General features: G+C 39.3%; 1 protein-coding gene and 3 long non-coding RNA genes across 20 annotated transcripts; 2 read left to right on the top strand and 2 right to left on the bottom strand.

Moving 5' to 3' along the window:
• The first annotated feature begins 58,059 nt into the window (after nucleotides 1–58,059).
• LOC140651831 (uncharacterized) lies at nucleotides 58,060–71,072 on the top strand. Of its 10 annotated transcripts, XR_012042541.1 has the most exons (9): nucleotides 58,060–58,437; nucleotides 59,359–59,468; nucleotides 61,219–61,257; nucleotides 61,545–61,706; nucleotides 61,975–62,103; nucleotides 62,246–62,325; nucleotides 63,380–63,453; nucleotides 65,014–65,051; nucleotides 66,533–71,072. It is a non-coding gene; the product is annotated as an uncharacterized lncRNA (long non-coding RNA). The 10 variants fall into 10 exon arrangements; XR_012042538.1 differs by lacking the exon at nucleotides 61,219–61,257 and having other exon boundaries at nucleotides 66,533–71,071; XR_012042540.1 differs by lacking the exon at nucleotides 58,060–58,437 and having other exon boundaries at nucleotides 59,255–59,468; nucleotides 61,194–61,257; nucleotides 66,533–71,071.
• A 6,634-nt stretch (nucleotides 71,073–77,706) lies between these two features.
• Nucleotides 77,707–87,170, bottom strand: PCDH18 (protocadherin 18). Of its 3 annotated transcripts, XR_012042443.1 has the most exons (5): nucleotides 84,517–87,170; nucleotides 83,490–83,578; nucleotides 83,194–83,357; nucleotides 79,429–79,915; nucleotides 78,727–78,864 (listed from the first exon to the last, which is right to left on the bottom strand). XR_012042443.1 is itself a non-coding variant. In XM_072861125.1 (4 exons), the coding sequence occupies exons 1-4, from the start codon at nucleotides 87,019–87,021 to the stop codon at nucleotides 78,173–78,175; spliced, it is 3,450 nt and encodes a 1,149-aa protein (XP_072717226.1). In that variant the 5' UTR covers nucleotides 87,022–87,170; the 3' UTR covers nucleotides 77,707–78,172. The 3 variants fall into 3 exon arrangements, 2 of the variants coding, with proteins under 2 accessions (XP_072717226.1, XP_072717227.1); XM_072861125.1 differs by lacking the exon at nucleotides 79,429–79,915 and having other exon boundaries at nucleotides 77,707–78,864; XM_072861126.1 differs by lacking the exon at nucleotides 79,429–79,915 and having other exon boundaries at nucleotides 77,707–78,864; nucleotides 83,490–83,575.
• Nucleotides 87,171–89,578: 2,408 nt separating this feature from the next.
• Nucleotides 89,579–264,463, bottom strand: LOC140651841 (uncharacterized). 6 transcript variants are annotated; one of them, XR_012042553.1, is made up of 9 exons: nucleotides 264,360–264,426; nucleotides 127,198–127,248; nucleotides 125,578–125,628; nucleotides 124,548–124,728; nucleotides 111,626–111,818; nucleotides 111,220–111,327; nucleotides 102,596–102,718; nucleotides 90,718–90,800; nucleotides 89,579–90,291 (listed from the first exon to the last, which is right to left on the bottom strand). It is a non-coding gene; the product is annotated as an uncharacterized lncRNA (long non-coding RNA). The 6 variants fall into 6 exon arrangements; XR_012042548.1 differs by lacking the exon at nucleotides 127,198–127,248 and having other exon boundaries at nucleotides 264,356–264,463; XR_012042551.1 differs by lacking the exon at nucleotides 127,198–127,248 and having other exon boundaries at nucleotides 264,360–264,424.
• On the top strand, nucleotides 122,865–170,414 carry LOC140651843 (uncharacterized). Its single transcript, XR_012042554.1, has 3 exons — nucleotides 122,865–122,902; nucleotides 167,449–167,519; nucleotides 170,293–170,414. It is a non-coding gene; the product is annotated as an uncharacterized lncRNA (long non-coding RNA).
• Nucleotides 264,464–288,358: the final 23,895 nt, after the last annotated feature.

Here is a 288,358-nt window from a genome sequence, read left to right as displayed (position 1 = left end):
GCAGGAGGCATATTTGCTGAATACTGAAGAGCAGATTCCATTCCCATAGATATGAAAATAGAAAGGAAACATGAAGCAGAAAGCTGTGGGGTATGCAGGTGATATAAGGCACTTTACTCAGTAAAATGAGAGAGACTGATCTTTCAATATGTGCAAGAAATAATCTTATCAGGACATACTTTTACCAAAGCATCAAGCATCAAGCTTTTGATCTCTAGGTAAGAATATTATGACTATTTTATTCTGCCAGAAAACTGTATTTACTAAAATCATATATGGGTGCACTTTTATTGTTTCTTATTGTATGTACTCTAAAGAACAGACATTTATGTCTCTGTCTTGTCTTGATATAATTTATCTATAAGCAGGAAAGCAAAAGACACTTAAAAACAACAGTTCTATGCTAAATTACTAAAAAAAAAAATAAATGGTTACTCTCACTATAATTTTATAGCTATAAAAAAGACAGGATACCACCCAGTGTTTATAGGAATCTAGGGGAATCTATGAACTTGGGGCTATATAGGGCATATCTCCAGCTCCATCTGTCACTGCAGAACATCCTGGAGTCCTGATTACCAGGCCACTTGAGGATTCTTCAAGTGCTATTGCATTAAAAGCCATACTTCACAGTCCTTGCTTGATAGGGTGAGAAGTTAACATCAGTGAAAAAAGCTTTCTGATTTACACTGAGAACTTGATTCATTTGCCTAAACATGGGAGCCTAGCACCATCTGAGGTATTTCAAGGTACCTAAGACTTCTGCATGGAACTGACAGAGACGATACAGGGTATACAGGTGACCGGTGTCCTTTTGGTCTCAGATTTCACTAGATCCCTATGTGTGGGCAACTGAACAAAGCCATGGGCAGCACCCAGAGAAGTCTACATCTACTCAAGTTTCTTCTGTCTTCCTTCAAGCATGGCTCAACCAGACGCAGCCCTGGAAGTTTTTCAGAACATTAACATTAAGGGAATAAACATCCAACATCCAAAAAAAAAAGAAAAAAGAAAAAAAAACCTCTCACGCTTTCATTGTAAGAGTTAAAACACATGAGTATGAAAAATTGAATTATTGAAAATATCCAGCTGTACATATCACCGAACAAGAGAAAAATGTGTTATATGTATGGACATAGAATTTAAGACTCAGAGATCCACAGCATTCAGCCACTAGCCAAACATATATATAAGTCTAGACTTCAACATATATCATAATGGAACCATTTTGTGAGGGCAAAATGTGAATATAGTATTCCTTTACATGAATTGGATCATGATTTTTGTGCAGTCAGTAGTTCCTTGTAGGCTTTGTAGATGGAATTTAAACAGACAGATTTGAAACCTTTGTCCCAAAGGTTTTCCACCAATGGAGCAAGTATAGGGTACATTTATGTCTGTGATTTCTTTGATTTTACCGATAAAACATTCATTTTTTGCAAAATACTTCAAATTCTAAGTATGCTTTGGAATCTAACCTCTTGGTCATAACATGCTTAGGTGGTACTTCCATCATTTGAAGAAACTCCATCCATGTACAGTGTGTGCACGTATGTATATATGTATACATATAAGCACAGGAAACTATGCAAACACATTAGACTCTAACTTGATCTCACTAGCAGCTAGTGAACAGAATTAGCAGTTAGGGCTTTCCTAGAACTAAAATTGATTTTTTTTTTTTCTCTCAGCTTACCTAAGAAAACAAAGCAGACAGAGAAATGTCCAATAGAAATTATAAGGAATTGTAATAATTTTACTTTTCATACTGCCTGTTCTTATCATTTTTCCTCCTGTAAGTTATACATTCTGCAGTTATTGCACTGTCTCCCTCCTCACAGGCTGATCTCTTGCTGGTTGATTTATTTACCAAGAAATTATACACCAGATTTTGTACCTGGGGAATATTATACCAAAAGTGTCTCATCTTCAAATCATGACTCCCGGGCTGCAGGAACACCAGATGAAGAAGACAACAAGCAAATTTGGAATCAGACCGATGTAGAATTAATTGACAAAATCTTTCCGAGAAATAAGAGAATATCCACCCCCTGATGCACAGACCACTATCACGTAATTCTAAAATTTCATCTCTGACATGCAATACAAATATATATGCAAGCAGAATCAATCACATTATGTTCATATAATGCTTTAAAAGTGAGCATGTGAGAGTGAATTTAGTATCCCAATTCTAAGACAATGAAGCTCTCCTGAACTTGGTCACAGCAAAACCATTCTTGGAGTAAGAATGAGTTTGATTTTTATTTTTCTTGGCATTGATTTTCATAGCCTCATATTTTTCTATACAAGTACCTCCAAAAATACTCAGGGAAATTGGGACATACATGTGTGACTCAGTGCTATCGCTTCTGTTTCATCAAAATATTAATACTGATGTAAATTTAAAAAAAAAAAGAGAAATCCTACTTGGCATAGGATTAGATTTATTTTAAATGTCTGAAAAGCAACAAGACATAAAGCCTGATTTCAATCCAGTAGAAATTTTTAAAAATTGGGCAATTATACCCCAGATACGTACACATTTTTTTCTACTTAATTTTTAAAACATCATTAATGAAGTTGGTGAGTAGAACTGGGCCTAAAAAACAATATCTCTGCTTGCATAAAAAGAAACAGGGTTAAGATGAAGCTTCACCTCCTCTGATACAGATATGGAAGAGATGGCTGAAGCTCAGGTAAATAGTGAAGCCGTGTGTGAATACATGAACACAGCAGCCAACAAATATGACTGAGATGAAAAAGTTTGAAAGATGGGAATTAAAAAAATTTTAAAAGAGAACAGAGGGAGAGAGGAAAACCATAAATTATGTAAATAAAAAAATATTCTAGATACTATTGCAGTTATAGACTTTGCTTCTTGGGCTAACTTTTCTTTAGTTTGCCATGTTGGATGTTGTTGTCTTTTGAGGGCATTCGGGGTGCTTGAGGTTGTTTCTGAGGCAAGATTTTAGAACTGACACTTCATTGTAATTAGGGCCCTTTCACATCTCTGTAATGTAATCAGTCAGGGTTATCAAGAAGGTTTTTTTTCCTCTTTTAGGTGCAGATGAGCAGCTAAAAAATTATTACTACTATTATGTTAGGTACTTTTATTTAATTACTATAAGATATAGCTATTGTGTTTTGAAGAGATTTTGGAATTAAAAACAGCGATGAGGAAATAAAAACAATTAAGACTAAAGCAACAGAAAAAAAAAATTATTTGCTCTTTAAAAGCAGAAACAATACAAGTTGTCTCTAAATAATTCACATGCGGTGCCAGGCCAGCTTCTCAGAAAGCAACATTTCCATTTTCATTTACAAGTTTCCCCAAATGTTTCAGTAAAATTCAAAGGCTGTGCTGGAAAACGAATGAAAGTACTTTCAGGTACAGAGGTTTGGGTTGGGTTTTTTTTTTTCCAGTTCTAAACAGGTTACCTTCTTCCCTTATCTTCTTCAGCAGCTGGCACTTATAAATGAAACAATGTTTTAAAACTGCTGAATTCCAAAATTCTGATCACTAAATAAAGGCTGGTGAGACACAACACTGGTACATTCTGTCCTCCCATAGCCTCTCCTCTACTGTTCTGCCTTCTCTCCCGCTCAGTCTGTGGCACTTCATTGCAGAGCCTGATTTTTCTGGTGATGAAGAGATAATGGACCCTCTGAGAAATAAGACACCATGTAATAATGGTCTGCCCTACAGAAGTAGTCCATTTTAATTTCATGGTTGTTGCATTATCCCACATGATTTCTCACAAGACATTACAGCAAGATCACAATAATGCCACCACTGGTATGTACATAAAGTTAACTTTAAAAGTGTTGTTCTTTTGAGTACTTTCTGTCTCTAAGCTGTATAAAGCATTAATTTACAATGACTGAATCGCCCATTTTGCTCCCTTTTTCTGGTACAAGAGCATATTTATCCTATATACCTCTATGCTCAAAGCTAAAGTTGAGGCGGTTTGTTTCAGCATAAGGAAGGGACCCGAGATGAAGTACACAATATTCAGTGGCTAATATTCAATGGCAAAACATCTTGAAAGACTAATATTGAAAAGAGAAGGATATTCACTCAAGAAAGAAAGAAAAAGAGAAAGATTTTTTTTTAGCAGTTTTTAGTAGGTTTTTTCCTTAAAACACATGAAATATATTTTATTTCTTTAGTTGTTTCAGGAACTTTGTGACTGTAAATAGTTGATACAGCCTTTTGTTTAGATGATGCAGCTAAAATTTTTATTATCCTTAAAACAAATCCTTGAATTTTTTTTGTTATCCTTATGTATATGTAATTATGGTAATGGCATGTGCACAAAATTATATCTGCCTTAAAAATACACAGATGCCTGCTGCTGTGTAGGCCTGTGAAACTATGTCATGAAACTTATTTAAAGTAATTTTTGACATTTCTAGTATCTTGGTGGCCCTATTTTGTATTTCCAACAGAGCTCTAAAATGAAAGGCGCTTTTGAAAGTGAACGTGACCCCTTGCTGTGCATGAAACATGTCTCTTTCTATGTGTTTTCCAGTGGTAGAAGAATTTTGAATGTGCTGATGTATGAGCTCACTTCAGTTACTGAACAGCATTATGAGTTATTGAGCAGTATTATGAGTTAGTAAAGTCTTAGGAAAAAACCCAACAACAAAACACCACCGCAAATACTTAGTAGGTGTCTTAAATAAATCATCAAAAATATAAGTTACCCAAAAGTTAATCAGAATGTATGTGTGTTAGACTTACTGCCATGTCTCTGGCAGTAGCCAGTAGCAGATGCTTATCAAATACTAGAACGATGCTCCCCTAAGACATGATCCCCCTTTCCAGAGGTCTAAAGACTGTGGCCTTCCTAAATTTGAGTTGTAGTCATATATTCACTAACAGTTCTTGATAGACTTTCATGATTTTTTTTTCTGAATACTCTACGATCAAGGGGTTTTGAACTTCAAAGATATGAGTATCTGCATGACTGAGCTGTGTATTTGCTCTTCTAATCTCACAACATTACCAGCAATATTTTTATAAATATCTGTTATTTGGAAAATATGGCAAACACAAGTAAATATGTGGCATAATCTCAATGAGAGACATTCTATGAACAGAAGTAAAAGATATGCCAATAAATTCACACATACTGTGGCTAGTCACTAGCATGAAGGCAAGGAATTTCATAACTAGGGTACACAAATAAATGGTGCAAGGGCATTATTCCTATGGTAGATTCCTTGTGCAACCCACTGGTTCAGCCTGGGTGACTCTTCCTAGTGACTGGCACAGTGGAGAGACGGGGGGGGGGGGGGGGAAAACAACCACACATGAAGCCTACTGCTGTCAGCAACAGAGTGTTATGACTTGAGTGGTAGAGTCTTGTAGCCAATTTTAAGGTTTAATTATTGGCTTCTAGGGTGGAAAGTTCATTGGTTTTGTTTGTATGACTTTTTCCTTTATTGTAATAAAAACCTCTGCATTTTTTCAAGCATTGATTCCCCCTATCGCCGCATGCCTTGTCTTCCTCTTGTTTTCAACACCCTCCACTGCTGGGCATTTACAGATCATAAAAGACAAGAGAATGATTTTTTAAATCCTTTTTTTATTTTATTACATTTCTCCTAGTGCTTTGTGACCTAATACCTCCCAGAGGTTTAGCTGGTACAGGAACTATGCACATCCTCCATTCATTTAAATTTTCCAGGTCCAATAAGCATCAGAATTCTCAAAAGATTAGAAAGACAAGACTTTTAAAACAGGCTTCAGTTATGACCACAAATCCCTCTGTCAGTGAAGAAGAAAGGGGGGATAAACTTGAGGCTAATTCAGAAACCTGCGCCGAATGGTCAGTCCATTTCTGGTTAATCTTTTGATATGACAGTTGCATCAGAAGCAAAGGTCAAATGTTTCTGCTTGCTGATACTGGCGGATCATCTGTCAGCAGGCCAGACGTGCTACCTCCCCAGACACGTCCCGTGCTCTAACTCTAGGCCTGTAAGAGGAAGAATTCAGGAAATTTTTATCTTCTCATTCAACCCAAGAAGAAGATATTCAAAGTGCAAAATACACACTTTCAACTGCATTATAATATGCATTCGAGCATATAAGCTTCTTCAGAACTAGCCTTTCATAACACTTTCTTAAATTTTACATTTTCTGGAATTTGTAGGGACTTTACAGTAGTCTGCAACATGGAATCCCTACAACTTCAGCTAAAATGGTGGAGGTTTTGAGTGTCTCGGGCCATTTTCTTCAGTGACATTGAGACTGTTTCATCCCCCCACCAGATACGCAGCAATAGATTTCCTGTTAACATCCAGTAAAAACAGTGCAGTGGGTAAACATAAGCAACTAAAGTCCAGTGAAAAATACTCCTGTGGTTCCACTAGATCTCCACTTCCAAAGCACTTTCTATGTTGACTTAGTATACTAAGATTAAAAAACAAAACAAAAACCAAAAAAATAGCAGAAGTGAGGAAAGGAGAGGTGCTCACTGATCAAATCAACCTACATGCAAAGTGGTACGAGAGCCATTAAAAATTAAAATAAATAAATAAAAGCAGTCATCTCTACCCAGGACGTTGCTGGTGTGGTCATTCAAGTTTTCCATCCATACTGTTGTTCTCTACTGCAGGATCCGTCTGAAAGCTTATTCATGCAACCCTCATTTAATCTCATCCCCCCTCCACACACACATACTTTTTCCCCTTTCTGTGTACACTAGACAGAGATTTGCAATAAACCAGACACAATAATTCCTTGATCCATTTTTCTAAGTCCCAACCAGATGTATTAGGATTTCAAATTAGTCCTTTACATCCATATTGTCTAATATTTATAAGCAAACTAGCATGCTTTTCTTAAATCTTCATTTGTTAACTCCTTCTGAAAGTCTTTATTTTACTTGATTTGAATAGGCCTAAATAGTTCTAGATAATCTGTACCTTTTACCTATTCAGAGTTTGTCTGTACTTAGAGCTCTAGTTTTAGAGAACATCTTGAATTTGCACATCAGTCCTTCAACTCACTAAAATGGGCGTAAACAAATTGTGATACTCTCATAAAATATACAGGCATGCGGGAGGAGTTAGAATGGTATCTCTCTTTTTGTAGACAGGGGCATTAAATGTTTATCAGCAGTGTAATCAGTCCTATCACTTCATTTTTTTTGTCATATTCTTTCTGTAAAATTATAAAACCACCAACAAAGTTGGTGAGATTAAGCTAGTTAAAAAGACCTAGATGGCAGCAAATTTATGTGGGTTGATATGTCACTAGAAGGGTAATGCTTCAATATTCTTTGTCTTGTATCTCACTCTTGAAAATAACTTTCAAGTGAGGGTTTAGGTATTGCAATACCAATAGGCATCTGAAGCCCATCATGGAGGCCACAACTCTGTTAGGTATCTGTATGAAATACAGAGCAGGGAGATGCAGAGTGTGATTAGATTAGCCCTTCTGGTCACTACTGAGGTTGAGGTTGGAGCCTGCATCTCACTATTCAGTGTTCAACAGCTCCACTGTAGTCCTGCCAAGGCAGAAGTAAGTAACTGCTCCTGCATTGAGGTGTGTTAAGTGATTACACTGTTTTAAAATTTTCCTCCAGTATTTTTTGTTTTGGCTTCCATTTTAACCTTGATAATTCTGCAGAATTGGGGGGGGCAGTACACAACACAACAGCAACACAGTGGTTAATTCAGCACAACTGCTCTAAAGCTGAGTTTTTCTAATCACAGCTTTAAGCTTTTTTGTGTTGGTTTGTACCAAACAAAAAGTGTTTTTACAGATGTCAAGTAATATTGTAGGTGCTTCTGCTGAAATTTAGTGCCTATGGTATTCTGTTTGAAAAATAGGAGCCGTTTTCTTTAAAATATCACAGCCAGAATCTGTGGTGGTGGTGTTTTTCCTGTTCCTACACTTACATCCACTTTTGTTTTATCCACTTGCTACAGCATTCCAGTGGGGTCAAGAGCCCCATATACACTGTTCTCTTCACCATAGCAGAAGTCAAACCCACACCTCCAAGAAACAGCTATAATTGCTGCAAGGAAGCACTCTCTATTCCTCCTGTTGAGGCTGTCACACTTTGCATAAGAGAAATAGTTAACTGGAGCATGAATGTCCAGGAAAATTTTTTGAGAGCAGGTCTTGCCCTCCCCTTCCTCCTCAGTACAGGTTCTGTGTTTCTTCCAGTTATTAATGTAAAAAACATCCAGGCAGGAGAGTCTGGTATCCAAAAATTCTTACCCTCTCCCCCTTCCTCTTGTCTGGAATGCTTTAACCAGATAGCCATGATCAAGCTATTTTGTTTTCTTGCCGGTCCAAAGTATTAATTGTATGCACCCAATGGAAAAGTTTTGACTGCTCATCATTTTGCTTAGTCAAAAACTAATTTGTGAGAATTTTTCCTCCAGGTAGGGAGTATGAGTTTTAACTTTCCCAAAAAAACCTGAATGTTTGATTCTAGTCAATGTGTGGTGTTCAGATAGACACAATATCTAACACTTCATCCTGAGGTGATGAGTTGTACAAGCAGTGGAACTTGAGGACCTTTAATGTCTGAAAACAAAGGACCTACAGTGGGAGGGTTTCAGAATTAGAAAGCAGCTGAAAAGCATTTTGAGAATTGGTGTTTGGGATTAACCACACAAGTAGCACCTAAGTATACTACAAATTATCATTTCCATACTGGAGAGCCAGGTAGGATTTGGTGTGCTCCCTTCTTTCTCCAAAACAGCTGGTGGGCCTTGTTTTCATGCTCTTTCCTTTTCATTGTTGTTTTTACTGTGATATTAAACTCAAGATTAAACTGAAGACATGAGCTTTATGTTCTGTTTTAAAAACAGTGAAATCTGTAAACACACTTGAAGGGAATTCTGTAGTCTGGAGGAAGATGCTGACAAAATTATCTCCTGCTCCTGTGCATTTCCCCCTTGAAGCTGGCAGCTTTGTTGTTTCTGAAGAAAGCTGACACAAAAGAAAGTTTTAACAGAATCAAAACCAGTTGTTCAGGGCTGGGGCCATTCCCAGTCTTCCTATACAGAATATTATAAACATATGTTCAACCTTGATCATGCTGTCTCCTCCTTCATTCGTGCTCCTTAAGGCCTAAGGAACATCAGATAAAACTCTGAATGGATGAGGACTGTAGACAAAATTATTTCTAACCTTTGTTTATTGATGATGCACAAAAACTTGTAAATGTTATTAGTAGTAGATTATGACTAACATTTGCCATATATTTTGTTCTTTCATTCAATGAATGGACTCTGATTTTATCTGAGTTGCTTTCAAATTGGTAACAAAAGCTGATGACTACTTACCATGCATAATTATCAAGGTATGGATTATTCCCTGCTAGGCACAGTATGTCCCTTGTTTATCAATGACTAAAGTATTATTAAATAAGAATGTGATGAATAAACCAGTTCTTGTCTGAAATTTTAGAAGTTTGCAATAAAATCCATGCATAAGTGAAAATGTTCATGAGTACTTTGCAGCTGACAGCATTTGTGAGTTACGAATAACACAGCTCCAAGCTTCAAAGCAATCAGACCTTGGTCCAACAGTCTAGGCACCACTGTAGTGCAAACATTATGGTAGCAAGAGGGTATTTGCATCAGTGTCAGCCCAAGTAATAAAGTTTTAGTGAATCTATGACTTGGGTCATTTGCTTAGCCAGAAACAAAGACAGTCTATTCCTCATCATGCTTCTTAGGCATCTATAAGATGCACTCTTTTGATAACTAACAAGCACTAGAAAATAAGCTAAACTGGAAGTCTTCCTGGAAGACCTCTTCACCGAATCATGGTATAAAACTTAAAGACAAGGCTTGCACCTGCACAGGGGCTCCAAATGGACTTACCAGCCCACATGCCCAGGATTTGGCTCACTTGTACACAATATCCTGCCCACTTCTTCACTATATCCTGGTTTTGATTGGCTTTTCATCCATGGAAAATCTGGGTATGTAAGCTAGAAGAAAAGTGCAGTGGGCTTTGGATAGATAGTCAAACTGAAGAGGGGAACAGAAACCTGGTACAGACTGCAGTATATAAGTGCAAGGCAGATGCTTGCCTATTTTTTTTCCAGCGTTGACAGGGCTGAATGCCTTACACGTTCAGGAAAGGAGGAATGAAGAGACTCCATTTTGCAAATGGAGACTAGAAAAACTAACACTTTCAGCATAGAAATATAGAGACAGCAATTAAACCCCACTCTCACAAATCATTATCTTAATGTTTAAATTCTGCAGGAATATAACAACACGGAAGTTCGTCAGCAGACATGTACAACTGCCAATACAGCATATAGCAGGTATTAGTGACTTTGCTTACTTGAAAGGTCTGTGGTTAGACATTTGCAAATGGAAAAGATTGAACGGTATATTATTTTGCTCAGGAATATTTTCATGCACAAAAAAATGCTCACCTGAGAAACAGCACATGCCAAACATCCAGAACAAAACTCAGTACAGAGATAAACAAAAAAGGTCTTAAAAACAGTTAAACTAAAACACTGTTCTGAACATGAGTGAACTGTAGAATCTGTGCACCTAATTCTTGATTAAGCAAGATTTTGGATCACTTACGCACTCCTGAGTTTGTTGAAACCAAAGGGTCAAATTTACTTCCATAGAGTTAATCATGTATGGTATACCTTCTTGAACAGGATCTGGAGAGCAAACCTCAGAAAATATAGACAAATCTTCCTGTATACAATGGAAATTTTTTAAGCCATCTCTTCACTGACATCCACTTTAAAATTAAAAGATAGAGGGGAATGAGGAAGCAAATTCATTAAAGTGATTAGATTAAAGCAAGTAATGTTTTATGTTTTTAACTTTGTACAATCTACAGTTCGAAAAGCAGAATTTGCTTAAATCCAGATTGAGTTATACTTATTTTTATCGAGGGGAATGCAAACCTGGTGTAGTAAGTAAGAGTATCTAGTTTAGCTAATACACAGCACATGCTGCATTGTGTTTCTTTTAAATATTTTATTTAGTGTTTCATAAAGCAAGGATCCACAGAAAAATAACCAAAGAATTGGTTATTTTTAATACCAAGCTTCTTTCTCTCAAATACATTTTTGGTTTGTTTTTAAAGCAATTATATAAAGTGCTCTCATTGCTAATTACTTTAGGAAAGGTTTAGCTCCGCAAAAATGCAGGCTAGACCAAAGATATTTTGAGTGATTTTAGAAAAATATGCAGTGATGCCAAACCGTTGCACCTATGTCGGGGTTTCATGGTTTTTACCTCTTGCAGACACGGGGGAAAAATAGAAGTCTGCAACCTTGGCAGTTGTTTCACTTTAGATGATGCATTCCACTTCATATAAATTTGTTACAGTAGTTAAGCAAAACAATGGTGCTTCTATTTTCAAGCCATGTTAGTTTTTAACATGTACCAGAGCTGTCATGCAGGCAGCCTGTTTGCCTGCTCTGCGAGAAGGTTTTATATTCCAAAAGGCTTCCACCCCCTACTCCCTAATGGTGAAAATAAATCAATTTCATCTGCTGGTAGTTTCATTTCTTCTCTCCCCCCCCCCCCCCTTTTTTTTTTTCATTTCCCTCTCCTTCCTTTGTGGGCCCCTTTCCACAATGCCATATGGCAGCTGAAGGAAGGGTAGAGCAATGATCTGCATTTGCAGGCTCCTAACAAAAGGTGCAATAGTGTCAAAGAGTCTCATGAATGCATGAGACACACATGTATAGAGAAGTGCCTCCAGTCCTGTCAGGAAGGACTAAAGAGAAGCCTGATAAACCTGACATCGTTTTAGTGTAAAGAAAGGCAGCAGTCCCTCTCTCAGTAGTTCATCTCGCTCCCATCCATCTCCCCCCGCCCCCCTCTCCCCTCCCACCCCTTTGGTTCCATGCCAAAATCCCATTAGCTCTATTAATGACATGTGGTTCAAAGTGAAAGCGTGTGGCAGAACAAGAAAGGCACAAGATCAACCATCCTATCTATTCGTTTTTGATACATGTATCACGAGATAGAAGTATTTCAGCAGGGGCTGTGTCAGCTTGGCTACGTGAACAGCAAAGAGGAAAAAATGCAGCAAGAGGCTGTAATCAGTTTCTCAGCTGTCCTAATTCATCTCCCTAAAGTCTTAACATATGAATAGATGAAACTTCATTTTAAAACGCTGACAAAGTTTTCAGCATGTGCGTTTGAAACGCAGCTTGGGCTTTGTCTGCCCCTCGCCCTCCCCAAGACTTTAAGCCGTTTAAATACACTCCCGATCAGTATTGTGTGGCAGAATGAATACACCCTGTACTATTTCAACTACTTACTTAGGACTCCCTTAGTTAAACAAAAAGAGGCACAACCGCATTCTTCTGTAAGGGTCCAGAGCTCCGAAGCTTAGAGACATTGCATTTCAATATGCAGAAGGTGTTTCCTCCTGGAGCATGTTTAAGGGCTGCCTACAATAAGGTTTGCGGTATTTCTTAATTATTTAGACCTATAGCACGATTGTAACTTGATTTGCCTGTATGATGTTTCTAAAAGCAGGCATTTTAAAAAGAAAAAAAAGCAATCTGTTTTCAAACTGAAATAAATCCTAACTTTGGCAAGCAAGCAAGGTGGTGTCTGTTATATTTATAAGGCAACACCTTATTTTATTACAACAAAGTTGTAGAACAGTACAGGAGTATTGATTTGCTATATAATAGACATCCTGGTTTGTTCCTTGTGCCTCAGGGTACTTCTGCTTAGTCCACTGAAAGTCAAACAGTTAAATTTCATTCAGAAGTCAGCGAGATTTGCCACAGTCTTAGTGCCATTTTAAATAACAATAAATTTTTTAATGAGAATATATCTTAAAAAGCACCTGAATCAGTTCCAGAGGTATAAATTCAATCTTTCAACATCTGCACATGCTTTTCTGATTAGCCCCAAATAACTCAGAAAATAACTATCGACCTGTAGCCGTCTCTGGGGCAAAAGTGTAAAGTTGAGAGTTTCTGTTGGATTTAGCTGCACTTAAAGCCTGGCTGGATTTGCTGGTCATGGCAACCACCCTTTAAACCCATAACTGTCAGTCTGAGCAGAACTGCAACAAAATAAGTCAGCTATTCAACACTTCCTTTTCTCTTTAAGAACATCTGTTTATGTAGCTGATGTCCACTCAACAGGGTGTGGATATTTTATCAGCAACACAGTGTCTGGGGCTGCGTGAGGATCCAGAAATTTGTGTCTTTTTTTTCCCTTTAACATTTGCATTGCATATAAGTTTTAACTATCAGTTAAAACTTGCACAGTTTCCTTCCAATTTTTTTTTAAAGATCAAGTTATGGTGACTCTAAGCACAATTTCAAACACATGATAAAGCAATTCCCCATTCCCCTCCCCCACCCCCCAAGAATCCTGAATACAAAGCTATTTAATATTTTGATTGGAAGTGCCAAGAACCCCTGCAATTTTAAAGATCCAAGTGGCTTTGGATTCTAGAATCATCAGTGCTCTTGTGGACATCAGCCATACGTTACTGATTTCATCTTGAATTCTGCCAAAATCTAAGTGTGTTTCTGAAAATTGACAACATTTCCTTGTTCCTATATCTGGCCTTCATTCAGGTAAAGACTGGTAATTTTCCTGGGATGTGAAGCTACTTGTTCTCAGTTATACCAGTTCAATGACATATTAGGTGCATCATCAGATACACCACAGGAGAGAGAGAAGAGGAGTAGACCCTTCTGAGCAAGACTGCACAGTTAACTCATACTATTTCTATTCTGATATTATTGGACAGAATACTTACAAACGAAAATATACGAGCACGCTGGGATACGTGATTATGGGCACATCTCCAGCCATAAGACAACCATGAGCTGATTACATGGTTTTTCCCATCACTGCTTCTTTCTTCGTAATGCGATAGCCTTTGCTCACCTGGATTTTGTCCTGAGGCAGTGCTTGGCACTGTGCAGTCCTTAGACTGTCCTCAGCCCATAGCCCACCCCAGTTACCCCTCAGCTGTATCAGAAGCTAAGGTCCTGCCACGTTTGTGGATGTAACTTGGTCGATACTATGTCTGGTATGCGCAGACTGTGGCAACACATCCATTTTGGCACAGGGTCTTAAGGCAATACTCTTAGCTTTACGCATTTACGTCTTTGTGGGCACATCAGTCATAGTGACTCACTGGCTGCTGACTAGAAATTTCTATACTCATCACAGTGAACTCACCTGTGGTTTGGGATTTAGCCCATACCTTCCTTCATTGCCTGCTTTGTTCTATATAAAGCCCATGAACTAGTGCATTTTGGGAAATGTCTATGTCCATTTTTCAAGAGCACAGAGAATAACTTCTATTTCCCTTTCCTTTTACCAGACAGCATAATTGAGGCCCATTATTTGGGGATACAGAAAAAAATTTTGCGGTTTTAGAGATTATATGCAAGAAAAAAAAATACTTTATATTTTTTCTATATGCACTAGTTAAAACTGGAAATATATTGATAGAGAAGTAGACAATCTCTTGGCCTACCATAGGCATGCTAATACATCCTGTCACCACAACAGCAGCATCTTTTTTGGATTAGAGGTACTGTTTTAACACCCAAAAGGCCAAGGCTACTACTGTAAACCCAAAAGGCACTTTATTTTTCTGATGGAAATTACTTATTTCCTGTGCTGATCAAAACAGAAAAAATCATGCCAGTCTTTGCAATATTGAATAGTATTCTTTTTGACAATGTGACTTTGCCTCCTTTGATCAGAGACAGACAAAAGGCATTAAGGTCAAGAGAAAGCAGATTCAACATTTCCCCGATAATCTGGATAGTGATGTACCCAAGCGGTTCATCCAAGTGACACCCAAGCAGGGCCTTTTTTTTTTTTAATTCTTCGCGATGCCTCAAGTCTTCAGATTTGGTCCCAGAGGGTAAAATGCTTTCTGCCAAGCTGTAGCAGGGAAGCATGAAATATCTAACTTCTTCCTCATTGCATGGATTAGCTGAGCTAGACTGAGGCTTGAGCATGAAGTGACTTAAAAGAGAGGTTCATTGCCTGGTCTAATAGCCACTTGATGGGAACTATCGGCAAGAGTAAGATGGGGCAAATCGCAGGGTGTTTAAGTTTTGGATTAGAAGAACTTTCTTTCAATATATTTTCCCTCCTCTTAGTCATAATTTCATCTACCATGCTTGAAATTGCAAGTATGACACCTCAGGTCTATCTGGCTGTAGCAATTTTTTCCTAGCTAGTAACAGATTCATTTCTGCTAAAATTCTATTACTCCCAGCTATTTCTCTCAAGGATTGTTACAATTCTTCTGAAAACAGATCAGCAGCTTTGGTATAATCTTACTCCCTATAACTGGAACAAGGTCCGCTTCTAGTAAATCCTGCAACTAGATGTGACAAGAATAGAAAACTTCTTTTCATTTCCTCCCTGCCACCCAGACAGGTAGTAATGAAAGACATTTTGAAGTTTTCTGATTCCAGACGCGGTGTTAATTGTCAGCCCTCAGTGAAAGAATGCAGCTAATGTTATAAACATTTTTCCCTACAGCTTTGACATTAAGCAGGGACAGCACAGGAGGGGTCATTTCTCATGTGTGAGGTTGACAAATAAAGGAAGTTAGTGTGGAATAAACATGTAGATTCTAACAGATTAATTAAAAGGGCATTTTCATTATCTTTGATGTTTATGAAACAGACCTTGTGTTTAGAAAAATTAAAAACACGGTATATACTACAAATTATATGGATAGACTTGAAATGTTATGCATATAGAATTGAAAGAAAAATTTACATGGGCTCCATAATTTCGTCTCAAAGCCTCTAATGCTGCTTTTTTTTTTATATTTAGGTGGATTCAGTCTTGCTTAATACACATGAGGTTATGCATAAGATTCCACTAACAGAATGAGGCCTTTAGTTTTAATGCTTTGCAACATTTTTCAAGTTACTTGAATTAGGCTCTGGGCATTATTTTTTTTTTAATCTTTGGACTGCAAACAAGCGTTTGTTGTGAGCATCTGACATTCAAACATTTAATATTTCACCTTGCTTTGTTAAATGTGACTGTTCATATAGGTTACGTGCAGTTTTGTTTTCCCTTGATTACAGGAGTAAGAATTAGAATAAGAGGAAGAAGTAATTTGGGCTCTGAATCTGTGTTGTCAGGCAGCGGCTCTAGAGCAGTAATACATCTTAAGGAACATGAAGCATCTCAGTTCTGAGCTATGAGGAACTTGCTGTTAGGTAAAAATTCATAGGTACAAATTATTAAGCTATATTATGTGCAGAATTTAATTTTCTCTGGTCACATTCGTACAAAGCAACTGCCTATGGACGCATTGTCCCGGCTATAATGGGTATTTTCAGATCCTTGCCCAGATCAATTTTTTTTTTTCTGCTCATGGCTCTGATGAAGAGCTGTTGGAAACAATATCGTATTTTATGCTACATCGTAGTGGGAACATTTTAACTGATGAGCCTGAAATTCACCATCTCTGAGCAAGTGAGTGCCAGCAAAACAGTCTCTGGACATTCAAACGTTCAGAAAATTGATACAGGTGGTGGAAAGAAGTAGAAGCAAGTCAACACCAAATTAATTTTGAAATGTATATGGGGGGTTTTTTTAACAACAAAATGATTGTATTCATTAGGGCCTAGTTTATAAATCTGAAAAATTTGCAAAATTCAATCTATACAGACCAAGGTAAGGTAACTTACTGGGAACTCCAGAAATATATCAGAAGTCTTAACAGTGGCTACTTTGAACAGAAATTGTTAGTTGTCAGAATACTTCATGCAGGTATAAGTGCAGGGCAAAGTGAGTGCTTTTAGTTTAAGGAGGAAGGTGGACTGTCCCTAGATAAAAGGGGCAGCTGAAGGATTCTGTTAACAGATGTGCAAATCTCATCCACCAGATCCATCAGACTACAACCAAGGACTTCTGAAGAGAACAAATGCCATAGGCCAATAGTTTTTGAGGACATTAAGGATCTTCTGAAACCCTGTAAAAAGAACCTCATGACAGCAAAGTCAGCAGTTGCTGGGGCTGAATCCAAGGCAGAAGAAATAAAGAAATCCACAGCGATGTCTAAACAGAAGGGCAGGCGTGCTCTGCTCTCAGCCAAGGCTCCCTGCTTCCTCTCCCTCTAAACCTAGCCCAGGTATCAGCCTGGGACACACAGCACGTGTACCTAGATTCAGAAGGTATGATGTGATACCAGCTCCTGCCCTTGAGACGTAATGCAGCTCCTGGGGTGCTGCAGGATCTCTGGAGCGCAGAAGGGCTCAGAGTGTCCGCATTTGGTACAGTTCCCTGGCAGAGTAATGTTCAGTCAACCCAGAAGAAATCCATTGCTCCAGACAGATATGGCCAATGAATCTCCAGGTATTCTACCTTGGAATAAATACTGCCATAAAAGATTCTCAGAAGGGCATCAGTTATACACTTAACTGTAAAGTTAAAGGAATCCAGAGAAGTTTCAGGGGGGAGAGGAGCAGAAGAAACTAATAAAATTATTTTGGAGGCCACATCCCAAACCACCTCACAAAATTTCTATTTTTAGAGAGTTTTGCGGTCAATTTTGACTACATAACTCCTGAAGGTGGAATCAGAGAATGTTTCTCTGAGCCATTATTGCAAATTAACAGACTTCCTGGACACCTTAGTTAAAAAAATACCAACCACTCACACACCACCACTGAAAAGTATCTTAAAATGCCATAGAAACCCTGAGAATCTTCTTCACAGTTCTTCTTTTCTCAAGTCAGATTTACAAAGTTATCTCTGGCATACTGTCTTAATTATTCACAAGTAGTATGGATTTAGCCAGAAATAAAGCACAGGAAGTTTCTGCAGTGTCAGATCTCTACCTATTTTCTCAGGAAGCACCTCAGAAATACAAAACTAATATGTTCCAGACAACGCAGCAGAGGAAAAAGTATTAGAAGTAACATATTTAAAATTTTATCCTGATGAACTGGAAAAACAAACAAAACCAAGCAGCCTGGCAAGTTTTGAACATTGTTAGACTTGAGGCACACGACAAGTTATATATACAGACAGATATGTACACAAAGATGCACATTCTTAGCAAATTGTCATAGCTACATTGAAGATAAGGAAATTAACAGAGTTTATAAAGATAAGGAACTACTTTTTAGTATTTAGCTGCTCTGCCAAAGCTATGTTTTGGGACAAGCACACACATTTTGGAGAAAAGCAGGCAATGTTCTTACTTGCACATTTAGTAGAATTTACAGAAAAAAGTGCTGTGCAGTCTTTTTTGTCCAATTTTCCTGAGATATGAGGCTGTCTGCTGCAGCAGTGTTAGTGCTGACACAGGTATCACTAATCACCCAGAAATAAATGCATGACATTTTCAAATTTGGTGCACTAATCATCTTATTAGAAGCCAAGATGCTGCTAGCACAGTGACAGGACTTAATTTACTTTCTCTTCTCAGAGAACAATAGAATTTTATCTGAATAATACATGGGGAGGCAAGTTCTTTCGTGTTAGCTGGACAGTAGCTAGTGGATGGGTGGCAAGTTTGTTGTGATTTGAAAATGCGTGTGATATAACGTATGATAAAATGTAAAGGACGTATCTGGTAAGCCCTTACGATCTTACCAGCCAGTCCTGTGGACTGCTGTCATCTTTTCCAGAAGACATTAGACCTCCTAGGGGTGTAATAAAACTTTTCGTTTTACCATGTCATATACAGAGTTGTCTAGGTTTAAAGTTCAGAGAAGGTGCAAGGGAAAGGCCTCGGTAGCAAAAGGCAGATGTGGGACCAGTCCTGGCGAAAAAGCAAATTAGAGAAGAGGAAGGAGGCATTGGAATGGAGGCATAGTTAATGTTACCCCATTACTAGCAATTATTTAGATTTCATTTATTAGATCCATCTTTAACGAGCTATGGAGACCCTCATCATATCAGCTTCAGGAAATACTTCCTTCCAAAAGTGGGTGGTAACTCAAAGCACCAACAAGTGCAAATCAGAACCCCAAATACCAGCATTTCTGAGCTTTGGTGATTTGGATAAAGTACCACATTCTAATGTGGTGCTTTTTCATTATTCCCAAATGAGATTGTTATGAAAATTAATTAGGAAAACACCAGAAAATTGCATTCAGGAGATGCAAATTCAAATCTGGGATTAGTTGATGTCTCTAGACCTTACTGGCCTTCGGCAGAAGATCAAACTGTGGTGAGAGATGGTGCTCTGAGGTGTTTAAACCCATGAATAGGAAGAACTGTCTGATTATTATAGCATTATCTTTTGACTTGGAAGAGAATCACATGACCCATTTTGTCACAGTTTGCCTTTACGATTTTGGGGACTGTCTTCTCTAGCTAAGATCACAGGAGGACAAAGTTGCTTATGTGTTTTATGGGGGGGATTAGAGACACTATAGCTATAAATTTTGCCATGCAATTAGACGCCTATATGAAAAAAGCAGGGTATTAATATACATAGGAGCAATCTATCTCCTTAAACGTAGGTGTTTAGTGTTGGTTGAGATGCTCTAGTCTCTTTTAGACCTCAGTATAGTGGAAAACATGATAGAGAATCAGGAGACTCATTATCTCTGGAACAACAGGCATTACCTCTGGCAGCCAGGTGGAATACCCTGAGACATCTAAAATGGTACTAGAAACCTGTATCTACAAACCTAAACATTTATGACAGCAGTGTCAGGAGGTGCTGCTCCTTCTGTATTGTTTTGCACTAACATTTTTTTCAGTGGTAGAGCCTGTTCTGTCAAAAAAACCTTCCTGCATAATACAATTTGTTTAAAACTTGCAAGTGGCTAGAGCTTTTCATCCAATACCACGGTCCTAGCAGAAACTATTTCTCTGAGTAACCTAGGCCAATTCACTCAATCTCCTGATGCTTGAGTCATCATTTAGTACCTGTAACACTGGAAGAAAAGGTACAAGTTAATGTAATAAGGTGTTGCATCTTAAATAAGCCATGCTCAGCACATATTAACTATTTTGCTAACCTGCTATGTTTCAGTATATTTGTTTACTTCAGTGTACTAAGGGAAGGTCTGTCTTATTAAGTAACAGACAAAGGATACCAGGAAAGATCCAGAACAGATACAGAGAAAGAATTTTAAAAGTAATAAGGACAAGGTAATAGAAATTTAGGATCTTCCAAAGCACCAACATTGCCAATAATGTCAAGATACTATTGCAAACCATGGATTTCATGGGCATCTGAAGCTAGTGACAGAATAGAATAAAATATAATTAATGTTCTTATTAGAACCGGTGGTATGTGTTGGTATTGCACTGTTATATTTTACAAGCAAGGGAAGTAACCTGTACTAGAGAATAATGAAAGTAACATTACTGAAAGGCCAGCAGTAGATAAAACCCAGAATGTAAAGTCGTGTCAGGAGCTGCATACCTTATGTATACAAGGTATATATAGGGAAAATCAATTTTTTCTAGTCTCTGAAGGAAGTGGTTTTTCTAATTTGAATGGAAACCTTAAGTGCAGTGTTTCAGATCAAGCTTAAAAAGAAAAAACAATCAAGATTTTTCATCTGCTTCATTTGAGATCAATTGAAACATGCCATTATGAGTTAATTTTGGATCATCTGCATGTTTTGTTTCAATTGTTAGTTTTACATTTTGTTATGTTTTATTATAAAAGCACAAAGAACATTTGGAAGGAAGAAAAATTTTCAAATTTTAAAAAAATTGAAAAATTATATTCTGAAAATGTTATCATGGTATGAAAAATTGTAAGAAGTCAAAAGTAATTTAGTCAAAGGCAGCAGGTTCCAACAACATTTCAGATGAGAAGTAATGAGATTTTTCCCTTTGGGGTGATGAGGTTATGCATTTAGGGAATAGCAGAACTCCAAAACTATTGCTAGTAATCAAAATAAATAAATAGTACCAAAATATGTCCCATATCTGTCTTGTAGTTTGTCTTTCATTAGATGTTTGAACAAATTTTGTGGTGCATGTCAGAGTAGTAAAGAGATACTTTCATCCATTTGCTGTGCCACACAGACTCCTCTAAAAATATTATAAGTTTTTTTTTTTTTTAACCTGGGTAGAGTGGGTGGATGTTTTCTCTGAGAACAGAATCTAAAAAAGAAAACAGAAAGCAAACAATCCAGGTAGTATTTGGCTGAATAATAAAATGAAGGTATCTGTGTGTGCACCAAGTATGCAGCTGCAGTTAGAACAAGTAGATGCTGAGGGCAGGATTTAGCTGCCTACGTGCAGGTGGCTGGTCCTATCTGAGCTGCTGCAAGGCATCCCACTTGGTCTCTGACAACCCAGAAGGGTACAAATTTTTCAAAGGCCTTGTGTCATATCTCCCAGTACTTCACAGTCATTGTGAATACCTTCAGGCACCTCACATGGCACAAGCCACGTACATTTAGGCCATCATAATATGATTAAGCCTCTTTAAATGAGCAAGGGGACCAAGATCATCCTAAAGCAAACGCCTACGCCTGGACAGCTGAGTCATGCCCTGTACTCTGCAGCTGTACTGACAATATCACCACTGATGTGGCAGGAGCTTAGGCAGTTATACAGGGATACCAAAATTTAGGTGAATTGAATCCCACCTCCATTATTCTAAAATTTTGATTATGTTTGTTTTTTTGACTTCATTTAAAAGCTCAACTTTTAGGAGGCCAAAGTCATAATCAATCTTTAAATTAGTGAGCCAACTCCTATTGTTTGTGGGGTTTTTAAAAAAAAAAAAAAAGACAAACACAAAACCCAAAAAACCTTTTACATTTTGAAGTCATTGGGGAACTAAAAGTCTATCATTTGCCCAGCTAAAGGTTGGCAGGCACACCTGAGGAAACTAATGATGGCTTAGAAATTATTTCCCTAAATCTTGTGCTGCATAGTGTAGTCTTAATTTGTCATAAAATTTGTCCTTGTGTTTTCCCATGTATTCAATATTAGGTTTTCCCATGGGTGTTTTGTTTGCTTTCAATTGCATGAGCATATTTAGCTAGCAACTTACAAATTATCACTTTGAAGTACTAAAACCCACTAGTAAAACAGGAAAGAAATAATTCACTTTAGCCTATGGCTTTTTTTGATCCAGTTTTATGCATTATATCCCTGCGTGCAGCTACATACAATCTATAACTTTAAAAATCAACATTAAACTGTTCTACAACTGAAAAATGTCCTGTAATTACAAATACTTTGTAATTATGGGAAATAATTACAAATTGTTGCAGGTCTTTAAAGTTTAAGTAACTTTTTTCCAATAACATCCTTGCAGCCTAATTTGAATTCTTCCCAAGGAAATTGGCCATGTAGGATTGAATTATAGCAATAACAACTGAATTTAAACTGCTTATCTGGGTAATCATGATTAGATCCCCTTGTACTCATGGCTATATGATATGCAATTTCATCAGGTTTTTCTTACAGCCAGCTTTATTTAATATGTATTTAAGCAAGAGCTAGTAAAACTGAAAAGAGGGCATTTTACGTAAGACAACTTTATGCTTATAATAAATCCACAGGAAAGAAATGTTTCTGTGTCTTAGTCAAATAAATATTTAGATCCTCTGAACACATTTTGGATCATACTGTGGTCAGTACAACCCCCTTTGAAGACAGTGGCAAGTGGCCCAATTAGAATTGCAGAAAATATAACTTTTTCCACCGCAATACAACCCGCATGTTCAAAATAATTTTCTGTTCCATTCTAAAAGCAAACAGTTGCTTTAAAAATGTGTTTTCCTTGAAAGAAAATGTTTGTTCCCAAACAAATTTTTCCAGTTCCTCAGCATGTTGTTCTAATTCATTATTTTTAATTTCTCTAGAAATATTTCTCTGTTGTGACACTTCTAAATGGGCTTTTCTTCTACCCCAAAAGGAATATAGAGCCTCAAAGGGATTCATTAGGTTGCAATTTATGTTTCTTTCCTAAGGCCAGTTATTCTGACACAATACTATTTTACCTCCTTTTTATAAGTCTTGAATTTCTGTCAATGTTTACACAGAAAGAGAGGGTCAACAGATCATCAGTTCCAATATTAGTTTCAGTGCTCTGATAAATCTCATTTATATGGATACTGCTATAAGTCAACCATTTTCCATACTAATCTTTGGTGATAACGTTATTGCGATGGAAACTGTGGAAAGGAAATAATTTGCATTCTTATCCAGTGAGGTGAACCGACAAAGCAAGCTAAAAACCAGATCTCATGAGCTTCCTATGTCATGAAAAGCAAAGTCGTGAACTTTCAATCTCTGGCATGTCGATGCGTTACACGCCTGATAGACATTACATTCACCCAATTATTGCTGCAGTCTTTATGGGCAACACTTGAAAATAATTTCCTTCAAGGAGAGCTTTAGCTCAGGTTAAAGAAAAGTCCATTGCCAATTCTTAGCATTTGCATACTGCATGTGGTTATTTCTGTAGCTCAAGAGACTGCATTACAGCCCATAATTCCTTCTTAACCCTGCCATACTCCTGCTGCCATGGAAACTCTAGGTGTCTTTGACAGACAAGCAGTGAAGTTTTCTCTTAGCATTTTCTGCTATTTCTTTTAACAAGCCTTGCCGACTGCCAAGCTTGCTGTAAGGGCTCACAAGTTACTTGAAAATAGAAGTTTAAATCACTGAAAAAGCTAAGATATGACATGAGTTAGGACAAAATACTCTGATAAGCAACACAACTTGCAGATAATAAATCTATAGCTATTTCCAGGTAAGTGATCAATATTTGTTTTCCACTGGGCAATACAGGAAGTTGAAAAGAATTTGATATTAACTGCATCTGTTTTGGTAAGATTGGAAATAAAGAAAAAAACTTTGCCCCAAGTCTGTTATGACAATACTTGCTCATTTTTACTGCTGGCTAAGTGTTGCTTATTATTATTATGGTGGCAAGTTTAGAGACTGTATTTAAATATTTTCTTTTTCTTTAGAGAAACAGATACTTTGTTGCCAATGAAATAATTTTCTTCCTTGTTGCAACCTGTTCTGTTATTTTTTTGATAGTAATGTGCTCTATTAGTCAGTTTGCTGTTGAATTTTCTGTGCTTCCAGATCATAATTTGCATCTGATCCGAATTTCACATGGCACAGCATCTTGCCTCATAGCTCTAAAATGAAGAGAAGCTAAATTCAAGCTTGTTTCAACTCCAATGATTTTTGTGAATTTCAACACAAGAACTACACGTCATGAAATCGTGAAAATGTCATAGTATCCAACTATTCCAATCTTTCATCTGCAAAACCCTTTGATTCAGGTGAACTTTGGTAATCCTACAGGCCAAGTCCCTGGTCAGTAAATGGGATCAAACCTGTTTAGCCCAGTAAATGTCCTGTTCAGCCACAGCACTGCTCCAGCTTCCCCAGCTCTGTTTTTCCAGCTTTACAATGTTGGAGGAACACAGACCCACCCACAGCCCCAGGCTTAGACTTTGAGTAAGTACAGATACACACCATCACTCCATTTTCAATTCCCTTAAGGCCCTTTGTAATTTGCAGCTATTACATCAGAGACCCACTGGGACCTCTGTAGACAAAGTACAACTTTTTCATTACAATACAGGGCAGAAGGAATGTGAATTGGCTCCTTCCTTTCATACCACTGTGACATTTAAAAAAAAAAGTCATTTCAAAACAATTTTTCTCCCTCCCTCCCCCCCAGTTGCATCATCCAATTGCTCCTCATCCTTCCCAGTCAGCTGGAATTCATGATCTTGCACAATAAATTAACAGGTTTTGGTTGCTTGGTAACCATAACCTCCTGGTGATTTATTAGGAGCCAAATGTTGACAGGAAAGAGGTGAATATTCTAATTTACAATATATTTGGGACCATTTCTTTGCAGGTTTATGTTGTGTGCTCATAGTATGTGCACCCTTTCTCATTTGTGCAAATGTTAATGCTTCCTTATCCCAGTGTGACAGCTGTGCATCTTTCTACACTGCCTGCATGAGTAAGCTCCTATTTGCGCTCATACAGGTAGATTTTTCCACAGCTCATCTAGAAGCCTCTGAAAATATATCCCTTGAAGTAAATGAATGTGTGAGTAAGTAGAATGTGGGTATGTCTTTCAGATGTTAACTTTTTTATTCTAATTTCTGAGGGTCAGGAAAAAAAGGTGGTTGAATTTCTGTATTCCTAGCTGTATTGAGTGATAACTTGTGTTAGTAAAGAAAAGAACTGTTATCAAGTGATAGATTTCCAACTTTCAGGCCTTTTAAAGTAAAAAAAAGAATCTATATGCCATGTGTTGCCAATGTATTTTGCTTTCTCATCTACATAAGTTACAATAGCAGCCAATGATCACGGCACCACTGTATGAACACAGCTCCAAAGATAAGATTAAACAGAAGCAAGTGGCTAAGCACAACACTACCATTCCTGTCAAATTATTAAATAACTAATTCATTAAACCACAGAGCCAAATTAGAAAAGCTGGCCATTTGTGCATGTAGACACACTGTAGTTAGGATAATTGGGACCAGCTGTTGTACTGTTTTGCTTCTGGAAGGGATCCAATACTATTTGAAGGCAACGCCACAACATGGAGGCAGGCTGCAGAGTGATGATAGTGTTTCTGCTTCCACCCTTCAAGCCCTTTTTCCTCAAGCAGTTTATCCGATAGCTACGATGACTCAAGCTCTGTCCACCTCATCTAGCAATCATAAACCAGCTGGAATGATTGGACCCAGGAGTAGTTGGTGAAAAACACATAATTGAAACCTCTCCCAGTAATCCATTACGGGGAGAGTTTTACCATCCCAAAACATATACCGACTTTCATATGCTATTACATCAGGACTAAAAAAACCTTTACCTAGATTAAAAAAGGCAAAATAGGATGAAAAGTAAGGTTTTTAATTACATATTTTCAAATTTCTAGTCCCAAATGTTTTCCATAGGGAAGAACAAACTATTGCAAAATCTCGGTTTTGAGCTTGGCAATTTAGATATTATTGCATAGCACAGTATGAGAGCTTACATAAATGCAAGCTGTAAAGGGTACTGCAAGAGTGTCTGAAGACGACTGCACATTAAGTAATCTTTCATTCCATGACATATATTTGGGTCAAAACAAAAAAGGATTTAAGGAAAATATTACAAATCCTACAGTAATAGGTATACATTTGTGAATTAAATTCTCATTTCCAAAAAAAAAAATCTAAGTAGTAACAGTGAAAGTGTTATGTTGCTTCTATGTCAGTTTATAAAATATACTCTTTTTTTATCCTTTATAACAACATTCTTGTCTGAGGAAAAAAAATATCTAATTTGATACAATTACAGCAGATTTGTGGCATTTTAACTGAGATTTAAAGGTGTAAGGAACTTCATGTACCGCTGTCCTACAATTTTTTTGTTAATATGTTGCAGACTGAGTGGACAGTAAGCACCTGGCTCTACTTTTTCACCTGCCTCAAGCAACAGATTATGATGCTGAAGTTGTTGACATTTTTCTACTTTTTAAAGAACTGGAACTGAATGAAAACTTCCAGAAGCATATTCTTTGGGGGATGGGAGAATAAATACAATAAAACCCCCAAATACACCAAGCCTTAAAACTAAGATAATTCTCAAATTTAAAAAAAAAAGTATCAACTAAAAAAGGTACTCGTTCATTTCAGTTTTTCCCTCTTGATTGAAAAGTTTTTATTTTTTGTCTTAATCTGAAACTTTTTTTATTACATCCCTGTCGGTCCTTTTGATTGCTGTTCATCTCTGACAAAAATTTGCAGAAGATAATCAGAGATGGACATACCAGCTCTAGACTATAACACACAACGGTATGTTCTGCAAAGACCGATACTCTATCCCTCAAACTGGAATCATGGCACATTAACACAGAGCTGTACAACACCTGAGCTGTTTACTCCTATTTAAAGTCTGGAATTGTTAATTCAGGCTTTAGACAGCTTTGAGAAGTCAGGCTAATATCTTCTTGGCACAGTGCTGTGTCCTATGGAAGCATCAGCTCAGGTTAGTGCTAGCTTGGAGATCACTGCTGAAAAGGTAGCGTATGAGTGTGCACAAGCACATGTATAGGGAAAACTTATTGCCACAGAAAGTAGCATTCTGCTGTATAAATATCTCACAGCTTATCTAGGGAGGCATCAAAAGTAAATTTCTGAGGACAGCTGAAAAGGTTTTTCCTTAAGGACTTCATTCCACTCATAACTTATAACTTAAGGCATTCTCCTCTGAATAGATTAAAAACCACACCAATAAAAAAGAGGCAGCATTAATACCACTCATCTGTCAGGTACAGTCTATTGTCAGGGTTGTATTGAGTCATATGTGAGGGTCATCTGAATTAAAAGCCTTCAGCATAAATACACTTTAAAGAAAATTAATGTAAATTATTAAAATTACATTTTCACTCATATAACTAGACCCCCAGTCACCGCCAAAGATGTTTTCCTCACCAAAAGAATTCTCAGGATTATAATCTGAAATACATCCCAAGAATGAACACAAAATACAATGTTGCTGCAAGTGTGTAACTCTCAGAGCAGACATCTCACTAACATTACAATCAATCTTCCAACTTCCTCAGTTCCTTTTATCTTAGAAAATAAGCAGGAAAATAACATGACCGAATACCTATAACTCAAATATTTCCTTCAAAACAAGACAGACTTTCTTGTAAATGTAAATAAAATTCAAGAGCCATCAGACTTAAACGGCAACGTTAAAAAATCTCAAGCCATATAAATTACAAGACAAATACCAGCTAAGTAGATACATTTAGCTCATTTTAGCAAGTAGAATTACGCGTGACAAATCACAGAAATGCTATGCCAATCTAATCTGCCCATTTTTGAAGGGGAACACCACAACGCTCCAAGAGCAAGCCAAGAAACAAATTACAACTCAGCGATGACCAAATGAGGCCCTCACACCTTCTCTCCAGGAACAATAAAAGTTCCAGTCCTTTATTGAGCTCTGAATACACTGCTTCTGCAATAACTCAGCTACAGCGGTCATCGTATTTCTCCAAAACACAGCTGTGTGTTCCCTACCTTCTCCTGCCCCTCTTTTAGAGAAGAGTCATCCCTCTCTTGCTGCCTGTTGTCAGCCACAGCCCAGGTGGCCAGCACAACAGCGAGGGCATTTGGTTTCTGCTGCTGCTGCAGGCACAGCAGGAAGGGGTTACCTTTTCCACCACTGGGTGCTTAAAATGAGCTTTCTGAACGCGACATTTCTTCTTGTAACATGAAATACCTCACACCTTAGGCATCTGACTTGGAAAGATTGTCACAAACTCTTGGAAACTTGAGCAATAATAAAAAAGTGTTTAAACCTCTGTATTTAGTTATGTACTACAGTAATTTTATGCCCCAACTTCCATTTATTTTTAAATCATGACAAATTTACATTTTCTCCTAGGTAGAGAACTTGTGTTTTACTTCTTTCAGTTTTAAGTTAGTTATCTATCAAGAACTGGTCGTTATACAGGGATGAAGAGCTTAAAGTGCATAACCTCAACTGCAGAAGCCATGTTAGGCTATTCTGGAAACAAACTTGACTGGGGGCAGAAATCAGTTCTTTATTTTGACAATTTCTGGAAGCAAAGAAAAATATAGTTTTGCAATGAGTTTAAAATAACGTTTCCAGTGGATCAGTAAGTGGAGAAAAAAAGAAAAAAGAGCTATATGAAATGAAACTAAGTTTTTTTTTCCTACTGTGAAGTCTCTGAAAAAAGGAAAGAAGGGAGGCTAAAGAGACAATTGTACAATTTGGGGAGGTTAAAGAGATGATTGTACAGTTTTTCTACTGTGCATTGTCCAGAAGCATCGTGTTTTGTTTTCATTCTTATCAAGTAAAAATATTATGTTCTTGTGAGACCTTTCTCATATGGGGAAAAACACTGAACTTTTGAGGAATCTCCAGCCCAAGCCCTTGCTGCTGAGCCTTACTTAGTGCTGTAAGACAAAATTATGCATCCTTCCTCTGTAGCGGTAGAGTATTAACTGCAAGCTGTTCCTTGAAACTCTTCAATGTGGTGCATTTTTAAAAGCTGGCTTTTTAAAATAAAACTCTAGTGGTGGGGGTTTGGGTTTGGTTTTTTTTTTTGCATTTTTTTTCCCAGCTTCCAGAAATATTGTACCACTACTACAGAGTTTAGATTAATTATGGCCAGACATGTACATTGAGCCTGAAGATGGCTTTGTCCTGTCAGATTCATTTGTCTTCTGGAAAGCAGACGAATGCAAGGAGATCCTATATCCATTTCTTCTGTACTATTGACAGTTGAATGCATGACACTTATCTCCAAAAACCTCAAATGTACATACATGGATTACAAAACAGGAGAATCTCTTACATGTGAACTAAGATCCTGATCTCTTGAATGAGAGCATCTGCTTGAAATTTGTCTCTATTCTTTCAAGTAGAGAAATCCCTGAGAAAGTGCCTGTCTTTACATCCAGTTTTTGATTAAATAATGATCTCAAACTGTGGTTGATTTTAGACCTAGGCACTACTTACTTATTAGAAATTGAAGACAACCAATTTGGCTAAATTTGGCAGAAGAGATTCAATCTGCTTATATTTAATACAATAAAAGGAAATAGCTTTCTGATATGTATACTATCTTATTGTGCTGAAAGCTTTCCATGGAAAAAAATTACTTTAAAAATTACTTGAATTTGAAATCTGATTTACACACCTGGAAATCTAACCAAGGCCAAAATGACTTACATGTAAGTTTGAGTTGAAGTTGATGCAAGTAGGAATCATCTTATAAGATTTCAGAGCCTGTTTAGGTGTTTGCCATGTGGCAGAAAAAGAACTTATGCTTAATGACCATCTTTTGTAATAATCATTCTTATTCTTCATTTCATATGAGAAGCTATTTTAAACTTGTTAGCCATTTTAAAGCATGGATTTATTCTGTATTACTAATTTTTAAAAATCACAAGGTCTTCACAGCTAAATATGTTAAAGATTAAGGATGAAATCACTGATCACTGGCTCAATATATCAGGTTACGAATGCTTACCTGATACTAAATTCCCAGACACAGAAAACGTGCTCCAAAGCATGTAGTGTTAGTATTCAGCTAAGTAGGCAGGTGTTTACAGAGAAAGCAGGCAGCAGTGTACAGAATTTCATCAGATAACCTCCAGAACTTGCACTGGTCATTTGAAAGCTTGAGCAAATGCCACGGCCAACAGGGTGCCCAGAGAGGAGAATAAGGGGTTGTGGCACTTCCTGACACGCGAAGGGAAGGAAGTTCCCTGTAAGTTCTCCCATGTCAGGATGAGACAAGAAGTTCCTTTGACCCTGGAAACGAGGCAGTTGGTTTGGGCACGTGTTGTAGAATAGTGCAGCCAGTGGTACTTTCCTACCTCAGTAAGAAAAAAAAAAGAAGAATCAAAACAACTGTTTTCCCATTTCTGGAAGAGAATTTCTGAATGACCTCTCTTTACAAGAATCTCTGGGTGTTTTTCAAGATTTAGGACCTGCCAATTTAAGAAGATTTCCACATGCAAATATCAAAACAGCATATAAGCTTGTAATTCCCTCTGACACCCCCTTTTTTTTTTTTAAATATCTCATGCGTTAGTTCTATTTTCTGGGCACTTAACTCTTTGTCTAATGTCTATCCAAGTATATAGTGAGATGTCCTATAAAGCAACCAGTTATTTTCCTTAGTTTTGTGAGGGACTTTTCTTTGCATAAGAGTAGACTAGGAGCTCCTGTAACTTCAGAGGCAGAGCTGCAGGTTAAAGCATCAATCCTTTTTCCATTCAGTGATTCTTTTGTCAGGATTAGTACAGAGTTTGAGAAGAATGTATCCCTCTACCCTGAGTCACAGGAGGAAAAATGATGGAAAGAAGGTGTAGAGGAAATAGGTGTAAATGTGTACAGAGACTCACCATGTTGTACAGCAGGTCATCTGGCAGTCTGGGTATGCAGTTGAGACCTGACATGCAGGTGAGTGCTCTATATATCAAACTGGCCTGGCTTCCCAAATATCTAATGTAGATTCACATTCTATCCCAGTGACCATCTCATACAGAGCTTAATATGCTGTGGAGTTTCTACATCAGCCTTTTGCAATCTCAGATGCAAGAGATAAATTGTGGTAAGGAGGTGCCGAATCCAGTATCCCCGTAGAGGCAAGACTGCCACTGTTCCTGGGTCCAGCCAGTAGCAAGGCTGAGCACGTATTCCCAATAAGCACAGCCACAAACACATTTATAACGCATGCATATACACACAGCCAGCCACACAGATCAAACACTCAGCACTCCTAAGCACAAACAGCACCAACGGCCTCAGCCTGTTCCCCCTCTGGCAGTTCAGGGCGAAGGTCTGTTAGTGGGAAATACAAGTATATTTGCATCCCTGCAGTAGCTGGGGTTAGACAGCTCTGTCCATCCAGTAGCTGCTCCTGGATCCCCAGTTTCTGGCATCTGGACATGCAAGCACTGAGGCCCAGAACCCCACCCAAGCCACTGGTACACACCTCCTTGCACACACCAACACAGACCCACACAGCTGATCCCTCCAGTAACTGGCCTTGTACTCAGCCTGCTCACTCACCAGCCCTCGCATCCGCTCATCTCCAGTCCCTCACACCCAGAGGGAGGTGCACACAAGGAGGTCTCAAGCAGTCCCCAGACGCCATGGTCTCTCTAGTATCCAGCTCCTGCAGGTGCCTCGCTCCCAGACACACACCCTGGGCTCCCAAACCATTTGTTCCACTTATCAACTAGCCCTTGATATTTGTTAGCAATCCCATCAGCATACAGACCCTCACCTGCTCCAGTTGCTAGCACCAGACACCTGTGCCTCATGATCTCACCCCAATCTTTTTCCCTTGATAAGTCCCATAAGTTGAGAAGATGGGACTTAAGATGGTAAGTCCCATACCCCTTTCAGGCAGCACCCTCCTCAGCCCATAAGGTGCTCCGGAGGGCCTTTCCTTTGAATTATCATGATGGGCATTGTCCCCAGACCATGGGGCTGGCCACCCTCCTGGGACAGCCTCAGGAGGAGGCAGATCAGGGTGCTCGTCCACCTGACAGAGTTATGGGGGTTCCCCCACGCACCTTTGCTCCTCTGCACTCCTTTGCCTGCATGGATGGGAGCCTTTTATCACATAACCTAACAATAATTGTTGTGAAGAAAGGAAGAGTTTGTGAGAGAAATCCAATTACCAGGGTATGATTAGGGTTTTCAGATAGGTTCATTAGTGGACCGAGCAACCATAAAGTTACTCCACATGGAAGCCAAATAATATATCAGTTAAGCTATCCAAGCCACAGATTCAGTTCAAGCTGAATCTGAGCATACCAAAATAAAGTGAATTTCTGTGACACTGCATACTCTCTGAACCATGAAAGTAATCTCATTGCAAAGTATTTGTAATCATTTTTGGACACTGTTAAATTTTGTAGAAAGCAAATTAGTTACAGTTGTAGAAAAAAATTTGAAATGTCAACAATGCAAGCTTTTTGTTGATTGCAAAAGACATTTTCCATCTGGTCCCAAGCATGAAAATATCCTGAAGTGACCTGCATATGCCAGAGCTCAGCTGAACTGAATGATAATGTAATCCTGCAAAAGTCTCCAAACAGGGAAAAGCCTTTTAATTTAGGGCTAGATCCTTCTTCCACTGAAGTCGATAACAGGAATTCCATTGACTCATTTGGCAGGACAGGTCTCAAAGTGATCCAGTATAATCACTTTTGATATGGAGACACAGATGCACACACAAAAACTATAGGCTACATACATTTGGGGCAAATAATTGGCATAGATAAAGAAATCTAGAATGACATTCCACCCTATTGGTATTTGAGCTTTACAGTCAGAATACAGCTGAGATATAGTGCACTGAAACAGTTTATATGAACTACAGTTAATGAAAAGGATTATTTTCCAATTGCAGGGAGAAGGAGGGAGAGGTAGAGAGCAGTTACAATCTTAACGATACACATTTTTCCCCTCATTATAGCTTAAGTTATGTGAAATCACAATATATTGCCTCCTACAACATACACACAGTAAAAGCCAATTACAATAAGCCTTTACAAAAATGCTCATAAACACACTTGTGGCTCTCTAAATGGATCTTGTAATGTATACCAAAAATGGGTATGAAAGTCTTGCTATCAGCCATTGCACAAATGGGCTGTAATAGGGGCTTAAGTAGCCATAATAATATAATGGATAATATATTTAGATATTAAAATGAGAAAATGAATATTAATTACGATAAATAGTAAAGCTATAAATCTCAGTAATAGTGATGTAGTGAGCTACAGTCTTTGTTTTATTTATTCATCTTAGGTAATACTTTGAATAAGATTTTACATTTTTCAGCTCCAGCTTGCTAGTTTCCTTGCCCATGTCTAATTTTTCCAGTTTGCTAAGTTATTTCTAAGAAGTGCTTTGTGGATCTGCATAGAGGACACAGCAGATGGTTTAGGAGAACACGCTGGTTCTGAACAGGAAGAGACAATAGATTTCTTCCCATCATCAGCAATGTATGATTATTTTCAAAGTATAATAAACATACAGATGTGCTTTTGATGTTCATCTGAATGCAGTATTTTCTCCCAAATTATTTTCTGCTAAACTTGAAGTACTGGGTTCCATCCTTTTAAATTTAGTTCTTTTCCACAGTTATATTAGAAACTGTGTGTTCAGAGGCTTAAGTACCTGTAGTTTCATAGATTAACTCCACACTGCCGAAGGCTGAATCACACCAGAGACATTAACTCATATGCATTACTTGTTTACATATACTTAACTAAAGCAACAAAAGCCCAGCAAACCTTCTGACCACTCAGATGAGAAAGGTTGTTTATCATCCAGGAAAAAGGGACAATGAAGTGACTATCAAAATATTTATCTCCTCTATTACAATATTATTTTAAGGAATTGCTAATTGTCAAGTAATAAACCATCCCTCCAGGCCCAGCCTTTGGAAGGATGTGGGACATGGGCGCAGAGTCTTGGGAGAAAAGGAAACACAGCACCCACTGGCTTAGCCAGCCAAGCCACATACCCCCGAGGACGCCTTTGTTTTTGAAGGACCAGGAGAAGAAACTCAGCAGCACTTTTTGAAATACTGCTCTTTGGAATCCAACGTATTTCCACATACATGGGCTGACACACAGAAAGGCAAAATAAACTCCCCACTTCTCCTCCTGCATTTGTTTTTGAGAAGAATCCAAGTGTTTGACATTGCCAACACTCACGTCAGGTCCCAGCGCTAAGGTCCGGGTAATTCTTCCATGGCTGTGTGGAGGGAGAATTTTTCCTCCCTTTGGAGTCGGTCACAGTTAAGTTCTAAATTCATAACTGGAACATAATTCACACAGCAATTTACATGCACCGAGAGATTATGTGGCCTCACTCTGGAATGCTGCACCACAAAGGAAGTTTCCATAGTTATTTAAAGCAAGCAAGCCTTTCCCCAGCTATTAAAGAAATTTAATCTTCTTATCCCTATATGGAAGCAGTCTTTGTTTATATATTAAAAAAAAGTCCCCTTGCAATGTCCTATCCCCTTACCATTAGGTTTTTTGTTCTTTTTTGCTTTGGCAAAGAAATTGTGAAGGAATGTGAAAAACTTTTATTAGGTGTTTATTATCAATTACCGGATAATGAAAAACAGCAAAGTTAATGGAAAAATAGTTATCCCTGGATTTTGGGTTAGATTTTCCTTTTCCCATGGGAATCCCTGAAAGAGAAGGACAAAGAGGAAGCAATCTGCAAGGTTTCTCAGATGGTTCCAACAAGGCTGACGGACAGTTATTTTCCACTCCCCTCCCTCACTGAACAATCGGGGAATCTGTCCCCTGTATCTTGTAAACCGTACCAATGTCACAGATAATCAGGTGTATTCTTCAGGAGAAGAATTAGTTCAAGCTTACAGGGCTTCCTCCACTAGCTGCTCATGAAGACCAAAGCATAGACAAGGCTATTATGTTAGACTGGCTACCAGTGTCACAGGCAGCAAACAGGAGAGGCTGCTGGTTCCTGCTAAATTCCTCCCTCAGTAAATGGGTGAGAAGGGTGTTAATAGGGGAAGAACTACATAGACCAAAGACTCCATCCCAAAAAACTTCCTTGTGACGCCTTTTACATTGGTTTGTCAATGAATTTGAGAGCTAGATTGCAAGTGATTAAATCTGAATCTCCTGGATGTTTTGCTAGGAGTTGTCCTAAATGCTGTGTTTGTCCACAAACAGTGTCCTAACCAGTGTTCCCATTACTATAAAGACAGCTCCCATTACTATAAAGACAGGAAAAAGAATTGGGCATCTCTCCCACAAGAGCAAATCACATCCTTCAAATACATCATTCTTTGTTCATGCATCTCATCTTGGAGATTCTTGTGATACCCCAGCACAATTTCAAGGAGAAAACAAGCACCTGCAGAGATGAAAGGACATCTGATTTATAGTAAAATTCTAACATTGCAGAACACTCAAAAAATGCCACAATAACTGTTATTCCAAAGTGCTTGCAAATGGCCATATGGCTACAGGTGCATTACCAAGTTATGTACAATACTAAAGCCGATACAAAAATATAATCTCTTATCAGAAATTTCACCTTAAATCTTTTGGGCTTTTAATACTAAACAGTTATAATCCAAGAATTCTGTGTAAGAAATAAACGTGTTTTGGAGTTTTATGTAGGGTAGAATAAGAAACAGAGAAACCAAGATCAAGCTCAATTGACACTGACACCTTTATACACACAGAACATTAAATCTGATACTAATTGTTAAGCATGCCAAGGGGGAAATACCAATGTTGAATTATTATCACATTGTGTGGACATTTTATTTCACATGCCAAGGTTTGAGCACAGCTGAGTTCCCTGATGTGAAAGTATCTAGAAGGCATGTTTTACTTCCCAAGAGTTTTACTATAGGCAATAAAAATTTTAGCTTGATATCCAAATGGTATTTTATTTTTAGAAGTGGTAAGAGGTCCATATGTATTTCTTATCATATCCATATCCAGTATAATTGCCCGAGAGGTGAAGGGTCACAAGCCATCATTAAAAATAAAGTGTCACTCCAAGCTTCTAAGGTCTACAAGTCATTAAGAAGTGATCTTTCATCATGGTTTCCTCAGCTGCAATAACATAAGCGATTTTTTTTTTTTTTTTACCTTTTATTCCAGTCTCTGCAGTTCAGAAAACTTACTTCTCTGCTGTGTTTCATGACCTGGTCAACCATTAATCAAGTCAACCAACATCAGCAGAAATAAACCATCTCTATTCTAGACTTTTTGGGAACTCACCTGATCTCAGTTTGATAAAGAAACAAAAAAGGCTAATCTCATTCATTCAAGCCTTCCTTCTCCCATCCCACTTGGGAGGGGTATCCCTTTGCCTATTTCTATCAGCCATGACTGGCTATTTTTTCATTGGCCATTTGGATAGGAAGAAAGATTGTTTAAGTACCATCTAATGAGAGCTGAATGATAATGAGAAAGAAAAAAGCAGATATGGAGGGGAAAGAGTAAGACAATTAAGTGATTGTAAGTGGATGCTGAGCTGCAAGTTTCAATAACTTGAAAGGCTATAGTATCAGACTTGTGAGGAAGTGGGGGGAATCACGGACCTGGTGGGTGGTGTGGGGAAGCTGGGAATACTGGGAACCAGAGCCATGGTGGGAGGCCAGTGCGTGGGTTAGCATGATCAAAGGCACTTAGTTCCCACTGCATGCACCCCAACAGGAAGCAGCTGGGGCTGGGAACGCTGCTGGAGGAAGGCTGCTCATAATAAGGAGAGTGCTTTGGCAACCAAAGAATTCGCCTCGTGGTCCCTGGTGAGCCTCCGGTGCTTGCTGGGGAAAGGAAGTGTAGTGGATACTCTGCACCAGCCTTGGCTGTTCATTACATCTGTTATCAGTGGCTTTATTTCCACTTCTATTTGTATGGTTTTCTCCAAGACAACTTATTTAAACTTTGCCTTTTTTTCTTAGATTCTTGCCCAAACAAAGTTCATTCATCAGTAAATTTCTTAAGGAGATGCTCTTTCAGTCACCTAGAAAAACTTTCTCAGTTCTCCCACATTAAGTTTTATATTTCACAAGTATTTCACTCCTCCTTGACTCAAGTTTTCTATAGTCATTAATAGTAGTGGTTTGGATGCATTTGACACCTATAGATGCTGGCACTGGGAAAAGTGGAGAGTGGCAAACTCAACCAGTTTCAGTAATTTAAGGCACCTACTGTTATGCTCGTTAATTACAGCCTCAACATCCCATTTCCAAAACCTGTTTGTACTCTCAAGAAACTCCAAGGGCACTGAGCACACTTCCTCACTTCCAACAAAGCAGGCATTGTTTGTAGGTAGGCAGTAGCAACCAAGTGCCCCCAGTGAAACAGTGAGGAAAGCACCTACCTGCTTTCAGGTGGCCACAAGCACAGGGCAGTTCCTCTGGGGAAGCCAGGGGACAGCAGGTCCCACCAACCCTCCAGCAAGCATTGAACAAGAAGAAGAAAACCAAAGAGCAGCTTAGGGCAAGAGCTGGAGGTTAAATAGGTCTCCAGGCCAAAAGCCAGGGGTGTGGGTGGGGGCCCCAGGTGAGACTGGTCAGGGCCAGTAACACCTATTAGTGCCCATCAGGCCCTGACACTTGCAACTGTAAAAGGAAATTTGTTGTGAAGTTTCACAGCATGGTCTCTCTGGAAAAATCTAATCTGAGGAAACTGGCACTCTTGGTCCTAACTTTTAACCAAAAATGAGCACTGGGAGAGTTACCTGTCCATCTTTTAAGAAACAGCAGGTTCAAAATCCAAAGCGAAGAAGTAACAAATCAGAAGACTGGGTGAAAAAAAAATAAAACAAAACAACCCCCTCCCATCAGATCATATTGTGCCTTAAAAATCATGTATTACTTAATTCTTCCAAAAAAGACAATCAATGCTATATTTATAACATATTATATATGTATAAATTCCTAAGATAGACCTATTAGGTAAATAAATTCCTGTATTTTTATTAGGGAAAACTTTTTCCATCTTTTATACATTATGAGGAATGATCATAGGAGTATCGAAGGTTTTGAGGTGACATAATACAAATATGGGCCGTTTTGTAAATTCGGAAACTACTAGCTTTCATTACTGTGTTGCACAGTTCACCATGACCAGCTTCAGCACTGATTCTTTTTAAATCACAGTGGAATCTAGCAAATGCAGAGAGACCTTGAAATGCCAGGTGTGGTTAAGTCTGGTTCAATTTGGGTGGCTCAATCTTCAAAATTTTCTTTCCATATACTTGAAAATGTTAGCAGTACAACTCATAACAAACTCCATAGTTTGGCGTTTCAGTACAAATCCCCTTTCTCATGTGTGTCTCTAAAGGCGATGTTTCAGCTTGGCAATATGGTATACTTTTTTAGATTAACAAGTTACTTCTAATGAGGATGGCAGTTAGTCCTCTTTTGCCCATTCAAAGTGCCATGGAGTTCAAACACCATTTCAGACATTTCAAACACCACTTCATGCTCCAAAACTAGGTACATCTGTATATCCTAGACCTTTATTAGAACTGGTATTCATCAAGAGTGATAAGTCACAAAATATTAACCTCCTCAGCTTTGGAAAACTAAAAAAGATTACACAGTTTTAGTTAAAAACAATAATAAAATGAAAATATTCATCTGAGTCTTGATTTAATTTTTATTTCTTTCAAATCTGAAGTAAAATACAGATTTAATTTTAAATGAATGCTTTTCTTAAAAATTTTGTAGCTGTCATACATGTCTAATTGATTACATGCAAAAAAAGATAAAAGAAATTAAGTTCTGTAGCAGCTTTGGGGGCTAAATTAGATCTCCAGATGAACAAATAATAATAACGAAATAGAAATGCTAACTATCTTCCATTATACATCTTTCATTGTCAAATTAATAAGAGTACTGATTTTTGCATAGTTTAGAGATCTTTCTTCAGGAAAGAAAATAGTTTGTTATCGAAAACATCTGTATTAAAATTTAGAGCTGTAATTACAAATACAAAATCAATTAAGAATGTACAATTAAATTAAAGCTGTGCATCCCGTAGCCCAAAGTTATTCATGGGTGCTGTCTAGGAACGACTCTAACTCTTCATCTCAGCTGTACCTGGGAGACATAATTCTTAATTGAAGTAATCCAGACTATTTGTAACCCAGGAGATCTTTCCAGAAAGAGTCCCTCCCAAAACCGTAACCTTCCCAGAGGAGAGTGCCTATCGCTGCAGGCAAGCTGCAGGCCTGTTGCTGGTGTAAACCCTTTTGTTTGACATGACGTATTCATGTGCTTGTCAAACCTACAGTCACTGTTTAAAACGCTTTGGAACTGTGACAGTGTGGTAATGTCATGGCAGCTACAACAACCCCATACCTGGGAAATAAAATTATCAATATATATATGGGCCAAATTCACAGCGCATAAAAATATGCAGCAATACGTTAAATGAGGATGTTTCCTAGTATTGTAGTGCAGCATGTGTTTATGGTTTTGGATGCCTGTCCGGTTTTATGCCTTACATTGTTTATTCTTTTCATTTCTTTTGTTTTCCCCAGTTAGAAACAAAGGGAAGGAGTAGTATCATGTAACCAATTAGCTCCTTGTGGACCATAAGCAAATGTCCCACAGATGGGTTGCAGACTGCTATATGTTATGTTCTTTCCACTCCACAGATAGCAGTTACACTGTCCCTCTGCACACACAGGAGGCAGAAAGTTCCCAGGGAGCTTTCAGGAGCGTTGTTTCCACATGGCATGTTCACCGCGCCACGAACACGAACATGACCGTGGCATGTTCGCTCTGCCACTCGCTGCTCCGTCTCCTCTCAGAATACAAGAGATGCAAAATGCCACGGATGCCGGCAGGGTACCACCCCGCATCCAGAGCCTGGGACCAAGCACTGCAGGTCACTGGTACGCACGACTCTGCAGACACATCAGGAGCTTGCTGTATACATACCTACAGCCTCTTATGACTCCCCTATGCTTGTTACGTACACCCTTTCCCTGTGCTTCCTTTTTATTTTAGTTACAGGGGCATCAATGCAGAAGCTGACTTAGCACATTTCCCTTGAGGATATAGTGCGAAGAGTACCATGCTCCATTTTTATCTCCCAGCAGGCTTGCGCCCCTTACAAAATCAGCTACGTGAAGTAATACGGGGCGGATGTAACACTTACCTCCATTTCAGTTCAGTGTGACTTTGCCAGCTATTTATAGTGAAAGGACAAAGGGTTCAAGGTCAGAAAAGGTATCTGCAACAAATCAAACATAAATCTATTAAAAGTGAGAAAAATCTTGTGTCATCAATTCAGCACACGCAAATGGAGCAAGGAAAAGTAATTTCTGGCCATTTCTGAAGAGAGGAAGCCTTCAAGTTTGAGGGCAGTGTGCTTTCCACATCGCTCTGCAAAAGGAGAAGATGGCAGAAGAACAGGAGCAAAGACTTGCACAGCTATTGCTCGGCACTGCCATGGGACAAGTGTCTCCTCTCCCTGCAGATTCCACGGTACCCAGGGAGGAAGCCAGTGCTTCAAAACCATCAAGTTTTCTCATGTATTGATTTCACTCAGGTCAGAATTTGTCTTTATAAAACCAAAAGTGCAGTTTGTTTCTACACCTGGCTTAATTTTCTGTAATATCATAATCCTATCCTTCCCTCTCACAAGTAAAAATAATCTGAAAAATATCTGCAGTCCCACTGCAAGAGCTATTGTTTTAACTCTCAGATGTCTAATCAGTATTCCTGAAAGTGCAGAGACATTGTGCATAGATGTATTATAAAATGAACCAACCTTTCAAGGGAAAGATGTCAGGATTTGACACGTACAAACATGGGAACTTTCAAAGTGGTGTGTTGGGTTTGGTTTTTTTGCTTTAAGCTGGCTTCTGTCACCAATTCATCCCACATACGGTTCTTGGGTAAGCCACCTTTTTGTTGGTTTTTGTTCCTCAAAAAGAAAATCTATGTACCTATCAATCTATGCATGGTATCTATTTAATCTATGGCAACGATTCAACTTTTTTGTACACAGCTTTCAGTTATTCACTGCTTGCTGTCAAGACTAATGCATGCCTATCAGTTTCTATCAATGCACAGTGGATGAATATGACATTGCATTTTTTCCCAATGTCACCAGGTTCAGTATGTAATAAAAGCTCAGACTTTAGGCTAAATCATAGTACCCTGGGCTCAGATTTACATGAAGCTGCTTGGAGGGAAAATTCAGGGGCTCTTTCATAGCACTGCCATAGCATGCTGCGTGTGCTTTATTCCTTGGACACAAAGAAAAGTTTTGCTATGTTTATTTGGGGCACACAGGACCCAGGTAGAGTGCCTTGGTGTAAAGGGTAACAATCCTGTTTTCTCTCTCTCTAAACAGTCCAGGACAGAGGGGCAAGTGCCATGTGCTGGGTATGCTTTTTTCCTAGCTCTGCCACAGGGACAACATTTTGCTTAAACCTGATGCCTTATTCTTCTGCTAAAATAATTCTCACAGGTTTGTTCACAGGGCTTTTGCATCTCTACTGTAAACTCATTCTGTTGACTTGCAGTAAGTGACGACCTTTTTGTCAGTTGCAGAGATCATAATTAAATTAATATTAAATTCCTATTTTAGGAAATCCCTCCAGTTCACTCTGAATAATAATTCAGACAATATCCAGTTCTTCAGATAATATCTTGGGCCAGGATAGCTTGAGGGTACTCACACAGGTGCAACTTCAAACAAAAACCTATCAGTATATCAAGTTCCCTTCATTATTTGTAGCAATATTTCACTACACTGAGTAAAACAATATGGATTGTAGAGATTATTACTGCTGACTATGTTGATAATTTCTTTAATAAAAGGTGTAAAGTTTAATAACTCGTTCCAAGCATAAATTATTCCTACTGTTTGATATACATCAAGCAAAGATTATATCTCAGACTGGCCTTATTTATTTGTTGCTTTGCTTTGGTTCTTTCTTGTTTTATTTTTGCTCTCCAGAAAATCAGTAAAGTCATTACACTAATTGAGGAGAATCATTTGGAGAAATACCGTAGGGAATTCTGATAGAACATTTAATTACACATAATTAAAATAAAGATGGTAAAACTCATTTGGTTGTGGCTCATATAGTATTTAAGCTATGGAAAGCATAGACCATAAAGAGTAACCCTTCCTTTTGCTGTACTTCTAACCAAAGGCCATGGGATTTACTGCTCAGCAACTAATGCAGGTCAGATAGAAACAAGAAAGTAAAACAATAAGACCTATGGCCACCTCCAATTTGAAAACAGGATGCATGAACTACCACTTGATGCAATACAGAAAGAGCCTTCTAAGGCTGAATCTCAACTTGACATGCCACAATTCAGGGTGCTTTTGCTCTAACTGTAGAGGATGGAGGATGCCATTTAAAATATCTTGAAGGATAATACACAGGGGAAAGCTGATGGCAGATTTTCCTGCTTCCAGACATCCTTGTTTAGTCAGTAGTAAGCCTTGTGGCTTGCCTGCACTGGCAGATGTATGCGAAGATGGTCATAGCAAAGGCAATTCTGGAGCATACAGTACTTTAAGAGTTACATCAAGTGACTATACTGTTAGACTATTCAGTACCACAGAGAAATTAAATGAGCAGAAATTCATCCATTGTCATGAATGTCATGCTTTAATATCATTCCTGTAGCCAAATCAATTTTGTGATGTAAATAAAAATACTTATTAAATGTATTGTGATGTGACATGAATTCATTCAAGATTTGACACAATGCACTCAAACCTAGTCTTCATGAATATGGACACTGTGAATGCACTGTGCTTTATAATAATGGGGCCTTGTATGCTATAGATTTGAAAGCTTGCTTTGAACTCCTTGAGTTTATATAGTGTGAGACAGATTATTACGAAAGCAGTAATGAGAACAAGAGCAAAAGAGAGAAAATAGGATCTTCTGGCAGGACTCAGCAGCAGTTACTTTGTCTTCTCAGTCTACAAGTTCTCAGGATTCTGTTTTTAAAACCAACCTTTCCTAATCTGGGTTCTTAAGGGGTTTTTTATTGCCCTTCTTTTACATAGAAAATTTCCTCCTTGCGTTTACAGCTTGTTTTTCAATGCAGATCTCTTTCACAGTATGAACTTTCCCAGTCAAAGCTCCATAACTCATTTTTGTAATTCTATGCCTATCTCACACATCCCATAAAGGAGATGTTCCCAGGGTACTTAAACCAGCTATAGGAGTCAAAGTTGCCTTCAGGCTAAATCTAACACAAATTTCATGGAAAAACTACTAGTACTTTTCACAGGCTATGAAACTATCATGACTATTAGAGTCTCAAAATCAGAATAGCAAATAAGCAGAAATTCTCATTTTGTCATCTCCAGTGACAAAAAAGAACAAAAAAAAAAAAAGGAAAAAAAAAACTGCGTGCATATTTCACTATGTTTCTAGGTTAGAAAATTTAATGTTGAAAAGAAAAAAGATATGCACAGTATGTTTCATAAAAAAAATTTCCTTTAGATTAGTAAACTGTATTTTTTTATTTGTTGAAGTGATTCACGCTTGGGAAAAAGAAAAAAATGTTTTTAAGTCACAGGGAAAAATAACGTTGGTCCAGTCAACATTTATAATATTGGTTTTACAGGTGCAAATTAGCTTGAGAAATGCAAAGCTGAGAATTTTCAATCTTTTTGATGTGTTCTGTACAAGAATTACAACTTTGACACAACCAAGTATTCAAATGTAAATGCTACTATATCTATTAGTAGCTGGGTCAAATGTTCACATGTGTTTTAAATGCCCAAAGTTAGAACACTGTTGATCCTCTCTCTTAATTCAAAGCCAAGCTACTTAAATGAAATTTCTGTGTTATTTTCCAGTAACAACAGGCTTAATTCAGTATAATTTTTTTCTAACATGAAAGCATACATTTTGTAATTAAGTTTTCACTACCTAATTATCATTTCCATGAAATTGTCTGTGAAATTAGTAGGCATAAAATACTTTCTACGGTGTCTGAGTGGCTTAGAAGAGTATGTCTCATTTTCAGAAGAGACTGATGAGCTCAGATCATATTGACTTTCTGTAGGACAGAGACTTTTAAGTCACTCGGGCACTTCTGTCAATAGCAGCTGATTCAGCATAGAAAACATCATGAAATGCCAAAATCTCTCTGTGTGACAGCCTTGTTTATTGAAGAAGTTACTGTGTACCATTGAGCTTTAGATTAGGCTCATCCATGTATTTAAACAACACATTTATAAGTGGTCTGATCATTTTTGTTCTTTTGACAGCTGAAAACAAGCACTGCTCTTTTGACACCAAATGCTAATCAATAGCATACACTACTGTTATAAAACTACATTACATGGTGTCTAAATTGTGTACATATACATACACTTATACATATACATATACAAGAAAAGCTTAAGAGAAGATATAAGATCAACCCTAGTATGAACATATGTAAGCAATACCAAGAGGGGAAGGCAGTAACTATGGCAATGCAATTGAGACCACTCAAACGACTAAGAGATTGAGTCATATCAGAGGAACATGGCTGTAATTGCCTCTCTCAGCCACTTCTGAGCTGATCATGACCCAAATTTATTCGGCTGTTACCATCCTGAAACACCTTTATTTTAGCAGTGACTTTATCCTTGTACCCTAGCAAGGCAGAAAAAGATGATGAAACTTAATGTTAGAACTGGAGATCATATTGCTCAGACTAATACACCAAGTAAATTCTTGGAATTTCTGGAGAAATGGAAAAAGAACAGGATCTTCTGGAACTTTACAAGGTTTATAAGCAAATAATTTGTGAGTTGCTAATATCACTGCTGATAGACAATATCTCTGTATACAGCAATGTCACTCATGTTGAGACAAAGGCAGAGTTACTTATGGGGTGATTATGCTGATCTTGAAATGACTTTAGAGCTGATTTTAAAATTTAGGTAGCAACTGAAATCAAATATGGCTTTAATTAGTCAACTTTCTGGCATGTTGATGCAGTAAAAACAGATAGTTCAAATGATTGATATAAAGTTTCTAAACTGTGATTATATAATATTTATATGATATTTTCATAAAATAGCTATTGACTTGTGTGAAACAATTATTAATACGGATAAATGATGGATAAATCAAAACCTTCAGAGTTAATTATTTTGTCCATGGTCCACAGCTGAGTGGTAAATGTTCATTATAACCTAGACTTGTAAAGATGCCTGCTGTCATGTATGTCTGCATGGAAATAGAGAGCATTCAGCTGCTCATACCAGAACTCTGAACGGCTTGGTTATATGGATCATTTATAAATCTAATAGTATAATTTTTATATCTAGATCTTTCCTCTTTTTTTGGCATGAAAAAAAAGATTTTTGACAAAATGTTTTTCACAGAAAATGCTTGGTTTTCTTAGAGGCTTCAAATTTGTCCTTGAAAAATCAGATACATGTGCACAGGTGCACATACCCACCTACACAAGAGTATTTTTGTTGTCACAGAAAATGTCCAGGCATGGTTACTCTCTCATACGCTTGGCTCAAAGTATAGCTAGTGTATAAATCAAATTTAGTTTTCATGGTAGATGCATCCATGCAGAGTCAATGTAATTGTGATACGGCCCTCTCTGTAGATATGACTTAGTGGTGGAAATGCTGGCACATTATTAATGATAATATCCCCTCTCTTCCCATTCCCAAGATCACAAAAACGTGTTTCTCTCTTACTCCCATGTAGGGAGTTCATCAACCCTCAAGAGACCCAAGCTGGAGAAATTCACTAAACAGATTCCAGGCTTGTTTTTTTTAAAGCCTCATATCAGGGTTCCTGAGTAGTTTGAGTATGGTCTTGAATAATTCATTCCCAAACCTTTGTTGTTTCATCAGATAGTAGATTTCCAAAGAAGTCTGTCTCTGTTCCTCAGCTGGCTAACATTATGTCTTGTACATTCCCATCCAAGAAATACGTTTCTAATTAAGCCACATAATAAGAGTTTCCTGTGCAGGGGAAGAGACGGGGAAAACAAGTAGCTTTGAAAGTGGAAGTTTTATTCCATTTAGGCCTGTTAGACTCAAGCCTCATTCTGTTTAAAATAATGAATACAGAAAGAGAAAAGAAATTAAAATAAACAGATATTTGTTCTGCAACATGATCTCTAGACTTATTTGTGGCAAGGAACAGAATCCCCCTTCCTGAAATAAAATAGAAGACCTTCCACCAGTGAAATTTATTTTCCGCCACTGGATAGGAAAATATTCCACGTGGACAGGAAAAAGACCAGAAATGTTTCTCAAAGGGAGCTTCCTCGCCTGCTGGCTATGAAAGCTTAAACTGGAGTGTTAAGTTAGCAAATAGATTGTTGTTTCATTATTCCAACCTTACAGCAACCCTTAAGGGTGAAAACAGAACAAGTCTGCTGACTATGCATTCCCATCCTCTGGGATTTTTGAAAAGATGTTGACTCTAAATCAGCTTTCTACTATCCTTCTGGTTTTGCCACCTTCTAGTCGCCTACTAACCATTAATATGTTTTTACTTTTGTCATCCTTTGAAATGCATTTCTTAAGCAAATCAGCAAATGCCAGCCCTACTGAAAAAAAAAAAAAAAGGAAAAAATAAATGATAAAGATGTCCCAACGCCTCAGGATCTTTTTTGCAAAACATGCAGCATGATCTCTTTTACTCTTTCTTCTTTTTTTCATTTCCTCAGTAACAGTGTTTGTTAACTAAAAATGTTTAAAACATGTCAGATTTGGTTTGGGATTTACCACAAACAGAAAGTTCATTCAAATCTGTGGTTAGTCTGACAGTGTTTGGAATAGGAAGTTAAAGGAGAACATAAGTTGTTGCAGTTGTTTTCTCAATCAAAAGGGAAGTTAGCGGAACTTGCTCATTGCTCATGTGTTCATGAATAACTTATTCAGAACACTGTGTTACTGGAAAAATATCCTCTGGGCTGACACATCCACATGTCACTGTAGAGCTAGAAGTTGACAATGTCAACTTCGTATACCACTCTTTTTTTAAAATGTATTTTTAAAGAAGGAATATTTTTATTTTCATAAGTATTTTATGATCCTAATAACATTGGCACAAAAATATATACACACCCTTTTTTCGGGGGGTGATTTTTTTTTTTGTATCCCTGCTCCTTGAATCAAGTGCCAAATTTGTGCCTTGTGATCAGAAAACCAGTATTTTAGGTGCATTTTACATAGTGTCACAAGCTGATTCAAAAGCTTTGTACAGGATAACTCAGGGCCCTGCCAAATTCATGTCACCTATTTCATATTCCAGGTAAACTGTAGACTGTCTCTCATGAGCTGCTTATCAAAATGTTCTGACATGCAAGAACTTGTGGCAGTGAACTCTGTGCCTTGGCACTCCATGATTTCATCGTGTTACGATGACTATATTAACTGTTGCAAGATACAGCCAAGTACAAAAAGAAATTTAATGTTAGGGCTTAGAAATTTGGATGGAAGTTGCAATAAATATTTTAATGAGAAATTATTACAACAGGGAGACTATTTCTTGCTGGTAAGATGCAACTTTAGTATTATGCAGTAGATAATATCTCTTATTTGGCCAACTAAAAAACTTAAAAGAAAAGACAGACTCTCAAGCATGCAAGCTTTTTTTCAGGTAGGAAATAGAAATAGTGTTATTCAAAGCTAAGTACAAGTGGTGAACAATTGCTTTGAGTTTGACTTGATAATATTAAACAGAGCATCTGAGAAAAACATTCATCTTTCCGGAGAGTCTTACATTCCTAAATAAATGTTTGTTATAAGGAATGTTTTCTTTTGTGGGTTTTTTTGTGGTTTCTCTTTTTTCTTTTTTTCTCTAATTGCCTTCAAAGAATAAGGGAAAATGTCCAAAATAGTTCTTCACCCTCTTTGATATGGCCAGGATACACACCCTTAAACAAGTTCTACCTTAGGTAAGTAATCCCCTGAGACAGGCTATCGCTTTCCGTTGTCTTCAAAGGTCCTGTTTTAAATTTGAGGTACTTTGCAAATATAGAGCAATATGAAAGAAAGAATTCTAAAGGGCAGAAAAATAATAAAACAAGTATTGTGTACTCAGAGGTAACATTACCTATATTAGGGTTACCATTCTGAGCATGAAAGCGCAGAAAAAGGCTGTGAGCTATGTTCTGTAATAGATGTCATCCTGTCCTTTGCCTTCAGTGATAGGAACTAATTAATCTTGCACCTTTTTCTATTACTCCACCAGACAGAATTTATTCCATTTTTTGACAAAATAACTTTTGAACATGTGCAAAGAAGCTAATTGGTATTCCATCTTTTGCTATGTTATGCCAAAGTTTCTATTCTGCCACTGTAGTATTATAATCTTTCTGTGGTCTCTGATCATTATCTTCTTATTTAAACAACTACCTTTAGTGTGACCACAAGCCAATTGTGTATACAAAAATGCCCAACTAAGCCATGGTTCTTCCAGAAAGCTGAAATGTACTCCTAGGTATTCCCATAGCCGGTCTTCCTTCCTTAATACTGGAGTGCTATCAGACTAATCATGGGTGACGACCTTTGAAGGGAGCAGAAGGACATTCAATATGCAAATGCAGCTACAACAAACAACGCTGTGCACACAATTTTGATTGTAAGAGCAGACCAACAGTCCATTAAGTATTACATACAGCTGTCATATTTTTGCATAAGGTCAGCTTTCATTACAGCACACCCTCGAAACCTGTATTTTACTTCATATTTTGGGAGGGACTAGGTCTTGCTTCCCCTTTAATCCAGTCTTCACAAGAGGCAGACAATTCACTCCTATGTAATCAACAGTGTAATTAATTATAAGCATTTGTTAGGTGTCCCCCATCTAAAAGATGAACAAGCTTGATGGTGTTTATGAGTCTGAACTGGTCTTCAGCAAAAGGTAGACTGACTGCAGACAATGAGACGGAATAGGATAGATGCACTAGCCTGAAGTATTGATAGGTGGCTTATTTATACCACAGTGGGATATTAAAAGCAGATGTATGTAATAAGGGAGATAAAATGTCAAAATGTAAGTTTAGCTAACCTAAAGTTCTGGTTTCTTTGCAGTGTGCTTTCAAACATCTTTTGACTCACAGAAATTAACTCAAACTACATTTCTTTGTAGAAATGGAATGCAGAGGAAGATCAGCTATTTGTAGGCAGTGAGAACACACAGTATCAGTTTCCTTGATATATGCAGCTTACTGAGGATATATGCATACAAAGTGAGATTTTGGTGGCAAGTCTCCCAAGACCATGAACAAAACCACCAAAGGAATTGATGAAACCTGTACTGAATCCACTGCCATGTTCTGAACCAACTGGGGAAACAAACACTATTTCTTTTCTGACAATTTGTTGTTACAGAAAACATTAAGGAGACACTTCTATATAAAATAAAATTCATCTAGGCACAGTCATCAGTGTTTAATTAGAGAGCATGAATTATTGACCATGTGCTGCTGTTCTCTTCAAGCTTTAAAACTAGAGCCATGTAGTCTCAAATCATGGCATGACAAAAGGGCACGTTGCTCTGAAACATTTTCTAATGTTCTTTTTCTTGTTTTGACTGCAACCTTTCAGCAGTAAAATCAACTGAAGATGCTAAAAGCAAAAATATTAAAGGTGAATCTCCTTGTATATGTGCAGGGAAAATATTTTAAACAAGCCAAAGCTAAACAATAGACCCTTTTCAAGTCAAGCTTTGCCATGGTTAGTTTAATTTTCACCAGTTCCTTTGCTTGCAACTACAGTGTCTGTCTGATCCTAGAAAGCACTTTTAGATTTTAATACATGTGCCCACTTGTCAGTAAAAGGTAGCTTCCATATGCATAGTCTGAGTAAGTTTTTCTCTCTGGTGATGTCTGTCCTAGGAAAGGTCTTGTCAAGAGAGGGCTTACTGAGCCCAGTCAGGCATTGCCTGAGGTAGCTTTGAATTCCATGTATCCGAATTCCTGGGAAGAGATTAGTCTACTCTGACCATATATATCAACTTCTTTATAACAGATCTCTGGGTTATTGTTGCACAGATTATGCGATACAGTTGTTAAATAGGAGAGTATGTCAAATAAGAGAAAATATTAGCCTTGCCGGGCTGTTAAGGTTTCTGCTTATGTTTGTAAAGCAGCCCTCCCTAGCTATTTTAGCTATTTATTCCTTAATAAAAATAATCTTTTTGTTTTAGATGAAGAGATACTCTGCTAGGTACTGTACATTACTGGTCTCTTTCTTTTTTCCCTGTTTCTAGACCACCGCATGTTTGATAAACAAAATTTCTCTGGGCATGCTGTACTCTCAAGGCTGGCTTTCCAAACAGGTACAGCATCCCTAAATGCTTACGTTTAGCTAAATTTTTTTCTGATTCTATTCCCAGGAGAGACTCTATTCCTCATGAGTGTGTTAGGAGAAGTCCCATTGTAGTCATGACTCTGCTGGATCCCATTGCAGACCTGGAGTTCTATATATTGTCCAAGTATGAAGACATCAAGCAAGAGGTAAAGCCTTGTAGGGCTGAAGTCAACAGCAAGACTCCAGGGCGATATCCAGGGTTTGGTTTTGAATGTTTATGAGCAACATGAGATTTGTATGTAAGGTTTTTTGTATGGTCTAGCTCTAACAGCTGGAAAATGCTTCATCTCTGTGAGGTCAAGTTAATTTCTTTTATTACAGCAAGCTGCTCTTGTCCTTTTTCATATGAGTCTATATTGCATATAGTAGTAAATAGAACCATTCTGTAATAAGGCTAAAATTAAAATTTTACAGTATGAAAAATACATGATATAGAAAATACAGTGAAATTGTATAAAATATAATGAACAGGCCCTCAGTGAACAGCAATTGCATCTGAACTAAACTACCCTTGGCAAAATCAGTTACAAAAGTATCTGGAAAGAAATATGCACTCTATTAATTTTGCATTTTGATGAACATGTTTTATGCATTTATTAAAATATCTTTTAGACTAAGTAACATTTTAAAGACCAAAAAGAGAAGTAAATATTTTATTCAAACCAGTTGTGTCTAACATCCAAAGTTTATTATATGTGCTATGGGTAAGTGATTTAAAATTCATAAAGCTGCTCTGGTTTGTATAAGAAAGCAATTTTGCTTTATACAGAGAAACTTACTCTAAAAAGTAAAACTAAGCATTTTGTCAGAAAAATACCTTAAAACTGATATATCATCTGTAATAAGAGGTATGGGTTTCTTTTCTATTTTCTTTTGTATTTTTTTCAATCACAGTTAAGCTGTGGATATTTGCCAGAATTTCACCGAGAGCCTTCTTCGGTGCTTACCTCAAGCTAAAGAGATTTGGCTGCAAATCTGTTTCAGGGTTGCCAAGCCTTTACTGGGAGATTTACCTCTGAAGGTTTTCCTTCATTTTGTTTTAAAGAGTTTACTAAGGCCTACAATTTTTTTTTGCTATATAGTTAGTAACAATCAATATTTCTTCACAAAGAGCACCATTGTGAGAGCCCGCAAGGTGTAACGCATGAGTAAAGAAAACATCCTTCGGAGCATTCTGAATAAAGGCTTGATAAAGCATAACAAGGAAGCAATAAAGAACCATTGGTCCTGTACCTATATATCATCCACAATATTTCTTTCTACTTGACACACTGAAAATTAAATGAGTATTTTGCATAATTTTCTAATATCTCTTACAAGGCAGTTGAATCACTGAGAACCTGTTATGCTACACAGTATTTAGACTGTTGTACAGTTATACTACAGTCAGATGCCGATTGTTTCCTTCTAACTTTCAGGTACAGCAGGGACCAATGTTCAAACCCTCGCTGGAAAAACTGGATAGAAAGATAAGGATTATGATGAGGCTGGACTCTTTGGGAAATGGTAATTAGTGCCAAGCAGCAAGATTAATCTAAATCCAAGGCTGATATTTTTTAAAGTTCTTTTGGGTTATCAGTAAGTTTTGTCCAGAAAGAGGACATATGTGTCAACAAAAACATGTAGAGGAGAGTAACATGCCAATGCCTGAGAGGCCAGTAATGCCCCTTCTCTTCAGAAGCTCTTAAAGCTTTCAGTTGTTTCACCTCTGATGCTGAAAATTCAAAAGTTGGAGCTAATTTAGGCTCTGGATACAGTTATCTTAAATGATCTAAATACTGTCTTTACAGAGACTGTGGAGTGAGAAATCCTGCCTGAGCCCTTTTCCACTCTGTTTCCCCTCCTCACATCATCCACTGCTCCATCTCCCTGCTCCCTCGAGTCTCCATCAGGACATGCCATTATATCTCAATACTAGTGCAGAGCAACACAGGGCTGGTGAACACAGGGTTTAACCTATATAAATTATCTTTACTCCCATTAGGAACACTTTTATAGGATTCAATGATATTTTCTATGGTGCACCACTGAATTTGGTATATACAAGGAACAAAAGAGGAGCTGACATTCTCACAGGCTTGTTTTTCCAACACTTTAAACATCTCAGAACTTCTCTAAGAGTCACTCGTTCCTAAATGACTCGGAGTTTTACAGTCTTTTTAAGATATGTTTTCAAGGTTTCTATTCATAATTGTGTTATACAATATACATGTGCACACATGCACAGGTACTGTGTATGTATATTATGTTGTGTATATATATAGCTTATACGTTCTATACATAGAGAGAAGGTAGGTGAAAATGGAACTTTAGGAGGGAGAGGGCACTGAATTCTCATTTACAATTTCATGGAGGGTGAAGAAAAATATGGCTTGAAAGGAATACAAGCAAAGAACTAGCAATGAGAAGGGTTCTGTGGGATAGGCACATCTATGGATGAGGGAGACATGAAAAAATTCTTATATGCTCTGTATAAATGAAAAAGAATAGCGGCATTTTGTAATATGTGTGTCATTTGTTTAAATCTGCATTAGCTAATCATAGCTGACTGAAAGTTTTCCCTCCAGCAGCAACTAAAACTAATATCAAGACTAATAACTCATATCCAGCAGGCAAAAATCAGGACTGACCATTTCATGCAAAATATCTCTTCCTCCAAAACAAAATTAAAGTTTGGCTATCTCTATTTCTGATCCTTGTCTTTTTCAGCAAAAAGCAGTGTCTATGTCAACACAAATCTTCAGGAATTTTATTTTGTCATGCATTGTTTCAGATTTTCTTAAAGAGGTTTTGCTCTATTTAAAAGTATATCAGCTGTAGGAGTTTTGCCTGCCTTAAAATCAAAGATCGTGTTTATTGTATGTAGGGTTGTGAGCCACATGCCAGTCTAAACAGGGAAATAGCATAGGGCAGGTCAGGCGAAGACTGAGAACGGCAATGATAGACGAGGAATAAGCAGATGTTTTAGTACCTTACCTGCCCACTGCTCACCAGATGAAATGTCTTTGACATTAATAACTGCTGCTGGTTTTGTTCTCTGATGCTTTTGTATTATAACCCAACATCTACCTACATGTTATTGCAGACCTAGGATGTGTCTTCGTTTTTGCAAAGAAAGCTCTCAATTTTTATGCATTGAGGTTGATTAAATTGTACTTCCACACACCTAAATGTCATGGGTCAGATTTTTAGGATTAAGTAGGCAACCCAAGGCCTTCTTAGCACGTGTGCTACCAACGTTCAGCTGAGGCTGGTTGGGTCCGGCCTGCCCTGTGCACGTGCATCCTTATGCAAGCAAATCATCCAGCTAAGGACAAGCTTGTGCCTACCTCACACCTGAACATGAAGCCAGGAAGCGGCCAGGTGCCCTCAACTTCTGCAGCTTCACCACAGCCTTTCTGGTGCCACGTCTTAGACCTGCTGAAGTTCACAGCAGAATTTAAACTGTCTTGTTACTTTACATTCCGAACAGTGAGGAGAACTGTCTGCACTGCAGACTTATGCCAACTGCAAATGGAAATTTTACATACAGTTTGTTTCTGCCATTTACAGAATTTATAGTAAAGTTATTTTTACATTAGTGTTCCAGTTCCCAATAATGCAGCAATTTCTTCATTAAAGAAATAGCTTTTTTTTTTAAAAAAGGAAACTCTTATTATGGATTTTGCTTAATTTCAAAGGACTTTTTCAGTCTCTCCTGATTTTTTTTTTAATGTTGCACCTGGTCAGATGAAACATTGTTTTTATCAAAATGAAACAGCACATTACATTTTTACTATGTTAGATTATGCATTAACTTAACATTTCAAAAACAAGTATTGTTTCAGAACAAAGACTTTGACTGTAATCATCCTGTTTATTCCTGTCTTATTTATAAATAACAATACACAGATATTTTTGGCTCAGAATGTTTTAGTTTCAGTGGAAAGGTGCTTTCCAATTTAAAAAAATCTCACCTTGGGAAATTTTTGGGCATTGAGCCACAGGGAATTATTTGCTCAGCCTTCTTTTATACCACGCTCTGGTTCTATGATAGCTTAGTGGTTTAATGGATCAATGATGGTGCATAAGTCAAATATACTCTCAAGGCAATTTTGTTACAATATCTTAAAGGCTGGGGGTTTTTTTGGGGTGGGGGAATATATATGCAGGATGCAAGCTGGGCTTTTTTTAAGAAAAAAAACCCGCAAAAAACCAAAAACCCGAAAACAACAAACCACACTTGTTCACTGTCTCCAGACACCCAAAAGCCACTAAGCAAATTTTTTTTTTTTTTTTGAAAAGAAGACCCATTTCAGCCTTCCAGGAGGTTTAAGAAACATCTGTTTTTGCAGTTACGGTGATAAAGCTTTGAACCTTTCCCCCCACTCCCCCAAAAGAGATTGCAAGGCTTGCTCCCACTTGCTCTGCTGTTTATAAATCTAGGGAGATGGCTACTGTGCGAAGCCCCGTCAGTACAGTCCCCGAAACGAAGGTTTCAGACTCCAGAACAAAACCTAACGATAAAGGAGTAAAGGGTTCCCACTTGACATAAAACTTCCACGTCGAGTGTCGACGTATTTAGCGACGGGAAAGCAGGAATTGGGAGTAAGCAACACTATTCCTTTCCATCTGGCGAAGCCGCTCCCCGGAGCCCACAGTGGGAGCGGGGCTGGCTCCTCAGAAACACGTGGCCCTGTGTTTGGGGGCCTCCCCAATTAGTCCTGTAATTTACTGTTACTTAATAAGACGGACCGAGAAACTTGCGCCAGTAGGGATGGAAAGATCCCGGCCTCCAGCTGGGGTGGGTGTTCTCGGAGTTAGCCCGACTCTCAAGCAGGTACAAAAGGCACCCACAGCTGAAGCCGGGGACACAGAAAGGAGACCTTCAGCCTCCGATGAATTACACACCAGCGGCAGGCCCCAGGAACAGCAGATCAGCTCTCACTTTGAAGGATAAATCAAAGCTTTAATCGGGCCTGTCAGTAAAGCAGGTGTTTTGACTGCCTTTATGGTTCATTTTTATGCAAAAGGGTTGTGGGGATACAGAAATCATGGGGGATTGAAAATAAATGGCACTGACAGCACTGATCCCACCAGGCGAGGGGGCCAAAATCGGTCTGTCTTTTCATATTATGAAATATACCTAACGGCAGGCTCTTTAAACCCCGCTTACACAATGAGCTGTCTGTGCGCCCAGGACTTTCCTTTCTCTCGCTTTCCTCCTTTCCTCCCCCCCTTCTTCTTCTTTTTTTTTTTTTTCTTTTTTTTTTTTTATTTGATATGCCAGGGGCCCTTTTCTATTCTCTGGTGATGAACTGCCCCAGCAGCCACAGCAGGTTCAGAATGTTAAAGAGCCGCCACTCACCCGAGCCGACAAAAGGATTCCGTTTTAAAGGGCTTAAAGGACACTGTAGACACTACCCGCGGCCCCGTTTTAGGAGAAGGTCTTTTTCATCTTGGTTTTCATCGTTCAACAACAGCCACAAATACAACGTCATAAAAAGGTGTCAATGCAAATGTTCTAGCGTGGGCCAGGGCGAAGGGGCGCATCATTCGGAGAGAGGCTCACGCGGCAGTGCCACGGCGGCCGTGCCGCTCCGGCTCGCCTCTCCCGTGCTGAGAGTGGGCACCCACAGCTACCCAGATTTATACCTTAATACAGAGATTTAACTTCGCTTAATTCCTAAGTCTCAACATTAATAGCGGGCATAATTTTTTAAGTTATCTAAATAAAATGTTTGAGCACACTGAAGCTGAATCATTGTGGCATCCTGTAATATTTAAATGGCGGTTGAGGAATGTTCTAATGTAGCACACTTTTCCAGAAAGAAAAGAATGAGGGCCTTTTTCTTTGGTTCTGCTGTAACTCAATACTTTTTACAGTGTATTCTGTAACATAATTTGAAATATTACTGCAGGGCATTGCTAGTAAATTTCATTTATCATTTACAAGCCATAAAGCAGGCAAGAAAAAAAAAAGAAAAGGCAAGTGCTTCCCCTCCTGTAGTTTCACACAGAGTTATTCATGTCTAGTGCCTCACCACTCACAAATGACAGTTTTTCACCAGCTTTACTAAGGAATTGATTCTTTTCTCTTTCCATATAAATTCAAAAATATATTTGAAAAAGCAATGCCCAGCTGGCATGTCCTTAGGACAGATTGCCTGAGGACAACTTTTTGAAAACTTTTCATGGATTACATGTAAATTAAGAAATTCATTATGCTTGATTGTGATCATTCATATTGCTCTTTCTAGACAGAAAACTTTGCATCTTTGTAACAAAAAAAGCATGCATTTTGTGACTTAGTTGCATAGGAAATGAGATCACTATCCCTTTTTCCAAGGTAGGCTGACGCCCTCAGTCTCTATAAATGTTCATGCATCTTTGGTTTTTGACCCACTAAACTACTCAGTGAATTCCAAAGGAAATTCAGCTAATACATAAAAGTCACCATACTTTCACCAAAAAAAGTATTTGTGGGTTTCTTGCAAGTAATTTAGACTCTGACTTTCCAAACACACATTTTTATCTTTACCCATATAATAATTCCATTTAAAATAGTAAGATTATTACACTTATAAAATACACATTTTCTACTCAAGGCCTAGGTATTGCACATTGGCACTGGCACTCATGTTGCGTTTCTAACAAACTTAATTTCAGTATAATTTCTCATGCCAATGAAGTTATTCCATGCCAATAAAATTCCATACATCCTTGCAGTATTAAGCCTTGAAACCCTAATTTTCTCAATTATTTCAAGGCCACAGTTTATGCAAGCTTTGAAAATGAACTGCTTCCAATAATTTGCTTGAAGAAAGATGATACAAGTCATTAATCATGGCAAATATATTTAGGTTCCGTGGACATTAGCTGAAAATTCATTAACTTTTCTCTCTGGAAGAGTTACTATGCTCAATAATATTTTGGATGTTTAGATCATAAGGTAATTGCAATGTTCTGATTAACAGTGTCTTCAGAAAAAAGCTCAACAAAATTTAACAAGAATTAAAAGTCTAATTCAAATTAGCCAAGTCCTTGTTCCTGATTGGCTGTTTAACATTCTTGCTGTGAGTCCACTAGCTGTTAGTCTAGGCATAATACAATAAACAGTAATTAATAAATAATCCAACAATATTTATTTGCATTCATCTTCCACAGAGTTGCAATGATTTTTCTAATGAAGTGCATTACTGGGATCTGCTTTATAGCCCAACCTACAATTGTCTGCATTGTCCTGAGTAGAGGGGATTTTTTTGGCATAAGAAAATGTTTAAGCAACTAAACCTTTTGATATGTACTGTTAGCCAACACCTTAGCTCTGAACAACACGCACATCACTTGTGGGAGTAGAATCAAACATTCCCATTTTTGAATTTCAGGTCAATTGTTTCTAATTAGTCTGCCATGGATAAAACTCAGATTTCTGCTTTCTGTTAGAAATTCTACTGAATCACTCATGAATTACTACTGAATTACTCATGAATAATTTTGGTATGGACAGATTCTCATCTACCTCATATCAAAATGTCAAATCTTTCCATCATTTGTTGTCTCCAATAATTTCAGCTATGACCTAACAAGCAGGGATGAAGGCTGACTCACACATACCAAAATACTAACATATGGGCATGAATTTGGGTGAATTGAAGGTGAATATATTGCAAAATCGTAAATCAGCTGGGGAATACTTCAGTATAAATCTTCAACACTCAGTCTTGAAGATTTCTGTAAATGCGCAGGGGTGGGTTGCAACCCTCATCATTCCTGGCTAGAGCTGTCTTTTGTCCTCACTACCCGCAGTCCAAAGACAATCTGCTTCCACCCATTTCCTACCCAGTGGCATGATGTGGCAAGAGTTTATTTTTATCATGTGTTTGTATCGCTCCTTTCTCAGTGGGATTTTGGTCCAAAGTGGGACATCTAGACACTGCTGAAATACAAAAAATAACAAACAATAGTGCCTTCAAGCTAGAGATTTAGCCCCCAGATATTCTCGGAATCACTAAAAACTGGAAATACTGAACAGCTCATCCAACACCAGATAAACCACAAAAAGAAAACAGTGTCAGATGGAGAGAGGAGGAGGAGGAGGAGAGGGGTTGAAAAAATTTACTTACTGAAGGTAGTGTTTGGTTGTTGTTTTTTTTCTTTTTAAGCCTCATAGACCAATTCTAATGTTCATTGCTTTCTGGTTTCTAAATGGATCGTAAATGCTGGGTTTGATTTAAGCATACAATGCTTAAATGTCCACTTAAGTATGGACAGGCAGCCTACTTTTAAGAGGCTCTGTCTCAACTGATAGGTAGTACATAATGTGGTTGTCATGATCATGCTGTTGCCGTATCCCCCTTCTTTTAATGAAAAACAGACGTGGGTGTACCTGCATTAGTCTGTTTTTTACTTCATTAAGAAATCAGGAGGATCTAAGCCATATGTATAGGCATACAAGCTCAGAAGCTCTGGTCTTGGTTTTCAGTTTAACATTCACGTCAAACTTGTTGTATTTAGCCTGATTTGTGAAGATATAGGATGGAAATAGTGATGAGTAGCAAGTTCTCCCCCGGGCTTCTCAGGCCTTTGGAGCTGCTTTTGTTCAATGGGGCCCTCCCTGGTAGCTCAAGATTGTTAAATACCTAGATATGTTGTAAGACCAGCTTTTCCATCCCTGTCTAAAAATAGATGGAAGATTAGCAACAATAATTTAAAACGGACTTTGTGAAGACAGATTAATTAGAGTTCACATTCCTTTAGTGTCATTTCATGGGATCTGTTTACGTGCTGATGAATATGTAAGGGGTAGCGGAGATTTTGCAGATGTTTGGTTATGCTTAGACTGTAGTTTGAACAGAGATTAAACTTGCATGAGCATGTAAGACTTACGGAGAATGTCAATAGCTCATTGACACCCTCAAATGGTCAGAACCTCAGCTCCTCCTCCCATCAAGTAGTCATGATACCTTGCTCAAACAGAAGTTATAAGAAACTGCAATTGAATCATCACTACCAGAATAATTGCCTGACATTCTTTTATATATTCCTTAAGGGTGCTCATCCAAGTACAGTCCTAACCCAAATGGTTTAGACGTTTGGCTTTAACATTGCAATACAAGATAATAATGACCTTGGGCTTATTACTTACTATTATCAACACTGGTGAGTTACTCTTTAATTTGTGACTAATGTGCTAAAACTGATTTGAGTTTTAAGCCCCTCAGTATAACATGTGTTCTAGCCTGAGTGAAAAGCTTTTGAACGTTACTTTGAACAGCTATTCCTTTCTTCAATGGTAATGTTTAAATCTTGTCCCTGTGTGCTGTACTTACAAGTTACAAGACTGGTACTATTTGCATTACACAAGACATAAATAAAAATATTTTTAGTAACTCAATAACTTGATTAGTTACTTACACTATCACCCTTAAGATTAGACAGGGTAGGAATAAAAGAACAATATTTTTCAGTAATTCAATTAGTAATGATTAATGATTTGTACATAAATTTTGTATTATTTACATTCACACTTGCCTAAAGAATGCTGGCCTTTCAATTTTAAAAAAATATTGAAACAGAGAATGCAAATCAATTGTTTTGTTGTCTTTCAAATAATATAATGCCTCTCAAAACTGCTAAAATTATTCCTCTTAAACAATATATAATTAAGCAGTAGAACTTACTGTCATAAGCATACTGCCATTATGTCAGAAAGCATATAGGGTTTTTTAATGTGAAAAGTAAGATGATAATGGACAGTCAACACAATAAGTATATTTTTTAAAAAATTACATATGGAAGCATCATTTAGATTATAGTGGAATAGGGCACAATATAATGTATTTAATTATGAAATAAGATTGTATTTTATTTGCCAGAAAAAAGTATTTCAGAGGTATATATTACAAGTCATCAAAAAAAAAAATCTTTAGTTATCCTGCTTTAACTTCATATTTTGTTTAGAAATATGAAAATAATATGCTTGGGTAAATTTATAGTTTTTTATCAGAAAAATAAATAAAAAATGTAAAGCCTAACCTTTTATTTGCTATTCGTAAAAGAAAATATTACAGAATTCCAAAGGCTTTTGTAATTCAAAGCAGTTTTGAAATTGTGAATATAGACTTTTTTCACTGGAAAAAATCCTTCTGTATGTCACTGAATTTTATTACATACTTTTATGTTTCTGAATGGAAATACTAATTGACAAAAATGTACATGTAGGCCACTTAATTCTCTCTCACCTTCTATTCTCAGCTCTATCAGAACACATTCTCAGTAAGAGAAACTGATTTGTTGTGTCACTGCCTATGAAAATAAGCATAAAAAATTATGTACTATCCATATTTTTGCCAGTTTGTTTGCCAGTTTCTGCTAATGTTGCATTTACTTAAAATATTATCCAATTTATATGATGGTGAGTATCAGCCTTTCTAGCAGTACAAGTCTAATCCCATTCTTAAGAGCCTGATTCATATCTATACATTTCTCTGCCACATAGTCCATCTTGTTTTCATTTTTTTGCCTTTATCTACTTCTGTGTAATAAACCAGTTAGCAATATTTTGGGAGAAAAATCAACAGGTATTTAAACCTTTCATGATTTGGCAGTAAATAATTAAATCAACATTTGGTGACTTACAATTGAATACTCATGGACTGTTCAACTAGAATGAAACCACAATACTTATTTGATTGAATTTCTAGTTTAACAGTTTGCAATTCCAATTCATGTTTTATAGGCTAAAGGAATTTCTCTTTATTTCCGAAATAGTAAAGGAAGATATAAAGTAATATAAAGAAAAAGTGGTAGCTGATAAGCATTTATTTTAATGGTCTTTCATCGTGTGATTGTGAGAATATTTATGCCCATCCCTATTTCCCCAAGACCTCTTCTCTCCTGTCCCCATTAGGATGGTCCTAAAGCAGCCCCAACTGGAGCCAGAGTAAAAGTAAGAAGAAATAACCCACTATATGAATTTTATTTTTCAGAACATTCTGATCTATATATTAAATAGCTATTTCCATTAGGCTGTTCATATTATTTTTCATGACAGTTGTATTCTATGGATATAGAGTTGGGATTTTTTTGTTGTTTGGGTTTGGGTTTGGGGGGGGGGGGGGGGGGCAGGGACAGGTTTTTTACCCCCAGGAGGCAGAACAGTCTCATTTAGCTGATATAGTTCAAACTATGTCAGTTTTGATGATATTCTTCCCCTTCTGCTCATTGCTGCTCAAGGGAAAGGCTGATGGTAGCTACTCATCTCCTGTGGTTAAGAAGGTGACCGTGAGCTTCCCTGGACTTCTCCATCAGATTGCGAGCAACAAGCTACTTCAGACACCAACAATATAAACCTCTTTTTGGATCTCCCCTAGCTTTACACAGGAAAGCACTGGCAAGGTATAAAACCTTGAGTAATGCACTGGGCTGTCCTTTCATTCAAAAGTACCCGAGATCAAAGGCAAGCCTTCCCCAAAACACAGTAATAATCAGTTAATCAGTTTGCCCAGATATTCTAGCTGATATAAATCTGCTCGGCTATTATAACTTCAAAGGACATAGTCATTTTGACATCACAAAGATCAGACCCACAATACCTCATAAACTGGTGACTCTCAGATCTTGCAGACATCGTATGGTAACAATTGCAAAAACATTTGTTTTCCAGAGTCTCAGAGAAGAGGAGGCTATCTTTGCTATTCAGAGAAGACTCCAGCACAGTTTGGCTTACTTCACCCCCACCATGTCCCATTTCAAGATGCCAGAATAATTCTTTTACCAAAACAAACAAAAAGAGGTTTCATTCATTAATCTTTAAAGCTCATAACTAGTTCACATCAGACCTTTCACAGGCTCGGGTGAATAATTTGCATTTTAAAATATTTTTAATGTCGGTTTCTTTGTCCTACTCAAGTGTGCATACTGGCTGTTATTTACAGAAACCGTCTGACACCGACTGCTTGGGACTGCATTTTAAAAAGGCACACCAGCAAACACCCTCAGGAAAAAGAGGGGGAGTGTAAGTATAACTGTGCTTCCAAAAAAATTAAACAAAGCAAAAACCCAGTCAGGTGGCTTCAGAGTAATCTGCCAACATATTCAAAAACCATTCAATTAAAAAAAAAATCAAACCGAGCTAAACTCCTTGAACAAAATTCCACAGGGAGGGGGGAAAAAAAAAAAAAGAAAAGAAAACACTTAGATTCTTTTCTGGCAGCTGTAGTTACGCCTGTAGTTGGGTGATTCAAAAAGGCTCACAAAATTACTCAGTCTTGAATTGCTACCCATGTGACCTGGCTTTGGTGGTAGTGGTTACAGGAATTTAACTTCAAAAACAGAATAAAAAAGAGCACAGAGCTGAACAGCAAACGAAGGGAGAGAGAGGCAGATCTCCTTTAGTTTAAAATTCTGTTATTTTTAGCTGTCAGCTGTTTAAGGTGAGTCAAAGGGACTTTTCCCCTTTTACAATGAAATTTTGATATCACTTCTATCATTTTCTGATTACTAGGTCAAAAGAGCTCAAGTGCTGTGATTTTTTTATTATTATTTTTTATTTGCAAAATTTCCAAATTGCTGCCAAGTACCTTCCTCGGCACATCACCTGCTGCCCACGAGAAATGATCTCGGGGCCCCGCAGGCACACGGGCGAGCGGTACAGCCCCCGAGGAGGAGGGCTGGAGAGAAGGTTTTGGGGTGCGAGCACAAAGAGAGAATAGCTCTTACAGCAAACCAAATGATCATCACAGCATTTGGTTACTTCCTATGCCAATAAATCCAATAAAAGCCCTCCAGGTCGCAAAGTAAAGGGGTTTCCCATCTCTGTGAGCATCCCCCAAATTTCCCTCCCCTCCCTCCATTTCACATGCTGCTAAGCTTCCTCTGGCTCGAAGTGACTGGGTGGGGCTCCCTCCAGAGTTTATTCATGTCATTTCCAAATATAGCCAGAGGGGACATGAGAGAGTGACATGAGATGTACTTTCCACTTCTTTCCTTCTCTGCTAGGACTGGGAAATGGCCTGCATAACCTAATAAGTATTTTCTGCCTCTAATTTCCATCCTGTTATGTTTTGCAGGAACTGAATGAGCTGCTTACGCAGAGCTCCTTGCCAGTTTCTGGACTAAAAGAAACGTCCTGCTCTTTCACTAGGTACCCCATTTCTGCCTTTTTCTGTGTGTGGCTTTTTTTAATGACTGTATCATTGCTTTTGCTGTCTTTTGCAGTCCTGCAGTTCCTATAAGTTCCTGATTCTTACAGAACTTTCTTGAAAGTCCTGAAATCCTAAGCCAAACTGAAAGCCTACATTTAAATTTAAACATGCATCTCTGTTACTCATCACTTTAGTTCCCGATAGCCTCCAGCTAAACAAACACACACAGAGAAGACAAAATTACCGTAACACAGAATAGTGCAGGAGAGCCCGTGGGGGTACGTCCTTCTCCCTAATGTTCCCCCAGACTCCAACCAATTTCTTCTAATGACGATTGCTAAAGCGATTACTCGTGATCCTGCTCCATGATATTTGTTAGATATCCTCTGTGAAGAGTTGTGCTCTGCTCTCTAAGTGACCAAAATGGTCCTAAGCACTTCTCTCGGACAACCAGCTGCTGACACTCCAATCTTTTCTCTTAATCATGCTCCACATTAAGGAGTCCCTTTAAATACAAACTAGGATGTGGAAGCAGGATGAAGACATGCATTTTCCATTTGTAATGTTTTGGAGATCAGATTTTGTGCTCAGTAAACCAGGTACCATTTTCTTTGTTAATGTCCTTCGTGAATTAAATCCAGGACACATCCTCCTCATTGTCTCTCAACCTTTGCTTTTACTGTTCTATATGAGAGATGGGTCTTTTAACACGCCAGTTTTCTGGATTAGAGAACCAGATAACTTTTTATAAACTGCATCTCACTAGAGAATAGAGAAAAGGAGGGAACTAGAACCCAGATATATGAAGAGTTACATTAAGAGTATGCTCATTGCCTACAATGATTAAGCATTTTCACTACCCAGCAGAAAATTTAATTCTTCTGGCAACAAACCAGCTAAGAGACAGCCTTCCAGCATTAAACTCTTGTAGATACCAAGGTGTTGTTTTCTTTAAGTTATAGTAGAATCTGTCCTATTTCAGAAAAGACTTTTTTAAAAAGGAGATATTTGTCCACCCCGGAGTTCAAACTGCTGGGATATACTGCACTTGGCAAGCTTTTGCTGGAAAATGCCAGTCTGGCAAGATCAAACTACTTTATTAATACGCATAAGTTTGAGCAAAAAGTAATTGTGGTTTTCCAGAAAGCCATAAGAGAACATTTGCCACAGTTTCCATTACCCGTGATGCTGCTTAGCCTGAACCGCCTTTCTGTAAATTTTGGTGTGTCTTTGTACCACAGAGGTTTGCATCAATATGCCAGAACTAGGTAACCTCCTGGCTGAGACAACTCTTTGCTGAAAGCACTTCTCACCCTGTTTTGAGTATGGTTTGGAGCAGGAGGCTGCCTGTTCATACATTAATACCTGCTTTTATTTTCCAGTTGTTCTTTGAACTTGCCTATGCTCGTATCAGTTTTCTCACCTGTAAAAACTGGAATAATTCTTAAAAACTCTCTAGAATGTTGTGAATTTTATTAATTGTTTGTAAATGAATGATATTACAAATATTCTTGTTTTATCTCCATTTTGGCTGTTATTTTTCCACCTGTCACTTGAAGTCACTGAGCTATCTCTATAAGCCCTTCTGAAAGGACAGGTAAGAAATGTGCTTCCCTTCTGGTGTTAGGATCATCATGACCAGAGAACCTGTGGCATTTCCTGATGTACTTGGCTATGGCTGATTAGAGATGTCTTTTTACAAAACAGCTTTTGTCAGTGGTCTGATTTTGTTGTTTTGTTTTAAGTCGGAGTGGCACCCTTCTCCGTGCACTCATATGTTTCAATAACCACTGTATTCCCTAATTGAGTGCCTTTTAAAGTAATTGCATTTGGAAAAAATATTTATCCTTTTTGTAAAGTTAAGAAAGCATCCATACTAGCTCATCAGAGTACTGATATCCCCTTTACGAAAACATCTTTAAACACTTTTGTATTCAGTCATAGTTTGTTTGTCCTCAAGCCAATTCAATTCACCTGGGACATAAGTCTTTCTGATTTTATTTTTGGTATTTAGCATATTCGACATTGATCTCCTCAAAATGCAATGAAAACAAACAAACAAATAAAAACCCCAATCCCATACCAAGAAAACACATTGAAAATAATTTAGAGAATAGTCCTCTTGGTTGAACAGATTGAACATAAGTATTTTGCTGAGTTTCATGTTGTGTTATAAAATGAATTTGAGTCCTAGCAATAGATATTCTAGGTTATTTGCCCAGCAGATTAAACAACCATAAATACTGAGTGATTCAACTGAGCAGCCAGCGCTGGCTAGAGTGAATAGCATGTTAACAGATACTGGAGCTCTAGGAGACACCAGAAAATTGTGCCTAAGTAAGCTTGCTAAATTAAGCTTACTAAATGCTATTTTTCTAAATACTTAAATTATTTATTTTACTAAGGGCTCACCTGAGAGTTTTCCCATGTGATTAAAACCCCTCATGGGTCACAGACTAATTTACTAAAACTATGGAGAGAGGAATACTGGGAGGGGCAAGGAGCTCTTCCAGGGAGTCGGGACCAGACAGCCATCCCCAGGTAGGCTGGAATAAGACAGGAAAATCAACTCCTATCGTGCTGCAACTGGAATCTCTCTCTCATCAATAATCTCTTCTGAAATAAGTATTCTAAACGGTGAGGTAAAAAAGCAAGGATAATTATGTTGTCTCCAACAGCCCTCACAAAAAAATGTTCACATTTTTACGGACTTGGAGAGATACCTCTGCCTACTCTCCCTTATTTCTGCTTTCAGGCATCATTCCTTCAAAGAACACTTTATGGGAAGATACCATTAAACTGCGTAATGCTACTAAACATATAACATTGCTGCTAATGTTCTTTAGAAGTAATCTATCATACCTTATTTAATTTCACTGGTCTTGTACAATGAGTCCCAGGGTCAACATTTAACTAAATTGCCCAGAGACACTCTTCCGACCATATGTAATGTACAGTAAGTAACTCTTCTGTAAATTGTCTGGGAACATACTGCAGAACAATTCTCAAGAGAAAAACTAGGGCTGAAATATTTTCTCATGCACGTTCTATCCGGGTGACATTCCACTCTCGTTCCAGATTTGCCCCCAGCACGACTGAACGGACGCTACCCTTTTGCACCCATGTTTGTTTGTGTTTGCCTCCTGTTGATATTTATGAGAACGGTTTCTGATACCCTCGCAGCATCATCTTAATTTTGGCAGAGGTTTCTGTGTGTTCAAGTTCCAAGGGGGATGCAGAGAACACAAGCTGTCTCCAAATTGAAGGAATCAATTTTCATTTCTGAAGTCAGACAGGCTTTCATTTACTGCCTATTGACTCCATAGAGAGATAATAATAATGTTGCTGCTTTCAGTGAAAAAGACTATTACCGAGGACAATGCACTCAGTCAAGAAAGATGCCAGATCTCCCCTTCCCCAGACCACTCTTCACTCCCCGAGCTACAAGCTGGGCTCTCTCCAGAAGCACTGTTTCTACCTGGCCAGCTCAGTCAGCCGGGGCGTAAAGAGGGTATGAATCTTTTTGGACACCGGTCCAACAAGCAGGGAGAAAATGAGAGTGCGCACAAGCCTTCTCCAGACGCCCACCGCATCAATGGGCGGAGGAGCTGGCAGAGCCAGCCGCTCTCGTCCCGCCAGCCGAGGAGGCACCATGTGTTTGGCTGCCACCCATGCAGCCAAGAGTCCTCAGAACAAGGCACCAAATCCATTCAGACTCCTAGCGCTGACGGACATCCACCCTTTTCAGGCCTCAGCCAAGCTTTAAACAGACCCTGCTGGAATCGCGTGGCTCGATGAATCAGCTCCTGCATTAACAGAGTCTACCCCAATCCTCATCGAATCAACCTCAACCCTCATCGAATCAACCTCAACCCTCATCGAATCAACCTCAACCCTCATCGAATCAACCTCAACCTCAGTCGAATCGTACCCAGTAAGGCAACAGACACCTGACAAGATTGACCAGTCACAAATTACTAGGTCCAGCGCAGCACCTGACCCAGAGGATTTCTCCAGAAAGGCATGTCTGACATCCAGCTAAGTGTCCCCAAACAGGCTCGGTACCTTCTCCAAGGTACTTCAATCCTGGAGCACAGTTAGGGCAGAGCAGTTACCCGCTGAGGACTGTCCAGGTCTTTTCCCTGCCCTTTCTTGTTCTTGGAAGTCTGGGATAAGAAGCAGCATAGGAAGTGAAGGAGAATATGTATTTTCTATTCGCTCAGTTTTAAATTAGGTTGTTAAAATAATAGTGCTTTTTGGGAACCTTCTCTTGAGTTTCAGGGAAATAGTATCTATTCTTATTCTTTCAGATGCTAATTAAAGTTGATACTGATGCTACATGGTTTGCCATTCTACTGCAGTTTCATTTTTCAATGAAACACTACCATTAAAAACTTACTTTCTGTACTCTTAACACAACAGTCTTTCAGAAGTTCTCTTAGTCATGGCAATGATACCAGAGATGGGTTGTAAGTAGACGAAATAACGACAAACACTCGAAAAACTACACAAATTGTTTGCCATAATATCTGACCTTTGGTCTTTTAGTAAAGCTTATGTGCCTGCACTGGGTGGTACCCAGCCCAGAAAGAGCAGTATCTCCAATACTTATGAATGTGTTTTCTCTTTCAGTATCTGTTTATATTTCAATCTAAAAAAAAAGTGGCTATGCTTCATATTTTAACTTTTGAAGTTTTATTCTTGTTTAATTGCCAAATAATCATGTTGGCTCCTTTCTGACACATTTTTAATACATGCTTTCTTTTGCCTAAATCTTGTATTTTAAGATTGCAGTTAATGACATGTGCATACCTTCCCCATAAAGCAGTTTCCCTGTGGTATGAAGGAATGAGGTAATTTACTCTAATACATGCAAAAATGCAGAACTACATATGCTGACAAATCTTCACTGTCACTCTGCAGTTAACTTGAACTGCTGCATATTCTCTGTGAGTGTTTTGTTGTAGACTTTTGTAAATTATATTGAAGAAATCTGTGTTGAGTAATACAAAGCATCAGAATTACTATTGCTGTCCACCCACGCTGGCAGAAAGCCACTGAGTTTTCAGTTGTTTACAAATGTTTTCAATGATAAATCTCTTTGCTATTTCCCATATGAAGTTATGCACTCAAAGATGTGCAGCATATACTTTGCTGCTCTAACTGCTACGGTAAGTGAGACAAGAACCATCGGAGAGACCTGAATTTTGGTTGCCCTTCAACATGCACATCTACACTTGAGTTTTTGTTTCACATATTTATAAGACCGTGAGGCATGATTGAGATAGCATAACTTGGTTCCTTAAAGCAGTGCAAACGCCATTCACCTATTGCACCACTGAAACTGTAATGCCCACATTATATTATCTTTCTAAAAGATTTTAAAAGCTTAAATTATAGGACTCTCCACAGAGTCAGGTCAGACATAAGCTTCCACAATGAAAACCAAAAATCCAAACCTGAGGATGTATAAGGATTTTAATATCACCCACTGATATTTTGAAAAGATGATAAATAGATCACTTCACCAGAAACATTTTTCTAGTCTGGATACAAATCAACGTGTTCTTTTTAGTTAGGTGACCTAATTATTGTAAGAATTTAAGAAAGCCAGATGGGTCAAAATAAGCCCAGGTGGTCTCAAGCCTGCCAATTTACCAAGCTTATGTTTTCATTTTATTTGAATAAAAAATGTCCATCATTCTTTGTCAGAGGTGCACCAGGCTGCTGTGGTTGTTTGTCATCATTTGTATAAAAGCCAACCAGGTTACCTGTCAGTTTGCAAATATTGTGGATAATAGGCATTACTTGAAGCAGCACAGGCCTGATTAACAAGAAAATTGGATTTTTTTAACCTATTCCTTTCCTTTTCTTCTTGCCCAGTACTATATTAATTTGGAAATGGATTTTTTCCACACACTCTCTCACACACAGGCAGTACCTTCAGCTCATTAGACCACAACATTCTTACAATTAGCTTTTTCCAGGGCATCAGCAATCAGCCTCTCTTACTACCCCATCCAGGATTAAATAGGAGTCTGTCCATGATCCATCTGTACATGTAAAATTGATTACCAGGCTCACACATGCCTCCCTTTCCATTTCAACTGTGTTTTATAGCAATGCACTTCTAAACATGTAACAAATCTGTTTATGTGTAGAGAGAGCAACCATTTTCTTTCAAGACCAGCTGGAGCCTGTGAAAAGGAGACACAAACACAATCCTCTCTCATCTACACTTTGCTTATTTTCCTTGTCTTAGCTATTTTTTCTGTACACAATAGTAATTGGATAGTCTGAATTCTCCTTCTGAGATCTAAATATAATCATTGCTGAAGTCTTATCTTTTTAAAAGATAAAGACATGAAGTTATGCCAAGTTGTTATAGCCACAGTACCATATGTGAGAGCCTGTTTTATTTTCCATACACAGCAGCAAGAACACTTCCTTTTAAGGCATAATTCATGGTTTCTACTGAACATCACCATGGTGACCCTAGGACACCGCCTTACCAGCTGGAAACGAATCTTGCCAAGAGGGTAAATATTGCAACTCAAAAATACCAGTTTGCACCGAATAATTTAGCACAAAAATTTTCAAAGTTATCACTGTCCATATTTTCTGTAAAAACTCTATGGACTTTACATGCAGAGAGCTCTCCTAGACCACATGGGACAGCATTGGCTTCCCAGTCCCTTTACTTAAGAAATCCCGCCGCCAGATTTATTTTTTTTCCCAAAAAAATCATTCAGTGTTTCAGCGAGATGAAGAGTATTAGTATCCAAACCAGTGAGAGAAGGGACAAAACAATGAAGGAATTATTTGAATGAAACAAATAGGAGGTAGGCTTCCTCTGACACTAAATTTCACAGCAACTTAAGGCTAAATGCACAAAAGAACATATGTTCCTTTTAACATGGTGGGATCTATAGTACCCACATGCTTTCTGTGCAATATGTGGGAAGAACTTTGCACATGACAGAGAATGTCAGACCTGAACCGGTCAGTAAGAAAAGCAGATGACGACACTATGGATTAAACCTCCAGTCTACAGGGAAAGATCACCCTCCACCGCCACGTCTGAGCCCTTTAGGCTGTGTGTTACTGGCGGAGCAGCCCTAAAGAGCTGAGTTCAGAGTATGTCCCCCAAACAGCTGGCATGTAACACAGATCCTGCAGCCTGCCCTGCGCTCCATGCTCTCACAGCTGCTTTCTTAGCAATGCTCAAACTATGACAGTTGTGTGTTCACCGGTGACCCAGAGCATAGGTCTGCAGCAACCGATGCCAACCAAAGCCCGGGCTACACCATACTCGGGACCCACCTCTGCAGCAGCATGCGTGTCATCGTGAGGAAGCCATCAGTCTGCAGCCAGATCGACTCCTGGAGCTGTTCCACACCAGCTTTGGGCAAGCAGCAGTGGCAGCAAAGCGCATAAGCGAGAATGCCCATGGGCTGTTGGAGGGAGAAGATGGGAGGGCAGCATACTGGACTTGGATTAAAGGTAAAAGTTTTTAAAAAAATAAATAATAGTTAAAGCTAAAAGGTGTGGTTTTTTAAAATAAAACCCCACTATGATCAATCCTATCTTCAGGACAAGAGTTTATGACAATTCTTTCTCGCAAAATACAAGTATGTGAAAGTATAGCAGGTACTTTTATCATTACCAGAGCTATGAGAAACCCCGGCTTCAAATCCCTTTCTCTTCCCAGAAAGCTTCAACTTCTTGTCCAAACCACTAGCCTACCATACAATTTCAATTTTTACCATTGAAGCTGCTGTCTTTGTTTAACATTTAAAACACGTTTCCAGCCACAGAGAGAAAAGAAACAAATGAGGGTCGAGGGGTGCCCACCTGGAAGGGCAGAAAATTGCTTTCCAGTGCCGTCGCAGCATGCAGCCCTTTTTTTCCTCTTCCTGTATTTTCTCTGGAGTCCGGTCTTGCGTGCGTGTTCAGATAGGCAAACCTCCGCAGCACTGAGGCCCTGAAATGAGTTAGGCAAGGGATTGCCTGCCCGCCATCATTTAGGCACTCAGGCATTGACAGACTTTGGTGTGACCAGGCACAGATATTTCCCGCAGCTAAAGAATTAAATGTAGCATTTACATGGGAATATATACAGTCAATCACCTATATGTCAAGAGTCATTGGCAATGCTGTAAGTCATAGACATAAAATCAATCAACAAGTAGACATCCATGTTTTGAGATTCTACATTTGGGATTTAGATGATAAAAAATATGCTAGATGAACTTATGGTTACTTAAGAGATTTTCTAGCTCTAAACCTTAGTATGCTTAAAAATATCTTTCTTCACAAATATGTGAAGAGAAGTCTCACTCGAATCACGCAGCTTTCTTCTGTGACTTTGTGAACTTCTGAAGCTTACCTGGCATTCATTGTGATCATTACAAGGATAAAAGTCCTTCAGGGAATATCTAGGTTATATATAAGGGTTGCTGTCGATTCATTATGTAGTGCTTTCTTCTCTTGAATCAGTACTAAACCAAAGTCAAACGATGAAACTGAATGCATGGTGATACTTTAAATGCTTCATGTAAGCCGTAAAACAGTTTGCATGGACATTTCTCACTGTATTTCCCACTGTGCTATTTGGGCAAGTGGTGGCAGAATGTGTGCGCTGGTCAAATTTCAGCTTAGGTTATTACCCATTTCTGTCAGAGGCTCCCTTGAGTTTTAATTAAACAAGGTATTATTTACCAATTCTGTTGTAAATAGTTTTTACAGTATGGTTTAAACTGTTCCTGTGCGTCCCTTCAGAGAGGGTTAAAAAAAAAAAGGATTCTGGGATCATTTAAGTGCTCATTAATTTATGGTTCTACAGCTCTAAGGATGTAAAGCGCAACAGGGTTGCTAATTATGAATATTTTTTATTGATTGAAGTTACAATATAATCACTTCCTTTTTTTTATTTGTATAAACTGCGTTACAGAATATGTTGCAGGACAAGTTCTATGTGCAGACAGAGTCTGACCTTGGGATACATTTTCAGGCACAATTTCACTCCCTTCTGTAACAGTCTGCATTGTTGAAAGAAAATGTATGTATACCATTATAGGTATACATTTAGGATCTAAACTGCCTCCTAGGGATGGCAGTTTAGATCCTGCGTTAACCCAATGCTAACTAAACAAGAGCACGCTCTTTTTTGCATTTGTTCTTTAAAGCAACTTGGACTAACCTCCATGTGTTGTCCTTCCTGACAAAGTTTAAACATAAGATTTTCTTCACAACTCCAGCCTTTTTTTTTACAGCTTGCAGGCAAACTTTGGCTGCTTATCCTAGTCTAGGTGCTGCAGTATGGAAAGTTTATGTTTCATATACGCAGCTGACAATCGAGGTTTTCAAGTCTTCTAATCTTTGGAAACATCTGACATTCTCTGCAGGTTGTAGAGAAGAGGAGGAAATTAAATTTCCTGGCATTTTCTATGAATTTCAATTTTTCATTAAAAAAAGATAGGAAACAGTAAAGGTTAAATATTTTGTGGTAGCTTTTGTTTGCTTTCTATTGCTGTTCTTAAACCAAGTAACTATAAACACGACCAGGGCGTAGAATGCAACAAAGACATTATTGACAGCCACATCCTCCACATCCTCTCAATGTGTTTATCCTAATGGACACCAAAGAGTAAAGTGCGATGCAGCGGTTACAGAAATACTTTAAACACAAATTAAATAAGTGGTCAAACAACCCGCTATCTCTGATCATTATTTCAGTACATTTTTTAGTTTATCCATTTCAGAAGTGACTAAAAAAGAAAACATACATGGAGTCTGGAGAAAAACAGTGGTTGAGCATCCATTAACTAAGCTTTGCATTCGTTCAGAAGTCTTACTAATGTCATCTATGGTAGCAAGGACAGAACCACCAGCACATAGTAATAACCAGTATTTTGGTAGTTAATATTTGCTGACTTTCATGACCTTTTCTGTCATTATCATACCAAGGAGGACAACTTTTTGGCTTCAAGGATAAAACGGTGCCAAGCATTTATACGAGTGCTAGCAACCTTGTGTTCTGGACAGGGTAATCATGCTCATGTTTGGTGCTTAAAATACACCAACAACCCCTAACCCTCTCTGAGTTGTCAAAATGTAGCAAATCCAGATTTATTTTTTTTTTTTTAATCCGTGTAATATCAGTTTTCCCTGTTCTTGACATAGAAGAGATTTGGTGCTAGGGTTTTTATATATGTGAACACACACACACACACACATATATATAATCTCTCTCATTTATAAGGGAAGCCTGAGAAAAAGAGGGACTCTAAACAGAGTAGGATTAAGATAGATTTTTCCCTCATTTACCACAATCTAGAGATCTTTTAGCAAGCTTCCTATCGATAATAAATGCAGCTCAAACTCCGATGCATTTCAGATATAATCTAAGTAAACATTTTTGCTCCTGGAGACTGGTCTTATAACTGGTCTCTCTACACCATAAGATTCTTGCAGCAATGCACATACCAAATACTATTACTGTATGTTGGTACAGAAATCCCCTCTAGGAAAACCTTACGTATTTTATGATATTTGGTTGCCTAGTGCTACCAGGGAAATTCATTGCAATCTCTTTCTGCTAGAAAGCCCCCTCTGCAAACAATGGCTGTTTAAATCATTGAGACTATCCATGTAACATGGGCCAGTGGGCATAAACTGATTTAAGGATTTTAAATTTAAAACAGGTTGGTAATCCCTAGTGGATGATGTGACTGTGAAAATGGAGCTTATCAGGCTGCCCTGCAAGTCTGTAGACAATGCAAACCGGTCTGAGCCTGAAGGTCTAATATTTCCTCTTCTAGAAATGGGAAGTAATATCTATCTGCATTTATTTATGAAGAAGGAATCTGCACCACTTGAAGGAGAGTTTCATTCTCAGCTGCTGATTTCATAACAGACAGCGATATTTTATCCATGACAATAGAAAACTAAAATAATTTCCAAGTTTAACAGCTATTGTCAAACTACCATCTTACACACTTTTAACATAACTGCCAGTCCCCCTGTACACCTCACACACCACGTATGCCCAGGCTGGAATCAAATAACCAGTGGTCTCCCAAGCAGGCATGAGTTTTGTCCTGGGAGCTGCGCTGCCTGAGCCTCCCTCTCCCATTCCGCTCCCGTGCAAAGCCAGCGGCAGGGAGGTGCAGCCGGGCACATCAGCCCTTGCCACCCCGTACAGTCACCCAGTAAAAGGCTTTGGGTGTGGGGGAATTCAGGGATCCAGTGGAGCTTACAATTACACATGAAACATCAGGGCAAGAGAGGGTTTGAGGGATGTGTTAACTAGACCCAGCTGAAGAGGTAGAAACTGGGAATTTCGGTCATGGGCAATGTTATTGGGACACTGTGTACTTTGTAAACACGGAGTACACCCACGGGCTGTGCAGGATTCGTACGTGGGTAAGACTGACTTAGGGGAAGCAGAGTCAGAGGGCTGAGAGGGAAGGAGAAAGAGGTGGGGTGAGGGAACTTGGAGAGCAGGACCAAAACCAGATACTGACGAAGGGGGAAACCGAAAGGCGCGGGGATGAGATGAGACTGAAACAACCTAGCTAAGGAGGAAGCCATGCCCTTGCGAGCTTCAGGACTTGGTAGGACTGCTACAGCATCTAGACTGGTTTCAGAGTCGACCTTGCTGATAAAGAGGCAAGACTTGGGATGAGCATGGGGCATGAGATACTGTCAGGGAGCACCAAGAGCAGGGCTCCTCTGGGGAGGGGGCAGGAGACAGGCCAGGAGCTGAGCCCAATCCCAACACAGGCAGTACCCTCACTAGCAAAGTGCCATTCTCAGTACCTGAATGCAGGAGGCTGAGCCAGGTGCTGGTAATGGGATCCATCGGCAGCCTCCAGCATGGCAAGGTGACAAACCAGGATGAGGGTCTGTCCAAGGACTCCTGTCAGCAGCAGCTGGATATGGGGTTGGAGACACTGCTATAAAGTCCCAGGTCCATCCGGGAAGCAAGGATAGGGACCAACACTCATACAACAGCTGAATGCCACAGGCTGGGCTTAAATGAGCTCCTGAGCCCTTGGGGTGAGGGCGAGTGGGAGGGTGGGACTCAGGAGAGGCTGGTTGTGGCCATTAAGGCCTATTAGTGGGAAGGAAGGGGAAAAACAGGGAAGAGGTTTTCAAATATTTAATAAACGAGATGTTATGACTTCTTCCTTTGAGTAACAGAAAGGAAGCTCAATGAGACTGAGGTCTTGTTGGCATTCAAAGGTGCTTTAACAACTCTTCAAAACAGAAACAGAGCCTCCACTGTTAGAGGATCTTCTTGTAGCAATGCCGATAGGCCAGTTCCCTGAAACGCGCAAGTCCATTGACAAAATGGCGTTTTGATAGTTTCATCTGCCAATACAGATACTTGGTGAGAAATCTGAGGTCCTGGGATTTCTAACCAGCATAGCTATACTCATGAACTCCTGAAGTGTAACCAATTTGAGAATCTCTCCATTATTCAGGTGTCAACAAATATCTACACGTCTACAAATGTCACATCTACAGCACTGTGAAACCAATAATGAGATTAAAGTTTCCTTACACACAGACCAAACAAATAAAGCTTATGCACACAACAAAATTCTGGCTTTTTTAGGTAACATTAAACAGTTCTTTTCTGTATCATCTACCATTAAAAAATACTCTGTAGGGTACTTTACAAGTGCAATTCTCCAGAATAAAGGTATGTGCCAGTTTTTATGCCCAGGTTCACGTGAATTATTTCAACAGGTTTTTACACTTCTGGTAAAAAATATACCTTATAAAAAAATATGCATCTGCAGCTCTGAAGGAAAGCCTAAAATACCAGTTTTTCTGGCCATCTCTTAATAACTTAACACTGTCCTGAAATTAGCATCAGGACTCCAGAACCCACCCATGTTTCTCAACTGTAAAATCAGTTTGTTTACTATTGCAAAAATGTCCCTGTGCCTGACAGGCTAACTAAAAATCTTTTTGAAAAAAAGGAACTAAAGGGACCACATTGAATTTTATCTGAGGCATATTAGTTACTGTCCTGGTTTCAGCTGGGATAGAGTTAATTTTCTTCCTAGTAGCTGGTATAGTGCTGTGTTTTGGATTTTAGTATGAGAATAATATTGTTAACACGCTGATGTTTTGGCTGTTGCTAAGCGGTGTTCACACTGGTCAAGGACTTCGCAGCTTCCCCTGCTCTGCGGGTGCACAAGAAGCTGGGAGGGGGCACAGCCAGGACAGCTGACCCCAACTGGCCCAAGGGCTATTCCAGACCATATGGCGTCATGCTCCGTATAGAAACTGGGGGAGTTGGGCAGGGGCAGCGATCGCTGCTTGGGGACGAGCTGGGCATCGGTCAGCGGGTGGTGAGCTGTTGTATCACTGGTTTTGGTTTTTCTCTCCCTTGAGTTTTGTTCCTCTCTCTCTCTTGTTGTTTCCTTCTCATTACAATTCATTATTATTATTACTATTATTTTGTTCCAATTATTAAACTGTTTTTATCTCAACCCACGAGTTTTCTTACTTTTGCTCTTCCCATTCTCTCCCCCATCCCAGCGAGGGGGAGCGAGCGAGCGGCTGCATGGGGCTTAGCTGCCGGCTGGGGCTAAACCCCGACAGTTACGTCCCCCCCACTGGTGATGGCACCACGGTATAATCACTGTTTTCATTGAGCTAGCTGCAGTACCAGAAGCCCCTCTACGCAAGGGTGGGATTCAGCGAGAGCCAATGTACCTGCAGGATAGCTCTTTTCTAGGAATTGCAAGTATTTCTGTACTACTTTGCAAATACAAATAGGCACACTTACAACAGAGGCAAAATATAGCTATAATCAGCTGCTTTCCTGGGAGGTGTAACATTCCTTTTATTTTGGTGTCATTTACAAGGATAAAGCAGTCAATTGCAATTTTTTATTTACATAAATCAAGAATTCAGCTTGAGGTCAGAAAAGCTGATTTTATTGCTGTCTTTCAAGTATACATGGATCACTTCAACTGGCTTTGCAGCGTAACAACGGCAGAACAAATTTACCTTTTTTTTCAGAGATAACATTGGAAGTCCCATCACTGAATTCCATGACCTGTCCACTTCGGAAAACACTTACTTGTAAAAGAGCGGAAGACCCCAGCCTGCAATGATCCATTAATTAAATGGGAAAATGACTCTATAGACCAAAAGCATCAAAATAAAAAGGACATTTTAGGTTTCATGGGAGTTGACAATTCTTTATTATAAGAATGAAACATTGCAACGAGGTGTTGGATCATTTATTGAAACTAATGTTTGCATAACTCTTCAGTGGTTTGAATTTGTATTTGTAACATTTGAGACTTAAAAGAAATAATAAGGGAAAGCAATATCCCTCTTATTTTTTTTAACATGCTTGTGTGGCAAGAATGCTGAAGTTTGACAAGGGTGGTACCACCTATATACATTTAGGAAAACATGCTTGCTGTGGGTGTACAAAAATAAAATTTATTTGTTAAATTACACATAAATATAAGGTACAAATGTATTTTTAAAATACAGATAAAGATAATCACACTTGCATTGTGTACATATGAAAATACAGTATTTTAATATTCAACATACACAGACACATTTATGATAAATGCAACTAGTTGGCAATGCCAGTTCTTTTCAGTCTGTTTTTCGTTCTTTATTTTTTTCCCTGCCAGTTTTCCATAAATATGGAAAAATAGGCTTTTGAAACAATTAGTTCTGCCGGACATCTTGCAGCAGCTTGTTAATTTCTGCCACCAGCTCGCTGGCATCCATGAGTTCGTGTTTACCATCACTGAGGTGGTTGAGCACGTTGTCAAAATCATCTTCTTCATAATTCTCTGGGATCTCCTCCATGGCTGGCAGCCATTTAGAGGAAGGCTGCGCGCTCGAGTGAGTCCCCAGAGCGGGCCCGTTGTTGGCAGGATTTTGGAAGTGTGTGCTGGCTGCCCAGGCTGCCACCCCCTGTGGATAATTTACAGTCTTGGCTGGCAAATGTCCCTTCCTGCGCTCCAACGAGTTGGAGCGATCCATCTCATTGCACTCCGCGTAGGCATCCAGCGAGGGAGGCAGCAGGCGCTGGAAGACGCTGCTCATTTCGGAGAGGAGAGAGGAGGTACAGGTGTCCCCGGCCTCCTCCTCGCTCTGGCAGTCTTTACCAAACGTTGAAAAGCTCTTCTTCTTCTCGCTGGCATCAGCAGGCTGTGGATCTTCCTCGAGGCCCTGCTGCTGCTGCTGCTGCTGCTGCTGCTGCTGCAGCTGCAGCTGCTGCTGGGGCGACTGGAACTCCTCCCCAGGGATGAACATGTTACTTCTGTAATCGGAGGAGGGAGAGGGCAACGGCGGCATCCAGCACTGGTCGGAGTGCCCCAGAACCCTGCACTCCTCCGTGCACAGCCGCATTGCTGCAGGAGAGAAAAAGAGGAGAGTGAGCGTCCCCCTCCTGTTGCAGATATCCCTTACATTCGCAGGGACTAACACAAGGACTGAACTTGTCCAAAGACGTTCAAATCTTTGGACAAATCAAATCATTTGAATCTTTGGTTCAAATCAAAGATGTTTGGGTTCACTGTCTGTGTGCAGGAAGGTGGCAAATACCTTGGTGGTCTGGATCTAAACGTACTTCCATTTCCGAATGGTCTCAAAAAATGAGACAGATAAATGCAGAACACGTAAGACAGTAATGCGATCTCTTAACCAGAGCTGAAGATAAACATGTAAATCCCAGGTGGAAAACAAGCACTCATGACTTAAAGCCATTCCTTCCCTTTGTACAGTGCTGTTTCATTTAAAAAAATACAAAATAAAACAAAGGTGTTTCTACCTCCAAGCATTTACTTAAGTTTTAGTGAAGTCTTCCACGCACAGTGAGAAGCATATCAGAGTAATAAAGTGGGAATAAATGGACAGGGGAAATAAAGAAGAACGAACAATAACGTGCAGAGGGATCTCCCTCTTCATTAACACACCTCCTTTGGGTCTGACGATGAGGTGTATACTGAACACGAGGTGATCCACTGCCATATTACCTTCTCAACTGAACCAGTTACATTGGAATCCAGTATCAGAATAGCCAGGGCTTAATTCACCCCCCGTGTGACTCCAGTGTTTATACTGGATTTACTCTGAGGTGCACTTGCCGCTCTGTAGCTGCGATTACTGGACCGTGCTGGCTCAGGTGTTGGCACAAGGAGGGCTCTCACCCACCAGGCAGGCATCCCGGCCAGCCCGCAGGGCTGAAGAGCAGAAGACAACAGAGCCGCTCTTTCAGCTGCTTGGTTTTCGCGGTGTCTCTCAGGGAGAAGCAAGAGGATGGGGCAAGTGACCGCATCCCTGGGAGCTACGCTGCTCTGAACCGGCCCATGGAGGGGCACTGCAAGAGTCCTCCGCGAACACCTGAAGAGCTCTGGGAATGGTCCCTGGAAGCGGAGACAGGCAAAGCTCTGTTTGACAGGCCTGCAAAGAGAGATGTGCCAGGAGAGAGGCCAAACTGTCCCCTCCAAAGGGAACCGACTCTGTAGGACACGAAGCCTCGGCTCCAGCCTGGTGCCTGGGTGCCTGGCAGACCTGCTGGAAAAGACCTAGGCGCTGCAGGGGCCACTAATTTGAATTTGAGTCACGTACTTCAAAAGAAAGTTTTCAGAAATGCCAGACTCTTTGCATTATGCATATTTTGACCATAAGAAGCTTCTGCCCTAATTCTCTATCAATTAATGGTTAGATTAGCCCACGCAGCATAGTTTCTTTTTCTTTCTCTCTTTATATATTGAATACATTAAAAACGTTTGCAGTTATGCCCTGTAAGTTTTCCTCGCTTTCTCATCACATTTCCCGTCTGGCTCTAGGTCCACTCAGTTTAGCAAAAAATCTCTTTGCAATGGTGTAAGCAGAACTGAACAGAGTATTTCAGCTTAGGACGTACCAGTGATTGATAAAGTCCTACTCTCATCCTGTCAGCGTTATTTATCTCTGCGCTTTACACAGCCTATCATATCATTTGCTTTCCTAATGCCCTTTCCATTCCTCTGAGTATAAACTTTCTCTGTGTCTTACATGTGAGAGTATGAATTTCTTCACGAATACAGGCTCAGGCTTCAGGCTGGATATTGCACAAACCATGGCAAATGGCTTGCTGATCAGTGAGCTTCAAACAAAAAAAGCAACCTAAAAAATATCAGTGGTTGAAGTTTTGATACGAGTGACTGAAATGCCTTCAAGTGCTTTGTTCCCACGTATGAAAAGCACACGTGTGCTGTTTTACAGAAAATGCCTATGAGTTACAAAGGAGAAAAGATTTCTAAGTGATCCATGGAGCCTCAACCAGGTCTCAACTCATCCCAGAAGGTGAGAATTACTCTTCTAATTAAGAAGACTCCTGTAAATTAATGGGAGACTTTCAATGGTCTATTATTTCATTAGTAGTGAGGGCTGTCTTGTTGTGACTTTTGTTACTGATGTTATCAGGATTGGTTTTGGTATAAAATAATAAATTCTGACATTCCTGAACATAAGATCGAAAGATACTCTGAGAAAACTGAATGGTGCCACAGTCTGTCCTTAAATCAGCAATAAATTAAAGAAACCCAGATGCACAACAGCTTTTTTTTTTTTTTTGCCAGAACTTAAAGCTTATTGGTGAAGATTTGAAAAGTGAGAAAGAAACAAGTCCTTCAAGGAGAGTTAGTGAACTTTCTGATCGTGTCATTTTTGAAGGTTCGAGGGACTGGCTCCATTCCTTTCCAGTTCCACCTTAAAGGGACAAACTGAAAGGACTTTCTCACAGCATTTAGCCTGTGTCCAGACTGACAATGCAGAAACCTTTCAAAATGGAGAACAGGAAACCTCCAGGAAGTTTTCTTTTCCTTTTTATTTGTTTGGATTTCAGATGAATTCAGGTCTCATCTGAACAGGTTCAGCATGCTTATCTGACGGATTAAGACCACGCATAGTGGCAAATGGACAGCTGGGTGAGATTAAATGCCCGTCTTGAGAGCCCAACCCAGTTCTGTCTGTACTCAGCAGGAGCTTTCCTTACTTTGAATGTGATTAGCGTTGGGCAAAGGCCGGGCACTTTTGGAAATCCTACCCTTTGGCTTCCTGTTTAGAGACCGAATTGCGAGAGCGGAAAACAAGTCATGGGTATTTCAGCAAGCCAAGAGGGTAACCGCTCCCGCCTGCTGGCAGCCCCCAGCTGCCCACCGGGAAGGGGACAGCTCTTCTTGCCAGCAGTGGGGCTGGATGCCAGTGCAAACACCAGTGCACTTGAAGTTCCCCTGGCAACTGAGAGCTCCAGCAGATCCCTCCCTGCCTCCTTGCCAACCGCAGGAGGGAATGAGACATGCCTCATATTAGTTGGCAGAGGAATAAGTAGTAGAAGCTGGGGGAGATGAGGATAAAAAACACATTAGGACCCCAGATTTTGGTTAAGGATTCTGAAAAAATAGTAACTTTTCAAGGTCTCTGGTTTTCAAGCACTGGGTACATAAGCCTAAGTTGAGGAGCTAGGTGAATGCCTGGGTAGGTGATACAAGATGTAGTCTGGAGCAAAATATACAAAGAAAATTTTGAAGTTAAGATATATAAGAAGAACAAATTAAACTTTTGGGGGTTGCTCTTGCCTAGCGTAACAGCTTATTTCTCAGGGTAAAACACACCAAGGTCAGGTACCATCCCCTCAGCAGCGTTTTCCGTGGCAGCAGAGGGAAGGAGCTGGAGCACCGCAGCTCCTCTCCTCCCACCCTGGGCAATATGGGGGGGGTCGCTTCAGAAGGGAATATGTGCTGCACCGCCCCACAAAGCAATGTGCTCCCATGTATAAAATGACTTTACTAAACTTTTTAAGTTTACACTCTTGGCTCAGTGAACCATACTTTAATTATCTGGCCCTGTCGGTTATACAGAGAAAACTAAATATGATCTGAAATAAGTACAAGATCTAGGGTACAATCAGTGGCCGTACAATTATTAAAGTAATTACAAAATTCTCATATCTGTACTTAGCGTGATTTCCCATAGCCTCTCTTATTCAGCTTACAACTGGGCATAAAAGTGGTACTTCATACACATGAATATGTACGTGTGTGTTTATCTTACTTTCACTCGCCCTTTTCCAGCTTTTTGCTTTTTTGCCCTCTGCCCCTGAATTGCACGTCTTAAGCCCTTTCTTCTAGAAATTAGGGTTGCAAGATTTAAAATCTGGGACATATTTAGATCCTTCTCTTGCAACTCAGGTTCATTTTTCAGTGGGAAAAAGTACACTTTTCTTTCTTCTCCATCCATGTTTCTAGACCACTTTCACAATCCACTTCTGAATGGTAGAAGTTTGTATCATATGGATCAAACCCACTGTGGAAAATGTATCTCCCAAATTATAGTTCAGTGTATTTTTAACAAACCACAACTGCCTGGCTTTGCAAAAACATCCACCCAGTCATTAAAAGTCTAAGGACATGGAGCAGATCGTGCTTTTGGGGGGAATTTGGAGCCAGCTCATGATGATGTGAATAATAGAAAAAAAGTAGGCATTGCTCTGGGCAGATTTTCAGTTGTGTCTGAGTTTCATTTTACTAGATATGTGAAGGCTTCAGCTTAGTATTTATCATGAAGCAGAGTAAAAAGGAAGGAAACACAGGACTTGAAAGCTAAAGAATTTTTGCATTTTCAGTAGTAGCTTTATCAAAGTGACAGCCAGGCAGCACTGTAAATAAACTGTTCAGCTTCCATTGTGCTCTTACCTGCAGGAATTCTCCCATCTGTAAGGAAAAGGTCACTGAATCCTTCCCCAAGAAGTCTGTCAATTGGAGACTCTCTCCCCAAATCATAATCACTGTCTCCAGCTTCACTATCACCCCGGCCACTGTCTTTCAAGCTGAATTTATCCATATCTTGTAGGGCATACCTGTGAAGAGAATTGTGGTGATGGAATTAAATTATCTCACATACGTTATGTTCCATTGTTCAACTAAAAATACATGTCTACATTTTCTGATACATGTACATGCATATGTAGCAGAACAGTCCAGATCCTCACCTGTAGCTTCTGGAATACTTGTTTCCTCGAAAACTTGGCCTTGGTTGATATTGGCCCTGGTGAAGCATCGAGAGAAGCTGAGAAACCTGCTAAAGAAAAGGTGAAAAGACTGATTCCTTGAAATGAAAGCTCAAATTCCTAGTTGTAAAACCACTAATTCGCTTCTCAGGTTTGTTTGTTGGGCGGGGTTTTTTTTCCTTTAAAGTTTAATTAAATCTAATTCCTGTACATATATAATGCAGTACAACAGACTATTTTGTAGTATAGTGTCTGCCACAGGAAACATCTGAGGACCTTGTACAATGAGGAAATGCACTGCTGTTCATTAGCCTCTGAACTCATAATAACTAATTCATTAACAAGTAAAACAAGTAATTAAACAGAGGTGGAGTTTTGTTTTAACAGATTAGAATCAACTCCTCACCATTCCAGGATCCTCATTCAAAATAAAATGTCATTGCTCTACATGTGAAGAGTTACCAGGACACAGCTCTCATTTAAGCCATTACATAGCATTTGCAGTAAAAACTGAGATGGGTAGTCTCAAAGTTTGAGATACCACGATCATATATTACAACAGCTGTGCTGCAACTGTGTCAGTGTTTAACCGTTCAGTTCTCCATCCCCATAAATGAAAGAATTTCCTGTATTGTTTCACTGTATAAATACTCTGGCACTCTTTCCTAAACAGAGCTATACAGAGGGAAAGGGAAGGCAAGGGAGAAAGAAAGCAGTAAACCAGAGCAGAGTACTGTCTATGTTACACTCCATTGTTTCCACCTTACAGGGAAGAACCAAGAAATAATGCTATTAATAATAGGTTTAATCTTGTTCCCCATGGTAATGGATTCAGCTGATATTGGAGTAAAACTGCAAAGCTGTGACATCTAAAGAGAAATCTGTAACACGTTCTCGTTAGGCATAGACCTAAGTGCCTACTGCTCTCGCAGGTTGCATGCAGAGTACCTCCATGCTCCCAAGTGAATGCATGAGTGAGTGGATGTGCAAATCGAGGTATGGACCTTACCTCAACAGCCGGAGTAGCATGGGTGAGTTCCAGTGAGAAATTTTCGGGCACGTGGTTAGAGGAGATTGTCACCAGGCTGTTCAGCGACTGGTGGCTGTGGTGGCTCTGCCGGCTGCTCATTTGTCCCCTTTCCAGGGTCGGAGATGATGACGGAGAAGCTCTGTGGTGAGATCTGATGGGTAAAGTGCCATTAACCGTTGGCACTAATGTAATGTCCCCTTTGTGGATCTGTCTCGAGGGACGTTTTGGGTGGTGCTGGTAGGTCGATTCCGCCACGCGACAGTTGTAGGACCTGGTGTCCTTTTTCTCTCGATTACATCTTGTAGCAAAGATAACCATAATGACCAACAACACGGCACATATTGATCCTAAGGATATAATGGTTATCATGGAGACATCCAGGGAGGGCTGGCTTACCAAAGTTGCTTCTGTGCTTGAAAATGAATAAACATACTCAAAAACAGTACATTTCAGAAGTGCTTTAGTACTAAGCTGAGGACTGCCTTTATCCTGGACTATCACAAAAAACTCCCATTGTTTTGCTGGAACTGATTCAACACTCACATTGATAGAGATGTCACAAGTTTTGGGATCCACCACAAAGATGCTGTTTTCCTTGTCAGCTGCTATGGAGCAGCTGAGTTCAGAGTTCATACCAGAGTCTCTATCTGTAGCCCTTATCCTGGTGACAAGAAAGCCAATTCCAGCATCTTTAGGGATTGAGATTTCTGCCGTGCTGTTGCGCAGCGCTGGCCCCACAATGACAGGAGCGTTGTCGTTTTCGTCAATGATGGTTAGTACAACTGTGGTATTGCTAACAAGCTGCTGACTCCCTCCATCCCTAGCTTGAACCATAAAGGCAATTTGATTTACTTCTTCATGATCAAAGGTTCGCAGGGCATAGATCGCCCCGTTGGAGGGGTCGATGGTCACATAGGTGGTTATAGAACTTCCCAAAACATAGCTCTCCAAAATAGTGTAGGTCACCTGGCCGTTGTCGCCTAGATCTGGGTCTGTGGCTGTGACTGATGTGATGTACGCTCCCGGAGAGTTATTTTCCAAGATAACAACTTCATATCTGTTTGTCTGGAAGCGGGGTGGGTTGTCATTTTCATCACCGATTTGGACAGTAAAGTGTTTCACTGTGGAGAGACTCGGCGTTCCCTTGTCCTCTGCTATTACAGTCAAGCTGTATTCAGATCTCTTTTCCCTATCTAGAGTGGCATTAGTCAAGATTAAATAGTTATTTTCATAAGTCTTTTGAAGTTTAAAGTGGCCATGTCCATGGAGCTTGCAAACTATCTCTCCATTCACGCCAGAGTCCTTGTCTTGCACTCTGACCAGGGCAACAAAAGTGTCCAGGGGTGACCCTTCGGAAATGTAAGCTACCTCTTCTTTCTCTGGGGACATCAGGTTTAAGTTAATTTCGGGTCTGTTGTCATTCACATCCACAATTTTAATTATAATTTTGCAGTGAGCTGGAATAGAATTCGGCCCCAGATCTTGAGCCTGAGCATCAATTTCATAGGATTTGGTTACTTCATAGTCCACTTGCTTCAGGAGGGTCAGATGTCCTTTTTCTGAATCTATCTTAAAAGTCTCTATAATTTTGGCGGACACATGACTACTAAAAGAGTACACGACTTTACCGTTAGCGCCCTCATCTGGATCAGTAGCATTGAGGTCTATGAGCAAAGTCCCAACCGGTGAATTTTCTAAGAGTTGGATTATATACGACTGTTGCTCGAAAACAGGGCTGTTGTCATTGGAATCAGAAATGCTTATTTTCAGGAGGGAGGATCCAGATCTCTGAGGCACCCCTTTATCTGAAGCAGTGAGCTGGAGTTCGTAACTGGACTTCAACTCCCGGTCCAGCTCTCTAACCACGATCAGCTCTGCGTACTTAGCACCATCAGTCCTGGTTCTCACCTCAATACTAAAAAAATCGTTTGCTGACAGGGAGTAAGTGTGGAGGGAGTTGTCCCCTACATCTGGATCAAAAGCGCTGTCCAAAGGGATCCGGGTGCCTACAGCTGCGCTCTCTGATATTTCGATAGGGATAAGGGCTCTGGAAAACTGGGGAGAGTTGTCATTAATATCCAGCACTTCAACTTCGACATGGAAAAGCTGCAGATGTTCAGTGGGCAGAGTGATCACGTCAAACTCTATGGAGCAGTTTAAGTTTTTCTGGCAGAGTTGTTCCCGGTCAATTTTAGCTCCTATGCTGATCTCTCCATTATCCTCGCGGACTACAAGCAAGGGAGAATTCCCCCTCTGCATGGCTCGAAAACGAACCGAGGAAGGGTTCGGCATTTTTAATAAAACATCAGCTACATCCTCCGATAGTCTTGCAATTACCAATCCAACTCTCTGCTCCTCATAAATCCTGTATTTCAAATTCTTGCCCAGCACAGCCTTATTGAAAGATACTATCGTCAGTGCAAAAATGAATATAAAGTGCATTTTACTGCCGAGTCGGTGCATTTGTAAGTTTTTGCAATTCATTTCTCCAAGCAAGTTAAACAGCAATTATTTCGACTTCCTCCGGTACCTTAAGCCCGGCGCGCATCTGGTCCTTTAAAACTTGAAAACGCCTCTGCTAGTCAGCCAAGTATTAATATCTTACCGCATCAGGAAAGTTTGGGGTTTTTTATACACACCGTGCCAGGACATCCAGGTACAATCTGTACGCAATCCACGCTTTCTCATTTGCCTCCCCGCTCCTCTGCCAGCATGAACCGTGCCGGGGCAGCCCGCTCCTCTCCCGCCGCGACCATCCAGGGACCGCCGGGAAGCCGGCGGGATCCGCAGCCGATCCTCCGGCGGAGCTCCTCTTCTCCCCTCCCTCCCCTCGCCCCGCTCGCCGCCAGACTCACCGCCCTCGCCCGCCGCCTCCAGCCTCAAGCCCCCGCCGCTCCCCCCAGCCCCAGCCCCAGCCCCAGCCCCAGCCCAGCCGCGGCCCGGCCTGCGCTCGGCCCCCTCCAGCCAATCAGCCCAATCAGCCCAATCAGCCCAATCAGCCCCGCCGCCCCGACGGGGACAGCGCGGCCGCCCCGCAGCCCAGCGCGCCGGGCCGGGGGGGGGGGGGGGCGGCTCCTCCGCCAGCCCCGCTCGCCGCCCGGGTGCCGCCGCCAAAGGGGGAGGGGGCACGCAAATGGCTCACGGGCAACTTTAAATCGACTCCCCCCCCCCCCCTCCCCGCGTTTTCGGGGCACTTTGGAGCCGGGTTTTGTGGTTTTAATGCCTCCCCTTCCTGCCGCGAAAAATGCGATCGCGCCACTCATTTACATACTTTTAGGTCGCCGTGTTTAACTAACCGGGATCTCTTGGCTGCGTTTGCTTAGTAAACGAGCCGGGGATGACGTCTCTCTAACCGTGCCTCAAGAGCGTCTTCTTGCTGCTTATTTACCTATTACCTGCCTTTCCTCAACGCCTGGGCTCCTGCGCGGAGCACCGGGAGAGAGATCTCCCCCCTTCCTCGAAATCTCTCCCTCCTCCTTTCCAAGTCGGCAACGTTTTGCACGCTCCCGTCCTTCCCCCGGCTCCCTCTTGCAGCATCCCCGGCCCCAGCGCAGCTGCATTTGCCGGAGCTCGGTTCTTGTGCGTGTGCACGTGTGCAGTTGTCTCTGTGCGTGTGCCTGGGCACCTCTCTCCGCTGTGCCAGTGGCTCTGCAGAAGATCTTTTGCATCCTAGTTGAAAAGGCACTTCATGCTTCACCATGGCTATTTGTGCTAAGTACACCTTCCACACGCCAAGTGTTTTAAAGAAAAAGAAGCCACAAGATAGACGAAGTGTTTGGGAAGTGACAATTTCCTTGCCTCTCTGCTATTGCTGAAAACTGTTTTCACGTTTACGCTGCAACACATTTGCACACACACACACACAAAATCTTGTGGCCGAGTCAATAATGTATTTTGTGTACACCAGAAATGCTACAGATCCTGATGTGAGCTTCAGGCTGCACCCGGGTCACAGAAGCTGATGTGTTCTTCTCATTTCAAACGTGTCTATCAGTGATGTGATTTCTGTTTCCTTTTCTTTGCATTGGCTTTTTAAGTTTATCATTTTAGCCACAGTCTCCCCGTGCTTTGCATTGTTTCTCTGCTAACTTTGTCCATTTGTTTACGGGTGTTGCTCATAATCATACCATCACTCTCTTTTATTGCTCTCTTCCCTCTCTTATGTTCCCCCCCACGTCCAAAAATGTAAAAAGTAATTCTCTGATTTTCCCAATGCACTTACTCTCAGCAGAGCTCAGCCAAAGTTACTAAGAAGGTTCTTGCTGAAAAAGAAAGCAGAGGAGGCTCAGCGTGAACTCTCCTTCTTTTTAAGCATTCAAAAGCATTTTATAAGCCATTGTCTCTTTTTTTTTCACAAACCAGCGCCGTGTGGCAAATTGTGCAGAATAGAAATGCCCATAATGAATGTATTTAGTACTGGGTCACGCTGATGAACATTCTGCCCCCATGAATAATACTGTTTTACAAGTTTGCAGCCCTTTCAAATTGCTGATCCCCAAACCCTATAGGCAAACTAGAAAAGCTAACACAAGCAACTGGGACTTTAGAAACCCATAGCCATCTGGCCTAAATCTCTAACAATCCAAGCCAATAATTATATCAATTCAGGCTTTAGTGAACCCCTTTGCAAACACCAAAAGAGCAAAGAAAGGAATTAGTGGCCATTCTAAGTTCTGGTGGAGAGAATTCAAAGGTAATCTAATTCCATTAGTTCATGGACAGCTTTTTTTACAGCTCTGATAAATCTTCCTAAAACATTTTTCCAAAACACCAGTGTAAACTCTTTTCTGACGATAATTGGGGAAATAGGTTCAATTAAATGCTGTTCTCAGTGTCAATAAAAAGTATTTTGTTGATAAAAGAAGTCACTGCCCTTTTACATGATGAGTACAGGAGATGAATAATTCATAGTAAAAATAATTTCACTGCTTAGAAATTAAAATATTATATATACTCTTAAATGATAACGTGTTCTTCCAAGTAACTGTTTAGTACATTTAGATATGCAGAATTTGCTTTATGCAATTTTTATCACTTTCCAAACAGTAATTCCCCTTCGTCACATTGGTCGTTCTCAGAGACGTACTCTGTATGTTAATAGATAGCAGGATACCTACAGCTAGGAATTACAGCACCTCTTTTCTTTTTTTCCCTTTTTTAATTTATTCTTTATTTTGCAACGTCACCAGTCAGGTTATATGTCATATTATCACTTAAGTCCACACTGTCTTGCAACTAACCATTTGCACTTATGACGACGACTGGCACAACAGTCCTTATCTGAATTCTGAACTACAGTAATGAAAAAGCCTTGGTTTTCTTTTTTTTTTTTCCATCTGACATTCATCTGAACGTACAAGTGAGAAGGAACACATCTTGGGGTTGTTTGTTTAGATGCAGCAATATTCAAGTGCGTGGCGCTTCCAGAAGTGATACTTCTGTAGGGTGCTTCTGAGCAATCGCAGCAGTCCCAAGGCTGATTCCTCCCATATCCAGTGGGAGAGTTTTGTCTGAAAGTCTCTTAAACTCCAGTCCACCTTTGACATGGCAGACTTCCCTTACAAAGAAAAGGGAGAGTCCCGCGTGCAGCCAGCAGACACTTCTTAGGGAGCCTGGTATTGTGAATGCTGTGAGGCACGTGAGCGGAGTGCTGCTGGCCTCCTGGAGAGTAATCTCGCTTATTCCCACCTAATACGGATCTATTCACCACCACGTTCTTCACAAAAGTTGCATTCAAATTCTCCAGTGATGTACCTGAGGAACAAAAACAAACTGACTCCAAATAGCACTGCCTACAGTACTACTTCAGAAACCACAGCTGCACAGCAGATTAATTAATTTTTCACTTAGCTGAAAGTAGGTTTATTTCTGTGGTCGATATGCTTTATAGTCTGCCTTGTTTCTCCGAGGAGTTTTATCGAGCTCTCAAGCATATATTTTCTTCTAAAAGTTACTGATCCCCTAGATGCACAGGATATATGCAAAACTTAGGTGACAGAGAATTTTACTTTGAAGAACTATTTTGAGAAATAGTTCCTCAGCAGGGACAAGGGAGAAAGAAAATTATTTTCTTAACACTGATAGAAGCACGGTGAAATTAGCACAGTGCCATTTGGTTCATTTCCCTCCCCGCACACACACAAAAATGAGGTTTTATTCACTCTCAGTATGATTTATTACCTTATGTTGCATCATGTTACAAAATGTCACATGCACCATGCTCCAGCGCACAAGACATCGCAAGACAAAATTTGATTTGACACCTGCGTAATGAATGTGAAAGACAAGTCTTCCTAAGTCAGAAGGGTATTTTAAAGGAACATTTCCATCACAATGAATGACAAAACTGGGGGGCTTTCTCTCTCCCTCCTCTTCTCTTTCTTCCTCTCTCCCCCCCTCTCCCTCCATCCCTCTTCAACAAGCTTGTTACCCAAAGTAAAACTCGTGACAGAGCTCTCCCTGGTCTTGGTACTTTACATTTCCATCTGTTGCAGCATGAGTGCAAACTGAGTGAAGAGCATCCTTGCAGGCAAACGAGTGTTGCCATTTTATACTCACTCTTGGACCCACAAATAAGCTGATCAAAGGTCAGTATGATGCTGTTCAGTGGAGTGGGTGAAAGGAGGCTGACGTTTCAGTCTGATTTTTTGCACAGGCAACCGTATTATAGAACTCTTCACACATTAATGCTGTATTTGTCCAATCTACTAACTATCTCATCAGTCATGCTTACACCTGATACCTTTTTCGGAACTGAGGTGCATCAGAGGCTGGATTACTTTAAGAGATATTAAAGGCAGAATGGGTCATTGGATTATCAAATATGACCTCTGCATCCCAGTCATCTTAATTAAGCCCAAATACATTAGGTAGGGCATATATTTTAATCTGTGGAATACTAAACAGTGTACCTCGATCGGGCATCCGTTACCTTGTTCACCTGAAAAGGCAGAGAATTCATGATCTAAAATGGGGTCAGGGATCCTGGCAGGCAAATCAGAAAAGCAAAAAATCCACTTGATACTATCAATCCTGACCTCCACAAAATCTGAACTTTAACTATAGACACATATACCTTACAGCTTAAAGTAATCCTGCTGAAGATGCCCTGCCCCAACAGTTTCTGTTCCCGGTCAGAGCACTGCCCCTTCTGTGCAGTGTCCAGCACGAGCAGGCTCAAAGGCTCCCTGTCACCTCCGAGACACCCGGGAAACATTCGGTAAAGGTAATAGCTGTATCAGGAAAAAGTATCTTCCTGCCCCAACAAACGGCCAGTCGAAGCCCTGGAACAAAAGGCCTGGTACCCAGAAGTAGGAATAACCAGAGAAATTTAGTTCAGAGCCCTGATCTATAATTTTCACTTTTCCAACTTGCTTTAAAAAAACCTGATCGTTCATTAAAATACACCAAACCACAGAACTCTATACACCGGCTGATGGGTGAGAAATTTTTTTTTATAAGTGAGTTCAAAATTAGATTTTACATTATCATCAATCATCGTGGCAAAGGGCAGGAGGATCAGATTTTCTGCTACATGAGTAAATTTCCATGGCAGTTTTGCGATGCAGCGTTGTGTATATAAATAGCGAGTTAAAGCCGTACATGTCCCATGCATGGTAAGTACTGTACCTAGATATTCAGTCTCTTTCTGAACCAATAAAACATTTATCTCTCAAAGTTTTACCAAGTGCAAAAGAGAAAAATGCTTGAGACTTACGGTTTACTAAATCTCTATTAAAAACAAATGCCTGTAATACATCACTGGATGCTTTTGAGTTATTTTGAGGATTAGTTAATATGGCACAGTATATAATGGAAATTCCATTGTTTGATCACTCTAATGCATTTGTCATTTTGTTTAGTTATTTCCTTGTAAAGCATGAAGTAGAATATCTCTCTTTGAGAGCTGTTTACCCAAAGTTGCCTTTAAGAGCAATATATGCACTTCAGCAAAACGAGGTTTTGAGTATTACATATGCTTGGGATAAAAGGTGCCTGTCAGAACTGTGGCACACTTCCTTCCCACCACACCTAAGCCAACGAGGGTAACGCTCTGTGGCCGTGTTCCACTTTCTCACAAAGCCACCTAAAACCAACTGTGGGACCTGTTGTGTGCAACAGATATAACTGCCCATTTCCTAATGCATCATCTTTTCCTTCTGTCCATCTCTATCACTGCAAATACAAATAATGAGGAGAGCCGGATGCTTCAGAGGACAGCGGCTATAACCTTCCGTTCATGCAAAGTGGAACTCGAGGAACAAAGATGCTCTGTCACCTCCTGTCCCCTAGTGATGCAGCCACCGTGGGGCTGCAGTGGTCACCAGTGCAGTCAGAGACCCCAGACCTCTTTTCCCCCATAGGGAAAGCACTAGCAACATCTGTGCTCTTTGCCTGAGGTATGCTTACTGGTTTTCAGCCTTACACACTGGTGTACTTGCATTGCGTTTCCCATATCTGGTTTTATTCCAGATGTTAACAAATTAATATACTGCATGCACTGGAATTTGAAATACTTTACGTGAATAAATTTGAAAGGCTTTCTGGGATTTACACTACTGCTATTCTGCTTTGACAAACGTCTTGCTCTTGCACCCTGCAACACACTAACTAGAGTGTGATGATATTTTCAAGGCCACTCTTACTTTATACGGCGCAGAAGGAGCAGCTGCATTTGTGATCCTTCTCTTCACAGGAGTGGGGTTTCTGTAAAGGAAGGGTTTGAAGTTTGGTGTAGATGTGAATTTAGTCAGGGCTGCAATACATACTTTGTCAAATTACCAGCTCAACCCAAGCTTTTCATGGAACTATAACTTTCTCCGTTGCCCCTGGGAGTTTAAAAAAGGAGCATAATTGCTGTTTCCAGTGTCTTCACACAAGCACATGTTCAATCGTCCACTGACAGCCTAAGCCAAATGATCCAGATCCACTCGTGTACCTACTGCCAGCAGCTGCTTGCGACCAACATGCTCTAAGGACGTCGGACGCTCTCGTGAAGGGAAAGGGTCCATCACCTTCAGCAGAGCCAGAGCTCGGCTGCGCGAAGCCACGGTGGAGCCAGAGGCAACTGCACAGTTTTTAAGACACTTTTGTCGTCTTCTGACCCTGGGGCTGATGGGAACCAACCCAATCCACGGAAGGATTTTGAACAGCTTCAGGGTCATTTTAAATTGTCTTGAAGAGTGTGAGCCTCACAGGAGTGCAAAGCTGGACACAAAGTCTTGTGGCAAGAAAGGACACTTAATCAGATTTCGCCAGAAATACATGTTCTTGGGCAAACCTTTCCTGGAAGGATCTGAACCTCTCTCTACTGCAGCATTTAGCAGGCTTGCATTACAAAGGACTGTCATTAAGGGACCCTTAATGGCCTTCCTCTCTTCAAAACCTCAGGCACAATTCACCACCCAGCCTGCTTTGTGAATAAGGACCAAATATGTTGTTTGTTTTATTTTACAGTAAACATTTATACAGCACTCCACATGGATATCTGCATTTTTTTATTCTTGATTTTTCTGGGGAAAAAAAGAGAAAAAAAAAATGCTCCCTGCTTCAATGTCATGGGAAAACATGTGGAAATGTAAACCTGCTGTAGGAAGCAGGCACAGTGGGAGCTGTAATGGGAAAAAGACAGGCATGGTTTATCAGCAGAATATGTAACATATACTGAACATCCGGCTTCCCAAGTAAGTTGTTAACAGTGCTCAATACAAATGTTTCTCTTTAAAGAATCAGATGTTGCTCTTTTTTTTTTCCAATAGCTGCAGTATGGTAAAACTGGTGCCATAAAGTCATTGCAAGAGACAGCAAACAACTTTGTTACCATAATAGGCTTTTTTTTCCTCCTCCGTTTTTAAACAATGGCTCTAGCAGGTGGCATGTGGCTGAGACCGGGTCTATCACCATCTCCAGGGTGCCAAGACGTCCCTCAAAGTTTCTGTGGGGGGAATTTGTTGGTGGGATTTGGATTGTAAAGGCACGTGAGCATCTGCTGCCTGCTCAGTCTCATTACCATTGACACAATTAGCTCCTGCAGCTCTCGGCCCGGCAGCCAGAGCGGGGACTCAATTTTCTTGCCTCTCTGACAATGCTCATTATCATTCATCTGAACGTACGGGTTCCTCTGCCTCCGAGCCCGGGCCAAGGGGCTGAGAAAACAGATCACAGAGAGAAACACTCGGGGAAGGAAGAGCAAATTGACATAATAACTACTAACAGCCTAAAATCAACTCCCCTTGCATACAGCACCACCAATAAACTTTCAGCGTTCATAGTAATGGCTCTTTTCCCTTCTGTGTAAGTCACTTTATTCCTGAAAACCACATTCTATGGTTTTATGCTATCACACGCTTTCTGTAAGTACCTTATAACCTTTTTCTGTGATTCAGGAGATACTACACAGCATTACTGTTGTCCTTCCATACCCCCAACCCCACTTGCAAAGTTCTGACAAACTTTCCTTTTTTTTTGCATTATGTACAGAAAAAGTCCGTTTTCCACCTTTGAGTTAATTTGCAAACCAGACGAAAAAGTGAGATTTTTGCTCCTTACGGTATCAGGGAAAGTAGGAGTTTATTGACATCTTCCTCTGGCAGCCACAGCCTAAACAAAATGTTAACACATATCTGCAGATAAAGACTTCACATTCCTTTAAGTGTCCTCACCCCACATAAAACTGCAATTATTTTACATTTCCTTACAATAGGTGCTGCATAATTCCTCCTTGCTGGCCTTATGTCCTTTTATTGCTACAAAGAACCCTTAGCCCATAAATGGAAAATTAGAGAAGTCACACATTTTTCAAATAAATCACTCGGCTAAAAGCAGAGAGGAGGGGAAGGAGAAAGAGGGAGTGAATTTAAACCGATCTATCTCCTGAATATACGTCAAGGATCTCTGTCTTTGAACAAAGAAAACAGAAGGGCTTCAAGGCCTGAATCTGCGATAATCTTGCAGTTTTCGAATGTTGCGTAGATAGCAATTTGTGACCTTACTGAAGAATATTAGATTAAAGCAGAAATGTATTTACCACAACATGTCTTTCCTGAGACTCAGCTTTTACTAGGTCTTTGTAACACAGGAGGATGGAAAATATCACAGAGAGCTGGGGACGAGGCAGGGGCATGACATTTGCTTTCAGATGTTTTTAAAACTCAAGGAAGTGTTATTATTTCCATAAATCATCACTATAGGTTTATTTCCCTCAACCCCCTCGCTGTCTTGTTAGACAAAACATAAGCTGGGCATCCTCATCGCTCAGGCCTACAAAGAAAGAAAAGGTGGCATTTTAGTGAGCTTCCCAAAACGATGACTGTCACGGTTTTAATCCCAGGTTCCAGGCAGCATGGTAATTGTGCAAACCTAGAGCACCGAGACGAGGGCCGAGGGCCATCTCCCGCACCGACGTCCAGAGCCCATGCTTGTTTGCAGAACTGCCCCAGTTCCCCTGGCTTTGTCATGGAAATGTGAACCCTGAAAGAAGAGTCTATTATGTCAAATTACAAATTATATTATAGGGTTTTAAGTAATTGTTTGCTGACTGTTGTCACGCACATGTGGTTTGTTAGAAGTTGATGTAATCATTTTGGCAAATTTCCACCAGCAAGAATCAGCCGGGGTGAACTCTCAAATCAGCTGCTGTGGGGGTTCGCGTCGTGCAATTAATGGGTGAAAGACTAACACAGACACCCTTCAAAGTTAATTTACGCAGACCCATTTTAGAAGTAGTGCATTATGTCTTAACTGTATGAAATGTATTGTGGACATATTAGCATTCATAAAATTAATTAGAAACCCATTAGTTCAACTGAAAGAGTTCTGTATATATAGTTCTTTTGTAGTATATAATCTTACAGTTCTTTCGTACTATAAAATTTAACATTTTTATGGCAAGCAAAAAGATATAAAGTGTATAGGGAACATAGCAAAAATATGTGCTCTGTTTTTCTGGAGCCATTTGAATAAAGTTTTCATCCATCAGAAAGATTTTTGTTTCAATCAGACATCAATTAAAATAAATATGCAGGACTATTCCAAAATAACCTTAACTTACTGGAATGCATTCTCTCACCAGGCTACATAAATATGGGTACACCCACATTTTTTCCCTAATTCTGTGGTCCAAAACATCTGTGTCAGACCCTGGAACACTTCAGTATGATGTAATGAGGCAGCTGGCATTTCTTTTTCATAAATTCACTAAAACAGTAAATAGTAATACTACGGTGACTGGAACTTAAAGCATAAACTGACACACTTACTTTCCAAATATAGCTGTGTAGACTTTCCATTGAAATAAATTGTAGGGGTTATACATATACACATCTATATGTATTTGTATGTATTTATGTATATATAACATTTTTAGAGAAACAAAAAGTTCAGTAAAAAGAACTTTGTAATGAATCTCAATAAGCTGCTTTTGCAGTTTTCAGGTATTTATAATTGTTGTTTGTGGGTGCCTTTTCTTAGGGCATCCATGCCATTAAGATATTGGTCTTTTGTTTTGTCCTTCCACAGACTTCTATCACAAAATGAAGCTATTAAGCAAATGCAGAATAAATCAAGCACACACAGTATGGCATATGGATAATTTCCATTAAAGAATTTCAATATATAGATAAAAGGAAAACTTGATAAAAATAAATGGCAGAGTCTAAATGGATTTGGTATATTGCTATTGGGATCAACTGTTACACAAGTTAAGCTCCATGGCAATGTTTAGTATTATTGCTAGGAACTGGTCTCCTAGCCATCCTCTATTGTTTAAACACTAATTTTTTATATAGCTTCTATAACACAGTTCAAATTTTTTTTTTTTTTTTTGAGTACCTTGGTAAAGAAATGGTTCCACAGCTAACAATACAAATCCCTCAAAATTTGACACTTTAATTCTAAAAGCTATAAAACCAAGTGATAAATGTACACAGCACATATTAAGAAAACCTCATTGTTTTGACAAGTTTGATGTTTTTTCTTGTTAGCTTTGTTTTATGATCACTTTAGACAAAATACCTGCACTGGTTTTAAACCAGTTAAGTAATATGCAACCTGTTATATATGCTATGAAAGCTAACGGCATATATTTTCCCAGGTCTGCTGTGGTTTGAAACTAAACTGGGGTGCTTTCTTTTTCAACCATGGAAACTTTTTTCTTAAATAATTATTATTTTCATTAGGGATCACATCAGCTCATTTAGGGATTTCAAAGACCCTTTTCCTAAGCTGACTTTAACACCAGCTTTTGTTTACAGCTAGTGAAGATAAACTCCAATCTCTTTGTTGATCTGAGCATAAGAGGGATGAAGCCTGACGACTCAGGTATCTACATGTACAGATGAGTTAATAGTTTAATTTCAGCCAAAGTGCGTATCACTGAATCCAGATCAAGTTTAAAGGAAACTCCTAGATCATATGGATGTCTCATGTCTGCAGCCAATAATATTTTAAGAGTTTAGTTTTGGAAGTTATAGTTCATATATCCTGTTAACTAAGTTCTGTTCATATTCTCTTTCTGATATCCACCCAGGTCAAACAGCACTCAACCATGGAAAACAGTTGATCCATTAGTAATTCAACATGGTTACAATCCATAACTAGTACTTCAAGCAGACATTATTCTCATAACTACTCCTCAAGCTTCATTTCAGTTCATTAGTGCCTGACGGCCCGGGATGGTTTGATTTGCTTGTGCCGCTAGGGAGCTTTGCTGGGCTCTCTCTGGCTTCGGTGGATGTAAAGGGCCACCTCTTTCTTACCCTTCAGTCAACTGGAGTAAGGCTGAAAACCTGGACGCTGCAGAATGAAGTACTGTGTTTCTGGTTTACCCGGATTGTACATATTAACCGACCTGATTGCCTCTATAAAGTCTACCTCCCAAAATATCTGCTATTGAGCCAAATTCTGCTGTCACCAGTGAGTGCCTGGGCAGTACAAGTCCCTCCTTTTAACAGGATTAAAAGGAGATAAGCTCTTTCACTGTATGACTCCTGATGTGGGCCACATTCGTGTCTCATTTGCCATAAGCAAGTGTAAATGAAGGGAACTCCATTTTTATAAATTCATTTATTTCCTTGAAACACAAAAGAGATGTTTGCACTGTAACAGCAATAAGCCACCCGAAAGAATATGTCTTTTTACAGAAATAAAAAAGGAAATAAACCCGGAACCTATAGAAGCCCCATCCATGTGGAAATGAGACCAAAATGATTGACCTCTGTTCTCAGCTCAGGTATATCCATAGTCTTATGATTCACACATTTATGAAATGAGAAGGACACTTCAGAGATATTTCCCTTTGAAAATTACTAGCCCTGATCTCTGTTACTAGGTTTAATTTATTATGCCCCAAAATCACAACAGAGAAATGGTTACGGTTTTTTTAATAGATCTTCCACAATGGAGAATTGCAAAATGAGTTTCATGGAGCTGAGCACCCTGGAGATTATCAGGTTTGTCATTGTATGTACACACAAACTGAGAGAGAGAGGGAGGGGAGAGAGAAGAGAGGGAAAGAGGGCACGTCTGACATCTCATCATTAGTATTTTGTAGGGCAACCAGCCTACTGTAAAACCTATTTGCAAAATACAGTAATTTTATCATTTATGGATTTTATTATATGTGCTTGCTTCCTAACATTTTAAACCATGAAAGCCTGATGTATTTTAAATCAAATGCATGCACTGCGTATTTAAAGTAAGTTTCATAACTACCGCAATAGGAAAAAAATATAATAAAAGTCAGCCTTGAACTAAAGACCTATATAAATTTACATATGAATCCTATAAAGTCAGCCTGACTTTGCTAACAGACAAGTGCTATTATGTTATCTTTGTTCCATCCTTCCTAACAAAAATTCCCCCAATAAGTAACTTTTTGTTGAAAACAAAAAAAAATACTACTTTATAGCAGTTTTCAGTTCTCAGGTTCCCAGTTGGTATGTCTACCTTACTACATGGCATATACCATTTCTAAGGCTGACTTTGTGCTATTATGCAAAATTGCTCTCACAGTATTTTTACCACTTACTACAGTGGTAAGGGACCGACAGACAAATCCAAGCCTGCACACATGCAGCCTTAAAGTTATCTCTCAGTCCTAAGTGTTTTCTTGACAGGGCCTTGCTTCTGAATGCGGTGTGCTACATAAGGCAAGTATAGCGCACATATTTTGCCACCGATACAACCTGATATAGCTCCCAAAATAGATGGTTGAGTCAGTTCTTTCAGCAGTTCTTTCTGCTTTATCAAATTAATACTGAAGTGTCTGATACACTCAGTTATCATTTAACAATCAAAGAGAATTAACCTTAAGATATCTGTTTCTGTAACTAATCAAACTGAGAAAGAAATAGGATTACATTCATTTGTTTGGCTTATGGTTCGTGCTGGTTAAACAGTCCCTAAGAAGGAATACTTTCCCAATTAATTAGACTTTTCTTCCCCTTCCCACATGAATTTCCCCATATCCTTTTAAGTATAAAATATTAGTAATTAAAGCCACTGATCATTCCCTTAGCCAATCTCTTCTGCTAAATTACTTCAATGAATCACAGCCTGTTATGTGGCTTATAGGGTTCTTATGGCACACATGCTACAAGCAATTACTATGGCAGTAACAGAGAATACCTGCATAGCTAGATATGGACATCTACCTTGATATGGAAAATCCATATGAAAAAATCTATGTATCAGTCTTGTCTTTGAGATTTGAGGAAAAGTTTTTTTCCTTTTCCCATGATTATCACTGGATTTGATCTAGATGCCTTACTCTATTTTTTGCTTTATCAGATGAGTTTCTTTTGCTGCTTCTCTACTGCTCATCATGATTTGTTTTCTGAGACAGCTTTAAAGTAGTTTATATACGTGTATACATACATCTATACACATACACCTTTCTAAAATTACATAGATTCTTGATTGTTCCACAGAACCACTTCCATTCAAAGTGGGTGCCACACTTGGGGCTTTCTCTCTTGTAATTTCGTTAGTGGGAAGGGGAGTAGATCCTTTGGTAAAAGGGGTAATTTCTGCAGAGGGCTTTATCAAGTCTAAAACTTTGATCTTGGTATCATATTTCACGGGAAGTGAAGAGAGAATGGTGGAGCGCTGCAGTGCTGCTTTGTCTACTGTCTTTATAGCTACACAGGGAATTTGCTGTGTTCTGAATTCAGTGTACCTTTTTCAGGGCCAGTTGACAGGCAAATATAGTCCTCAGAGTATAAACAAACAAAAAAAAAAGACTTGACAAAGGTACTGAGAAAGGATGTCATGTTTCATGACCCTGCACAGAGGAGCAGGGTCATTCTGCTGATGCAGAGGACCATGTGCTGGGAGCCAGGACGTGTGGGGCTCATGAACTCCCATCCAAGTTACAAAAGTTTGAAACAGGAAACAGCAAGATTTGAGCAGTGAAACATTTGGGAAGAGCCCACAAGTCAAGAAAATATTTTGTTCGAAAGCTTTTTGTTTTGTCAAGAAGGGAAGGGAAGGGAAAGGGAAAGGGAAAGGGAAAGGGAAAGGGAAAGGGAAAGGGAAAGGGAAAGGGAAAGGGAAAGGGAAAGGGAAAGGGAAAGGGAAAGAAGTAAGTTAACCCAGTCTAAATGTATTTTGTTAACAGCATGAAATTCTTCTTCAAAAGATTGAAGAATCCGCACTACTTGGAAGTGAAATCTATTAGAGCATATGAATCATGTCATATTTCTTGCACAGGGAGCTGCCCATGATGTAAGAATTATTTGTAGAATATATCAAGGTTCACCTTGCATGGGGAAACATAAGTATATGTGCATATATGTATACATATGTATATACATACACATATATATAATATACATTGTACATTATATACATAATATACATAATATTGTATATTATATATACAAATAAAATTTGTCTTCCAAGTGGGAGACACATTTCAGGTCCTCATCTCAGGAAGGATGAGTAAAGTCATGAAGTTAAGATATTCATAGAAATACATCTGCTTAAATATTTTAGTATGGAGTCTAGTTTTGATCAGAAAATGTTGTCAGAACCAACATACTGGCATAAAAAAACCCCAGACTTGATAACTCAGCATTTTTAAAATATATATATCATTAAACTACTCCTGAATCACTGCATTTATGAGCAGCAGAAAACCGGGGAACAAGCTTTAATTGGAGCAAGTTTAGATCCAAATGGAAACAAATGCCACAGAGTGGAAATAGCATCAATGCCAAAACGCCTCACAAGCTGGCTGCAGCCAAACAAATAAAGTGATCAGGAGAAATGAAGGACATTTAATGCTTCAGCGGCAGTAGCCAGTTCCCATCTCTTTAGTCCACGTAATGGTTAAACCTGGCAATGGACAGTTGTTTTATGAAGCTTCTACTGCATAGGGAAAAAAATCCTCAAAACAGCCCAATGCCTTCTTGGCCAGCCTGATGTTTGCCTTTGGAGTGATCCGCTTGTGAAAACTCCCATTACTTAAACACCTGCTCAGTCTTTGTAGTTCAATTATAATAATTGATTCCTTTTAAAATTAAAACAGTTTTTTTCTTTCATTTATAAAAGCTTTACTTTTGAAAAATCAATTATTTATACTCCAGATCAATTCTAAAAAACCATTTTCATTACCATGATTCCAAACTAACTCCCACAGCACAGCTGAATGTTGTTCACGCTGCCCAGGTACTCAGAGCCTCACAGTAGCACTTCTATAGCCTTTTAGAAAGTCTACTTTTTGCTAGTTATATTTTTGTAAAACCTAACAGAGTATGACCCAAATTCTCTATGTACATGGATGTATCTAACCTCAAGGAACAAGTTGCCTGAAAGAAAAACATCCTGCACGTCTCCTTAACAAAAATGTGAATTCAGTAAGACTTCATTTCCATCACTTGTACAGCCCAGCCAACAACCCGCTTGGGTTCTGATGGTGAAGAGGGATTCAAACGTCTCTCAATATTGTACACATGTAAGTAGCTCATTTACACAGAAGTCACATACGTATATTTTTACTATACTTTTCAAACTCAACTTTTCAACGACACCTTATTGATTTGTAAGAGAAGTATCTGACCTGAAAATCCACTTTGTTCCTATGTGGATGAGATGAATGGCAGATTAAAAAGCAATAATTTCCTCAGAGAAAAAAACACAGCAAGTGAAGAACTTCTGGATTTGAAGACCTTTATTTTACTTCCTAGGAAAAAAAAAAAAGAGAATTTATGAGAAAATTTAAAAATATAATAGTTATGAACAAAAAGTAGGACTTGAAATACATTGCTGGAATTGATTGCACTTGAAGTTGTTACATTAAGTTGGAGCCTTTCCAAGAAATCAGTAAGTAAGTATGATCTTAACTCTGTGTTAAGTTGTGTTATAAAACAGCTTCTCAGTGAAACCTTGCGAGGTGAAATTTCATGGTGAATTATTTTCATTATCGTGGAAAATCAAAACAAATGTCAGAGATAATAAATTATTATTTCAGTTGTTTCATTTTATGAAAACCATTATATTGAGTGACCTGACAATTTTGATTTTACTCATGAAAACTCCTGACACAGTTGCTTGACTGAACATAAATGTTATTTCTGAACATTGCATGCTCTTCCTCACCTAAACCACACTTATTTTTTGGTTCTGCAATTTTGCAAATTCGCTAACAAAAAGAAAATCCATTATAATTACTGGTTTTGTAGATATGTATATATGAATACGTGTATACACATACACACACATATATATAATCAGCACTATATTTAAATTAATTTTTAAAAGTTACATTTGTAAATTACAATGAAGCCAATGAAGTTACATTTGTTTTGTAAGTTATTTTTCATTATTTTTTTAAGGAACTTCAATTTTGTCATTGGCAAACAGAAGCAGCTGACATCTTTCTTTTCAAATGTTTATGCCCAATTTTTGCTCAGAAATCTTATCATTTTCTTCTACCAGTCCCCAGCAACAGCATACGGTTTCCAAAGAGTTATGAAAGGATGTGACCTCAATGGCAGATCAGATCCAAGGGCTCTTTGCGTAAGATGTTATTGTGCCTATATTTGTATGTGAAAAGGCTAAGTGCATTCTTCCAGTCAGGTGGACATTTGTGAAAAAAATCTATCCTGAATGTAACAATTTTGTTTATGTCAGAAACTTCTGCATACGGCATATGGGTGTATACATGTATATGTATGTATACCATTGCAAATGTGCTTTTTGCACACTGAGCTGTATTCCATAAGGGCCTTCTGGAGGGAGCAGCCATCTTATATTCAGTTTGGATTCACCTTGTTACAGATAGATGCATATTGTGACATCTTCCAGGAAATTTTTCCTTGTTATTTCTTCTCTGTTTAGCAAAAGTAAAAGAAATTCGGGCTAGAAAGGTATACACCGCTCATGGGATTTGGAAGTTTATAGAAGTATGAAAGAAATTTCCTTTTGCATTCTGGACACAGTGGAAGAGCTGGGAAAAAGGTTTCAGTGGTAGGAATGTGTTTAGGGATAAGCACATCCGCAGAGGATGTGCTTATTCTACATAGGTACAACTGGGTAAGAAAGGAATATTGTCCTAGATTTGCAAATCAAATTGAATACACAGCTTAGTGCGATTAAATAGCATCTCTGAAATGTCATTAAATAAAATAATTAAAATGGCATATAAAGTCTAGTTTGCAAATGACCAGTCAGCCTGGAAAACTGGTGTTAGATTTATAAATGCACGTGGACATTTTGTTAAGGAAACAATCTTTGAAACAGCAGTTTAGGACACTTAAGTATCACTGAGAAATCACCCAATGTTTCCTGGAAATTTCAGAAGTAAAAGCAAGTTTGGGTGTGAGTTCAAAGATGTTACAGCCTGTTAGAGCTGCTTTAGGGTGACATTTGGATAAGATCTTGAATTGCCAAGCTGCAAAGCAGTGAAAGCTGTTTGTGCCACTGAGCTGATGGGCTCAGTTTGATCCAGGAGCCGGGACTTCAGCTCACCACTCGCTGTGCTCTTTTTAACCATGGAGTAAGACCTTGGCCCCTTCCCCTTCTGGCTGGCAGAGCAGCTCTCTGGTTGCAATCAGAGGAGACAAAAGGACAAGTGGAAAAGGGAAGGAAGAAAAAGAGAGAGTGGGCAGGAGAACCTTTCCACGTGCACGCAGCTCTCCTACAGCCTGTTTGACGTATCCCAGTGGAGTGTGCACTGTAGGAAAAAAAACATGTCACTGCTCTAAAACTGTCTTTTCTAATTCAGTGCATCCATGTATTGTTGTAAATCAGCTTCCCAGTCACTGAAAGATAGAGAGACAAGAGAACAACTTTGACTGTTAGCTATCAACTCAGATAATGAAAACTTTCTTTCAGCATTAAGCCGCCAGCGTATGAAAAAAAGACTAAAAATATAAATTAATGCCTGCATGTTTTGCCTAGGAAAGGGTTCCTTCTGCTCATGTGCCTACGTGCTCATAGGAGTCAGGCGTTTACATTCATCCAGTTCTTGGGTTTTAAAGGGAGTTTTAAAAGCATCTGGAATTCCGCGTTACGAATTCCAGCCACTTACATCTCCATATTCTTAAATCCTAATTATAGTGTTGCTGACTGGCAAAACTATTGGACAGTCAAGGATCTGAGCTGCCATGCTTGAGGTTAATTTATTACGATTTTGTCAGAGGTTAACACAGAAGCATGTTGATAATGATACGTATCTTACACTTGAGAGTAATATTTCACAACCAAGTTTTTTGAAATATATGCATACATACACACATTTCTGCAGGTACACTGGTAATTTTACTATAAACTTATGTTTTGATGAACTAAAGATTGAGAATATGAGTAAGAAATAGAAAGATAATAATACTTGAATCCCATTATTGGAATGCTGTACTTATCCCAAGGTCAAACATATAAACCAAGGAAATTTTGAGTGAGTAGAGCGGGTGTTTATTGACTCGGAGAAATGCTTCCTTCTTACACGTACCTCACCACGGTAGGTAGTCTGCTGTAAATTCTTGATCTTTCTGGATAAAAAGTTAGGAGCATTGAGAATGTATGTGATCCACCAGCCTCACTTTGTCACAATAAACAAAATGCTACTATCCATGAGCACTGCATGAAAACAATAGATACTCTCTTCATATTAGCATCTCTGCATTTGACAGCAAAGATATATTTTGCCACATGACTAAGTCTCAGGGCAGACAGCTTATTTATATAACTTTGGTTTACCAGTTTCCCTCATAAAGAATGAAACCTTTCTCTAAATGATAATCTTTTGACCTCTAACAGGCTAGTGATTTACAGAGCCACAAAGACAACACACTGTATTTAAAAAGCTTTAAGACGCCATTTAAAGCTTTTATGGTGAAAACTTGCTTCTAATAATACACTTGCAGCTTTAAGTTCAGACAGTTTTCTGAATAAATACCTTTTCTATGTTTTAAAATGAAGAATTTACTCATGTTACAAATATATTTTACTCCAACCTGTGAAATACAGCTCAGAAAATATAGCCACAATTTCATAGTACCTGGTAGTAAAACAACGAGCAGAGGGCAGAGCGGGAGGAGAGGGAGGCTGCACGAGAAACCCCTGGATGTCTGATGGAAGGTAAAATGACATCTTTGATGTAAAAGCACTCTAACAATGTAAACTAGAAGGATGATGTACATAACCATTCCAGTGTAATGGACGTGATTTTCACTTGGACAGATAAGATGTTATTTAGATTCTGTCATGAAATATAAGTCTTCATTTTCTTTATACATTCAAGTAACTAGATTTTCCACTCAGCAAAGCAGCACAGTTAAGTAAGTCAAAGGCATAGCATCAGATGCTCAAAGTTTAAACATCCTCTCTCTTGTGGGGCTGTGTTATACTTACTCAGACAGCTGGTTGTAGTACATTTATTTCTAGGTATCTCAAATGTGAAACTCCTTTTTCTCACGATCATTTCTGGATAAAAACTGGCCTGTGCTCCTGTTCATTTGCCTTTTGTGTTGGAATGGTGGGGAGGAAGAAGAACATTAGATGGACCAACCTCTGTGTACCAGCAGCCAGTGCAAACACTTTGTGTGTGTGTGTGTGTGTGTGTAAGGGAAGTTCGTTAAGATTGGAACAGTATAAAGTCAAGAGTGGGTAATTTATTACATGCAAATGTCAAGCTATCTTTTCTATATGGTTAAGAGCCGCATCCAAAGACCCTTAAAGTCAGAGGAGTTCTTGTCTGGCTCGAGTGTTATTCAGATCAGTCCAACAGAGAGGCTATCAGAGCATTTGTCATTACATAATAACCATCTAGAAAGGATTTCTTTCACTTGCCCTTTTTCCTTTCCAAGGGAAGATGTTATTTAGATTCTGTCAGGAAATGCAAGGTTTCACTTTTTTATGTATTAAAGTAACTAGATTTTCTACTCATTGCATCACTTTATGAATAACAATCCTGGACATTTCCAGGACATGTTTTCTCCTCCAGCTGTCAAAATATTTAATGCTTTGAATGTTCACAATTAGGCATTGCAGTTGAAAGTGCTACATTCAACAGAGAAGAAATGATACCTTGGTCCCTCTAGGTCGTCTAATAGCAGATTTCTGCAAGTTTCTGGGATAAACAGTGGCTATATTCAGGGTAATCAAAGCCCTAAGTGCTGTGATTTTCAAAAATGTATTGAGGAGCTCTGGCTATAAGTTTACCTTCCTCAGTTGGACATGTGGATTGAATTATCACTTTCAAGCTCCTGCTGTGTCTTTTGGGAACAGGATACGAACAGATGAAGAGAGGGAGAAATTCCTTGCCAGCTGGAAAGAAATGGTGGGTGCAGTCCTGGAGATTAGCAGTGACCGAGCTCAAAACAAGTGAAGGTATGGGAAAGACGAGAGCCTTCACCGAGCTGTGGGGCATCTTCCAGAATGTGCGTTGTGGAAGAAAACACGGTCCCGGGATGCGGGGAGCAGGAGAAGCATGCAGCACTGCCTGAACTGTAGCTGTCTGGATGCTTCAGGTGACCAGCAGAAAGGGGTCCCAGGATCAACATTTGAGACCAGTGAACAGAAAGGAGCAGAAGCTGGGGAAAATGCTGCAGGGGGGATCAATTAGCAGCCAGTGGTACAGGAAAGAGAGAGAGAAATCCCTGGAAGCAGCAGAACAGAGCCAGCCACCTGGCAGGACAGGGGAAGAAAGGACCTGATGAGAAGCTGCAGCTTCTTCCTTTGCTTTCCTGACGATTTGAGCTCGAGGCAGCAGCACGCTGCTTGTGCAGATGCTTAAACAGCATAAAAGTATACTGAAGTCAGCAGACTGCAAACCAGCCTAACAACATGGTATAATTTCTGTGTTCCTGCTAGAGCTGGCCAGGACGTTTTCAACTAAGCATAGTTTTAGCAAAATATGCTGTTTCACCTAAATTAAGTCATTTACTGGAACCTGTTTCTCTCAACAAAACTTTAAATAAAAACTTGTCTGAAGACCAAGGTCTTCCAGTAAATTTTGGCCACAGAAAGAATATCTGCTTCTGTTCTGCCCCATTCCTCAAAACATTTGAAAGATTTTGTTTTTATTTCACTTGCTTACCAAATGGAAGTTAATAACAATTCTCAAAAACTTTCACAAATAGGAAATTGTGAAGAAAACCAAAACAAATCCAGTTCCCAGGCCATAAAGACTAACTTTCAAAATCCTGTTTTATTCTAATCTATTCTCTCCATTCCAATGCTAGGAAAGGAACATGTACGTAAATGAGCACTGTGTAGACATCAGTCAATATGTGGGTAAATGAGTCGTGGAAAAGAGTAGGGAAAACATGGCCACTCTCCTCTCTTCAGGTGAAAGACCTAATAAACAGCAGTGCATAAACTCGAAGACTTTAAAAGTAAGATGGATTACACTTGTGGAAGAGATTCTGTAATTCGTTTTCATATTGATTTATCCGTACGTAATATTCATTTGGCTATCACTAACCTCATTTCCCTAGACATGCACTCACATTCAGTAGTACTTTTTCTGCCAAGGCTGAAAAACAATCAACCTCTCTGAGAGGGAAAAGAACAAAACTGTGGCCCTTACTCCTTCACCTGGTTTGTGGGGCTTGTTGCAGCTTTATTTTAATGTATAATTTTCTTTCTTTTATTTTGAGAATTTCACTGCTATGCCTGCTATCATTTATTACTTTGGTGGTTGATTTCCTGATAATATTCAGTCAGAGTATATTCTTGATACAATCTGTACAACAATATGTGTGTTAGACTTATTTTTTTTTAAATCTTCAAATACTGTATTCGTTATCCAGAACAGAGGCATGGATCACAGGAAGATGCATTTAAGAGGAAATTTTTAAAGTAAAACCTGATATTAAGTTGTATAGAATCAATAACGATTTATTTTTTTAATGTTTCTTAAAAGAAATGGGAATTAATTAGGTTCCTTGGCAGAGGTAAACAAAGTAATTTTACTGTGCAGTGATTTCTCACTAAACCGAAGAGAATTGGTAGAAATTTCAGAAATGCCTTAGCAAACTCTGAAATTACAGCTTTCAAAGGCAAGATTTTTGAAAGATGCTTATATGTCCAATAATCTGAATGATTGCTGCAGGAAACTTTGAAAGTACACTGAAATCAATAAGTTAGGCACCTAGACACAATTGAAATAACAGTCCAGCTACATTTTTAAACACTTAATACCTTTAAAAAAACATCTAGGCCTGACAGCTTCATCAGTTATGAGAATATCAATTAGACTCCTAAATCATGCATGTGCTTTTGATAAGTTTACATACTATAACAGAATCAGATTAATTTCTGAATAATTTAATGAGTGGAGGACAGAAAGCAGATGTTATTGGTCTACCATGATGTACTAAGTCAGAACTTGAATCCTCCCAGTGGACTGCTGTATGGGGCAAATTCTTTAAATAAAAGGGCAAAGTCAGAATGGCTAATGCAAATGAGGAGCTGGAAAATAGAGATGACTGCATCCAAAAAGGATACACTCAGAACTGTAGGTGCTCAAATAGGAGTAACTGGAAAACCCTAAGATTCTTGAAGGATTGGTGCAAGAAAATCTTAGTATTACAGCAAAACCTACAAATTAATCAGTCCAGGCCATAGGAATAATGCATGAGTAAAAACCATAAAATTTATGTAAGATGGGGGCAGCCAAATCCAGCTGTAGATGATATTGTGGTGAAGTAGAGAAAGGGAGATTTTGATTATTTGGATAACAGACATAATCCTGGAATTTACCTTTTTTAACAAAGTGAATTCAAAGCAGAGAAGAAAGTTCAGTTCTTCTCAGCATCGCCTTCTGAAGATAACTTGTATTATTAATAAAAGACTAGATTATATTCCTCTGAAGAGAAGGAAAGACTACTGTATCTCAAGTAGATGTGTTATTAGAGCTGACACTTCCCCATATTACAGCAACTTTTGAGGCTTTTATTTCAGGAAAATGTAAAAGTAGGATTAAAGGATGATTCTGGAGACAGGAAAAAGGGATAAGCAGCATAAGGGAGAAGTTATGAGGAACTTCTCTTTTATGCAGCATATTTTCTTTAACAATACTTTTATATAGGTGGGGTTTTTTTTTTCATTTTTGTTTGTGTAGTCAGCTGGTCAGCTATTTTCTTTCTGGAAAGTCGGTATGTAAAGAATGAACAAGGGAGCAAGAAAACCTTGAAAAATGTATACGTTAGGGATTTTTTTATCAGGATATAATATATAAAGGAAATCATAAGCTGAATTTAGTAATAAAGAAGTGAATTTTAGAAGAACAACAGTCATGTTTCATTAACTGCGACATTAAAGAGGACACTTGTAATGTCTCCATTTTTAACTTTTAAACATTACCAAACTCTAAGTCCTGGCCCAATGAACTTTAATGCAAGGAATAAGGGAGAGATTCAAACACTGAATTATGTTCAGATTTAGTTCAATATTGGCACTATTCTTTTCTTAGAGTTGAAACAGAAGATCTGAGGGTGAAAGTCCCCAGCTAATGGGAAAAATGTAGATGAAAAAAATTCAAGATGTTAGTCAATGGGCATTGCAAGAATGGCTGATCAGCATCATGCTTTCATGCTTAGTAATAAATACCCAAATGATGACATATACCATGCAAGAGAGGCACAGGCACGTTGCATTTATATGAATAGCAGAAGTGTGAAAAAGCTTGCATATGCACCATGGGTTACTAAGTGTACCTCATACTATTAGACCTGAATGTATATGTGGAGTTGTTCCCAGGTCCTCTCATCTACACTCTGAAATTCTGTATGGAGATAAGCAAACTATCAAGAAAGACATTAACAGGACGATTATGGAACGAAAGTAGGATGCTGGTGACAGAGAAATTTGATACTGTTGGAGAGGCAGAATTAATTCTTGTCTTAGTACTTCCAGAGAAAGCTAAAGGTCACATCCTGAAGAATGCAAAGGTGAAATATTAAAAGGTTTTATGATAACGCTAAAGCAGACAGAACATTAAAAGTATCTGAAGTTTGCAAGGCTTTATAAATTCAAGTAAATTATAAGCCAGGACTGAGAAGAAAAGAACACAAGAACTTTTTATACTTGCTTAATCCTTGACAGTCTGAATAACGATAAGTGCCCAAATTAGTAATTTAGAACTGATATTTACAAAAAAAATCCTAAATGAGGAGTGCAGACCTATGCACTCAGTAACGTTAAAGGAGAAATATCAATAAGAAATTAGATACTTACACATAATTTAGAGCTATTTGAAATTGCTGAAGGCAGCATGGTTTCAGGAAATAAATTTTTCCTTCATTGGCATGCATTCTGACCAGAGGGAAGAAGAATTGAGTTAGCCTGTGGGTAAAAGCAAAAGAGAATTTTAAGGAGGCTTTGAACTAGTCCTAATCTACAGTACGGCTTCTCCTTGAATTTGAAGCTCACAAAGCATTGTATTCTCAGCCAGGTTTGGGATAATTTCTTGGTAGATGAATAAAGTATTCAATGGGAATTTGTTTTGAAGTCAGCCATACTAGCATGCTAGCAATTCAGCCAGCACTTCATCCTTACCAAAGACTTTTATTTTACATATATTATGCAGCCATGAAAGTTATCTAAATCTGTATGAGCAAACATAAAGGTAGATGAGTTTTACCTGTGATGAGCTTTGCATCGACTCATGACAGTCACAGTGATACACTGTCCAGCTTTGAGGTAAGCTCTAAATTTCTGCAGTGAAATTCAGTGTTTGAAGAACTACTAGCCATCAGTGGGCTAGCAGAGCTTCTACTATGTCTTGGGTAGTTTCCGTTGTTTCAGGACACTTTATGACTTATAAGCCAAATAACCTGGAAAAAACAAACACACACACACACAAACCAAAAAATGGATTAGAGTAGGAATAGTTTATCTTCAAAAGAACCATTGCTGAGGAAGAAATGAAAGTATGTTAGCTCAGGATATTCAGAAACTTTGTGTTTGGAACAACAGATCAGGTAGAGGTTCATGTTATCAAAGATCTTTTTTAACTGTTTGGTTTCTCAAGAACAGTGAGAGAAACTCAATGGGGAATAAGACAGACACAGGTACATAAAATATATTATTGCTTTGAACTAGAACAGTTGCAAACAGAAAATCACTGCAGAAGCCCGAGCTCAAACCACCAGACAGCAGAATAAATTTTATGCTTGTTGCTATTCAGTACCTTATTTTAAATGTTGTATCTTTCCATCTTAACTCATTTTTCTGAAGAAAATTCATTTTCTTAGAAAATAATTTTTTCTTAAGAAAAATAATTTTCTTAGAACATTAACTAATTTTTCTAAGTTATAAAGCTTTAAATGACAGTGTAAAAGGAGTATATTTCCAGACAGCCTAAACATCTTGTGGACAAAACAAGTGAGAACAGTGCTGCCAAGAAAAGTTTGTCAATACTGTAATAGTGAGAGAGAAGAGAGAGTGAAATAAATAGATTAGATTCAGAAAAAGTTTCTACAACAGCCATCACCAGGAAAACCCTTCCCATCAATTTCTGAAAAAGAATTAATTGGAATATTATACTTCCCATCCAAACCTGAGAAGCAACCTTCTAAAGCAATTTTGACTGGTCTGGCTTACTTTTGGCAGGCTGCGAGATCAGAAGGAGATCAAGGAGGTGTCTCACTGGTGCAGACCCTGAGTCTGGACAGATTTACTGTTTGCCATAGGTGCTGGTATTACAAAGATGTAGACTTGGCCCACTGCAGTCAAAATTTCAACAGGACTTAAAAAGCGGTATGCATGGAGAGGCTGTTGAATTCACAACCTGGATATTACTCTAGAAGAATAGATATCATTGGGCATGACTCCTATCTGGAAGAAGCAGGCAATCTTTCTTGTATATGGCACACTAGCATAAGCCAACAGTCTTCCCTGCTCAAATAAAAAGAGTAGTTCCCTTGACCCGTGTAGAGTTAGGACTTCTTTTAACAAAACATTCTTTATTTCAGTCATAGAGCAGTTAACCTGGCATGAAGAGACAAGGTGTACCTGGTGTACAGGTAATATCTTTTCAGCTCAGCAGTGGCTGGCTCAATCATTCTCCTAATACACCTGTCGTGATTTCAGCACACAGAGAGAAACCGAGGAAAAGGCCCACACAGCCACCTCTGCTGAGCGTGCCGTGAGTGCAACCTGCCCACTTGCTATTTCTTTCTTTCACGTTAACAGCATAAACAGTAGTTTATGGTTTATTCAGCCACCTGGATTTTCTTATTCAGATTTTTGAGAATACACTAAGAACAAATTCAACCCCTTGTTGGTTTTGTTTTGTTTTTTCTTTCAGTGTTGATTACATTAGGTCTTGAGCACTAGCTTAACAGTGTTTAATTGTTTGTTTTCTCAGAGTACCTCGTCTCTTTAGAGCCAGAGATCTTGCTTGTTAAAAGTATTTGCATGTCTTAAGTAGATGATGGACTTTAAAGGAACTGGAATTAGTGAAATACCCTCATGACAGAGAGTTTATAGATATCCCCGAACCAGTGTTATTTAGAAGACATATTGTGTTTCCAAAGATATTAGATCGGTTGTGCTTCTCCTAGAGATAGGTGTCATGGTTTTGTCTATAAAATATGGAAATTGCTTTCAGGTCTGGAGCTGAAAATAATAGCTGGGTGATATATTCAAGAGAGTGTCTGTACTTGTGTCTTAGCTAGTAATCATGTTTATAAGGCTGTCATTATTGCTCTTGGTTTGAGCTCTGTTAATATATATGTATTCTTCAAAAGAGAAGTACAACACAACATTTTCAAGTCTTGCAAAGTAAACTATCATCCGATGCCTTAGTGTTAAGAGAGGGAAAGCGAGCAACGAAAAGACAGGGAGCTGTTTCTCATTAACTATTGTAAGATGTCAGCAAGATTAAGGTGTCAGGGTATAGAAAGATGAAGAAGAAAAGAATTACTTAGCAAATAGGCATAAATGAATATAAAATGTGAATAGAGGGTTCTAGCTCCTTCTAAGGGTAAAAATAGGCCAGTAGACATTACATTGTGCTACAATCAACTCATCCACTCGATCCTGACCTTCATCTTTATAGGTGAGACTAGTGGGAGCAAAATGTTACCATATAGCCAACGCTGGGAACTTTCAGAACCATTATTTCTGAAAAGAAATGAATATTCAAAGGCCCCTTTGACATAATGAAGGTTAAATCCTATATAGAGTTTTGCAGGCCCATGTGAGTGCTGTCTGACTGGGCTCTAAAATAGCCTGAGTTCAGCCTGTCTGTGAGCTGCCTGGGAGCTATATGGCCATGGTCAGTGCAGGGCTGATCCCACGTTTAAACTGGTGAGAAATGGAGCATTACATTGCATCTCGCAAATGCAGCTACACAAGGTGGGCAGAACAACAGGTCTGCCAGAAAGAAAATATCATATAGACATATATACATACAGAATACCATATAGACATATATACATTCAGAGAAGTCGCTTGCCTGCAAATTATTTCACAACTGACTCTTAGAATGCACTTCAGGTATTGCCAGCTAATACCTGCAAATTGCCAGCTCGTACCATCTACGTACCTGTCACCTTGCCTGAAAAATACTTTAGTTCAGTTAGTGAACAGTGTTTGCAGCTGTACCTGCTAAGAAGAGAAAGACGACACCCTTTTGTCTAAAGGACAAATAATTCCAGGCAGAAACAGCCATTAAAAACCTGCTTTTTAGGAGGAAAGAAAAAAAAAAAAGACCACAAACAATTTGTTGGCTGGCAACAAGCAGTATGGTAGTAACATGGCACCACTTCAGAAGAATATTATTATCCTTGTGCAAATGAGACTTAGCAAATTATGGACAGCATTTTTGAGTTGTTTTCACCTGAGTTTAATTCACAATGGTCACTTACAAGTATAGTGGCCTTCCATACCTAGGCTGCTGCTCCATGGCCTTGAGCAAGCATTGTAAGAAACTTCTGTTTCTGAAACCTAGGACCACTTCTAACATCTTACATTGATTTAAATTATGAACCAATTTAGCTAAGCTGATGTAAACCCCAATATAATTCGATTTATGCAGATAGAAAAAGATATATCTGTTCCCTCAGCAACAGTTTCAGTCCAGAAATTGTGGAGGCAGAGCATATTAACTTGTGCCCAGCCTTCAGCAATAATAATTATAGTTTTGAGACTGAAGCTGCTAGAAGAAGGCTATGTACACATTGCTCACAGATGACTCTAAATCACACTTTTAACACTGATGAGATCAACTTAGTTTCCACATAATGTTAGAAAAAGGAATATATCAATACCTCAAACCCAGTGTAACGTATTTACCTCACACTTTCATTAAGTTGATAAAAAAATCTCATGTCTCGTTCTACCAATGTACTTGCAGTCAACGTGTAGATCAGGCATGAATTTGCTTTGCATTTAGTGAGATGCCATTTGCTGCATAGCTGATGACAGTGCTGGTGATTGCAAAAAGATAGAAAATGAAGGCTTCACTTTGATAGCTGAGTTCGTAGCCCTTTGGTACCCACATTTATAAAAGTGCTCTTTGCTATGCTTTCATCTTGTTATTTATTTGGTTTGGAAATGTCCCTCTCTGTTCCACTGTATTATAAAAGCTTCACTCTGTTTCCCATCTGCTGTCTTTGAGAGATCAATTGTAGAGCGTTCATCAGTGGAAACATGAGGCTTTTTGCCACAGTTTCTCTAAAATCCACCTTGCCAGTCACATGCAAACTGAAATGGGTCAGTTTCCATCAGCCTTGGCATGAAGCCTCTGTGCTCTCCCATGAGCCCTGTCCAATAATTTAAGACGGTGGGAGTGGGAAACAAATTATGTGACTATTAATTCCAGTTTTCTTGTTCAGATGCTAGTACATCAAAAATAGATCTTCCTGGGCCAGAGCACTTTGTCACGTTATCTGGAGTAATACTAGTTTGTGAATTATGTCTGGTCAGTTTAGTGTCTCAGTTTGGTCACATTAATCTCTTTGACCACTGCCTTAATCACTGAACTCTGCCATCTCATTTTTCATCTCACAGAAAGAAGCTGTCTGACTTTTTGTCTAGTGCCTGGCACAGTGATTGCTCTGTTGACCCCACAGTAGTCAGAGGAACCTGGAGGTCTTACAGGCGGCAGCAGGACCAGCCACAGAGGGTACTGTCTCATCAAGCTCAACTATCTCATTCATTCCTTAATGACCATGCAAACAGCACAGCAACCCCAGATGATGTAAGCTATCCCATTTCACATACCTTAGCAGGTTAACAACTCGCTGCCTGTCCCAAGCTGCATGAACACAAAAAAATCAGGAATTCATAGACAAAAATTAATTTTTAATTACTAGAGAATTCTATATTTATACACGATTTACATTAGCCACGAGATGCTTACCTGTGTTTTTGTACTGAGAAAATAGCCAGCTAAGCACAATGCATTCACTCTGTGTATGTAATCTTGATAAGCCCATGTTGCAGATATATCTTTGAAATTCCATTTTTATGGATCTGTCTAGGTTCATTTGCCTTAGATGTTCAAATGATCCATCGATTAGGAAATATGATTGATAATTTCAGTAAATACCTTAGAAAAATCCATACAGATGTTTCAGAATACATTTGCAAGTGGAATCTGTCATCCTGCCAAAGGATTAATTTTGACTTTGTTGTAAGTAAAAATAAATACTTTGATATGCTGCTTCTTAAACTAATAAGTGTTAAAACATGTTTTTTTCAAAAATTACAAGTTGTATTTAAAATAGAGCCTTTTTCTATTAAATGTGTGCAATTAAGCCAAAAAAGTCTTTCTACTATGGAAATCTGTAAGAGGTATGGACAGGAAACTAATCAGTCTGCTACTGCTACAGAAGTCTAAGTAAACACAAGCACCTAGATACTGTTGTATGGTATCAACTCTCAAGATATTTTAGAATAGTATAGTTCAGTTGGAAGGGACCTACAACAATCATCTAGTCCATTTAGAATGTAGCCTGCACACAATGCAAGAAATATTAGGTTGCTTATAATATCTATTTATCTAGAGGCCTTTAGAATGACATTTTATCAAAGAAAAAAAAAAAGTAACTTTTAGTCTTGGAAAAGAACTCAGATCATTGGGTTTTATTTCTGCCACAAAGGAACAAGGAAATGTAGTTCCCCATGAAAATGCAAGTAGTAGTTTTGGGGTAAAATGAGGACTAAGCATCACTAAAGGCAGAAAAAAGCCTATCATTCCTTTCCCTCCAGTCCCACTTTGTCAGCCCTTTCCATTATTTGTCTTTTACAGTTGCCTCTGATTTCCTAGCTTCCCTGACAAAAACAAGTGGTTTTTTTCCTCAGAAACTAAACAAATAGATAAACTACATTCCCATGAGAAAGCAGTCCAAGTTCATGAATATATTCCTCCCACTATGAATTTGAGCTTTTGAAAATTTCAGAAGTTGATAAACCTAAGATTTTGAGAGAGAAACTCACTATGAACTGTAAAGTGTCGTTAGGCAACAGTTTCTCAGAGATATGTCACAATTTTGAGATATATGGCAGGATTTGATTTCTCCTTATATGGAAGTGATGAGTTGTCTTAAAAATAGAAATATATTTATATGTTGTAGAAGGATGACATTCCAGGACACTGCATGATGAATTAGATGCACTCATAGTGCTGGTCAGAGTGCTTCACAATTAAAGCAGCTATATCTGAAGAATCTACCCATCTTTATGAGACGGACTGAAGGGGAAGAAAAGTTGCCCAAAGGACGGCAGCTGCAAATAGCATATTTTTTTGAAAACTCATACGTGATCAAGATTTCCAGGAAAACAAGGGATTTGTTAATAATGCAATATAAACCACTACTGGCTGCTTTTGAATCCGTTACAGAGGCTGCTACATTGCTCAAAATAGGATAGAATAAAATTGTACAAGCACTAAGCTCAGCTTTCTAGTAAGCAGGTTTTAAAATGCAGTATGATTTTTTCTAACAGGATCTTCTTCAGTCAACAGCGAAATAGATAGAGAAGTAGCAGAATGGAATAGATGGTGAAATACAAGACCTAATATTTCCAAGGAAAATCTTATTTTCTTGAGCACGGCAGAGAGCTTTTAAACATTAGGAGCCGACCAAAGCGATCAGTAAAAGTTGGGTTTCCTCATATACTGGGCATGGATGTTCCTTTGGGTATGCTAACAACTTTGTAAAATTCAGTCTATTTCTCCATGAGGCTATGCCTGAAACAGATATTAAAAGGAAGCTGAAATATAGATTAGGGTCTACTTTTGGGGGAAGAACTGGGAAGAGCTAAGATGTGAATCAAAACCAGTATTTCATTGCCTAAAGGTCAACTGTGTTAAAAATGGTGAGAAATTCAGAGGAAGAGCTGACTTTGAAAGAATCACCCTCAAGACAGTATTGTAGCCCATCAGGACAGTAAACCTCCAACTGCCCTAAAAGAGCTTTTTCCAGGAGTTCAGTTGCAAAAGTTTATTTCCTCAAGGCAAGTTGTCAATCAGCAAGTATTCTGTTCAAACACTTCTGAGTTTCTTGTGAAAAGATACACCATAGATTTAGAGACAGAAATGACAAAGGTCAGTTCAAAAGTGGAAGAATATTTCAGAATATCTCAAGCTTTTCTAGCTTTGCTTAGCACAGTCAGGGAAGGGAATACCTCTCTACATAGGAGGAGGTCATAACGACCACTGTGTTAGTGCCCTGCTCTATCAAAACCACAATGTTGACAGCATCCCCATGCCAATAGGAATGTGAATGAAATAGTGAGGAATAACTGCATTTTTGAAAGGGCTCTATTTGTCACTGCTTGGGCCACTTGGCTCTGTCAGTGATATACTGGTGGAGAAAATATTGCTGTTGAGACTTGCTGTCAGTGCCCATAACCTCTCTGGCCAGCGACAGAATAAAAGTGGGAAAGTTTTAGGAAACTGCATTATAGCCTGGTCTTTGCTTTGGGAAATTCCTTCAGAGATCAGGTGCAGTAGAAACAGGGAACTGCTACTCTACCTAAAGACCATTCTCGTGAAGGGAAGACTCGATCCCAGAGTCCACACAGCACTCAGTAGACATTTCTGCTATTTGAAGAAAGAAGATTCATCTCTTTATACAGATACCTTCTCTTCCAGACAAGGCAGTGATCAATGTTCAAAGCAAGACTGACATGGACAAATCAAGGTTTTCTTGTTTACTCAGCATGCAGGGACCTAAGCTGCATGGATATACAAACATCACTAGGTTACACTGCAGGTGCCTGCACTCTTACACTCCTAACTTCTAGTACAGGTTCTGCCTATGCCAGGCAGATTCTCCAGACTTGTCGCTGAAGTGTAAAGGTTATGCAGCCTTCTGAACGGAAGGCTGTGATTGATCAGAAACAAGGCTGATTTTAACATGGTTTGCATTAAAGTAAAAATACAAAAGAACATTAAGGTATCATGTTGAGGTATCATGTCCAGGACAGAAGGTAACTCTCCAGGGTCCCAAAACAGCAGCAACTCTCTAACTCCACCCTAGAGTAATCTCCAGGTAGGCTGGGCTGTCCATCGGTGGAGACTGACTCGAAGCCCTCTTTATTGTAGCTTTCTTATTTATGAAATGGATAGGATTTCTCCCTGTCTCTTACTCAGCTAATGATGTTTTAGTCATTGGATGTTGTTCCAATTGTCAAATCAGATGATGCTGGAAAGAACTTTTGTTTCATTGCTGGAGTTGTAAAACAGATGAGGAGAACTTTAGAGTGAGCTATCATTCCAGCCTAAGGAGAGCTAGAAGCACCACATATCAGCCATATTGGGAAGAAATGAAACTGAAACTTCTGCCTGGTTCAAAGGGCTCAGAGGAGAAGTCCAAACTGTTCCGAAAGAATTATGTGCTTTGAAGTAATGATAAGTAAACCAGTGGACCCTCTACCTATTGCACTGAGTGGAAAAAAGCTACACTCTTCAGGATAATCAGGGCTGAGCAGAATTTAACAGAATTAAAACAACACTTGCAAAGTGGATTTGGGTTTCACAGACAAAATTTAAAGAGCAGAATGATTACATATATCCCAGAATTTACTTATAAGAACAGACAGCTCAGTAGAGCAATCACTATGTGATTACATTAACTACCACAAGAAGGATATAAGGAATGTAATGCAGCTACATAGATGGCTACCTCACATTATTATTTGCAAGAAATTCTATGTGAAAAAAAAAAAATCAAATACTGGACAGAAGGACTTGCAGAAAATCTGAAAGAAGTGCTTATGGAGTTAGATGCAATTTGCAATACAGGTTGCAAATGAAATATACAGCATGTCAATATTTTCTTTAGAATCTTAGATTAAAGATTTAAATGATAACTTTGAAGATGGGAACAGGAGAGTGAGAGTTGCTGCTGGGGAGAATGCTGCAGCTATAGGACAAACTAACAGCGAAATGGTAGTGATGCTTAATCTCCAATTTAACACATTTAACAGCAGAGAACAAATTGTTCACAAAATTGAAGCAGTTGATTGATCACCATATCTTTCAGTTGGGTAGGCTGATATGGGCTGGAGTGGCTGGGAAGTACATTCCTCAATAAGTGGAATGAATAAGTCAATGAATAGCTTCCTTGTTGGTCCCCAAATGCTCTACCTCAAATTTCGTCATGTTAGGGATCAAAGTCATGTTTTCATTCTCTGTTTTCCTTCACCAGAATGGAAATCCTGGGAATCCTGTTGAACCCAGATGAAGAAGAATTTGAAATTATATTAGCACTGAATTGACACTTCAAAAGAAATACATGTGAGTAGACCAAATGTATATAAACTCTGATTTTCTTTATTTTGAAAGAAATTTTGCGTATTAGCAAAAGTTTATCCTTTTTTCCCAGTAAAATCATAGCTCATTGATTAAATTCAGTGATAACTCTCTACAAGAAGGAAATGAATGGTTCAAGGAGACACATAAGTACATTTTAAGGATTGCTAGGAAGATAGAGTAGAAGTATGTGTGGGCAAGGGACTATGACAGTTCTTGTGGAGCAATAAATCACATAATGAATGCAGTCTAGGCCTAATGAGTGGCAGCCATCTGCACCCTCCATCCTGGCACCTAAGAGGTGCAGGCTTCCTGGTGGTTTTTCTCGGTTTATTCCACGCTTACTATACCTTCACAGCAGAATGCACAGCTTGCATTGTAATACTAGGTACTGTGAAACACCTGCTAGTTAAAGGATAATTTTCTAAACTAAGAATGGCTCAAGCCTAACTAAGTATTGCCGTGATTAGATTATGTTACTGGGACCTCAGACAAATGATGCTCTGATTTGTTCAGAAAACCTTCTGGTGAAGTATTCAAAAGGCAGAATAAGTAGAATAAATAATAAAATCAGAACTTTCAAGTGAACTTGTCTTGTCCTTGTGCTGCCTTTGAGAGAGACCAATATACATGTTTTCAAAGGCTGTTCCAGTGGTTAGAGTAGTGAATGACATCTGCCTTTGACTTATAGCAAATGCAAAGGGTTTATGTCAAGAATCATTACCACTTAAACGAGGGTCATCTGATATTTCAAAAGAAAAAAACCCTTCTCATGCCAGGGATTATGGCAATATGAGCTGAGAGTCTGAACTCATAGTCACGCACAAGGGCTAGACTGCCTTGCCCGCTCCTGTTAGGCAGCATGACTATGACACTCAGGGTATCGGCTGAGGTCTCTAATTGGCATTGTAGTTTCTCTGGGACAAGGCCACTTAAGTAGCTTGTGTTTGTACAGCACCTAGCACTGTGATTTGTGCTGAAAGCACATAGTACAAATAATATGTTGTAACGGTAATGACTTCCTAACTGAAGTCCTAACTCCAACATGTCAGAAGTAATGAAATTAGATTGGAGAATGACCAATAATACTAATCATTGCAACTATGATAGATTTGAGAGTGTTGAAAATGTATGTGGTTACTGCTATTTCTGGAGATAATGATTTTGAGAACTGCCTATTTCCTCTGTTAATCTCACTGGTTGATTAATGTTGGCTCTATCATTCTGAACAATATAAATCGAATAGTAACACCAATCCGCCTTTTTAACAACTCCAGAGCAACTGTTAAGTTTGATGTGACAACTGTGGTGTCTGCCTAGTTTAGCAGAAGTTATGGCAGAGAGTCTTAGAAGATTTCAAGTGTGTTTATTAATTTGATATAAAATGCATGAAAGAAGCACACAGAGTTACTTCTTTGTTTCCTCCTCTCAAAATTGCAACTGGGCCAGTAACTCTTAATACAAAGTTAATTTAGTCAAGATACTTGAGAGCCACTTGGCTCTGTTTCTAAATTCCTCCCTTTGTCCTTCGCAAAGCTCTTTGAAGTGTTACTCTGCGAGGTGGATGTTGTAATGAGCCTATTTCTAAGAGGATCAAAGTAGCAGAGCTGCCCAAAGCAGCATCAAAGATACACAACAGAGAGCCCTTTAACGAGCAAGAGGGACATGACTGTCTTTTCCCCAAAATAAAACCCTAAAACAGGATTTAGATTAAATATTTAAAATTGAAAATTATTTTATTTTGTCTGGAGCTCGCTAGCAGAAAGCAAAAACCTCAAAGAGAAGAGATTTCTCCAGCTGACTCTGCTCAAATTTAAAGACTGTCATTTGCTCGATGCTTCACCATCACTTAATGAATTCCAAATACCTGTGGCCTAAGCTAAAGGCGGCAGCAGCAGCCAGCACGGGCACAGGCAGGATAGCAGCCTTGTGCTAGAGCAGATTCCTTTCCCATGGATATGAAAATAGAAAGCAAACATACGGCAGGAAGCTGCGGCAAACGCTGTGGAGGGAAAAGACAGCTTGGAGGGGGAATAGGGGGGAAGGGTGGGAGAAAAAAAAGGAGTGGGAGGGAGGACTGGACATGTAAATTATGTGCCAGGAAATGAATTCCTTATAATGTCTCTTGCCAGAAGCTAAATCCTAGCAAATGTAAGTTGTCTTTTTTCCCTTTCTTTTGCTCTTTCCACTGTTCCTCTGAGGGTCAGGGAGGAAGGAGCAGGGACAGGAAGAGGGGCGATTCAGTGTTTACTTACTTAGTGTGTGACTAAAGTGCTATATGATCCAGCTTTAACATTAGAAGGCATGTGACCCCATAAAAGTGACGCACAGGATAATATCCTGCTTCTCATTACACATGGTTTTTCAACTTACTTTATTTGGCCACGGGGATCCTTCAATACGTTCTAGGGCTGAAATACCAGAAGAAACGTGTTTCTGTTCAGAGGCTGGATGTGCTTATTGCACCGTGTCCAGTAATGAAATGGGGGCTTATTTTGTTTGACTTGATAGCTATCTGTGCAAATATTGCCTCTACTTAGGTTTGTGTTTGTTTAAGGAATCACCTACTGCATCTGTCAAGACTGCAGAAATGTATGCCACTGACCTGCGCTTAACTTGGGGATAAAATGAGAAGAATTGTGTTTAAGGTTAAACCTGGATGTAGGAGGTTTTTTTTTTCAGAAATTAGCAGAAAACATCTGGCAGAAAGTTAAAAATCCTTAGTAGCAAACCTTTGGCTGCTGAGCAAAGTACACTTCTAGCTTATGAGAAATCAATGACATATGATGCAGAGAGCAGAATGACTAATGAAATTGGACACAAAGTAATTATATAATACATTAACATTTACTGGGCATTAAGCATGAAAAGCAGCCCAGACTTCTTTTTTCTTTCCCAACCCACACAGTTTGGGATACCATATATCCCAGCATGTACAATGCCATGGACAAACCAGTACCAGTTTCCGGAAGAATTCTGCGGGTAAAAGCATTGGACACTTCCAGATGTAAGGAACACAGATCTTTTCTTTTTGTAATTAACTGCAATGCTACAATGGTTATGGACATTTGTACATAGCAAAATTTTGTAACTTAAGTAAGTAAACTTAAGTAGGAGGCTGCTTTTCAGCAAAAGGTGCTGAGAACCCAGAAGTTTCCAGTAAAGGAAATCGGCTGGGAAGCACAGCTCCCAGTTTCCTTCCTTTACAGGGTACAAAGTACACAGCTCTTCCCAGAGTGCTGTTATCTCTGGAAATGTAAATATATATAATTGTATCATACTGAAATCAGTAAAACTCAGTAGGTCTTCAGAGCTTTTAAAAATTAACTAACTTCCTGCATATCCGTTTCTAATCAGGATTCGGGAACCTAACAACTATCTGTGAAAGTCTTGACCATTGTGACTTGGTTGACACTTTAATGGCAGATACAACTTCTAAGATATTGATAGCACAGAAACCTTCTAAAGTTGCCCACTGTAGAAATAGTATATGTACATACATGTACATATATGATGTATTTCATAATCCACATGTTGTGGGTTCACCACTATCGAATTGCTTGAAAAGATTTTGATGCTACAAGTGAAAACAGAAATTCTTAGCATTCATATGCTTCTTTTATGTTCCCATTTCTAGCTCCTAGAATTTAAACCCCTAAAGAACATAGAATATATAAAAAGAATATAGTAATAGAAAAAGATAGTCTTTGCAATTTCAGGTAGATGTGAGATAACATATAAACACAAGACAAAATGAAAAAGGAGATTGGACGAGGTATGAAGCTTTTGAACTTACTTGGATTGTTGAAGGCTAATCTCCACAAAGAGCATCAGTCAAGGCTTTGATTCATAGGAATTTGTGTGCAGAAGAGATGCAGGGCCTATATAATGCTGCTTCCTTCATACGGTATGAAATATGTTTGATTGAAAGTGATTGTCTAGAACTGTCCCATGCCAATGCCAGTTCTACATAGTGTCTTCAAAAAAAGGAAAATTTATTTTTAATAATTACTTATTCCCTGAATGTTAAACCATTTTTGAGCACCATGATTTGTACTGATTTCTTCTGCTTCAATACCAAATATCACCTACATTACTCAGTTCTGGTAATGCCATAACTCAGGAATAACAACTTTTACATAAGAATGTTTTATTTCCTACACGGGCTGAAAGAATCCCTAAGATTCTTTTAAGCACTCAGCTTGTATTCTATTGATCGATTTTCATTACTAACACAGATTAAATATATTTAAAGTTAAAACAAATCGTTTTAATTGGAAAGCCGAGTTCTACTCAGTCTTTACAAGCAATAATTTCCTAACAGTGCTAGTTCAAGCATTTTTTGCTATACCTGTAAGCTGGCTACATCTCGCTATTGGAAATTTTGGGTACAAAATGAAAAAGATGTTTCCCTGAAAACCATATGATTAGCTAGTGTCAAGTTCTGGCATATTGCTCTCCCAGGAATTTACTAATAGTTTAGTTAGACAGTATCTGAGCTATTTGCTGCAGTCTTGCTGATTTAACACTGCTAAAATGAAGAGGAGAACATGTAGTAATAGGTGCAACATTAAGTGCTCCATAAAATCTTCCATGCAATGTAAAACCAACTTGCAACTTTCTCACGTACATGTTTCTAAATGTAAGTTTTCAATACCGTTAGTCTTAGCTTTCAGAGGTTTCTCTGATAAACTAGTAGTTGCCTAGTCCTTTCTGAGTGGCAATTTCCTGTGAGTATAGTTAATGAGAAACCTTCCTCCAAAAATCCCCTTACGCTAGGCAAGACTCAAGAACAGTTCCAGTTGCCAAACTATAGCAGGACCTACCTGGAGTCTGCAGGACAGTCAAGGTACAATGAGCGCTGTTAGTTACTTCCCCTGAAAAAAAGCATAACAAGAATTACCACAGGCTGTAAATATATCAGATTATGTTTAAACATCAAATACACATATCTTTCTACAGAGATCCCATATGAAATCTTACTGTCATTACAGTTATTGATAGGACATAATTTTTGTAAAGTGATGAGGCACCTAATTATGATACTTGAATGAATCTGATCTAATAATGCCTTCATTGTCAAAACCATATATGAATAACAGCAACTGAAAACCAATGCATTTTGTCACTTCTGTGCTACCCAGAATCATGAACCGAGATGCCTGAGTAGAGCAGTTCTTGTCTCGTGTCCTGTCAAATAATTTTCCAAAACACTGTATTCAATGAAAATTAAGATGGACATCATATCCTTATGCAGTGATAAACCTTAGTTCAGGTCCCATGGCCTCAGGGACTCTCCGCAGCTGCAGTACCCGAAGAAAGCTATCTTCAATGCTCAGCACCCTTTTTGAAAAACAGGGCAAAACTATCCACATGCAATACCATTACCATAGGTTTGTAATAGGGATTCACAAGCAACCCATACTGGAAATACTGTGGGGGCTGCTAAAATGTTTTTTTGTGTTAAAATGTTTTACCTACTTTTGAAGCACTGAGTATCTAGCTCCTTCTCTGCCTTTAAGAAAAAGGAGGTTTTAGCAGGTAGCCCAAATATAATATTGGGAGAGTAATTATCAGAAACAAAAACATCTGTCAAAAGGAATTGTAATTTGTTTTCATGCTTCTGATATATACTGAGACTGAGTCCTTATGAAAATCAGATTGTTAAATAATTTGCTTGACCTTGTTAAAAACATTTCACTTCACTTGTGAGTCAAAGTTGTTGACCATATGATACTGCATAAACAGTTTACTTAGAATATAGCAAGGTCCTAAGTACTTTAACTCTCTTCAATTAAACTTATGAACACTTAGTTTTAAGATTGTTTTATCATACTTGGCATTCTTGAGAGGATTAAACTCATAGCTATAGCTGTTATATTTCAAAATAAATTGTATACCTGTCTATCTGAATATCGCAAATTATGCTACAGTGAGTTTTGATCTTATGTGTAAATAAGAGCTATTTGGTCAAATTCTGTGATTCTATAAAACATTTTAAGATTGTTTAAATGGTGTGTTTTACTAAATAATTTCCTTTACATTGTAAAGCATTGATTTAAACCTGATAAGAATGCACTCTTTCACATTAGTTGTTTGTTTATTTATTTATATTTCCAATTTCCTGTCTAGAGGTATCAGCAGGTTAAGGCTTAGACAAACTCATAGTCAACAGGTCATCAAATGGACTAAAAGGGGGTACATTCCTGCCTAGTCCTAAAACATCTAGTACTGCAATTCTGGATGTCAAAGAGCCGAGGGGACTGGATTGCTGGAAGTGCATAGGCTCACGTGTCCTTCCCTATGGCACTTCTAAGAAATAGTCCTGAGATAGATGGGCCACTGGTCTGGCCCAGCAGAGCATTTCTTCCTTTCCTAAGCATAAATAATAATAGCAACAACAACAGCAATAATAAAAGATAAGCAAAAAGAAAAATATTACTTACCTATCTATTACTTTGTATAAATTTGTCTTTCTCTTCCTACTGTAAAAATAGCTAGAGAAGGAGAATATTGAATAAATGTGCTTGTGACTAACACTGATTTATAATGCGGGGTCAGAATTTAGTCCAAATGCTGCTTTTCTCTTTTCAAAAAGCAGCAGCATTATTTAAGGCGATTAGTAATTGCAGTGTCTTTTTACTTGACAATATGAATTATTCCTAGCGTGGACAAATAGAGAGAAAAAATACAACAACAAACAAGTAACACAATAGTTCTTTTGTGACCACCACCAACTCACAAAAATACTATTTTCCTTTCCCTCATTCATTTGCATATGTATTTATTTGCAGAAGGCAAAACACAACTATATAGATCATTTAAATTCTGAAAGAAATGAAACTTGGATGACTCGGTGGAAAATTCTCAGAAATAATCTTGATGAAGTGGTTTTATTCATCTCATTCTACTTTTCTCAAGGGCTGACATATGCATAAAAGGGGAACATGATCCCTTGCACATGTTCTCCATGAGGACTGCGTGCAGCACAATCATTAACTTAAAACAAGCTTTGCTGACTCTTACTCAAAGGCATTGCTGAATCCAAGCCAAAGGAATTCAGACTGGCACTTCTCCATCTCCTCTGATCAGTGAATAGGGTGAAAGGACAATCCTGTTTCACTACATCAAGTATTAAAGGGTTTCAGCGGACCTGTGTGATCTGGCCCAACACCTCTGCTGTGCAGTGTTGGAGATTTTAAGTGACCTTCCTTTCTTGTGCTGCTGCAGGCTGAGGATGCTCAAAGACAGAGAGAGGGATGGATGAGAGGGCGGGCAGCTGGGACTGTGCTTCCCTAGGCACTGCTAGCACAGCACGATGCTACCAACACCAACCACCAACACTTCAGCAAGTCCCCCTTTTTTTGTTCATCCCTCAAACAGGGAACAACATTGCAATTAGACCATACACAACAAGTACTGTGTATGTGTGAAAGGGACTTGATTCTCTTCTGGGAGAAACGGAAACCACAGAGTGGTCACATCAACTCCCAGAGCGACAGCATTAGCTAAGGGCACAAAAATGTATCCATGGGGAGAGCAGCTCTTTATCAAGTGAGGATTGACAGCAGAAGCCCTTGTCTCTCAGAGTCATCCGGCTTTGCTCTAGTGCCCTCTCTGCTGCTTCTGCGTTTTCCAAGGGCTCTGCTTCCTATTCTTCCTTCGACCACTTTCCTCCTGTGTCAGTTCTACCATATGGTCCTAAACCTTGTCAGGGAAGATCCACCTCCAGGTTGAAACAAGCCAAACATATGGAATGCTGTTTCAGAAGTGGGGGGTGAGAATCACCTTTAGATGATTAGCAACCCTGGTTACTGTTTTGTGCTCCTAGAGAAAGCCATTTGCAATGATCAATAAACTAACCTAGGCAGCACATTTTGGGAAATGGAAAATCCAATCTCTACAGAAGAGTTTTTTCTGTAACAAAGTCTGTAATTTTTTGTTTCAAAACTAATTTGGCTGTTATAAAAATCATCTTGGGTCAAATCTAAGCCAAGCAGTTGATTTTTCAGAGGAGGAGTATTTTGTTTTGAGTCAGTTCAACTTCTTCCAGTAGCCACTTGAGCTTCCCATACTGTCTTCTCATGGGAAGTAGACTGGAGTATTCCCCTTCGAGCTAGCTTTCCTTGTCTGATGTTATCTTCCAAATGCTTCAATATCTTCCCTCCAGTTAAACTGCAAAAGTGAACTACAGAAGTAAATATATGAATGGTACCTGACAGGATAAATGGAGTAAGGAAGAGAGGCCCAGCTTACTAGAAGTGATAAATATTTCATAAGAACAAAAGAATAATTATATCTGGGGCAGATAAAATATTCATTTAGTATATATTTGTGTTTTTACAGTGGTCAGCAGAAGAGGTAAGATGATACAAGAAAATTAGTAATTAATTGCTTCTTCTGACATATTGTCCCGGTTCCCAAAAATGTGCCATTTCTAGGACTTCCTGAGCTACAGATTGCATCCAAAGCACTGTAATATCAACTTCATGCTTCTTCAAATGAATATTTCAATCTGTTTAAATCCATCTATATTTCCAGCCACCAGAACTTTCTGCAGCAATGAGAGCTTCAATTTAATTACGCATAGTGTGAAGAAAGGACTTCCTAGATTAATTTCAAAACTTTTCTTTTAGATTGGTATTGGGTGTCTTCCAGTCCTTTCACTGAGAAATAGTGAATAACGATTCCTAGCTACCATGCCAATCACGATTTTTCAAACTTGTACCATAGCCCTCTCATTGCCTCTTCTGTCCATGTATCCTCTCCTCCTGTGGAAATGGTCCATATCTTTGATCTCCCCAGTCCTCTCACACGTCCCTTGAATTACAATTCCCATAAGTCTCTTGAGGCTGTCCAGGGGATGCCAAACACCACCAAATGAATTTAAAACAAAACATTTCAAAATTTCCAAGTAATATTGTGGATTCCCTTCCTCTGCATTCTGCATACTTCAGTCCACAGAGGTATGAAAACAGTTACACAGATTTAATAATTTTTCTGGGAATAAGAATTGCAATTTCAATCAGTTTTATCAGAATTTTTCCTAAATGGAGTTGAGAAGTTTGTCCTTATACATACTGACATCAAGATTAAAGTTCAATTTGCCACAAAATGTAAATAATCTCCGTAAGAAACTCAATTTTTTTTTTCAACTTGAAATATTTTGCCACCAAATCCAGAAGTCAAACTGACTGCAGGAAGATGTGAAACAGGCTTCCTTCTGAAGCTGAACAAAGTATAAGGCATGAAAAACAACAAGAAGTAAATTTGACTTGGTTTTAATATTCTTTTTTAATAGAGTAGGTCACCTTGGTAAAACAAGGTAATGACCTGTAAGTCTAAACAAACTCAAGTGATTTTAGTGGATGTGCACTGGCTGAACAGAGAAAAGAATTTATCATCTGATGTTTTCCTTTAAACAGTCCTTCTCTAAATGTCATGCTGGAGACAGATATTTTTTGGAAACTTCTAACATTGTCAGACTAACACTTAACAGTTATGCACACATGGTAGGGCAGACAGATTTTGCTCTCCAAAAAATGTAAAATCGCAAGCCGAAATGAAGTTGCTGAGGCACGGTGCTGAGGCATTGGGGCTATAAGTCTTTCTCAGATAGCATTACTAAGATAACAAAAATGCGTATGCTTATTTTCAAGCGCTGCGCCTAGAGAACAAGCACAGCATGGCTGTCATCCGAACAGCCTGCTCGCCTGCTCTGGAGACGGTTTTATATTCCAAGGCAACCCCCTCTCTCCACCAGTCGTAGTCACTTGCCCCTTTTGCTCTGAAAATAAATCAATTTCATCTGCCGCAGTTCCATTTCTTTCTTCTCTCTGCCTCAGTCCCTCAGTCCCACTCTCTCTTTGAAAGCGTCCTTCCACTGCACCATATGGCAGCTGAGAGAAGGGCAGAGCCGTGGTCTAGCTCGTAACAAAAGAGGCTGTGGTGTCAAAAAGCCTCATGAATGCATGAGACACATTCATGTGTAGAGAAATGCCTCCAGCTCTGTCAGGGAGGACTAAAGAGAAGGCTGATAGGCCTGACATCACTTTCGAGTTGAGAAAGGCAGCAGCTCGCTCTGCAGCTCATCCCCTCCTCCCTCCCCCTCCTTGGTTTCACGCCAAAATCCTATTAGATCTATTAATGACATGAGACACAAAGTCAGAGTGTGTGGCAGAACAAGAAATTAAATCCGGCCACCTTATTTACTCCCTATCACTGTTTTTGAGATAGACTCATACTACTAAAAGCAAAAAAAATAAACAGGCTTTAATAGTGTGCCCAAGAATAAAGGAGCAAGTCCTACCCCCCAAAAAGGGGATTGTGCACACTCCTGTACGTTGCCCGTGGCGGCAGATTTGCAGCAGAACTGCAACCTGAATGCTTGCAGGGCAACCCTGAAACACCGTTTAAAGTACGCTGTTGGGTTTATTTTGCTTTCTCAAGCTGCTGTTGATACAAACAAAGGACTTCGAGGTTGGAAATTAACTAGACCTACTACCATGTGCGCACGTTGAGCTGTTACAGAAGAACTACACTTAATTTTTGAATGAGAGAGAAATGCAACCTGGCACTTACAAAGCGTGCATTCCTTCGCCCTCCTCTCCCTTCTGTTTTGCTTCCTCTTTTTCTGTCTCGGCGGTTTGGCATGCTTCAGTCCACAGAAACATCTACCATACGCATTCACGACCTCTATACACAAAGTTAACAAAATGACAGAATATACACATCTGAAATACATTTATTACAAACTTTTGTCACTGCTGGGGGAGAGGAAAAACCACCACTCTTGTGCAGCAGAATGCAACAGCGTGTATTTTATGAATAACTGTTACTGAACTTCAATGAGGAAAATGGTGCTGCTTTATTTCTGTAAAATGAAGCGCTAGTTAAAGCGTTAAACTAGAACTGCATTACTATTGCTGTCTCTTCCCCAGAAAGGCCTCAGAAATCACAAAACTCTGTGTCCCTGGGGTTATTTAAAGGAACCTGGGCAAGCTTCCAACTGCTGGTATATGTGACCTTTACAAGTATTCAGCAGTAACAGTTCTCTATGAAATAAATCCATGAACATGGGTGTAGTAACGCAGCAGTGGCATGGAAGTTTCCAGATGAACTTCTATCAACACTGTTGAGTCGTGTCCCTACAATCGGTTTAGAAGATTTTACTAAATTCATGGCATATATAATTGTATAAAATATGTTTATAGTATCTCCCAAGTCCTCCTTCTTGGAATGCGCTTAACGTAAAGCTATTGAACAGCGTTATATACGCATGTATATATTAAAGATACTATTTATAGGTTCATCATGAGTCACAGACAACTGAAAATGAGTTAGTTACAAAAATAAACTACAATTAACTGAGAAATTTAAAAGTTCCACGGGAAATTACTTTGACGATGTCTTTTTAAAATGGATTCTGCCATACGTTGGAAAAAAACCTGTTGTAAACGCTGCTCAGGAACGCCTCTGAAATGGCTCTGGGGAGGTAAACTGGCGTTCATATTTGATAGACTTAATAAAACCTCAGTGCAGTCGGGGTTTCTCAGATTCTAACAGGCAGAGTTTAAGCTCTCATCTGCGAGTGCGACTTGTGCCAGGTCCCCGCTGGGAGGGAGGGCGGGCGGCCGGGAAGGCAAGGAACAATGCCGCCATTCAGGCTCCCCATTCAGCCCAGCCACATCTGTTTACATGGCCTGCACCCACCTCTGAAAAGGGTGGTCCTCCCACCTCCATTTTATCTCACATGGTCCTGAATGGTGAGCGGTCTGAAAGCTTTTCTGCTGGAAATCTGCAGTTTCAAATTTGTTTTATGAGACCAGAGCTGAAAGACAGACTAACAATAATGTTTGCACATTTCTATAGTCTGGTTTGGATTTTACTGTAATCTGAGAACAACTATAAAATTGTCCCAAACTACCCGGTTTCAAAATAAGTCTAGCACATAGGATATCGACACTGAACTTGTGGGGCTGAATTTTGCACTTAGTCTTTCAGTTACATACATTTTTAAGGAGTTTTTCCTGTAAAAATAATTTTATAGCTCAAATATTTTTGAAACAACACTGATAGCACTCAGAGAAGGGCTAGAAAGTATATTTTACCAAAAAGCATTTTGCCTTACATACAACCATGCTTAGAGTCCGTAGCTTTACATTCTGCACTTCACTAAATAGTTCATGTAGAAATACTGTGACTACAATAAATTTCAATCTGTTTAAATACCAGTTCTGTAACTTTCAGACTGAGCATCGCTTTGCACAGCAGATACTTCACAGAAACCAACATATTTAAGGAATTGCAAAATGGCTGAAGACCAACCCCACATTTTTACTTGAATCGAAACTTCAACTGATAGTAAAATGGTGCGTGTCCTTCAGAGAGTCAGAGGAAGCCCATGATAACCAGGGAAAGCAGGAGATGCTCAAAGTCTCCCAAGCCTATGGTTGACAACGCTCAGCATACCAGTGCGTGATCCAGTTTCATGTAGCAATATATAAACGTAAAGCAAACTTTGTGAATTCAATGTCAGCATGATTAGTCTTCATTGATTAACTGCATTCAATAAACTTATAGAAGTTTTGCCTGAATAAGAAATGCAGGCTCATACGTCTGCCAAAGCCATCACAGTAATTGTACCGTAAAACTGCTAAGTCTGCAAGTGTGCTGAAACTCATGTTGTAGCTGACATGATGGTATCACAATACATTGTGCACATACTACAGAAAAAATCCTGCAAGTTCCAAGGGAGATTACAAAGAGAAGTTGTTAAAGAAAAAACAAGACAGTCTGCTACTTATGAAGTATGAAATGACAGAAAATGAGATAGAGACAGAACGTGAAAAAGCTGAAAAAGAGACTCAGGAGAAGATTACTGAGATATGAACCCTTATTCTCGGGTGAATTACTGTGAACTTGTGTAGTGCTTGGTGATTTGCTGGGCAGACCTTGTTGAACACGCATTTCAGCCTAGACCTCCCTGCTTCCAGGTGCCAAACTGTATTCAAGATTAGCTAACACTACCTTATTTATTTTTCTGATGTTATTCTTCTAGGTTCATTAGTTACCATGATTATGGTAGGACCCTATAAGTAAGAGATCTGAGCAAAAATTTGCCTATTCAGTATTGAACTTGCTCAGTGATGGCCGTCTCATTGTTTTGAACTTCTCTTCCATGAAGGTATTTAATCTAATGATTTCTTTATGCACAAAGCAATAATTTATTGGAAGGTCCTTTGAAAGGTCCTGGCAGAACCAGGGACTGTTGTTTAAATTAAGCATTCTCTTCTTCTCTGTTTTTGTTTAAATATAAATATAAATATAAATATAAATATATAAATATAAATGGGGTGGCCTAAATATAAACAGGCAAAGCACAGAGAAATCCCCTTTCTTGTTCTTCATGTTCCTATATATTACAAGAAAAGAGAAGCTCCTTGACTCTAGAGAATGCGCACTGTGGTTAAGTAAGGAGGGAGTGTTAAAGGGTCCTAGGGTTGTAGAGATTTGCCAGACTGTGTCCATTTCAAACTAATGTTTGTCTGCTCCGTATTCTGCAATCACACCACCTACATCATCGGAATTAAGGAAAGAGGGCAATAAATGGCACCAAGCTGTAAACTAAACCATGTTAGTTTGTGACTTAATACAGTTAATATAGATCTACATCCCAAACTTCATCCTTCACATGTACCGTTGTACACAAACATCACAGCACAGCTGGTGAATAAGTACTGTTATCTGAGATACATCATTCAGGAGAATAACAGCATGTACTAGGTCAGACAAAAAAACATACAGAGTGAAATCACGGAATATGAATCTAATCTGATTCCCTAGGAGTGTTACGGCCTTACCACAATGATATCCTTGAGGGTAACCTCCCCTCCGTTCAAGTCCAAAAAAGCTTTGCCAGTGACTTCAGTGGGGCCAATATATTACCTTGAAAGGTCAAGATTTACAAAAGAAACTTTGATATATCATTAAGAGCTTGCCTGAACATAAGAAAATAAATATTTTAGCATCTGAAGTATAAATCATGCACTGTACTGCAGCTGCCTGCAAAAATAGGCATCAGAAGGCAAGTTACTGAGCAAAAGGAGAAAAGTAGAATTTTATCAAAGCTGTAGCATAAAATCAGGTCATTAAACTCAACTAGCTTTTTTTTCTTCTTCTGCATTTATCTTGCATAGAGGCTAAAATGTTACTTCTATTGAAGAAAAGGGAGAGAGTAATTTAAGCCTATAGCTAAAAGTTAGCAGGGTATGACTAGCTGAAAATCCAAGCTACACATTTTTGAATTAAAGCAGCGTCACACAAGAATAAATGGCACAGTATTGTGAGTTACATTTATACACAGGCTTCAGTGGCTTTTTGCTTTACCTTTTTTTGCTCCCTTCAGTTGCTTTTTTTTATTATAATCAGTATTGTAAATTTAAATGTAGAATACGACAAATGGTTTTGATTATTACTTTTCATGCTGTTGAAACACTCTATAGGCCCCAAGAAAAGGGTTAAAGTCCTTTATTTATCTCCTAAGCAAGCACTACAAATACAAGGGAAAAGATAACTCCTCAGGACACCTTCTACCCCACATTTGCTCATATGATGACTTAAAATGTTGTCTTAAGTAGTATGTAGTCTACTAATATTTCCTAAAGGATTTTCACTTACTAACAGTCATGATCATACTTCTATGGTATGTGCATGTGTTCCCCTAAGAAAACAATGGTTTACATCTAACCCTTTCCTCCTAATTGGAGTAAACAAATGTGAGATTTGTAACAGTTTTCAAACCATACGGCTTTCATTTCAGAATGGTGTTTCTTTTCAAAAGTTACAAAATGAACATAAACATAATGATGTCTTTTAAAATGACCTCAAAATAAACCGAAACTTTTCAAAGGGAAGATTTCAATTTAACCCAAATGATTGTTTTTCTTTTCATTGACAAAGAAATATTCACACAGCCCCAGCATACAATTCTTCTCACAGAGATAATGCTACTAGATAGTGACGGCTTTTACGGTGCTGCCTGTTGTAGATAAAGACCGTTTAAGCTGTGTCTGTCTGCATGCTTATGTTACTTACTTGAACATTTGAACCTGTTGCTTGAAGGGGAGGGGACAGAGGAGGAAGGTGAAAAGACTACATAGCATTGCTAATCCCTTGAGCCATCTGGTGACTTGAGGCCATGCTTTAGATTATGCTTATATTGAAAACCTATTCCTTTCATTCAGTTCCCTTCCCTGTGCTAATTTATCATTGGCTTTTTTGCTGTGTTAGGATTTCTTGCAGTTAATCATGGCGAGAATCAATTGTCTTTTCAGGCCACAGTAAATATTCACACTGGAAAGAGATTATTTTTTACTCATTTCTTCCCCCCCTCTACTACTTGCAGTGATTTGTAAAAGTTGTTCATACATTTTCAGAAAACTGAGCTGAAAACAAGGATAACTTTGTCTTTAGCAAAGAGACAAAAAACTAATTCCAGTAGCATTTCTGTGTAATCTGGAAGAGTTTTGCCAGATGACAGATACACTGAAATGTCCATGTTATGCAGGGTTTGAAAGAACTGTACCTAGATACCACTTTATAATTCAGCTATCAGAGGTAGCATTGGCACGTTTAATTCTCTAAGAACCAATCTGTACCTACCCTTGTACGCCACAAGCCTCTCAGACCTGCTAAATTTGTATCCATACCAATATAGCATATTGCACATTAAGTCTGTCCAAAAGGCTGATGATTTTCTAGAGCCTACATGAATTTTTGATCTATTGACACGTGAAGTTCTATATGAAGCCAAATCAATCGTGTCTCTGCCATGAAGCAGCAGTGAGACTTCACAGCTATTTGACTTCATTAGCTTTCCTACACACTTGAAAAAATTACTCTTCGGGACTTTGCAGTTAACTTTCAATAATGTGCAGTCTTTTCCACTATTTCTCGTTCTGCACATAAGATTATTTTTTATATTGTGTTCCCTGAGGTACCTGCAAAGCAATTCTGTCATAAATGTGCTGGTTCTGTGACTCTAAGTGAAATCATGTTCTGCTGCATGCTCCTTCCATATATTAATTAATTCTTTGCAGTCCTCTTCTGGCTAGATGGCAGATCTGATTTGTGAACCTTTCTTTCTCAGATAACCGTCTTTTAAAAAATCCCTGTCCTTTTCAGTGTTAGATCTATTTTTGAATAGCAAAATGAGAAGAGAAAATTCTAAAGCACAGCAAAGGTAAGAAAAAGCAGATCAAAACATCTGAGAAATTAGCAGACTCTGAAACACCTCTGGAAGTTGGGAATCTGAGTAATTTTTAAAAAGCGAGCCAAGGAAGTCAATAGCTGTTTGGGAAGGATACTTGAGTTTTTAGGCATTTGTTGGGGGTTAGCCCCGGTAGGCAGCTAAGCCCCACACAGCTGCTCGCTCACTCCCCTGTGGTGGGATGGGGGAGAGGAATGAGAAGGGCAAAAGGGAAGAAACTCATGGGTCAAGATAAAGACAGTTCAACAGGTAAAGCAAAAGCTACGGCTGCAAGCAAAGCAAAATCAGGAATTCATTCACTACTTCCCATCGGCAGGCAGGTGTTTAGCCATTTTCATCATGCGTAATGGTTACTTGGGAAGAGAAACTCCGTAACTCCAAATGTTCCTCCCTTCCTCCTTCTTTCCCCCAGCTTTTGTTGCTGAGCACAACATCATATAGCCTGGGTTATCCCTTTGGCCAGTTGGGCTCAGCTGTCCTGGCTGTGTCCCCTCCCAGCTTCTTGCGCACCCCCAGCCTCCTCGCTGGTAGAGCAGTGTGAGAAACAGAAAACACTGCAAGCACTGCTCAGCAACAGCTAAAACATCAGTGTGTTAGCAACACTGTTTTGGTCACAAATCAAACACATAGCACCGTAAGAGCTGCTATGAAGAATATCAGCTCTATCCCAGCCAAAACCAGTGCACCATTGTTTCCATTCCTGATCACTGAACCTAGTTCACATACAGCCCGGTTAGAAAGGTGGGTTTGCACAGCTCTGACTCTCCATCACACGTGTGTAATACAGAGACTCTGGTCTAAAGTTCTGGCTCTTTCAGGTCTGAGAAAATCAGAGCATCAAATTTCATTTTATGAGACACAAAGTTTCACCATTCTGGCATGAAAGGGAAAACAAGGGATAAGTGATATGATTAAAAACTAAAAATAGCAAGTTAAAATATACAAACCATTACTGACTGAGAACATCCCACTGCCTGGCCAACAACAGTGCATTGTAACATACTAGTTGGAAGTAACAGCCTGAAATAAACTCACTTTGTGCTTGTTGCTATTTATTAATGCAAAAACCTGCAAACTAAAAATTATTATTAAACAGTTTGTATAGCAATACCTCCAAGAGGTACTAATGAAGGTAGCACTTTGTTGTGGCAAAAAAATGTAGGAGCATGCAGTTAGACACAGCTGAGATCAACAAAGCTTTTGGGCTCTGAGATACTAATTGGACTCAATAATCCTGAATTATAATTTAGGATTCAATATTATTATGTCTGGCCTGCATCAATGCAAGGACTACTCAACCAGGGTCCTCTTGTACATCCAGCTGTGGTATTTATTAAGATTTGTTCCAGTTTCTACTCTAATTAGTACAAAAACAAATTCCCACTGATCTAGGGTGAAACAAGAAGTCCGAGCTGACGAACAGGATGGCCAGGAACAAATAATGAATTAATTGTATTACTACTAAGGTATCTGGGATAGCTATGCTGTGTCAAAAATTGCTGTGTCATAAAATGTAAAATCCTGTGATAATCTCTATTATCAACTGTAAAAGTGAAATGAACTCCTGAAAAAGGTGGAGGAGGAGAAGAAATATATTTCCACGATCAGTATTTCCAGAATCCAAGACCAAAATAGTATTGATCAATTATAAGATTAAGATTATTGGATAACATAAAAAGTACAAGAAATAAAAAATGCTCATTTTATAATAAATGAGCCACTAATTGACAGGACCTGAAAAAAATGTTCTGTTTTTGGCTGGTTATTTGGCTGTGGATTCTGCTGCTCTGTCCTCTGAAGCATCTGGTACTGGCCATTACCAGAGATCAAATAGAGGACCAGATGGTCTGCTGGTTTCACTCATTACAATGGTATGACCACTGAAATGTAAAAGCTCTTCACAGAACCAGAAGGAGAGCATTTACCTCTGAATGCCTGATCTCTTAAAAAAAAAAAAAAAAAGACTCATCATACCTCTGCGAATCCAAGAGAATAGCAACCCAATTTACCTCAGTGACACTTTGGTGTGGAAGAAGTCAAATTACTTGGGAACTTTTCTCACTGAGGAGGATCTGGCCTTAGTAGCAAGCCTCTGTGGCTTCAGGCTTATATTATCACAAAATGCTATACTGAGGATGAATTGGGAAGCTGAAGCTGAAGCAGGAACTAGGTGGTATAGCCTGGCAGGATATTATCATATCAACCCCTTAGGACTGTGCTGGACTCCTGCATCCTAAGTCACGGTGTCCGTGATTTAAAAGCACTGCATATGATCCTGTGGGTTTGCTTCATACCAGAGGGCTAAAGGACTAGTAGAGGTTAGATTGCTGAAGAAGTCATACCCAAGAGGGGAAAAAATTGGCATCTTAGAGAAGGGGAGTATGGGGATCCCCAAAAAATGCTGAATATGTGGTACTGTTTCCTCTTAGTTGGCTTCCAGAGTCTTTCTGATGTTCTAATTATGCAGGCTCATCATTTTAATTCTCCTTCCTAAAAGTAGAGTCACAATAAAAAATATGGACTTGATAGAAGCAGGATAGCTGAAATGAAGTAAAGTAGACTCATATTTGGGCTTGCCTTGTAATAATTAGCCTCCAGAACAGCATTTCCTCCTCTCTTCTTCTAATGTCTCTGTAAAGGTGGTTCTCAAGAAGCCTGGTCCTGAAAGCACCACCCACCTTAGCAGCGGTGGGCAATGACCACTCTGGCTTCTGCATGTAGGAGTTTGAATATATTTCTTTTCTGAGGCTTCTGCTTTTCACCCCTTTTTAACCTCTAACCTCTATCTAACCTCTATCTCTTTATGTTTTGGTTACTGTTTTCTAAATTCAAATAACAAGAGTTTTAAATGTTTGAAAACAGAGATTAGTTGAGGTCCATTCCAAGTTATTATGCAGCCAGAGAATATGTATCTGGAAAGATGCTTAGGGAAGAAAAACAAATGTAGGCTTTTCTTCCTTGGATTCAGGAACAGGATGTGTGTTTTCCTTATCATCACAGTGATTTATAAAGGGGAGCTGCTGTCCCATGATATAAACCTCCAATATGCCAAACCTGCATAACTGGCTTGCCTCATTACATTCTCCAGAGAGACAACATGTTGCCACCCCTGTCTTCCCTTATTCCCCCCTTACTACTTTCCTTACTAATCCTAAGCCCTCTGAGACCATTTTGTGTGCAAAAACAAAACCTGAAAGCTACTGCATTGACTTACAATGTAACTTGCATTGGGAGCTCCACAGACATCATCTTGTCTGTCGAGTCTTTTAGAAAGAGTTACACGCTAAAAATGAGTATTGAAAAAACACTGATTCTTAATAAAGAAAAGCAAACTACGAAGTCACACCCTATCAACATATAAGCAAAGGGAAATACACTATCGCATATGACATTAACGCTGATACTCCTAAATTCAAAATAATCAATACTATGTAGAAAATGCAAAGTCTTCAGCAGCTGTTTTCTGTTCTTTTTTTTTTAAATCCCTGTGCAAGAGAAGCTTTTCTGACCAGCAAGGCTATTATTTAAAAGGGAGGCAATAAGGACAGGGGTGTGAGGCTTGCCAGCCCTCTTGGAAAGTTGTAGTGATCACATGGCAGGGCTGGAGCCAACTGTACCATGATGCATCCCATTTTCTTCAGGCAACAGGAGGTGTAAATATTCATACGAGGACACTGGAGATTCACATGCAAATCCCATTACTCTATAATATGAATCTAGGTGCCTAGTTTTCCACGTGACCCAAGAAAAGCCTTAATAGAAAACACAGCAAAGTAGATTTGTTCTGTGAACTTTCCTATGGCTTCGCCTTCCCTTGTTTGTTCATTTACTAGATGGATCAGATTTCCAGTGTGTGATTTTCAGATATAACCAGGACCGACTTGTGGAGCTCAAGGTAGAAGAAAGTGATAGAGGCAGTGAAATATGAAATAATAGATCTTAAAAATAGCTAGTACCCTGGATGGTAATGTTATCAAACTACTTTGTACCAAATTCTTTCTCACTGCATCATGTTTAATTTTTGGAAGGGATGAAAAGAGGAGAGACTGAGTTTAAGAAAAGGAAAAATCTATTGAGTTTAAGAAAAGGAAAAATCACATAGGAAAAATCTTTAGAAAAATCCCTGCTAAATTATATATTCATTACCATGGCTTCTCCAATATGCTAAGGGTAGTATAACTACTTGCATATTTATGGGAAGGCAGAAGGCTATTTTGGAAACCTATGGCCAGATATAGGTTTTCCAATACATGAAAAATAAATCCCAAGAACTGTAGCTGGGCATAACAAGGAATTCAGGTGTATTGTCATATTCTTGAGATGGAAAATTGAACCAGCACGAAGAAAGAAAAGGGAAAACGGAGAACATCTGCTTTTTCCAGGTAGCATTGAAAAGGAGACATGATTCTGCTTTTCTTCATCATAGTTTTCCATTTGGGTTGAGTGCCAATGTACTAGCAAGTAGCAAGTGGTCTGAGTGGCAATCTATTTAATCTATTTCAGTGATCCTGGCTTTTACATTATATAAATAATGGGGAAACTGCGTGAATTTCTGCACTTCACATTCCACATCAGCTCCCAAGGCTCTTTCTTCAGTAACTTAGAAAGCCTAACAGAAAACATATGAGGCTACTTGGTGCTTTCCCAGTTACTCAGAGACAGTATTTTAAGACAGAAAATGAGCTGTGGAGGTGACTCCTTCACCTCCTCAAATTAAGGAAGTTTACTTTCCCACCCACATAATAACAAAAGGGAGTATCTATCCCAAAGTTACTGTTCTGCTCGACAGCAAAGTCATAGTGTTAAAATATCATCTGAGAAATAACATTCCCAACATGGGAGTTCAAAGACCAAAAGGTGTTTATATTCTTAACAAGATTTGTTTATTTTCACTCAGAAAATTAGTTCCTTTGTATGTATTACAACTTTTGCCACATTCTTGTAATTATTGTTTTCTGGTGAAGTAGTAATTACTTAATTAGAGATGATCAAAAAACACTGGTTATTCACTCATATTCTTTGTGTATTCCTACCAACCTGGGCTTTGTGAAGCTTTAACTGGATACAGCTCCTCTGTTTGTGCAAGAAAAACAAACAATCACCGAAGATGTCCCACAAAGCAACCACAGAAAATATTTTCACTGCCAAATTTATCTATCCATGCTCACTGGATTAAATAACAACAACAACAAAAACCAAAAACAAACAAACAAACAAATCCCTACCCTTAACCAATCCCTCTGTGACACTTGGAGTGAAGGCTCATAGGCCTTCTGAGAAATGAACTTTTTGATTTACCGGAGGCCCCAAACTGTAACCCAAAATGACCGCAATGGCCGCAAATGCTAGCACCTTCCTCTGTTTACGGTGATGCAGTTTTGGTATGTTTTGCTGGCCTTTCAACTCCAGCCCATGTAGAAAGCATGTATTTTAAAAATGGCATATCAGATGCACAGTTGCTATTATTTGTAATCAGATCTGAGTGCATAAAGTCTCATGTACAGAAACTATATGTTTAAGGTGCCCAGTTTTCCAGGTGACCTAACATAACTATAGAAAGAGAGCAGTTGTGTAAAGAAATCCTGGGATCTTTCACTTGGCTTCCCTTCTGCCTGTCTGTGCGTTTCTAGAAAGTGCCACGTTACTAGGACTGTGACTTTCAAAGGCGGTCAGTCAGATCATCTTGTGAAATCCAGGGTGATAAGAGAAAGAGGAGAGAAGGAAACTGAAGTTAAAAAAAAATATAGCCACTACTATACCATTGAGCTGCTTCTTGTGGAGTTCTCCCAGTCAGTCAGGGTAATGCATTTGGAAGGAAGGACAGAGTCATACATTGAGTTCTTTTACAAAGACTTCTGGTTTAATTATTAAAGCAGTGCTATCATACAGAATGTCTATAGGGAATTGCTTAATTTTATGCTTTTTCTTTGGTGATTGGGGACCACATTATAAAATATAAATGTGTTCTTTTATTTCTTGAGAGTGCCTTCTGAAGGACCCTCACATTTCACATCTATTTCATTCTGCCCTCTTTTCTCACTGTTTTCGTCCATGGTGGTAGGGCTTTGGGGGAGAGGAAATTTTATTTTAATTTTTTAGTGAGGCTTTTCTGGTATCCGTTTCCTCAAAACTGTGCCAAACATGTTATTAGAAGGGATCTCTCCTATCTGAGTTCTCACAGGAAGATTCATAAATAAGAAGTAAAAATTCTATTACCTGCCCTAATACTGGGCGGTACAGCAACCAGAGATTTATAAAACTGCACGTAATTTCCAGTTAAACTTTCTAATGTAATACGTCTGCAAGTGGCACTATTTTCTATTCAACCTTTCAGAAACGGGAAGTTTATAAGATATTGCATAAGAAATCAGTGTTCCTAGCTTTCCTATTTTATAACAGCTTTAAAATAGAACTTATACAGTGGAAGCAATACAACGATTTTGTAGCTTTCTCTGTCTAAAATAGTGTTTCATCGTTCATCCATCTACAGCGATTCTTCCGGATTTGGGCAAAAGCTAGAAGGCTGAGATCATAAAGTTACTAATACTCTGGCATCACTTAGGAACTGAAGCCCCCTTTTCAAAAGGGATCTGTGACATGCCTGGACTATAGCATAAACTCGGATAATTGACACTGGGGCCCAAGCATCTGGGTTAGCTTAGCAGCAGATGTTCACAGACACTTTCTAAAGCCATCCTCGTGCTTCTGTGTTCTGCTGTTGCACTCCTGAGGGTATGTCACTAAATTTCTGAGGACATCTCCTGCATGTTGTAAAGCTCAGCTGCTCTCTGGTTAGTCCCCAAGCTATCCTTCTGGGGACATGGCAAGGAAGGGAGGATTTGCGGGAAGTGACTAGAGGATTATTAATACTTGCTATTTCAACATGCCTCAGTACCACAATGGCAGAAAGCACAAACAGGAGCAGGATGAAGGCAAGCTAGTCAGACCTGACAATATTATTATTTGTTGCTGACATGTACCTTGGTGTATGAGTGGGAATGTGGGAAGTAAGACAAGAAAAAGAGGAGTCCGCTAATACTGTAGTGATTATGTCTCCCTAAGGATTTCTATCTTATTGAAACTCAAAGCACTTTGGCTGCCTAATCCTCTGAGACAATGTCACCAATTACACTAAATTTCTCTAAAATTTAGAGGGAGTAGAAGCACTATTTATTCATTTGAGAAAACACAGCTGATAGGGCATCAGAATGCTAAAGATGAGGAGCAAGAGCTAATCGCGTCTAGATTTTTGGTTCAAATCAGAAGTAGGGACAGATGTGTATTTCCTTCTTACCCATCTTTTTATCTATGTATATCTCATTGTAGTAATTTTGTAGTATCTCACTCCTGATAATCCCAGAGATATAACAAGGACAGGGAACTGAATCTACTCACATTGTAAAATTTCACATCTGCTGACAGCTTGTTTCCTTCTCAGGCTCTGTGTTATCACTATTCGGGGGATCATCAAGACAAAGATGCTCATACAGTTGCAAAAATGCAACTTCTGTAATGTGTCAGTCATGAAACTATCTCAAAGGGAAACCACAATTAAAAAACTGGAAATGCAGTGACATTAAACAGATGACACCCAAAAGACTAAGGTGCAGATCTATTGTGATTATTGACAAGGAAAAACATACCATAGCTTATGGACGACGCTGCAGAAATGTGTGGTTTATAAAAACAACTGGATTTCTCTTGAAAGTCACCAACCATCAGGCCCAGCTATGCAGACATGTCAGCTTACAAATGAGCACAGCTGCCACCAATTACGAAAGCATCCAGCTAGCCCTGAGCCTGTCTGTGCTTAAAGTTGTGGGCAGAGCCTGTAAGACATCATGTGCTACCAAAAGCAATCAAGATAATTAAAAAAAAAGATGGAAACTCAAAAAAGGATGCAATTAAGGCACCAGATTCTTATTCTAAGGGATTTAGTTAGAACTTGACACACAGGTCCTCCACGTGACAGGACAGACACATTTTGACAGTGCAGTGTTTAGAGGAAAAATAAAATGTGCAGCCACATACAAGTTACTTGCTAGACTGCGCATTTCTGTATGCACAGCAAGGACAAGGAGAACCCCCTTGGGTGACTGTATAATGTAACTTCGCAAGTCCATAGCTGGATTCATTACTTTGCACAATATTCAGCAAAAAAGAAATAGCCTCTGTCAGCACTGAAGACAGTGTGATTTCATAACAAACTTACTTCAGAACAATGTGTTCGTTGTGAGACTTTTGAGCCTACTAACTCTGCTGTGCCTAGAATAATGTGTCTGCAGCTAAACACGGCACCAAGGCCAAAGGCTCAGAAAAGCCGGACCTAAGTATTCAGAGTGTTTTGGACATGCTCAGAGGAGGAATCTGGATATAGACTACTTGTAACAATTCTTAATCACAGGAGGAAACTATTATCCTCAGCAACTAAGCAACTTCATTTCCCCAAGCTGGAAAAAATGGTATAGAAAATCTCCACGTTCCCTAGGAATTGATGTTGGATTTAGTACCGAGTGGAATTTTTGAAAGTTTGTGTTCAAAACCCTTTAGACAAGATCCCACATTCATGTTGCTCCATGTGAAAGGAAAAAGGAGAGCATCTGCTTGTGAATTAATCGCTATTTAAAGACAGGAAACGGGTTAAATATTCAGTTTTTACAACAGATAAAACATTTTTCTGTCTCAAATCCTACAAGGATCTGTTCTGAGACCCATACTGTTCAACACAGTTATAAGTTATCAAAAAAGTCAGTTATGGCAAGTCAGTAAATGGCAAGACAAAGCTTGTTGATAATACAAAACTACAAGGTAGTCAATCTAAAAGTGAGCTGTAGAAGAGTCTCATGATTTTAAGCAGCTAGATAATAAAAAACCCCAAAGAAAAAAACAACAAACAAAAAAAACCCACCCCAAAACACATAACAGCTCATAAACATATCAACTATGCAGTTTGCCTGATGGGTTACCTCCTGGGCAGGTGTACCAGAGAAGGGAGAACCATCTCCCTGCTCTGTCTACGGCTTCTGAAAGCATCCAATACTGGCTGTTGTCAGTGGCAGAAGATTGGTGCAGGATGGATCAAGAAGAACAAAAAAGGTGAGAGTCATACAGTGAGTGCTTTAGAGAAAGTGATGTTTCCTTATATTTTTTTTCCAGCCTTCTATAATACACAGTTTACAGTGGAGCCTAACTGCAGAAGGGACTGTCAAAATCAAAGTCCTTATCTCTTCCAAATGGACACAACATCACTTGGCAGTTGTCTTACTGTCATACTTGGTCCTTCACCAAGGTTTGAATCATCTTATGTTGTGGTACACAGCTGTCATCACTCCACTTAAATGTGCCTGCCTTTGAGTGCTGCTCTTCCAGATTAGACATTACACTGGTGCAGCACTTTGAGGTCCTGTAGACTATCCAGTGTGACATAACAAAACATTTAATAAATGCATTTAAAATGAACTTAGTTGTGCTAAAGATGATGATTTCAGATTCTGTTACTCAGCCCACTCTATTCAGCTGTGTAGGAAGTATTAGCTGTTTAAAATTTTTCTGTATTGCTATGGCAACCCTCATTCTCCAGCAGCCTCTTACAACAGTACACAGCAACACATGCACTTTTCAGGCAAGCTGCATACCACTCCTGAGAACTGGGGCTCTGTCCCCCTAATGAAATGCACACCTAACTCCCATTGCATTTAATTTGACTCATGAGCACATACCAGTTTACTCTGCAGAATTTATTTAGCTCATTACCTGGCCTATTGTGCAAGTCCAAATCTCACAGACACATACTCTCAAATCACTTGGGTTAAGTGCAGTTACAGACTGAGAAATAACTCTGGTAAGCATGGCACTGTGTGGCTTTACACAGGTGACTGAGTGGCTCCCACATCTGATTTTACTCAGTATTACTGAAAATCATTTCCTCCTGCATCACAGCCTTGGGGCAAGGGGCAGGGAGAAGAAGGGAGAGGAGAAACGTCACACATGTGGTGCTTTCACCAGTCACGTGAGGAGCACTGGAAGAGGGAAGTGGAGGGAATGCATCACTATGGCCCTGTGTTGCCACATTGATGGACAGCAGAACAATCTATACCCTTGAAACATTAGGACATTTGCTAGGTGTGAACTCCTATGCAGAAGTAAGGTACTTCAGGGTCCCCCAAATTGGCCAATGTCTAAATATAACAAACTGCAAAGTGGCTCTTTGTAAGTTAGCAGATGGTTTTCGCAACTGCCAGGTCTGCACCTCACCTGGGATCTGCAGCAAGCTGAGTTCTTGACGGCTGATGGTAAAGCACAAGCCTGAATGTTTCTGCAAACCAAAAGTTGCCTCTCAGTTAAACCTGTGCCACTGCATCAAGTACTATGTAATGAACTGACAAAGATAACACTTCTGTCCACATCTGAGGGATTTATTTTCCTAAAGAACATCATTCTTCATCATTTCAGATACATGGAAAACGGCTTGTGAAGACCGTTCTCCCAAGCAATTCCTATATTAATGAGGAGAAAACTTGACAAAAGAAAGAATCCACTCTCTCTTGCAAAGGAGAAACAAGAAATGTCATTTGCCAGCCACAGAAGGATGACACTATTCTCTTACCATAACTATAATCACCTCTCTGAAGTGAAGAGACAAGAACCATTACTACTCTGTGGAGGAAAGGAATATCCATTTATCCACTGACTGCAACCTTTTTCTTAGGGACCTCATAGATGCAACGAATTACAAAGCTGGCATTCTCAGTGCCCTGTCTGAATTCTCTTCCCCACACTGAAGAGTTCCCTGAGAACTTGTCTTATTGTAGGTTCTTCCTCCTGCAACTCAGAGGGGAACGGCACATTCAGCCCATCATAGGGTTAGCTAGTACAGCTTCCTCTCTCCCAGCTGGAAACATTTCAGTAGCTGTTTGAACTCAGTTTAAGCTCAGAACAGGAAAGCAGAAGCTAAAAAGCACTGCAAAAAGGTGGTGTTTGTCTATGACACTGGGAAACTCTCATCAGTGAGTGTAGGCAGATGTGAGAATGTATTGATCAGTTCATTCCCAGATATTGCTGAGTGAATAAAAAATCCCTCAATTTATATGGAACAAGCTGCTTAAAAAGACATCATGAAAATAGTTCTCAGAGATTAAGAAATAGTTTTCCCCAGACCAGATTTTCATGCACATGAAAAACTATTGCATCCAGCAGCCTTACTTGCCCTATGAATAGGCAATCCTCTTCCCAAGCAAAGCTGGCTGTATAGTTTACTTCATTTTTCTGTTTGTTGTTTTGTTCATAGTCATTTGAAAATGATCTAGCTTCAATAATGGGAACACACTGCAAGAAAAATGTGGTTTTTCTTTCAAATGTTTTCATTATTGGCTACTCTGTGACCTAAAAAAATGCTTACAAACATGCTTTTGAAAGGATTAGCTATCGCAATAACCACTTCAAGAAAAAATTGCTTTAAAAAAAGAAAAAAGTGCCCCAGGACTACTATTTCAATAAATGACAAATGTGTCCCTTCACACCTTGCTAAATACAAGCATATTTGAAAATCTTGTTCTTTCTTAATGCTTTAAAATTTCAGTGGCTGCAGTTCAGCACCCGGGAGATGACTGCCAGCTATGTTCCCTGAACCATACTGCCTTCATCTTCTCTCTCCTAGGTTGAGATATATAGAGTACCTGTTCTCAGCTGATACCTATGCCTTGGGCAAGCCTCTTGCTGGTAACCACAGTGCGACTGACAGGAACTCGACTGTGCCGCAGAGAGAGGGTTTGCAACTTCTTGTCTCGGTAGCCTGAGGCCACTGTGGTGAGCAGCCTGCAAGGGGACCAGCTCTCGCTCGTGGATGTTTTCCTGCAAGAACCACGCTAGGAAATGCCAATCAATAGCAACAGAAACAACAGTAAAGCGGAAGCATGAGGAAGGTTGAGCACCACCCTTACTTGGTGCCAACCTGCCTTTCCAGAGACCCTGATTTTCCCTTATAGTGATCATGTAACTAACACCTTTTCAACATATGGCTGTAAATACCTGCCACATTCTCACCTGCATCTCCTCTGCTCTAGTCACATCTTCCAGTGTCTTGCCCACAGGCTGATGGGATTTGATCAAAGCAAATCGTTAGAAATTATTATGCAAATTCACTCATCAGTGAATGTGCCTTGAATGACACTGAAAATTACACCAACCGTGGCAGCCAAGACACCTTGAACCCTGGCTAATGATGCAACTCTGTTCCCATTTCTCAAGTGAATGCACCCATTTTGAGCTTGAAAAGCTAAAATGGGACAAGAAGTTGGCACTAGGCTTAAAGGGGAGGTTACAAATTGCATCAGTCACAGGAAGCACTGAAGGAAAGAGTGCCTCCTACTCAGAGCGACGGATCTGATTCCCATTACCAAGAAGACGCATTTACTTCTTCTTGAGCTGCAAAGATCCTGCTCAAGTTACCCCATCCCCCGTAAGACTGATGTAAAGAGTTTATTACAGCACAAAGAGTTTTGCTGCTTAGATTTATTGGAGATGCAAGAGCAGACAGGCAGACTCAAGATAGGAAATAGCATGCATCACCCACTCTCGAGTTTCCTCTCTACAGCTCCGCTAAGTGTGGTTTTTGGCACACGCACTGGAAAAAAATATTTTCCATTAATAGTCTGGACTAGTGTATTAGACCAGCACACTGCCTTCCAAGAACTGTGAGATCCAAAACATGTTTAATTTAGTCTAAATAGAGCCCCTATGATCTACAGTACTTCCTGGATATTTGTATATGCTTGTCATTTTATAGAGACAGGTACAGACATATAGTTTGCATTTTCCTTTAGCTAATTATTTTTCCAGAGATTCAGCACTAGAACTGATCAGAAAAACATTGATGGAACCATGTTCTGCTTGGAAATGCAAGTGTCTTCAAATGGAAAAAAGTATTAAATTCATCATCAGAAAAATCTGCATCCAAACCTTCATTCTGCTCCATCATGGGATCAGACACATTCTGTGATCTGCATTTCCAAAGGAAACAGCTTGCATATCAAATACTTGTGACTGGTGAAATGCTTGTGAACCAACAAGAAGCTGCAAATTATTCACAGAAGTTATTCAGCAAGCGTGAATGAAGACATTGCCCAGCCCTACGATGTGACTGCAAGCCACTTGTGAGCCAAAAGAGAGGCAAAAATCCTTACTAATTATTATCCCAGCCTATGAATTTGGACTAAAGGAATGCACTGAGATTTGTATGCATCTCTCTCTCTCTCTCTTTTTGTTAGCTGAATATTACCATAAGATGTATTTTCCTCTTTAGAGCTTTAGCCAGGTCTCACAGCGTGCTTTTAGACTGCACATGAAACACAGCATGAAATAATCTGTCACCTTTCTTTAACAGGCCATTATTTGCAGTCTTCTGGGCCAGCTTTGAATCGGATCTGCCACTCTTGGCAAGCTGAAATGTTAATATCCCTTTGATATTCAGCTGTGTTTTTGCCAGGCTGGATGAAATAACTTATGCTGGAAGCCCCAGTAACAACTGTCTGCTGAGTATTGGGATGTCCACATAAGACAGGAAAAAAGCTACAGCTGAAGAAATTTCAGATCATCATTTCTAAATGGGAAAAATATAAAATTAAATATTGTGCATCTTTGTAATTTATCTGACAAAAAAGCACAGCAGTTCTTTAAACAGATGGGAAGAAAAAAGTCTTAGGATGCAATCACTGAAATATAGCAGAAAACTGAGCTGAAAAGTGACAATGCATTTTATAATCAAAAAGTAAGGTGGGAATGGTAAGTCTAGGCACTTCCTCACAAAAATATGGACATGCTTATTGGCCAGATTGAGTTTTCTTGAATGAGAAGGAGCCATTCCCTGGGAAAAGACACAGAATAATCCTTTTAATATTTGAATACAAAAGCAATGTATACTGACATCTTTCTGCATAACGTAGCTGGGTTTTTCTTGTAGTAGTTATGATGACGATGTATTAAAAATCATGCAGACTAGTATAATTGAAAGTCTGTATTTTTTTTCTGTTCTAACCAGATTCAAATATCTCTTTATGGAGGAAAAAACTCTGACAATGTAGCTCTACTGATGTATTTTACACGAAGGCAAAAAAAAAAAATCTTTACTTCTCTGAAAAAGCAAGTCTGGTTCCCAGCAAGCCCATCTACAAGTGACTTTGCATTTATAATAACAAGGAAACAACATAATCTCCCAAGACTGTTATCTAAAAAAATCTTTTTAGCCCACTTGTGTATGGCTAGAAGATGCTAAACACAGGATCCCACAATTGACATTGAGACAAATTGTCTTTAACGTACATGCACCAGTTTTAAGATTTCAACTATTTTTTTCTTATAGCTATCTTTTTTCTGTCTCAGTTGAAATATCTTTAAATAAAAAGGCATTATCTTTCCTTTACTTCTTGGCTGTATTGAAAACTATGTGGAGATTTGCAGTTCAGGTTAGACGGTGGATTTTAAAGCCAGCTATGTGGTTCAAAATAAGGCCAAAGTATCAAGCAAACTTAACTCTTAAGTTATTAATCTTCAGAGCAATGACATCACACAGATTGCACCTATTTCTGTATTCCCAGCTGAGCTTCAGCCGTTGCTCCTGAAGGGTAGAGTTACATTCTGCAAAATGGTAGTACAACGGCTTGAAGTATCTGATTTATTACTTATTGTTTGGATTAACTGGGCTGTAGTAAGGCGTTAGCATAAAGTGGCTTGGAAGTCTGCAGAAGGTTTGCTCTTGGATCTCATAGCAGTCCCACATGAGCCATCTGTAAATGATCAAAAGGCGTCAAGTAGCTGAGAGCAAGAGAAAACCTTCAGGAATTTATTTAGATCTTTGACTAAACAAAACTTTATCAAACTTACAGTTCTCTCTTTATTTGGCTCTTCAAGGCTTTTCTTCCTGTAATAAACAATTCACATTCCAGATCTGGCTATATGGACAACTGTAAATGTCCTTCACATCCAGCCTGGCTCTGAATATGCAGCTAAGTTCTAAAATGTGTTTATAAACAAATATTTTCAGATATTCTCTAGACATTTAGAACTGAAGGCTTTCTGAGCAGGAAATGCTGGGAGGTCGGTCCTTCTGCTTTCAAGATACTAATAAGGAACACATGGAAAGGATGTAAAATAATTCCTGCATTGTTTGAAGTAAAAGATTAAATACTGATGTGTGCCAGCATAGAAGCTATACATAGGGATAACTGCTAAGTCAAGGGGTAAAGTAATAAGGGTAAAGGTAGATGAACTAACAGTTTGATTCTGATAAGGCTCCAAAATTCTGATGCTTTTTAAAAGATTATCCAAATTTGTCTGAACTTCCCAATGTCCTTCTGCCTTCCTCTATGCCAAGCTCCTCTCCACTCATATTCAACTTTATCCGTCCATTTTTAGAAGCTCAGATCATCAGCCACTGACCAAATTTCCATGAAAAAAATTTAACAGGCTTCCTGATTCTATTGTCCCACACTGCATAGTGAAGATGCATGATTTAGTCATCCTACTTTATGCTTAATTTGGAGGTTAAAATTTCATCAGCAGATAAAGATGCTATTTTCTCTCCACTAACTCCCATTATGCGTTGTGTCTTTACAACGAATGCCATATCCAGTACACTCAAAGCTATGATGTCTATGTCTTGTACTTCTCTTATAGTTAGGAATGCACGCGTTCACTAAAACACAGTGGAGAGATTTTAACATGGAAGTATCTGTCAGTATTTTCAGTTTTTAATCTGTCCCAGTTGAAAACCTATTAGAATTCCCAACTTATTGCTGAATTATCGCACTGCTGAATCAAGACCATGACATGAAGTTTTGGGGTAAAAATGTGCAGCTCCTTTTTTTTCCTGCTCTCTGAATAGCTGTTTTTATCCTCTCCGGATAGACAGGATAACAATGCTATGTAGTCAGGGTACAGATGACTGGGGCTTTTCTCATTCTATAAGGTTTTCATTATTCTCCCAGAGAATTTTACCATTCCCCTATGTTTCTCATGAAACCGCTACACCCAGTGTCGGGAATGTTGGGAGTTTTGCATCGCTGCTTCAAATGAAACACGTTTATCAGCTAGAGAAGATGTGTACTGGAAAAAGGTAGAAAGTATGCATGTGAACATAGAGTCTTCCCAACATGCATGAACATTTCTTCCCAGCCTGAATGTGTCAATATATGTGCAGACAGCATGCAAAGGAGTAGTTAGGAGGGAGAGCATGAAAGGGGTAAAGCTGGTGTGAAATAGCAAAATTTATCCAAACAAGCTCATTCCTCTTACTTTCCCCTCAGGCTAAGCATGTTACTTATCATGAGAGCCCAGCATAAGCTGAGCTAGCCTAAGGAAACTTTCATTTACTGGTCACTCCTGCAAGACCATGAATGCCTGCCTCGGGAGTCTGAGCACTCAGTGGCAGAAGGCACTAATCATCCTACAGGATCAGTGTAACTGTAATATCTCTGATCCAATGTAAGTTCGCCTATTTTCTACTCCACAAAAAAAAAAAAAAAAAAAAGACACATCCATCCTTACATATATTAATATTGGTCCCTTTTAGTTCCCTGCTAGTATTGCCATGTTACTTTAAGTACCTAAAAATGTAAGATATATAGTTAAAACACTTTATAATTATGGAAGTTTCATAAATTAACCTATAATTATCATATAATTGGCATTTTTTCCAATTATATCCATTGAAATTTGCTAATTGGTATTGTGTTATCGCATTACAGAGCCCTAGTAATGCCTTGTAACAGCACTTACTGACTTCACCTCAAGACATTTTGCCTGTGAACACTATGATGCACTCTCATACTGTTTAAAGCACATTTTAAAGTAAAGAAAAGAAAAAAGAAAGCCTTCTTTCCATAAGCTCTTGGTAGGTGTTCAGAGATATTGAAGTTAATGTCTGTTACTGCTGTGGAAAGAATATTTAAGCCCCTTTTTCACTTTAGCTTTCCAAAAGCAGCAATTAAGAGTAGAAAAGCAAAAGAAAGAAGGAAATCAGAAGAGCAGCTAAAGGCAAGAAGAAAAGGACATGGGGAAAAACGGAGAGAGGCATAAGGCATAAGAAAAAGAGAAAGAAAAGTGTAAAATTAAATGGGAAGTCTTTCAATTTTAAGAAAGTCAAAGCCTCTGAGAGCACAAAAGAAATTTATAAAAATCTCTAACAAGAAAATTACAAAAAACAACCCCTCCACCTCAAACATAAATAAGAAAAAAATGCTTGGGATGAGAAACAGGTAAGCAGGGAAAGTCCATTACATCAGGTGTCCAGCCATGGAGAAGTGTTTGTGCTTACAGACCTAACCCATGAAACAAATTAGTCCTATCTTTGTAAGAGCAGTTCCTTTCCAAAGCTTTTTTCCTTTTCTTTGTTTCTTGCTTTTCCTTGATTATCAACAGCAAATAAGATATGTATATCTGGGAAGTATTGCACTAAGGAAGACCTAAATCTATCCTGACAATTTCAGTCCTTAATTCCTTTCTATGCTGGGCTATTCTTGACGCTGTGCACTCCTTAGACATTCATATACAAGTAAGCAAGGGTCATCAGACCCATATAGCAAATGTCAAATTCTTCCATGCTAAAGAAATGGAAATATGGTATTCTGCTTCTGAAAGAATAGGGCTGAGGGCTAAGTACCATAATTTTATTTCAGATACTGACATTTTCCTGGAAAGTCAGATGTCTGAAAGAGTCATCAATTCTGACTAGTTACTGAAGAGGCAGTTGTGAAGACATTCAAAGCCTTTCAATAGTAAGGCATTCCTTTTCTGTCATCAAGTAAGCTTTAGAAGCAGTTTGGTCTAGATAGATACTTCTGTCCATTGACCTCTTGGGATAAGACAACCCCTAGCTCCTCTCAGAAATATGTTTGAAATGTGAATTCCTCACTGAAGAAAAGCATATACAGACTTACAATAGAAACAGTTCTTGAGAGTTTGAAAGGCCTTTTCACAGACTTGAAACATTGTAAAGGGAAATACATTCTTGGTTCGGTCTATTAACAAGGCTTCTACAAAGAAACCTGATGTAAAAATTTCCTGTGGAGAAGCCTCAGAAGAACTACAAATGGGGTAGATTATTTCTGTTCCAGGGATAAGAACAGGCCTGGTCTGTAAAGTCTATCAAGTGACTAAGAAGGTCCTGTTATTTGTTCTTGTTATTAATTAAACAGAGAATTTACTATCAAACACGTAGGTTTGTCAGATGACAGTGGTCCAGTTTCAAAGAAGAGTAGTTCCGTGAATGCCAGACCCCTGCCCAATCCTGCTTATGGAAATCTATTGACCCTAGGACAAAGAAAAAATTCTTTTTCCCATGAGTCTATCAAGCTTTCCTATACATCAATAACTGGTGATTCAACTCAAACCTAAGGAGCAAGGTGCATATCAAAGATAGAAAAGTAGGAGCCAGAATGCCAGGAGCAAGAGACACATCTTACCATGCTGACATACGTGCTTTTCTCAGCTTGCTAATTAACTCAGTAAACTAATTTCTCTCTCTTCCCTGATTCTGGACCTCGCTTGCTGACAATCTCTCCCCCCTGTACACCTTTGCAGCTTATGGTCAGATGTACATTTTTTTCTGGAAGCTGAGGTAAAGCTCTGCACCATTTCACTTAGAGACACAGACAGTAGGGCCTCGCTATGCACTTTGAGTCCCTACTTGTGGCTTTGCTCTTTCACGCTTTGCTTTTTCTCAAGAACCAATGCTATTTCTAGGTTTTCTGTCTGTCTTGCAGCTTTCATCCTCTCACGTTGTAGCCTCAAACCACTCCAGAGGACAATTAGTGCAAATTCTGCCTTACTGTCAAAGCACACTTTGGCACTCATAGAGCAAGCCAAACTCAAGAAGAAGTGTGGAAATGAAGCCTGAAGGTTCTTTGAACTGGGAAGTGTTGAGCAGTTCCTGAGCTGCATGTGGGTGGCGAGAGATTAGTTTGTGAAGACTGCCTGTTCTCAGCACAGCATGATGTAAGCATTGCCAATGTTACTGCAAACCCATAGGAATTAATTCAAGGAAAACGGAAATGATAACGAAAGTCACTTTTCCTCCCTTAATGACTTGAACATTTAGATGGTGAAGTATAATCCTTCGCAAAATCTCAGACCTGTACTTCCACACCACAGGAGTGTGCTTGTCAGAGTTAGTTATCTGTCAAAGTACAGGCTGGGCAAAGGGAAGGGGGAAAAAAGCTGAACTGAGGCGTGTTATTTGAGAAGTGCCCTGATTTCCACTTTCGTTTCCACTGAGGTTGTTTAGAGAGTTGTGCTACAGCTCTACTAATGGAAAAATAGCTGCGTTTTCAACATTCAATCTATCTGATCATCACTTTCTCCTGTATCTCATGCCCTTAATTAAAAAAGTCTTGTCGGAAAATTAAAACACCCTAAAATGTTATTTTTCTCTGCTGTAAATGTACAATGGTTAAACCATGTTCAGTAACAAGGCTTCATGTCAGCGCTGGCAGAGTCCCTGGTAAACAATGAACTGTTGAACAGAGAGGAAGACACCTTATACATGCTAATTTGCACATAGTCCTGTTAGCCCCATTGACACTTTACTAAAAGCTGTGAATTGATTTCCTTGAACCATACAGTAGGGTCTGTGTCACAAATGTAAAATAGATATATAGCATATGCATTCACATGATCTCTCCAAGTTATCTTAACCCTTAGAGTCCTCAGGGCAACTGGAACTGAAATTGCATCTCAGTTTAAGCCTTACCTACTGCACTCCTTCTCACTTCAGCATATTTCTATCTCTCTTCGGAAGTCAATTCAGAGAAGTAGGAGGCACTCCAGGAACTTAAATCGTATATCAAAAAGTCCAGTAATCCTCTCTGCTTCTTTTATTAAATTAAATATTCAATAAACCTGTGTAAAAGAATATGCTATATTTGAGTGCTTCCTATAATGTCAGATAAGAGTATATGGCTGCAGTTAATTTACCAGATTTGAATTGTATAAGGCATTTCTCAGTGCATATGAAAGGAAAACTCCTGTTGCAATCAGTGGAAGTTTTATTTAAGAAAGACTTGCTGGGATTCAAAATCCCTTACGAGACTGATTCCATAGGACTTGGCTTCAAAATCCCCTTCTCCCTTCAGATCAAAATTCCCCTCTTTCTGACTAAGGTTGAGACAGATGATATTCAATACACAGCACTTGACTATGCCAAAAGATAGCTAATAGCATGGAGAAAATAAGTAGGTGGAGCACAAGGAGATATGGGCTAAGTAGAAAAAAGAAATACTGAAGTATGTTCTAATGGTGTGATTCTGAGTAAAGCTCACTCAACCAAGTATTGAAACAAAACCAATGAAAGCAAAAAACCCAACAAACAAAACCAAGCCAAGAAGGTTTTGTTCATTTTTTTGTTTGGGTTTTTTTTGTTTTGTTTTGGTTGGGTTTTTTTTTCCCCAAAAATGATTGACGAATTTTAGATGCCATCTCATTTTTTCCTCATCCGTCACTCACTAACCCTGCAAACCAAACAAATCCTTTCCTACCCCCTGATCCAGTTCCCAGAACCCTAACGCTATGATGTTTACTAGACACAGCTTCAGGTAGGCCTCAAATCACCATGTCTTCTTTTCTACCTTTCATTCTCAGGAAAGACAAATGACCTTCCAAGGCTCTCAATTTAATGACAGCATATCCTTAACCAAGCGGAGAGCAAAGAACAGCACTTGGATCTGCTAGCCCATACAACCAAATCTGGTCTTTTTCAAGTCCACACCAACCTTGGTGGCTCATTAAATAGTATATATTGTCTGACCTTGTGGAATATCAGAAATGACAGTATCTTAAAAATACCAACAACGCGACACAGACTGGCAAAAATACTGAGCTCAGATTTAGATTTTGGAAATCGACACGCACTGGTACGAAAGCTTAGATATTAGCCAGATAAAGAGGTTACGAGGTTAGCCATTCAATAGCTTTTTAAATTCAGCCTTCATTTTCTTGCAAGAAAGGGTCATATTTATGGGTTACCAATAATGTGTCATAGAATCATTGAAGTTGGACGTGACCTCCTCAGGTCCTCTAAGTCCAACACTTCTGCTCAAGCAGGGTCAGCTAGAGCACGTCACCAGGACTGCGTCAAGGTTTTGAATACCGCAACAGACAGAGACTCCACAACCTCTCTGGCTGTCATCTTCCAACTTTTTTCCACCAAATTACTTTAGAAAGATATACAGTGAGCAACATGTAGTAACCCAGTAGTGTCTCAATAGTTTTCATTACCAGTGTATATGATTATCCCTGAAGATTGTTGTACATTTGATTCCTGATTCAAGACCCTTTCTTAAAGAACAAAGCTCAAATGCATACAATATCTCACGTCTACATCCTATTTGATGTTAAGCTATTATTTATGATGCGACTCTGAGAATAAAATGTAAGAAACTTTAAAAAACATATTTTGACCCTTCTTTCCCTTCCCCCTCCCTGCAGCATTTTTCCCAGTCCCCAGATGAACACTTTCACATCACATACATTTCATACAGATTTTGAGGAAGCATTAGTAGACCAGAAAGAGACTGTGAAGAGAGGAAATGGTTTGAGCTGCCCTGAAGGATATGATGCTAACTTCCAGTATGACACTCCTACAATGCAAAATTCCTTGCATTCCAGCAACTTTTCACAGAAGGAAAGGGAAACTGAGAAAGAAAGGGCACACTCTGGATTTTGCTGTCTTTGTGGGGTAGTAACTAACTGTTCTGGGAGCTTTCTTTCCCATCTCTACAGAATACCAAAACCAAGAAAAGATACCCAGATTTTGAAGCAGGATAACCAGCTCATAAAATTGAAGAATTCATTTAAGAAATAGGAGACTTACTTTTTGATTTGGACATGGCAAAAGGAACAGTTGTATTTATGACAAAGGAAGGTTTACATTTATAACTGAGGAAAATGTGGAAACCATAAAGAAATTTACTCCTACAAATACCATATAATCTAATCTTGCTCCTAGTTGAAGTCAATTGGAATTTTGTCACTGGAAGCAGGACCAAGTCATTTCCAAACAAGTGACACAGGTCCTTCTTTCCTATTCACTCAGTAGGAGAAATGTTGCAAATACGTACTTTCCTGCCTGAAAACCATTTACAAATATATGTTTTGGACCACTGGCTGGTCAATTTGAGGACATCAGTGTAAGTCACTTTTCATTGTTGAAAAGAAAGTGCCATCAGAGACACAAGATATCTGTAATTCATTGACTTAACACTACGTAGGTATTCTAACCTATGCCACATGAGTTTCTTGTTATTCTTAAGCTAATCTATATTCAACCAGGAACACGTAATTCTGGAAAGTATTAAATCCTCCTGCATAGTTTTCAGGAATAGTTGTCCTAGCACTCTGGCCAGAAGACCTTCAATTGACTCATCTTGGTGGATTCATCCCAATATGATTTTATTATGCAACTACAAAAACAGGTGTATATGCTAATGTTCTCACAATGAACAAATGTGGGTGTAGTATAAAAATTTTTTAAAAAAATTATAGACTGACTGGCCAGACTAAGTTTTTATAAAACTTATTTTATAGAAAAAGGAAATAGTATGGGACCTCAGTGCAGAATTAAGGACTATGGCACATAGGAAAAGATCAGTTTAGGAAATATGCAGAATAGTTAGAAGAATTGTAAGATGAGTAAGGAACTGGGTGAAGTGGAGGTAACAAAGGCTGCATTAAAAGCTGGAGCTAGAGGGATGTTTCTGATATGGTTCTCCAAGGATCACTCTTGTGAACAATCTTATGAATTATTTTCATTAGTCACGTTAACAGAAAAAGTAGAAGTATGTTGATAAATTTCCTGATGATGCAAACACAAGATGCACTGTAAATTCAAGAAGTATTCTACAAGGCAAAAGGAGCATTTTGAGATGTGAAGTTATACAAAAGGGATGAAATGCTGTAGTAAAAAGCATAAGGTCATGCGGTTTGGGACTAGTAATAGTTCCTGCTTTATACTGTTAATTTTTCAGCTAGAAATAACAGAAAGATACAGATGTTTATCAACAAGCCACCAGTGTGGGGAAGATATAAAAAAGCTGAATGCAGTTCTGCTGCCTCAAGAAAGATATTTCCACAAAACCAGGGAAGTGTGTAAGTCACATAGGAAACACTGCTGCATCCCTGCCTGCAATGTTCTACGTTTCTTGTCACAAATGTTGAAGAAGATGAACTCATATTGAAACAGAGACCTTTTTCAGTAAGGTGTCTTACCATCTAACAAAGATAAGGGCTCTAGGATAGTTTGGATGGTGAAACTACCTATGAATACTAAAAAAAAAAATTAAAAAAAATCTTATCTTGCTTATTCATAGGTACGAGACTCAGCAATAGCCATTTGTCCTCAGGAAATTCCCTATGCAGGTAAACATCATAGAAGACAGAGAGATATTTACTATATGGCATGCTGTTAGCACAAGACCAAAATTGATATTCACTGGCCACTAATACAAGTAAGGTTAGGAAGAAGAAAAGTTTTCTAGGAACAGAACAGTGTAATACTGAAGCAGCATTCCTGTATCAGCAGTGGAAGACAATCCTCCTGCTTGAAGACAGATTTTGATGGAAGTATGAAAAAGGTCCTAGGACAAATTAGCTTGCAATTACAGAAACTGAGAATTACATCTGCAAATAAATGTCCAATGTAATTCTATAGTCATACTGTTACACTACACACACACATCTTTTTACTCACAAACACATACTACTTCCTAATTTTTCTCTGATTTAGTATTTATTAATTCTAATTTAAGGCTACAAAGGGAAATAAAACATTCTTATTTCCTCCTTTTCTCCTTTCATTAGGAGAATCATCCAAATAAATCCCAAAGATGATGTTTATAGAGCAACATTGATTCTGAAGAGCAACAGAGTTTTACGTTTTGACACCCCTGAATGCAGTTATTGCTAAGCTGTGGAGCAACAACTGGATAGCACTACCCACACTGTAAAAAAGAATGAGGTCTCATTCAGTTTTATTAGAGTGCCTAAGGAAAATAATTTTTAGGAAACGTCAAATTTCTCCACAGGGTGAAAAGAGTCCCAGTTTTTAAGAAAGCAAACAAAACTTTCTGCATTGCCTGTAATCTTAAGAGATATTTTTTCCCACCTATCTGTAAGTTCAGAAAAATTACTAAATTGCATTGACACGTCTAGGATACAGTTCTGTGGTTCTTGGCATTCCAGATAATTTAAATGCAATGCAAACACATTAAATCTGAGCCATCTATTATCTTGCATTTTTAATTACTTTCTTGCACATGTTAAAATGAATGGCACTTTAGGGACTATTTAAAATTGGCCACTCCATTTGTAATGTATGGTAGAATAATACACTTTAAAAGCCTATTAGTATGTCAAGGTCTAGTCATACGTAGACCATACATTTAAATAACAGGTACATTTTTATAAAAATCAATATCTGTCCCACAGCCCAATATTAAAAATAGGTAGTTAATGAAAGTTAATGAACTTTCTTTTTTAATGTCAGATTTTTTTTTAGTATATTTCTCCAGCTCAGATACTGGCGTACCAACAGAACTATTATTGCTGTGCCTAATAACAACAGCAGGTAACACTTTCAGGAACAGGCATTTGATTAGTCATTAATGAGAACCAGCTCATAACAGTCTTAATCTTTGAAGTCGAAAGATTCTGTGAGGTTTAAAAATGGAGAAGGACTTCCAAAAATCATTAAATGTGAATGAATGTTTGACTTTGAAATAGTCAAACACTTAGTGCACTGTTAAGTATTACTACATGAGCGGCCCTAGCAAAGTCTAGCAGAAGCTAGTGATGTGCATGTAGTTAAGCACGTGCTTAAAAACTCCACTGAATCACAGCCCAGATGTGGAGTCCATCTATATGCTGCTACTTTGAAAAATTATACTGTCAACATTTCAAGAAGAATTTTTTTTTTCAATGGTTTTCAGCAGAAAACAAAAAATCCACTATTTTTGGAGAAGTCTGAATTTCATCTCCCATATTCCACTGGACTACAGGACTGCAAGTTTTCTACACATCGTAGAACAGTAAAAATCTAATAGGATCTATACTTACACTGATCTCCTTTGCTGTAAACTATCACTGTTCCCTATATATTAAAGTGCACCTAAAAGAGCGCTTTTCTTCTTTTTGATATGCGGTTACATCTGTATGTATTTCAGCAATGGAAGTTCTTTGAAATTACAAAAACTCTGACACTTTAACCTTCTCGATCAATATTACTTTCTAAATATTTTTAATAGATGAAGTGAAATAAATTAAATTGCATTGAAATAAATGCCCTTTAACGCAGAAATCATATGAAGCATTCTTTAGAACAGGATCACAGTATTATCTGAAGATACTTTTCCCTGTTATCACCACTGCTATTTTGTTTCTGTCCTCCATCCTGTTTAATTGTTTCAGAGTTTGAATATACATCTGAAGAAAAATGGAGGATCTTAATCCTTTCTGGGCAGCTCATTGCTTCAAAACTTTTTTAAATGCGACACTTTAAGAATCTGTGTGAGCGCCAAGAATTTTCTGAGCTCTGCCAAAATGAGTATTATGAAAAAGGAAGAAAGAAGAGGTGACTGAGACCTGGCCAAAAGTAATATTATTAAAGAAACCTTTATAGACCTGACTGGCCAATTCATCCTGTTCTGGAGACTATAGCCTTGCCCCACTCTGGCAGAGCCTCCTACCTGACCGCACGTTGTTCTTTGGTCCGCATCCAAACCCCGCTGATGGACACAGAAGCCTCTTCGGGGAGCTGAGTGCACTTTGGATCGCAGCAAAAAACACCAGTCAGACAATTTTAAAGGCTTGCTGAATAAGGTATTACCTTCAGGAATGAATTTGTGACTGAAGATTTCAGACGCTAATGAACCATTCTTTTATACTTTAAGACAGTAAGGATATAGCTTGTCCCATCCTGCATTTAACATTTGAAGTATTTTGTCATTTAGTTTTACTTATGTGAAGAACTGATGCTCAGGATGAAAATGCTTCTGAAAAATGGGAATAGTTGGATCCAAAATGGATTCAGCAAATAGATCACATTCTTGAAATAGGGAGCAGTGAGGGGTGGGAAATGGTGATTCATGAAATACCCAAGTGAATTAGGAGCAAAAGTCTCATTTTTTGAACAGGACAGAGACAGTAAGAGTCAGAGTTTTAAAGCTATTGCCAAAACTTATGGAAATAAAAATACTCAAAACCGCATAGGTGTGAAACAACAGTTACTAAATTAGGTCATAGCAAAAGTAGGAGACAGTAAATGAATATATAATTTAAGTCACACTCTGGATTACACTGGAGGATAGGTGGAATTTCCAAAAGCATTCAGCACTACTTGATTGCACTGACTTAAATCAATAACAAAAACTGACTGACTTTGGTAGAAATAAAGCTGGTCACCAGTAAGATCTTCGAAAAAAACATCCTTAAAAGCCAGAAGTGCAAGTAAGTTTGTTACTTTGCCTTAAAATGCAGACCATAGTCCTGGAAAAAATTATCTTTCTTATCGTTATTAAATATAACTTCTCTGTAAATATACTTCTTGATGACAGTGAGAAGCTATCTTTGATACCATATTTGAAAGCAGTAAATTGAAATATACTCTCTACATTGGTGATCTATTCCTAAAGTAGGAAGCATACAGTGATATCTGATTGTGTTATTTCTAATTCTGGAAGTGTTGCTGCTTCAGTGTTTTGAAATATGGAACAGACAACCCAGGAGATTATTAAACACTTGGATTTGAGAATTCCTGTGAACTTCAGGCAGCCAGCCAGAACTAGTGCAAGCAAATGGTAAAATGTTAGGCATTTTTTAATTGCCTTAAAAACATTTGTAACCACATAGTTAAAGGAGAATCAATGTTCACTCTCTTGTGTTATTACAGAAGAACTTTCTGTAGTAGAAGCATCCTGATGCAGAGCTGCCCTGGGAGATACACAAAGGTCTTTTGTATAACCTTCTCTTTTTTTTTTTTTTTGAGCAAGTTACTTGTCATATAGTAGCTTCCTTTGATATCACACAAAATGCTGCCATGGACCTGTTTTATGTAACAAAAATCCCCTCTTATATTCACAAAGCCTAACACGTGTTTTCGCAGTGGTTCAGCTAGCCTCTGCCTCCGGGTTAGACGATCTCAGCCAAATTCCCAAACAAGATTTCTACCCCAATGAGTGACAAGTTGCCAGGCTCACTGCTTTCCTTAGACATGCTGTCTTAAATGGAGAGTGAAAGGAGGAGGTCACATCCTGTTGCAAGAGGGAAAAGGAAGCTTGTGTAGTATGTTATTTTTTCTAACAAAAAAGCCTCCCGCAAGCTGGCTAGTGTAATCTGTTCAGATAGTACATAAGCATCCAGACCTCTTATCTTAGCTGATATAGCCAAACTAGACCTAGACAGGTCAGTAGTTCCTCCAAAAGAAATAGCAAAATATTCTTAAAGCATAAATATTGTTTAAATAGCAGTCCATTTATTCGCAGGTGTAGTTTTTATCTTGTCTTGTCTCAAAATACTAGAATATGGGTATTACAGGCTCTTGTAACCTTTATTTCTCCCATTGTATTGTACAGTCATGAGATTTATCAGATGTTGTGACTTTAAACAATTCTGTATGCCATTATTTCAAAGGTAGGTGAATGCAAATAAAGTGTAAAACCATGAGTGTGCTATCAGCCGATTCTAAATGCTTGCCTTATTTAGCAACAAAAGGGATGGATCTGAGTGAACAGCTTGCGCTGTGATCCTCCCTTTCTTTTTTTGAAGCAAACAAGAGTTCTATTTATTCCCTATAATAAATCTATAAAATATTATTTCAGGATAGCATTTTCAAATGCAGCTTGCACTGTTCCTTTCAGGAACAGTTTACACCCACCTAGGAATTTTATTCATGGATATTTCACAATTATGTTATAGATTTTAACAGACAACTCACTTCACACATCAGAATAAGAGAACTGCCAGATACATTCCTAAAGTCAGGTAGCAAATGAGCCCAAGTTCAGGCTCGGATGAAATGAATTGCATACGACAGACACCCTGACATCTTGCAAATCCAGATTAAGTATGCTAGTTTGGTCAAAATAATTACTACATTAACCTTATATCCCCAGTCGAGCCAGAACAGAATCTCTCCTGAGGACAGAGTTAGTCAGGGAATCAGTGGGAAGAGAGGGAAAGGGAGGAAAGGATGGGCTGACGGGGGAGGCCATTAGGAAAAATGAAAAATTAATTTTCCTTAGGTATGAATACAAGTGTTACCAGGAACTTGCCTGCCCAAAGCAAAATGAAGCCTACTCTCCCTTCCCCATACTGACTGCAAAATGCTGCAGGAAGCTTGTAACGTAGAACCAGACAAGAACTTACCCTTTCCTGCTCTTTCCACAGTTGCAATTTTCCTGCCCTGTCATTCAGTTGAAGCTGAAAGTCTTACCTGGTGCAGGAAACCATAGCTCCTCATCTACTTCCCTGGGGGTGGCCAGCCTTACCATATACTTCTTTTACCTCCTAAAACCTTGTGTGGTCCTCAAGGCCCTGCTATGGTCCAAGCACCCATTCATCAGAGAACTACCCTAAAAGATTTACTGCGCTTTTCCAAGTTATGAAGCTGGAAGTCTTTGACTGCTACCGTATCCACACCGACAAGGTCCCATCTCCACAGTTCTCCACAGAGAACACCCAGATCTTGGCCGTTTCTGAGGCTGTGACCTCTTCATCTTTATGGGCTGAGGTGTCCTGCCCAGAGCCACTGATAATGCTAAATAATGTGCACTATTTATACTTAGATAAACAATAAGAAATTCTTTAGAAAAATATTTTGAGCATTGGCTCAAAGAGGCCACACAAATGTGTTCACTGACTCCAAGGCATGTTTTTCCCCAAAATCTCCAACCCAGCTACTGACAAACAACAGCTAGGGAACTAAGCACGGTCTGTTCCAGCTCAGTTGCAAAGCAGCCTGTAGTTCATAAGTTCATAAGAAACCAGTGAGGGCAACTGGGCAGAGGAGGCCACGTCTGGCGAGAGGAATGGTTCCTGTGCAGGGCTGTTGCGAGCATCACGTGTGAGAGGAAACCGGCCTCTGGTGAAAACTGTTTATAGAGGATAGCCTGAAAAAGCACTGGCTATGTATTAATGACATACTACTCCCTGTAGTTTTTGAGTGCCTTTCTCCTCAAGCTTTCTTCTTTGTTCTCACCTGACTTCTAAAAGGGCAAGGTGAGTCCCGAACAGGGGCAGACGAACAGCCTGACTTCACCGTCTAATGCACGAAGCAGGTGCTCCAGGGTGCTGCCTGTTCCAAACTCAGCATTTCATTTGTTATAAACTAACACAAAACTCCTCTGGGCACACTGGACCCAAATAATTCCTTAAAACACTAAATGAATTGAGACAGCTTTAGTACATAAAATAGTGATTTTAGTTAAGGTGAAGAGATAGAAAAGGTCTGACATTTAGTCTCATGTGACCTTTATCAAGGACAGTACAGAGCATACAGGTTTTGCCTTAATAACTCACTGTAGCCAGGAGTCTTTGACTTTGATAAAGGTTACTCGGGTCCAAAACGTTGGGTCATTTCCCGTTACCCTTATCTGAAGTAAAAAAGGCATTCTTATTAGTATAGTCGTTCTCATTTGCAGCATTACTAAAAAAATGTCATTTAGTTCCAGGAGGAACTTTTTATGTTTTTCTGTATCAAACGTAGTCTTTTCTACTGTGCCTGTTTAATTCTGCAACGTGTTCTTCTCTGATCAGATATGCTGGCCTCTGATCAGGGAGATCATGTGAGCGGAGCTCCGCTGATGTGAGTAAACAGAAACAAATGGTGGAGCAGAGTACAAACGCCACGGTTCTTTTTTTTTTTTTAATAACTCATTCATTAAGCAATGGAACTAAATGGAAATGGGGGACATTTATGTGTGTAGTCACACTGTAGTTAAGATAATTGGGACCAGCTGTTACACTCTTTTTCTGGAAGAACGTAACATTGCACAAAGCTAGCACAGCAAGGCGACAGACACAAGGAAGATGCTGAAGCATGTACTTGAAGCCTCAATAATTTTCAATGTTGTTCTTCGAAAAGTTTCTCATTCTGTCTGCGAAAGCCATATTTTCAAGCTTATGTTCAGATTTTCATTTGTACCATGTAAATTCCACACGCTCTAACAACCATTTTTAATTCCACCCCCCCGCCCCCTTCAGTGTTTACCCAAGACAGGCCACCTTGAATCAATTACATACATAAGGGGCAGAGACAGAGTTTACTTTATTGTCTGCAGAGGAAAATGCTGTCTGGAAACCATTTGTTTCTAGTACTGCCTAGTATTGAACATTCTTCCCTTCAAAACTCATCTCGAGAGTAACTTGACAAAGAGTTTTGCTTACACAGGTTGCTGTGCCACAGGAGAAATACTCATTTGGAGACAGACTGCATCCACTGTCTGTTGTGGCTGAGTAAAGGTAAGTAAATTAATTCAGACTGCCTCTTCTATCCCTATCTTGTCCTTACAGCAAGCTGGGGCAAAAAGGGGAGATAACAATGTAAAGGGGTCAGTTTTCCCTTGCGATGGTAGTTACAGAGGAGGAGCAGGTGAGCTGTGACTAGCAGGCAGGACAGCACAGCCAACTTAGAGCAAAATCCTGTTCTTGGTAGAGGAGAAAGTGGGCAACAGGATACAGCCCGTATCTCTGCTGCAACCTATTCCTAACTTCTTGGGTCATACATAGTGTCCACAGACTGAGATCAATTCTTCATGTAACCCACAGTGATTTACCTTAGAAGCTCTGCAGAAGTTTTACAGTCAACTGCAAAATACATGGTATTAAAAGATCCTTCCACCTATTAAATAATATACATACAAAACCAAACCTTTGTTATGTCTACCTTTAGGGATGCTTGCTTCATTGACCTCCTTTGATGCCATCCTCTCAAGTCACAATTAAGAATATTCCTACTATGGTCTTCATTGTGCTGTCGTGGCTTGAAAGGGACACTACTGGAGACAGTGAACTAGCCCGAAAGTAGCTGCACAGGTCTACCAGCACTAATGAAAGAAAGTAATTTGGCCTTCAAAATTTTTAGGCTGCAGTACATCCTAGGACAAAAATGAGAACAATCTGCAGAAGATTTCCTACCCAAGGCATCTGGACCTAAGTTCAGACTAGTTTGAAAACACAGATCTGTTTTTCTCAAGAGATTCTGGGCAATTGAAGCTGGATCAGACCCCTCAGGTTATAATGAAAGGGCGACCTGCTAAATAGTCTTTATTAGTGATCTTAAATCCATGAAATGGTTACTTTATACACCTTTAGATAAAATAGCTTTGAGACTGATTTGATAGCAGTTGCTTGGAAGATAGGTTCAATTCTACTAAGCAAATTATGGTAATTTCCAGGAAAAAACATGATCTCTGTCAAGAGAAGAATCTAATATAGGCGTATTTGTTTATGGACAAAGGATCAAAGATTCAGTTAAGCCTGACGTTAAGGTACCTTTAGCCATCTTGTATCCTACTTCACATGAGCTGTCTCCATGATTCTATCAAGCATAAACTTCCAAAGTTCTGCATATAAAACTATGGTTAGCTCCAGAAATAGCATGTTTAAGAAGAATGCTTTTAACTGAGGTTGTTTTCTTTCATAGAAAGAGCCTCATATGACTGTACTTATATTAATTACATGAAGGTTATAGTTTTGACCAGAAGAATGTGTATTGCATTACATATGCTTAGAAAAAATACATGGAATGGAATTTTTTCTTCCTCTTTTGCCAGAAAGATTTGGGCTTGTTCACCTCTGCAGGCATCTCTATCTGCATTTTCCAATGAGGCTTTCGCATTCTGGTCCTTTATATGTTTTAGAAACAATATTTGACTGCTGCTGCCCTCAGCATTTATGTACGAAACCCTCATGAAGAAAACTCATGAAACCCTAGAGCTAAATTCAAACTCTGCATTGGCTTTGCATTCCCGACCCTACTGACCCTTACACCCATTGCTTCATTTTGCTTCTCTGGGATTGTTCAGGGAAACAGAGATTCACTCTGGAAAATTTCTTAGATTTTAACACCACTATGTGCTTTATATAATACTACCAGTAGGTGGCATAGCATTAGAGGGGAAACAAAAGTACTCAGGAGCTGAGAAAGTAAGAGTCTGTGGAAGATCCTGCATGGATCTTCCCAACTAAAAGATGTAGGCGCTTACTATTGAACACACAGCCCACCCCTACTCCCACAACAGCAAAAGCAAAAACCCTTGCCGTTTACTCCATAGAACTATTATTACTGTCCTAGGGGAAGAGCAAAAATAGCATCCCATTTTGCAGCTGGCTTCCAGCTTTATGTTAGCAGAAATGCCTGACACATGGGAAGCAAAACAGGTCGCACAAAAGAGGAGACAAAGTCAATCTCATTTTATGGCTTTGATTCACTGATTCTCAGTTCTCCTCAGCCTGGAGGAACAGTAGCCCTCAGGGAAAAGGTGCAGCTAACTAAGCCCATGTTACCCAGTTTGAGGGGTTAACAGAAGTGTTACGGGGCTACTCGGCACCTCGTCACTAGCTTGACAATTAGCGCATCAAACGCATGACATTTAGCTGCTTAGTGACTATTCCTTTAGCACTAACTATCAAATGATCTCTGTTGACCTTCCTGAGAGCAATAGCTGTATTTAAATGAGCCTGCACCAGTACAACTTCAAGGTAGAATAATAAGCTCAGAGTCAGTGACACGCTAAGAAAGCGAGCAGACCAAATCCTGTAAGGACACGCACACATGCACTGTGCCTACATGCATGTCTACATGCATAAGTACGCATCAAGTTGGAGTACACATTCTGATTTTCCCCATTAAAAAAAACCAATCAACCTACATGCCTTGCTCTTTCCACAGATCGTATCCAGCATTCAGAAGAGACCTTGAGCTGGCACAGACTAATTAAGAAGAAAGGGAAGGATTATATTTATGTGTAAATGATACTCTAAAAAGGAAATGGTATCAATAATGTAGTAGTAAAATACTTGAAAGGAAATGGATTTTTGATGAAGTCAGTTTTTCAAAGTCTTTCTCCAGAAAAGAGAATAATGCTTTTAAATTTCTATTCACGCTGACCGCTGCTACTTGTTAACATTTTGCCCTTGGGAGAAAATACAGCTTAGCGGTACAAGGGCTCTATAATAAGCATCTTTATCTCCTTGGGATTCTCAGGCCCGTTGTTTTTTTTTTTTCCTCCAGAGCCATACTGTAAACTGCATACCACTTGGGCTGACTCACACAGGCCTCGGGAGGAGGATGCAGAAGAGCAGGCTGTTTTCTTGTGAGAAGTTTGACATGGTGAAATTCCTCTTCCATTTCAGCAGCTCCAAAGCCATTTTGCTCCCAGCTTGACCTGGCAGATGTAACTCTTCTGCTCTCACTCCTTAATTTGTCTGCGTTTGGCTCAGGTTCATAGCTTTTTGGAGTGCCCAGTGGCTTTCCTGATTGGAGCTATAAAAAAAGCCTGGGCCCACTCAAATATCAGCTCAAGAGCAATATCGTAGGCACGCCTTGGAAGCGGCAGAAAGGGGCAGATGAGCTGACAGCCAGCATTCCTGTCCTGCCAGCTTGAAGGATGTTGCCCGCAGCCAGTCACCATATGTTTGGCTCCAAGCTAGGGAGCAGAGAGGCCAGAATGATGCAGAGAATTCGGATGACTTGTTAGCCATCTCTCAAGGGAGACGAGGAGCTTTGAAGCTTGCAAGCATCACCTGCATTCCCTGCCTTTCCTTTCCAAAGCGGCACGTTAGAGGACCGGCAACGGGAAGTTTCCTCTTAAACACTCTTAAAGGTTTTTGGTGGACAAATGCAACGGTTTCTAAAAGGGCCTTTATTCTAGGATTTCTGCAGATATATTGCCACTCTTTGAATTTGCTCCTGTTTGTTTTAATCAGGTGAAGACTTTTAACCTGCTCAGTTAAAGAAAAATAGAGGGAAGACACTTCCTAACTGCATACATACAACTTGTGTATTTACAGCACGTAATGGCGTACGCTTCAGAAATCGTTGACCTAATTTAGACCCAGCAAATCTCTACAGCGCAACAAAGTGATCAGTAGGAAAACAAGTAGGATCAGAAAGCACCAAAACAACTGCATGCAGTACCAGGTTAAACATTTACACTGTTTCAGACTTGCACTGGTTTGTGAGCAGGGATAATGGGAATGCCTTCATGCCTTCACTGTTCTTCCATTTTGGGTGTCGGAGACAGTCGGGGGAGTCTCCAACAACAGCAACAAAGCTTAAGCTACGCAAATTGAAGATCCTGCTAGCCTACTGATTTTATGCCCGTGCCACAAGAGCCATCACATTATACAAACCTACTGTACAAACTGATCAACCACTGTTACAAATGCTAGTTAAGATTTTTTCTTTGGTCCCTACATCAGTTTGCGCACCACCTCATCTTCCAAGCTGGGTGGACATAGACCTAAATGCCAAGGCAAAAAATTTTACATGTGCAGAGAAGAACTGAGGAAGGATAAGAAAAGAGAAAATCGGGTTACAGGTCACCTGTGACCTTCCAGCATCCCCTGCAAAGACAAGTGGGATTTGTAAGCAGCCTGAGCTTGGACTGCCTTGGAACAACATCACTGCACTCAGCTGAGCCGCTGACGTACTGAACGCGGGTGCTCAGAGCAAAGTCAGGCCATGCTCCCCGAAAAGAGTGCTCACCTAAAGTAGATGCACACGCGAGATGTTAATTCTAAGCCAATATTCACGAACAAGTCATCACCTCCTGCTGTTTCTGGCAGGCTGTAGTTCTGTGTACCACTGCTGCCACCACTCCAACGTGCTGATAGCGTGTGCTCTTCTAAAGCACTTCTGCAGCACTGCTGGTTGCTACAAACATGCATATATTTTGGTTACTAACGTGTGACCTTAGAGAGTTTATTAATGGAAAACGTTGCAGTTTGAAGAGGAAAAGAGTTTTAGCCTGAAGCAGGCTGTCACTGGATGACTGCTCCATTTCAGAGGTCAGTGAGTAAAGCAGCATGAAGTTAGCTAAAGGTGACCCAGGAAGGAAGAGAAAAAACACAGCATTTGTGTTCTTTATGGCTTTGTTATGGCATACAAGAACTACGTGAAAGGCTTTTCTCTATTTTTGAAGAGGTGTTTTTCCTATGTAATTTCTCATAGTACAAATCTAGGTATAAGATGTGGGAGGCAAGAACATTCTCAACATAAATATGCCCACCTAAATAATTTTAAGCAATTTATATAGTTAGTCTAACAGGCGTCTAGATCTCAGAGTTGACAGCTTGCTATTTTATTTTTGTTTTTTAACAACTAGGTGTAAAGTTTCAGTTCTAAAGCTGTAATAACATGCAGACTACACAGAATTATTAAGGTTACACGAAGATACTAGTTTAGAAAACGTCTGTGGCAACTGAACACAGCCTTTTCACAATAAAGCGGCCATGACTGTTTGAAGGGGATTTGATAGTGAACGTAAAATATTCAACTTTGGTCTATTTGTGCGCCTGTAATTTCGCTCCATGCACTTTCTCCTGAATGGGTATTAGGCTTTCTGTGTAGAATTACATTCAGTGGGGCAGAGGTATGATATTGCGCTGGGACAAAATGCTATGCATTAGAGCGTTGTTTAGGCCCCAACAGATTGTTATTTTTAACCACTATTTCCCTCTCCTTCAGATAAAAGGTAAACTTGTACAGGCTGCAAAACACCAAGGAACAACAAGGAAGACTTAATCACATCAAGGAATGACAAGAGAGATGAGCAAACCTGTTCCTAACTTGGGTTAGCCACCATCCACACTAATTACTTCAATCAGCAAATAAAACCCAAATCTAGCTTTCAAAAGCAAGGCAAAATTTGTAATCCCTTTCAAGTTAGAGAAATAATGTATTAAGACTAAGGGAAAGACTAAGAGTCAAAGTATTCCCAAACTAAAAATCAAGTACTCTGGAGCCATGTGAATAAAGAAAAGGCAAAAAAGGAAGCTGCAAAAGTAATCTTAAAAATAGGACAAAGACCTCTGACAAACAACTGTTAAAATATGGAAAATAAATAAATCTTGAGTGTGCCACATTCTGTGATCTAGAAGACTAAAATAACATTTGGAGAGTCATGAATCAATGTGAAATATTTCAGAATTCTTGGCTTTCCCCCAGACACATCCCTAAAGACATATTGTGGGAACATTCTTTGCACAAAGTATTCTAGCTGTGATACAGTTGGTAGCTTCCCATGAAGTTGTAGTTCCAATATTACTGTAAATACAGTATGTTAAACAAATTTTTTAAAAAAAAACACTTCCAAGAACAGAAAGACAATATACTGTAAGAATACTCAAAACCAGATGCCCCTGCTTGTTTGAGGTTTAAAAGTGCAGACGTTCAGAAATTCACATGTACAATGGCACCTCCAACTTGAATGCACAACTACCACAGCCAGCATCATACGCATTGACTTATACTTAACCATGTAATTTAGTGCTTTTTGTGGGGTAAGTGCCATTTAAGAGAAAGACTCCATGGCCAGCAAAGTGGCCTAACATGAGATGCTGTATTTTATGTGACATTAAATGCATTTCTTGTTTTAGAAAGCGTCTCTCCTCCCTTTTTCCTTCAGCACACAGCTACTGCCTCCCACCCCACCCCTATTTTGAAGCCTGTTTTTAGTCATTTCTCTCTAATCTTTCCCCCCCACACTAACCACCCATAGGCAGCATCCAAATCCGCTACAGTGAATGTTTGTGAGGAATTTGCCAGTGTTGAATCTTTAACGGCAGGCAAAATGAGTAAGTCTGGAGCCAGAGGTCAGAAAAATAGTTGTGTGAGTAAACTCTATTCACAAAAATAGTCTAAAATGATGCAGAATAGGTTCTCAATCCAGCAAGGCAAAACATATGTTCTTTCTGCTGCTGTCCATCATTTCACAAGCGTGGCTGCCACTTTGGCTTATGCTCAGTAATACCTTACTCCCCAGGTAGTCCTATTGAAAACTGTGAGACAACGCAGGGAATAGCATTCTCAGTATTAACAGCGGCAGCAAGGCTGTCCCTTTGTCAATCATCTATAATCTGTGCTTTTATTAAAAATAGTTTGGAGAGCTGATATGTGTGCTGACAGTTTCCAGCCCTGGTGCAGCAACCCATTCGGCTGTAAAGGGATTTAGTGCTCCAAATGCTGCAACAAATCTTGTAACTGCCCAATTATCACTTGATGGCCACCACTCTCCGGCACCCTAGGGGCCATGTCATTGAAGATAAGCTCTGTTTATGTTAACTTCGTGTCAGGATGTACAGCATATGTCTATGAAGCTGGATGAGTGCCCTTTTGCAGGATGTTCTGTACACTCACATTGTGCAGCCAAGAGCCCTGAAGGTGTTGAAAAAGAAGAAAAGGCCTTTCATAGAGCTTAATCCAATTAAAGCACATTAATGAAGGTTAGGATCATCTGTCACATTATCTAGACACATCCTTCCATGCATCATCATCTGATTACAAAGTCTGATTTTCTTTTAAGGCTTTTCATCTTCACCAAGAAAATGGGAAGGGAAATTCAACACTTAAAATACCGGAGGCTTAGATGGGATTTCTGTTTCTTTCCTTTTTTTCTTTTTTTTCCTCTCTCTCTCTGAAAGAAATATGTTGTTTATTTTAAAATAGTGGTCTGTCTCATCAGGTGGTACAAACTGGCATGCATCCAGTACAGCCTAGAGAGCAACACCAAATAACACCTCCTAAGCTTCTGTTTGCGGGAATGTAAAATCTTAGCACAGCTGAGTAAAGGAAGAAAAAAGCAGGGAGACTGAAACACCACACACTACAAATGAATAGAGGATTTCAGGCTCTGTCACTGCTAGAGCAGTATCAAGCCAGATTTCTCCGATAGCATTGAGTGCACCTTCCCATCATCGCCACATTAAATGCTTTGAGCAGTCATCAGAGAGAGATCTGCCATCCTTGATCAGAAAAGTGGGAAAGGCAGATTCTCATTTCTGTACAACCCTCTTTATGCCACTTCAGCAAGGCAGAGGCAACGAGAGGAGAGTTTACACAGCCAGGTGAGCATTTTCTCTCGCAGGAGAGTCTGCAAGCACAGCGAAACTGCCCTCCCCTTCTGCCTTGCTCCTCGGAGCAGCTGGAGAACACAAATCCCCTAGCTAAAAGGGCTAACGCTAGGACCAGGAGCGGTCTAATTTCCAAAACTCGGGCAACAGGTAAATCTATTAAAGATCAATATGATGAGAATCCTACTGGAGAAAAAATTATTGGGGAAATTCAATAACACAATAATGCCCCAAAAACATGCCTTGATCTCGTTATTACCCTGTGACACAAGCATGACAATTTTTCACTATATCAGCCCTGCAATTGGTTACTGCTACCTCCCTAGAGAAGGCTACTGGTCTCATACCACAGCTGTTAAGAAAATATCATTGCACTCCTTACCCATATCAGTGCAAATGCCAGTTACTCACGTCACCTGGCAATGAAGGTTAGGTTAGGTTAACTTTGCACACAGGTCCTACAAGTACGCCCAAGCAGTCACCCTCAGGAGAAGCCCCACTTGCTCACACCCCCTTCTCAGTCAACTATAGAAAGAAAATAGAGAGATTATTGTAATTATCCCACTGCTGTCCCCCAACCTTCGGTCAGCCTTTATGTCTTCTTGGAACTACTGCTTCAGGCTGCATGGAGACTCAAGCAAGCAACATACATGTATTTTTGCTTTTCCTCACAGCCAATGGGGCTAAGCATTTGAGTTTCTGAAGAAATCACAAAACGCTGCATGGTGTGTAGTGCCCACTGTTGGCTCGGTCCAATTGCTGCTGTCAGGCTCCAGGCACATATGCTGAAATTTGTGCAATCTGTACTCTGATATTTGCAGTACTGGGTCCGAAACAAAAAGGCGAGCAGCCAGACCTGCTGGGCCTCTTCGACAGAATTACTGAGAGGCTGAAAGGATTAATGGAGTATGTAGGGGAGTTATTAGCATTCAAGGAGAATCCAGAGCCTACAAGGAATGTTAGGTTTTTAACAGATATCTTCTTTGTGGTTTATTAAGTTTGCTGTGTACTTCAAGCAAAGAAAGCAATGCAGCATGCATGACCAGTGTGCTTAATTTCTCAGTTGCATTTAAAGTATTACTGAGGAGCATGCCCTGCTGAGGACTACATACATTTCTGAAAATTCAGCGTATACTTTGACAGAACATGTCTCATCTTGCATTGCTTTGCTATCTCACACGTGCTGAAATTAACGTTATTTAAAATCAAAGCCAAAACAACTTCTCTCAACCTTCCTCCATGGAAGGATGGGGGGACCTGTCTCCAATTTTGGAACTTAAAACACATGTGAGGACTTATAACTAGGAAGATATTTACAGGAGCGGTTGATGGAAAGTTAAAATGCCATGAAAAGGCATAAAGCATATTGTACTATTTTTATCTTCTTCCTATTTCTCATGTGTTAAGCTAGCGCAAGTACTACTACTGTAACCGTAAGACCATTCCCTGTATATTTGTGCTTAGGACACTGCAGACATCATCTTGATTAAACCACTCTCTATTAACCTACTGGGGACAGACATTTCCTTGTAAGCAGATGCAAATATTAAAGCTCATTAAGCATCAGGGTCACCATACACAGCTTCAGCTTCATCCACTTTTCCTGAGCACTGTCTGCCTTATTCTCCAAGCTGCTCCCAATGGAAAAGATCAAAACCACTATGAACTTACCCCCGAAGCTTCTGGCGATGGACAAAGTACAAATACTTTGCTGGTCAAGGTCAGCCTAATCTAACATTCAATACAAAGTAGAATCACAGAATCGTATAGGTTGGAAAAGACCTTTAAGATCATCGAGTCCAACCGTAAACCTAACACTACCAAGGCCACCACTACACCATGTCCCCAAGCACCTCACCGAAACGTCTTTTAAATACTTCCAAGGATGGCGACTCAACCACTTCCCTGGGCAGCCTGTTCCAATGCTTAACAACTCCTTCAGTGAAGTAAAATTTCCTAATATCCAGTCTAAAGTACATACAACAAACACCCGGGAATATAAGGCAACTTGCTATATACATTCTCTCTATTGGCTATATGTTGACAGTTGAGATCAGTGGCAATTGCACAGCAATATTTCATGAAGTCATTTCATTATTAACAGTTTCTTATTCTGCAGTGATGTATGTGTGCTTTCTTAATGCCTTCAGTGATAAGTTAATGTCCTGATGCACAAGATTTCATTAACATTAATTTAGCAAATACAGATTTGGCACAAATGTTACTCCGTGAACTTGTAGATTCAGATAGCCTTAAACTTTAGAAAAGTTTGCATCCCATTATAACCCCTTTCTGGTTTTATCCTGTTTTCATTTATCACTGGTCACATTAATCATTGTATGAATGTAATTGTTAAATTGTCATTTTATGAAAGAAAAAGGGTGCCCTTTTGACAAGCTTACATTTCCATGTGCCCTGTTTTGTACCAGTAGTAGCAGACTTAACAAAGAGTATGTGACCTGATTTCCCAGATGTCTGTAAATGTACTTGGCATTGAATTTTAAATCTGACTGAATTCAAAGCTCTTCATATAAAATACAACTCAAGTTAACTTTTATCTCTCTTTTTTTTCCCTTTCTGTCTCTCAGCAGCTGTTCTTCTTTTATTATTTCATGTGCTATATTCAATATGCAAAGTTTCCTTGTTTGTTAGAGTGCATTACACTTTCTAATGCATCTGTCATGTTGGAAAACAGGAAAGTAGCACAAAGCCTCTCTTGTGATCCCCCCCCCTCCCAGTTAAAGGAAGGCTTAGTTAGAAGAAAAAAAGAAAGGAAGGAAATTTGCCTCTGAGCATCTAGAGAGCTTAAGAAAAGGGTTCTTCAGCTTTATGAAACTTTAAAAATTAAAATACCAGTGAATTTAATGCTTAGAAATGACAAAACATGATGGGTCCTGGGAATTCTCCTTAAAAGGATGAATTTGGAGCTAAGACACAAGACAGATAGGAGACCTGGATTCTGTTCTACATCTACCAACAGCTTTCTGGTTAACCTCTCAGGCTGTATCAGTCCTAGAGATATTTAGAAAAATAATCCACATCCTCATCTGAACCAATGCAGGATCCTGTGGGAGTGGTTTTTTAGATAAAACAGCTAGACCTGCTTTCACCCTTACTGAAGTTAATTCTGCCAAAATTGAGCCAAAGTCACACAGCTCAGTCCTGCCTCAGAAGTCTTTTCCACACTAAAGCTTCCCAGAATATAAGCCACTAGAGCTTTGTTGTTAAGTTTCTTTGGAGCAGACAGATCACCAGGGTTGGATCTGGGTATTTCTTTGCAGCAGTCAGGATTACCGGGCACCAGGAGAAACCTAGCCTGGGCAGTAGGAAACTGGAACTCAGGCTAATTCACCCTCCCTCAGTCCCAGCAGCAAAAGATCACTCCTGCAGAATTCTGAAAGGACACTGCACCCCTCCTTACGGTATCCTTCAGTATCACCACAGCACGCTGCACAGCACTGAACAGCTTCCAAAACTATGCATACTATAGGGCATTCTCAGCAGTAAACAAAAATCAAACAACATAATTAATGGGTATTTAAATAAACATTAGGTATATCACTAGTTGCTGGGACACATAAGAACCATGCCCATATATGAATATGTTTTGTGTGTATAACATCTGCATATACCTGGACTGCTATGAACATGTGACATGTGCACTTAATGTTTTTATACATTCTTTACAAGCTAGTCTCATTATAATAAACTGCTTTTTTTTTTCCTTCACAGAGCTAAATGTATTCCTTTTTGCAAATGGCTGTCACTCGCTTAGTACGAGCAAAATAACAGCAGAAGGTATAATTATTTGAAGCCAGGGAGCACACAATGCCAATTCACTCAAAAATATACTACCACTATCACTGGAATTAAACCAGAACATGCTAAAACTCGATTCCAGGAGCACATCTGGGGCTGAAATGCACCACAATTCCAAAAGCGTGTGGTCATGAAAAACTTTCACATCCCTGACCTATGTTCTGGCAAGTTTTGCTGGTTTCTTCTGATTTCAACAAAGTTTCATTGGGACCAAATTCCCTGCAGTTCCGTCTGGCACCTGAGTCAGAGGTTGGAGGGCGTCCCCAGCAGCCACCCAGGCAGCGTGCTGCAACGTGCAGACCCAGATTCTTCCACAGTGAATTTTCAAAGACTGGGTCTTCGTTTTGTAGCAGAGCGATATCAAATCTAACATTATCATCTGTGAAACAGAATAATCTTTTTCCACCCACCACTTCAAGTCCAAACATCCCCACTGTTTTCCATATTATGCATGGATTTTCCTCAGTTTTTTGGGTATAAACAACTAAAATGGAGTCATCAGGCGCGGTTACAACACAGATGTTCTCTGACTTCATTCAAAGTTTAGTGTTGACGGTACCTAGCTACACTGAGCAACTGAGCTATGACTCTGGCCAGCCTCTGCAGCCTGGTCTGACCCAGCAAACTCTAACCCTGCTCACATTGGGTCAGCGTGGGCCGTGTCGTAACCTGCCCGTGTGGCTCGGTTGTTTTAAAAGCGCAGAGGATTTTCATCTCTGGACCCTGTCACAGCACATTCCCTGCAGGACCTGCTGAAAACTGCATGTCCTCACATAGGCCCAAAGCACAACACAACCTTTAAACAGACTGAAACATTTTGGCCAATAAAAATGGGAACTTGGTACTCGCCCTGTAGCTTCTTTGTATCTTGTTACCAGGCTATTTGGTCTTTCCTAATGCTATCTTACCTTTTTGTAAATACTATTTTATCTCCCAGTCTGTCTGCACACTAACATTTTCAAACAATCTGAAAAGGTATTTAAATGCCTAAAATCCTTTAAAACTTTTAATTGTCTTTTAAATACAGGTCTGAATGACTCAGAACTAGATCTACAATCAGGAGTTACGTGCTAAACATGTTCCTAATTTTAACTACACAGCTTCCTAGCCAACATTTCAACTTTGATTATCAATGTAGTGCTAAGAAGCTGTAGTTAAGATTGGGTTTCAGAGAGGCTAGCACACTGAGCTGCAAAATTCCCATTTAAACAATACCTGGGAATTTAGGATGGAAATATTTTAAAAAAAAAGCAGAGGAAAGGAATGAATTAAGCTTCCCTGCTCTAAAGTGCAAAAGATCTCGTCCTACACTGCAGAGAAGTGTGTATCTCTTGGTAGAAATATCAGACTCTTCAGATACATCATAAACATTAGACCTATGTAAAGTGCCCTGCCCTTAATCCACCAACTATTTAATTATTCATGTGAAAGAGTAACCATTTCAACAGCAGTGGTTTAGCAAGCTCTAAGCTAATGGCCACAAATGGCCTGGTACCAAGTCACTCCAGACAAGGTAGGAGCTCAAATCCCACCCAAGTGAGTACTCTAACCACCCCTGTATAAAAGGGCTGGTTTTGTGTGGAGTCTCCCTGGGTGACTTCCCTGCTCAGACGTTATTACTACATCTAAATGCCTTCCAAATCAGGTCTGCCTTGGCATACTGCTGGAGGTAGAACAAAATTACCTAGGCCAGACCACAGCCTTCTGCCCAGGTCAGGCTAAACTGAGACTTTAGAGTGCTTTAGAGCGTTGTAATGATAATCCTTCACTTCGTCCCGTGGGTGCTTCTGCCTCCTGTTACAGGGGTAAGCGATACACCAGATGGACAAAGCTGAGACTGAAACTTGTTTGAAAACGTCTCACCCTACACCAGCCCTGATGTGACTTTGCAGATCACAACATGGTCCTCTGTTCTGATCCCAGGGTTCCCCTTTTTGTTCCCAGCCTTATAAGGGAAAAATACCCTAGCCTTCACTCTGTGGTATATCAGCACCAAGAGCAGCAAAGAGTGTGGAGATGAATATCCATACCATTACATTTCTGAGGCTGTTTACGTTCCTGAAAAGCTGCTGTCAGTACTGCACAAGCATTCAGTTTGCAGCCAATCTCCTGCAGTTCAGAGATCATAATGGAACGGCTAAAAATAATAGATCAGAGCAAAAAAGTGGTGCCTGATCCACAGTTTCATAGGTTTCTCCATATCCGTTAGTTCTTTATTAGTTCTTTCACGGGAGTAGTTTTAAATCTCTGTTAATGCCCCAAACCTACCAGCTCTGAGAGGGCTGGGAAGGGGTAAATAAAATGTAAGACTTTTAGTAAAACAGTAGAAGGAGTAGAAATTAAGCATATATTTCTGTATGCATGTGGGAGAACAGAAATTCAGAGACTGGTGTGAAGAGTGGGAAGAAAGGCTGCAGGAGCAGAGAAACGGGGAATATTTTAGAGGCAGGAAGGGCTATTTCAGGAATCTGTCTAGAAAGTGATCAGCAGATGGAAGGTTCACAACATCTGGCATTTAAAGAGAAAGTCAATATTGAACAGGATTTCCTCTGTCTTTCAAAATATTGATTTTTTGAAAATAAACAGCCTTTAAAGGGCACATACATACATACGAAAAAACCCTCACAAAAGCAAGCTAGCTATGGTGCTGGGTCTTAGCACATCACACAGCTGTTTCAAATGCGGCTACCACCTGCTCCAAGGGTAGATTTAAACCTTAAAGACTAGAAATTGAGGAACAGTTGTCCTCAGTTGATCAGGTCATATGATTTCCATGATTCAATCTAACCTTGAAGTCCATCTGCAATTCCCATGGGCCATGGCCAGAACATGTGTTATGTGAACAGCAAAATCCAGCGTGGGGCTTGCTTGTCAGGGCTACAAGCAGAAAGCAGCCTCTCATATTCTCCACCTTGGATTTTAACACAGCCGAAATGAGCAGGACATCCTACATTTGTGTGCAGCTGAAAAGTGCACCAGCCACAAACACATCATGCCTCCTGCCCCTCTCACAAGCAACAGGGCAGGAATGGGGCACATGCCACTTCTCTGCAGCACTCGTGTGCCTGTGTTTCCTACCTTTCCCCCATGAGACAGAAACGGAACAGAACTGCAAAAAGCTATTTTGCAGGGAAAGACATATGTAGTGCGGTCCATAGCTCATCTGTGCTTACAAGAGCTCTCTAGGCTGTGTTGGTTGCTCTCCTGAAAGTATTATATATTTAGGTACATAAAAATAAGTATTTATCAGATCAAGGCCCAGAAAAAACAGGGTACATTTATCTATTCTTACAGGAATTTACATGTTTCTACATTTCTCAGATGTCAATGATTTTATAATATAGAGAAATATTTCAGAAAAAAGTTTCACTCTTTTAACAGAATATTCTGTTAAATGAATTAATAATGAATCTGATCTCTCCAGTTTCCAAATGAGCCAAACCCTCCATCCACTCAAGCATGTTAAATCAGTTGTAACTATGACCAGAACTGGCACTGTGTTCCCAAAAATGAGGTTCTAATGATCTATGCTGCTATCTTGGAAATTAATTATAAATACCTTTTAAAATAGAGTAGCGACATTTTAGTTCCATTCTTTTTCCATAGCAACTTTTAAATCAAGTGTTGTCTCCACATGCCAAGTCAGCATGGCCAAAACCACCACATATGGATTAAGGTGGATGTTAAAGAGGGAGCAGTATCTCAAAAATGGTTTCTCTTTCAGAAGGGGAATTTCTTTTTCTGTTCCTTTCCTTACTCTGAAGTATACGCTCCTTCCAAATTGAAAAAACATGTGCATGGAAAAAATATAACAGGAAGCTTGGAGGAAGGAGCCACAACAGGAGGTCATCATTAAAAAATTCTAAGTTTAGAGCTGTAGAAGGCCAGGAAGTGTCATTCACCCCTTACGCCCTGGTAACAAACCTAGAGTTGGGTTGGAAAAATCTCAGTCATAAACAAATTTCAATATGTGCCTGAAGGGAAAGTTAAATGAAATCTGTGCCATGTAGCCAAAACTGTAAATTAAATCCTAAACAATCATCCCCCAAAAGAGTCAACAACCCTAGTCCAGATAAAAGCCAGTTTATTTTATACACTGAGAGCTATTCAGATGTTCTAAATTCCATCTAAGCCCCTGAGCCCAGTGTTTCCTTTTCACTAAATGTTTTTGAAAGCCTGAAGCTAGCCAAGAGAAAACACCAAGCACAAAGACTCATGTGCAATTCTGGCCACGTTAATAAGCCCTAGATGATAAAGGTCTTTTCCCTTCCAAATTTTTTCCCTGAGTTAAGCTACCTTACCCAAAGCCCCTACCAAGAGGTTTGATATCTCTGCATGGACAGGAATTACTAAAAAATAGGAAGATGGACACCGTCATCCCTCAAGGTCTCAGGCTTTCCTTGCAAAAAAAGGAAACAAATCCTTGCAGAGTACAGTGTACAAAAGCCAGTAGTGTATAGTTCACTGGAGCAGGGGTTACTGTTTATTCACAAGTTGCAAGCCTGTATCCCCAGAAGAACTGTCTGATGAGGAGGACATGAACATAAGCCAGCTGAACTGTTTCTTTCTACTTAGCAACTTATCTTCTATGTAATTTCTTTCATTTCAAAATCTTTCTTTGAAAAGTGATGTGGAACTAACGCAGCAGCTGCAGAACACTGCTGCTACATACCTGGTTCATTGCACAGGCCACTGTAGAAAGCAACTGAGGAGGACTGGATAGTCTGTCTCCTCTCTTAAAAAACTTACCAGCACAAATAGCTGATGGCTACAAATGGTCCAGTATTGGGGATGGCTTTTGAAGATGACTGGAACAAGCTACAAAAACTCACTGCTGCAGCCAAACAAGCTGTTTGTAAAATGCTGGACAAAGAATTTCTTTCGGATCTCTTTCAAAGTTTCTCAGCAGCTGGCCGCGTACAGAGCTGCTTACGCTGATGGTGTACGATCTCCTTCTATGCATTATACAACTTGTTTCTCTAAATTCAGATGTTAGACAATTTATTCTAATTTATTATCTATTTCTATAGTATTAAAACCAACAACATAATCTTCAGGTTTATTAATTTGACTACATGTTCTGCTCTCCCTCTCCTCTCCTAATGACCTGGAGCCGTGAATAGGCTGTTGTTCTGACGCTACTGGGTATGAACGGCCTGTTAGCATTCAAAGTTAGTGCAGGCACTGGTTGTTTGGCATCCCTGAATTTATGCCCATCTGTCAAAGTGGTTTTGTTCCCACTCAAACAGTCATATGTCGGTTGCAAGAGAGTACTGGCACCAGGTGTAAGTTTAGAGTAGATGCAGCTAGAGTGTTTAAAAAAAGAAAAAGAAAAAGAAAAAAAAGAAAAAAGTTTTGCTTTGCAAGAAGCTTCTTCTGATAGCAAGTAATCAAAACATATGGAGATTACAGACTCAGATTTGTTGACACTTTGAGGCATTATGCCACAAACAAATGCTTTTATCCTTAAATGTTTCATTGCTGGGAATTTACATTTGAAAAGCCTAATTAAGGGACAATATTGTCCCCCACAGAAAATAAGCAACCTCCACAAATTCAGTGGATATCCTTTGAAGTAAGCTGAAAAACTTACCCTTACATAAGACTTCATTTCGTTAGTGGAGGGCTGGTGTTTCTTGCTTCTTTAAATGAGTTACAGGCATTCAAACAGGCAGAGGCTAGGGAAAGTTGTCCCATGAAGAAAAGCAGCAGCAAGTTTTGCTTTTTGGGAACACCATTTTCTTTATTCTGATCACATTTCCTGTTCAGGCACAAAAGAAGGTTTACTCCTTTCACAACAAGCAAATTGAGACTTTTCTAAAGCTGTGAACCACATTTAGAGATTAAGGACGTGGGCATATGTGTTAGATGTTCAGTAGCTTGTGTGTTTGCAAGGATGTCTAGAGGATTTGGTCTAATAGGAAGAACCCAAGTCTGAACTCTGACAGAAGACTTATTTTTCTCCCTCTCTAGTTATTTGAGTAAGAAAACCTTCCCTACCACATCCTACATTCAGGGGACAGGCCTCTCTAATGAGAGAAGGGTCACCCCTTAAACATGCTGAGAGAAGGTGGAGGAGAAACAGAAGGGCAATGGGATTAGTTGAATGGGATGAGGGAACAAAAACTGGCGAGCACGAGGATAGCACCCTCCAGCCATACCTTGGGTACGCTGAAAGGAGAAGGTGCTTTATTGTGCCAGAAGGACACAGGAGTTCAAAACAATACCAGGTAATTTGGCTCCAGCAGCTGGACCCCTCGTGACTGGTAAAGCCCTGAAGCCTGAGAGTGATATCCCTCACAATTCATATATGTCCAGTGGACATCGGGGAGCGATAATTTAGGCAGCTGGCAGAATTGATTTAATCTTTCTTCCCATTCATGCTTACTGAAACCTCCAGTTTTCTCTCTGTTACAGCAAGCGGCAATGAAAATGACGTGGAGATGGTAGCACCTCAATAGGTCGGGTGTTCTGCGTCAGGCAGTTTGGAAGGTGATCGGCTTCCCCATTGAACAGCCAGGTGTGACAGAAATGTTACAGAAGCATCCCAAGACAACTCTGCACAGGTCTGTGAAACATGCCTGGCGTAAAGCTGCTATCTGGTGTGCAGCACAGACATACCTCGAGGGGTCTGGGGGCACCCTCAGGGCTTACAGGCCAGACAGAGCCTGGGTGTCTTCACTGAGACATCCCTCAAGGACAATCTGTCTCAGCTAGCATGTGTTACTTGGACTTTGGAGGACATATATCACGGTTCTTTGTCCTGCAATAAACTGAGCTAGGATGCTTTGCCAGTAAATTTTGGGAAAGGCAAGAGGAGTATTGGAGGAGTGCCCTCTTTGACTGCAGGGTGATGAGTGGGTGAAAGCATCACTTAGATATTGGACTATACTCTCAGTTAGGCAGCAGGTCTAGATAGAAACCATCAGATTTGCAAGACAGCTTTGTGTATTAATAGGTACCAGGCATAAAAAAGGAGACTCAATAAAACGTCGTGCTAAAGCTGTAGGGAAAAATATAACAAGCAAACATCTTTCTCCCCACATCAAGGTACCTTGTAAGCTAACGAGCCAGAAACAGATGTTTGGTATCTTACTTTCAGAATCAGCAGCTCCCTAAAATGATTCCTGAGTTTTGTCATCTTTGGTGTTCTGCTCAAAGCCAACCGTTTAGAGACAGAAATAGTTCTGACAGCGCTATGCTGGCTGGTGCTTCCAGCTACGCTCTCTTGCCTGCAATTAAAACATTATGCTTTATATCCTTGTGATAAAAAGGGATAAAAAATTTTTCTTGGCATCCAAATAGTTACTATCTTCAGACTTTTATGAGAGTTTTGGATTTTGCTTAAGAAAACAGGAAATGGAAAAAATGTAAATAAAATAGAGATGTTGGAATAATCCCATAATGTACCCCTTTCATTCTCATGATGCTCAGTTGCTGAGGGTTGCCAAACCCTTTCAGTTATGTTAACACAAATTAAAATCATATTAAGGTGCAATTCCCAACTGTAGCTCACACATTAAGATGCCTTAACAAAAATGTGGGCAGACAGTAGTTTGTTGGAAAGAGAAAGAGATAGAGAGAGGGCAGAGAATGTAATTCCTTCACAGTAAGTGGAAGCATTTCTGGATGAAATAGTACTAGCAGTACTTATTAAATTTCATAACAGGATGTTCTCAGCTCAAATATCCTCCTTAGTCCTTGATTTTATAACCGAGACTGGCAGAGCAAAACCACTATGGGACCAGACAAATATAAAAGTTTTACTTATTTTAAATTGCTTTTTCCCTCTAGCATTGCTGCCCCAGACTCTCTGGATTCCTGAGATTCAGGCACACTCCTACATACCTCACTTCATGCACCAGGGGAAGGCCCTTTTACCTTCCAGATTCCTGCATTACCAGTTCTTAAACCAGCCTTGCAATTTGAATGTAGTTATCTTCTGGGTCTCTGTCCATCCATCCCTGGTCCCAGTCCCTGTCCACCACCGAAAAAACCCTCCCATCCTCTGAGTTTTCAGAGAAGGTAGAACAGCCATCTCTGTCTACTTTGCACATCAGTTAGCTCTAATAAGCTGGCATATAATTCTCAGCTTTGTCATAAAACCTTCACAGGTAGAGGTTCAGGGCTAGACAGACCTTTCGTCTTTTATTGACCATGCCCCCCTTTGAGACTCCTCAGGTGCAAACACCAGATGCATTCCCACCTTCTCTCTAGCACAGAGTAACCCAGTTAGGAAGGGTTGGAGCCTTCCTTTCCTCAAGCAACAGAGCACTATTGCTTGCTTTGGATATGCTAATATTTTCTGGGCCTCCTCCAAACTGTCTCCCTGCCCAGACAGATTGTTAATGACTGTTCCCAGGACTGCCTAAGCCTTTAACAGGTTGGTAACTCATTACGGTGAACAATGTCCCTTTTCCAAGGCAAGGAATTGCTCCAACATCAAAGTTCTGCCTTTCCATACATTAATTCTTGTATTTCACACAATATGTTTATTGGTAACCACACTTAATGCATACCTATATGACTAATGCATATGACTCACTACTGAATATTGATAAAGATCAGACAGAGAGACAGGCAGACGTTTCAGGGTGATAAGAGGTTTGGAATGGCACCTGTCTAAATAAGGAAACAAGATCAGATCATTAGCCTGCTATGATTTACAACAGATATTGCTGTTACCACCTGCACTGTGCTATTAGATTTTTTCTTTTTTTTGCATTATTTTTTCCTACATTATCAATCTTGCACCTAGGTAATGCTATTTTATTCTCACTTCTGGCTTGACCTGGGGCTGCCTCATCACCACAGACTTGCTGGGCAATCACTGAACCAAGGCTGATCCCAGTCACTGTCTCTGGGCCTGATCATGACCCTGATGGTGCTGACTCAACTTCAGGCCCCTTGTAGATGTGGTAGCCCCTTGCCTGCCTGGCTGTCACCCTCAGCACCCAGCTCACCTGCCCTTGTGGAGCTGCCAGCTGTCACTGATCCCCCAAACTATTCTGCCATCAAATTTGTTTCTTTTAAATAGCAGCTGCTCCTAGGATCCATCCAGAATCCTGACCATGCAGAGCTCTGCATTACCATTGCCAGTAGCAACAGCATGCTGGACAATCCCACAATTAGCTGCCAAATGAGCGTGTCTATTTGAGGACCCCTCTACCTCTGCACTCTGTGCTCTGTGAGTGCTCTGCGCTCACTCCACTTATTGCTTGTCCTTGGGAAGATCAAAGATTATTACATGTTTTGGAGCACAACCAGAACCTTAATTTTATTCCTGGTGCCTCATAATGTTAAAAGTTTAAAGAAGATGTTGATACTATGGCCCTCGCTTATGTTAGCAGCAGAAGTTCCTTCAATGCAAACACAGGGAAAGCAGGTGTTTGGCAGTGAGCAGTTTTTCTCTTGTGTCCACTCAAGAAGACATAATGGCAGCACATATCAAGCCTATTGATTGTGAATGCCAGCTATGGGGCTTACATGGAAACACGTCTCCGCTCCCAACAGGTTAGGAGGAACATTATACAGCTGAAAGCCAACCGTGAGTCAAGTGATTCATGGACAAGTAAAAGAGGCTTTGTTATGTTTTTTCTCCCTTGAAACAGAATTACGTTTCATGGATGGTGAGATAGAGAAGAGCCTCTACAGAGCTCCTGTGGATGCCATCCACAGAATTCTAATGTATGCTAAGTTGAATCATTAATATTCATAGATCAGTGTTACTGCCAAAAGAAATAATTTTTACAACAAATTTAGCTTACTGCATTCTGAGCTGTCAAATCTCTACAGGATTTTGAAGCTCACAAGCTCCTTTTAAGCTCAAACTGAATCCAGAAAACAAAACTATCTTTTAACTTTAATGAACTTCATTGTTCTACCTTTTTTGCTCCTTTTCCAGACACGCTAATCCTGTGGATTCAGCTTCTCAATTTCTCCAGCTCACCATGAGTTTGAAGAGGTCAGCCACTACTAAAGCCATCGGGGAATATCCTTAGATGGTCCTTTCATATTTTCAAAGGATTTAAACATATTTTTGGCAGACAGAAAACACAGAGATTACTTTCAGAATATACTGTTCTGTTCACTGCACTTCATTTCTCATAAAAACCTTTTTTTTTGGTTTTTTTTTACTAGCAGTAATGTCTTGAACTAGGCGATCATTTCAGTGAAAAGACTTAAATCAGCTTTAGCCTAAGCCAGCATGTATTTATTAAGTTCTACTTTTATCTAGTGAATTGTCTTTTGAGGCTACTTTGTTGTCTCCAGATACCACTGTGATTTATTAGGCTGTTGTTCAAACACGAGCAGAGGACGTTACAAAATATCACAACATAAGTCACACGGTGGATTCCCTATATCCCAATCGCCTGATTCTATCCACTAGTATCAGAGCAATCCAGCTCTGAAGAAGCCATACTTCACTTTTGCCTAAGAAAGAGACAAGCTGCAAAACCGTATGTTGTTTGTTATACTGAAGGAAGAGGAATAACAAAAAGGGAGCAGAGTTACCTATTACAGCTGATGTCTCAAACCAGCCTGGATAAATTCTTCTTCCTTTCACCCAACACTTTTTGTTCTGTTTTTATACCTTAAAAATTAAGATTTTCCTTAGATGGAAATATTGTCATAGTATCAGAGCTATGGCAAATTGCACTTCACGGTTATGGAAATCTCTGAAAATGTGCCTAAATTCAATCCTTGTGTGTGGGTTTCTTTAGAATTAGATCATGGGAAAGCTCTTTTCCGAAAATATTAATATATTTCAAAGGACAACTTAGATGCTAGTTCTCACACAAAAATAATCTCTCCAAATAACCTGAGGTTCAAACACTTTGATGGCTAAGAGAATTTGAAGATGAACAATCTTTGAGCACAACAGCCCCCTGAAACTAGAGATCCTTTATTCGTGTTCATCATCTGTATCAGACTTACTAGTGTGGGAGGATAAGAATGTGGCCTTGAGTCAAAGCAGCTTCACTGACATGGCAACTTTTTCATAATTGATCTGGCTGTGAAACTAAACCGGAATGCCACTGATCTATTTTCTTCGTAGGCTTACAAACCAGAGGGACAGGATTCCATGCAAGTTCATTGCCTAATTTGATTTTCAACCAAATTGCAATTTGTAACAAAAGATTCTGGAGAACATCACAGGCATATTTGTGGCAGAGATTCATACTGTTGGAAATTCATGTGTTGTTTGTTCTGTAAAACAAACATAAATCAAGTAATGGGAGGTCACATTAATAATACTTTAAAAACAAATTGTGAATAGTCATCATAAAACCCCTGAGTGTGTAGACTTGCATTTGTTCACTGCTTTATACCATCATTTCCAACAGTGGAGCAGCTCTCCGAAAGCTGCTACGACTCTCCATCAATAAGGCACCTATGTTTTTCCTAGTCAATACATACCAGTTCTGCCCGCTTGGAGTAAGTTTCTACGTCCTGCCGAGACCTAGGTAGGAAAAGGTGCATGGGCTAAAGACGCACTGCAGATTTTCATGCTTTGACTGCTTCTGTCTAATTCTCTTTTACAAATCAACCCCTGTGTCTATTCAGTACAACATAGCACTGTGTGGCAATCCCTACACCATTCCTCAGCAACCTTGTGCTGCACAGCACAGGGCGGTATATTGCTGAGTATTAAATTGGGCCACAGAAAATGACTATGTTAGCACAGCATTGCATACAGGGCCAATCAGCCCTGCATCACCAAAGGAGTTGTGATCTCAAGTAACACTATGAGGACCCAGATGTATTACCCCAGGTGCTGGAGCTATACCAGGGCTGGAGTGCACGTCCCCTTCTGGATGTGACTGATAAAACCATGACCCCTGAAGTACTCCCAGTTCCATGTCACAATGCCTTGCCAACAGTGTCCCTTCAATCAATCAAAGTTGTATCCGTAAAGCACGCTCCTGAATTTATTAGGTTATTCTATCCTGTTCTTTCAAGAGAAAAAGGTTGTGAAGCACCACATCCAGCAAAACCCTCAAGGGTGAGGGACAGGAGGGGGAAAAAGAGAAGTAGGTAAGGCAGAAACGTCTTCAGCTAACAGAGCTGTATCTGCAAGGGGATATGCGAGCTATAGCAGGAGTCCCAGTAGAGTGGCTACATTGCATGATGCAGATACAGCTACATGACCTATTTTGTTGCAATAAAATAAACTCCTATATGCAAATATGTACATCTATCTGTATTATGTTCCCCAGGAATTAAATATCCTTTACTGTTCTTTACTAAAATGGCGTTGCATGTAAAAGCCAAGACTTCTACAAACATAAAAGTAATTAGCATTAATGATAATTTACTGTATGGCCTGCGTACTCCTCCTGATTAGACTGTTAACTTTAATGTAAATGTCTATTTGTATTCTGCAAAAGATACTTTAATATTTGTGTTGTTTATAGCTGGAGTAGGGAAACAGTTTATGGAAAGCAATTTGTTCAATTTAATTCTTCAGTTGCCCATGAATATACCACACTCGTCACTGAATTTATTTTGTATTAAAAATAATTGATGAAAAAATGTTAGTATATAATTCTTGGTCTATAAATATATTTCTAAGCACTTCATTGTAGACAACTCATTCTACAGTCTAGAATTATGTACAGATCACATGGCATTACTTCTAGATATCTTTCTTTAGCTATTTTGCATAACCAATCCAGCAGTTATGCAAGCATTTTTATGGACAAATGTACTTACCAGAACACGTGTGTAAAGTGAATGCAAGAATACTCCAACACAAACTTTTTAGAAAATACTCTCCTGAAGGCATATATATTGACCAATTCTTTTGAGATAACACTGCACCGTTTCCTACTGCACATTCAATTTTTTTTTTTTTTTTTTTGCATATTCTGCACACCATCACAACAAAAAGGACAGAGTGACAATCAAGACACAGGAATACCTTGCTCAAGAGTTTGTTCAGAGATCAAGTTATGTTGAGTGGAAAAACTTACTTATGCATACTGTGACCCTTTATGAGAGCAGAAAGACTCCACCAATGTCTTTCGACAAAAGAATGTAAGTGGCTCCATGAATGGAACAGTTCAGAGCCACTCTGGGATAATACAGAGGGGCAAGAGTTTATGCAGTATTCAGTCAGTGCCTAATCTTTCCTTCTGCTCTCAAAGTGGCAGTGATTTCAAAAAACATACGAGCTAGAATGAATGAAGCATCTCACATGGACCAAATTCCTAAAAACACACAAACTATGTAAAAGTATAACTGAAAATTATGTCCGTAGGTAATTTTTAGTCTAAAAATGCATAAAAATCATAGAATATTTTTCCCATTAAGGGGGCCCACATGGGAGGATTTGCCAGATCAGAAAGAGACATCTACATCGCAAAAGTCTAGATCTGAGATGCTTTCCCCAGGATCTCATCACACTCCATGGAGATAAGCAGGCACTACCATGGACTACACATCTCACCCTGAAGTGAGATGCATCTAAAACAAGTCAGATGATTTATGCCCATTAGATATAAGCATATAGATTGCAGACATTGTAGATAAGATGAATCCTATCCAATGTTAATAAAGAAAGTTGTGACTGTGAAAGCCCTGCTACTAAGTACTCATCAGCAAGTAGAAACACATTTCCTGGATCATTTTAAGGGATTCTTTTTGCCCACAAATAGAAACCTGCATGCCAGAGAAAAGTAAATTCTTGTAACATATTCAGATGGACTAAACAGGAAGAAGGCTTCAGATTTTTCCTAGAGTGTAATCAACCCAATTAAAATTCAGAGGGACTCTTTTTAACTTCTTCCCTATTAAGCGATACAAACTTCTCCATTTATGGAAGAAGAGTTCATCTTCTAATGTAAAAAATGTGAAACAAGATGGTTTGGCACAGATCTAATTCTGCTTGCATGCATTTCTTAACTCTGTTTCATCAAGCTTCTATTCTTTGTATAAATACTCAAGTTGCTACATAAGCAAATCTTGCACAAATAATGACTGTCATTAAACTGCTCATTTAAACATTGATTCAAGTGAAATATCAGGGTTCTCTAGTCTGCCAGATAAGCACTTGGGAAGTGTTGCTCTGTTATTTGACATGTTTCCCTTTTTTTAAATCCTGAAGAATTCCATGACTTGCACGATAAGCAGCTTTACATTTTAAACTGGATGAGCATAGATACTGAAGTAAAGAAGAAATCTATCATAGAAAGAATAAACAACTCTGTTGATGCTTCATTGTTGACAGGCTTTCTTGAATAGAACTAAAACATTTTCTTGCTTTGGGGCACAAATGGATTTAAAATCTCACAGTGGTCAAAGCACAAAATGAATTCAAGTTCAAGAAGCACGGAGTACACCTCTGTAAAAGGAAAACTTATGAACAAAGGATATTCTGTTTTCAAAGCAAAGGAAATTAAAGACTCTTGCTATTTTACCCACATGAATTCCCATCTAAGTCAATCCACAAATACCTTCATTGCTTAATGAAATAAAAGGACACATAACACTCATCAGCTGACAATCCAGATATTTTCCCTCTCTGGTAGTATGACCCTGGTATTTAGGCACCTCTGTCATGAAAGACGTGGACACTGCAAAGGACTGCCTGTGATTTAATGAGCTCTCATCTAAAATGCATACACTGAACAGGAAATAGCATTTTTAAAGTCACGCTCGTAGGCCTAGAGTGGAGTTTATATGTTGCTTTTATCGGCAGGCCTCTCCCTGCCTAGGCAAAATGGACCCACATTGTTCTGCTGGCTGCCAGACTCCAGCAGGCTTTTCTCATCAGCTGGGGGGTGGCAGCTTTGGGCTCAAGCCAGTGGCATCTCCACACCTCCCTGCTTATCCTTCTAATTAATCATTACCCAGAGATTCCCAATGTGATAAAAGGTGTTAAATGACAGCAGAGGGGAGGGGATCTGGATACAGAGTTTATGAGCAAATAGTAGGTAACACTGTCTATTAAATAAGATGCTACAATTTAGGATTGGAGGTCAGTTGTTTTCAGCACTTGCTTCAACAAAAGAAAAATTGAGAACAGGCCTAAAGAGAACGAAGCATTTGCACAGCAACAGTACGGAGTGAGAGAAGACTCTAAAGGGATAAACTTTTAACAGCGATTTCAGATTTCAGTTACTTCTGTTTACTTGCACACTGCAGGGTCACTGCAACTATAATCATTTGCATACATTTACACTACCAAGCAAGAGCTAAATGAGAAAGATGCCAATTTCAGCCAATTCTCAGCAGGGAACGATCTTACTCTCATTTATCTCTCATTGACTTACACCTGCAAATTGAGACATGAATTGCCCAACAAAAGTTGCAGGAACCAGTCACGACCATACCAACACCAGGAGTCCTACAAAACACGAGCAAAAAAACCTGCTGTGGTTGCAATAGTTCACAAACAAACCTTGAAGGGAAGACAGATGCTCCTTTTGTAGCTGGAAGGGAGCATTTGTGACTCGCTACACAGAAAAAAAGCGTTTCTCAGTCCTCCACAATCCCCATTGCATCACTCACTGAACATTTTTTGTGAAAATAATTCCTCCCTCTCTCAAATTTGTTGCAGTCTTTCTTTGCAAAATATCAACTTTTTGGAGAAAAATCGTGAGACACAAAATGGTATGCTTGAAAAATATTAGTTCTAAACTAAAAAGCAGCTTGGCTGCCTCTTTTTCCCATTTCTCCTTTACGCCCTGGGCCTTCTGGCTGTACAACTGCACCAAAGGCAGTGACATAAAGGTAACAACCTCAGGGTCCTTACGTAGGTTTTAATTGCATTTTAAAGTAAAGAGTAGCAGTACAAGGTATGATGAGGAAATATTGCCTATGGTGAAGCTTTCAAAGGTTTTGACTTGCAAAACTAAAATTTCTTCTTCACCTAGTAAGCAGCTTTGCCCAGGAGGAAAACAATACGGACCTTTAGGTGTGTTTATAAGCCGATTATGCATGAAGGAGGTATGGAGGACTTTTCTATTTACTATGACTTCTCCATAGGTATTATCAATGGGCAAGTAACAAACTTGTATAAAGCTGTACTGCTGTGTGGGACTAAATATCTGTATTTTGTATCTGAAAAAAAGCTTATTGAGTATATTTAAGATCCCTAAAACATTGTTCAGCTTGGAGAACAGGAAGAAGAAGAGTAGGAAGGACTTTATATATCCTTTATACATATCTTTTATATGCAAAGTAGGACAGATGAGAGGATTCCAAGCAACACCATGTGCTTAGCATTTACATACAGAAGTGGTGCAATGTAACCATCATTCACCCTCCAAGTAAATTACTTTAAGAACTAGCTATAATCCAGTACTGGTATCATTTACGCATCAAGGAGAAGATTTATTATTCTTTCTTTGGGTTTCACTCCTATAAATTTTAGAAGTTTTTTGCTATGCGTAACCAACTCTCGTAAATCATCTCCTGCAGAGGTAAGTAAACCCATCCTCCAGGTAAAACTTCCCAGGTTTCTTTGCATTTGGATGGCATAGCTTTTAAAGACAATTTACTTCAACTCATTCCCCACGTTCTCTTCTTCACCAGCAGGTAACTTCTCAGAAGAATTTGGCTGACTTAATTGGTCTCACCCTTGATTCTAGAGAAGCTTAGTTCCAGAGTGTTTATCCAGCAGTTGCAACATATAGACCATGCTCCAGTCTCCACCTGATAGCTAGCCCAGCTTCCAAGAGGCCTCAGTTGCTTTCCATTTTGAAGCAGAGATCAAATATTGCAGTACAGCTTCAAGAAAATCTCTTAAAGCTTGGGAAGTACATAATACCCAGGAGGCCACAAAGGCATGAAAAGATCAAAATCAACTTTACACAAAAGAGGAATTGCTAAAATTGCTCAAAATTAAAATTCAAAAGATGAAATAGTTGAAAAAGAGAAACAATATGAGTCCCTTCTTTGGAAGTATTTCTTTTTACGAATATGCTCATAGTTATTCATACAAGTATAAGTTCAAACATTTCAACACAGTAAAAATGTCATTTTTACCATTGTGCATACACAAGGCCAAACAAAAGTCACTTTATATATCCTTGAATACACTGTTCCACTGTGTAAATTACTCAGGTTAAGGGAACACAGATAGTGGAAGTTGTTCTTATTTTGTGAATAGATGAAGGTTTCAGAAAATTTAGAAAAAATGGATTAAACAAGACTCACATTTCTCTTTACCAGTGAAAAACAATCTATTCTCAAATTGGATAAATGCAGCATTTTAAAAATAAGTGAGAAGTCTCTTACACTAACTGAATAAAAACAGGGGTTTAATATTGAGGATTAATGTGTATCCCTTTTCTTTGTGTATGACTTACAGACAGTACAATTCAAGGCACAACTTTATTACAGTTAAGTGGTAAAATAAATCTTGTTTATGAGAGTTTGTTTGAACCCCATTCGGAGTCATATATTGAGATATGTAAGTGCTTCCATGAAAGATTACCTTGCAGTAAGTATTCATCCTCCTGAAACATAAATTCTGCAAATTATTTTTAGATGTGCTAAAATGTAGCTCATTCAGCAAAGAATGAGCAGTTTGAATAATGAAAAGGAGGGATGTAAAAAAAAATAAGCGGGCCTTGCAAATTTGCAAATAATATAATCACAGTGAATCTGCCTGGTACTGTCTGTTCATACTCTTTGATTCTCTTAGCAAGATTATACCCTTGAAACACTTGTGAGTTTGAGAGAAGAGGGCATCTCCATGGCAGCTACTAAGTGCTTTTACATACAAGGAGAGAATAAGGAGCTTTTACTAGGTAAGTACATCCTTGACTATGACGGAGAGAAAGGTTAGCAATCAAAACCAAATAGTCAGCTTGTAACATGACACATAAAGAAGGAAGCTGCAACACCACTGGAGTTTGTATGAGAATTCTCCAAACTGCAATTTACTCCAAGGAAAGTATCATTTGCAAACACTGAGCAAGGCACCATCCATAGTCAAGCAGGGTAGGCAGTTCCCCAGGGCTAATAATCTGTACTGGTTTTGGCTGGGATAGAGCTGATTTTCTTCATAGAAGGTCTTATGGCACTACGTGTTGGATTTGTGACCAAAACAGTGTTGATAACACACTGATGTTTTAGATATTGCTGAGCAGTGCTTGCAGAGTGTCGAGGCCTTTTATCCTTCTCACGCTGCCCCACCAGCATTTGGCTGGGGGTGCACAAGAAGCTGGGAGGGGACACAGCTGGGACAGCTGACCCCAAGTGACCAAAGGGATAACCCAGACCATATGACATCGTGCTCGGCAATAAAACCTGGGGGGGGAGGAGGAGGAGGAAGGGGGGACGTTCGGAGTGATGGCATTCGTCTTCCCAAGTAGCCATTAGGTGTGGTGGAGCCCTGCTTTCCTGGAAATGGCTAAACACCTGCCTGCCGATGGGAAGGAGTGAATGAATTCCTTATTTTGCTTTGCTTGCACGCGCAGCTTTTGCTTTACCTGTTGAACTGTCTTTCTCTCGACCCACAGGTTTCCTCCCTTTTGCCCGTCCCATTCTCTCCCCCATCCCACTGTGTGGGGCTTAGCTCCCTCCTGGGGTTAAACCACATCATCATCTAAGACTGAAGTCAATCAGATGACTGATAATGGTTTTAAACAAAAGGCTAATACAAATACAATGCTTTCAGTGCATCTCTTCTGGCATGCTTCGAAAAAGTGAACCACTTCTAACAACTTTTATCAACTTGTACCATTATAGTGTCTAAGCCAGGGCAGTATGAACAAGACGACACACCTGAGGAGAGGAGACTGTAAAACACAAGACAAAGGCACGCTGATTACAAAGGTCAAGGAGGAGGAAACAATAAAAAAAAAGTAGCTGTGACAGTAGTATGACATATGACTCCAGAATTAGTTTGTAGTGTACCAGGCTCTGTATAGACATTGCAGAAGAATTTTCCTACCTCATTTAAAATTGTTGAATGATAAAGAGAAGAAACAAGCAAGTAAATATTACAATTACACAGAGGCACCGAACATTTTTGTTATGCTAGTCATGAAAGCCAAATATGCAGATCAGTGTGGTAATTTCTAACGACTGAAAAGGAAAATAATAGAGCCTCTCCTCACAATACGAACACTACAATATCAACGTTGATGACTACTCCGCAATTGCAAAGTAACAGTGTTTCAGTACCAGAGCTATTACTTACCACCTCATATTTAAAAAGTTCTCCTAAAAATGAGTTACAGCTGTACATTCCCACTCCCAGCCACAGTTCTGGCCAGATAAAGGCACCATCTGCAGATGTTAAGTGTCCACAAAGAATAATCCTCTTCAGACACAGGTAAACCTTAACACTTAGGAGACAGTTAAATATACCAAGAAAATAACATTAGAATGTGAATCCAAGCAACTTCTTCGGAAAGCCTTTAGCTTCCTAGAAACCTCTTAGGGACTTCCTGACTTCTGCAGCCTTTGTGAGCCAGCGGATAAACCATGCAAATAAATGCTACCCACATCTACGGACTTTTCTAACTGCCCCACCTTTATTTAGTAGTACAAACAATTTTGAAGGTCCCTCCAGATGTTCACTTATCTGCTTTCTCCACATTGTCAGGCCCCATTCCTCTGACATGCAGACCAATGAAAGAATACTTCATGCCCATACCAGCAAACAATTCTGGCTTCCAGAACAAGGAGACTGCACCCAAGAGTACCTACAAGAAATGGTCCTTACCACAGACTGACCATTAAACCAAACCAGAAGAGTAGAGGGTAGTAGCCATCCTGATCCAAACCAACGACAAAGACCATCTGAAAACCAGAGACAGCCAAGTGTCTGTGCCCACAAACGTTCCCGGATAGGTTTAGTTCCCTGGCCACTAAGCGTGCTGCATTTCAGTACTATCTGACTTGTCCAAGAGCCCAGGATGACCTTGAGATGAAAGTCCCAACAGGGTTTCCACTTTGCAGTGTCGGACACTCAGTCGGTGCAAGCCCAGAAGGGTCCCTCTCCCAGTTTGCTGCATGGCTTAGTGTTTGGCACATAGCTACCTCGCTAGTCAGGAACCGCACAGCTCTCAGGCCAGCAGGGCCCTACAAAGCAATGGAACTCTTTAGGGTATCTACTGTTAGCAACGCTAACACTTTATCTATGCTTCTCTTCCTGCAAAAAGACTGGGGGCAGATCCACTGGCAGAAAGTGAAGCGCGGTCCCTCCAAATGCTGTAAGTGTGATTAGACCTCTCACTGCCCATTCACTGATCAGTCCGGACACAGGAGAACATCACTAGCCTTTCTGTATTTCCAAAGGGTTGTATGATTAGTGGCGATTCTGCAGTCCTACTCTATGGGACACCGTTTAGCCAACAAGCAGGAAATGCTGTAAGAGGAAAGTAAGGGAATTGTAATCATCAGGGTTTGGAGGGGAGCAGAACTGTTTCTTTTGAAGGGGGAAGCAAACACAAAATGAATGTGAGCTTGCTGAATGTGTGCTTGCAGCACATTCAGCAAATCTTACTGAGGCAAGCATGTGTTTTCCATACTCTTTCTTCAAAGTACACGGAGATCCTGCCAGTAAAGCTCTAAACTGATGTTGCGTTTAACTACTACGGCAGCCTTTACTTTACCATAAACTTACCTCATCAAAGCTTTTTTTATTAATGGGAATAAGGCCAGGCCTTTCTTACTGATGTAAATCCAGAAAAAGCATCACCAAAACCCATAGATATACCAAGTTTCTGTTTGTGCATGTAAATCACATACATACTTAATACCCACTTGTTTACTTAAACAAGGAATTTAAGTCCATACAAAAGGAAGGCCAATTAAAAACTCCACATAAGGAAAAACGGAAACTAGTAACACATATGTAAAATAAATTATATAGGAGCACTGCTATTAATTTGTGGAGTCAAGCTAGAGTTAGTATTTAAATGCTCATTGAAATATATATACAAGATATTTTTCCTGTCCCTTGTGTACTATGAAAGACTTAAAAATAGTATGACATTTGGGATTGCAGCTTTAAAAATATATAAGCAAAAGTACTTGCATAGCTATTTTGGTCATTGATTGGGGGAAGTTATTTGGATTTTCACTTAGTCTTGCAACACATCTGCAATTATTTTGTGTTATACAGAACACACGTTTCATGAAACATAATACCAATTAAAGAGCTACTCTATATTTAAGTTTGACCATTTATAATTTTTTTAAAAGGTTGGCTGTACGTGTTTAAGTTAAAATGACAGAAAATAAGAGGATTTAAAGGTATTGAGGATGGTATTATCATTACCACTGGCGTCTGTTTCTATAGCAGTTTTTATCCCAGGATTGCAACATGTTAATTGAGGCTTCTGTTCAGAAGAGCTTTCGTCTCCGGGAAGGCCGTTTAGCACATGCTTAGTGAGACTGATGCATATGCTTAAATTTAAGCTCATTTTAATGTGACTTCCTGAACAGTGATGTAGCTTTAGCACACAGGTAAGGGAGTTTTTTCTCTTTACAATTAACTACATTTCATACTATCCCTGAGGTCTTCGCAACTCACATAGTCTCTTTAACGAATTTTGCTCTACTGTAGTCCAGGGAAATGAAACAGACAGACTGAGATGCACATTTTCCAATCTGGTCCTTAATTTGGGGGAGATTTCCTTCTCCAGACCAGCCTAGAATCCTAGGGACTTTTCTGAATATGAAGACCTAACTATGTAAAAAGGGGAACTCAAACCCAGGCTACTCAGATTTACTGGTTCTTTCATATTTGGCTCTAAAATTGCAGAAAATTAGCTTGTTATAGAAACATTAGATCTCTGGTCACCATTAATGTCAGCAAGAGTCATTACAATTTACAGCCTCACAAAGTCAACAAACACATAAAAGAATGTAAAACATTTAAAGGACATAAAGAAAAGCAAAATTATGCTCTGATCACTGTTACACGTGCTTCAGGAGTTTCCCTTTAGGATATATTTATGAGTTCTGCATAGAGTGTTTTAACCAAGCAACATGTTGAAACCAGACAGTTCCATTCCCAGCACTGAGAGCCCAGTAGACACAAACCTTGTCTCCTCTAGAGGTGTGCAACCACATTAATGCAACAATGAATCCAAGTTAACGTCCTAAAATGCATGAAGATGGCATTTCTTTTCCTGTTTCAACTTCTAATTTGAAGAGTATTGCAATGCACTGTAGGAAGGGTTCGAGAGTAAGCAAAGGAAATGAGAAATCCACTTTCCATTAGCTCATAGGAAAGGTGAAGCACATCCGACCCAGAGACCCACCCACCCTGAACTGTCCTGGCACATTTCAAGAAAGCAAGCAAGATCATATGACCAAGACCAAACAGTTAATATATTGCATCCTTGTTGTATACGTGTACATAGTATTTAACATTTTTCCTCTTTCTCTAGAGCACTCAGCCTCGGTCTGGCAAGTGGGCTGCACACCACAAGTTGCATGCTTGGTTTTTGTCATTGCCAAGTCCCAGCAGTGCTCACTGGACTCCTCTTGCAAACCAAACTGCAATCGCCAAGCTCAAATAAACTTTTGTTCTCCTTTACACTATGTCTGGCCATCAGAGGTAGGAAAGATAGCAGCATTTTATGTGGTCCAGCTGAAGTCTTAAACTGCACCTGCTGTTTGGAGATCAGCTCCAGAAAGACAGATGTTTTAATAAGGTAAGTGTTGATAGAGTTTTGTATTTCTCTCAACTCGGTGGTCTTAAACACATCTTTGGAAGTACCACTTAGCAGCATTTCAATACTGATGCTCTTGAGTCCCTGCAAGTGTAAGTTCCTTTAGAACTTATGTCAGGAAGACGTCTCAAAGGAAAATCCACTTTGTTGGAAAATTCCTGCTGATCTCACAAATAAGCAATGTAATAGTAACTAACCTTGGCAGTTAAGCACTTTGAAATAAGTATATTTGTACATCTGCTTCCCAAACACACAGGAAAAGTGGTGAACTTTGCTATTTACTCAGAGATTAACAAGCACCATGAGGTAGGAATCCCAAAAACAGGCTGAAGAGAGGAGAGGGATTTCTGATGAACTCTGCCGACAGCTCCTTCCTGCTGCAACCACTGGGAGCTCCCAGGCAGGCACCGTGAAGCGCTCACTCAGTGCAACACTTTGTGCATAAGATTGCTGAAAAACACTAGAGGTTTTGTCATTTCAAACCGCAACTTTTCACTGTCCCAGAAACACAAAGGGCCCATGCGAAGCAGAGAGCTAGCAGCACAGCGCAATGCTTATTAAGCCAACAGCTGGATTCTGTCCTGACTTCAATTTCTAATTTCAGAGCTTAGCCTCAAGCAATGTGTCATTACTTGTCTCATACTGAAGTAACAGCAACATAGATAATCACAATAACACAATTTTTGCAAAAAATCTCATTTCCAAAAGTAGAACACAAGAGACCTTGCCCGGTCCCTGCTAACACTCGCTGTTTGAAACTCCATCTGCTCTAGATATAATAAAACTCTGAAAACATGGACTTTCAGTGGAGCTGGCAGGCACATTTCTCCACTCAAAAAGTTAACATGATCTTGAACACTGAGAATTACTTTTTCTAAACGTGGCATTCAAAGAGGGTACTTGAGAAGTAGTCTCAGTTTGGGCTTATAGTTCTGGCGTCTGGCGGTGAGAGGTAAAGATCAGCACTAACTCTGTTTTGTCACTGATGTGTTGAATGTTACAGACTTAATACTTCCCATGACTTGAGCACACAAGTCTGTGGGCTCTCAGAGATGGCTGCCTCTCTTCTGAAGGTCTCAAACAGCTTAGGATCTGAAGGGAAAAGATGTTACAGACCCTTCTCCTCTCTTTCAATACTTTGAAAGAGACACGTACTGGGACAAACTGAAGATCAACTCCCAAATGACAGCTGGAGAGACCTGTACATTGATGAAATTACGCTACTGAATCTGGTTTTTGTTGATTTGTGTTTGTCTGCCAGCTGCCTAGCATCTTGGTTAAGTTCCCTGAAGAACAGTCCAAATACGTAGGCACCCCAAACTCATATGCTGTCATGCAACTCATGCTATGTTGCAGATAATTTAGCTGGCTACAGAAAGTCAGAAGCTGGTCTGATGTGTCACACCAGCAAAACATTATTTTGCTATAAAGCTAATAAAGGCATAATAAAAAATTATTAATATATTAAGTATAATTAAATTACCAGTTTATTAATATTGAAAATTGTCATTATATGTTATTTCTTATATTATTATCAATAATAATAAAGATTTAGCATTATAAAGCTGCACACTGGCAAAAGGCACTTTCTTAGATACTTTTGCTTGACATCAAAAGCAGGAAGCCAACAAGAACATCCTAGAAAACCTCTTCAGGAATTGCAGCCCCCTCAGAAATACCGCACACCATCACAGAACACTTATTTAAAACACTTGGAAGAACCCAAGGCTGACACAATGTATGAGACCATGCTTTCAGTCTTCCCAGCTTGCTCTCTCGTATGGCATTTGCCACCTTGCCAAGACATTTATTCCACCTTTTGGACTATTATTCGTAATGAGAAAAATTATTTTATTTGTTTGAACACTGTGATCAGCATCATTTTGCAGAGTACACACTGATCTCTTTAGATTTGTGTTCACAGAAGTGTCTCAAGATATTGTGAACTGGCAGATGTTGCCCTCAGTGACCAGGAGCTTGTCCCAAACACTGCAGTCAAATATTAGGTCTGATTACAATGTTGCATATATTTTTTTTTCTAAATTGGATTACGTCTATTGAAATAATGGCATTTTCCCAAGCCAGCCCCAAAGACAAGGAGGCTGCTCAGCAGCAGCAAAGCTCCCCATGGAATTCTAGCGGACCACAAAAGGAAACGTGTTAAGGGCTAAATTAAATCCATCCTTTACATGGGCAGAAAAGGACAAAAACAATACAAGAATAGTTCCTTCTTGCCATGCTCCGAGCACCACGAGCTGCAAACAGATGAGCGGAAGCAGCATTGTGGCCCTATCCTGCACCGCCCTGGGAGCCAGTTCAATCCTGCCACCCCAAAGGGTGGTAGAGCCTGTTATGGAGACACCACTTCTGAAGCACGACATGTCTGAGCTGCACATTTCTGAAGGATTAGGGAGCATTCGAGGGAAATATTGCTACAAGCTCACCTTGGCTTTATCCTTCCTCCCCCTCCACAAATCTGCTACTGGCCACTGCAGGAGATGTAACACTAAGCTAGACGGACCTTTGGTCTGCTCTGGTGTGTCCATTCTTATGTTCAACCTCACACAACTTCTGGACTTTTTTAGGAGGAATTTTGTTTCCCTGAAGTGCATTTCTCTTTTTTTTGAATAGTGAGGCTCATCAGACCTGCTACATCAGCTAACGTTTTTCTCCCTCCCAATGACCCATCAGCTCATATTCTTCCCCCAAAGCATTTCAAAATATCTGAAAGATATGTCTAGGTTTCATAGGTATTTCATCTTTCAAATCTGGCTTCTGTATTGCCTATAGTTTTTGAAAAGAACCAGCTACTTCCTACTATTATTTCTTCCGCTATTTTTAATAGAGGCTGCTTCTGTTCAGCATGCTTTTGAAATCACACTAATTACACAGTTATCTTCTGGCGTATCTGCACAGATGTGTGTGGAAAGACCTCCCTAGAAGCCTTAAGGCATATTTGCTCACCATTGATATTTCATCTGTTTCAGTGCATAACAGGTTACTCTGGGCTGGAAACCAGGTGAAGATGGTTTCAGCCAGACACTGCTGCAGTGGAGAAGCTGCATCGCCTTCCCCAGGCAGCAGGGGCCCTAAATCCCTGCAGAAGGGAAAGGTAAAACCTTAAACCGCAGCAGCTAAACCCACCCAAGCTTTCCGTCAGAGCCCTCCTTTAGGAAGTCTCACTCTTAGATCTTAGAAAAGGTCATGTATTTAAAGCAATATGAAACAAAAATGTTATTGCTGCCTAATTTTCAAGGCCGTGAGCAAAAGGTTTCTCAGGTGCCTTGAAGAAAATGTCAAGGTACAGAGAATTTTTTTCATAAAAACCTTTCTTGCCCAGATGAAAGTTTACTACTCTCAGCCTGCAGAGGAAACAAAGGAAAACAAAAATAAAGTACATACTATAACAACCCCAAGGCACAACAAGAAAAAAAGGCAGAAAGAAATAATTCACAGCAAGGTTAGAGAAACATAAGAGAAGAATTACAATAATGTAACATAACAGGTGTAAGAAAGCAAAATGAATGGATTAGATAGGGCTGGATCAACATGAGACACTAGCGTGGCCTGACCTTTAGAGCAAAGGTGTACAAACAGTAAATTACTGCCAAAAGCAGTTTGTGATCCAGTGCCAGTAGCAGCTAATTTGCTACAGTGGAAGAAAAGGGGTGACACGAGATTACAGCTGCTGTTTATACGTGGGAGAGGACAATGCAATGCATATTTCTGGGCAGCACAGTGCTAGTCAAACAGAGCTGGCAGGCGACTTTTTGGTGCATTCCTCGTCAGGGTTCAGGGACGTTTCAATGGCCCAGATGATGTCTGAGGCGTGTAGGAGAAAGGAAAACAAACCCCAAAGTTGCTGCACACAGATATGAAGACAACAGCCTGCACTTGGAGTGGTGCAAGGCTAATGACTGTGAAATGATACAGACTAGGTGAGGCAATTGGTTTTTGCATGCGCAGTGTATGTGGGCAAATTCCCATGGGAATAAGAAAAAGTTGAACGTGTCACCCTGACTGTGTTTGCTATATATTCAATATTGGGTGAGAGACTAGCGAGCCTGATACTACGTCTGAGAAAAGATAGCTACCTATGACAATAATTCTTAAAACCATTTTGGGTTGGACAGGGGATGCGCTGTAAAAGTGCTTGTCCTGTACAGAGAAACAGCAGATGATCCAAGGTCAGCAGACTGACAAAGACTTACTTCAGAGATGTCTACGAGAAGATAATTTGGAAAGAGAGCCATTATCTGCAGATCATGCTAAAAGATTGTGCTGTATCCCAAAGTGAAGAGAGCAAAGAGGACCCCTAAGGAGATCTCAAACAGTATTCATGCTTGAGCTTTATTCATTTGGTCTGATGTCATAAATTTATGATCCCCGTAAATGGATATCGCTCACCAGTTGGTCTTTATAGCTGCTCACAAGGTAACGCGCTGACAGCACTGCTCAGCATTTACATCACCACCTTCTGAGATGGATACGAATCATAGATATAAATGATATATTTGCATATGAGAAAGACCTTTACTTAGTCAAAACAAAGTTTTATACATTAGGAGACAGCCAATATAAATATGGCTTTCCCTGTGCATTTAACTGTTTTAATTAAATGAATTGTGTTTCTCTATCATGAAGCTGCTATAGTCACACACACTGCAATGCCACTGTGCTTAGCAGAATAAAAATCCACTTCCCCAAAGAGCTGACAGGCAAGTCCTCCTGCGAGTCAAGTTAGTCTAGAATAAATTTAGAATTTATCAGATGCCCTAAGATTTTACAGTTTTACCAGCAAGTAAGAAATCTCCTTGAGTTTATAATCTTGGGAACCTAATTGTAAACTGAATGCAATTATAAAACTCTATATTATAGGGTGTGGTTAGATACCCTCCAGTTATACATCAACAAAATTTCCATTACGATATTGTTTAATTCTACATTCTTTGGCTTTAAAACCAGTTTTGGTTATAGCAGTCATATAATTTCTCTGCTACATTTAGATGTGAGACTCTAAACTGTGACATCCTATAAATACATCTGAGAGAGATAAACTTCCAATATTTGGTTGTTACTTAATAAAGGAGGAGAAAAACAGACAGAGATAAAAAGAACGGTGTTTGGTGAGGTAATCTAGCTGACTTCCTAGTCCAAAGGAACAAGACTAACCAATTACCTTTGGCCCTTAGGCCACCTTGTAACAGAGTGGGAACAAAAGTCTTTAAAATCTGACTTCAGCACTTTCCAAAAACCGGCTTCCCAGATAGAAGCTCATGGTAAGATAAAATCACAGGTACAGCAAACGCCCAATTTGGTATCATATTTTCTAGTAATTCTGCCAACAACAGATAATAGGATTTGAATATATTCTTATTAGGTGTTTCAACACAGTATATTTCAAAAGATGGTACTTTCTGCTTTTGGTTACCAAATTTTCCTCTTCATTTTTTTCACAGAACTTGAAAATGATCCTACAAGGAGTTATTGACAAATGATGTTTGTTATCTAAAGTGGCTAGCAGAAGCATATCCTCCCCACAGCATGAAAGCACATTATACTGATATGCTATAGAGCGCCAGAAGCCAAATGAAAATTTTCTCCCATTACCTATGGAGTCTGACAATGATAATACTTTAATTACAAAACTGAAATTCAGGCTATGTTGGCTGAAAGGCTTCCCAGAGCTCACCAGTCATTCTGAGTTTGTTTCTTTTTTCAAGGAGAAGCCACAGAAATCAGAAGAAACTTCTGAGACTGCTCAGTTTTGACCCCATGCCAAGCGCAGCTTGAGGGCACAAGTTCTGATTATTTGGGGGTTTAGTCTTGGGTTCCACTCAAATCCCCCAATACCAAGCAAAATTCAGAGGAAATAGGAAGCCTCCCACCACTGTCGTATCCCATCTCAGCAATTCACTGGGAACGCTCGTTCTGTGACTCCTCTTTAAAACCACACGATAAACCTCAAAGCTGCTAATTGGTGGAAATTTATCTCTGCATCTTTGCCTAATGTGGCCACCCAAGATGCTGCGATATTACTAAATATGTAACAGAGAAGAAAGCAACTAAACTCAAGCCAGAAGCATAGTCATTGCTGAAGATAACAGGCTTTCCTGTGAATGCTCCTTGTGAATGTTAATTTACAGACAAGAGAAGTGGAGAGATGATTTCAAAGTATGGAGAAATGGGACAAAAATTACAGCAGAGTACTTATACTGCATGGCTTCAGGGAAGTTGTGTGTGCAAAAAGGAATTGCTCTGAGCGTGGGTCAGTGGCAGAGAGGGGCAACCTCTCTGTGAATGAAATTCCCATCTGGAAAACCACTCCCATGACCATGTGGGGCCCAGGCACATCTCCCCTCTGGGTGGTTTGGCTCCAAGGATCAGTAAATTCACTCACCCGAAGTTGTTCTAGACATTTTTTAACTTACCTATTTCCCCTCCCTAAAAAACTAATGGAATTCTTTTTGAGGCTAATATTAACACATTTTTCACAGTAATTTGGCTTTCAGTTTCCTATAGTTGAAGTAAGAAAATTAGGCATGGTTTAAATCTGAAATTAAGCTTCATGTTCTCTGTATGGCTTTGTAGTAGGCTCATATAGCGACAGCAGGTTTACACATAACAGAAACTGATGATGTTTAGGCTTTTGTTCAGCTCTTAATAAACAGATAGGGAACTCTGTCCCTTCAGAGTGTCTGCTGCACACCTAAATAGTTATTCAGGTAAGCCAAAAGAGTAAAAGAAGGCTCTCCAGAACTGCAATCAAAGGCAGAGTAGTAAATACCCCTCATGTGTGTGAAGAGTGGAGGAGAGTAGAGACTGAGACTCACTGATATGCTGGACTGACCTTCTGCTGTTACTCACCAGAAACTTGGACCAGATTTTCCTTTATGTTTGAGCTCTGCTTAATGTATGAGAATAGGGCTGGGCACTAGTTCCATCTTCCTGACTCTTACGGACAGTCTACACTCCTGACATAAAGGCTAAATCCAGCAACACATGCCTATCAGAAAGTACATTCAATAGCCAAAGACTACCGCTATTTCTAGCTCAAGCTGACCCCTATCCTGCAATGGAGTCTAAGCTGGCTTTGCCTTATGCAGATTAAGAAATCTTCTGCCTTCTCTCTCTTTCCAGTCTGAAACTCTTAACTGAGCATACTACAACTGAGAACTAAGGCCAAACTGTTTATAAATTATAATGATAAATGATAATAATTATTAAGGTTCATTGCAGCTGGATTTGCTGAAGCACATACACAGTTAACCAGTACAACCAGTGAAAACTTCACTTTTGCTCCTGACTCCAATTTTTTCATTTAGTGCCATGAAAAAACATGGATTATTTTTTCCATTAAGGAGACTTGTAACATTGCACATTGTTCCATTAGCGACTGAGGGACCACTCTTTCAAAGAACCACTGGAAAGAAAGAGTTCAGAGATGAAAAGAATAAAAGGATGAACAAAGGACTGGTGACTTTTTAAGGTGATGCAAACATCTTTTCTAAGTGCTTTTGAGCTGAACTTCACACATGCCTGTTCCATTCTCCTTTCTAAGCCAACTCTAATGGCTCTTTTAGCATTGCGATGACACATGCATATGGATGGGAATCTCTTCTGAGCTCCCTGAATGCTTTAAAAGCCCAAGAGACTGCATTGTAAGTATTTAACCAGAGCACTTGCCTTCAATGTATATATCACTTTGCAAATTGCCAGTGCTACAGAATATTCATGCCAGCTCATATGGGACCGAAGTTATACTCAACCTGACAGCAGCCGCACTGCCATCACATATGCTCTGAAATAACCCTTGGTCAAAGCCTCAGAACTGCAACGTTGTACGCTTTCGTGTAACCAATCCATCATTTATTTTGTTTGTTGCCCAGCCCTAAGACTTGCAAACCATGGCTAAGTTTTCCTGCAATGCAATTACTAGCTGATATCGTGCCAAGTTCAGACGAATGGTTTTCATGCATCATTAAACATATTCAGAGTAGGGATCCTAGAAGAGGTTTCAAACTAACTTGAAGAGATTTTATTATTAAGTTTTTCATAAACGGCCCACTTCTCAGCTTGTAGCTCTGTCCTCATAAACATTTAAAATATATAGTTAATACATCAGCTTCCCAGGAAGTGCCATATTAGCTGTTGAGGTTTTTTCATGATGAAATTGAAAAAACAAGTGCCTAGTAATGGCCCTCCAAATGAGATAAAGATCTCATTTTCTGCCTTCCATTAGTATTGTCTGGCTTATTTCTCCACACTAGCTCATTGTATGTTTGTGTGTATATATACAGACATAGCATTATAGGTCCATGGGGTTTTTTCACATGCAGGAAAATAACAGACCATCCCAATTTTGTATGAGCTGTCACTTAGGAATCAAAACGATGTTCCAGCCTTGTCTAGCCTTTCCTCACCTCACCATTTTCTACTGTACAAAAGGGAGCAACTCTACAATAAATGAACTTATCTTTTACACAACATCCCCATTATAGGTATTTAGCAAAATAGGAGGGCTCGGACGAGGCATGACAGTATACTCCAAGAGACAGAAAGAAGCCTGAGCGTAAATACAAGGCTATGACATATGCCTTTCCTATGATGACAAAATAAAAGCCTGTACTTTGACTAAGTCTTCCTTGAAACTTAAGTCCAGGTTCCTCACACATAACAGTCTATAAGCAGCTTAAACCTAGAGTAGGCTAGGAAGCTGGATGAAAGTGTGGCTTCTGCTCCACTTCAGGCTCCAGCCTTCCTGCTGTTTGAGCATTTAGAGGAAGAACCTGGGATTGAGAGCATAGGCTGGCTAATCTTTCACTTCCAAAGTCTATTTACAAACATTTTTTTGGTCTTTATTTCCCAATTGTCTCCTAGGCACTTGAGTATACTAAAAGCTGAGAAACTTAACATTTATGCACTTATCACAGCTTCGTTTTGACTTGTTAATAAGGATTACTATTCAATTTTATTTTCTAGCTCAATGGAAGCTATCATGCTGGGGAGGAAAAACAAGGAGTATATTTTTGCTTCCCTTAGGCATATAAGCCATGAGAATTAGCATTTTTTATATCAATATAACTGCATCCACATATGGTAGTATTAAAGAAGGTAAACTTTTTTTTAACCTATGCCAGTATAATCAAAAAGTTATGAACCACACGCAGAGAAACTGTGAAGGCAGAGACATCTGGTGATAGACTGTTTTCCATGGTTGTATTCTGCCTGGAACAAGTTTCCTCGTAATCCGAAATAGCCCAAGTCTACTAAGTGCCAGGGCACATTGCAAGGTGCCTGTATTTGTGAAGAGTGTGGTAGAAGATAGGTATTACCTCTGTGTGTTGGAGAAGTGTTTCAGTTTCTGGCAGAGGGCTGATTTCTGTTTGCTGCTGGGGTAAGCTGCTATTTAATTTCACGGTGAATTGTGTCAGAGCTCTGTTTTTCTTTGCGGTATAAATCCTAGTAAATTGCCAAACACAGTATATGTTTGCTTTAAACAACCTACTCTCATTGTCCATTGATGGACAAAATTCTAACCTACTAAAATGAGTATAATCCACTAAAATCACTTTACCCTGTGGAGACAGTAGTGCATCAACAGCTTATGTAAAGTATCAACTTCTCTCTTTCATAGTTAAATGGTCCAAGTTTCACATGAACTGACCATCTCTATTTTTAATACACATATCCCCATAGAGCCCTGTCCACTAGAGAGAGGATATAACGACATCCATTTTAAAGACGAAAAACTCTGACACAGACAAGCTATGGGCCAAATAAACTGTGCCTAATCGGATTTTCAAGAAGTCTTGCACGCCTCTTCAGAGGCTTCAAACACTGTGACAATCTGGCTTCTCTCCGCTAAGTCACTCTTCTCATTTTGTCCTGCGTGCATTTCACTGCCACGGGTGGAGGGGTCTGAAGCAAAGCCTAACACAGTTTCCAGACTGCAAGGACATTTTACACTTTAGAAACAAAGTACTTGGTAAGAAACATCACCATACCAAGAATAAAGTATACCAAGCCTTTAAGTCATGTATAATATATTGGCAGTTGTTCAAGGTTATTAATTCGAACCCAGTTATTCACCCAAGCAGAGACAGCAGCAGACAGAAGTATAGTTATACAGAGGTTACAAGAAGCCCAGATGCACAAAGTGTCAAAGCTGTAAGAAGCTTCATCTCACTCATCCTACCACAGGTGGATCTTGTAGCTGCTGAAGCAGAGGAGGCTGATCATTTTATCAACGTTTCCTCTTACTATGACTTTTTCACTACACAAGCTGGTTTTCACAATGCCATTTTTCCTATCAGCTCTAAAATTGCTCTTTAAAAACCTCTACTGATCATTTTCCCCTTCACTTCTTGGCCCAAATTTTCTGATTTCTGACTGACGGTATATTCCATTGACAAATGCTGGCATATGAACGTTTACTTAAGTGCTTAAAACGTGCCACGTTTGGTCAGCCCAGCAGCCTGGACTAGGTGTTTCTGGTACTCTATTACTGGTCCATTACTGTTCTTTGCCAAATTTTAGAAAACATTTTGAAGTGGGGTGATGAGAACTACCGGCATACCACAGCTTTAAACAGTCACACAATACTGCTCTGCTTTGCTCTCAGTTCCACTGCTCGTTATTCTCAAGACTGAGTTTGATTTTTTGATCACCAAGCAGCAATATTCTTAGCTTCACTTTTTCCTGTGAAATGCTCAATAAAGCACCCAAAACATTTTATACAGGAAGGCTTCCTGACCTCGGGAATTTTTTTGCATGACTGGGGTTGCAATACCATGGTAACTTTGGTGCTCTAAATTGAGGATGCCATAGTCCCACCCTTCACCTCCCTCCTGTCCCCTTTCACAGCATCCTTTCTTCCTTTGTGCCAGCTCTAGTCCTTGTGCAAATGGAAAGTGAGCACTTCAGGGCTTTTCAGATTGATCACAGCCTGGAACCCCCTCCTTAGTAGCCAGGTAAGCACAGCAGGTTGAGGTTTGGAGGTGGAAATGCATCCCCGCGTTGACTGGCTTGGTACAGACAGTGCTCTGAGACCAAGTCCAGTTCAGACTCAAATGCCTCAACACTAAACTGACATTACTTTCTATGACACAAAAAAATCGGATGGAAGGACTTAATTCAGTGGGGTTTGGATTGAACAGAAAGTCTATGACCTTTTAAAAAAAATGATAATTTCCTTCTAAAAAACAATGTCCCTTCATCCTCTCCATTAGAGTACACAATGTTCACAGGCATAGGTACATCTTACGTAAATTACTGATGGTCCAAACAACATATGGTTCAGTGTGAATATTTTATTCAGCTCTGTCATGGGATTTAACTTTAAGTGAAGTCTTAATTCCATCTGAAAGGCCCCCAAGATTACTTCCCTAAAACCAAACCAAAATCAAAGAAAGTTTTGGACTGAATCCAGGCAACCCGTTATAATTCAGAATTCAAAAGGCAATGTCACAAAAATGATCTAAAGTCACAGGAAAGGACAGAAATAGCACAAGAAAGCTTTTTCTCATACTCTGTCTAGCGTATTTCATTTGTGAGAGAAATTGTAAGGGAAACAGTAGACGTCAGATATTTTCTGTGGATTAAAACAACATATGCTGTTCAAGAGTATCCTCTTGAACAGTCTCTAGTAGGCTTTGTCTGCATTTAAGAAAATGAAACACACTATATCATTACTGTCCTCATCAGAAGATAAAGGAGTGGACTTATCTGTTGTCAAGTACTCCCTTAAGGTAGGCTGGGACTAATAGAAATGGGATATGAAAGCTCATATAACCATTCATCTCTTATTCAGGTTGTGGTAGCAAAGTACCTTTTGAAAATAAGAATAAACATATAAATAAGCATCAGATATGAAAGATTTCATCTACATTTCAGCTCCTGAGGGGAACTTTCCCTGCATATATATAAATTCTGTGAAAGCTTGTCCATGTTTCTCTCTGAAATGGTTAACAGGAAAACAATTTAATATCATGGATTTTACATTTCCATTGTAAAATCGTTATTCTGAAGATGCATGTGAGAGAACCCCAAATTGTTGAGCTACCTAATTATCACCCAGTTTGACTGATCTTTCCACGTGTGCTTTTATTTAGCTAAGCTGGCTTTGTCTTGCTTAATGAAAACCCTTGCTTTACCTGACTGTCATCCAGGAAAGCAGTTAAGCACATGCCTCACTTAAAACACATAAGCCGAGGTCTCTCACTTCCACAAGCAACCCATCCTGCTCCTCTGCTACAGCAGCATAAGCGAGTCCTCAGAGAGCCTACAGCTACCCAAATGTGAGGCTTGCCATTGATTTCAACAGGCTGAGGAACAGATCCCATTTTTTGCTCTTTGCTCATCTCAAACATTCATTTATTTACCTATAATCAAGCACACACAAGGGTTGCCGTTTTATGCACTGACCAAAGCATCCTAAATCCCAATGTTACAATTAAGCTGCTTCTTCAAGATCTGTCTTGTAAGCAAGCTGTTAAGGTCTTTTTGATGTAGATTTTTCTTGCTGCCACTTGTTACTGGCCTACACTTGTTTCTTTTCTTATCCATGTTGCCTAGCAGGGGAAAAATATATAGGTGCCTAACAATGAACTCAAAATGAGATTCAATCATCTAGGCTTCATTTTTAGTTCTGTGAACACAGGGCTTCAGAGCATTCTAGTTTTGTCATTTATTTTGTCTTTGTAAATCCTACTCTGAGTGTAAGGGGATTATGAGAACTGCTGGAGACAAGGGAATAATAATCCTTACCAATATTTCCTTTGAAACGCAGACCTTGAGTTCCCTAACGGTAAATCTTTCCAGTGGATTAGTCACAGAGACTCACTGCGAGAACATCATATCTCTGCTAATGTTAAAAGTCTCTTCTAAACATACTTAAAACTATTTACTTAATTTATAAAACAGCTATTTTTCAATTGATGTTGTTCTGCTTACTGATAACTGAGACAAGTTATTAAGTTTTCATTTAAAGACATTCAAGGTTAAAAAAGCTTTTCTTTCATTCATTAAGTATCTGCAGGAAAACGGTCTTTCCTACATGCATTTACACTAGAATAAATACTGAACTGTTTCACTGTTTAAATTGCATTAGAGGAGAACACAAGAAAGGCCTGATTTGGGGGCTTTTGCCTAAATCATAAAAATAAATACATGAGGGAAAGAAAGTAGAAGAGGATTCTTCAAATGACAATGTGAATCAGATAACTTCATCAAACACTTGATTTAGGTATGGTATTAAGAGGCTAAAGAACAGTGTCAAACAGTATCCTAGAGGCAGAATGTATGTTCACTCAGTGTCCTAAAGACTGTCCTTAAAGGCAGTCTTTCTTTTAAGACCAAACCACAAGTAGTTCCTTTTTGCCACTAGTGTTTCAGTTAGCTGTCACCATCATAAATTAGTCATATTTACTCATTTAACTAAAGTATGAATCTTTTATTTACTGAGTGATTTCGGTCCAGTGCTGATGTGAAGCAAAATGCTCACTTGTGCAAAAGAAAACAAGTCAATTTTTTATAGAATTGCATTGAATCACATGAAAGAAGGTGCAAGAAACCCACTACACCTAAAAGACAACTTCAGACCAGGGCTGGTAGACATCATCCAGCCTTTGCAAACCAACTATCTAAATCAAGGCTCTCCAAACTTAAAACACAAGGGAAAGGACTGAGATTCCCCCTGTCAACTACTTACGAAAGCATGAGAAAGAGGAGCTATACCACCACTTGTCAAATCAAGTATGGCTGGAAAAGGAAAGGGTTTACTCCCAAATACAGAAAATTCAGATACATCAGTTGCAGTATTATGGGGCAAAAAACAGGTTTAATCCCAATAATAACATTCATGTTATTTTCATCAGCCCTTATAGCAAACTATGTGGCATAAAATCCATTGTTCAGCAGCCACATGTTATCAAACCAACCTGATAGCAAATTCTAAAAGCACTTTAATAAGATGCTTTCACTGTGGAGACAGTCCAGGGAACACATGCAATCAGAAAAGCTGAAATATTATTACTATGCATAAACTGTACTATCGTCGCTCCTAGCTCTTTGTTTTGTTGTGTGTTCATTGTTTTAATTTTACAAAAGCATCATCATGTTCTTCCTTAATCTCACCTCCGTTTATACACACCACCAGTGAGCATCTCACTAATGAGATTTCTAATTTTTGTGAGATCTGTCTCTATGTCTCTCTTGCTTTCTCTCTCTGTCTCATTATTTTCAAATGAAATGGCATTAACATTACCCTTAATAAAAATATTATTCTCAGATGCAGTCTTTACAAGTCCTGCTCTAATACCTTCATGAGATTTATCTCTGAGCAAAGACATCATGGTGGTAATTTAAGACTCAGAACACTAACTGTGCTTGAATTCCTTCCAATCCAAGTACAGTTGGCTGAGAATTGATTTTCCATTGCAATGCGGTGTTGGCATGCCTGCACTGTATAAAGTAGGCTGCCTGCCAGCCTTACCACTGCCATGCAGAAGTAATAACATAATATTATATAGACTTACAAGTTTATTTTTTTGCAAGCTACCACAAAAAGAACTAAAACTTTTTCTTGACTAGGAGCAATATTGCTATTTGATTGACATTCTTTCCAAGGGAAGCTAAATCATTACAAATTCCTGACTCTGAAATATAACTTTAATTGACTCCATAGTGGAGAAACTCTACTACAGACACTTTTGTGCAGTCTTATCTAGGTTCTCCACAATGGTTTCTAAGGCAGGGATAGTGCATTTGCTACCTGGTCATAAATCCCAGTCTGACACCTCTTGCTCTTTATTCCAAGACAAACACTGAAATTCTGTGCTTGACACCAGTGACCATGTTTCCCCAACACCGTCTTCTCATGGGTTATACACAGGGTAGGTGCTGATCCAAAGCAACAGTTTCAGAAGCATTTTAAGCAGGTATAAGGTAGGAATTTCACTTAAAGACAAAGATCTATACTCCACTCAGCTACCAGCCACTCACCTACAACTAAAATGCTGCCTTTGTGCCATTAGAAGTGTTGGACGTACAGTGAACAGGATCAGAAAACCCACTGGGGCTGAAGGGGACCGATGAGCTTCCCGGATTCATTTCAGCTCCAAACTGCTCCCCAAGAAGACTGTACTGGCACAAACAAGGGAGTGGGAAGAAACACAGAGGAAAAGATGGATTGCTTCTTTTGATGGTGTGCCAGCTACCACCTCAAAAGCTACCACCTGAGGGTGATTTTGATGGCTTGTGCTACCCAGCAAGGCTGTAGTTCCACAGACATTTTTCATTTCACATTCATTCTCACTGCACCATCACCTCTTATAATCCCCTTGGTGGTACAGGTAAAAATATTGGGGAATGTACGTAAAGGAGCACTTTTTTGGGGTAAAGAAGTGAATACGTAACAGACATCATGACTTCTGGTGTACAGATGAATTTGAGGGGTATAATTCAGGTCCCATTCTGTACAGAAATTCAGTGGACTTTCTGATTCTTTTATTTCTGGATTCAAAGCCTTCCTTTCAACACAGTATTGAAGAACAGATCTGGAAAATTAAAAGAAAAAAAGAGAAAGGAAGAGCAGGAGAGAGAAGAAAGCTCTACAGAGTTTGAGTATTAAAGTCCAAACCTGTAATTCTCAAAACTCCCATTCAGTCCCCATCTAAATCTTGGCCATGGTGTAGGAGAAATTGTATCTATTCTGTACTTTTGAATTCAACTTTTCCTGACTACCTAGAGTTGTACCCTTGCTCAGCCCAGAACTGCTGACTATGATAATGTCGACAAATCTGAAAATACATTCTCCCAGCGAGGACAGAGAAATTCCTCTACCTAAATTGCTTAAGGATTTGCAGACTTTCTGAGGGCATAACAGGACTCTATTCCTCAAAAAAATGCACTTTGGTATCACTCTCAGGACTGCACTCTATTTTGCATGAGTAGGTTTGGAAAGTCATTCTATGAACTGTAGGCAGGTACAATAACACCACTGCTATTTCACAAAGCAGAGAAACTGAAGCCCACTCCTCTTCCTGACTAAATGATTCTTCCATTATCATTTAAATGCCCTAACCACCAGACAATGATATACGGTCACTGTCTTTCTTGTCCTCTCTTTCTGCTCACATGTTTTCCTGAGGGTGATCAAAGACTAACTATACGTTATTCTTTCCTGGAGTTATGGAACTACCTTGGGAGGAAGAAACTGAATTCATGTCCTGACCTCCTAGGTAAGTGCTCTAAAAAGATGAACTACTGCATAATGAGAGAGCACCTTGCAGATAGGTTTTTAAAGAAGAACTTAAATCTTTCTTAGACCTTAAAAAAAAAAAAAAAGGCACTTACCTTCACCAGCTTAAAAGAAATAAACAGAATTTAAGGCATATATATGGTCAGAAATATTTAAGTAGGTTCATGGCAGTATCATCTACCTGCAGCTGGGTTTTCAACCATTTTGAGTGATTCCTTGCACAGAGTTCATGCTATTCTGGATTTTGTTTTGAGGAGACAAACTTTCCCTGTATCACTCACAGTTGCAGGGTGAAAGCAATTTCGATTTCACTATGGGTATTGGGAGGTGATACTCCTACTGCCTATCACAGTACCTAAACCAGACTTTCTGTGCCTACAATGACTTATGAGTTGTAGGTGGTGAGTAAATCCGAGCTATCAGAACTTCACTCTTTGTTGCAGTATCTTGTATATACCTGCCAAGTCACCAAAGGCACAAATTTCAAGCTGCAGAGAGTATCCTTCCCTCTTAGCCTTGGGTTACAGCAATGGGAATCACTTGTGATACAAAGAGTAGCTAAGCTGAATAAGGCCTAAAGACTTAGAAATATACACAAATGTACTTAACATTTTATGTGGGCATCTACAATTGGACAGGGATCTAAGTAGTAAACTTAAGTGACATAAAGGGGACTGCTTGTATGCTTAAAATTAAGTGAGTGGATGCTAGAGTTATCTGTAGATATCATAGCTCAATGTGGGTTTACAAAATTAATCTTGATTTTCCTAATTTCAATAATTTTTAGTTTAAGTAGTTGTTTATTTTCAAAGATACTCCAAAACTTCCCATCACAAACCTACTGAAAAGAGGATCAAGGTAAAATAAGTTCTTTTTTTAGTGGTTTGCACAAAAATAATATATTGTGTCCTCTTTTGACTTCATCAGCACACTATCAAATGATATCCTCAGAGCTGTGCTAACATCATTTGAAGATGCTGCTGCAGGAAGATATTAAAGTACTATTTAAATGGAAGTTGTTAAATAAAAACAGTCTTGCCTGGATTCTGTTACATTTAAGAGGCAGGAAAACAAATCAATGTTGCCAAATGGGAAAGGATGAGATCAATATGGGGAGAAAGTATATTTTCAAGGCATTAAAAATCTGAAAAGTAAAAACAAAAGTTTAAAAACTCTGAACAATTACTTGGCTGCATCCTTTTAAATCAAAGTTCATGGCATTTATAGAATAGATAATCCCCAGCATCTGAGTGCTTAGCATTGCAGTTTTCTGATAATGTACCTCTAAAGGCCTAGACCTTAAACAGAGCTTTGTAATCATCAGCCATGATTTATGGAAGCAGTAATTCCCCTTCTCCCTATATTTCATGCCATTAAAAAGAAAGATTGGTCTGTCAGTTGAAATTATTTTTCTTCAGGTAGAGTTAAAAGAACAGTAAAAACTATAGGTGACCCACAACTCAGCAAAGTTATTTTCTGAAGATTAGCTACATTGATACTGAATAAAAGCCTGAGTCATCTTGAGCGTTATTCACAGCTCTTTCTCTTATTTTTCTGTGCAAGCTTCCAAAAGGTACATGGAGCGATGCCACTGGAGCTGGGGGCAGGAAAGTATACTGAAGCTCTAGAAAGGCAGACGATTTTATAAAAAACAGAGTTTGGTTATTGGCTTATAGCCCTAGTTTCCATTGTGTCCTCTCTTAGTATGGACACAGACCCCAACTGAAATGAATCATAGCATCATAGAATACCAGGTTGGAAGGGACCTCAAGGATCATCTGGTCCAACCTTTCTTGGCAAAAATGGAATTGTTTGGGTGCACAAGTAGTTTTTCTTCCTTGTAAAGAGAGACATAAATCACGGTTTCAGGATCTTCTTTCAAGTCTATTTTGGGTGCATACATATATAATTCTATTTTACTCTTAGTAAGGGTAGCCACAGCACTAAAAGCAATTGCAAAGCTTGACAGAGCTTCAGAGAAAAAAGATGCAGTAACACAGCAGAAACTCACTCCCTGATTCCCAAACACCAGACAGACCTTTTCCATGCATCTGCATAAACATGTGAAAGTACCCTTCTACAACCACTAAAATTTGGGATGCCACTGAAGTTAAGCCCCGCTCTCTTCAGAAGCTCTGTCCCACTTGGCTTGAGGCAAAGATGTTACATTCAAGCTTTGTTTACCCTCCCCATCTCACATGTAAATCAGGATCTGATTTTTACTGCAGATATCTTTAGCAGTTATACATGTACTCTGTTTCCTCCACCTCCTTCCCACAGGCACGGTCAGCTGCTCAGCAGCACGAGAGAAAGTCCTGAGAGAGAAGCGAACAGTCCTCTGGCTCTCAGAGCAACATCCCAGTGATGCCAGTGGAAAATCAGGGACTGGTTTTGCTGGGCTGAGAGTGTACTCCGTCAGCTTAACCTGGAAGTGAGCTAAGTGATGGAGCGAACATAGCTTGAACATATCGGTTCAAAACGGTTTTGGTGTGTATACGTAGATATAACTGGCAGTCACAGGCATACACCACCTATCAGGAAAAGGCAGCATAAGAGGATAGAAGAGCACGCCATATTTCTGTGTGTGAAGAAAGTCATTTTACACCTCGTTACATCTGCCACGTCTCCCTGCTACAGGCCTATTCTCCTTGGATCTCATATAGTAATTATGCCATTTTACTGACCAATTTCTATCATTATATACTGGCTTTTGAGGATTTTCTAATGTCTAGTGCACATCTACATTTATTTCACTCTTAAGCTTTGGCCTCTGACTTCCTATCAGCAAATTATAGCTATCATTCTCAATCAAACAGCTTGGTTATCTAAGTGAACATTAGGTCAGTGAGACAGGTGTTTCTATGGTGCTGTTAACCTTAGCCATTAATTTTTCATTTATTTTGGAGCCTTTGTCAATTCTATGCCTTTATTGCTATTTCTCTCAGTCATAAAGGAAGGAGAAATGTTTAACAACTGCCAGCTAATTTCCAAATCGGAGCAAGGTTCTTGCTAAGGCACATTGTAGATTTGTGAATGGAAGTAGGGCTAACATTTTGGCAGCTGGGGACGTTAGCATTACACCTACAGAGTCTGTTAAAATAAAGCCAAAATCATCCATATGTTCTTATATTGCTGTGTCTGTGAAGTCGTTCAAATATTGCAGTACATTTATTCAAAACTTTCCAATATAAAGGGAAGAAAGAAAAAAGGCAACCTGTCTGGACTGCACTGAGAGACTGTTCTTATTAGGTTTTGACAGAAGTAGAAAGCTGTCACTTTAGCAATACGGAAGAGAGACAACTGATATTACAGACATCATTGAGAGACTGAATAGAAACATACAGCAGATCGATTCAGAGCGAAGATTCTTGAAGTTCCTCGTTAGCCACAGTCTGAAGGAGCACTTCATTTTTCCTTCTTAATTACTTAACCTCTGCATCGCCCAGAGCACTTTCTACATAGAAAACTAGTTCTGGGAAATGGTTTCCATGAATGTCTTTTGACCGTGCTCTACAGCCAGTAGAGAGGGGCGACCTAGTTACAGTACGATAAGCTGAATTTCCTGAAACCTTGTGACCAAATGCTATGTGAGCATTACCCGCTTGGAAACGCCTGCTGAAGAGTTCATACGCTATGAATTACCAGACGGATAGGTACATCACTTGCTTAAACGGCAGAGTTCTGCATTCACAGTTGTTTAATCTGATGGCAACGTTAGGATTATCACCAGAAACTAATCAGAGAACCTCTGCCAGGTAAGACTTAAGCAGCTTTGCAGAACCATTAAAAACCTGAGGCAGTACTCTGGAGCATATAAGAGAGGATTGTTTTTCTCTTAAAGGGTTTTAAATTGTGTCACTGTGGTTTTATACATTATTTAATGACTTTTAAAAAAGTAATACAAATCTCAGCCATACAGCCCCACCATTTCTTTTTTCAGTAATTGGTGGTAGAAAGCATCCTAAAAACCTTTTAAATCATGCAGTTAAAAATATAAAAACATTATTTCAAAGCCTAATGAACAAGTCTCCTTTGCTTTCATTCATTCACCTATCCATTATGCAACCCACCTTCCTACAAAGTCTGGGCTAGCTACCACAAAAGTGGAAAACAAGAAGGGGACAAACTTGGCTTGACTTTCAGAAATCTCAGAGCCGGCCAACAGACCGGTTCTCAAAGATTTCCTTGCACTAACGGTCCACTGAGAAACTCATTCTTTGCCTTTCCCATTGCAGTTTCCCAGCCCTGTACACCTGTTCCCTGTCACATTCGTTCTCTATCATCGCCTGCCACGTGAAAGGAATATTATACGGTGCACCACCTGCAATCAGAGGGGAGCTTTCAACATGCAGCCATCCAGCTTTTTGTGGGTCACCAGTTAATGTGCTAGAGACCCTGCACCAGGATTTAACAGCCCACAGGGTGCAAAGACCTGACAAAAACTAAGTTCTTGCATCTCTCCTTCTCTAAGGAAATGCACTCATCTCAATACTGATTTAAGAGGCAGCGGTACCTAACTCCTAAGTAGCACTAAGTTTCTCACTCAGCAGGAGCCAGCTTTTCCCTCTCAGAGACTGAGGACTTCGCAAGAGCCAGCCTCTCCCAGATCTTGGATCCTGATGAACTCAGACGTGTAACATCACTTCTCCTCCTTCCTCCCAGTCAGAGTAGTATGTACCAGGAAAAACAGAGGCAGCAGGTATTACCCTGCTGATAATAATGAAGGGCATGTTATAGGGATGGAGAAAAGCTACTACGAAAGCTGTCTAAAATGGATGTTCTAGACAGGTGGTCAGTGTTTCTGCAGCAAATACTTTCCTACACGTTTCTGAGATGAAAAACCACTTGCTTCAGTTAAAAGTGCAGATTCTGTTTTCTGAGACATTGACAAATAAATTTGATAGAGCCCGACTATTTCACAGTGTCTGTAGAAGCCTGTCAGTTTTATAGCACTTTTCCATCTTATGAAGCTTACAGTATCATCACATTGTTTTGAAAATATTAAATATACATCAATAAACATATATGTGTGTTCTCTTGCTCAGAGACAAGTTTTGTTCCTATAGAAATCAGGTTCTCTGTCTTCAGATTATAAGTAGCAGCCAGCACTGACTGACCCAAATTTCCAAATATATAAAAATAAACTAAAAGAAATACAATAATGATTTAAAAACATTAACTACAAGAGACGTATTCCATGAAATGAAAGGCAAGATATGGGTCCCACTAATTCTATTTACCCTTGGCTTCAATATATAAAAGACTTTATTCACCTTTCTAACATCTGATGCAGGTCAGTAACAAGAGAGACATAATAAAACATACAGATTGGAAAGGGCTTAAAGAAACAGAAAACACAGAAATGAGAGCAAGCCTTGTGTTCTTTATTCAGTCTATCAGCTTTACCCTGTATATTTACGTATACACAGACTCTTCACATTCATTTTACAGCTAATTCCCTTTACACTCAGCAGGGAGAGTCCCTTTACTAGGCATAACGTAGTAAAATTCATGAACTTCTGTATTGAGACATTGGTACACATGAAGTTCCCTGTGACTCTGTTGCCTTAATGCACCCTGCCTCAAGAATATGGACAGAGAAAGTTTTATTGGTTAATCTTTGCCAAACTCAGCTAGGCTATCCCAAAAGAAAGAACTAGGAGCTCAACTTTTCAGAAAAGACCGATGCCCAAAAAGCCATCAGAACGTCATCAGCTGGAAATTTGTGAGAACTGCCATTCACTTAGCTATGGGAAAGCAAGACAGATGAGAACCAAAGTAGCATTTCTAAGAAGATCCTTTTGAAATGTTTCTACTGAAGAATGTTATAAATATTTTATTGGAAGAATAGATAGAAATTTCAATTGTCCCTTGAAGAGCTATTGTGCCAAATTTAGAGATTAAATTCAACCATTAAAGTATCAAATAGAAAGATTTTAGTCCTGCTTTTATTGGAAATCAAAATGCAATTTTAAACTGTGGAGCCCCTACTGATGCCTCTATAATAGAAGCATTTTGGAGCTGGACTCAAATGGTTTATTCCACTCATCAAACTGACACTGAAAAGAAGAGATTTAGTCTTGGAATAAAATAGTAATTTTTCCAGACAAAAAGATTGCTAGGAAGATTCAGTTTTATTAAAGATACAGAAGAGGGCAGCTGTTGTCTTTGATTATATTTACAAAGTATGAATCAGTTTTAACATACAAAGATAGCAAACCAGAATAAATTAATGCTCACCACATGGGGACATATGCAGATGATCAGGATGATCACAGCTCCTCATCTCAATTATAATTTCAGCATGTTGCTGCTACAGATGTCTGCCAGGCTTAAGGAAACAATTTCAGACTATCATTAAAAACTTTATTTAGGAAAGGAGAAAAGAATCCAAGATGGAAATAAGAGGGTTTGTACACAAATAAATTGAAAGAGGAATCAAGTGTTCCACATCTGAATTCACACTATTTGCCAAATGACACTTGGGCTTTCTCCTGACAGTGAAATTCTCATGTAGTTAAATTTTGAATATGTGCAACACAAGGAAACATTTTATCCCTTATGTGACAAATAGCTATGGCAGTACTTGGGTCACAGCACCCAGACAGAGCATCCCAAGACAACCGACACTGTGTACTAGTCAAGTGACCACTTTTGCAGATGTAGAAATGAGGACATTAAACTGAACTATACATTTGGTTTAAGGCCATAGAGAATAAATGTCTTTAAAGTTACTGCAAATAGGGAAAAAACTACTTCTCTCCAGCACTCAGAGGCATGCAGATTGTTACAATATTCTAAAGAATGCTTGTTAGATTGTGTTCATCCAGATATTTCAAATGGTACAGTAATTTTTAACCTCTGCGATCCCATGACAAAAAGTATAAATAACAAACCAATGTTATTTACCACTTTATCTGTGATTTTGGATTAAGGATTAATATAACAGAAGAGAAAATTAGGAAGTGTTTTATAGTGTATAGAAAGTGAGCAGTTCAAATTTGCATGAATAAGACAAGACAGAGGTAAATATAGAATAAGTCTTTGACTTTCTGAACACATTCTGCAGGGTATAGACTGACATAATAGGAGAAATTTATATCTGCCTACTTTTCTTTTCACTGTCTAGTTGAATATTGATACTCTAGAGACCATCACAAGAAACTCTACATAAGTCTATGAATTTAATTACAAATTTGCAATACCGTGGTGAAGCCAAATACTGTGAAGGAGAAAGCAGCGATCTCTGAACAGAACTGCTAGATGCTACATAAAAAATAATTTCTCTACGAATTAGTAAATTGATCTGTCTGGTTGCAAACTGATTTGCAAGAAACACAAGTATCTAGTCCTGTCTTTCTATGAGAAGAGACAATGTTTTTTGAGAAAATATCTGGAGTGGAAAGACTGACTTTGTGTGAGTGTGTCTCAATAGCTCTATTCCTCTTCATAGTAAACTGTATAGCAATACTGCATAGACATATACACACACATACATGTAGCATGCATTTCCACTCTACATGTAATGCTTTCATTTTCCTTACATAATCAGTTACCACTAAATATGAGATTAAGACTGGTGTACTGTCATCACACTCAGGATTACTTTTACAGTGGTAGAATTACAATAGATATCATACAGATCATGAATGTTTTATGTCTCTCTAGATTATTACTGACCAAGTTAAAAATGCATATCTAGCAATATCAGTACCTTGCTTGCTCTCTCCGGTCTCCAACCCAATCCAAAGAAGCCAGCTTTAAGTCAAAGTAATTAGCTATTTCCCTCCCCCCGCCCCCCCAAACGGCTTGTTTGTTGCCACGTCTAGTGTTTATAAACATCTACTAATAACTTTTGCTTATTATTCTCATTTGACAGAAAATCACAAGATATATACTGAAAAAACAATTATTAGGACTGGGGACTGCCAAAAGGTCACCAGTGACCTTCACCAAAGGTGAATTCACAACCGATAGAGCCACTACTTGAGAAGACAAGTGAGGAGAAATTCAGCTGGAGTTTTCTGCTTTGGGGAAAATTAAAAGACACACTTTGTTAAAATAATGGATCTCAAAACTATGCAACAGAGTAATCTTTGCTGGGTTGGCAAGCGTCTATCGGAACGTCCTGGGGATGCATCAGCAGAATGGAGAAGGGAAAGAGCGAGCTGTCCGATGCAAGCCTTCCCTCAGATTGTCCCAGACGAGTATGTCAGTAATTCAATAACTCATGTCTGCACTGCATATTTGAAGGAAGAGATACCCTAACAGACTCTCCTCTCCTCCTTTGGTTGACTAAGTCAAATCCCATATTGTTATATGGGGGTTACCTCCTCTCTATTGTGCCTTGCCTATTTCACTCTTCTCCACACCCTCAGCATTTTGTCCTCCTCTGCCCAGTGTGTTGTTATAAGTATATGGACATCTTCTTCTCCCTGCTTAACCTTCAGTTTCACCTTATTCTCTCTGTAGAAGACCTCTTTCCTTCTCAGTCCCCAGATCACAGTAGCAGCATGTAGCTAGGGTAAGCATAACACAGCCCCAGCTGCACTAGAACACTCACTCACGCAGGTTAAGCCAGCCAGCCAGTCCTTTGTCTCCCTCCCTGGTTGTGAGAGGTATACTCAGAAGTCCTGTCAAACACACACATTGTGCAGAACACCCAAGGGTTCACCAGGTTTGGGTTATTTTGGATCAATTTATTATCCTTGTCAGACCCTGAAACTCATCATTACTGATCCTGAAGACTTCTCTGGGGAGTGCGGCCGGAGGCTGTCATTCAGAGCAGCAATTTCCGCCTTCTTCTCCATGTGGATTTATTTTGGCAGTTATCTGTAAGCTCGACGTACTGGAGAGTATAACCTGATCATTTCAGAGGAAGATTTCATTCTATCAATGACTTCTGTTTCAATCTACCAAGGTGTCATTTTTATACACCGTTTCTGTGCAGGATATACCAATATCTCAAGTTTAGACTTCTGCTGCAGTCCCTTTCTTGGGGAAAATGTGAAATGATAAAAGGTGCTCCTATCAATATTGTATTCAGACTATGCATACGTAACTTAATTGTTTCTAAGACAGCTAATTTATCTTTGCTACTGCATAGGTTAATTAAGGAGACAGTCTCATATCAAAAAAACTTGATCATAAATTTGTATTAAAGCAGAGTCTGTATGGCTTTCACATGTGGTTAAAATCAGACTAATTAACAATCACAATACTCCATGATAGCTCATTAACTAGAAGCAAATGTAAGTTCAGCACCAGCATTAAGTGCCACAGGCCAGCTAAGGCGATATTCATGTGAAAAATCATGAACATCAAGGGATGCAGCTCAAGTACTGTTGGATGGCAAGAAAGAAGCTTGGAGCATCTGGTTCTGTGTCACCACTCTGTAGCAGTAAGATTTGTCAGACATTGTTGAGTGTGAAGTTGTTCATAGGCCAATTAAACCACAGCCCTCAGGGACAAATGTGAGATAGCAGTGGAAAAAAATTTTTTTTTTTTTTCTGATGTACTCCTCATTACGAGGAGAACTAGGACATAGCACTGTACATGGACTGAACATTTATACCAGCATAGCAAAATACTAGGTAAACCAATTACGAGGTTTAGAAAATAAGGGGCGTGTCAAACCACATTGGCTTTCTGCTCTCCCGGGTCGGGAGAATATCTAAGAAAATTTTCACTTTAAATATTTGAATAGTCTTTTTTAAGTCCAGAGGCTATAAAATCACATATTTAATCTTAGATTTATATTTAAATATCTTGCTGAAGTAAGATATTTTGTACCCTGTGTTGATAGACTGTTGAAGAATTATTTAGGTATGTGGTTCAAAGCACTTGTTATTCTATCAGTAATCAAAATATATCCATTTGTATTTAATCATTTCCACTCTTTCATTCTTCTACATTCTATATTACTGTATTCACTATTAATAACCATAATTCATCTTCTGATACAACCAAGCCATTAGGAAATATATCTATAGATTCATTCTTTAAATAAAATTAGGACATTACTCTTGTCCATTTGAGCTAATCAAAAAGATGATTTTAGCCTCTCTGTTTAATGAAGAAAAGTATATTGCAGAAACATGACCACTGGTGCAAAGCCAGGGAAAACACAGACAAATGATAGCAGCTTTTAGACAAATTACACGAATTTCATTCCAGCAACACCACAGCCTATGAATTTAGAAAGAAATATTTATTGAATCCAGAATCTTTTTTTAATTCAAGACTATGTAATCAAAACAATTGCCAAAATGGAATGGACTTAAAAGTGCAACTCTCTTGTAAAGTAGAAGATTCTCATCCACTTCTAAAATTTATTCAGGAAAGAGTTGTAATCACAATTTTAAATGTTCTGATTTATATAATGTACTGATTTATTACATGTAATAGTTCATGCACAGCAAACAACATGTGAAACAACATAGCATAGCAAACAACATGTTTTGAGATAATTGTGTTGCAATCAAATCATATATTGGCTATGCGTTTGAATTATCCTCTCCTAAACATGTCCTGAATCTACCTCACACAATTCAGCACGGCTGAGCTGGCCAAAGCAATTTCACAGGACATTCTTCATATGTTTACCAGGTATAGGGATTTTAAACAACAACAACAAAAAAATCCCAAAAATAAAAAAATCACCCCCAAGAAAACCTCCAAACCCAACATTTTTTCATTTAGTGATATTCCCTAGAGAGCCATAGCATAAGGGTTTCAATTCTTCTCCTAATAAATGTCCAATAAATTCCATGGAAACTAGGACAAGCGCAGAAGGATAAGAAACCCATTTCAGAATATCCCACAGTGGTTAAGCTACTGTCCTGGGTCCTAAGAAACATATTCCTTTACTTTAAACTGGGAAGAAAACACAAATGCTTTGTTGCCAGCATAAAAGGATGGTACAAAGTAGAATAATTTTTATTAGGAATGGAATCTAAATCCCCTTATTAATCTCACTCAAAGTTTTGTTCTGTGGTTTTTTTCTTTTGTTTGGGTTTTGTTTTGTGTTTTTTTAATTTATTTTCAGTAAGTATGTAGGGTTTCCATATCAAAATATCTCTCTCCTACTCAAGATTATTCTCTAGTCTTTACTCAGATTTGAAACAGGTATCTCTTTGGCCAAAACAATATGCTTCATCAAGAACTACACACTTTTGTCATCCAGAAAACAACATCTATGTTTCACTAACTTGAAAGCCATTAGGCACTACAATAGCTGAATTCCTGTGACTCTTACAAACTACCAAGATCAGTAAAAGGTAAGAATATTTTTAAATCTAGACATTAATTTAGCAGGGAGGAAAGGGGCAAGAATTCAAGAATAATAAACTTGAAGTGTAATAACTGATAAGATCCAAAGCTAAATGAAATGCATCCTAGACATCATACCCAGACACATCATCTTTCCCCCTCAAAACCCTGAAGCTCATGGACATTACAGCTCTTCACGCTACTTGAAATTAAAGTTACTCTTGCAGATTGTCATCTGTAATGCTCTCAGAGTACTACAAAATTTCTAACGCTGTCTTCCCTGTTCTCTGGTATGGAAGTGTCTAGAAAAGTTTTGAATGTCTGTCTTAGTAAGTCTGTTTGATTTCAAATGTCTGTCTTAGTAAGTATGGTCACTTCCCCGTGCAAGCATTTTTTATTTAACATCACTGCAGTGCCCTCGGTTTTCACTCCAGATAGATTTCTTAGCACTGATTTCTATCCTAACTGTCTAAGAAATAAGGTACTCCCAAGCCTGTGACGAAAGGTTTCTAAATGCGATTCTGTGTTCTTCTGTGTTAGTTGTGATCTGAAATGGCATCTCCCTTTTGTTCCATCATAGCAAACCTTCACTCTTGCATTAGTCTTAGCTTGGCCCATCTGCAATGCATAAATACAGCAGCTTTTACACTTACTCTAACTTATTTAAACTGAAGATAATCGGTACTTTAAATAATATCACATATCTACTAAAAATTCCAATAGTGACAATACATTTAACAGCAAAACCTACAAAGCTTTTAGGGGGTTTCCTCACCTTTCTTCTGTATTCTTTGGCCTATTATCCACTATTTCATTCTTCTTCATTTTACTGGCACTTCTCACATAGAATTACAATAGTTTAGACCTGAGAGAGGTTGATTTTTACATAATTCTGGAAAATATTAATAATATAAGATGTTTTTGTGCTATTTGATTGGGAGAGTAAGGGAAAACTTGAAAGAGCTCAAACTCCCCTAGGGTTTACATACTTTAAAATAACAGTATCTCTGTACTGCCAGAAGGGGGGAAAAAAAAAAACAACAGACCTTCAAATTAATATTACATTGGCAGCAGGTTTTTACAGACTACTTTCAGGGCTGTGTGCTGACTCCCTGGCTTAATAAACAGTTTGATTTAAAGCTTAAAATTATTAAGTGTTCTACCAGAGTCATAAATAATGCAGCTTATAACGTTCCTATCAAGCATATAAAACTACATTTGTCTTCCATTAACAGCACACTTTTTAAGTAGCCTGACCTCTTCAGATATATAAGAACATGCAATTAGTGCAATTTGTCACAGGTCCTTTACATTTTAATAAGATGTAATTAATTGTCTGTGTAGCCTAACTAACTTTGAAACCCTGACAGTTCTTGCTCTCTGGTATAAAGCACAGCTCCTTATTTGAATTGCTAATATTGGACAGAGTGCCTCCATACAACAATAAATTTAAATCTGTGTACCTTTGCAGACTAAGAGGCACTGGGCTAACCTACCAATATTTACATTAACTTTTCCAAAGCCTTTTTCATCGATCTGTGCCAATATATGGGAGTCAATAATATGTGGGAGTCAAGGTGTTTGTGAAACAGCTGGAGTTACCATATAGTACTATTAGAATTCTATTAATGATCCCACAACTGAATAATTCTGTTTCGGTCATACTACTCATGTTTCATACATGATTTAACAAATAAGTTACAGACACAGGCCAACAGAGATGTAAATCCTTTACATTCTTTGAAGTTAACCTGCAGCTCATGAAGAATGTAGTGAGGTATTAAACAGGTGAGCCTGAAAACATGACATTTTACTCATCAGAGAAAGGTATCAGCTGCATGGAAGTAACACTGAACAGAGTTAACTGTTAAAAGCTCTGGAAGCCACATTCTGGGAATTTTTTTCAGCTGTATGAGATTATGACAATATAACTTGATTTTAATGCAAATTATTACCTTAAAATATGACAGATTTATTTTATATTCTCTCCATGATGATTTTAAGTACTTAGAGGATTGAATTTGCAGATGATAAATGACACTTAATTCAGCTGAATAGTAAATAAAGGGCAGATTCTGACATCCTGTCCTCTCCTGAATAAAATAATTCTCTGTAAAAAAATACTGCAAAAGTTAATGATCTTCAGAACTGTAGAAACAGGAGAATGTGAGAAACTGTACAGAAAAGAGCATGCTGAGAACAGAAACCATTCGATGAAGTGTTGATTTATGTTCAAAAAGAGCATATATAACACATTCAACAGAAGTTTTTGCAAGTTGAAATAATGTTATTTTTTATCCTGAAAACAGGAATAATTTCACAGTCCTGGGTTCTGTGCATGGCCCTCACAGAATGCCAAGTAAGGGGATGTATAAATCTTGCCTGCTATAACATATAGACACTGACAGGGACAGAATGAGCACCAAAGCAAATATGAGGTAGAAATGATTTTTTATTACTTTAGGTATTTCTAGATGTCAGATAAAAATGAGAGCATTGCTAAAAATTTTACAGAATGACAGCTGTGCCTTATGGATAACATTCTATAGTTTGATGTATGAGGCAGAAAATGTGAAAAATATTGTGAAGTACCACCTTGACATGATGATGGAATGCCACGGGAAGTCTGCTAACTCCAGAGGAATGTAATAGCCCACTGTTAAATAAAAGGAGGAGGCTTCAGGTCCAGCCAAAAAAAAAGAAACAAACTGTCTTTAGAAGAACAAAAGTTGCAAAACTTTCTTTTTTACACAGCTGCCCAAGTTCTGATGCTCTTGTTTGAACAGGATTACCCCTCAGAGTTTCAATAAGTACAGACGATTTCGCAAACATTCCTACTACGCCTTTTATAAAACACCAGAGGATGCAGTATCTCCAGCATTACAGAATTTATAGTATAGGCTATTACAGAGGACTACGCATTTTTTAAAAGCACTCAAATATAGCACGTGAAGGCTCAACAGGCAGTAGTTATGTGGCTAAAGCAATTTAAAATAACTGTTATAGTTTCATTTATCAAGTCTGCTCCAAGCCTGCCTACAAACAGTGAAAAGTTGAAAATGAGTAAGTACCAAATCCACTTAACATCCATTTAAATGTCCACTTAACATCATGGATACATACCATAAAACAGATGCATCTGTATGTTTCGTACTTTAATATAGAGTATTATCCTGTGCTCTCCCCTTGAAGCAAGGGCCACATGTTGAACCCCAGTTTGTGCACCAGCAGAGCAAGAATGGCTGGGTCTGCACTGCAAGGTGAGGCCACATGCAAACCCCATTCCCAGTTTAACACCAGTCTTGGATGAGACCTGCATCGGCAGCATTCCTCTACGCACCTGACTGATCTCAGGAGGAGGCCAGGCCTGCAAGCTGAAAGGGCTGCTGGATGGTACGGCAGGTCCCCGACCCAGCCAACCCAGGCACCAGGTCTGGCCAGGGCTGCAGAGCCCACCTGCCTCACGCTCTGCCCTCACCCTGTGACGATCCTATTTACAGAGCCCTGTCGTCACCATGCAGGTGCATATGTGATACAAGTGGTGATGATTAATAATAGTATTAGCAGTTAATAGTATTAGCAGGCACTGTACATAAAGAAATTAAATATATGAAAATATCAAAGATAGGTCAATATACTACTATGCACAAGACTCCACCTACTCAACACTTAGACCCAGTAAACCTCAGCCAAAATGTTGTGTCTGGCATTGGGCACCCCAATTTAATGAATTAATAATTAAAAGAAGCTTAGAGAGCATCAATAGGAATAAGGCCTACAAAACCTGACCCAAGCAGGAAGGCTGAAGGAATAATTTACTAATTTGAGAAATAATGTAAGGCCAAATCCCATGACAACAGATTCCCAAATGTGTAAAATTTGTTCTAAACGGATAGTAAGTAACAGATCTCTACTGGAGAAGAAAGGAATTAGTCATTGCATATTTGGAAGGTGAGAAGCAATGCTTAGTTTAGACATTAGGAAAACTGATTTTTAACCATAGCGTTGCAAATACATCTGTCAGGGATGCTTTCAGTATATTTGTTTCAGAGCACGTAAGCAGATAAGTTCATCTTTTGAAGTCCCTTCTAGCTCAACCTTTCAAAGAGTTCTAATAATAGAAAGAAAAAGTCATTCCTAATATGCAGCAACATTTGAATGGAAGCAAACTTGTATCAATAGTGACTTATAGATATTCTTGGGTTTCATCACATATATTTGATGTGAAATAATTTGTCTGCCTATAAAAAAAAAATCACAGCAAGAGTTCTTACATTAATATATTCTAAATTAATGTGTGCCAGAGGAGAAAATCCACTGAAGAAGTTTAGCATTGTTGACAGTGGTTGACATGCAGGTATGATTGATGTCTGCCTTCCCTCCAAGGATGAATGGAAAGCTGGCAAATGCCACATATACATAATGTGTTGAATTTTAAGCCAAATTGGTTTTCAGACATCGTACTTGACATTTCCCCCTCATACTTCAAATTATTCCTTGGTACAAATTGCATGTTTATATAATGTGTTTTGCTGTACGGTCTGGTTTGATCACATCTCCTTTAGGCTTTCTCCAGGCAGCTGCAGTTATAAATAGGCCAAAAGCACTGCTTGTAGTAGAGATGAAATAGAGATTACCTCTGCCAAAAAAAAGACAAGGAAAACCTGAGGCCTTTGTGTTGAGCCATTAGCAGTAGACTGAATTTTTATACCACTTACTCTAAACTGCCACCCATGCTACTACTGCTTGCTTCTCTTAAGAGGTGGTAAAATAACAAAGGAGAACTTTGGCCTTTCTGATACATGTTATGAAGTTAAAATAACAAAACCACAGGAAGGCATTTCAAAGGGCTCATTGGCATATGGATGGTCCTGCTGTAGTGGTCTAATAAGGTTCAGGGAAGATACAGCCTGTATGATCTCAGGAACACAGATCCAATCTCTGGACGTGAGAGATGCCAGTGGAGGTTTTACCCAGTGTCTCCTGTGACACTGCCACACTGCTGAATCTGGTTTGTCATGCTCCATGCCTGTTACTGAATAAGATAACCTGATCTATGCTTGAGGGCTTCCTTCTGTTCCTGTTTCTGTTTCATCAAAACAGCCAAAAAAAACAAAAAAAACCCACAGAGTTTATAAGATTATGGGTTATATATTTATTCCTGGGAGACATACACAAAACCTAAGGCAACAAATGTGTGAGTGATATTTGCTGTTACAATTCAGGTCTGCAACTGCAATTCCTAAGTGCCTGTGTTGCAAGAACTTCATGAGCTAAGGTCTAGCTATGGAGTGGAAAACTAGAAAGTGCAGCAGTATCTGGCGATCAGCAGACAGTTGTTTGCTTAAACACTTCTAAGCATAGCACATTGATTTGCACTCTGCCATATTCACGCATAACTAAAATAGATAAAATCCTGAGTAAAGAAGGTGGAACTCCAGATATTGATCCCCAGACTCATATTGATAAGTGCAAGTTCAAATGTAAATATAAACAGCCTGAGTTTCACCTCAAGTTAAACCCACAGGCATGCTGAGAAAATTTGAACTGTGAAGATTTGCCTACAGGCAAAACAGTTTGCTGAAACTGTAGCACTCCAGTTAAAGATAAGGATGTGCGAATAGCTTTAAAACGCTCAGTTTAACAGGCCTTGGCTCTGTCTTTCTTTTCTCCACCAAAAAAAAACAACCAACAAACAAACCCAAAAACCCCCAAAAAACAAGAGGCAGCTATCTGGCTCTGTTAGGTTAGCATTTGCATTTTCTGCAACCCTGAAGAGTAAAACACCAAAACCGATATTGAAAGGGATACAGCTTCTTCTTTCAAAATTTGAGGACAGAAGAATCCATGCTTCACAAGTTATCCATTTAAGATCAAGCTAGCTTGCATCAACTTGTTTTGTGGTAATCAAGTTTAATATTACAAGTGAATGCTTCACATAAAATTCTGATCCCATGATCTACTCTGAAGTATTTCATTGAACCAAATGGCAATCTTTCTCCCTTAGCATTTTTCGAAATTACATTCACTGCACTGAAATTGATGCAACTGTCCATCTATGTCCTGGAGTTGTGCCTTTGACGTACATACAGTAACTCTGTGTCAAGAATACAAAAGGAGAGATAATGAATGAAGTTGCTCACTCCCAACCATTGGAATCTACAAAAATCGATTCATGCATTGAACCCCCATTCATTTTAGGCCAATTTTGTTTGTGAAGTGCTGATAGGATTGCTCCCTATCCTAGATTCTGCGTGCTAACTATTAAATGCAGGAGAAAAAATGCCAAGGAGCACTCGGTGGGGGGGTGTTGAAGCTGCACCACATCACATGGTGTGATACAACACTGCTGAAAAGAAGTCAAAACAAAACTGCCCTAAGCTACAGTACCCAATCATTAAAGCTAAATCTAAGTCAACATTGAATGCTATTAACCTTCATATCTACGTTAGTGAAGAAGCACCCTGATGGGAAGCTGACACATACTTTTAGTTATTATGGCCATCTTATTTCTCAAAACTGGATGAAAGCTTTAAAGGTTGAACTTCTCATGTCCCCATACTTAGCTTTCTAAAAGTACAGCAATGGAGCCTTGCTTAACATCTGAACTCAATGAATAATTAACACATACTAGAAATCACCTAATAGCCTGCATTTAGATTGTATAATAAATGCAACAAATAGGTAGATTCATGTCAGTTATGCAGTAATTCGTCTCTTTGATTGCCATTGATCTGTGTTTCACAGAACCTCTGAAACTTAGGTAGCAGGTTTTGATGTTGGCACTCAATGACCCTACCATAACTACATCCTCAGACTAGGTCACAAGTCAGTCAGCCAGTCCCTCCGAGCGAGCACATCCATTGCGTGTAACCACATCAGACTTACGTCTGAGTGAGTGTATCTACACAAATGCAAGGAGGTCTGTGTAACCCTCCGTTCATCACTATCTTGTAAAGAATCTCTCATTTTAATCTAGGACTCTTGCTGTCAGTTAGCTAACCAAAAGTACTAATCAAACCATCTATCGGAGATCCTAAAAGAAGCATCAGACAAACCACAATATACAGGAAGTTCTTTAACCTCCTCACTTTCTCTGCCATCAGACTCCTGGCACATTCACTTTTGGACTTTGAAAAAAGGAAAGAAAATACACATCCTTTTCAAAACATTCAAATTCAAACCACCAATAACATGAGAAGTGGCAAGAAGAGAACTGCTGCTAACTGGTATCATAGGCTATAAGGCAATCATTCCTGCGTGAAAAAATTAAACCAGGTCAAACCAACATTGTCCCGAATTCATTTAATAACCAAGTCCAAAATTGCTTCTCAACATTGACTCATACCTCAGTGTCTGACAGCAATACTATGCATGCTTCAGTTTATACCTACCAGTAACGGGTAGCGATTTAGACAACATGCTCACATGTAAGACTGTTTTTCAATTCTAGCCCTTCTAAAAATAAGCAAAATAATTTTATTTTATAGGAGCTATAGGTGGATCATATGATAATTTATTAGTTCATACATGTGTGAAGTGTATGATCACCTTTTCCCCCCCACCCCCAAAAGCACAGCCATTACAGAAATAAAAAGTACTAGTAAAAATATTTACCTGCATTTCCCATGGGAGCTGCAATGGATCAGAGATGGATGCTTTTGGACTTATTTTGAATTACACAGGTTGAATTTTTAATATATGGAAATCTTAATATTTGCTCTCTGTGGAAAAGCTTGGCTGATCAGCAATCCAATAGTCATTTCCTTGCCCTAGAACAAAACCTAAGGCATTTACTTAGTTTTTATTTGTTCTTTATTTAGGCAGACTTGCTGACTTCAGTGGGAGTTTAGCAGAGCAAGAACTGGAAATAAAAATTGAATGAAGACATTAACATCTGTTCACCTGGAAAGAGTATCTGGATTTTTCTTGGCCTACTTTATATACCTGCTGCTGAATAAAACAGGCAATAACATAGTTATTCACAAAATATTGTAAAATGGATAGTTTTATACAATCCCCTAGAAAGATTAAGGATAGGGGAGTTACCTGATTTTCTTCTGACCTATACATTGAAATTCCATCATCAGATAGTAGCAGTCTAGCAGACCTTCCGCTGTGTCAAAGGGGACTACACAAACACTTCTGGCATACTCAAAAACCCCTTTGTTATACTGCAGACACAAACTCAGGTAAACAGAAACTATAAAATGAAACTCCTTATACATTGCTGAGTTTCCTACTAACACCATGTCATGACAGTAACTTATAAGCACCCTTTTTGTGTGGACTGAGTGCACTGCTTATGCCCTCATTCCTCCTCTCTTCCTATAATGCTAAAAATTACAGGTTTTGGCTCTTCGTCTCTTGTACCACAGGTTTCACTTTTTCACTGTTTTGGGTTCTCAGGAGAACACTTTGGGCTTGTATTTTGCAGGGACATATGGTACAGATGTTCCGTGGATCCTTCTAGACTAAATGTCTATTTACATCAGTTGTCTGTTATGCTAAATTAGTAGACTAAACGACTTCTTGTCCTTATTAATCTGTGTTCTTTAAGAAAAACCTTTAGCTTTAAATGCTCCACCCTGTGGGTTTCTACTCTGCACTTCCCAATTTATTTCTTCTCACTGGAACGGGTTGTTTCAAGAAAAGAGCAATAAAGGCAAAGCATAAAATGTAACGCAGATGTCCTTTATGATGCACTTCTCCAAAAACGATCAAAACAAAACTTCATGAATTCAAACCTTTTTGCCCCCCCCCCCCCCCACCCCCTTTCACTCTAGACCAGAAGATAATTGACAGATAACAACCATTAATTCTAGATCAGGCCTTAAATCTCTTTGAGAAATCACCAAGCCCTTGAAATTTCAAAGTTTGACAGTCTGAGCTTCCCATGTCAAATGGTTATGAGCACACTTCCGTGTCTCCACGGATTTTACAGCACCACTGCTGTGCATTCTTAATCTGAAATCACTTTCTGCCTGAGGCTGGAATGCAAACCTATCTTCCAAACAGATGCAGAGCCTAGTAGTCATCTAACTTACATTAAATGCCATCGAAGTTATATTATGTTTGTATGTCTCTGGAAATTAGCTGATAGATAAGAAAAAAGTAGTACGCTTGGTCTATTTGGTTTAGCCAGAAAATCGGCCAATAAACAGAGATAAAATTGCTTGGGCTGCTAACAGACTCCAGTCTTGTATGATGTCAGCAGAACTGCTGCCTTGGACTTCTGGAGGGCAGACTTTGGCCTGTTCAGGAGACTGGTTGACAGAGTCCCTTGGGAGGCAGTCCTGAAGGGCAAAGGAGTCCAGGAAGGCTGGACAGTCTTCAAGAAGGAAGTCTTAAAGGCCCAGGAGCAGGCCATCCCCATGAACCAAAAGACAAGCCAGCAGGGAAGACGACTGGCCTGGCAGCACAGAGAGCTTTGGCTGGAACTCAGGAAAAAAAGGAGAGTTTATGACCTTTGGAAGAAGGGGCAGGCAACTCAGGAGGACTACAGGGATGTCATGAGGTTATGCAGAGAGAAAATTAGAAGGGCCAAAGCCCAACTAGAACTTAATCTGGCTGCTGCCGTAAAAGACAATAAAAAATGTTTCTATAAATACCTTAGGAACAAAAGGGGGGCCAAGGAGAATCTCCATCCTTCATTAGACACGGGGGGAAACATAGTAGTAAAGGATGAGGAAAAGGCTGAGGTACTTAAGGCCTTCTTTCCCTCAGTCTTTAATATGAGACCAGTTGTTCTCTGGGGTACCCAGCCCCCTGAGCTGGAAGACAGTGACAGGGAGCAGAATGAAGCCCCCATAATCCAAGGGGAAATGGTTGGCGACCTGCTACACCACTTAGACACACACAAGTCTATGGGGCCGGATGGGATCCACCCAAGGGTACTGAGGGAGATGCTGGAAGTGCTCACCAAGCCACTCTCAATCCTTTCTCAGCAGACCTGGCTAACTGGGGAGCTCCCAGTTGACTGGAAGTTAGCAAATGTGACACCCATCTACAAGAAGGGCCAGGAGGAGGATCCAGGGAACTACAGGCCTGTCAGCCTGTCCTCGGTGCTGAGGAAGGTTATGGAGCAGATCATCTCGAGTGCCATCACACAGCACATACAGGACAACCAGGTGATCAGCATGGGTTTATGAAAGCCAAGTCCTGCTTGACTAACCTGATCTCCTTCTATGACAAGGTGACCTGCTTAGTAGATGAGGGAAAGGCTGTCGATGTTGTCTACCTAGACTTCAGTAAAGCCTTTGACACTGTTTCCCACAGCATTCTCCTGGAGAAACTGGCTGCTCACGGCTTGGAGAGATGTATGCTTCACTGCATAAAAAACTGTCTGGATGGCCAGGCCCAAAGAGTGGTGGTGAATGGAGTTTACTCCAGTTGGTGGCTGGTCACAAGTGGTGTTCCCCAGGGCTCTGTGTTGGGGCCAGTCCTGTTTAATATCTTTATCAATGATCTGGACGAAGGGATCAAGTGCACCCTCAGTAAGTTTGCAGATGACACCAAGTTGTGCGGGAGTGTTGATCTGCTTGAGGGTAGGAAAGCTCTACAGAGGGACCTGGACAGGCTGGATCGATGGGCTGGGGCCAATTGTATGAGGTTCAACAAGGCTAAGTGCAAGGTCCTGCACTTGGACCACAACAACCCCATGCAACGCTGCAGGCTTGGGGAAGAGTGGCTGGAAAGCTGCCCAGCAGAGAAGGACCTGGGAGTGTTGGTCAATAGCCAGCTGCATATGAGCCAGCAGTGTGCCCAGATGGCCAAGAAAGCCAATGGCATCCTGGCTTGTATCTGAAATAGTGTGGCCAGCAGGACTAAGGAAGTAATTGTCCCCCTGTACTTGGCACTGGTGAGGCCACACCTCAAATACTGTGTTCAGTTTTGGGCCCCTCACTACAAGAAGGACACTGAGGTGCTGGAGTGTGTCCAGAGAAGGGCAACGAAGCTGGTGAAGGGTCTAGAGCACAAGTCTGATGAGGAGCGGCTGAGGGAACCAGGGTTGTTTAGCCTGCAGAAAAGGAGGCTGAGGGGAGACCTTATTGCTCTCTACAGCTACCTGAAAGGAGGTTGTAGAGAGGTGGAGGTCGGTCTCTTCTCCCAGGTAACAAGCCATAGGACAAGAGGAAATGGCCTCAAGTTGTGCCAGGGGATGTTTAGATTGGATATTAGGAAAAATTTCTTCACTGAAAGGGTTATCAAGCATTGGAACAGGCTGCCCAGGGAAGTGGTTGAGTCACCATCCCTGGAGGTATTGAAAAGACGTTTGGATGAGGTGCTTAGGGACATGGTGTAGTGGTGGACTTGGCAATGCTAGGTTAACGGTTGGACTTGGTGATCTTAAAGGTCTTTTCCAACCTAAACGACTCTATGATTCTATGATAATAATCACCCAATACACTCCCAGGACTATGAACTGTCCAAACAAAAAAGATAATCTGTCATGGATCAAGGAGAATATTTTATGCATTTCAAAGCTGTAAGGATGGAATACAATTGAAGTAAGACTCTAATGAATTTGAATTAAACTAAATGGGAGGGCATTTGTGGGTGTAGGGAGAGAATTATAGTACAGCTGTGAAAATGTTTGATGTGCAGAAGTTCCTGCAAATATGCCTAGCTATCTCTTCAAACTCCACATTAATTATTTGCCAGTATGAGCAAACACTTTGCCTGGGAGATTCAAGATTGAGCAAAAAGGTATAGCAGTGGCTGGAAGAGGCAGCACTGAAGCTGTTACTTATGGTTATTCTTCACTCCACATGTTTGAGGACTGGTGTGTTTGCTGTAGTTTATGATCTTTCTTTTTTACCAGTAGCAAGAATAATTTTTAAAAGAGATCATAAATTGCATTTCCATTACCCACTTCTACAGACAGACTTGAGTTCCTCCTGATTGTATATAGTCACTCCACACAGGTAAGCAGTATCTGCTACATACAATTGTAGAAAAATAAGTCTGAAAGGGAACTCAAAGGCCCTGTCTTCCATCTCTATATGCCTCTAGATAGATTGAATTAATCCTGATATAATTTCTCAGTTATTGTTAAGCCTATCTGAAAGACAGCCAACTAAAAAAAGAAGATTGTCTTGTTTTATGTGGGTTTTTTCCTGAGTTTTGTTTGTTTGGTGGTGGTTGTTATTTCACCAGATCCTTTCAGCTAATCAAATCCTTGATACTCAGGGCTGGCAGAGGTTTTAATGACTCACCTAAAGACAATTGCAATTACCTTCCTTTCCCCAGTCCAGATGACACCACTTCAACGCTACAGCAGGGTATTTTTGCTCCCCTTCTCTGAACTTTAAGAATATAATCTAGCCAAGTCAAAGTATTAATCCATACTCAAAGTGGACAACTGTGCTCCGGTACAAAAAGGATACGAGATTAGTCTGCAAGTGACAATGTTCTGTCCACAAAGCAAGGTAGGCTAATTGTCTTTGCTGGTTGATTATGTTGCTGCAGCAACATAGCATTGCATGTCCTGCCTCTAACATATTACAAACCTGACTTAAGAAAAACAAACAAAACACCAAAAAAACCCAAAACCACAACTATTGCCTGTTGAGTTCATGTGTTTGCCTGCTTCTGTCTAGATCTAGAAAAGTACTTTTGTCCTTGTTGAACTGTATCCCTTATTTATCACTTGAATTTGTGAAGTTCAATCTAATTCCTTCCCAATAGTATTTGCAGACCTTCTCATCTTCCCATCACCTGCCACCAAGTAAGGAAAGTAGTACTTTCCAACAAATGCCAGCATAGCTATTTCAGTTTATTGTGAAATGTTTGTTACAACTAGCATCTTTAGATAATGAGGGTTCACAAGCAATGCAATATAGCAAAGATTTCAATCCTATCATAAAACTGCCACTGGAATGTCAATGGATGCCTCTGTGACACTGAAGAGGAGATCAATGTCTGTATCACACTAGATTTATGAAGTACTAGATCACAGTCAGGCTATTAGTCGGATAAAAGCAAAAGTGGCATTATTTATACCACTTCCCAGTTTCTTGGACTTCAGTCTGTGGCTGACTGTGCATTAGGGAATTATCAAAGAGGAAGCTATTATTGGAAGAATATATCTCAATTTTCCATCACTTGACTTTTTTTATCTTTAGGAAGAGAGGGGAGAACGGGGAGTAGTTTCCACATGATCCATTTCTTTCACTTGCTCGGCAGAGGAGTTGACTTGAAATTTGAAGTTGAAGGCTGAATTCAAGCTCTCCTCTCTTCAACACTCAAAGCATTTAAACAAACCTCAATCTCATGATCTTACCCTGTGACATTCTGGCCACAGGGTAAAATAATTTTATATTATATACAGATAGGGGATCATGAAGCAGGAGTAGTAAGCTGCTACTTGGAGCACTGCACACAGGTATGATGCCCTCACTTTAAAATTAGTACTTGTTGTGGGAAACCTTTGAAAGCCTCTGTCTCATACTTATGACAGCAACAACAGTCCATCACACTCCCAGGTCTAGTTTTTCCACACTCTAGCCCCAATAGAAATCTTCACTACTAATCTTGTTTCACTTTCTTCAGCTCTTTACTTTCAAAGTTATAAAATCCAACTGCTATAACCCATTGAGTCGCTTGTGTACTTGGAGGGCCAGTTCCCATCTTTCTTGTGATGTGTTCTTCCACTTCTCTGTAACCTTGCTAAAGTCTGAAAGTGAGAATCCATGTGATGACGGGACTCTAAGGGTTTATCAGCACTTCCTTCCTACAAATCACTGCCCTTTTGGCACTATATATAAAAATATGAAAAGTACAAAGCCAAATTGGAATAGGGAGCTTAGCTCAGAGTATAGAGGACAGTAACTGGTATTTTATACTGTATGGGCTCCCTAGTGTTTCACTCACATGGAGTATACCTTGGGATTCAGGGGTATGCAAGAGAATTTACTATTTATCTTAATGACCCTAGGAAATCTCAACTTCCCAGCATCTCATCAAGGTGCTGCAGAGTGAGCTGCCCAGATTTCAAGAGTATTCTAACAAGTAATCAAATATTTATGCAGTCTTTTACTTCAAGTTTTCCAAACTATTTAGCAAAATAATACTGTATATAAGAATTTAAGTATTATTATCAAAAACAGAATGCATTTTGTTGTTTGATTTTTGCCAGAAAAGCAATTGTGATACATTACCATTCCTAGCACTGTTACAGGAATTGCAAATGGAAAATATGCCATACAGAGTTATTTGCTTTCTGCATCAGGCAGAGACACATTTTCAATGCCAAATGACTTTTGACATTTAATTTGAAACCCAAGATACCTTAAAGGTAACTATCGAGGAGTAATAACAATAGAGCACCAGAGCATTCCATTTCTAGGAACGGATTTTTCTGGTTGTTTTAAGTAAATGAGAAGACATCTTATGGTCAATACCTCATACTTAGAAACTCTCTTCTTCAGCAAACTATTCAGTCTATTCAAGGACTGACTTTGGCTTGAATCCTCAGTGCATTCTGATTTGGATTGGGGTTTTGTTTTGTCTAATGGAGAGCTAGGTAAAATATTAAGAGATTTAGATACATGTTCCAGTTACCTCAGTATTTTTTTAGCAGTGGACAAAGTCTTCCAAACGCAACTTTTCACAAAGTATGTTTCAAGCTAAGACAATCTATGAACTTGTTCAGAATCTGACTTGTTTCAGGGAAAACTCTAATAAAAAAAATATCATGCTCAAGTTATATTTCATGCCTTAGCCCACCATTATACTGGGCGTACATAGTCCAAAATTTTTGCTGCTTTCTTTGAAAGTTATTAAGGGTCAAATAGCTGAAGTTATTTAATTCCTTTAAGTTCATATATCCCATATGCATTTGTATTTTATCCTGGCCCGAACCCTACAATATTTGTGGTACCTTAAATAAACAATTGGCAAAGAATCAACAAGAGTTGAAGCAGGACCACAGGCAGAATTTGCCAGTCAAGATTGTAAGACCCTTACTGATGTGGTGAAGCACTTGAGAGCTACTTTCAAAGCAATGTACTGCTTGAGGTATTAAGAGTGGCAGAAAACAGTGCCAGTTATTTGAAGGCAGTGGTAATATGTGTACAGAGATATGACATTATATATGCACACCACTGTAGCAGCTCTTAAAGAATTAATTTTACATAAGTGTTGAAACTTCCTTAATGACACATTAGGTAACAAATTAGCATCTCACAAGAAAAAAGTGTCATCATTTGAGCTACATTAGTACTGAGATCAGTTGCGTGCACAAGAAAAAGTTTCTTTGTCTAGGAGAGGCCAAATTAAGAAGCTGAGCACTTAGAACAAAAGAGGGATGTAAATTAACTATAACATTTATATGCAAGGCTCTTCATCAGTAAGGGCAATATTTACTGTTTTAAAAGACATTTTAATAACCATCCCCTTTTAAAAGAAATTTTAATAACCATCCCCTTTGACTATTTTCTTCCATCAGTGTTTACTGAGGCCACAAAACAGATTAGATGAATTTCATGTTTTAGCAGCATAAGCACAACCAATTACAAGATGATATCTCTTTGCTATATCTCACAAATGAGCAGCTCTCATCGATAGTTATAATGCATGGTTATTTCACATGAAATTTGTTCCTCAAGCAAATTACCCAGCTTAGAATTTCACTGGGGCTGTGCAAGAACGTCGATACAACAACTTGCATAGTCTTGCAAATAGAAACTTGGCTTATCTCTTATGTGAACAATAATCCATTTGTGACCCAGTCTGTGTTGTGAACAATAAATAATCTATTTCTGACCCAGTCTGTGTTGCTTTCTCAGTCAACAGTTATTGTTTTAATTAGCCATTGCTTTTTCAGAGTTTTAGTTTGTTTTCTGGTTTGCTCTTTATAAATCAGAGATGGCATACAGTCTAACCAACCAAACCACAAAAGCATAGGCAAAAGGAAGCAACTATATGTGTTTATGTTAATCTCTTTAGAGACCAGGATTATTTGGATTAAAAGGAGCAGCCATTCAAATACAGTCTTTTCCTCACCCAGAGACAACTAATAATCTGACTAGAAATCCTACAGCATTAAAAAGAAAGCCAAAACAACTCTCTACTAACAAAGAATGTGTTTCAACTGCCTAAAATCCTTTCCCATGTGGAAAACAAATCATTTTATCAGTTTAGAGCAAGATTTAAAGTGTGAATAACAAATTAACACATGGCAAATTAGGTCAAATTTTAAATATACTTCATCTACCCAATAAAAATTCTCCCCACAAATGAAATTCTGAGTAAGACAAATGAAAGGTGATGAAAAAAGTGTCAGCTAGAATGAGATATGTCAAAACTGCAGTAAAATAATTTAAAAGCTATGTGTAAAAATGATGTATCTGTATGTCCAAGTACTCACAATTTAAAATCATAGGTATTAAACCAAAGTGCTTTGCTTATTAACGAGTAGCTAACTAAAAGTCTTAAGTCCAACAGAAATTGAAGCAATACAAACAGCTCCTAAATGGCCACATTACATTCCCACTTCAAGGCCTACTAACTAGACTTAATAGAAAGAGAGGGCTGGCTTTATAAAAAATTTCATCCTCCAAGTCAAAGTCTAATTCAGCTAATGTATTTATTTTAAAAGCAGATATGGTATCCTAACGACTCCCAGCAACTGTAGCATTTGACTCTCCCATTTTCTCCCATTCGCCCTTGGGCACAGCTCCCTGGCCGGAGGAGCATGTTCACCCAAACACCTTTTGGTCAGCCTAACCAAAAACATAGCCTGGGTGGAGAACTTACAGTCCATTCGAATTGGCAGAGAATGTGGAAGATTGCAGAAAGTCAATAGTCCCCCATCAAATACCTTGAGGATTTTTTCCACAAATATGTGTCCATTTTAAGCACAAAATCAAAATATCTAAGCAAAGGGTGTTTGGTTTCTTGACAAGTCCTTATTTTTCACTAGAAGGATTTTTCAGCTAAACAAATATCTAAAACTGTATTTGCCTTTGAAAACCAGTTCTGATTAACATTTATTATTACTATTAGGATTTGTACCATTTCTGTCCTTAGTACAGTTGCCAGAGTAAAAGCAAGCTCTGGCTTTATTCCATGCCTTAGCCACCTACATACTTGCTAACTACAACTTTCAGGGCCTAATTCCAAAATTTGGATCAAAAAATGAAGCATAATATGAAATTAGAAAGTATGAATCAAGCTAAGATTTCACTGATTGTGATGGGTTCTTTGTCATAACCCCTGAATTAACAACAAGAAAATGGAAAAATCATAGAGTCAGAATATCCTGAGTTGGAAGGGACTCACAAGGAATAAAATAAAACTGATAATCTTCCTTTCCACAGTGCCATATTCCTAAGTGCTACTTAAGCACTTTTATTGCTGTACTCTTTCAAGGCTGAGTAAAATACAAGTTGCATACACAACTGGCCAAAATACTGTTTCACTCAAACACACTTCAGCTTTTTGTATTTAAAAACTCTAAATTCAAAGTCTGGAGGTTTCTAGAGATTTATGTTGCTTTCTCTGGGGTTCAACTATATATAGTTACATATATGCATGCATTTACATAGTTAAAAGTGGAAGGATAACTATTCAGTAGCTTCCTTTCATACTAAACAATTTCATTTCTAACTGTATTGTCAAAATTATGATCAAGCTAGATTTAACTGTAGAAAAAACACTGTTTAAACTAAAGAATGGGAACAGTTTCAGGCACAAATTTGAAGTGGGAAAAAACTAAGTCTAATAATATGGTTTGCCTGAAATGGAATTTCATGTTATGCACAGAACAAACTCTAGCAAAGTAGTTTTGTCTCTGACTTGATTCAACATTTCATACTACAATTTCCCAGTTTCTCCTTTCTGAAAAATCCCATTCTCATAATACCAATGGCAATTTCAAAATTAAGTAAACACTAGGATGGCAACTGTGACACTTGTTTTCAGGATCAAATTATCCATTTCCATACCTTTTTACATTTCCAATTTTTCTTAGATGTTTTCTTACATATGAAATACCACATTTCTGTATTAAAACTGATGAAAGGCTGAGAAGCATAAGTTTGCTTCCTGCCCAATGCATTTTATAGCTGGTTCAGAACTACTCAGGCATAGAAAGATCTTTAACTGGGGTTTGGAGGGGAAAAACAGCTAGATGAGCTGAAGAAATGACTTCTTCTTGGGGGCAGGGAGTGAGAAGAGCTGCCTCTATGCACATTATGAAGATTGTAGAGAGCATGAATGTAGATAAGGGCAAAAAGTAGTTTAGGGTTTAGTATTTATTGTAGATATAAGTCAAATCAGTGAGAAGTACCAATAGTGCTATCAGAAGCCATCAGAATTAGAAATGTAGATGTTGAAGTATGATAACAAATATCAATATATTCAAGCATTTATAAAAATATACATACACACGCCAGGGTTCCATTCAAATTAATGGCTATAACACCTAGAGCACCTATCCAGCTAGGGCAATATCCTGTTGCTGACACAAGAAAACAAACAAAAAATTACACAAGACACCTAACCAATCATGCAGAACTGTGCCTTGAGTAAATATCTACAAAATAAACCTCACACACTATGGAAAACATCAGCACACCCTAGGACTATGGCATTTATTGTTGCATAGATAAAAAAATAGTAACAAGACGACAGAGGAAAACTTAGAAATATTATTTTCTTCCTTCTGAGTCCATTTAGAAGGACTACAAATTATAAATTCACTGAAGTATAATTTTTAGTGGCTATAAATATATTTCTAGAAACTGTTTTCCCTTTCTAAATTCTTAATGCATTTAGCACTAAACACCTATGGACTTAACTGTACACTTCTAAAAGTGTCCAAAATCCTAACAAGGAACTACCCTGAGGTATTTAGATCAACTATAGCTGATATATAGCTCAAACAGTTCACACTCTTCTCGTATATGTGCAGTGAAAGTACAAAAGGCAAGAGCTGCAAGACAAAATGGAAAATTCTCTTTGGGCACAAGGGAAAAAAAAAATCTTCCCTGGAGTGGTCCAAACACTAGAACAGGTTGCTCAGAGGAGATGGCAAGATCCCGACCTTTGAAATTTTTAAAGCTCAACTGGGCAAGGCTCTGAGCAACCAGACCTAATTTCCAAGTTGCCCTGTCTTGAGCAGGAGGTTGGATTATAAAGTTCCTTCCAACAGCAACCTTTATCCAATTCTAACATAAGTTTGGTATTCATGTAAAAAATGCAAATAGCAGCATACAGCACATTCCAGCAGGTTGTTACCAAGCAGCTCTGAGAAAAGGGGGCACCGACTTTTCAGAGGTAAGAGGGGGAAAAAAAAAAATAAATCTCTTTTTCTCCAGCTGATCTGACTTAATTTGCCCTGGAGAACTTCACTGTCTGGTATGAGGAGCCCATCTTTTGCTTGACTATTTATAGGAACTGCTGCAGCAGAACATCGTCTTTCACCTTCTTCCTTCCCATGACCCACATATTCCTTAGATGGAGGAGCTTCAGACTAGATTTTGCTGGGGAGGGAAGGGAGAATTGCTGGAGAAGAGAGGGACATGTAGCAGAGTTAAACAACTCCACAGCAGGTTGGGCATGAGCCTACTGTCAAAGTGTTTGGTTGTCACATGCATTTGCAATCACAGTAGTATTGTGGCACCCCCGCACTACTGCAGCATTAACCCTTGCAACGTCTGAACATCGCATGGCGTGATTCAGATTTCTCTAATTACTTGTCTCTGTTATTTGCTACCTCACAGACCTTTAAGTCATCTGAAAATTTCACCAGTAAGGATTTTACATCAATGTCTGGATCAATGATAAAAATATAAAGTAGCCCTGGCCCCCAGGAGACCATCGCAAAAATGGCATTTCTCATTGATCTCTTCCCATTAGCAACTTCATTTTGATACCTGTCAGTGAGCCAGTTTCTAATCCATCTGCTGTGTAGCCTGTTAAGGCTACATAATGCAGTGTTTTTAAATTGAAATGTTATGTGGTACTAAATTAAATGCCTCAGAGAAATCAAAGCATCTAATATTGATACAGCTGTCTTTATCAGCCCGACCTCGAACTCGGCTGAAAACAAAACAAAAGCAGATTTGTCTAAGTTCCATACTGACAAGCTTAATTATATTTTTCGCTTCTAATTCTTACTTAACGGAGTCACAGAGTAGCCGTTTCATTATTCTACCTTGGGTTAGCATCTGGCTAATGGTTTACAGTTCCACTGACTCATTCTTTTTAACCAGCAAAACTATCTTGCCTGTACCTTACATCTTTTGTCAGCTTTCCAAGGAGCACAGATAAATACCAGGGCAAGACTGGGTTCCTCAATTCCTTACAGTCCCACATGATATATTCCTAATGTTCATAACATGCTTTGCCAAGCGCGCTGTCCTCCTCCTGGGCCTTATGGCACATGGTCAAAGCTATGTAAAAAGTCACGTTTAATAGGGAAGGGGAGGTTACCCATAGGACTAAACAAAAGCAAACATTTGCTATAACTTCTAAAGCCAATTCATATAAACTGGGTAGAGCTGATTCTTCTACCCAGGAACTAGTTTCAAAGCAATGGACTGATTTCTCCTCGTGACTTGTCATCTGGGCTGCAGTAACAGCTCAAGTATGGAAAACTCTTCCCTGTAATCTCTGAAAGGATCCTTTCACACTCCTGACATACGCATTTTGGCTCTGCTGCCAAAACCAGTGCCAGACTTGATGTGTGGGTCTCTAAGGAGTGTTGGGGTTATTTTCCTTCTCCATTTTGTTCCAAGAGAACGAAGGTGTTCATTCCAACTTTTCTAAAAGAAGAACATCAAAATTTTAAAGTCCTGTACAAATGAAAATTACTATTCTCCTGACACTTCCTAGAATCATTTCCAGCTTCTTTCTTGCTTAGTTCCCTGCTAAAGTTTTAAAAACATTAAAGCTCTGTTCCCAGCTTGTAAGTTATTTTGAAATTCATATCCTGTGACTTTTGAAGTAGAATTGTTTCACAGCTGTCAGGAAATACAGGGAGGCAGAGTTATTCTTCCCCAAGTCACACAATGGCTTAGTATCTTACCAAGAATAAATATTTATTTATAGGTCAGATCATGAACTATTTATTCTTTTTCATACAGTTACAGACATGTAAATAGTAATGTTTAATAAAAAGGATGTTTAACCTGAAGAAGGACTATGTAAAAATGGAGTAAGTGCTTCAAAATCTGATCAACAATAACAATGTTCATGTAACGCAGCTTCATAGAGACCAGTGCAGTATTCATGCTCAAAGCTGTTATTACAGTAAAAATATCCCGATGCTTTCTTTGGATCCTGTATGCATTTAAGATGCAGATAAAGAGAAAGTCAAGAAGAGGAAGACAGAGTTTAGACATTAATGCAAAAGGAAGAATTAGATTTCAGTGTTCATTTTGCCTCAGGTACACTTCAGAGAAATGTGTGACATAAATATGCATGTGTTTGTGCAAATAGGCATAAACCCTATGCATCATTTTACACTGCAGCTTTCATTTAAAAATGTGGAGAAGCAAGACAAACCTTTCCCTTCACCATTCCCTTTTTTTGCAAGACCACATATGGGATTTGCTTTTAAAAGTTATTTGACTCTCAAGGAACTGCAATGTCCTAATTTAACTGTGCCACTGGGAGCCATCACAGAACTAATTTTGTCAGGCAGCTTCGTAGCTTTACACACCCTGCTTCTCAGTGGCAAGAAGTTCAGGTCTCCACTGACTGTCTGTGACAGCTCTCAGCGCTGCAGCTCCAGACACCTGCTTCCAAGTCCATCACGGCAAGAAGCAAGGTCTGAGGTGAGAGCTCTCTCCCAATGTAAAAAAGGATACTCTATTATTTGCAGTGAAACTGCTTTATACAGCACTGGAACCACACTGAGCAGGACAGAACAGCATACAGTCAGGTGGACACTTCCATTGTACCAACAAACCACAGGCAATTAACCAAAGGAAATTTCCAACAGAGGAAAAGTCAGGTGGCACATGTCCATATATCATGACACTGCTCCAGTGTAGCTTTACAGTTTATTTTCCTCCATCAGGAAGTTATGCACCAAACTAGGTTCTGAAATCAGCTTTGCCCACCTCACCCCTCCTTTACTGCACGTGTAATAGGGACATAAACACTGAGGAAATCTGTTTAGGGCACTTAGGTGTGCTAAGCAGTAAGTCTGAGAACAGTGGAAGACTTTGGTCTAAATCTCACCTGCTTAAGTGAGTCAAATAGTGAGACAACTCAGGTAAGCGTTAGAAAACTGGATTACAGATACCTTCTTGTATGTGAAATACTTACAAGTTTCAGGTTTTGAGAACCTGGTTCTGTCTCTACTGTATATGGGTTCAGGCTTACAAATTACTGTACGCTGCTGAATGGGGATTTCTTTTTTTCTTTTCTTTTTGTTTTTTTTAAATCTTGCAAAATATTACAATATTTCAGCTGTTCTATTTTGTCCCCAAAAAGAAGTGATGACCTTTAAAATTTTCTCTTCTTCCATTGATAAAGATCCAGCACAGAAATGCATGTGCCTCTAACAGTCACCTGTTAGACACTGGATACTGAAATCTACACATCCAGCATCCCAGTTTTGAGTCAAAGACCAGACTTTTGTCTGTTCTAAATGCCTACACATTCTCTCAATTCTTCCTCTTTGTGTGCGTGTGCTTTGATCCAAAATTCGATCTTTGAACTGAGTAACCTCTCCTCCTGAAAGTTTAATTGAGCTTTAACTGGCACCTGTTGGGAGAATAATGGGTTCTGATTGCAGCTTTACCTAAAAGCTCTGCTGACCACCTCCCACAGAAGTCAGTATCTTATAGCAACTGCCGAGCAACTTGTAGTATCAACATGTTAAAAAATTAAACATGATAGACACTATAACTAATTTTCTGCACTCTTCAACAAAACCACTGTTATTCTCTGTCATGGGTATAACATCACCCTGAAGTTCAAATCATACATGGACTCGCCAGAGATTCCCCATGCTCCTTTCTCACCAACTCCGTGTGAGATCAAATCCTGAAATGTACAGGAACCATATAAAGCAAGCAAATAAAGATATTTTTCTTTTGACACTTGAATTAGATGGCCCCAGCTTCTTCTGTTTATTCTATTAAGAAAAGCAATATTAATTAAGAATTTAAAAATTATCTTTCTTCTTGCCCCTAGACTGAGGGGGTTTTATATATACTGGTCATTTCTGAAAACCTTAAAAATTTATATTCCTGCAGTTGAAATATTAGCTCTTGAATGTTTAAAAGCCAGTCTAAAATCTACTAGCCTTGGAATGAATACTATCAGACTTTTAAAATAATCTTCTATTATGTTCAGATCACATGATACAAGAAAAGGAAATAACGTTTCTAGAAAGTTTGATGACTTGTTTTATCTGATGTGTGGACAAAGCTCAAGAAAAGCCAGTTAGGCAGTTTCTAAAAACTACTGCTGTGTCCAACACATTCAAACAATTCTGAAGCCAGAATTTCAATGTGTTAGTTATATACACCTTTCATGAACATTTGCACTAAGAGTAAAATCCAGCTTTACTGATGGGAACATAAAGGTAAGAAAAAACCCAACTCTTTCAACGTGCTTTTACCCCTGAAAATGTTAGGGTTTTGGCACAGAGTTATGGCTGCCTTTTGAGGCTAATTAAAGCTACTCAGTGCTTCCTGAAAGTAGCATTTAATAGAGCACTCCTCTGCAGTATCTGTTATCTTCTGAAACAAACAGCAACTAGAAAAACAGTTCCACTAGGGATAGAAAGAGCCACCAGAAATGAAGCAGCACATTTTGACTGTGAATTCAGGTTATACAAGTCAGTTCACCCCTGGTATCATGACACTTTTTTGGAGTTATCCTATGAATAAATTTAATTTTTCAGTGCATGTACAGCAGAGACTAAACTTTCTTTTTACTTTGCAAACAAATCAAATTACCTACTTTCTCTGTATACACTGCCTTTCAGTCACATCTTAAAACTCGTTACTCTTTCATAAGAGACAGAATAGCATCTCAAATATCACAGTTGTATACACTCTAGTTCGTTTCCTTACTAGGTTATAAAGCTCTGGCTTCTGAATATCTCATCACACATCAGTGCACAGTTTTTAACAAGCCTTTCCCAACTATTAAGTCCAGTCTCCTGCCACAACGATGTAGTTCAAAAAGCACAAAATCTACCAGCTCTGCAATCGGTCTAATTTATAAACTCGATCATATCTCTCCCAGATTCCACAACTGCATCCACATATTCACTTATATCTGAATCAGTAGAGCAGCATATGGAAAAAGCTTTGCCTGTGAATCCAGAGACAGATGGAACAGAATGGGAATATCATTATTTTCTACTATCTACTGATGGTGTGGGATTCAGCTCTCAGGTTGCCTCGTTCATCTGTAGGGCTGCAGAAAGTTTCCCACACTCTCCAAGGCAGGACAGGGTGAGGGAACCCACGAGGAACACGGGGCATTCTGATTTCAAGCAGTTGCGCTTGCAGTCAGACACTACTAAAAAGTAGTACGCTAATTTAGTAGGTCATAGAAATAAATCCTTTTCCAACTCATTCCCCACTATATGTCCATTTTGTTGTAATTTCAGCAAAGATGCATCCTATTTAGGAGCTCTCATACCTGAACAAGTTCTACAAAAAACAAAGTCACCAATCCAAATGAAATTCACATCAGCTTCATGCTGGAATTTAGGCATTCCCTCAAAACTTGTTAAATTACTGGAGAATTCTGCATTTCCAGAGCCCAGTGTTGTTTTAAGACACTGTTCTTGGAAATCAATTTGAACAGGAAAAGTGTACAGTCTTAAAACTTTTCTATAATGGTAAAATAATCCCACTGCCCACTTTTCCCTGGCCTTATTTAAATACATACACGATATTTTTTTCTGATTTTAGCTGATTAAGAGCTTTTTACTTTTCTCTAAGTCTCATCTGGAAAAGTGAGGCAAGTTCTATTATGATTTATGAAGCTTTTAAGAGATTTCAACCTTAAGTCAAAAGAACTGATTTGATATTGGTGGACTGAGTCTAAAGTAATCGAATAATTCAGAAGTTATGACACAGGAATTTTATTAAACCCCCTAGACTTTCTTCAGTAACTTATTTAACTATCATCATTTTAGATAGCATTCTTTCTAAACTCCAGCCCTCTCCCAAAAGGTCTAGAATTCAGCTTTTCAGATACTGGCATTTCCTTTCTTCTTCAAATTAAAGTATCTTCAATATATTATTTTAATCATTGAAAAGCAAATATTACATTTAGTGTGCATCTCTGCTTCATTTTTACTACCATTCAAAAAAGGACAACTTTTCCAAATCTTGCTTAGTCAATTCTAAATGCTGAGTAAGGAACTTACTATGAGACCTCCTCTACTGCCCCTGGAGTCATAGAATCCGCTCTTATTCACATATATACATGTCTATATAACTTTTGAAACTTTTTCACCAAAGAATTCTTAACTATGTATTCTAAACATATAGCATGTCAAATACAATAGGTAGGAGCAGCAGTACAGCTTTCCTCCAAATGTCAGAACCAGTATAAGGAGATCAGGCATTCATGCATGATGGTCAAGAAAGTTTATTTTTAAATTCTGTAAAAAAGACAAAAAATATTTCATATAACTGTTTTGTTTCTTTCTCTGAAGAGAGCTGATTTCTTCTGAAGTCATTGCACATCAGTCCTACTGATGATCTATTAAAGGATGTCCTGCAGATCTTTAATACTTCTACATAGAGCCACACAAAGTTGCATTTATTTGGACAGCAGACGTTTATTTGGATCAGGGAGACCATGCACCTCAAAGGCAGACCTGGCAATAGAGCCAAGAAGTAAAACTAATAATCACGTCCAAAGCGTTGGCAAAACTGGTGCCATTAGATCCAATTAAAAATATTTGGATCTGTTGCTGGATGACCAGCAAGACATTACTATACTAATTGAAATAAGCATTTAAAGAACTGAAGATCCAAATGCAATGAGAATGCAAAATGTTTCTGGGTAGAATTACTACTTACTTCTTCCCTGCAATTCTCTGTTATCTCTCCTTTTACAGTGCAGAGGCATGTGTATTGGAATATTACGAGATCTGAGCACAACCACAGTATAATTGCCAAAATTACATGCCACAGTAAAATTCCCGTTGGATGTTTGAGCACTTACAGGAACTTTGCAGATCCCTTCTTAACTGTGTTTAATCTCAGTTTCCTAACTTGGCTTGTACTGATCCCCTTAGCTAGCTATGCACTGACTTTGTTTACCAATTTCTTTAAACATGGTAGGCACAAAACCAAAGGTTTCCTCAAGTTTCCCCCAACTCCAACACAAAACTTTAATTGCCTGAAAAGGTTTTTTTTCTTATTACAGAGCAAAAGCATTATGCTCCTGAATAAAGTTTTTAACTTTTTCACTAACCACACTTTTTGCCTGTAAAGATCTATTGCCTCTTCCTTCACTACGTTTGTTTTCCTTCACACTGATAATTTGGATTAAGCTTTGGAAATCAGCAAGCTCTGGAAAACTAGAAGTGATGAAGAGTTTTAGAGACCTTGAGGCACAGCTGCATTTATCAAGGTTTCTCAGCTGAATATTTATTCTCCTTTCAGAAAGCAATGAGGGTGGATGAAGCCACTGTGGACCTGGTAGTAATTTATCTGATAAGGAACTGGGCGGTATTGCATCTTATGTGCCACTGGAGTCTCTTACTGTATGGATGCATGGGTCAACTCTACCCTTTGCTTTCATTATACCATGCTGCATGTTTTAGAGGCACATTTTAAAAGAGACACTGTGCAACTGAGGTATATGTTGTGCCATCACAGGCTTTCCTACAAAGGCCATAATGGATGCTAAAATTAATAATCATTTTCATGTTTACTTCAGTCAGGTTTGTATTCAGAAGGAGTTGTTTAAGCATTTCCTCTATTTTTAATTATTTTAATTAGTGTTTCCCAGCAGACAATACACTTCTCCCATTGAATTTTCACAGAGAAATTAGAAGGAAAAATAAAAGGACTTTCAGCAGAGCGAGATGACAAAGACAAACTTTTCAGGATTGTCTATATTTTTGTCCATAACATTGGGTAATATTTTCATTACTTATGTAAAAGCTTCTGATCTACAAATCCCACAGACACCATCTGAAACAGTTTTGAGATTTTTCCATCTATATCAAAGACAGACAAGGTAGAAATGAACATTTCCAAAGACCTTAATGAAATCTACCTTCCTCCTATCAGTTTTGTGCAAGTTAGTAAGAGAAGGAAGAGGCTGGGGGTTTTTTTGTTTTGTTTTTTCTGTCCCCTAACTAAATTTGAGATTTTATTCCAGGGACACACATTTCCAATTTTTTTTCCTATGTTTTCCAAACAATGGAGGGCCCAAGCTATTCTACAGATCAGTAGGCAAAGAACAGACTTCGGAGTTATACAGTTAAAAGGGTAACAATTTTGATCAGCCCTCCACTAGGACAGGCAAGAAGCTCAGTCAGGCAGCCACAGGATTAGTACAGAGATAGGAGTGCATCTACACCTCTACAATAGTAATTATGATTAAGAGTCAAAAAGGTCATAGCCAACTCCTGCATCGTGTCCTGAAGCCTTTTCCTTCCACCCCAGCTCTGACAGGTTAATTGGGACTTAGCTGGCTATTCACATGGGGTAACTCCAGCACTTTCCATACAGCAGATAAAGAAAGATAGGTTGTAGTTTCTTCCCTGAATCCATACACAAATTCTTCTCAGATGAGAATTACTGTAAAATGGAAGAAATGTTAAATCTGTGAATAGTTAGCAACAGTATGGGTATGGCCTTGCATTAACCATTTGCTACTCCTTCACAGTAAATAGGTTTATGCCATATATTTGCCTACTAAATTTCCCATCCACCTGAAAGTAAACTCCATCTAAATCTAGTAAGGCAAAGGTATAGAGTATTTGAATCACATTTATTATGCTTCTACAAGTAGATCACACATTTTACCTGCCTGATCTTTTACCTATCAAATTTCCTAATTTGCATCTGATCTGTGCAACATCTGTAGAAATGCAGATGCATCTATACATTCTTTTTACTGACTGGCCCAAACTCCAACTTAGTGGACCTTAATTAAGGGTAAACCAAGGCATTTTCTGAGAAGGCTAAAGCATTCTTTTTGTTCACCTCATAACTCTCAGGAATGGTTGTCTGCCCTCACAGAAACAAAACAGAAGCCACCCGAAATATACATGCAATATATATATGACCCAATGGAGAAATATCATGCATGCAATAGTAAAGTACCTTCACCAAAATTCCATCAGGAACTGAGTACAGAATATATATATTTTTTTTTTTTAAAAAAAAACATGAAATGCATTTTATTGCCTTACATCAAAGAAAAGAAAAGCTCTCCTAGGAAGGAGGGTTTTTCGCTATAGACAAGAGAAAACAGGAAGGTGTTTTATATGACTAATGACTTCCATTTCATTTTGAAACACATTTTTATATAGCAAGTGCAAATAATCCTTTCTAAGAAAATGTACCCAAATAACAAAATCTGTATGGGTTAGTAAAACAATATATCTACATACAGGCATTTTTTAAAGACTAAGACTAAAAGGTACAGAAATTCTGAATCCTAAGTTACTATAACTGCCACCTCCTCCTCGCTATCTGGGTATCTGCAGCTCCATGCCTCTAGTGCTAATTCTCCATGCGAATTCTAAACCTTTTCCTAAAGCACCTCAGTGAAGGATTTTCCCAAAGGCAAGGCACTCCAGAACTTACCCATCTGTACCAAAGAATGGCAAATTTCACAGCTGCTCATTAATTGCCAGTTTTCTGAGAGTAGGATTATTAAATACCAAATTGAAATGCTCCTGTAAAGTTACACTGGACCAAGCTCGTAGTATTACTGTCACATAAGAGAGCAAGTAATAACATTCTGAAAATTACTATAGCCTTTGTCCTACCACCAATGCCACTTAGTTTTCTCCACAGAGCCTCTATGCAAGTGTACATGAACCCAGCTTGAAGCTGCCATTGGAATTCTGCATGGCAAGATGCTTCATGCCAACCTGTCCTATGAGGAACTCTGCAACCTGGCTTTAAAAATGCCAGGTCCAACACAAACATACTTGTTCTACTGAAGGTTATTTTTCCCTGCTATGAATAAATAAGATAGGTTACAAAAAGCTCTGAAAATTAAGCCACATATGGTTGTTGGAGATACAGCGTTTAAATTGCTGTGTAGATTGGATATTCTCTAGTGATAGCTGAAGTTTTTTTTGCCCGCTGAAATCCTTAAAATAGAATCTAAGTCCTTTAAACTGGTAATGATTTTCAAATGCCCAACAAATTGCTTTTTTGATTAATGACTAATTTGAATACTCAGGGGTAAACTCCCCAAGCACTTTGTATTAAAAAAATTGTATTCTCCATACTGTTCTTCTGTAATGATGTAGTTTAGAAATTTACCCCCTAGCATTCAGGGATATTCAGAACTTGGCTCAGAACTGACATGGAAGCCCTAATGATTTTGCTACCAATAACATTCCCCAGGAAAAGCAGAGGAGTTTTTTGTTTGTTTGTTTGTTTCAGGAAAAACAACAACACACCAAGTACTGAATTACCAAGGTTTACTTAATCATGGACTCCAAATAAGTACATACTGACCAGATTTATTGATTCTCCAGATATTTATTCAGCACTCTGCTCTTTAGCAGAAAAAGATCAGAAAACATTACAGGATTGGTTAATAAAGTTAGTACAGGAACACTCCCGGGGAATCTTCTTGTCTTTTCAGTATACACATTAACATTTGCTTGGATTATAGTATTGGTAAAGAGTATCGGTGAAGCAAAACTTCCAGCATCAAACACGTTTGCCCTGAATGCTCATCATGGATGTGCCCTGATGGGCACTTGGACTGCTGTTTTGGCCCCATACGCTGTTTTAACTCATGTATTTTTGTGTTTCAAATCATGGCCTTAGCTCTGAATTTCCAAGAGTGCTCCTGTAATGCAGATCCTCCTCCCACTACCCTCACAGAGCTGAGAGGCTGTTACCCAGTTGCCTTTGCTGCCAGCTCTACAGATTCACCACTGGCAAAAAACCCCACACTTTTCTCAGAGTTCAAATATCATCTACCCACTTCACAGTTTACTTGAGGTGTTTCCCAATAATACTGGACAAAGCATTGTCAAACCACAAAACACCCATCATCGCAACAAGTGCCCTGAAACTTTTAATTGGAAATTTAACTGAAAGCTTCTGACCATTTATTCTAGCTTACTTGGAAACTAAGCACTTTAAGAGCAAATCATCATCCTGCTCAGTGTTATGTTATAGTTGAAACAAAGGCTTTTCAAACTCTAAACCAGACATGCACTTTACTAGTACAAAACAAAGGCTTTCTACAGGTGTTACAGGTCATTTTGAAAACTACCATTGTCAAAGACAATGCTATTCAAGCCACCTCTGACTTCCTTTGGGAATCTCTGAAATTCCTTCTGAGGTTCCCCCAGCTGATCAGCTGCAGTGGTCAAATGACTACAGAGAGACAACTGAATTCTCCCTTCATGAAGTTTCTGGTCCTTATTTAATGTGACAGCACTTTACCCCTTCCATCAATCACAGAAGCTGACTGAAATCCCTCAGTAGGTCACCTCTTGCTTAACAGTCTGCTTACAGGAACACAGGTTCTGGGCTTGGCTGGCTCTCTGTGCAAGGATGCCTATCTTGGAAAAGTTTTAATAACTCTTACAGCTGAGCCATATAGCAAATCACTGGGCTATGATACTAATAAAGCTGGTTATAACTGGAAAGACTGATCTGAGATCTCTTAAAGCATATATCCACTAAAAAACTGAGCAGAAAAAGCTCTTCATCAAAAAGCCCACAAAACAAAGACCCAAAAAACAAGGAAAAGGAGAGGAACAACTCTAGCACGAACTTAGTTACATTCCCAGTATCAGGAGGCAGTGACAGCAAATGAGTGCAGCTATTTTTCTCAGCAGCATTAAGTATCACCAAATTACAACCACTGGAAACAAGGAGAGAACACAAGGCATGTCCTGGTTCTCAACCTGCATTTCCACACCTGCTGCTCATCACTGCTATTCCTAGGCTTTGACCAGAGGACACAGTCTAAAGCATGCTTAAAAAAACCAGGCAATACTGCCATGAGATTTGAAGTTCTTGAATATATTGAACCATCAATGACCTTGTAACAAGTAATAGTGGCTGCACTTGAAGACAAGCATAGTTTTTTTTCCATTGTAACCTAAAATAAAAGGCCCCGTTGTTACACTGATTTCTGCCAAATAAAAAGGTAAATTATTTAGGAAAATAATTAACTAGCAAAAATAAGTTACCCAGAAGATAACAGGTTTGACTGAGCCCTCTCAACACATCAAGTTTAGCATAAACATCCTGGTTAGCTTGGCAGTAATAGATGGTTCATTGTTTTAAAAACCTGTCTAGGTTTAGAATTTAAGTCCATACTGATTCTATGCTATCTGCTTGCTAATTTTGCTACACTATGCTTTAACACAAAATGTTACTTTACTACCAGCGTGGCCTATTTTATCTTTCCATATATTTTCCATTCTGGTGTAACAGTACGGCATTCATTATTTTCCCTTCCACTAAGTTTCCCATACACCTAGTATGGCAGCGTGTCTCACGTGGAGCTCAATATTACAGCTTCTCCATCTTGCCAAGAACTATTTTCAGAAGCTTCTTAAACCCTAAACCAAAACAATTCCACAGCTTAAGTTTCATGGGAGGATACCTTATACTTCTGTGCTTCCATCAGCTTCAACAGTTGGTCACCTAAATCATTTTGGTGTTTTGAAAAATTTATAGTTACCACAAAATTACAAGTCATATTTGCTCAATTGTCTTCTACTAAATTCAGACTACAGAGGAATGAGGACTGGCCCATAGATTCTAGGCAAAGGATTCTGAAGGATGGTTTAATTTTGCCTGCTACTATCACATGCAAAATTCACCAACCACTGAACATGACTAATTAAATAACAATGTAGCTTATTTATGATCTTGACTTGTTGGTTGCTTGTTACTGTCATTATGTAGCTATTGGAAAACAAGTCTTCCCAATGTTTGCACACAAGCAGCAACAAGTTGATGGGTAGGTTATACATCCAGGTTGGCAGATTTACTACAAAAGTGTAACAGGCTCAAACACCACTTTGTAGCTCTCTAATATCAATAGGATTTTTATACTAAGCAAATAAGATGTATTGCTGCCTCTGAAATGGATTATAGGGATTGGCTGAAATGCATTAACTATGAAAACATTAAATATATAAAATTCTAGATAGCAGATGCTAATCCCAGAGGTCCCAAATCATAAGCTCCTTAGTACATTAAGGAACAATCAATTTTATGTTCTCAAAGTTTGTGAACTGAGCCATAAACTTTTAAACCAGTGAACCATAAAAACCATACCTATGAAAATGAACAAAATGTACAATTTATAACATTGCAGTCAAACTACTTGGCTTGTTTTTAATCCCCTCGGACAGAAGAGGAGGGAGTCAAGGTTGAGAGAGACAAAATAGCTGAAGTGGTTGTTTACTTCATGAAGAGTTCCTTACAAAAGAAAAAAATCAAAGGAAGTTTGAGAAGTACCTTTTTTGAGCATTTTATGTCTTCTCCATAGATCTTGGGGTTTTCAGAAGTTCTGCAAGCATCTCTTGTTATTAACATTGTCATGATCTATGCCTAGTGACAGAGCTGCCACAAAAGCGACCCGGTAAACATACTGACAGAGAAGAACATCCCTGATAAGCTCACTCTAAACCTCCTTGTTGGGGAGTAGTTGGCAGGACAAAGAAACTTTGAAGGGTGCAGGACAAAAACTGTGACAAAGAACTTGCCTCCCAGGAAAACAGGAGTCAGCAACAACTATTCCGGGAACTGATGTCCTATACCCACTTACCTATCTACACCAAAAAGGTATAACAAGTAACTCACTACCTATGCAAAAGGAGCCTTTCTGCACAAGATCTCCCAGACAGACCAGACCCTGCCCGGGGACGGCTGCCTGACTCCAGCCTCCATGATGCAGGTCATCTTCAAGTGAGACTTTTCTGTCGTCAGTGAGCTCTGCTCCTGGGAGCAGTTTGGTGTTTTGCTGGTAACACCTCACATAATATATTTATAGGTGCACACAAGTAAAGGTTAATAACTATATACTTGCTTCTGTAGTTGGAATTCTGTAATAACTTGTAATATACATACACTTGCTTTACTTTTTCTATAGGCATATTTCCTAGTGGTAATTTTGTAGTGACTTGTAGCATGCACATTGTATATATACACACATATATATGTTTTTACTAATAGTAGTTCTGTAGTAACTTGTCATAAAGAAATTATCAGAAACCCAGACTGTTATCCCACAAGCGTGGGGTCATTTACCCAGCGTGCGAGACGCCAATATACACACAAGGCAGAGGTATTTTATTCCATGTCTGCGCCGAGACTGGTGCTAGGTGGTTATTCCACAGAGCTAGCACGCTATACTAAAGAACTACCGCATATTTATCTTGTTACGTGGTTAGTAAAAACCTGCCCAAATTTATGTTTATTGGTTCGTAATTACTACTTCTTTTATCATTAGCTAGTTCTATGTAAATTAGCATGCAAACTCTTTGCAGGCGTTGGGGGCAAATCTTTTCAGTCTTGTATTGAGTCGGTGGTCGCGATCTCCCCCTGCCGCCTTTACCTTTCCCCTAGTTACTGCAGTTTTTTTTCCTGACTTCGTGTTTCTTCGGCACTCCCCCAGTCTTCAGCACCTTCTAGGGCAGATGTTCCCCTTTTATCAGTCTTTTAGTTTTTCTTCAAGGGCACAGTCGTTAGCAAGGCATGCATTGTTTATACAAAAAGTGTCTTGTTTCACAAGGCCTTTATGGCCCTTACATCAAGATCTCTGTATTGCAGAATCCTAAAAACACTGTGGTCACGATCTTTACACACCTGCAGGTCAGGTAAACCTCATAGGTCATGACCACGACTGCTTACACCTAGACAGTGGGGAAAGTGCAGCTTGTGTCATGCACCCCAGAGCTATGACCAAGATGATCCAGACCGAGTGAGCTGTCAGAGTTCACCACAGATCCTTTCCTACCACTGGAGCCAGGAGACAAAAGCATCACACAGTCCCATTGTATAGCTGTAACACCCGTAGTAGCTGATATCAGAAAATATCACCAACATATAATATGCTTGCTTAATCAAAAAAATGGTTCTGGTCAGAAAACTGAAGTGAAGCACAGGCAACAGAAGAGATGTGCATGTCTTAAACCCTGTCAAACTTGTTTATAACGTAAAATGAGCCCGACGATTCTGGTATATCAGCTGCATTCTTGGCCAGTGTCCTCCTTTTATGGAACCACCACCTATAACAGTTCTGATTCAATAATTTTGAGTCTTTGTGGTCTTAGATTATACCCAGCTGTTAGAACCTAGCTAACAATCACATATAAACAGCAGCCATCAAGTGAAGCAAAAAGATTTAAGACCACAACCAAAATCAGCTCAGAGCTCTCTGTTTTAACACCACCTTCACTGCTCAGTCCTACAGACTTAAAATTCAAATGTCCTTCAGTGGGCTTTTACATGAACAAGGAGGGAAAATCTGGCCTTTATTTGATTCTTCTGTCTTCTTTTAATTAACCTTTAGATAGTTCAGAGTCATCCCTTCATTTCTGCAGTCAAGTGCAGCAATCAGAAAAGCCACTTGCACTATCAGGAAAATGTCACCATTACCCTTCAAGAGGAACAGAGTAGGTCCTAGATCTCTAATCTGGCATTATCCAGTTGCTTCATGGATCAGTCCAGCAGTTAACCTGGTCTACTGTCTAGCTTTGCTGTGTTACCCTTCGCACATAGGTATGCTGTAACACATAACCACAGAGCATCGTACCTAACAGTTCCTGGGACTTAATACTCTTACTTTGATAAGTATTTTTCAAGTCTCTTCAGACTGATATTTGGTAGAGAAAAAATTACAGTGGAAAGAATTAATATTAAGGAAAAAAACAAGGAAATAATTTAAGGATTTTTTTTTTCTCTCCAGTAAATTTAAACAAAAAATTTCACTGAAAAAGTTGTTAGCATCATGTTCTTCTACCAGGAGGGACTTTGCCATCAAAGCAATTACTGACATTACACCTGGAAAGTGGTCATTTCTGAAGGAGGTACAAGGCATACCTACTCGCCGAGGCGAGCTGCTCCGGGGCCGGGCCGGCCCGCAGGGGCGCGGCGGGTCCCGCCGCACAGGGGCTCTCCTCGGCTGGGGAGACACGCCCCGCAGCCGCCAGCTCTCGCGAGACGCTGACGCACCCTGGGCGTTGCCGGAGCAACCGCGGCCACCCCCACACCAATAGGAGGCAGCCTGGGGAGCGCGAGCGGGCGGGGCGGGCACAGGGCGGGGCGCGGCCGCTCTCGCGGGACAGGGCGTCGTCACGCTGCCCCCTCAGGAGGTCGCTGCCGTGGGCGGTCGTCGCCCTGCCGGGAGGAGCGTGGCTGTGGTGTCCGCCCGGCGGAAGGCTGTGTCCTCCGCACTCGCCGGGACGGAGGTGGCAACCCAGGCGGAGCTCCAGGGAAAGGATGCGGCCACCCGGGCTGCAGGGCATGCCGGAGCCTTTCACTAGTGCCTGGTGGCAGTGGCGAGAACAGCTGTGTGAGGTGCGACCAAATGGATGATCTGCTCAGCTTGGTGGCAGAGCTTTGGGAGGAAGCGGACAGGTTAAGGAGCATCAGGGAGGCTGAGAAAGAGGTAGACCAGTGGAACTGTGCTCTGCCCTCCCTGAGACAGAAACAGGAACATCCACCAGAAAAAAAACAAGATCAAGGGGATCCTGTGTCGTCCCCCCACCAGGCAGAAGGCAGTAACTTAAAGGAAGGGAGTGAATGGAGGCAAGTCCACGCTCGGGGCAGCAGGCGAACCCCCTGCCTGCCTACCTCACCTTCCCAGGTGCCTCTGTACAACAGATACGAGGCTCTGGATTTGGAAGGCCAGTCAATGGATGATGTGGATGATGGTCCATCTACACCAGAGGTGTTGCCAAGGTCAGAAAGGCCTACTCCCTGTGTCACAACCACCTTCACGAGGAAGAAAAATAGGATATATTTGTATGTGACTCCCTTCTGAGGGGAACAGAAGGTCCAATATGCCGGACAGACCCCCCTCTTAGGGAAGTCTGCTGCCTCCCTGGGGCGCAGGTTAAGGACTTCACTAGGAAACTGCCTAGCCTGGTACAGCCCTCAGAATATTACCCATTATTGCTCTTCCATGTGGGTGGCAATGAAGCTGCAACACATACTCCAAGGGCAATCAAAAGAGACTTCAGGGTCTTGGGACGGTTGGTAAGGGTGTCCAGGGCACACGTAATTTTTTCCTCTATCCTTCCAGTTGCAGGCAGTGATATTGGAAGAAACAGATGGACCCAGTCTATTAATACATGGCTCTGTGGCTGGGGTCACCACCAGTATTTTGTGGTTTTTGATAATGGGATGGTCTACACAGCACCAGGCCTGCTGGCATCAGATGGGATTCATTTTTCTCAAAGGGAGAAGAGAGTCTTTGCTCACGAGCTAGTGGGACTGATTGACAGAGCTTTAAACTAAACTTGAAGGGGAAAGGGGATAACATCAGGCTCACTCGTGACAAGTCATGAGACAACACACCAAGGTTTGAGGGATGGGGTGCTAGTGAGGGCCCTCAGCCTGTTGCTCTGAGACTTGCTGCACACTTGAGCACAAGCATGCAGTGAAACTGGAGCACACTTGAAGTCTAACGAAGAGGAGCCAGGGGATCCTGAGGTAACAGGAACCAACAGGGAAATACCAGGAAAATACCTCAAAGGAATTGCGGTGTGTTCCTCTAAGAAGGTGACACAGCCAACAGCCTAGCTGAAGCCCCTCTACAACAATGCACGCAGCATGGGCAACAAACAGGAGGCTCTGGAAGCCACCATGCTGCTAGAAAGCTACAAGCTAGTTGCTGTTACTGAAACTTGGTGGGACGAATCCCATGACTGCAGTTCAGCTATCAATGGCTACAAGCTGTTCAGAAGGGACAGGTGAGGACGGAGGGGCGGAGGGATTGCCCTCTATGTCAAGAAATGGATAGATTGTGAAGAGCTGTCTCTGAAGAATAGCCATGAACAGGTTGACAGCTTATGGGTAAGAATTAGAGACCGAGGCAATAAAAGGAACCTTGTGGTTGGTGTTTACTACAGGCCACCCAATTAAGGGGAGCCTATTGACGAAGCCTTCTTACTCCAGCTACAGGAGGCATCGCACTTGCAGGCTCTCGTCCCGCTGGGGGACTTCAACCACCCCAACATCTGCTGGAAAAGTAGCACGGTGAGCTGTAGGCAATCCAGGAGACTCCTGGAGTGCATCGAGGGTAACTTCTTAAGCCAGGTAATAGACAGCCCTCCCAGAGCTGTTGGTCTCCAATGCAAGTAAGCTAATCAGTGACATCAAGACTGGAGGCAGCCTGGGCTGCAGGGATCATGCACTGGTGGAGTTCATAGTCCTGAGGGATATGGGACAGGTGAAGAGTAAAGTCAGGACCCTGAATTTTAGGAAAGCAAACTTCCAGCTGTTCAAGGAGGTAGTCAATAGGACCCCCTGGGAAAGTGCCCTCAGGGACAAGGGAGCAGAACAGAGCTGGCGGATCTTTAAGGATGCTTTCCATAGAGCACAAGAGCTCTCAATCCCCATGTGTAAGAAATCAGGAGAGGAAGGCAAGAAACCATCATGGCTGAGTCAGGACCTGCTGGTCAAACTAAAGGGCAAGAAGGAAACGCACAGGCAGTGGAAGCAGGGACAGGTATCCTGTGAAGAGTATAGGGACATTGCCCAGTTGTGTAGGGATGGGGTCAGGAAAGCCAAGGCACAGCTGGAGCTGAACTCAGCAAGGGATGCAAAGAATAATAAGAAGGGCTTCTTTAGGTATATTTAGGTATGACAGCCAGAAAAGGCAGGTCAAAGAAAGTATACCCCCCCACAACGAACACGACTGGTAAACTGGTGACAACAGACAAGGAGAAGGCTGAGGTACGCAACAACTTTTTTTGCCCCAGTCTTCACTGGCAATCTCTATTCCCACACCTCTTGAGTGGATGGACCACAAGGCAGGGACTGGGGGAGCCAAGTCCCTCCCATTGTAAGAGAAGATCAGGTTCATGACCACCTGTGGAACATACGTAAGTCTATGGGACCTGATGAGATGCATCCCAGAATTCTGAGGGAATGTCATGGTTTAACCCCAGTTGGCAACTAAGCACTATGCAGCCGCCTGCTCAGCCTCCTCCCTCCCAGGGGGATGGGGGAGAGAATTGGAAAAGCACAAATAAGACAACTCGTGGGCTGAGATAAGAACAGTTTCATAATTGAAATAAAATAATAATAACAAATCATAATAAAAGGAAAATAACAAGAAAGAGAGAGAAACAAAACCCAGGGAAAAACAAAAACAAACAAAAAACCCTCACCAAGGGATGCAACCGCTCACCACCCACTGACTGACACCCAGCCAGTCCCTGAGCAGCAATTGCTGCCCCATGACCAGCTCCCCCCAGTTTCTATACTGAGCATGATGCCATATGGTATGGAATAGCCCTTTGGCCAGTTGGGGTCAGCTGTCCCGGCTGTGCCCCCTCCCAGCTTCTTGTGCACCCGGCAGAGCAGGGGAAGCTGAAAAGTCCTTGACCAGTGTAAGCACTGCTTAGCAACAACTAAAACATCAGGGTGTTATCAACATTATTCTCATACTAAATTCAAAACACAGCACTGTATTAGCTACTAGGAAGAAAATTAACTCTATTCCAGCTGAAACCAGGACAGGGAATTGGCTGTTGTAGTTGCCAAGCCACACTCTATAATATTTGAAGAGTCATGGCAGTCAGGTGAAGACCCTGGTGACTGGAAAAAGGGATACATTGCACCTTTCTTTAAAAAGGGTAGAAAAGAGGACCCTGGGAACTACTGACCTGCCAGCCTCACCTCTGTGCCTGGGAAGATCATGGAACAGATCATCCTAGAAGCTATGCTAAGGCATATGGAAGACAGGAAGGTGATTCAAGACAGCCAGCACAGCTTCACCAAGGGAGGTCTTGCCTGACCAACCTAGTGGCCTTCTGTGATAGAGTGACTACATGGGTGGACAAGGGAAGAGCTATGGATGTCATCTATCTGGACTTCTATAAGGCCTTTGACGCAGTCCTCCACAACACCCTTCTCTCTAAATTGGAGAGATATGGATTTGATGTGTGGACTGTTCAGTGGATAAGGAATTGGCTGGATGGTCACATCCAGAGAGTGGTGGTCAATGGCTCAATGTCCGGCTGGAGATTGGTGATGAGTGGTGTCCCTCAGGGGTCTGTATTGGGACCAGTACTGTTTAATATTTTCATCAGTGATACAGACAGTGGGATCAAGTGCACCCTCAGCAAGTTTGCAGACACCACCAGGCAGAGTGGCATGGTTGACATGCCTGAGGGATGGAATGCCATTCAGGGGGACCTGGACAAGCTTGAGAAGTGGGTCCATGTGAACTTCATGAGGTTCAGCAAGGCCAAGTGCAAGGTCCTGCACCTGGGTTGGGGCAATCCCCAGTATCAGTACAGGTTGGGAGATGAAGGGATTGAGAGCAGCCCTGCAGAGAAGGACTTCAGGGTACCAGTGGATGAAAAACTGCAGAAGCCAGCAACATGTGCTTCCATCCCAGAAAGCCAACCATATCCTGGGCTGCATAAAAATAAGCATGGCCAGCAGGTCAAGAGAGGTAGGTCTGCCCCTCTACTCTTGCTCTGGTGAGACCCCACCTGGATTACAGCATCCAGCTCTGGAGTCCTCAGCACAGGAAAGACATGGACCTGTTGGAGCATGTCTAGAGGAGGGCCACAAAAATGGTCAGAGGGATGGAGCACCTCTCCTATGAGGAAAGGCGGAGAGAGTTGGGGTTATTCAGCCTGGAGGAGAGAAGGCTCCGGGGAGACCTTATTGCAGCCTTTCAATAGTTAAAGGGGGCTTATAAGAAAGATGGGGACAAACTTTTTAGTAGGGCCTGTTGCGATAGGACATGGGGTAATGGTTTTAAACTAAACAAGGGTAGATTCAGACTAGATATAAAGAAGAACATTTTTTACGATGATGGTGGTGAAACACTGGCACAGGTTGCCCAGAGAGGTGGCAGATGCCCCATCCCTGGAGACATTCAAGGTCAGGTTGGACAGGGCTCTGAGCAACCTGATCTAGTTGACGATGTCCCTGCTCATTGCAGGGGGGGTTGGACTAGATGATCTTTAAAGGTCCCTTCCAACCCAAACTGTTCTGTGATTCCAACATGACCAGAAACAACTTTTCAGTTTGTATAATTCCATTTATTACTTTTCTAAATTCATGTCAAACATTTCATCTAATACTAGCTCAGTTCAGTGGAAAACTTCAGGTCAGCAAGCAATGACTTAAACAGAAGAGCCCATCTGCTTCAGATTAGGTATGAAATAGCTTGCAGAATCAAAGCCAAAATAGCTGCATAGGTAAGGTCCTCAAGTATGGGATAATTACCTTGTCCCCCTGGCCTGGGGCATGTTTATCAGCTTACTTTATAAAGTTAGGATCTAATTTATTTAGAATTAAGCCTACATTTGAGTACATCTGTTTATAAAATGACCTATTTTTTGAAAGACTGTAGGTCTCCAGTAACATATAACAGACATTTAGAGTGGAGAGAGAAATCCTACTTCCACAGACTTCTGTGGCCAAACTGACTCCAAGGGGCACAAAATTTCATCTGAATTCTTGGATATCAAATTGCTTTCCCAGGCTTGGAGTAATTGACTGTGCTACTTCTCCTTTTCTTTGCTCATCTGAAAGACATTTCCTTTTATGCTTATTCACTAATAGCATCTTGGAAATGCTCTTTGTGTGCACTCTTCTCCCATGTATGTTTTTTATTTTTCAGTGCTTTTGCTCCACATCCTGTGTTTGCATCACTTTATCAGATAAACAATGAATCCGAAGTTCCCAGAGTGACCTTAGAGTGCCTAAATGCAACTTCCTCACCTCCCAGTACGTTGTTCCCTTCCTCCAACATCTAGGCTCTTCACAATGCAACATACCTGTCTCATCATGCCTCAGAGACAGAAAAATGCTTTTGCAGGAAGGGAACTGAAATGCAGGCACAAAATAACACATACCCATAGTATCTTGAAGGTAGGACTTGTCTCACCTAACTGGAGTCATCTAAACAATCAGCATTTAGTGCAAGATCTGTATATTAAATGGAAACTGAAGTTTGCGAAAGACTATTCATTCCACCTAGTGTTTAAGTGAGATCACTCTCACAGAGATGTTTACCTTTCTCCACCAGCTACTGCAGGACCTCAAACTAATAATTTGGACTAGGGACCAAACCTTTAAATAGATGGTTGTGTTGATGTCAGTGGGTGTCTAAATCTTGAGGGCCTGGGCTAAAGGGGATGTTTATCTAAAGGGGTGCAGGCAAACATGAGCTTACTGCACTTGCCATGTTCAGCAGCTGCTTGTGCACCTACTCCTCCGCACCAAAGTAACACAGACACATGATGTCCTTGGCAGGGACAGAACCAACACCAAGTTCTGGCATTCTTAATCCCAAATTAACCCTTTAACGACATTCCCATCTCCTCCTTTTCATTTTCTATTTTACATATTGCCTGTTCACATTTAAAGCCCAGGAACAGGAAAAGTAAACACCAGCATGTTTTCCCCTTGGCCCTCCCCTGGCCATTTGCACTGGCACTAGTTTTGTCCCTTAAAATAGAAAAATCCTAGGACACCTGAAAGTAAAATCTTATGCAGTCTTCTGAAGTTATGTTGACAGAATCTCTATAGCTGCTAAAAAAATCTAGAGCGATTTAATCCAATACATTTGCAACACTGCATAGCATGCAAGTATGAATGATGTGCAGAAAGCTTCCTGTCAGGAAACAGGAAAAAGTGATAATCCCCCTTTTTGTGGTGCTAGCATACATGATACACAAGGAGACAACATGGCTTTCCTATGGGCTTTTTCATTTCATTCTAATTTCATTTACAGTCATTTTAGAGATTGAAATCACTGCGAAGACCAGAGCTGAAAATTACTGATGTCCCATCTGGAGCCTAAAGTAATGCAAATAGTAAAGTGGGAGAAAAATGTACAAATAAAGCTAGATTAACCTTCTCACATGACAGAAATAGCACAGTCCCCATCATATTTCCCACTGAAGATGAAAGAGACTAAATATGCATCAACATACTGGATTTCTCCCCCCATTCCAGCTTTCCCACTGGGAATCGTTAAACATTACTTCCTCAGTACCAGAATGAAGAACCATTACTGCATACAAATCCATAGACCAGTAATAGTTCGGCATATCTACTAGACTCAGAAGAAGAAAAGTTGTAACTTAAAGATATTATTAGAAAGGGAGTTAAGCAGCCTTACTGGAAAAATACACCGGTGACATCAGCGTGAATCAAGCTTTTTCCTGGTACTAGCAGGGTTTAGTCTGAGACAAACCCTCAGACTCTTATTTTTCTTGCCTTACAATTTGTGTTCGCATCTGACTTCATTCTTCAGTAGTCCTAGAAGTTTTCTTTTGCTCCCTGCCACAGGCTACCACCTCTCTGCAGGCCAGGCTGACCTTCCATCGCAGACATCCATCTTTTCTCCCTAGCACACACACCCTGAGAGCACTCCTGCCTTCACCTATCCAGGGAGTAGCCATCCTGCTGTTTGTCCACATGCTTTATTTTTTTTTCCTAGGGCTTCAGATCCCCAGTGAAACAGCAGCAAGTCTCTTGGCTTTAAAGGATACCTTTAAAACAGACATTCACACAGCCTTAGATTTCAAAGGCTGGCTGAACAGCAGAAAGAAATACTTCAAGAAGGGAAGGGAATGAAAAATTAGCATGTTCTATCTGTTTTAATAATATGGAAGCTACATTTATAACCTTTCCCCACTTAAAAAATAGGCTTTAAATACAGCCCTGCTATAGTTAAATGAATGCTAGCTTAGAGAACAGCTATAAAACATCAGCATTTAGAATGAGAAGAAATCAGTAGAGGTTTTACTGCTAAAAGGTCAACAACACTTACAAAAAGATTCAATCTTTAAAGCCCTGCAGAATTTCATTTAAAAAATAAAACACCATGGAAAAAGAAAAGCTCTGAAAATAGGAATCTGCAAGTAGTTTCTCACTTTGTGACCCCATGTTGGAAATGCTGTTGCATTGTGTATGCTCACTGCCACCTACAGACAGAGATAAGTGTGCACAGACCCAGCGCAGGGAGAAGCTTTGCCTAAACCCAGGATGTCGTGATTTCCAAACATTAGCCACTCAGCAGTCTTTAAGAAGTGTGCTAGCTCAGCTGTTGCGCTAGAAGGCTGATAAGGCTTTCAGAAACACTACACACATTCAAGGTTGCCTGTGACAAAAGTAGCAAGGAAAGCATAAAAGACAACAATAGTGTTGCACTTGATGTGTCTATTGGCAACAGACAACAGTACAGAAGAAAGCCAGATCCGCTTAAAATACACTCTAGATTTGAAAAAAGCTGTTCTTATATGCACATGTCCATAATCATGTTTACGGTTGGTGAAAATTGGTAGTCAACTGTGTTAACAGTAACATGTGATAGCACCAATACTTCTCCTACAAGTATAGCCTTTTCTTTCCTTTCTACAGCAGCATTAAATACAACTGCATGCATTGTAGCCAGCACACATGTAGAATATTCCCATTGTTTTCCCTTCAAAGCAACACATTTGATAGCATGACAAAGTTCCATGCAACTTACAAAATAAGTGTAAGAAATGAGAGTTTACAATGAATTAAGGAAGTCCTAGTTAAAAAAAACACTTGTAGAAAAGTATGATTTAGAATTCTGCCTCCAGCTGAAGGTAAAGGCTTTGAAAAGCAAATAGAAAGCACAATTTCAAAATCATTCCAGCATTATAATTTTCCCTAGTTAGAAATAAAATTGGGCTGAAGTTTCAGACAAACTTTTCTAACATTTTTAATGAGCATTTCAAACACTCTTTGCAGAATGTGCCCTTTTGTTTACTGGTATGCTGAAGTACTTCAAGGTTTTTTCTTCCCCCAACAAGTGACAAGCAGTGTTAAAATTTTCATTTCATTAGGTTAAAATACATCAATTTAATGAGATTTTGCATAGATCAGAGAAATAAAGGTAACATTGAACAGAAAGTGTAGAGCCTTTATAAAATAGCACAGTTATTGTCAAGATCTTACAGCAAGCACATTTTCACAAAGAGCAGTTATTAGGAATATTACACACATTGAAATAAATATATATACTCACACACTTTAAGACTGGTGGAGCATTTACCTTAATTCTATTTGAAAAGGCCACACTTGCCTTTAATACAATGGGACTATTACAAGTTCATTGAAGATCTCCTATTTCCTTGGAAAATCTGATTTATCAAACCTGTCTAAGACAACAGTTTTTCATTCATAGTCAGCTTCACACTACTGAAAACAGGGGTTACCACATCATCTGCAGGACTGGTATGCCGCAGATATGCAGTAAAACCTGACAGAGCTCCTTGAAGGTGCTTGACCGCCTCAGAGGATGAAAGTGCTGTGCTTTTGTAGTAATGGCATGAGGAAAAAAAAACAATGTCCAGATCTGAGACTGCCACAGTTGCCCTTCCTAAGCCATTTTCAGGTGCAAACTTCCAGACACAAATTAGTCTAGCAAGGCTGCATGTTGACCAGCTCTGCAGAATTAAAATACTGGTAGCTATATTAGTCACTTATACCACACTTATCCAAATAGGTTAACAAAGTAATTTTTATAGCATCCTCAAAATAATAATTTAAGGTAATTCACCTTCCATGCTCTTGGTCCTGAATATAAAAAGGAGCCCCCCCCCCTCCCCCCAAAAAAAGCTTTACCACAAGCATAGAAGGGATGAACATGTATAATTGAATTCACAACTTCAATTTTCACCATCCATTATGCACCAGCAACCATTAACCTCAGTTCCCTCATGTATCAATTCCTATGGGCACAGATCAGGAAGAATCAGCATCTCAGGGTGCTTCAAGTCATCTGATTCCTGGACTATGTAATGGCCATACTTGGAGGTGTATACAGACAGGTAAAAATTTCCATTAGCTTGAGACTGTTAATTTATGCTTGAGACTGTGGGAAGTTTGAATCACTGTCACAGCAGAGCCCTTGTCAAAATTTCAGTTTTAGAAGCCCATCCTTCCCAAGAGTTGACTAACTAATGTTGATCAGGTCTACCTTAGATTTCAGCATGCTTCCTGTAAGCAGAGACGGGCTGCAATTAAAATGCAGGCTCATCTAGGCAAGAATCCCTCTGGTATACCCCCAGATAAAGCAGCTTAACTAAATAAACCTGAACCTAGGAGGACCAGTCCTCATCAGGTGTGAATCTGTCCTGTCAACCAGATCCTGCTCACATGCAGGAGAAAAATGCAAGGTAAATCTCAAACCCAGAAATGCATAATTAAGACACTTTCCCTGCAAGAGAAGGGCTTCGATAGGTGTGATGGGACCAAGGGAGGAAAGCACACGCTGAGGCCAACCATCCATACACTGGGTTTGGCTAACCATCCATACACTGGGAGGCACATACAGGTTTTCCTTCCTTCTTTTACAAACTCTAGTGTGTGTTAATATACCTCTTATGTTAAAAACAGAGGTATAAGCTCTGGCTCATTCTTAATTTCTGTCCACAAGAAGGAATGCACTGAAAGCTATGGGAGTAGAGCTGGGGAGACCTGGCCAAAAACAGGTGGGAGGTATAATGGGCAAGATGTAGTGGAGACAGACCCAAGATCAGTGAACACTTCAGCAAGCTTGCAAAATGCACCTGCAGCCAAAGAAAACTCCAGAAAGCAAGGAGCAACTTTACGCATACGGTCATAGCTTGCACAGCACCCAGTGTAACAGACTAGGAAAAAAAAAAACAATTACAAGATAACATTGCCCTGGGTAGAGGGGGCTGTATTTTATGGAAGAAGGCTGGAAGCACATCAGTCTTTTCTCATATGCTTCTAGTTACTGTCTTTACTGTGTAATAAAACTGTCAAGTTTTTTGGCTATAGAGAATTCTCTGCCTCTCCTGTCAGCCACTATAACCTATAAATATTTCAAAATATACCCTATTTATCTCTGTTCCTCTTTAAACTGTACAGGAGTATGGAGAAGCACTTAGAAATAGCATACTACTTTGTACCTTTAATGAGCTGCAGAGCATTATAAGCATATGCATACAGGTCAACTCCATCAGCCTCATTAAGTCTTAAAAACATTTCTTTCTATTGAAGAAAATTAAAAATATGGAGTTCACTGATGAAAGACTTAAAATTGAAGTGTGATAATTAACCTGGAGGTGGCTTCTTGCTAAACTAACACTATTGCTCCTGGAATCTAAACCACTATCTCCCAATTACTGAATACAGCACTGTGCCATGAAGACTTAGCAGCTCAGCCCCACATGTCCAACATTACACTGGTAGCCTGGAAGATGTGCACATGTACAGCTCAACTAGAAATCAAAACTTCCACTTCGCAAAAAGACTGTGCAGGTAATCATCTTACCATGATCAAGTGCCTCAAGTCACATGCACCACATACAAGAACAGAGGCAAGCGCCTGTGCTACAATGCTGCATTAACACAAGGGCAATGTTGAAAAGGTGTTTAGTTTCTTCATCTCCTGCTTCTGTTTGTCCAGACAACTTGGGGATCTTTTTTTTTTTTTTAAAAAGAAACCACATTGGCATTCTGGGAAAGCACTATACACTCCCAGCCAACCTTACCACTTTGTTAATGTCATTTTTGACATTGAACTTGTTGCTTTTTCTGCAGTCTTTCATAGGGGAACTGTCAAATCAAATTTATTTTGTCACACAAAGTATTTTTTAGTCTTTCCTTGTCCAAAGGAGTCAAAGAAGAGATCATGTAGTATATTCTTTTTTGAGGCTTAGGTTGGCTTTTTTTGGTCTTTTGAAAGCCGAATAAGGACTGTGTGCTGAAATAAAGCTCATGACCCAGCAAGTATGATATTTGAATGACAAGACAACTCTGGCACATCTCCACTGATTATCAAGTGTTTTTGTAGTAGATAACATTCATTAAGTACTCCACATTTTATATAAAAGATTAACCCAGAATTCACAAATAAGGGTTTTTTTGTTTGTTCTTGCTGTATGACCATTTCCTCAAGAATTCCCATGGCTCTTAGTTCATATTCCTTCCCCAGATTTCTAGCTATAAATCATTAAATAGGCAATACTCTTCTAAAAACCAATTTGTCTGAGGTTCAAATTACGAAGTACCAAACTTTCCATTGCTAATCCAAGTTCACATTGCTTAGCCAGAAACTGAGATTAACAAACACCAGCTGTGAAATTACTTTATTTCTAAACTATTGATATGTAATAGGTGATTAAGTTATCATAGCATGCTTTTCTCATAGCCTAAAAACAATTGTTTGAAATGAACAGTGTAACGGAAGCCAGTTCACGACTACGAGTTCACATAAGGGCAGAAGGAACTCTGGCAAAAAAGGAAAGTTTGCTAATTTGTCAGTAAGAATAGTCCCAGTGACTTCAGGGTAAAAAACAAGCTACATACTAGAGGCAAAGAGAAATGGCATTTCAAGTGCTTTTTGTTGCTAAGGATTGGGCTAGAAAATTTTAAAAAGTGGCAACACAGCATTGAATTCTGAAGGACTTTGAATACAAACCATGCTTATTCATAACAACAATGTATTTTACTTATAATGGCTGATGAGCATATTTCACACTAAATCAATTGCAGTCATTTATGTCAAAATAGTGAAACCTCATTACAGTAACCTCTGATCAAGTATTTGAGAGGACTCAGGTTGTCTTTCTTGAGAAAGACTCGTCATGCTCAAAAATCAAAGAATCTGGAGGAAAAAAGTCACCTTCCCAGATTTAAAGCATCAGATTAGAATTGCCAGTATGTACTTTACTGAGAAAAACAAAATCTCTCTGTTTTCAAGTATGCAGAGGAAATTAAGATATTGATCCCTTCTGTATAAGTCTAAGACCTTCTGCACTGACTGTTTTCTCTTGACACGTAGTAGGACAGGTTTTTTTTCTACATTTGTGGATTCATTTAGAAAATAGGTGAACTAGTCTGTAAAATACACTTTGCTCTGCAAAAGACAAGTTATTGTTTTAGCACAGGCGATGAGAGTTGTTCCACGCTCTGTTTGGGACACACAGTGTCCCAAATTATTTTATACAACATGGTCACAATTTTTTAGCTGAAATGCTCTGGATCAACCATGAAAACCTCCAGACGGCAGCAGTCCTCACAGATGTTATACCCTGCTTCCAATGGAAAATAGGAGTTTGGATTAGACACACACAGGCCTCATCTGCAGTGTCTCCAAGGAGTGCTGCTTTGTATTGTCAGAGTTACCACCTCACTGGTGCATTTTCCCCAGCTATCTGCCTCCTGTGCAGGAAGATTACATTACTTCTTCCAGGGTAACCTTCCCATGGGATGAAATGAGTGTTTAAAAATCCATGCCATTTTGACCCTTGGGGAACAGGAAACCTTTTCAACAGAGGATTTTAGAAGACATTAAAGGGAGTGGGCAGCTTTTCATTCCTTTTTTCAAAACACCAATGTTTCAGAAACTTTTCTTTATTCTGCTGTAAGAAAACTAAAGTTATGCTGACTCTACTTAGCTCTTAGTCGTACAGTTGCACGCTGCCTAATTTCTTGTTCTCTAGACATTTTTTCCTGTCTCCTTGACTTTGCCCCTTCTTCCTTATCTGATTACAGCAACTCATGCCAATAGTAGGAGAAAGGACATTGTGCCAGAGAGCTCATTGTGATGCCAAGGAATTTAAGTTAGAGGTTTGGATTCCTATGACTGAAAACTTGACACCAGAGCAGACTGTCTGTGGTAGGAATTAATGTTGAACTTTGGACCCTTGGTGGTAAGGGAGAGAATATAGGGGACAGAAGGGACATCCCAAGAGATATGCAGATGGAAAGATGAGGGCATGAACTATAACCCCTTCCTTTTTATAGTTACTTGCTAGAAACCATTTTTATCCTCACAGCTAATTTAAGACCTTTTTATGAGGATGGAACCCAGCAGTTTAATTTTCAAGTTATCTGATTTCAGGGTTATTAAAAAATGCTCAGTTGTGATGTATGAACTGCCTGCTCTGCCCTTTTAGGGCTGTTTAGGTTCTAGTCCTGGCCTTAGTTGCCGCAGCTATTCAGAAACAGAGCCACTATGTAGCCACCTGCATACAAAGTTTAAGAGCTGAAAGATCGAGCTTATGGCCTCCTCTGTCATTCAAGAAGCAAGAGCCCAGTCCACCTGCAGTTTTCCTGCTGGAGGTCCCAGCGAGCACAAGCAGACTTCTTCAGGCCCTGGGGCATGGAGCAGGGAAAGAATGAAGTAGTGCACTGTGGCCTTTTGATGCACCCGACATGCTTTCTAGGTCTTGGATGTTGACTTTGCTCCTGCATTCACAAAGGAAGACTAGTAAAATGCCAGAACTGTTTTAATGGTATTTTGTAATCAAAATGGAAAAGACCTGGGGTTGTTCTACAATTGTTTCCTTCTTGATCTTGTCCATCCTCATAACATACATCAGAAAGACCATTCTTAATGCAAATTCACAAAAGAAACATTCTGATAGAGGCTTGAAGAGAGACTCCAAAAAGAAACAGAAAGACTACAGTAACAGTAGATGATCACTGGACTCCTTCCATTAAGCCACGGTATTTCAAGTTGCCTGCTGTTCTGAATACATTCATAGATGCTATTCCAGACATAGGTCATGGTAGTAAAATATGATTATTTACTTCTTTCCTACAAGGAAAGTTGCAGAACGTGAAGGCATGGATGCATAAATTGATGTTGGTAATATCACTCCCAGAGATTATGGCTTCCAGATGGGATGAAGATGAGACAGCATTTCTCTATTAGCTAATATAGCACATTAGTAACCATTCATTAGTATTTATCACACTAATTCACACTTCAGGAGACCAGACAGAAGCATCATGCAAGCTGACATGAATACCTTCAGTTCCTGCATACAATCAAGTCCTTATGAACAGAGAGGCAGTTCCAACAGCGTCTAGCAAATTCCTGGTACCGGAATTACAGATTTGAGAAAAAAATGCCAATGGCTTAAAGGCTGTTGCTATTCTTCTGCATAAGGAACATTCATTATACTAAGCATTGTTTAAGTGTGGGATTCAGCTTTAAACAGTCAGAAAGGAACTACTAGATATGCATTGCTGACAATAATAGACTAATGCAAGTTATTTGTTTTAACTCTTCTCATGGCTTCAAGAGTTTACTGCTTTATTCAATGTAAAGAAAAGACTGAAAACATAAGTTTTCTAAGACACCCACAGTTTACTTAGAAGTTTTTGCGAAATGCCAGGAAGACAAAAGCCATACTGTAGCAAGAACGTGATCTAAAATAGTATACATTACACGGACTGGTGATAAAATCACTGTGCAAATTTCATTGATGGTTCAGCCTATGGTATTTCGCCTACCCGTCCAAATATATTGTGTTCATACTAAAAATGGTTGCATGACTTCCAGCTAAGTCCAGGACCTCAGAGTAACGAGCATGCAGAGAAAAGTTCTGCCTTACTGAGTACAATGACAAGAATAAAAATCTGTTGCCAACATGCTTAGGTAGTTAGGAATCACCTGCCACATGCACAAGCCCTCTTGCTTTTTGCTGTTCCTTAGGTACCATATCCTGCTGATTCCAGTGCTGCACGAAAGAAAAAAGCAAGGCTCAGAGGGTCAGTTACACTAAAAGAATAAAATCAGAATATAGAAATAAGCTACTATGTAATGTAACAGCCAGTGTTATACATAAGTTTTGTAAGACTGGCTCAAGAAACGCTCTAGCACTAGAATATATATGGAAAAATAGTAATGAGCCATGCTCTAGCTAGACAGCTGTATACTTTCCCTCTGTCTGGATTTTTCTGTTGTCAGTTTGATTAATGGAATGTCTTCACATTTATCTGCTTTTGGATATCTTAAATCTCAACAAGTCCATTTCGTGTTCTTGCCACCAACATTTCCAGTAGATTTCTTCTAGCATGTCAGAATGACAGATAAGTTCCTGCAGCCAGCCTTGTAGAGAGCTCATTATTGTTTCAGACTTGTGTACTCACCCTGGAGGTCCTCTGTACAAAGGCCTCCAGAGTTTTAGGTCATTTTAAAATCTATGTTGAGTAAAGGTGTCATTTCTCTACCAGAGAAACCTTTGGAGCAGAGGTCAAGACCACGTTCTGAATTTTATACTGTGTTATATCATCAGTTCCCATATTAAGTAACAAGAATAGAAGTAACTGCAATAAACACTAAGTAACTCAATGGAGCACACACTTGATCTATTTTATTTATTTACATCGTTGTCTGCTCTATGTTGAAGTGCCATAAAGTTATTTATGAGATAGTTTTATTATTTTTCTTCTGAAAGTTTCAAGCTCTCACTGACATGATTGGAATCTGAGATAGATCTTTAATTGTCCCCTTTTCCCTTCACCCCTAACAGCCCCTTCCAATATTCTTTAAGCTAAATTTTGGTATTGAGCCACAACTCTGTACTGGAGAGCTATTTGATGTATTGCCCTGAGGTGTCTTAAAGGAAACTGTACTCATGGAGGCACAAATGACTCGTCACACTCTGGGGAATGCAGACATGGAATTTACTTGGAAATTTTGCCTTTCTAAGGAAAAGGAACATGCATCTCTGGTACCTGTGCTGCTCCTACGTATTAAAAAAAGTCATGGTTCATATTCCAAGACTTGTGACACTGGCCTACAGATTTCGGAGCAGGAAGGAAGAGGATATTTGGGTTCTTTTATTTATGTTCTAGGGCCATGCCAGTCTAACTAGAGCCTGCTACGGACAAAAAATTTAAAGCATCTAGATCTACCAAGTAATCAGATCAAGGCAGAAGCCCAAGATGGTTACTAACAAAGTTGATATTAACTGCAAACAAGACACTAAGTTAAAGCTACCTTAATGAGTTGCACAGTGAGCTCCATATACGTTTCTAGAAATTACGACCGCATTTAAATCCCATCTACTGCCTAAGATCCATGCAATGCAATCAAAGGCACCTATCAATCACACACAGAACCAATGTCATTAATATACAAATGTAGACATCACTTTTCTGTTTGTATCCAAATATATAAATATATGTATTTATAAAAATAAATATTTCTTATTCTTTACCCCATCTCAGGAGAGTCACCTGCTTTGTAAGCTGTAGCTACCAGCTACATACCGGAGATACTTGCGAAAATTCTCCTTCCTTCTAGAGCAAGAGAAGCCTCTTCGCTCGATTTAAGTGAGGACCAGCTACTGGGCTGTTGCCCTGGAAAGCATGATTTTACAGTACAAATCTGAACTTTCATACATAGGGAAGGATTCAAATCACATCCTTTTCCCTGCGTGATTTTCTGAACGGGCTTATGATCACCTGACCAATGCCTTTCAGCCCATGCAATTATAATGCCTGATAAAATAAGAAAGAGCTCAGAGTATGCTTCTATGTTAGTATATGAATAGCTTCTGTCTATTTACCAAGTGCTTTAGTTCAGTTTACCTTCTGAAGCTGTGTGCTTTAACGTGATTAACTAATTGTTTATTTTGAGAAGATAATCACTTTTTTCACTTAGATGTACCTTTCACTGGTACAAACAAGCAGTTAGAAGTCTAATGATAATGATGCCATTTGCTAGTCAAGTCTTCTTTCTTATTTTAAACAGTAAAATGTAAAATACCCTTTAAAATTAAAACACGAAGCAAAAAGTAAACAACTAGTAAGTTTAGATTAGAAACATGAAAGCCAGAAGCAGAAAGTCAAATACTATTAAATTTCACATCTTGATTTGACCTATATCAAATCTGAAACTGCCTCTACCGTTCCGTTCAGGTTGAAATCACAGTTGGATGTGCCTAGTTTTTGTTCATTGATCAGTATTAACTTCAGTCTTTCATTGGTGTAAAGAAATCCTTGGGTATCAGTTTACCATGTTACAGTATTAACTCATGAACACTGCTTACAAGATCAAGGGACAAATACCTGAACTCAATTCAAATCTTGAATTTAATCTAAATTTGATATAATCTAGTTACATACATTTCTTCCTCAGACTCTCCAGAAAGTGAAAAATGGTTTTATTTATAGAAGTTCAACACTCAGATGAAAAAACGTTGCCATGATGGAGAAGAACAATAGCTTCCATTCTGAAAAGTGATTACCACTTTCTACAGTGACTTTTTTCTCATCTAGTTTGCAGGACACAGAACACTTAAACAAGAACATCTGCAGCATTCTTTCAATACTGCAGGGAAAGCATGAAAAGCAATATGTTAGGGTAAGAGCATAAGCAATGGGGATTCTTACTTTGCAAGTCGGTCAAAAGATGCTGCATGTAGGCATCTTTAATTTTTAAAAATGAATTTATTTAGAATTCTTAAAGAAACCAGCTGTTGCTACTGTATCTCAGCTTCAAAATCCTCTGAGTTTAGCAGTTGGGAGCTGACATACTTATTCCATTAATTTAGATGTCTGTGAGCATTTCCCATAGAATAATTGCGCTGCATAATGCATGACTGTTCATTCTCTGGTAATGTCAGTTGAAAAAGGAACGAGGGGAGGGCAATAGGCAATTTCTTTGAATTTTTTTGCATCAGGGTCCAAATGTTGCACTTGGAAAGTCTGAATAAAGTCTAAGAGCATCAGTGCTGCTTTCATAGGACTTAAGTTAACATGGTCCTGCCTAGGTCTCTGATCATCAGTGTTCCCTTTTGGTTTATATTAGCCACAACATTCCATCTTTTTTATAGTCTGGGTCTGATTATTTCTGAACTTTAGATCCATCTTGAAAAATGACATACAGCAAACCAGTATCCAAACAATGGACCAGTCGTCTGCCTAACCATAATTTACTTCCTCAGAGAATTCAGTTTCCAAAATGATAGTAAACCCAGGAAACACAGCTTGCTAAATGCATTTGGTTTTGGTATTCTTAAAGCAGAAGAAAGTTTTATGGGAAAAAAAACACCTCCTGAATATTAATCTTATCTCAATCTTTCTTGTCGTCTCCCAACTTTCCTTTTGGATCTGTTGAAGAAGTGGCTTCCCTAGGATATGGTAAGACCCTGGACAGTGGGATCCCCAAAAGAGGTGGTCATTTGCAGAAGCTACAATTTTCTCAGCTAAAGCCAAGGCCAGGAGACTTCCAGGCCCTGCCCCCCCCCCCCCCATTATGGCTATAACCACTAAACTAATACTCCAGCAGAACTCGTAAAACACTGCTCTTCATCCCTCGTCTATCAGAATAGCTTCTCTTGATTGATTCCAACACAACTGTCAGGTGTAGAAGGGCTCCCATTTTCATGCACCATACATACCATAATAAAGAAATATAAAGGCTTGTAAGAGGAATGAGAATGCTCAACTAAATTGCCTATTTATGATAGTAAGCTGTGTTCATCTACTTTCCTGTACTGAAGAGTCATCTAGAAGTTCCTTGTCCCTGCTGTCTTACCATCTCCATGTATTTCTACACTGAAAGGTTTAACAGAAAACCCTTAAAATACCTGAGTTGGTATAGGCAGTGTTTCTACTTGACCTTGCTATGAATAATACAAGATCTCTTGGCAGACATTATCCAGTAGGAAATATCCCTGGGCTTTTGGGCCTTATGAGGTGCAGAAAGTTGCGGATCTAAGCCTCTTGGCAGGTCAGCCTGTTCAAAAAGAAGGTCACAATGCCATGAGAACCCAATAAAGCATCCCAGCGTTAGTGTTAACTTGCAGAATGGATCACAGAGTGCAGAAATGCTGCACTCTGATTCCTAGCGTAGGTAGTTTCCCTCCTCTCAGCCTTGCTGCTGTCAAAACCAGTCCAATATTAGGGTGCAATTAAATGATGCCTTGTATCTCTGATCAGCAGCTATGAACCGCCCATTTAAAAACAACTTCCATGTACCAGCTGCAGAATTTCTTTTGTTTAATCCAATGTACTAGGTGTTTTACCCTGACTGACCCAAGAAATCAGTGTCAGCAAATATCATAAGGCCCTGCGTCAACACTAGCATTCCCCACAGCTCTCAGCAGATGCGACTGCAGTGGGAACATCAAACTCTCATGTGCTTGAAGTCATCTCCCAGGTGCTGTCAGTTCAAGAACCACCTGTTCTTGCAATGGACTGTGTACACCACCAAGGCAAAAAAGTAAATTAACTGAAGAAAACTCATTAGAATAAATTTTGGGTAACTAAAGAAGTGAAATGGAGATACTACTAACAGAAGCGCAGAAATTGAAAGAGGTAAGAGTGAAAGATAAAGATTAAGGAGTGAAAGATTGGCGTGTTCTCTTTGAAAAGATGGTAAAAAGGATTAAAACCATCCTTTTTGCCAGGAAACTGTATACTTTAACAGCACAATCTGTACTACTTTTCAAAAAAACCTTTGCAAGCCACTTTACAGAGTGAGAAACACATAACTTCTCATCCCATACAGGTAGCTGCCACGTCTCATTATCTTTAATCACAGCATAAGGCCATGAGAAAAAAGAGTCAGTGGCACAGACTGATTTGCCCCATGGATCAAATTTGGCCAGGCTGATACAAGCACTCTGATCCATCCATTAGCTTTAAAAAGATGTAGTCATGGGCTACAAATCTGATTATCATTAATAGCAGAAAAAAGAATCAGTGAGAAAAAACATGAAAAATTTGAATAGACACTGTATAAATTGAGGTGAACACAGCCAGTGAGAGAAAGAGAAACAGAAGTTAAACGTGTAGTGAAAGTGGATGCAATAACTAGCATTCTTGCATGCAAACCCTAAAGCATCCTCACAACATACACTCAAGAGAATAAAAACCTGTACTGGCTCTTGTTTGTATGCAGGTTTGTTGTTTGTTTTATTTAAACAGAAATGGCAAGGAAATTCTGAAGAATTAGAGACCTATCAGCTCTTAGTCTGCACTCTACAGTATTTCAAAGTACAAAATAATTGGTCCAGTGTGGTACTAGCTATCAATAGCTAGAGACGTGAAAGTCCTCTTCCCGGTAAAATTTTCAACAATAAACTGCTTTTCTGTAATCAGTCTGCTTCTGAAGACAAACATGATTCTACCACTATATACAGTATTCAGCAACTATAATAAAGATTCCCCTTTGATGACAATAGTGACAACTGTGAATTTAAGCATTATAGATAACCTGCTCTTGATAATTAAATGTGAAAATGAACAGGCACCGAAATAGCTATAAGAAACAGTCATGAACCGAAGTCATGAACTGAGGTGACAGCAGGAATAAAATTACTACGTTGTATAAAAGGAAAATATCTAGAGTGCTCAATAATGAAATAAAAACATCCTACATCAAATATATGATGCAGTAGAGTTAATACAGAAACTCTACAGTGAAAGCAGAGCAGTGTTAACCACAAACAAATCACGTGCTCATCACATGCACAAAGGGAAGATCATTAAAGAGAGAAATTACTATATAGGAGCACAAACAAAACCTCAGGAGAGTCTACAAAGGAGAGAAATAAAAGGTATCATATATGAGAGTCTAGAATATATTCAATGGAAATGGTAAATGTCTTCAAAAATAGTTTTAAAACACATTCCCATGGAGAGAGGGTCTGCAGCTATACCATTTCATAAAGAGTAACCTGTTCTAAGAAAAAAATGGAAATATTTCCCATTATTTCTGTACTTCAGCATTTCTCGTTATTAGCATTACCCACGGTGGGTTATATAGTATTGCTGATAATCTTCACAACTCTTCTGTGGATCATAACAGTTTTGGTGACGTTCATATTTTCCCTCTGTGCTTGGACACTTATTTTTCTTCGAAGATTTTTCTATTCCTTGAGGAACCATAAAGGAAATTGTTCCTTAGGAATTACTTTCTCATTTTTGTGCTAGTACAGTTTTTTTTCTGTGAAAGTCACATATGAGCAAAAGTGTTTAGTTTTGTATAATTATAGATCAAAATTGCTTTAAGTATTGAATGCTGAACTCTGTTTGCCTGAATGATATCAAAATGGAAAGGCAATTTTCATGTGTTATTCCACATGATATTTAATACCCCCATCCCAGGTCTAGAATGCCCCAGATAGGTTTTTAATTTTTTTTTTTTAAATCAACATTGGAATTATTCTCAGAGTTTCTCTGTTAAAACTGATCCACAGTTCATCGTGATGTTTATTACCAGATTGACTATATTTGCTGGAAAAATGGATTAGGTATTCTCCAGAGTGAATTTGTTTACATTTTAAATGTTGGTACCCAGGATTAGAAACCTATCATTTCCTCCTCTCAGTTTACTACTTGTATTCATCACTATGAATCATGAATCTCAAATTTATTGCAAATCTAGAGATGAGCGTCAGGAAAAAAGTCTGAAGTAGATGTCAGTGATTTTATTGTTGTTTTAAAGAACACTATAAAGAAAAAAAAAGGCATGAATCTAATTTCAGGTCACACATCAGCCTATCCACCTGACACAGTTACCTACTGGTTGGTAAAGAGCCAAACAGTTGACCTGTAAATTCTCCCTCAGAGGTTTACACACAAAGAAGCATCCAGACCTCCAGTAAGCATGCAAAGGCTTAATGCCTCCCTTAATGCACACCACCAGAGCAAGGTCAGCAAGACTCCAGTTTCAGGTATATTTCCTCTCTTCCCACACAACCAGAAAGAGTCTCTGAAAATTAGATCATGAACTTCAGACACCTCTTGAAGCAGATTTGGGCTCTGCCTTTAACTTCAGAGGGGCCGCTCTTTAACCCGTGTCTTGCGGAAGTTTAGTTGTCAGTGTATTAGCCACAAATCTTTCAGCAGTTTCAATATCAACTTCAATAAGGAAGCACATTTGCCCCCCCCCCCAAGATTCCTATATGCTGCAGGAACTCAAAACTGGTATAAGGCTAACATTCAGGTGACGCTTGAAACATGAGCTTGCTTAATATGGCCACTTAAAACATCAATAAAGATATATTTTAAATGCCATCAATTTCTCTATAACTGTCAGCCCATTAGTGGCATATTCTGTGCACTGAAACACAGTTTAAGATGGGTTACACTTAGGCGGTAAGTGAATTAAATTAACTCTTGGCTAATGATTTCAGGATGTACGGACTAAAACAATTGGATAACTAACCACTGTATTTTGGGCAACTAGACCATGGCTGCACATGCAGTGCGAGCAGCACCTGGGACCCCGACCTGTCCATCGGCTGCTTCTGGCTTAGGCAACAGTTTACCTACTTGTTAGCTCCTAGCCTGTCACATCAGGTCATCCAGACCTGTGTATTTACTATTGCACGCGCCACTGAGACCAAGATCTACCTCAGCCTGGTATGCTGCCTGTCGCTTGGTCCTAGAGCTATTAAGGGTTTTGAAACCTTTGAGTAAGGATACTGTAGCTCAAACTCAAGACACACTGCCAGATAAAACATAGGGCACAAGACCAACCTTGGACCCAGGCTGAGTGATCTGCACAGCATCTCAGTAAAGTGAAGTTTCAACCACTGGTTGAAGTAAAGACTTCCAACTCTACCTTCACATAGAGATAGGTCTGTATTCCACCGTTACACAAAACCTTCTACACCGAGTGCATCTCATCTATGGAAGTGATTCCTGACTAGAAACAGGAAAGGAGATTAAGAAATAGGTCATTAGGAAAATAATGAAGAAAGCAAGCTACCCCAGTAGAACACTTAACAGAAACATATCTGAATTAATGCTGTGTGTGGATACAGTATATTTTCCAAGATCTCCCATATAGTTGCAAGTCAAATTTGCACTTTCAAACTGATATTCATTCAAGTCATTTTTTAAATAGCCAAGTTCGAATTTGAGCTGGAATACATACACAAGTGATAGGAGCAGGCTTTGAAAGAGCAGCACATATGAGCAGAACTACAACTAGCCGACTGGCTACAGACCTGCCTCACCACAGCAATTTTAGACCAATGGATTCTGCAAGGTGAAAAAAAAAACTTCTCACAGAATGAGAAAGTGTGAGAGAGACACACCGCACAGTAAATTTTCTCGCCAACATCATAGAATTGCCCCTTT

Source organism: Ciconia boyciana, chromosome 5 (genome assembly GCF_034638445.1).
Source record: "Ciconia boyciana chromosome 5, ASM3463844v1, whole genome shotgun sequence".
NCBI classification, from domain to species: domain Eukaryota; kingdom Metazoa; phylum Chordata; class Aves; order Ciconiiformes; family Ciconiidae; genus Ciconia; species Ciconia boyciana.
This window is presented reverse-complemented; position numbering and strand designations above follow the sequence as displayed.

Bases quoted from the DNA above. Each gene is read 5' to 3' on its own strand.
- PCDH18 (XM_072861125.1), bottom strand. From the start codon at position 87,021: ATGAATTGCAAAAACTTACAAATGCACCGACTCGGCAGTAAAATGCAC. The intron at 83,358-83,489 runs GTGAGGATCTGG...TTCTCTTCACAG, and splicing joins AAGTATTCCAGAAGCTACAG to GTATGCCCTACAAGATATGG. The intron at 78,865-83,193 runs GTAAGAGCACAA...TCTCTCCTGCAG, and splicing joins AGATGGGAGAATTCCTGCAG to CAATGCGGCTGTGCACGGAG.